At 43.6% G+C, this 278258-nt stretch overlaps 2 protein-coding genes and 3 long non-coding RNA genes across 6 annotated transcripts; 1 reads left to right on the top strand and 4 right to left on the bottom strand.

The window, feature by feature from the left end:
- Positions 1–51264: 51264 nt before the first annotated feature.
- Positions 51265–55411, bottom strand: LOC116238286 (uncharacterized). 2 transcript variants are annotated; one of them, XR_016467562.1, is made up of 4 exons: positions 55170–55411; positions 54438–54503; positions 52844–52995; positions 51265–51799 (listed from the first exon to the last, which is right to left on the bottom strand). It is a non-coding gene; the product is annotated as an uncharacterized LOC116238286 (long non-coding RNA). The 2 variants fall into 2 exon arrangements; XR_004168929.2 differs by lacking the exon at positions 51265–51799 and having other exon boundaries at positions 51816–52995.
- A 2559-nt stretch (positions 55412–57970) lies between these two features.
- On the top strand, positions 57971–60252 carry LOC149917600 (uncharacterized). The gene is made up of 3 exons (XR_016467915.1): positions 57971–58360; positions 58529–58636; positions 59826–60252. It is a non-coding gene; the product is annotated as an uncharacterized LOC149917600 (long non-coding RNA).
- Positions 60253–61163: 911 nt separating this feature from the next.
- LOC149917599 (uncharacterized) lies at positions 61164–69867 on the bottom strand. Its single transcript, XR_016467914.1, has 3 exons — positions 66342–69867; positions 64244–64334; positions 61164–64145 (listed from the first exon to the last, which is right to left on the bottom strand). It is a non-coding gene; the product is annotated as an uncharacterized LOC149917599 (long non-coding RNA).
- Positions 69868–70407: 540 nt separating this feature from the next.
- Positions 70408–89624, bottom strand: EXOG (exo/endonuclease G). Its single transcript, XM_031607798.2, has 6 exons — positions 89405–89624; positions 89106–89255; positions 86681–86820; positions 85244–85320; positions 82251–82365; positions 70408–71010 (listed from the first exon to the last, which is right to left on the bottom strand). The coding sequence occupies exons 1-6, from the start codon at positions 89607–89609 to the stop codon at positions 70549–70551; spliced, it is 1149 nt and encodes a 382-aa protein (XP_031463658.2). The 5' UTR covers positions 89610–89624; the 3' UTR covers positions 70408–70548.
- A 5174-nt stretch (positions 89625–94798) lies between these two features.
- ACVR2B (activin A receptor type 2B) lies at positions 94799–189200 on the bottom strand. The gene is made up of 11 exons (XM_031607790.2): positions 188985–189200; positions 118284–118491; positions 114573–114682; positions 113120–113271; positions 111158–111301; positions 109973–110116; positions 108969–109117; positions 104227–104341; positions 103053–103191; positions 101281–101411; positions 94799–99811 (listed from the first exon to the last, which is right to left on the bottom strand). Exons 1-11 carry the CDS (start codon positions 189034–189036, stop codon positions 99617–99619), a joined length of 1539 nt encoding a protein of 512 aa, XP_031463650.1. The 5' UTR covers positions 189037–189200; the 3' UTR covers positions 94799–99616.
- Positions 189201–278258: the final 89058 nt, after the last annotated feature.

The following is a 278258-nucleotide window of genomic DNA, read 5'->3' as shown; positions in this document are numbered from 1 at the left end:
GTTTGCTGAGGCTTTGTGGTTTGGATGGTGGCTGGAGCCCAGGATTTTTTTCTGGTAACAACAGAAGTGGAGTCCACAGCCTTGTGTAGGCATGCCTTTGTAAGATGGATATTACATAGTTAAGGTGCTGGAGGCACCACAGACATGAGTACAGAGTCCCCCATAAACTGATTTATCTTCTTTCTCGGGTAAATGATGCAGCCCATTCTGACCTGCTGCTGGACAGTGGGCTTAAAACAAGGTGAGGTATGATGGGCTGTAGCCCTAGGAGATCCTGAATGGGATCCTGAGCAGCCTAATCTGGTTGGTAGCAACCCTAACTGTGGCAAGGTTGGAACTGGATGGGCTTTATGGACCCTTCCAACTTCAGCCATTCAGTGATTCTGTTCTATGATAATGGTCCTCATACACTTTTCAGACCCCCCACTCTTTTTCTGTTGTTTTGTTGTTGTTGTTTTGCTAGAGAAATACTCTCTTTTTGGTAGGAATTTAGGAAATGGTTGAGATGAGGTGTGAGTCCCTATGATCTGGATGTCCCATGGTGTAAGCAATGGGAACATATCACTGCCTGTCATCTCCCACTTTGGCTAAGATGCAGGTGGACACAGCACAACATCTGTTTTGCTAGATTCTAGAAATGAGAAATAAAGCCAGAAATGGTCAGAATGAGGATGAACTGTAGGTGTCCAACAGATTTTTTTCCAGATGGAAAGGATCCAGTTGGATCCTAGAGTAACTATGGCTTGTTTCTTGGTAAGGCAGCCAAAGGGGATCAGTGGTGGCACATGTCTCAAAGCAGACAATAATGGTCCAACTCTTGGTTCCACACAGGAACCCAAACCCAAACCCTGTGTCTGAGAGTGGTGCCCCAGTGCTCCATGAGCTCCAGCACTCAGGGCTGTGCCTTCTGCCCTGGGCAGCCCATTTCATGCCCACCACCCTCTGGGGCACAACCTTTCCCTCACCCCCAGCTGCTCCTCCCCTCATACTCCATGCCATTCCCTCAGGCCCTATTGCTATCCCTGGCAAGACCAACACATGAGATTTTCTGAAGCAGAGTCAGAGCAGATCTGGGGTTGTTAATATCCTTTCCATACCAAAATGCTAGGCACCGTCTTGGAGCTGTACCCAGCTCCCCACAATAAAGGCCTGCTCCACTTTTGTGGTGGCATTACGCTGCGCATGCCACAAAGCCAAGTCACAGCCCTGAAAAAGGTAATGAGACACCCAATATGCCAAACATGTGGTGAATCACAAAGGAACAAGAAGAAATATTCAATCAATCAGATATTCAACCAGACGAACAACACACTGACCATCCTGGATGCAGTATATCATCTTCCTCCCAGTGACAGAGCAGTGCCTGACAACTGTTACGGTCCATCAGTGACAAAACTCCGGCACACCTCCATCTCTACAGCAGGAGATGATTTGTTGCCACTTTGTTCTCCTTCACCTGATTTTTATTTATATTTTTGGTGGGGGGAAGGTTGATCATGAGCATCAGCACCATCACAACTGGCCCTGATGCCCGCCATGTGAGTGCCCCAGGGATGTAGGAGCACTGCCCACAGCCATCCCCCACCTGGCAGGGAAGGATGCATTTGTCAGAAAGCTTCCATTAGTTGTGCATTCCAGCTATAATCTCCCAGCCCAAACACAGCAGCATCTGCTTTGGAGCCAGTATTATATAACCACAATTGGCCTGAGCAGAACATGTTAAAACCCTGGGCAGGAGAGAGCCATTGATTCCACCACTCAAGAGACAGAGTGGAGCTGTTCTTTACTAAGAGCCTTTCTGTGACTATACAGAACTCCTTTTTCTTCCCTTTCCCTTCCCTTTCCCTTCCCTTCCCTTCCCTTCCCTTCCCTTCCCTTCCCTTCCCTTCCCTTCCCTTCCCTTCCCTTCCCTTCCCTTCCCTTCCCTTCCCTTCCCTTCCCTTCCCTTCCCTTCCCTTCCCTTCCCTTCCCTTCCCTTCCCTTCCCTTCCCTTCCCTTCCCTTCCCTCCCTCCTTTCCCCTGCTCTTCTCTCCCCCCCTTTTTTTCTTTTTTCTTTTTTCTTTTCTTTTCTTTTTTTTTTTTTTTTTTTTTTTTTTTTTTTGCAGTTTGCAGTTTGCAGTTTGAGGCTGTGCCTCAAACTGTAAGTATCCAAACATGCATCCAGTACCAGCCCATGCTACTGATCTTAAATTCCCAGCCTGGATAACATTAAGAAGTAAGAGATTGTTTAAAAAAATAGAAATAGTGACAGTGGGATTACAGGCAGGGGAAACTCCAGTGTGTCAGATCTGTTGAGAGGCTAAAAATATGTTCCCTCTTCAGAGAGGAGGAGTGACTGGCAAATAGTATTAATCTGAGACAGTCTGAAGCAGATAGAGGGATTATAAAGCGGTTCATTTAGGACTGCAGGATTCATTTCCAGTCACTCCTTTGCAAAATGATCAGTGACTCCCATGTATCTGACAGAAGGGCTCTGAAAGCAGTGCGAAGACAGCAGGGAGGGACTTTTGCCTGGTTATGCACAATTGCAAATCTCCAAGCAGAACATCATTAACTGCACTCAAGTGACAGCCAGGATTAACCTGGCTGAAACCAAACAGTACAGAAGTATGCAAGGCTGAAATCAAGTGCGTCCCAGAAACCTGCTAGGGTAATCTACCACATCAACTCAAGGCAAGGGAAGTTAAAAGGTTGAGTCCTACGACTCTACAACACTCATTCATTGGGTTTTACTTGTTTTGCTTTGAGAGATAGAGATGAGAGGGAATGTAGAAGGGCACATTTCTTGATTTTTGCTACCTGCTAGGCTGGGACCCAGCAGCACCCTCTGGTGACCTGCATTGCCCCAAACAGCCAGGAGCTGCTGAGATTGGTGCCTGGGCCCTGCAGGGCTTTTGCCATGACCATAATAAATCGTTCAAACCAGTCCACAGGGGGGAGGTCATGGAAAAGCGATGGAGGAGGAGAAGGAAGAAATGTGTGCATGGTTCTGAGGAGGTGGGTGAAGGTTACATGCTCTGGGCAGCCATCCCATGTTGGAGAGCACAGAGGCATGTTCTTGCGCAGGTTACAAGAGAGATGCCTCAATTTCTGCTACAAGGAGGTAAAAAGGGATTATTGCTGCTACACCACTTGCAGGGACATTTGCTCAGTTGCTGCATCGGGAGCTTGTGCTGTTGTCTTATTTTTCCCTATTTTTTTCCCACGTGCTCCTAGGAAAAAGAATACAGCTCCATTTCCTCACTGATACCGTGTCAGATATGTAAAAACAGCAGTGTGATTCCTAATCAGTCTTTACTTCTCTCCAGGCAGAGGAAACCCTCTTGCCTCCTCATCCTCACACAATATATTCTCCGCTACTCCAGCCAGTATGATGTTCCTCTGCTCCAATTGGCCTGATCTCCCTTGAATTGGGAAGCCTGAAGCTGGACACAGTAACCGAGATAGGGCCTTAAAATGTTCAAGAGAAGCAAAAATATACTTCCGAGGGCATGTTGGCTGCTCTTGTCCTGTTACAGGCAATACGTGATAGACCTTTGTTGCTGTAAGGGATGTCTGTAGACTCCTGTTCAACTTGTTGCCCACCATGGTTCCATCTGCAAAGTCAGTCCTCAGCCAGTCCTGTTATTTGGAGTTATTCTGTCCCAGATGCAGAACTCTGCATTAGCTCTTGGGGCACCCTGTGGAGTGTTCATATCACCAGCTGAATTGTAGTCTTCTCCTCCAGCTGTTTTCAGTGCAAGTGATAGCTGGCTTTTAAATAACATGTGATATCTGGTATGTATGGCTTCTGAGATTGGAAAGCAGGAAATTCAAAAAGGTCCTTGATTGACTCATAGGGTTGTGCCTCTTCCCTTTGAGGTAACAACAACAGATTCCCAGTAAGCACATTAACTAAAGGATGAGAAGAAACCTGGCTTTGGACGTAGTTAAGAGAATACTCTACAACACATTTTTTGGTAAAGTCCAGACCTATTTCTCTGTATCCTAAGACTGGTCCAACCAGGATTTTTAAGGAGCGCTTCATCTTCTCCTTGCCATGCGTGATTTGGGAAATGGAGATGCACTGTACTGGTGGTCCTGTTGACTTCAATCTCCTCAATATGAGCAAGGGAACAATTCTGTTTTCAGGAGCTGATCTGGGACTACGCTTTGATGTGCTGCTTTCCCCTGGTCAGCTATCAGGTGTTAAGTAAGCAGCGGTTAATTCTGACTGACAGATCTGAGAGCAGGTTAAAGTTTCATCATGGAGTTTAGCACATTGCAGTAATTTAAAGAGATCCTGAACAAGATCATTTCACTCAAGCAAGTGATCATATTGGTTTTGCACTCTTCTAATGTCTTAATCTTTTTTCCTTAGTCTTTCTTAGTCTGTTTACTTTGGGAAAAGGAGTTTACTGTACACTTTCTTACCTTCATTAAAAGCAGAAGCATCATGGAATCATAGAATATCTTGAGTTGGAAGGGATCCATAAGGATTAGAGAGTTGAACTCCTGGTTCCATAGAGGACCACCAAAAAATCAGACCATATGTCTGAGAGAATTGCCCAGATGCTTGTTGAACTCTGGCAAGCTTGGTACCACAAACACTCCCTGGGGAGGCTGCTGCACTTCCTGACCACTGCCTCATTGAAGAACCTTTTCCTGATATCCAATTAGCACATCTAGGCTATGATATTAGGGGACCTCAAAAACCATCTAGTCCAACCCCTTGACATGGGCAGAGACACTTCATCCAGATTAGGTTGCACAAAGCCCCATCCAGCCTGGCCTTGACAAAACTTCTAATCTCCAAATTACAGTACTTGCACTGGGAGTATGATGCAGAGAGGCTTAAATGGCCCCACTGGAGTTGGCCAACAATTGCTGGAGCTCATTCATTTCAACTCATCCATTTGCAGTCATCCTACAGGAGTCATGTACTCAAGACAAGCAACATCTTTAGGTCAGTCCACTTAAAAAAAATGCTCTAACTGTTCTCCCTTGATTACATGTGACAAATAATTTGAGTTCATGCATATCATTATCATCAGTGCCTAATCTCATTCGTCACTCTTGACACACTTGTGAGCTAAGTCGATCAACTCGTGATGTTCTTAATGAAGCTGTGCAGAAGGGATTTTTCAGGGGCCAGTGTGGTTATCATCTCAGGGTGCTCAGACAGTGGGACCGAGATAACGTGAGTGCTTTTTCTCTCCAAGCTCAGCTGTCCACAGAAGAGAGGCTTTCACTGAGTTGTGAACGATGAAGCAAAATCTTTTGTTCCAATTAATATAGAGCTGACTACTGTGTGGGGAACTCAAATCATTCCTTCAAGTATGAATTTCCATACAGCTGCAGAGGGATGTAATCTGCCACTGTGCTGCCAGGTCACCTACCTCCAGTAGATGAGATGTGGATGAGGTTCACATGTGAGTCAGTGCTGGATCGGCAGCTCAGTGGATTAAAGGACTTCAGCAGAAATATGCTTCCTAGAAAAATGTAGACTCCCTGGGTGTGCATCTTCCTGAGGAAGTACTCTTTTCTTTTCATAGAGACTCTTTAAATACACAATATTTAAAAGCAAACAAACAAACAAAATACCTAAAAATTTGTTTTGTTTTTTTTTTGTTTGTTTTTTTGTTTTTTTTTGAGGAAAATAAATAAAATAAAACAAGATTTCCCAGCATGGAGTAAATAAGAAGACAAAGACTTTGAAGTAAACATTACACTCACAAAGGGGAAAGCTGAAACTTGATTCTAAGCCCTAGCACTGGAAAGATGATTCACTGGAACTGGAATTTCATTCCGCAGGGAAAAATCCTATCAAAACTCTCTGTTCTTAAAAATAACACTTCTCCTGAAATGGCAAGATTTTCTTCTAACTTTTCAATTTGGCATTTCCTGGGACATAGCATTACTTATTTTCATACAGTGGAATAATCCAAGTAGAAATGGGAGTCACAAAACATGCTATTTCTGCTCCAGATATAAGCAGAAACATGGACACACAGTGCTTAGGTCAGCAGCCTACTTTTGCAGCTGGAAATGTTAAATATTATTATTTTGAGCGTGCCATTATTATTTTTAGTACATACTGTCCTACCACCAGCCTCACCTGTTTAACCTCATTTCCAACAGCTTGTATAGATGGAGGGGTATATACAGTCTATACCGACTGCAAGCTTTACACCTGTCTATTTGGCCATCTGCTTTTTATTTGACCTACAGGACAGTGTCTCTACAACTGTCTCTTTCCATCCATCAAGCATTCCAGTGCTGACTTGACCAACCAGAGAGATGAGTTTCCCAGTTTCCAGAACACAGGTCTTGGAGAATGGCAGATCTCCTGGCCAGATATGCCAGGATGCTCCAGGTGGACAGAAGAAAGGAAAACTTTTTTCACTGGGTTTAAGCAGAAAGGACCAAATAAAGCCCTGTTAGATGCAAAGTGCAGGGCCTGAAGCTGGTTTCCTGTCCAGAGCTGAGTGATTTCCTACTTAAAAGCTGATTAATCCAAATGCTTTTCAATTTAGAAGGCAGAGATCAATCAATAATTATCCCATTTAATCCCAACATAAATCCTTTAATTTTTTTTTAATTAAAAGCAGCGAAGCACCACTGGCTGGGATACACCAAATTGCATTAAACCCTGGAGTCCCAGGGGAGAGGCACAGGCAGCAAATTGTGCATGTGATTTTCCTCTTTCACTGCTGGGTTTAATGGCTGTTCTCTGCCTCCTGGTAGAAAATGATGAGCTTGGGGATGTGTCTGGCAATGAGCAAGCAAATTAGATGTTACTTCCAAGCAAGCGGTGACTCACAGACCAAAGTCTCCTTTCTGAAAGGAGAACCAGGAACTGGGACCTTTAGCAATTCCTTTCTTGCAACAGGGCTCATCAACAGAGATAGGATCCACAAGATTCTGAATTCCTAGCTTCATAGGAGCACTGTCTGGGCAACTCATAAATCTGGCTCTCCATTTAAGGAACCTAATATTACAGTATATGTCACTACCTGCAGCTTACAGCAGAAGTCTCTCCTCATGGCTAGCAATTATCACAGTGTAATTATGTCTCTAATCAATTATTTAAAGGAAACTGTAAAAATATCCCCAGAGCTATGTATTAACTGTCATCCAATTGTACAGCCACCATGCCAGTAAACATGGCAGGACAGCCACAGGGTGCATGGTAAATACCTTTGTTTGCAGCTTTAATTTAGCGGTTGAATTATGAACACCGCTTGTAACTGGTTCTCAGATGCGTCTCAGTTCTACCTCTGTTGGTCTGAGTAATTAAGCTGGAGTCACACCTTTCTTCTTGATGCCAAGGAAATCTTCATTAAATGGCTTTTCTATAAGCGTGCTCCCTCTACAACTTCACACTAAAGCTTAATTAAAAGTGCCACTAATTAAATCAATCTGGGTTGAACAGCTGAACATCTCTCCTGTGCTCCTTACCCACAGTAATGAGTCAGTTATGGGACATGAGTATATGGAAAGGCTCAGAGGCTTGCAAGATTGGAGGATCCGTTCTGAATATTAATTAATTAATTAATTAATTAATAATAATAAAGACTGCGCCTAATCCCCTTCCTCCTCCTTCAGCTCAGTGTGAACACTACAGAATTATCTGAAAATGGTGATGCTGCCCATCACACAGCAAGAGGATGACATATCCTTACTGAAGGGAAGGCCTTTCCATATGTTTACTCTCAGCAGATGCATCCGGTAGGAACAGCATCCCAGCATGACTCTCTGCAAGCCAGACATGAAGAGTAATGCTAGCAGAAGCAAATGCAGCCAAAGCCATAAGACTTTCCCCTCGGCTTTGTAGACCAGCTTTCAGTGTAACAAAACTGCAATTTTTCTCTTACTCTAATCTGACAGCATTTTAAAGATTTCTTTAGATTTCAAAAAGCTGTTTATATTGACCTAAAAAATGAGTTTGCAGCACTGTCCAGTGACAGTGATATCTTCGTTGGCAACCACAAAACTAGGGACTGCATTTATTGCTGCCTCTTTGCTGGTTCCGGTGTTCTGTTTTTGAAGCGTGTATAATTCAGACATCTCTGTAAAAACAGCCCTTCCTTTATTCTTGGAGTCTGAGGGTTTATTTTCTGCCACCTGTTCTTTGAAAGGCTTTGAATGAAGTGAAGTTTAATTATCCATAGGGGAAAAAAAAAAAAAAAAGACTAGTTATTTTCTGCAGTGCTCAAGGATTGAAATGATTGTCATTTCAGAAAATAAATGTCACACTTGGTGAAAGTGAATGTTGTGGGAGAGCTACACAGTGCAGACATCCCCTGAAGCACTAAACCTTACCTGAGATATGCCTTGGGAGTATTTTGGATGTCAGCAGAGGCTAGAGCATCTTTGAAGCTCACTGCTCCATGGACTACCAGCGGTGTGCTGAAGATCAGAACCCATTAATTTGAATGCTGTGTGCTGGTCTAGCCCTCACTCGTCTCTGCTGAGGAACATGATTCGTAGAATAGAATCATAGAATCATTAAAGTTAGAAATGAACACTAAGATCAGGAGACCCAACTGTCAACCCATCCCATCGTGCCCAATGAGCACATCCCTCAGTGCCACATCTCTGTGGTTCTTGAACACCTCCAGGGATGCTGACCATCCCATCTCCCTGGGCAGCCTGTGCCACTGCATCACCACTCTTTCTGAGAAGGAATTTTGTACTGATATCCAACCTGAAAATGCCTCTCTTGACACCTGGTGGGCCACGATGATGCTGCTTAACATGGCAAGTCATGTGCCGTAGTAGGCTCAGGCATGGGAATGTTTCAGTGATGCTCCTCAGCATGTCCTGGGGGAATAGCAGTGTTTCATCTGGCATTTCCATGTGCGTCATCTTCCTGAAGAGAAAATGTATTTAAAAAGAAGAATTCAAATTATATGGTGGCATCTCAGGCAATCACTAACATGCAGAAACAGAGCCCTGTACATTAGAGGAGAGATTGGGAATTGTACTGATGGTATTTCAGTTGCTTTTGAGATTGCACAGGATGGTGTGGAACAGCAGGAGTCACCACCAGAGCTGTGGCCAGGATCTCAGCCATAAGCAACACCTGCTTCCACCTGCCCTAGACTTTGGGTCTCGGCGTTGGTATTCCTGTCTCTTCCATCATTTCCTCCTCAGATCACTAATGCCCCAGGATTAACGATTCTGCCGGCTCACTTAGTGGCAGGGGAATGTTGCTGGGATCGGCTGCAGCTGCTGCAATCATGCTGGAGATACTCTGTAAACTCATTAGTTGTTATCAGCTTGGTACCACTTACCCACACAGAGCTGTCCTGGCAACACCGGCACTGGGTTTTATCAAGTGCCTTTTGGAACTACCAGCAGCAGGGTGGGTATTTTTGTCAGAAAAGATGAAGCACACAGAAAGCAATGAGGACTGAGGTGACTGCTGTCTTAACCCCATCCAGAATCTGAGCTTGGTCTCAACTGCAGCTCTTCCTCATGTTTGTGTGAATATGTAACAAAGAGCTCTGTGATACCTTGAGAGCACAGCTGTCGACGTCTGACCCTTGGACCTCTAAGGGATGCAAGGACAATTTTTAGTCCTTTTATACCAAAGCTTGTTAACTGTGGCAGAAGCAGGCTTTGACACAGAATTCATTAAAGCAATAAATCCACAGTGCTAGGGAAAGTCAGATCCACCCTAGATCCTTCCTTTGTCCACCCCAGATCCTTCCTTTGACCTCCATCCCATGGAGAAAAAACCCCTCTAATTGATGAGTCACAATGACACTACATGGAGTTGTGTCCATAACAAAGCCACATCGATTCAGACCCCCATGTTCAGGCAGTCCCCTGTGCCAAGGACAGCAGCGGTGCATTTGGTGATGGGCTGGGGAAGAGGACAAGCGTTAATACCTTCAAGCAAGGGTCACTTGAGTTGAGGGGGTTGGCAATAGCTATCCAAAGTTGTGCTGCTCCACTGCCGCTAGCGCTCCGGGAAGTTTCTCTGGGGTCTGTCAGAGAAACACCTACCAAATAAATGTCCATTACCAGCCTTGGCTGGCAGCCAGGGAACTGGGTTGTGCAGCTGCACACCACGCTGACAGCTTCGCCCTGCCCCTCCAGCCTGGCTGATTAGGGATGGCTGGGGGGAGTTATCCTGCAACACATGCCTTAATTGCAACATTAGCCTGTAAGAGGAGCCGGAGCATATTACCATTTAACCACAAATGACTAAATGCAATTTAAGAAGGTCACTATGTGTTTTTTCACTATTTGGAAAAAAAAAAAAAAAAAATCTAACAATACTGGGAAAGCTGTTTCAGATAAGATGTAAAGTTGATTTGCATCCTGGCACAGATATAAATCAAGCTACAGCAGCTCACAGTATATCTTTTTCATTTACCTCCTATCAGAAAGCCTGTGCCTATAGCTTTCAGGAGAGTCCTCTGTCCCTCCTCCTTGTTACATCATCCATAAATGCTTTTTCCTGACACTTGTTCCTATGAGAATAGAAACCTTCCTGACTGTTTCACAAATGCAAGCATCTAAAGCTGTATCACTACACAAGGCAGCTTTGAGTTACCTTGGTTCTGACACTTCCAGCGCCTTTTCATCTTTCAGGATCTATTCTGTAAAGTAAAAGAAATCTCTTCATCTCCATGTGTGAGTCAGTCTGCAAGGACATCAGCAGGACACCTCTCCTGGTGAATAATTATGTTAATGAGTTACACTTTTGGTATTTCTGGCTTTTACTCCTTTACTGCATCTCCTTTCAGGCTGGATATCACAATTTCTTCTAGTGGTGGTGCTGTGGCCCAGGGAGGTGTTGGGGTCACCATCCCTGGAGGTGTTCCGGAACTGTGTGGATGTGGCACTGAGGGACGTGGTCAGTGGGCATGGTGGGGTGGGCTGGAGTTGGATTACGTGGTCTTAGAAGTCTTTTCCAACTTTACTGATTCTGTGATTCCTTGATTATTTTGGGTTAAGCTGAATGGACATCCTTGCTATCTGAATTTATTTCTCTTGTTGACCCAGCATGGATTGCAGATCTCAGACATGGATTTTAAAGACGTAGAAAATCATCACTTTTATTGCTGCTGGGATGACACCTGCCTTCAGGTGAGGCCCAGTGGGTGCCACCACAGCTGTGCACCACATGAGGACAGGGGCTGACCTTCTCCAGGAGCTGTCTCATTCCTTTGTACCCTTCATATTTTTCTGTTATTAGGGAACAACCGTTCATCTTCCATTTTTTCTCATTTTTTCAGCATTTAGGATCATATTTTAATCACTAGACTCCCGAAGGCAGAGCTTTAAGGAATAGAAAACTATTGCAGAATAGGTAACTTAAGGAGCAAGCTCTAACGGAGCTCCGTCACTCATACTTCTCACACAGTCTAGTGGCTTCTATTTCTTCTCCCCTGATGAAGAGACTCCATTTTCCTGCTGAAGCGTTTTTTATCCCTTTATTTGGCGGCCACGAGGATTACTTTGTTTAGCAAGCAGCGACCATACTGAATTACCACACCCGCAGGCACTCGCTGCCCTTGTGCTGCCAGCATTTTCACAGGATGTGGAGGGAATTTTTCCCATTTTAACACTTGATACCGTGCTCCTGGTTTTACAAACATGCCAGATACCAATGCCAACACAAATATCTGATTTGCATTCGGTAACCTTTGCGTCTGCGCCTCCTGAGGATTCATTTCCCGACTTTGTATCGCTTTATAAAATACTTACAGTGAATGGACAGTAATACACAGATATTACTGCATGGAGCAACCATCCGATATGTAGTCAGGAGTTCAAAGAGGATTAAGGCTCTCTGGCAGCAAGCAAGCCGCATTACTTGTGTATGTAGAAACAGCCACAGCTGCTCTAACTTTTCATGCATCAGAATTATTTCAGTGTCAGTGCAGGATTGCTCTGTGGTCTTACCTCTCCAAAAGTTGTTGACCCATATTTGTTGTATTTTGAGGAATTAATGGTTCTGGGGTTAGGACAGGCATCCTGCCTAGCAGGAAGGAAGGAGCTGTTGGCCACTCGGGGTGCAAAACTTTATTGCATGCATACAAGACTGAATTCCAGGTCTCCATCTGGACACCTACTGCCTATACCACATAAAAGAGATGAAGGACTTTCAGGGCCACTGGATGCATTTTCTGGTATTTGGACTGTCACTTCAGAGAGAACATTTCTGCAGGCTCATTTCAGCTGTGTATTTTACTATTAAAAAAATAAAGCAACTTTCCTGGAATCAGAGGTGATAGTGCAGAAAGGAATGACTGTAGAATAAGGCTACTGGACAATAATGTGTGTTCAAAGGAGATGATATCTTGGAGCAGTGCAACAGCTTTTGATAATAGAAAAGCAGAATCATAGAATCACAGAATCACTAAGGTTGGAAAAGGCCACTAAGATCACCAAGTCCAAATGTCAACCTATCCCCACCATGCCCACTGACCACGTCCTCAGTGCCACATCTTCATGTTTCTTGAACACCTCCAGGGATTCCACCACCTCCCTGGTCAGCCTGTGCCACTGCATCACTTACTCTTTCTAATAAATTTTTCCTAATATCCACTCTGAGCCTCCCCTGGTGCAACTTGAGGCCATTACAGGCTTCTTGGGTCCTTCTATCTCCTGTCTCCAGAGCATTATTTAGATGCTTGAATATAGAACAGGGCGTCCAGAATTCAGACAGCCTCACAAGAAATGAAAACTGCCTCTTGCGGAATCCTCAATTATGGGAACAGTAGTTTAAACCTTGATTAACAATACAAGTTCCTGCTGGCTGTCAAGATGATTGGGGCACAGAACCTCTTGTTGTCACTTCGATGGAGCATTTCCAGAAAATGACTGCCAGGGGAGCATTGTCTCCCAGTGTGGACTTTCCCATGTGGGCTGGCAGACATTTTAATCTTCACCCTCCAGTCCTGGGGATGTGCCCCTGTCCTGCACTGCTCATTTAATTCTACAGTGCAAGTTTGCACTGGGATTTTTAAGCTAGAAATTTTTGCTCCCTCATCATACCTTCCACCAGAAAGTGCAACATGCTCATCATGACAGGGAAAGGAAATAACAGAGAATCTAAACTTTAATGGGATTAAACAATTTAGGCATGTATTGTGTTTATTTATCTTAAAGTCTTTAAGGCTGGATGAGTGAATGTTATTCCCTCTAAAGATGTTCACTTCTCTTTTGGCAGTGGGTAGTGTCATTGCAGTGTGGTCTGTTCTTTTTCTGTGACTTATCCAGGACTGAGATTCTTGTAAATGTAGATCCACAATATTTTTAATAGGGAAGTTTTCTCTATAACTCAGCTACCAGGCCTGTTCAGTTTTCAGAGCACAACCTCTAAAAGGCAGGTAGCCCATCTATGGACCTGCTGGGTTTCTCCACTGTGGAGTTTAATTCAATTTAACCATAGTGGTGAGGTTTCAGAGTATTCAAAGTTTATCACCTGCTTTAATAAAGAGGATCAACATGCCCTGACTAATGCAAAGGAAGGTTCCATCAGGGGTTAGAACCCCTGCATCAGATCAGTTCATGGCTCTGGGTATCTCACCTAAAACTGAGCGTGTCAGTCCAGAATAGCAACTCTTAACTCAGTGAAAGTCCATAGAAGCAGGCAATTTCAGAGAGCAATTCCCCTTGACACTCATATTAGGAGAAGACAAATCACCCTGTAGAGTTACCTATTTCTCTCCATTAACTTAAAGACAGCCTGGAGTGATAGTTCAGCTGAGGTCCCTTGGCTGAAGAGTCTCATCCTGGCTCTGTCCATGCTCTTGTGCTCTTGGGGCAGTTACAGGTGCATGTGACTGACATATGTACTGTGTCTTTCACATGAGATGATTCGCCATTCAGCCACCCTAAGACTATAAAGTCAAGTCCAAAGACTTTAGGGTCTGCACTCACGCACTACATGCTTGGACTCATACCTGCATTTTGTTATCTTCCCAGCCAGCTGAACTGCTCTGAAATGGCTTCAAAATTCAAGATTTACCCTTCTAAGTCTTGGTTTCCAACCAGTAAAGTGGGAATGATTGCATCCCTTCAAGGGTTTTATAAGGGTAAATATAATCAGGCCTTGAGAAAACCAGCTCCTGCAAAAGCTGTGGGGAGGGACAGCCTTAAAACATCTATCTGCCATTTTCAAGAGTGCCTCTGACAGGAGCCACTGGCATGTGACTATTTGGGAAAAGGTCAGCTCATACCCCAGGAAGAAAATTCTTAAATGACTTTGTTGAATGTTGCATTAAGTTTGTTGTGCTGCTTTTTTGGATTATGTAAAGTTGAAACTAATTTTTAACAGAAGGAAAGTTTTAAATCCCTGTATTCTTCCCTTGCTGTCTGTGAAGATAATCTTCCCACAGATAAGCCTCAGACAGATGTTTATCTTAAGCGCATTCCCAGGCTGGATAATACTGGAAAGTTGGAACAAAGATGTCGAATCACCTTATAAAAAGTCTTAATGTCAGTGCTCAGTTCTTTGATCCTGATGCAAAGCCCTTGGTGTGCTAAAGATCCAAATTAAATAATAAAAAATGTTGTGAAGAGCCCACTACGGAACTATACCCCCTGTTGACTATCACAGAGTCACAGAATGGCTTGGGGATGGAAGGGCCCTTGAAGATCACCTAGTTCCAATCCCTCTGCCCTGGGCAGAGTTGCCAACCCCTACATCAGGCTACGAGATCAGGTTGCCCTTCAATATCACATAGGATGTTCAGGGCCCCATTCAGCTGCCAATGACCACGAACACTTTAGCCACCTAAGATTTGAAAACAGCATCCCATAGCCCTGCCACCACTGGGCAGAGAAGGCCAAAGAAGGTAGATCTGGTCGTAGCAAGAGCAAGCCCTTGTGACCTTGGACACATAAGGATTTCTGCAAACAGCTAATAGGAAGGGAAGGAGGGAAGGTAGATGATGAAGAGAGAAGTATGAAGAAGTAGAAGACAGACAAGTTAAAAATAAATCGGAGTGAGACTGATTTATGCAAGATGAGAATGCAGGCTTATAGGCTAGGCTCATATAGGTATGTTGTGGAGAGAACAGGCAAGTGCAGGAAGGAGTTAAGTCATGTCCTTTTCTACCTGTACCTGTCCTGGTGCACTGAGTAGCAGACTGTGGCAGAATCTGTCTTAACTTGAAAAGAAAAAAATAGAGTATCTTAATATAAGTAATGAAGGAAAGAAAAAAATCTATGGAAATCACAGCTAAACCAAGAGCTGCCAATAATTCAATAGGGTTATATGCTCAGTATTCCAATTTAAAAGTTGCATCCCTAGCAGCTCCTTTAATCATAGAATCATGGAATTATTTGAGTTGGAAGGGACCCTTAAAGGCCATCTAATCTGGCTGCCCTGCAGTGAACAGGGACACCAACAGCTCGATCAGGTTGCTCAGAGCCTGGTCCACATTTAATGCTCAGAAGCAATACAGCACCACTGAAGGAAGTGCTGTCATGCCTGCATCCAACTCAGAATAGAATAGCACAAACATCACCTTAAAATGCAATCTTTTAGCTACGGTGAGTTGTGAATTGACTTTCAGCTTTCTTCCTGCAGCTGGCCCAATCTCACCTCACATTATTACCACAAAAAGAGCAAGGCAAACACTCATTACCTACAATAATGAAAGAGGACAAGGGAAAGCTTTTGCAGCTTGGAAGTTACAAACATACAGCAAAAATGATATCTGCCTTTACGGGGAACAATGCAGGAATAAGGTGTGAGGAGCAATGGGATTAGGCAGCCTTTCCCCTTGCAGTCTGTCCTTACTACTTGCCTAAAAAAGTAAGCTTTGACTGCATTGTTGGCCTTTTGAATGTCTAAGGCTATTTTCTGGTGAGTTGCATAGGACCCCTCATGCTCCTTACCAGTCTGATGCTCATTCTGATCTTGGCCACATCTCCATCCCAAAGCAGCAAGGAAGAGGAGGTGGGGGCATGGTTACACAGACCTGGCCATGTCAGTGCCCTGTTCAGATTGCAAAAAAGAGAGCAGAAAAGAGGAGTCAAGGGTCAGCCACCTACCCTCCCTCCTACTACATTTTGCAGTTCATCTGTAGACCACCTCTTACTTCAGTGTGGAAGAAGCTCATCGAGCTGTGTGGCTGCACATCCATCACATCCCTCTGCCTATAATGAATTTAGCGGGGGAGCTTGTTTTGATAGAAGAAGATCACAGAGATATGTTGGCAGGAAATGAGCAGCAGGGAAGTCTCCAGGCAGAGACAGAAAGGAGGAGGAGGTGTTTTAGGTAGCACCATGCACGTAGGTGTGAAACACATTGATTTTCCAGTTCCAAATTGCAGTGCACATATTTTAATTATACCTTCCTGAACTTACCCAAACAAAAGCCACGAGAAGAGACTTGTTCTTGTTGAAATATTTTTAAAATATGAGCTGGATTCTGCTTCTTATATTTTTGAGCTCTCAGAGTCGCAGCAGTGGGATGAGATTTTGCAGATGACACAACCACTTGTTGCATGCTAAGAGGGGATCGAGGCTGAGTTCACAATACCCACTGCAGGCAGATTTGAGTTTGCTTTTCCAACACTGAGCCAAACAATAAAAGATAAAATGATATAATAATGAAACAATAAAAGAAGCCCCATGGACACGCTGGTACTGGCACGGACACATGGTCCTACACTGAACTATGCAGGAAACACCAGCAGTGCAGAGAGCTTCTGTCCCCAGTTGCTGGGCAGTACTCCCTCTTAGCAGCACCCAAAATTGTCTCCCGTTCCCTCCTTAAACCTGAATGGACAATCTGAGATGCTTTTCTCTCCCACCATTCCCACAATAAATCATGGCTAGCTGTCAAGGCACCCAGCCCCATTAGGTCTCTGCACTCTCCTGCCAGCCTCATGGACATGGTTATATCAGGATGGCAACAAAATAAAGAAAGAAGCAAGCAAAAACTTTAGCCATCAACATGGTCTCTGTAGCTGCCTTGTGTGCTCTGGCTGTCTGGCCTGAAGCGTGTATACAGACTGTTTCCTAAGTGCCCTGATAAGATTGGGGCTCCAGAATGTGTTGTCCTGAGAATGCTTGCTGCTGTTTATCTGCCAGCTGAAAAACTTTCCAAAGTTTCCCGGCCATCAGCCCTGACACCACGATTCAGAGCAGATGACAGGCAGACGAGATACCAACAGCTTTCGTGCCTCGATGTGATACCAAAGTGGCTGAGAACCCAAAACCTTGTAGCGAGCTGTTGAGGCACATCTGCTGATGTGGTGGTGGCTGCTGAGACCAGCCACGGCTGTCTGGTGGCATCCTTTGACAAGTGTGGGACTCATCCCCTCCTGAGACCTGCGGCATCCTCCCACAGCTGGAGACTGGGAGGTGACTTTTGGTCCCGTGAGCCACCCTATTCACCCCTCTCCTCTCTTCCAGGCTGTCAGATGCAATTTATGTGGGAATTCCTAAAGCAGAGGGCTATAATAAAGTAGGGGACTGACTCTCTAGCAGCGTCTGTTGTGATAGGAGAAGGGGAAATGATTTTGAACTAAAAGAGAGGAGATTTAGACTGGATGTAAGGAAAAAGATTTTTACCATCAGGGTGATGATGAGGCACTGGCACAGGTTGCCCAGAGAGGTGGTGGATGTCCCATCCCTGGAGACACCCAAGGTCAGGCTGGATGGGGCTCTGAGCACCTGATAGAGCTGCAGGTGTCCCTATTCATTGCAGGAGGTCTGCACTAGATGTCCTTTAAGGGGCCTTTCCAACTCAAATGATTCTGTGATTCTATGATTCTATGACATATGCAGCATCAATTTCTGAGTGCGTATGTTATTCCAAGATGGTTGTGCTTAATGTGATGGATATGGGGAAGATGCCATTGTGGTGGGCATCACTGTTCTTCAAAGAACGGGCATTTCTAGTTGCCACTGGGTAGTTTGTTTTCAAGAGGAGGAGATCATCACTGAGTTTTGCCACCTTCCATCAACCTGTCTCTGATTTGCTGACATTAACTTGGATTATAAGCTGCTGAAGCCATTTATGGAGGGAAATAATTTGTGGATTTATTTTTTCCTTTCTCCAAAAAAAAAAACAAAAACCAACAACCCAACAACTGAGTAAAACTTAATCTTCTTACTGTATACATCCCTATAAATCCTTACATACTCAGCGGGGTGTTGTGCAGTTTAATGGCTTAATTAGTGAAGGTTTATAAGGCTCTTCTGATATCCCTGTGTGAAAGGTGCTGTAGAAGTGCAAACTTATATTTCTTCCACCAAGTTAAGAATAAGTAACCAATAGAAAATAGGTATTTATTTAGGTGAAGCATTTTATAACCCTTCCAGGGCTCAGGAAAACTCAAAGAAAAAAACAGACTGCTCAAAGAAAGAATTCAACCTCTCAAAGAAAAAATGAGACCGCCTGCTGCTCTAGCGATCATCTGCTGACAGCCCCGGATCTTTCTGGTAACCCATGTGCTATGGGAAGGGAAAGCATTTTCTACAAGAACCCAGTGTTTGTTAGCCCTACAGGGTGGTGAAATGTGCTTGGCAGTGGGGCTGCCCGCAGAGCCCCGCAGTTTGAATTCCAGACGCTGGTAGCACTAGAGAAACTGTGCAGAGAATCCGGACTTGGGGACTATTTCTGGAAGTCCCCCTCATCCCACAGGCTGAAAATAGAAATAAATGCCCCAGGTCCTTGGCGAGCAAGGTAGCAAAAAGTCCCATTGGATCAGGTTCCCACCTATGTAAACCCAGCTCCAGAGTCTGCATGGAGTTTTCTGCTTTCTTTACACTTGTGTATTTGGTGTCCATTAGTAGCAGGAGTTTTAATCAGCAAACGCAGTCACTGATTTTCCCATATGCATGCAGCCTTGTTCCATGTGTTTGCAGAGATGCTGAGGTGTCTAATCATTCACCCTGCTGATCTGGAATCTGGCCCATGCCACCACCATGCCTTTATTTCTTTATTCCTTCCTCAGGAAGGAAACCTTGGGGCTGAAATGGGCATTCTAAGAAGATATGAGCACAAAGGGTAATTGCAGGGGGAAAAGAAAGCTCTTAGGCTCACTGGAAGAGTCTGGGGACTATTGATGTGCTCTGTTTGCTCAAGGGATGCTGCTGGTGTGGAGAAGAGTGACAGGACAGGATCAAAGGTGAGCAACAGCTCCCAAACAGGGAAGGATGACAGAGACTGGGAGTCTTCTGCCTGCAGGGCAGATAAACTGAAGGAGGATGTAATAGAGGGGAATAAAATCCTGAGTGTCCTGGAAAAAAATGGATAGAGAGAGCAGCTCTCATTTCTCTGATCCTTGGTCTAAAGAGGTGTCAAGCAAGCCAACATGTGGTGGGTGGGAAGGAAATAAAATGATATTCTGCACCCTGTGTGCACTTCAGCTTTGGAGCTTGGGCTGCAGGACACTGCATAAGTTAATGGGGGGTTCAAAAAAGCAGTGGTGCAAAGTCCAGTATGTGAAGTGTCCAGAGGAAGCAGGGCAGAAGATTTGTGGCAACAGATGTGAGGCACCTGCTCACGTTTGTAGGCAAGGATGGGACACTGATCAGGAGAGGTGTCATGCTGGAGTACGATGGGACTTTTTGCAATTCTGTTAGGCAGCACGTATTTTCCAAAGGCAAGCCATTTCTCCCATCCATATACTCTGTATGGATGACTGTAAATGTAAACATTGCTTGACATTCATAAGGGGAAACTGTGTGGATGACTAGGCAGTTTATCTACTAAGTCTTAAAATAGTGTACATGCATGATGTAAAGCCCATGTGGCTTGTTGAAGAGTGCCCATGCAGTCTGGGCTGAGGACAGTAGCTGAACACAGGTTTCCTGGTTTTGATTTTATGATTCATATTCATCCTTAATCTTTGATATAACAGCATAAAAACATCCTTATGGATCTACTACTTGACTCTAGTCCTTCTGAAATCACTTCCAACACCTGAGGTCTTCAGCCTCCTTAATGAAGACCTGTTGCCACTTCCTTGACTCTTTCTTTTATTTAGATTTGCTGGACTTGTAAAATGTTGTCACAAAATGACTCTAATCCCACTCTCAGCCAAGCCTATGAAAATTTGACACACCACCTCTTACTTTGTTCCAGATCACCAAAGTGAAGAAGCTGGCTCTGAAACATGGAATACAGCAAAAAAAAAAAAAAGAAAAAGAAAAAGAAAAAGCTGATATAGCTCTAAATCCAAAGCTATCTTCAAACTGTCTTGGTCTTCTGATTCACTCTAGAGAGACTGAGCACCTACTTGTATCTTCAGAGTTAGTGGAATTTGAAGCAATCTAGTGCTCTGCTTTTAGCACAGGCAAAATTCAACAAATCCATCCAGTCTAGTACTTATTGTCTTGATTATATATATTATTTCCTGTCTTCTTACCTGACTTTATTTTCACTCTTTCATAGCATAGGCTTTTCAAATGCAGTGCTGGCGTTGCTTGCAATCTGCCATTGCTTCTATACCACATTGTCCCCATACATACTGAAATAGCACACTTCTTGTCTAACAAACACAATAATTGGGTTTTGAAACCACATTTAGTTAATGCTTCTGTATTTGAAGATCATTTAGGCCTCCCCTTTCAGCTTCAAAATTACAGTCCATCTATTTGTGTCTACTTTCTGCCTCAAAACACCTTGTCACTGAATTATTCCATGCTGGAAATTTCTTATAACTTATCTCTTCCTCTGGCTTGTTCACACTTGAAGGTCACAGTCCTCTGCCTCTGATATCACCAACTCTCATTGTAAAAAGAGTTAAAGTCCCAAACTGCAGCAGGAATTTGAGGAAGAAAGGAAAAAAGGTCCTAGAACAAAAGCTTTTTTTTTTTTTTTTTTTTTTTTTTTTTTTTTTTCCAGATAAACTATAGGCTGAAAAAGAGAGTGGAAAAGGTGATAAGAGAAAAGGAATGGGAGAGGTGAGTTACAGCTTCACACAGTGTGGTCACTGCTGATCAGAGTTTGTGGTAGCAAGCAGAAGCGTACCTCACATCTCACTTAGAATCATAGAGTCATGTTATCATTAAGGTTGGAAAAGTGTATTAAAGTAATCTAGTCCAACCACTAATGCATCACAATCATGCCCACTAATCATGTCCCTTATTGTTTCATCTACATATTTCTTGAAAACCTCCAGGGACAATGATTCTATCACATCCCTGGGCAACCTGTTCCAACTTGCACCCTACACAAGTTTTGGTGCTTGGTTCCCCATTTCTGGTCAATGTGGGGTTTCTTTAAGAAAATATGAGATGGCAGCCCTCATCCTGCCTATCTGATGGCAAGGTGCTCTACAACAGACCTCTTAAATGCCACTCACAAAACACTCAACTGAGCATTTGTACTTGGGATCAGACCCCCAGGCAGAGATTAAGTCAAAACACACATATCTTGTAATTAAACTGAATACACCTTAACAGATTTCAAATCCTTGAGTGCCTTTTTCATAAGGATCAAAGAAAAGGATTTTTTGGGTGAGATAAATGGAAGTCAAAGAGGTTGGAGACGGTTAACACTTTCTTTCTTGATGGTCTTACAGCTGGTCACACTCTACATCTGGCTGTGCTCAGCTGCACCCACATGTTCTGTTTCAAAGTCAAAATCAACCAGAAAAGCTTCTATTGTCCAGGCTGAGACTGGAATCCAAAACACATGAGGTACAATTTAATATGCCTCTTATTTTGCTGTTATTTTAGTAGCAGCTGGAAAAGGCAAGTATTATTCTCACAGGAAACATACACAGGTTACATAGTGCAGGTTGGAAATACATTACATCTAATTGAATTTCCTTTGGAAAAGCAAAAGCTTCACTGAAAGGTTGCAGTGTTTTGTCACATGTTGAAAATAATAAGCACTGCTGTGGGGGCTTTGCAAAAAGCCACAGCAGCAGTGTATCCCAAGCGAAACCATATCTCACGATGGCATATGATGCAGACAGTGATAGAGAAATTGATGGAAGGAGGGGATGCATAGATAAAAAGGGATTGGTGAATAGTAAACCTTAACCCAATACATCCAGTTTTCATCCAGGGAGCATGCCTGGTGCTGGGAAATGGCATTTCCCAACAGCACACCTGGTTCATCACATCTCTGAAGCAACCTGTCCATGCAGGACTATGCAGGAGACATCTCAGGTTGCTGTAGCAATTTCATTAAGTTCAATCTGAATTGAGCTGATTGCATCCCAAAATAGCAGCCACTAAGTCTTCATTCCCAACAGCCTGGCACAACAAGTGACCTCCAAGAAAATTACTGCTTGCTGAGTGGGGGCAGAAGCAAGCACCCACAGGCCTCACAAGCTGTGAATTTGCTGCCTTCTTCATATACATTTTTATTTTAGAGAAAAATTCAGTCTACTCTCTTTCATTCCAATTCTCTTTTTCTGGACTCATTTTAATGAATATTACTAAGCCATCCATGAACAGGGGATGCTCACAGACTGCAGTGGAGTTAGCTTTTCCATACAGTTTTCATATATTCATGGAAACGTAGAGTCATTTGAATTGGCCATCTGATCCAACTCCCCTACAGTGAATGAGGACACCCACAGCTCCATCAGGTGCTCAGAGCATCATCAGCTTGACCTTGAGTATCTCCACGGATGGGGCATCCACCACATCTCTGGGCAACCTACATTTGTCAATCCCAGGTTGGATGTCTACTGTCTCAAATCAACCATTTAATAAGCTGAAGCCAAATACCCCCCCAGTGAAAATTCCTCTTTTCATAAACAGCATCTGCTGAACTTAAAGATATGTGGGTGGATCACATCCTAAACCCCAGGTGACCACACTGTGTGCTGTTCACTGCTTTGTCTACACATCTCTACCAAGGCAAACCTCATAAAAAAATTCCCTTCTTTCAGTAGATAAGTACTTTTAGGAAGCTTGTCAAATTTTGAAAATACCAGATAATAGTTTGTTCATAGAATCATAGAGTCTTTGAGTTGGAAAAGACCACTGAGATGAGCAAATCCAACCCCAACCCATCCCACCATGCCCACTGACCGTGTTCCTCAGTGCCAAATCTCCACAGTTCTTGAACACTTCCAGAGATGGGGACTCCACCACCTCCCTGGGCAGCCTGTTCCATTATATTAGGACAACATGGTTTTAAGTTGAGGGAGGGAAGATTTAGGTTGGATATCAGGGGGAAGTTCTTTACAGAGAGAGTGGTGAGCTGCTGGAACAGCTGCCCAGAGAGGTTCTGGATGCCCCATGCCTGGAGGTGTTCAAGGCCAGGTTGGATGGGGCCCTGGGCAGCCTGGTCTAGTATTAAATAGGGAGGTTGGTGGCCCTGCACGTGGCAGGGGGGCTGGAGATTCATGATCCTTGAGGTCCCCTCCAACCCTGGCCCATTTTGTGATTCTATGATTCTGTGATCATCACTGTTACCCCAATGCTGTGTTTTGCTACACCTGTTATTAAGCCCTCCAATGTTTGTGTAAGATAAATTCACTGCACTTCAGATTGTTTAACGCTGATGCGAAATGGAGTTTGTTCATCCCACTGAGTTGCTAGGCAGCCTTCACAGAGCGTTGTGAATTTCTGGTGTGCTGTTTAGCAGGTGAAATTATTAAGGAAGCATAAATGAAAAGAACAAAACTGAGCGGACCCATTTTTAGATTGGGCACCTGCTCAGCACGCATGCTTTTGTACCCATGCAATGAGGCAATGACATCTGCTTTAAACACAGCACTGCTCACACAGAGAACCCATGCACCCATGGCACAGACAAGTCAATGTTGCCTGCATCTCTGATTTCCTTGTGTATTTATTCAGGTGCAAGCACATATAACCCTTTTAAACATTAATACAAAGCAGTGCTCAGAGGAATACAGTACATCATGGAGCAGTGTGGCTGCCACTCTGACATGCATGGGACATTATTTAGGACCGGTCCTAATAAAAGATGTAGGTAGGTTTGGATACTGAAAACACCAAAAGAAGGTGGCTGGAGAACCATCCATCTCCTCTGTGTGAAATGGGTTGCTGTGCTCCTGGCATTTTTACAGGCTTAATGCATTGGCTGCTTAATGTAATAACAAATAAACAGCTTGAGCAACAGGACCTGCAGAGGAGACCCTACTACTACAAGAGTGTGCAAATCACTGAGTTTCTGAGTAGCAAATTATACAATTCGTGAGCAATGAGATATAGCACTCACGATGCTGTTCCGAAATGTTTCAGCATGTTTTTCCTGTTGGAATTCCCAGTTGGAGTCCCTTTGCTGTACAGTTCTCTCCCACTTTTCCCCAAGGAACTCTTCCATTGCATGGCACTTTCCAGAAAGAGAATGTCGGTCTGGGAATTTTAGAAGTTTCAGAACAGCTCAAATTTTTCATCTCAGAAAGCGCACCATAATAATGATTATCAATTAAATAGGACATGTTGTCAAATCCTTACTACTGGAATAAGTTTTTCAAAGACTCAACAGCAAAGCACTGCTGGAGTAGGCTTGGGATTAGCAATATGCCAGGCTTATTTCTGATATCTTTTTGCCATTATTTCAGATAATTACTTTTTTTGGTTTTCCTCCCCAAACTGATATCCAAGTCATGACCCCACTTAAAAATGACCAGTTTTCAAGATGTCATACCCTGTGATACTCTATGTCAGTGCATGATAAAAGTAGTAGAGCACTGGAAATTATACGAAGGAATGGAGAACGTGGGCTCAGTGGGCATGGTGAGGACAGGTTGATAGTTGGATTGATTATCTTAGAAATCATTTCCAACCTTAATGATACTATGATTCCGTGGGAGCAGTGCTTCCTTGAGAAGAGGAGGATTTCCCTATGGGAGTGAAGTATTACTGGGCCCATTTGGAATGGCTTGTGAACAGTAACCTTGGCTGGAGCACCATGTAGCTTATGAATCCAGATTTATTCAGGATTATTCTTCAGCTGCGTGAGGTTTATAATATATAATTAAAAATATATATGTCTGAAATAGTAGAAACTGGTCCTTTTCACTTTTTTTTTTCCTTGTTATTGAATATAATATGGCAATTTGGATGGAGTCTGACATGACTGGAATTTTGACACGTTTGCATGTTATGGATTTGGAGGGAATACTTCACATTTGTTCAAAATGATTCTTTGACTTTAAAAAAAAAAAAATCTGTAAGAGAAAACAGACTCTCACAGAAATAAATAATGTCCTGAAAATGCCTTAAAATGACATGCTGTTGTTTTGTTTTGGTAGTACCTACACTAAGTTCTTTCTGTCCGTTTATTCAAAGGTGAAAGAACATAATTAAATAAACAATGATATATATGTGTGTGTGTGTGTGTGTGTGCGTGTGTGTGAGTACTTCTTTTTTTTTTTAAATGATGGTGGAAAAAAGTATATAAAGACCTGGCAGGATTCACAAGTGCACTCACTATGTATTCTGTTGACCAAGAGCAAATATCTTGGGTGGTGTGGTCAGCAAGGAGTGAGGCACTGCGTGGTGCCCATGGCATGACTCCATCTTAATGCCTGAACTAGGGTGGAGAAGTTGTTGTGTTGGTATAAGTTGAAGTTTTGACCTGGTGATTGTTAAAGTTCTCTTCCAACCTGAGTCATTCTTTGGTGTGTCTGTCTCTTTCCAATGACTCCCCAAAGTGGCTAGCTCTTCTGTAGATGTCTGCATGGAAGGCATCAAAGACAAGATGTCCTCCAAATGCAACTGCATCACGCTGCCCATAGAAAACATATATGGTGAATTAGCTGCTCCATAGGCCCACAGCAGTTTTCCAAGCACTGGTGCAGGGGCAGCTGCCCTTGCTGTACAGGGAAATGATGTAGAAGAGAGATCACGGTGCTCTGGGGTCCAGCATCACACAGCGTGGTTGGAAGATGCACACTGTCACTGCATGGTGTTTACCATTTGCTGTGTGACCTCATGCAGAGTTGCCTCATACATCAGATGTTTGGGAGATCTGAGTCTATTCAGCTGCACCATATAAGGGGATTTCAGCAGAGCATGCCCGAATGATGCCTGTTGGGTATTATCTGTCTAACCTCTTCGAACTGGATTATCTCTTTTACTGAAATCTGTTCCATATAAGGGGCTGGGAAAGGGCTATGCTTCTCAATCTGCTCGTGCCTTGGAGTGATGAAAGGAGTGTGAGCCTGCAAGGAGTTGGCTCCAGCCCCAAAACCTCCCCATGCTGAAATGGCTGCAACAGTTGGTGTGGGAACCCATTCCCTCTGTGGTTTGCCATCCTCTGGCCCTTTCACATGAACATTCCTCTGGAAAATCAGATAATTGTCAGATGCTTGATTGACTGTCAGATAGGTAACACCAGAGGGTTGGACCCAGGATATGAAAACAGCTTTGCAATATATTGTAGCTGGAAGAAGTTATCACTCCAACATGGTCATCGCCATCCACAAAATGGTATGGTCAATTTGGTTGTCATGGAAATGCTACAGTGAAATTTGACATATGGAAAATGCACTGTCTGAATTATTTTGCATGCACTACAATTTGATAACTGTTGGTAAGAATGCGGTACCTCAGTGAAGGAGAGATTGTGTGAAGCATCCTCATTCCTGGGATGCTTGCGAATAAGTGAATGGCACAAAACTATCCACGGTCAAAGCAATTTTCTCATCCCACCCCCGTTAATATGTGGTCTGTTTTGTATAGAAGTGATTCATTATAGAATTTTACTCCCATAAAAGCTCTTATATCCTCCTTTTGTACATATGCCAAATGGCAAGGAAAGTCAGAGGCAATTAAAACAAATATGGTTTGAATTACAGGCCTGTTCCCACAAGGCTGTGTGATGCTTTAAGATGCGCAGTAAGACAAACTAGATGCTGTAGATAGGCCAGCTTCCTAAAACTGGATTGCTCCTGGCTACCTCATGCTCACTCCCTTTCCTTCAGCAAGGCTCTCCACAGTCTTGACACAAGTACAAAGTGGGTGCAATGTGTTGAACCTATGTCCAGCCCTGGCACCATCATCCTGCACCATGGAGCTGCATCTGCTCAAAGGCAACATTTTGTTTCTCCAGCTCAATGACAGCAGCTAAACCCACAGTGTCTTCGCTGTGGGTGACAGTGGCAGGGAACAAGCGAGAAGTTTCGTGCTTGCAGAACAGGAAAGAGAGCAAGAACACTGAAGCAGCAAAGGATGAGGGAAAATGAAAAAGGTTTTCCCTTAGACCTCCGCTGTCACATCAGATCAGGTAGGCAGAAAAGGTCAGCACATTTATTATTTCAGTACTGTGCTTGCCCCTGTGAACTTTTGGTTGTGTCACACTCCTCACTGCGATTAGACAAATGGGTCAGGATTTGGGGGAGCACCGTGTCTTATGCTAGCATAGAGAACAGTATGATCCAAATTCAAATTCATTCTTGTTCTAAGCTTCAGGGTGCACTAAATCTTTCCATTCTTTTTTAATAGAATTGAGAAGATTTAATAATTCTGCGTATGCAGAATGCCCTGGACAAGAAGGTTGATCAAAATAAACTTTTAACACTTGCAATTTGGCATCTATGCTAAGAGTTGAGGCTGCATCAGAAGATCATGGAGAAAGACAACGTCTGGAGATCACTACTGGGCTTCTCTATCTTATAACAAATTTCTTTTCTACACCATTTCAGTTCTTTATCCTGTAGTGACTAATTCCTTTAACGTTGTACTCAGCTCATTTCCAGGAAATCCTGGGCTAAACTCTGCACTTGAATTGCATTCCTGATGACTACTGGGTTGGACACGAGTGGAACTTCACATCACAACATCTCTGAGTCGCCAAGAGCCCCATTAATCACCAGTGGAATGGACACTGTGGCACCCTGCTTTACACCAGGTCACAATCCTGTACTTTCAGATCTGTTTAGTATCCGTAAAGGCCAGGGCTTGGTCTACATCTCACATGCTGGTTGCTTTGGCACACAACAATGTGAATGAATGAATCTACTAATTCCCATCTGGCTTCTGTCCAAAGCTGTCTATAGAGAATTTTCATTTCACTAACGTCTCCTTTTTAACCAAAAGTTGGAAAACACAGTTTGAGAAAAGTGGAACAAAATGATGCCTTTAGAATGGTCTGTGCCATTGGTATGCAGTAAATTGGGAAAAGGAGAAATTTACTGTTTTGTTTATCTGTCAATGAAAGTTAACTAGGCAGCTGCATTGCAAATTCCATTGAAAGCAATGACATTTTGATATATCTTGTGTTATTTTTTCATTAAAAATTATTACCAGGATTTTTCCTTCGCTGTCCATCCTGTGTACTGCTCTGCTCTCCATAAAGGAATGAGTGTCTGGTAGGACACTGAGAAAGCTGCTGCAAGGCAGAGGAGAGAGAAAGCAGGCTTACTTTTTGGCTATAAATTTTACATTGGAGCAAAGAACATCCCAGACTTTGACTGCTCCCTCCATGCTGACTCAAAGTAGAAAAGTCAGCTTAGACCTAACGCAACTTGAGATTGCAAGACTTTCAATCAGGAATTTTCACTTTTTACCATTTCCTTTCACACCCATTTAACATTTTTGGTTTTTTTGGCTTTTTTTCTGCAGGAGACCTGTTTCCATGCATGCTTTCAAACCAATACGTGCTGGTGTTAAACAGAAAACAAGAGCTGCTGATGCTAGACAGAATCTTAGAATCATTTGAGTTGGAAGGGACCCTTGAAGGCCATCTAGTCCAGCTCCCCTACAATTAACAGGGACACACACAGCTTAAGACTTTTTCCAACAGAGATGTTTTAAATGTTTTGCTTGCAGTGGAAATTTGTCCTGCTAGCTAATCACCAGATGCTCTAGGTCTGACTTCCCATAACTTGCTTGCAGTACTACTTCAGGGCTGCACTGCACTGCAAATCCTTCCAGTGAAACAGTACAGCATTGCACTGGTGCAAGAGGAGATCAGAGGGTTACTGTTTGGCTCTTTGCTTTAGAAAAATAATTCCAGTTGTCTTGTACGAAGTGTAAATCATTGGTTCATGTTACCCTGGTCTGCTTTTTGGGGACACACCATGTCTTGGCATCATCCCTATTTGCTCTTCTTCTAGTTAAGCAAGAGGACAAAAGCACCAGAGGTTTGTCTGGGACTGTGCTGCTCATCTCTTCTGGGCACATAAGGTGATCTCATCAAAGCATTCCTGTCTATAGAACCATAGAATGACTTAGGTTGGAAGAGACCTTAAAGCCCATCCAGTCCCAACCTCCTGCTGTGTACTGGCTGACCCCCACCAGATCAGCTGCCAGGGCCCCAGCCAGACTGACCTGAGCACCTCCAGGGGTGGGGCATCTCCAGCTCTCTGGGCAGAATATCTTCCTAGCATCTAACCTAAATTTTACCTCTTTTTGTTTAAAGCCATTCCCCCTCATCCCATCACTATCAGACCATGTAAAAAGTAGGTCCCTCTCCTGCTTGTGAACTCCCTTCAAGTACTGGAAAGCCATATGTTCTGGATTCTGGAGCAAAAAAAAAAATCATTGCACCCAGAAAGCCAAGGAGTGTGCACAAGCAATGTTATGCTTTGGTCTCCAGTTCAGTTGTGTGTCTTGTGTGAGTCAACAGATTGCCTCAAGCCTCAGCCACGTGTCCTCCATCACGGGTAAAATCAGGGGTTTATGAGCACCAACTGGAACTATCACTATAATAACTAAATGAGCAGGCACAACCTTCTTAAGAGGCTGGAAAGCATTGATTTGTACCTGATTTACTGTTATTTATGTATGCATCCAGCCTGTCTCTTGGAAATGGATGCACAGTCTTCAGCTGATGATCGTTCTCATAAAGTTAAGTACTTCAGAGCTTGTAGGCTTTGGGCCTAAATCCATAAGAGCAAAGATTCTTGCTGCATTCCCTGAGTTTGTCAAGACCAGAAACTCTTATTTCATCTTGAAGCTTCCCAGACTCTCTGTCTATGCTTTCATAAGAGGATGACCTTAAGCCCTCGACATATTCTGTTGAAAAGTGATTTAAAGTTCTGGCAGAAAGGCAGTTGTTTTTTTTTTTTTTTTTTTTGTTTTTCTCTCAAAGAAAAGCACAGCAAGCAAACATAAGCTGCTGCCTCTCTTCAGCTCTTCACTTCTTCTAGTAGATGGATTCCTTGGGCAGACAGGTAAGACACAATTGAATTTGTGAGCCTAATGCATATCAGCTTATGCACCCTAGACCAGCTCCCAAAACTGTGCATCACACCATCTGTCATGCATAGGTGGATGGTAACGGCACAGAATTCATCCTTGGTACACAGAAGAAAATCTTTAGCACTAGAAAGGGTGCTGTTACCTGAAGAAAGGCAGCGTATGCCTCAGGGAACAAAAGCTCATTAGAGTGCTAGTCTCTGTTTCCTTTATTGTTAACCACCATGTGCAAACATAAGCCAAAATGCCTACTTAAGGGATGTGCTCACACATGGTTTTCAAGCACTTCATAGACATCTGTTCTTGCCAAAAGCTGTTCCTCATTTCCTTCACATTGCTTGGGCTTTCCCTCCATATTTCCCCACCTCTCGGCTTGTGGGACTCCATAACAACATGACCATCTGTCATACTTCAGTTTCTTGGTTCAGCTCCTCAAAAGCCATCCACAAAAGCCATCAGCTACTCCCAGAAGTTGTCTGCACTGTAGTGCATCTGGGCCCCGGTGCAAAGAACAGCCTCAAAACCAAGAAACTTCCAGGGGCTGTAAATATAACCAAAGCCCCAACTCATTTCAACCATTAGAAATCACAGAATCATAGAATCATTTGAGTTGGATTAGATGGCCTTTAAAGGTCCTTTCCAACTCCCCTGCAATGAACAGGGACACCTACAGCTCCATCAGGCTGCAGATCACCTCGTTCCACAAATACTTCCACTGACCCAGGTTGACCCAAACATATGAGGAATGGGTTGTGCATCCAGATAACGGGGTTAGGACAATGTTCCCTCTATATGGAAAAGCGTGCTGCTGTACAAAAACCTCCAGGTATTTTCCAAATGAGACACCTTCAGGGATCACGTTTCTTCATTGTGTTTTCACTGATCAGACGAGATGATGACACATCTCCTGTCATTAAACAATATATTTATAAACATTTTGTTCCATAATGAACGTACTGATCAGGAATACCCGAGACTGTACTAGTCCTAGATAAAATTGCATCTTGGTCTGTAGCTTGAAACTTCTATCAATACTTATAAAAGCATAGAACATATGTTCCAGTAAGAGTTTATAAGTGACTTAGATTATTATGTGCGGTTGATGTACAACAAAACCATCTGAATTATGAACCACGTTAAGAAGAGGTAATTAAATTTTAGAGGATAAGGCTGCCAGTGCTTTGGACTTCAATAAATACAAAGTCAAAAAAGGCATTCCTGGGGACATTAGCATCTGTTCAGCTGGTCCATGGATGTATATAAGCCTATTCTTCACAAAAAGGAATTTGTATTTCTAGGGATCATTATTCCAGAAGAAGCTGCTACACGTGGCAATGGGAATGCAAAAGGAATTAAAAGACAATCAAATCACACATCATATTGATTTCCTTTCCTTGCATTTTAGCTCTCAGATTTATGGAAGCAGTTATAACAAAGTGTCTGCCAGCATCTTAAGTCAAAGCCTTAGATGCCAGAAGTTTCATACTGCCGTTGTTATTACTCAGAAAGGCTAAACTTTCAGACTACTTTATCAATAGCACCTAATAAACAGCCAGTGAGAAGGGATAAATTCCTGTAGAGTCTGATTCATCCTGAGATAACTAAATCAGGAGGCGATGAACTGTCCTTTGTAAGACACCTTTCTCTCACCATTGACTGCTAACGGATCCTTCAGCACCTAGCTTCAGATGAAACAGCATTACAGGAAACTCCATCTGGAAAGTCTGAATGAGACAAGAGACAGTGCCTCGTTCAGTTTGTGCAACTGGGTCTTGCTCCTGTCTTCCATGCTGCATGTGGCTGCCTTACTCCGGGCGATAAGAATTGTTTGTGTATTGCTTGGTCCATCCACACAGGTGATCAAAATCACAGACTGGAGCAGGAAAGCTCTGAGCTGCTGCTCCTCAAGCAAGAGAGCTGTTCTTTGATTCTGGTTCACAAGAGCTATTGAGATGTCCAGAACAAGGAAACATAGCTGCTTGCACTAGGCTAGGGTAGCTGATGTCACGTATTTATTTTAGAAGTCCATGTTACACTGCGTACCTCCCAAAAACATCCTCATGATGTTGCTGCAGAGTCAGTACACTGTAGGCCCTTCTTGAACAGGTGATGGATGAGCTGCTTTCTTTTGCTCATTTATTCTGTATCTCTTACTTTAAAAACAAGAAAGCATTTAGTGGCATGAGTGTGCAGCTGTAATGGTTGGAGCATTCTCCTAAGGGAAGGCTTTTGCTAAGATTCTGGCTCCCAAAAGTCCTACATTTGGAGAAAATGAGTTTTCAAGGTTTCTTCCAGCTCCATTTTTTTTTTATGAAAGGCTGATTTCTCATTTCTATGAAAAGGCACATTTGTCACAGGCTTACTGTGCACAGTTGTCAAGATTACAAGAACTGTTCCTACTGCTTTTGGTGTTAGCGCAAATAATTCGTAAATCCAGAGGAGTCATTGTTATTTGTGGACTGCCTTAGAGGATGCTTTCATATTTCCTCCTGAATTAAAAAGTGCATGCACAGAAGCACAGCAAAATCTGAGTCCTTAAAAAAACCTCACTTCTTATAACATGTAAACCAGACATGCTTGTGATTTCTAAGCTAACATATAATCACTTCAGCAAAGTTAAAGAGATTTCCCAGATGGATGAGGATTTAAGCCAGTAACCTGGGTCATTCCCTTCTCCCAGCTTCCCAAAGTACCTGCTGTCCTTGGAGCCTATCTCCTTCAACCCATCTGAAAAATCTAAGGCTACACTTCTGGCTCATGTGCCATCTGAGCATGAACCAGTGCAGGGATACATGTGTAAGTCTGCAACCAGCACCAGAATCAAAGAGCACAGATCTCTCTTACACCTATTAATCACACTGTGATCTTAGCATTAAAATCTGATGTTGGGACATCAACCATCACCTGACCCACTGGTGAACAGAAGACTCCGACTAACAAAAACACACAGACAAAAGAAAAAAAGAAATGAATATGGAAGAAAGAGCGGGATCAGATGAGGGGAAAAAAAAGTGAGTAAGAATTAGAAATAATGTAATAACTTGTGGTATCCTAAGATGAAGTAGCAGTGAAGCACTGAACACATCTCTCAGTGCATCTCTTTTGCTGAGGGATGTATTCTCCTAGCATTGCAATGCCTACTACACTGGAGATCCTTGTGTCAGCACCGTGGAACAGAGACCTGCCTTTAAACTGTTAAATATAAAATTCAACTTCCTCCTCAGACAAATGTGATGCTCCTGGACCAGATGGTGTTAGAAAGGGTCTAGCTCTATTTCCTAGCCTAAAACACATCAACTCCCTTTGGTTATTCCCAACAACTCAATCTCCCCATAGCTCCCCCATATATAAGCCAACCTCACCAGCAGAGGTTTCTCTCTACCATGTGCCCACGTGTAGCCCAGAGCCAAGTTTTGCAATGAGGCTGACAGGAGAGTAGACCTCTATTAAGAGAGGTGGCTGCAAAGAACAACACAGTGATTAAATGCAAAATTGAAATCATAATGAAAATTGGGGCACTGAAAAGAAATTTTAATTAAGTAAGGAGCTGCAAATCAAACAAATGTATTCATTATTTAATCAACTAGTGAGTGCAAAAATCTCAACTAATCAGGAAAGTCTCAGGGAGCAGATAAAGAAACAAATCCAGGAACCAATTTAAAAGCCATAAGAAAATAGCACACATCCACATTATAAAGTAGCATTTGTCTGGGAAACAGAAGCTGGTTTTTTGTGGTTGTTTTTTTTTTTTTTTTTCTTTTCCCCACAAGCTCACGCTCTCATGATTGTATAGCTTTATGGGTTACAAAAAAAAAAAAAAACAAAAAAAAACAACACACAAACCAAAGAAGTTACACAGCAATTTGTGATGCCATCTTTTTGCACATTTAATTTGTTCAGACACAAGGGACAGTGATGTTTTTCTTTTCCTATCTTCACCCTTCCTTCCTGACTGTACAGAAAACCTCTGAGAACCTTCAGTATTTAAGGGGGTGGAAGAAAGAAGGGAACAGAACAGACACCTTAGTGGAATCTGTTGTGACAGTACAAGGGGAAATATTTTCAAACTCATAGAGGGGAGATTTAGACTGGATATAAGGAAAAAAAAAATTACCATAAGGGTGGTGAGGCACTGGCACAGGTTGCCCAGAGACGTGGTGGATGCCCCATCCCTGGAGACACCCAAGGTCAGGCTCAAAAGCCCAGGCTTTGTGAAATTCACTTGGTTTTCATCAAGGATTGACCATCCATAGAGACACTCAAGGTCAGGCTGAATGGGGCTCTGAGCTCCTAATGAAGCTGTGGGTGTCTGTGCATTGCAGGGGAGTTGGACCAGTTGGCATTTATGGGTCCTCTACAACTCAATTCTATGATTGAGGTCTCATCGTAGCCAATTTGTTTTACAGGGAGCCAAAAGTTTGGTTGAGATGTATAAGGACCTGCATTAGGCTATGCTTTCAGCAATGCTTTCACCCCAATTTTTTCTGCCCATAGATGTGACCATAGGAGTGAGCATACAGCATTCACTTAAATGAACTCCTTGCAAAGTCAGCAAACAGCTCAGCATGAGCACAGAGAGACCTTTCAAACCTCGGGGTAACCAAATGAGTCACAAGCAGCCAAGTAATTACTTTTCCAGGCTTCTTTACTTGAGGATTTGGATCTGTGTACAAAACCGTGAATCCAGAGAGAATTGGCCAACATGCCTTGTGAGCACAGACCCGTTTGCACTCAAAGCAGTTGAAAAGTGGCAGGAGATGTGTTAAAGAGTTGTACAAACAAGTCATTTACAGCACAGGACTGTAAGCGTAACCTGCCTAGAGCCTAATAAAAATCACATATTTAATTAGTGGCTTCATTCAGCATTGTGTGAATAGTGATTCACTGTGCCAAGCGGGAGGAGATGGGTAGCAAATAGACCTTGCACAAACTACCTGAAAAAGAAGATATTTTATGCAAATAGTAAAGTTCAGCTGCAAAACAAAGACCTGTGTGAAAACACAGTAGTGTTTTTAAAATGCAACGTATGAAGCTCTTCTGTAGGAAAGGTGGAAGTTGAGTACATCTGTACAGTAAAGGGAAAGGAGTCTGAATTTACATTCAGCATTGGGAATTCATAGAAAGAGTCATTTGAGTTGGACTAGGTGGCCATTAAGGGTCCCTTCCAACTCCCCTACATTGAACAGGGACACCTACATCTCCATCAGGTGCTCAGAGCCCCATCCAGCCTGACCTTGGGTGTCTCCAGGGTCAGTGCATCCACCACCTCTCTGGGCAACCTGTGCCAGTGCCTCACTACCCTTATCTACATCTCTTTCACTACCCTGCCAAACACTCTGCTTCCTTCTTTCTTACAGCCCCCCCCTCCCCATTAGGTACTGTAAAAATTGGGACCTCAGATATTTGATTTCTTGTTGTTTTTGTTGCTGGAGCACAACCCAAGTTCTTTTCTTTTGTTAATTTCTGCTTGTCTGTGTTATTCAGTTGCTTCTACTGCCACAATACAAAGGACTTCACACTTGTAGCATTTTTCACCTCATCACACCTGTTTTGCAGATGCAAGCACACAGCTCTACTTCTGCACCGGGCTGCAGGTTGCCTTAGAATTACTTGGGGCTCCAGAGTGGAAAAAACTCCTACTCTACAGGGTTAGGTGGTCTCCAACAATCAGAGCTGCAAATGTCTTTTTACATTAACATTTTCAGGTAGTCCAAGGTCTGCCAATGGCACTCCACAGTTTTTGGAGGACAGAACTTCCCAGAGCCCAGACCTTCCCAGTGCTCAGCTGGTTCTTCAGCCTTATCCCACTGCTCAAAGTAGGAGCTCCCTGGTGGGGCCAGGGCTACAATTATGCTCAGAGCACACTTTCAAGACCAGGCTCTGTCCCCTCCAAAACTGATGCTTCCTCACTATTCTCATGTAGGGTAACTACTGAGAAAAATTGATTTATGGGAAACAATGCTACTCTTCTCTCTCTGCATATAGGGATTTAAACCATTTTCTGGGTCACAAAAGCATAGAGCTTGCTGGAGCAGTGATGTGTGCTTCAATCCCTGGGGCTGTTCCAATCCCTTGAAATAATTAAATAATAATCAGGACAGGCTGGGAAGAAGAGCTGAAGTGTGAATCCATAGCTTCATGGTTAGGGTTCTCCTCTGGGAGCAAGTATAGCTGGCTTCCAGTGCACTGAGTATGTCACTGCTTAACTCTAAAGAAAACACTTTGTTCTGGGTTACTCTGAGTGCCTCCAGAATATGCAGCACTTCCACCTCATTCTTTTCGTCCATCTTTGGTGCTGATTTGGTGTTCCAGCACTGTGAATCTAGCTGGGTGCCAACCAGCCCAACAACCACCATCCGTGTCTCTGGAGGATGCATGGAAGTATCACAACTCCCTGGGCAGCCCTAGAGAAGCCCAGTTCATTTCACATGTGTATTGCTGAATTGAGGTCCATTTGCTTCAGACTGCAGAAGCTGTAACTTAAAGGCAGGTATGGATGGATGTCTCTGCTCTCTCATAGCACTTCTGAGAGAAGTATGGTCTTAGCGTGGCATATTTATACTTCACTGATTCAGTTCCATCATCATTCCAGTGTCATGGCTGGGATATAGTGTCCCTCTGCCTTGCAAGAGGAAACCACATGCCCTGGTTCTCACACACACTTCGGTTCTGGCTTCACAACTACTGGCCAGCAATCCAGACACCATCTGATCCTTCCTAACAACTTCAGCAGGAGGTAATGATGTGGATCCAGTTGAAAGGAAACAGCAAATTTAGTTGTGCCTTGCTAGCAGGATTGGCATGCAGTCAACAAGGACAAGCACACAATCATGGAGAGACCTGTCCTCCCATGCACAGCAAGCTTGGTCTCTGGAAACACACACTCTATTAATCAGCAGAGGTCAGAAACAAGTCTCTCAGCCTACTATGGGAGATAATGTCATTCTGGGCTAAGAATAAATCTATCAGCTGGAAGCTGGTTGAATAATACAGATTTTAAGGAGGATGAGGGCATTTTTAGATTACATCATGCAGACACTGCATCCCAAATTATATGCTATGAAAACATACACCCTTGAAACAAAGTTTAAAGTGCTATATCTAAGTATCTTAGGAAAAAAACCTAGAAGTTTGTGTACATAAAAAGCTGTTTTATGAACTTCATCCTATAGTAAAGGAAGGGCTATTATCTCCAGAAAATCCATCTCCCCCAAATCCGCAGTTATTTCTTGGGCTAGAGGTCAGAACTGTGCTTACTAAAGGGAAATCCCACTCAGCACACTAAAATCTAATTATTTTTCCATCCTCCAGATCCTGCATAGCAGTCCTTGATAAAAGGATAGACAGAGAAGAGGAATCAGCTGCAGTCCAGTTTATGATTTTACATTATTAAGCCATTGGGGACTGTCAGACAATCTGAGAGCTTAGTGAACTGAACTCTCTAAGACCTGTTAAGTACTCAGGAGGCACTATGCAAACCCACAGAATAGGAGCATTAATTGTCAGGCAGAGCTGTCAAGATCCTCAGTATGTGAGTGACAGATGAGAGAGGAGAACAGAGAAGGGGAGAAAAGAAGAATTTAGGATTTCATCACGCTTCTCTTCACGAAGCTCACAATCATCTTCCAAAAAAACTTTTGTTTTTTTTTAAATTGACTTTTCTTTTTATGGGGACAAATGCATTCTCTTGCACTGATTTCACTGAAATCACTCCAGTTTTTCTTCAGTGTAGTTGCATGGCATTGGCTCTCTATAATAGCATACCTCATTAGTGGCTACTTACACTGTAACTGAATTATAGGATGCCGAGTTCTGGACAGTGGCTGCAACATGGAGCACAGTTGTGACACTTAATAAAATACTTCCAAATGCCTTCAGGGAGCCATAATGCCTTATTTATTATGTGCCATCATATTTTAAATACAGAAGACTGCATGTTGAAATCTGCCTTATTTATACAACATCAACAACAAAAGCTATTGTCTTCTCAAGCAGATGCAAATATACACAGTGCAGATATTGGCATAAAACTTCCCTAGAGACACACAGCCAAGAATGGAGATAGACTGCTTCAAAAGTTGGTGTGTCCTGGTATGAGCACTGGGCCAGATGTTACAGATGCACAAAATAAGTAGGGGATGTTTTTTAAAATTGACTTATTCCTCCAGAATTACCTCACCTGAAGCTTTGCTAGAGCTTTGAGGTACTTAAAACAGGAAGCACGATGGACCAGAAATACTGACATGCTTTAAACAAGCACTTACCTAAAGAAGCAAACTGCCAGTTTAGGGGATGGCACAGGAGCATCGGATGATCAGTCCTGTTGTTCTTCACTGTTGTCCCTTGTTTGCTTCCTATCTAGATTGTCTTCTACATGCACTGTAGAATAGAGGAGGGATGCAAGTCAGCATGGACAAACCCCAGCCACCACTATCAGCTTCTACCCCCTTCTCAAGTTCTCCAACACCTCTAAGAAGTTTGATCTCCATTCCTACCTCACTGAACCCTCTCAAGCCTCCCACTGGCATGACTGGTAATTTTCAAAGTACTGCTTTTGTCCTGAGAACACACCACTTATCCCCTCCCCAGTTTACAACAAAACCCTACAGCAAGGCTCTCCCTGTCTCCATCTCTCTCTAAATCCTTACAGAGGTCTTCAGGGAGTTTTAGTTCTGCTAAAGTAATTCCATAGCAAGACAACTAAAATGATGAAATCTTAAAATCAAAGACAACATGTGCTTCCACAACCCTGGAAGAAGGGAAAGTAGAAAGCCTAAGATAGATGAATTGTGGGAGAGTGCTACCTGAACAAGTGAATATCTAGGCAGAGAGTGGCTGGGCTCAAGTCTGCATTCTGAGTTATTACTATTATTACCCAAATAAATGTGAAGGTGACTGTAACGTAATGGAAAGTGCAGCAGTGATAGCAGAGCAGCAAGGTCCTAGGCTGCAGCAAGCGAGGACTTACTCAAATGCAACAGAGGCAGGCACAGAAACAACAGACAGACTCCACTTACGTATCAAAAGCCTGAAATAAGCAGAGATCTCCAGCAAGATACTCTCACCTCCATTACTAACCCTTAAATGAGGTCTGGGAAGAGGTGGATCCTGTCTCCATTCCTTCCAGTCGCTCAGGTGCATGTAATGCATTACATGCACCTGAGCTCCCCTGGGTTGGCCCTGCCTTCCCACCAGGTGCTCAGTCACTGTTTGAAGCCATGACTTAGCGTTTCTGCTACAGTGACACAATTTTGGAGAGGAGTTCATGGAATCATAGAATGGTTTGGGATGGAAGGGGCCTCAAGTGAATCTAGTTCCAACCCCTTGCTGTAGGTAGAGACACCTCCCACCAGCTCAGGCTGTCCAGGGCCTCATCCAACCTGGCCTTGATCACCTCCAGGGATGGGGCATCTACAGCTTCTCTGGGCAGCCTGGCTAGGGCTTCACCACCCTCATAGTGAACAGTCTAGAAAGATTCATAGTAAAAACTAACAGATGAAGATTGAAGTGTTGGCTATAGAGAGCTTGGAGTAGGAGTATCCATTTTCTGGTTGCAAAAGAGGTGAGAATACCAGGATGTTTCCATGTGCATTGGAGAATGCATCACAGAAATATCTGATTATCACCAGTTCCTGTCGTCAATGGAAGTGACTCAAGGATCTCTGGATATCTAATAGTTATGTGTCTCAAAATGGAGAACAGTAATTCCCTTACTGAAATGAGAGCATCACCATGTCTCTGATGGATACAAAATGTTATCTCAAAGCTAATGAGGCATTTCTCAAGTGTGTGATTTAACTACCAGTAAGACATGGCTGTGTTACACATCTTTTTAAATATCACCACTGCAGCATTCTCCTACTACAGTCCTCTCATTTCAGAGCCAGACGAAAACTACGGTGGACTTTCCAATAGCTGTTTAAGTGTACAGCTGGCACATAGGGTATCTCTATTCTGCCATAAACTCTCAAGGACTCATAAACAGTGCAGGATAAATTAACCTTTGGTACAGCTCCAGTGACACAATGAAGCTGAAGTAGGGATGAATTGAACCAGGGGATGGTTAGTGTTCAGTGGCAGAATAATCTCACTGTTTTTGCCATAACATGAAGTCCAGCTGCCACCATAGAGGGAAGGATAATGCTTGTCACACAGCTGCAGGTGACATAAAAGAGCAGCTAAGGAGAATGTTATATACGCTGTGTAAAGGTGAATACAAACTATAATTGTCTCTGTAGGAGTAAACCAATGTGATGACAAGAGATAGGACATGAGGAAACAAGGGAGGTTTAGATTGGATATCAGAAAGAATTTCTTCTTGGAGAGAGTGGTCAGGCATTAGAACAGGTTGCCCAGGGAGTTAGTAGTCACCATTCCTGGAGGAATTTAAAAGATGTGTTCATCAGAGAATGCATCACAGAAATATGTATTTAGTGATGGTATTCAATAGAATCATAGAAGTATAGAATCCTTTGAGTGGGAACAGACCCTGAAAGGACACCCAAGTCACCTGCAGTGAACACCAACAGCTCTATCAGGTGCCCAGAGCCCATGCAGCCTGACATTGAATGTCTCCAGGGAAGGGGCATCCAGCGCCTCTCTGCACAACCTGTTCCAGCTCTTCAGTCATATTGTAAAAAACTTTGTTCATATGTACAGTCCGAATCTCCCCTCTTTTATTCTGAAACCATTTCCTCTCATCCTATTACAACACACCCTGCTAAAGACTCTGAAAACTTCTTTCTTATAGTCCCTCTTTAGATACTTAAAGGCCATTACTGGGTGTCCTCAGAGCCTTCTTTTCTCCAGGCTGCACAGCCCCAGCTCTCTCAGCCTGTCCTCACAGGGTCGATGTTCCATCCCTTGGATCATTTTTGTGGCCCTCCTCTGAATACACTCACAGGTCTCCTGTACTGAGGACTCCACATCTGGATGCAGTACTCCAGGTGAGGCCTGTAGAGGGACAGGATCACCTCCCTCAATATGCTGGCCGCGCTGCTTTTGATGCAGCCCAGAATATGGTTGGCTTTCTGGGTTGCAAGGACATGTTGCTGACTCATGTCCAGCTTTCCATCCAGAAAGCCTCAAGTACACATGGCTGTGCTCAATCCTTTCACTTCCCAGCTTGCATTGATAGTGGATGTTGTCACGACCCAGGTGCAAGACCTTGCACTTTGCTTTGTTGAACCTTATGAGATTCTCTTCATAAGGTTCTATGACATCAGCAGCTCTTCCCTTTCCACTGATGCAGCTTTGACCCCATACAAGGCCATTTTGATGGTCGAGTAGGACCTGCCCTTGGTGCAGCCTTGCTGATTGATCACTATCACCTCCCTATCTTCCATGTGCCTTAGCACAGCTTCCAGGTCAGTGGCTGGATCTGATGATCTTGAAGGTCTTTTCCAACTTAGATGATTCTATGATTCTTTCTGTAGGAACAGGGCTTCAGATACTTCCCCCCTGAGAGCATCAGCAGGAAAATGTGAAATTGATTAATTTTTCTAAAGCAACCCAATTTGTAAATGCAAACTTAGTCTGGCTTGGAAAAAGTTTTAGTTCAGCTCTCCATCACGTTTTCCTTTAGAGTCAGCATCTCCAGAGGGGTCATCTCCATGGCCAGTCTTTCCCCTAGTTTGGCTGTGATCCTGGAAAAGCCTTCAGTTCCTGTGGGGGAGGAGCAGGAGGCAGTAGCAAGGGGACTCAGATGATTGATGCAATGAGAGTGATGGGATCAGGCGTACACCATGCTGCCAAATGGATGTTCCAGGGCTGTGAGTGCTCTGCTCTGTGCCTTTGCTTATCTTTAAGGCACACAGCGGCGTTAAAGTTTGTTACAAGGTGGTGTGGATGGAGAAGGCAGGGGGGAAATTGGATTCCATCTGCTGGCTGGAGAAACAGCAGGAGGGTACAAATACACAGGTGCACATGGGCACATTACCCCTTTTCTCAGTGCAGAGGGTGTAAAAAAAAAATAAATGCTATCCTCATACATTATTCCCAATGCTAATATTAAAACGAGAGTTTGTGCAACAAGCAGAATAGGGTGGAGGTTAACTTTTCCCCCTCTCCAATCCTATGGGTGCCTGTGGCATGAGATCAAAGAGCTAAACTTGCAAACTGCTGACTGCTGTGGAGACAAAGCCACCCATTAGGTTTGTGACCCAAACTCTCAACATGAAATTGATGTTCGGGTGCAGAGCAATTTCCACAGCAGGAAAAAAATCCCACCGCCCAGGAATCCTTCCCACAGTTCTGACCCCAGGGAGGAGCTTTCAGAAGAGCTGTAGTGGTTTTTTGGAACAGGCAAACACCTCATTGAGGTTCTCTGAACACAGCTATACATGCCCAGACATAAATCCAACAGTCATCTTCCTCAAACCCAGCGTGCCACCACCTTCACTCCAGTGGGGAGAACAGCAGGGACAAACTTGACCCGTTTGTCTTGTAATTACTATGTGTGTGCAAACACTGCCCTCTGCCTCCTGGAGAAAGGCTTTGTTCTCATCCATGGGATTTGTTGGTTGCAGGATTTTTCCTTTCCTGTGAAGCAGGATGATAAGATGGCATTCTGCAAGCCTGGCACGGAGTGAAACACTGGCATGCTCTGTTCAGCACTGGTAGTGCCAACCCAAATGTTCATAGCCAGGGGTGAGCACAAGTGTTTAACTCTACGGGAAGTAAAACCCAGGGCTTTTCATCAGTGTCTTAAGCTAGGGAGCTGTGTAGGCTTGTTTCACCTTGTAGGTTCATGTTTTCAAAACCACTGTAAAGGTTGGGAACATTTTGGTGGGTTTTTTTTTCTATATTTTCTCCAGAAAAAGAGAAGATCAACAATTTGTCCCCATGGGACATTGCTCACGAATGACAGCTCCTGTGGTCTTTCAGTGGGTCTTTCAGTGGGACTTTCTGCTCCCATGGGCACCTTGGAACATCCCTTTGGCCTTTTGTCTTCATTGGGCCACACAGTCTCTGATTGATGCTCACATGGGTAGGAAGGCAGGATGGCAATGAGACAAGAAGTTGCAAGAAGAGAAGAGAAGAGGTGAAGGTTTTGGTGAGCTGTGTCTCCCAGGCATGGCCTGCCCCTCTCTAGATGGTGTTTTGGTACCAGGGATATCAAGGGGGATGCTGTATTCTAAAGAAACGCATCCTTTTTTCTTCTTCTTTTTCTTCTTTTATTTTTTTCTTCTCTGGTCAATAAAGCTGCAGTTTGACTTTAGGGTGAAGATTTGGATCAATTCTCATTTTCTACAAAATGATTCACTCTTATACACCGAGGAATAGAATTGAAAATGTAATCTATCTTGTTGAGAGGTAGAGTCAGGGTCATGAAAATTAACCCCCAAGTGTTGCTTAGCATGCCTTTTCACATGCCAGCAAATAGCAGAGAATGTCTTTGGATTTCTAAACAGTAATTTAGAAAAAAATACAATCAGTCCTGGCTAGGCAGCCAGGGGATCCTGCCACAAAATCACTTTTCTTTGCAATGCAAAATAACCAAGAAAAACCCTTCTCAGAAGTGATTCACAAGCAAATACTATTGCCAGGCAAAACTGAGATCTGGATAAATGTGTCTCACAACAATATGTTTTAATGAAATGAAGTAAACGGCATTCAGAAGTTTTTTGGTGGCAAATAGCAGGAATTAATACCTTGTGAATGAGGCTTGGTCACATCTCAGCATACTGGCTCCAGAACCTGGCTGACTTTTATCCTCATCACCAAGCAAAATAGAAGTGGTCAGCTTCAAATTACTATTATTCTATTCATTGCCTGAATTCCTACAGCTCTTGAGAGAGTCCCAGCCCAGACCAGGATTTCACTGTAAAAACAGAATAAAAAGTGATCCCAAATGTTTCCAACCTAAGGAAGAAAAGTTTTATAACAGGTGTGACAGATGACTGTGGAAGGATGAAGTGGTGTCCATCAGCACGATGGCCGTGAAATACATCCATCAGCACCTCAGCAACTACCAAAAGGGATCCTGCAACAAAGGCACGTTCAAAGGAGGGTGATGAAAGCACTTTGCAGAGAGTCTCTAGGTGTCCACCAGAAAACACAAAGGTGCTTGTTTGAAAATAATGAGAAGTAGAGAATGGTGTAGGGCAGATTTGAGAATCAGCGATGACAAAGGACAGGCCACAGAGGCCTTGAAAATTCAGACTCCTATAACTGATGCAATTAATAAGGCAAATGAGTGGAAAGATAAAACCACACACAGATGTGCCTGCCAGAATAAAGGCTTGGGAAAATGCTGTGAACAGATTTGTGCTTGCGCTCCTTGGGTCGTTGCAAATTTTGGTAATGTAAGCTTAGAACAAAGTTTTGGCTTTTAGCGCTGTGAGAGCAAAGGGCTGACTGTACCTCCCAGGTGGTAGGAAGAACAAACTGTATGTAACAAGAAATAGTCTGTGTGAGGAGAGGTTGGAAGGACAGAAGGTGAGTGTCACTGGGAGCAGCCCAGTTCATGTTATCCACAGATACTTGGCAGGGGTGGAGGCATCAAGAGGCACTGAACACCTGATCGAGCAGTTGGCAACCCTGCCTGCAGCAAGGGGATTGGAACCTCATGACCTTTGAGGTCCTTTCCAACCCAAGCCATTCTATGATTTTGTGACTTCTGTGCCGTGCGGGTGCCAGAGCCCTGGCACCCAGAGGCTGTGGGGTCTCCTCCTTGGAGATGTCCAAAATCTGCCTGAATGTGGGGCTGGGCACCCTGCACTGGGTAGCTCTGGTGGGACCCGTTGGACCCAGAGCTCCTGCCAATCTCAACCGGTTGGATTCTGCAAGATAGTAGCTCAGCTTGTATATCCAGAGTGCTGATGAGATACCTAAGACCCATGAAAGGGAGGAAAGCATTTGCAAACCCTCCAGCTTTTTGCCACCATTTTCATGCTCAGAAACTCCATCCACTTCCCCTAGAGAAAACACTGCAGATGCACACGTAGATCAGAGATGTTCACACAAAGCCACCCACCCATCCAACATCATAGCTGTGACATCTGTGGGTAACGAGGAAAAATGCCACTCAGCACCATCACTCACCCAGTGTCCCCAGTGAGTCCCAGAGCAGCCTTGGTGTCAGCTTTTCCACTCTTGCAACAGCCACTAGAGCTCCAGTACTTCAAAAGGGCCTGTTGAAGTGGTGCTGCAGCAGCCACCATACCCACCCCTCCTATCTATCTGTAGAGATAAGATAAGACATCAAAGTGATTGATTCCTGGCTCTCTGAATCAGAGTCGAATGCGGGGGCCAGCAGCAGCCCCCACATCCCCCGTCCCACAGGAGCATGCCTGCATGTGGGAATGATTGTTGGGTTCCCAGGGGATTGCTTGGTTTTATTCCCCAGCCAACTTCATCTCCTTCCTGTTGGCAACCAAGCTTAATTTGCACTTCTGAAATTATTTCCTTACCTTTAAATAACAATGAGAAACGCCCACAGAAAAATGTCTTGGTGCCTTGACAAGCAGATTTACAATGGGAAATGGTGACCACCCAGCAGCAAAAAATGATAATTATAGGCACATAATCCATTCTATCAGTCCACCAATAACCACAGCATGAAATGACCCCATTAGCACCCTGAAGACGTAATCATTCACCTTCCTCCAATGTCCTTTCAAATAAGCAGCCCATGGAAATGCTTGTTACTTTGTTGGATGCAAAAGCCTCCCTGCTAGCCAGTAGAAAAATGGAGGAAAATTATAAATCACAATTCTCCCCTGATTTATTTTAAATTTGCTGTCAGATAGCTGTTGATGGTCTACTTGAGCAGCAGCTGCCGAAGCTGTTTTGCCGTCCCTCTCCACTTTCCTCATTGCCTAGTATACATGTTATCACCCCTCTTCAGCAGGACTGTGAGAAATACGTATGTCACACTGCAAACCCAAAGAAAATAAGAGTATCTCTTATCTGAGCTGAGCTACCCTGAGAAGGTGCTGGCTGATGTGAGATAGGCAAAGGCTTGCTTGAGGGTTCTCTGAAAACTCCTTACTGCATGTTGTGAGCTATCCAGATACAGGCTGCAAGAGGATGATCCAAGGGCTTGCTTAGTATAAACTTTCAGAGATCACTGGTTTTTACTGGTAGAAGGAAAGAAAAATGCATTGTTCTTTCTTCCCCCTCAAGTGCTTGTGGAAGGATCCAGCTCTCTCCAGTAGGCTGGTGGCTATTCTCACCAGCAAGGATCCACTTTTGGTGTTGATGTGGACCTCTTGCTGTGTGCGTTGCACGAGTGAATGTCCCAAGCTAGCATTCCTTTCACATTCTTCCATTCTAAAGCCCCTTATTCTGGGATCCACGCATAGTTACAGAGGAAACTACACAGTCAGGAAAGAACTTTGGAAAACACAAGACTTTGTGCAAAGTAGAGGATAGCAGTGTCCTGGAAAGCCCAAGCTGTGTGAAAACTACTTGGTTTTCAGCAAGGATTCACTATCCCTGGGGACACTCAAGGTCAGGCTGGATGGGGCTCTGAGCACCAATGGGGCTGTGGGTGTCCCTGATCACTGAAAGAGTTGGACCAGATGGCCTTTAAGGGTCCCTTCCAACTTAGGAAAATACTTCTCTGAAAGAGTGGTCAGGCACTGGAATGGGCTGCCCAGGGAGTCTGTGGAGTCGCTGACCCCAGAGGTGTTTAAGGAACATTTAGATGTTGTGTTGAGGGACATGATTTAGTGAGCACTATTGGTGATGGGCGGACAGTTGGACTAGCTGGTCTTGTAGGTGTTTTTTCCAACTTTGGTGATTCTGAGATTCTATGATTCTACGATTCAAACAATTCTGTGATTCTATGACTCTAAGGAAAAAGGCTGTGCTGGAACGTCAAAATCCCCAGTGTGTGGTTGGGAAGCACAGATGTATGCTTCCTACCATGCTGACCACAGCTACTGCTGCACGACAGCAACCAAACACCAGTGAGAAACAAAGTCCTGAGGGACTGGCGTGGGGGAAGGGGGAATATAAAGAAATGTTACAATCAATTAAGCAACAGAATTATTTTCCAAGGAGGCAGTCAATAAGGCAGAAACACCAGCGATACAAATAACCCGGAGGAACACGCCGCCGGCTTTAGTGAACCCAGCTCTTTTCCATTAGCAGCGAGGGATTGCTTTGCCGGACATGCGAGGTCACTTTCTGCTTCAGTTCCTCTCAATGAAGAGCTAAGCTAACAGGTGCAGCCTGGTGTTTAAATTGGAATAACAGAGAGCTGTCAGCGCAGCCGTGAGAGAGGCAGCACGTCAAGTGTGTTCAAGTTGGAAGCGGGGACAGTGGTGAAAGCAGGCGGGCTGCAGGATGAGCAGAAAGGAGGGGATGCTCAGCCTGTCCCCAGTGCTGCTGGATATCCTGTGTAACGTGAGCAGGGAAGATGAACACAATTATAAGAGGTCAAATGTCCACATCAGAAAGCTATGAAAATCACGGGAAGTGGTTATTAATAGCCATAGTGGGGGGTGTGAGGGTTTAGCAGGTGGTCCTTTTGTAAGAGGGCCGTACCTGCTCTGCAGGGGGATGCAAGAGCTCACCCCTTGGTGCTATCAATCAGATGCTTTCTCTCTGACAGCAAAAGTTTCCATCACAGAAAATGGGAGTGGGTAGGAGGGGTAAGTGGGGTGGCTTTTTTAGGTGATTGTGAGCAAATCCTTCCCATTTCACATGTTCGATAAGCAAATACCAATTATTCCTTCCTACCTATCACTGTTCAGTTAGCAGGGATGACATCAAGAAGCTCAGGGTCATGGTCAGGTTGGCAAAATAATATCTTACCCTGAAAAATTGCAGGATTGGGATACACAGGAAATACCACACGTGTAGCAGAGCTTTGATTGCCCAGTTACAACAGTCTCTGGGCAAAAAGGGGAGAAAACATGGTGCATATTTTTTGTAAGCTTTGGATGGCAGACATGAACCCTGATGCTTCATTTGGAGCAGCTCTTCTTCCCTTCTACAAGAAGAGCTCATGATACCTACGTTTCCAGTGCATATTTTTTATCCTACAATTCAGATCCCATAAGTCTTAACTTGATGCCTGATAAAGTATGTAGACATAAAGCAGCCAGAATTTCCCCATTTGCTAAGCAACAAGTAGGATTTGTGCTTATATGTCCACTCCAAGATTCTGTACTAAAAAAAAAAAAAAAAAAAAAAAAAAAAAAAAAAGGCTTAAAAATTTGAAAATGTAGATGAGTAGCAAACCTTAAAGGTCATCCTGACACAGAAGGATTTTAATGAATTCCTGGATTGATCTTTGTCCTATTTCTTCTAGAATTGGATTATAACGATCGTATTCACAGTCTTCTTCTTTTTTTTTTTTTTAAATAGAGTGCTTGGCTTCATTAAATAAACTTAGGGTTGTTTTGCTTCAGAAAGAGTGGCTTGCTTTGTGAAACTAGCTAACTGCAACTGAAATATGGGTGCATACGCTGCACTAATCATCCGCCTCCTTGATAGATTCAGTAATTCAAATAGGCTGACATACAAGAAAGGAAAGTAAATTTAGCTTCAAATTGAAGGCTGTGTATGGCTGGCCTCAGGGGATATTTATGAGCAGAATATTCTTGGGGAACCAGGTATAACCAGGGCTGCATTTTTTTAAATTATTCACCAGCACCAAAATGAATGGGCAGTGCTTATGATGTAGAGGTGCAAAACGGCCTGAGGAAACTGCATGGAGCTGTGAGAGGAGGGGCAGCTGGGGGTGAGAGAAAGGCTGTGCCCCCAGAGGGCAGTGGGCATGGAATGGGCTGCCCAGGACAGCGGGCACAGCCCCAGCTGCCACTCTCAGACACAGGGTTGGGTTTGGGTGCTGCTGTATGGAGCTGGAGTTGGACTCAGGGATCCTTATGGGTCCCTCCCAACTTGGGATATTCTGTGATTCTAAAATATTGACAGCAGGCAAATGAAGGGGGTCAGCATTGCATGAGTATGTGCTCAGCCTCCCCAAAATGTGTCACACCTCAGGTGCAGCCATGCAGGCTGTACATCTCTGGTGTGATGCTCTGTACGGTGATCTTCTTCTGAAATCTGAAGATGCACACTCGTGGAGGTGGGAAGCAATTAAAAATGGTGTCCCCAGTGCCCATCACTGCACCCAAAAAGCACAGGATGGCTGCAGGGGCAGATGGATGCATTCTCATGGCCTCTTTCTGTGCAGAAAGGCAAATCAGATGATTGCTGTGGTCTCTCCTTGTCACTGTCCTTGCTAAAACAAAAGTCACCCCGCTCCTCACCCTGTGACTGGCTCCTGAAGGCAGATGCTTGCTCTCACATGGCATCTTCAAAAGCTCATGCATCACAGTTTGGATGCAGGCTTTTGCCTGTCCTGATCTGATCGCAGCAGACAGGCGTGTGTGAAGCTGCATGGGGTAGGTTTGTTTTTAAGGGCTTCCCCACTCTTTGGTCTCAACAGAGAAAGAACATCCCTCAAAGGGACTCTGAAGGGACAGGACTGGCTGTTAGCCCCCTGATGACTTCTCTTTCTTTTCCTTTTTTTATTTTTAACTCAAAATAAGGATGCCTTCCTCTAGCTTAGCTCATAGTGCTCGCAGCCTGCTTTGTTCCTGGCTGCATTTCAGTTTTAACAGAGTGGTAACTCTCTGATGGGCGGTGTGAGCAGCAGAGACTAAGGCTGCTTCTGGGACCACTGCATCCTGCCCTTTCTCACCTTAGCAGAGCTCTGAATAAAGGAGAGTGGGAAAAAAGTGCTTGCCCACGAATCGAACCCTGTGATATGGAGCTGGGCATCTGCAGAATTTGTACTAAGATCCTAAAATAGAGATGCAATTATTCCTTTCAGATTTACTGCAAGTCCAGTGAGGATAAATCTCTGCCTTCTTCCAGGTCATTAGCAGCCTTGCATCCCGTGCCTGAGGCCCCAGGTGTTTTCAAAGCATTGCTTAAAGGTAACTCCTGGGACACAGCTCCCATTTTCAATCTGTGTAAGCACACCTCTAAGAAATCAGTGTTTTGGCTGAAATTCCTGCTTTTCCTTTTAAAAGCACTGGAACTACTACACTCTGATATTAGGCAGCCCTTATCATGACAGGACAGGCTGTTATTTCCTTATCCATGTTACAGTACATGGATGTCAGCAGCATAAAGGCTCACCCTTTCACCTGTGGCTTTACATTCCTGCTGAGCTGATGGAAAGAAATGCAAAAGGTGAGACATTGTATTGGGCTGAGTTTTTGGAAGACCACTGAGCAAGGCAGAGCTGCTGCTCTCCATCCCCCTGCAGTGTATTTGACTGCCTTGGTTTCATGATAACCTCACCAGCCGCTCTGGATCCTTCCCACAGCACCTTGGCTGCAGCATCCATCCTCTGGGGTCTCCAAGGCAAAACGTTATTATGGACACTGCGTGTCCCTTCAGCTTCACCAAGGCTCATGCAGGCTTGGAAAGCCTCCATTCACCACTGCTGGTAGCAAAGGTCAGCCTTTTCTACCAGGTTTTTTCCTTCCTCCTCTCTGACTTGGAAAAAAGCAGTAGAACCACAGGTGATACAATTCGATTAGAAGCTCCTGAGGCTTAAATTAAACAGAATTATTTATCAAATCTCTGGGCCATTAGCCCTGTCTTGAACAGCAGCATTGCCATAACCTCCCTCTCACTCCTCCCACACGCATTTCCCTTCGCTTACAAAGGCCCAGCAAGAGCCAATAAAACAAAATAAAAGCAAAAAAAAAAAAAAAAAAGGAAGCTAAAAGGCAGAGAGTGGCAGGGATGATAATGCACACCTAAGTGCCCAGAGTTGCTGGATGCTCCGTGCTTCTGCACAGCACTCATGCATTTTCCCTACCCTGTTCTTGCTCCCACCCCATGCCCACTCCATCCTTCCCATCCCAGCCCTTACCAACACAGCTCCTCGACCACCAAGATCTCAGTGCTGAGACTATGTGCTCTTCATGTGTAGTTCTTTGCCTCCTAACTGATGGGAATTTGGGTTTTGGCAAAGCCCAACATCCTTACATTCCACCTCCATCACCAGGGTTCATGATGAAAACCAAGCTCTGCACTTCTGGGATTGGAAACACCAAGCCACACATCAGCTCATTTGCAATGTACAGTAAACTCCTGGTACCTGGCAACATGGCTTGTTATTGAATGGAACCTGATAAACTGGGTGAGTCCAGAAAATTTCCCTTCTTGGGTGGAAAAGATGGAAAAAGGAGAATCTCCACTCTTGATATTACATCTCGTAGGTTCTGTTTATGATCTTTTTTATTTTTTATTTATTTCTAGGATAAAATCAGGCTGACAAGGCCTGTTTAGCCCGAGAAACTTTTGTTTCATCTTGTTTTCCTGCTTAAGCAAAACAATTATTTTAAATTGTAGCCGTTCCCATCATGCCCTCCCTGCAGGAATGTTAGGGGAGCTATTTGCAGAGTGAGATGATGTTGGACGAGCAGAACTTGTCCCTCGGTACTTAACAGCTCCCCCAGCTTTGGCTGATTATCAGAGATTTCAGTTCTATCTCAGTACTTCCAGTTTTGTCCAAATTATTTGGCTTGAACATTCCTTGGCTGGAAAACGTGTTGAGTTCATCCTCTCCCATGGGAATCCCAGGGCTTCTGCTTCAGCCTGAAAACACCACACAGCCTCCTCCAGAGCAAAGAAATCGGCTTAAACAGAGAAGCAGACCGGGGACAGCAGGTCTGCAAGAGCACTGAAACCACCAGAAAGATCGGTTTCTGATTGCCAAGATTTAGAACTTGCTTGCGTTGAGCCTGCACCGCTCTGTCAGTTCCTAAATGAAGTAACAACACAGTTAACCACAGTCTGGATCAGCCAGGAAAAGTAGAAATTGAGAATGTAAGAAATCTATAGAGCTTTTACAAAGCCCTCTGTGCTTACTTAGACCAATGGAGACAAACTTTACATATAAAACGAAGACACTGTTGTTACAGCTGTGTCATCTTTAAGGAAGCTGTGTGTGCTTCACTTAGCATTTGATTATGAATGTAACCCATTAAGTTCTCAACTCCTGTTTGCTAATTGGAGGCCTGTAATGATGCCCAGAAATGGTATTCAGAGTGAATGGTATTCAGAGTGCTGAAATAATGTAATATACATGATTAAGAAATGCATAGCGATTGCCTAATTAGGTATACAAGTAATATAATAAATCTTATAGGAAAGTATTTTCCATCTGCTTTCTGAGCTGCGAGACAATAAAGAATAATAATTAGAAAAGAAGAAGAAGAAAAAGAAGACAATTCAGACAAGTATAGCAGACCAGAACTTTTCTTCTTCCATGGGGCAAACAGAACTCACAAGGGTTGGTGGCCAGTTCTAAAGATAGAAACAATTCAGGCTTTTGAAGTAGGCTCTGACTCCGACAATCCTATTTCTCCATTAAATCCCAATCTGAAAATAAAGAGCATTTCAAAAGCCACTTGATGTGGCAATCTGATGTGGCCACCTTTATCAGAACACTGAGCAGAAGTCAGCATCCATTGGTCACTGCTGCAGAGCATCTTCAGTAGTGCCATCTCCCAGCAGTTGGGATTTCGGTGCATCACCTGAAGATTCTCCCTTGCCTGTATGTGGCAAAGATTCTGTTTCTCTTTTTCCTTGCACTCGCTTTTACATTCATGTCCGTGCAATAAAACCCATCAGTGCTTCACTGTGCTCATGCAAACACCGAGGTGAGTCAGTGCTGGTAATGATGCCTTCAAGTTAATTACCCCCAGTTTGATTGGGGTGAAGGGAAAATCATGAATATAACCCTGAATTTAACAAGCATAAAAGAGCATTTAATTATTCTAGTTATATGGTTATCCCCAGATACTTTCTCATTTGTCCAACAGGATCTGCTCCTCTAGGGCATGAGGTAATTGCTGATATCCTTTCACGCTTCACCAGTCGCTCTGGAGTAGTTAATGATTTATGAGGAGAGCTGGAAGTGCCCGGCCAGCAGCACCATGCCCAGCACCTTGGATGCTGAAAACAAAAAACCCAAAACCCAGAATTACAGTCACACACTCAGAACAGAGCCCACACATCCAGCAGTGACATGGGGATGCCAGAGGCTCTTTGCAGAGCTTCCCCTCCTGCAAGAAACCTGGTGATGAGTCAGACTCGGGGGGGTGGGATAAGGAGATTGTTCTGGCTTAACAACACCTCTCCCATCCTGTTTTTACCTATTGCAAAACCTCCACCCCGACAGAAGCACAGCTGCATGAGCACCAAACTCATGGTTCAGCCGGAATCCTCTCCAGACTTTCAAGTCGTCAAATTAACATTTGCATCAATTTAATTTTCACATGACTCATCACGACGTGATTCAGTCTCTCTCTGAGCCGCTTTCAAATAGCGCCGACCTTTCTTTCAAAGCTTGACCTCAGGTGGGGATTTAGAGGAGGAATACAAGAGTGATTCAAAATACAGATGCCAGGCTGAGGCAGCCTGCAGCTTGCCAAGGAAGGAAGCTGTCACTGTGCAGGACGCATGCGTGATGCATGGTTTCCTGCCACCTTGTATCAGTTTCTACATAGGATAGCATACATAGCAATACGTCAGGAAAGCAGTTGCAAAACAGCTGAAAGCATGCGTGTAAGACCATAATGCTGAGATGGAAATGTGTCTTTGAGGTGAGATTTGTAGAACTCCTAGACTCAACTCAAGGAGTTGGACTTGATGATCCTTATGTGTCCCTTCCAACTTGTGACATTCTATGATTCTACAAAGCCTCTTGGCCCTGGAGCAAGCTGGGGCTCACTTGTATTAAACAGCAGTAGAGAAATATTTTCACGGGGGACATATGAACTCTTTTTTGAAAGCATAAAGGTCCATTCTTTCTCAGCATTTTAACTTCCATAGCCACTTATTTTGCCTCCAGACACCAATCTGAGGCATGTAGACAGCAACTGACCATTCACCCAAGAGATCAGGGAGATTGAAGACTGGGAGATCCTGGGAGACAAAGTCCAAAGCATATCTGGTAATCTATATCTATATCTGGTAAGATGTATCAGTCCTCTGGAGGAACTGCCCTTCCAAAACTAGGCAGGGAGTAAACATCTAGAGGAGGTGGCTGCTCTGAACAATCTCTATTGTTGACATCTGCCCCAAAATGCCTAAATTTGACTGAATAAGGTTGGTCTCAATCCAGCAGTTACCCTTGAGTGCAATGTGTCAGATTTAAGTCATCAGCATCATCCAATGGGCCATCAACCAGCAGTTTTGAAAGGATCATCTGGCAAAAGACTTGCAGATAGGTCTATATTCATGGTCTGCATTCAGCATGATGGCCCATGTCTACCATCCTCCCCATCTCATTGTATTTGTCATGTACTTCAGAGCTACAAACGTGTACCATCAGTGACTGTGTCTAAGCATCTACTGCTTTACATCACACCAACAGAAACAAAAAAAGTCAGGACCTCAGGATGTCGTCTGCTCCAGTCCTCCTGTGTTCTTCCAGACTGCTTCTTGGGGTCAAGCAAAAGCTATGCAAGGAGTACAGAAGACAAGATGTTTTTAGGAAGCTCCCACCAAAACTACCACCTTAGGCTTACATCGCTCAGCAAGGTGAGGGCTCTTTTGCTCTGAAGATAAGGTGTCAGCCCCCATTCCTAGCATGGTACCTTCCTCTCCTTCTTTTCATGTACATCCAGTCTTCAGCATCCTTCCCAGCAACACTCATCTCTGGAGATGTTCAAGGCCAGGTTGGATGGGGCCCTGGGCAACCTCCTGATCCCTGATCTGATTTAGTGGTTGGCAACCCTGCCCATGGCGTGGGACTTGGAATTAGATGATCTTTGAGCTCTCTTCCATCCCAAGCCATTCTATGATTCTATGAAATCTTGCTTTTCCATCTCTCGTATCCTCCAAAATACTTGTAATCATAGACTTATGGCACTTTTGAGACTCACCAGCAGCTGCCCAAGTTCACTGCCCTACTACAGTCAAGAGGGACACAAGCCTGACACGGAATGTCCTGGCTTCTCTTGAAGGCTATTTTTTTAGTAACTCTCCATTTTCAGAGATTATTGGCTTGCTTTTATCATGAAAGCTGCCCCTGGCAATATTTGTCCTTCCTTTGTGAGAAAAACATCCCGGGCCTGAAGTTATATAAGTGTCACATGGGTTTAAGGCATTTTTTCCCCACTCACTCATAAGTGTCAACTGGAGTTTCTTATCCACAGGCAGGGAGTCCGGGAGCAGTCTGTGTCTCTTTGGCTCCAGTATCTCATCACAGGGCACTTTTCACTTCAGAGATCTCTCTTTCCTTCTCAGGCTACTCCTCAAGTCTGTGAACTGATGTCTGAAGAGGGCCAGCATGGCAAGCAGCTTGTTTTTTTCCTCCCTCCACAATGCCAGAAGTCAGGGGGTATTTATAAGAAAGATGCAGGCTGCTGACCCTTTCATCTCACATTTCTTTAGGAAGGATTTGAACTGTTAACTTCCCAGAGCACAAAACAAGTGGCCTGCCAAGTCCCAGGTGCTGAAAACCTCGTAGCAAGCTGTGAGAGACCCCTTCTGTGAGGTGGTAGGACTGTATTCAAAGATGTGTAAGTATGAAAAAGAAAGGGGAAAACAGACAGGGAAAGCAAGAGAAACCTCATCTGTTCCCGTGGATGGCTTTGTGGGAAGTGGTGTTTCCTTGATAAACTCAAGACTGGAGCCCTAAATATTTTAAGACATCAGGGCCAGATTTCAGAGAATCATAGAATGGCCTGGGTTAAAAAGGACCACAATGATCATCAGCAGGGGTTCCAACCCCCTGCTATGTGCAGGGTTGCCAACCAGCAGACCAGGCTGCCCAGAGCTATATCCAGCCTGGCCTTGAATGCCTCCTGGGATGGGGCATCCACAACCTCTCAGATTTGTGAATCTGTGCTAATGTAGCCTCCAAGCATACCCATCTGCATGAATAGCTCCTGATTTATAATATCCGTGTTGGAACAACTCGTTTCAGTGTGTTAGCCTGAACTCAACCGATCCTGAAATCTTAAGATCGCTAAAGCAAAGGACACTTCTTCATTTAGCTTGCTATTATGATCTTTTTTTCTACACTCCACTGTCAAATATCTTCGAAACAGTAAGGAAACTCAGGTTTGGAAACAAGAAAAATGATGTACAATCATGTTGGCTCCCCTAAACAAGATGAAGATAACTGCAAGAGTTTTGCTGAAATTTTTGCACAAACTGTACAAAATAAGTAAAATTGGAAGGTGTCCTCCCAGTGACCAAAAAGAATTTAATTTATAACAGCTGCCAGCAAGACACTATCAGAGGGAAGTGTGGTACTCAGGTGAATGTCTCTTTTACCTCTGGATGTTGTCATGCTGTTCTGCAAGTTCTTCCCTTGACTCAACCATGAATTTCAGGAACACCTTGACCTAGATCTCTTTATCTCTATGTTACAGGTGCCTGATTTGCTTCTTTTCCATCCAAAAAATTTGGCTTGAATATGTGCAAAATCACTTAAACACACCTGCTGCCATGCAAGAAAAGAAGACTTTCCAGAGCTGAGCTTTGTGCTCCTGCTCTCACTTTCTCTGATGTATTTAGAATGTATTTAGCTGAGAAGTGTAACACCTAAAATAAGAGTCTGAGCTGTGGGCTCATTGATGGCAATGATTCAGTCAATACGCCTCTTCCTTACAGGGGGTGTAATGCATTTCCTGGGCTTAGCTGAAAGAAATTTGGTTCTTTGTTGTTAGTTTTTTGTTTGTTTGTTTTTTTTTCCCCTGGTTCTTGGACATTTTACAACAGCTTTACAGCCCATCACCGAGTTCTGTGTAAGACAATTGTCACTGATCAGCACTGATAATGCAGTAAAAAAGAAACTCGATAGACATCTTCACACTTTTATCATCCAAATTCTGATGGGAACAGTTCCAGATCAATTGTGTTGCAACGCATGAAACCATCTGAAACAAAATATTTTGCTGTAAGATTTTATTTTTTTGATGGGCTCAAGCAATCCATCCTGTTCAAAATAAATTCAGAAAGGATAAATACAGACCAAAAGAAACAGACCACTGTGGGTACCTACAGATCAGCTGACAACTGAGTTTAGTTTAGAGAGCTTCTGTTATGTTGGAATTTGAGTCTTTAAGGTTTTTAATTTTAGGTTTCTGGTTAAAGTTTCTAGAGATTGAAATTTCCAATTCATTCTGTTTCTCTGTTAGCTGTTAATGGATCATTAATATATGCAGTTTATTAAGTAGACAATAATAGCATTACAACAGGAAAAGCAGGAAAAAAAAAAAACAGTGCAATAATTTGATCAAGTGACCGAGCCTGCAAAACATGGCCAGGATTTCCACGTTTCACTGACCCAACATGTGACAGGCAGATGTGTCTGTCTGTCCATTTGCCTTCCCAATTACAACCTGCATTACAGCTGCAAATGTGCTGTCCTGCCTAAGAAGCCCACAAAGAGCATCGGATGCATGGTATCCCCTGCACATAAGAAACAGGGTTTGTAGCATTATATACAGAGAAATCATGGAATCATAGAATGGTTTTGGTTGGGAGGGACCTTAAAGATCATCCATTTCCACCCCTCTGCCATTGGCTGGGCTGCCCACCACCAGCTCAGGCTGCCCAGGGCTCCATCCAGGGCACCCACATCTCTGCTGCATTTAGATGGAAACCCCAATTTACATGACTTCTGTGCCAGGGCCTCACCACCCTCTGAGTAAAGAATTTCTTCCTAGCATCTAACCTAAATTTTCCCTCTTTTAGTTTAAAGTCATTCCCCCTTGTCCTATCACTATCAGACTGTGCAAGAACTCAGTGTCCCTTCTGTGTATAAACTCTCTTCAAAGGCCACACTGAGGTCTCCCAGGAGTCTTTTCCACACTGAACAAGCTCAGCTCCCTCAGCCTTTCTCCAAAGGAGAAGAGCTCCAGCCCTCTAAGCATCCTCATGGCCCTATCCTGGACCCAACAGCTCCAACAGCTCTGCCCATTACACCCAATAACCATCCAGTTCAAGCCCCATTATTATTTCATTTCTAAGTCTGTAGCATCACCATTGATCATTTTATTAATATGGGGACACTGGTGGCCAGCACTTGATCAATTACCTGACACACCGTACACCCAATTGCATCTCTGTACGTGCTGTTCTAATTGTTTTATCCACAAAAATGGACAAACACTTGTCAGTTATGTCTTTGTTTCAAAGATAGGGCTGGTAATGTGTGGGGAGACGTGGCGAGGACAAGTTGGCTGCTGTGGGTGTGATCTGGCAAGCTTCTGATGAGGTCACCACAGTTATTACATCAGCAGTGAGTCTAGCTCTACAACTACTCCACTTTCTGAGAAGTGAATTACATGCCTTACATCAGGTACTGCTTCTACAGAGAAGTTTTCAGTACCAGTTCCTACATAAAAGTGCAGCTTGGAGGAGCTGGATTTGGGAGGCTCCAACCATGAGGCAAAGGAGAGCCTAAGCAGGCTTAGGCTTTTAGAATAAACACAAACAGCAAAAATGCCATGTGCCTTGCCATCCTCAGATGATTCAGGCTGCCGGCACTGCGCACCTCATCATGCCTCCAGTGGGAATAGATACACCTCTGAGGGATGAAGATAGAAAGCTGAGGAGGATCCAACAAGAATCACAGGTTGGTAGGCAACACCAGGCAGAGACACGTACCTGAAGTCCTGCGTCTCCTGGAGCACAGGTTTCCCAATGGAAATCTTCAGCCTCTTCACACTCATATGTTACCAAAGTGGAGCTCCAGCTCTCCAATATGCCACCAGTGAGCCGCCATCCAGCCTGTGCAGTTTGGGTATGTTTTGGTGCTGAGTGTCGACAGATCAAGATAGTGGTTGTGGTTGATGGCAAATTGAATCTAAATCAGCAATGTGCCCTGGCAGACAGAAGAGCCAACCATACCCTGGGTTGCACCAGGTCCAGCACTACCAGCTGGGCAAGAGAAAGCCCTCCCACAGGCCATGGCTATGGCAAAAGCTGGACTTTCTCCATGTCCAGTCTGCAGCTGGAGTTGGGATGCCTAGGATGCATCACACTGAAGTGCCAGCCATACACAGCAGGGCAGACCTGTCCTCATCTTTCATCTCAAGAGCATTTCTGAATTTTTCAGCCAACAATTATGTCATCTAAAAGGAATAAGTCCTGCTTGAAGGAGGGATCAGCATCCATGAAGGGTATTAGATGAGACTCAGCAGCATCCCATGGTCACCTGGGTGAGAGCATCACTTTACAGTAAGGGTGGCGAAACACTGGAACAGGTTGTCCAGAGAGGTAGTGGATATCCCATCCCTGGAGACATTCAAAGTCAGGCTGGACAGGGCTCTAAGCACCTGATGGAGCTGTAGATGTCCCTGTTCATTGCAGAGGAATTGGACCAGATGGCCTCTAATGGCCTTCCAACTCAAACGATTCTGCAATTCTATGATTGCTCATCCTTTTACAGTTAGGATTCCTTTCCCCAAAGCCTAACTTTGTTTTACTTTGCTGATAAAATATAGCAATTTCCCCAGATCTTCCCCCACAGACATTCCCACCTCCTAGATTAGAAATTCATAGTGCACACAATAGGACCATGATTGCTATTTTCCACATTCTGTTCATCGTTTTCTTTAGTCACACCTCTGTGATGTTTAATAAGTCCTTATTGAATTTGACAGCAGTTGTATGCCAGAAGCACAGACATAGCATTAGTCATATTTCCTCTACTCTGGAGTAATCCAATAATGGCTAGGTAATTAAAACCTGCCCCTTACTAACATGTCTGGCTTCATGCTTTTTCTTTTGTATATTCAAAATCTTGTTATATTTCCCTGCAGAACAGCCCTGTCAGAACTGCACAAAACCTCGTGAGATGTGTGGTGAAGGCAGTGCCAGAACATCAAGGAACAAGCGAAGACCAAATTAAATGAGAGCAAGAGAGGGAAAACTATATGAAAAAACAACAAGATAGAAGGAGGTGTGTGTGGGGGGGGGGAGGGGGAAGGGAAATAAATATTTGCAAGCCACAAGCAGCCCAGGCCATTGTCTTGCTTTAGATGTGTGCAGGATCACCCCAAAAGTGAAGTGGCAACTTGTATCCCATGGTGCAACCAAACATTGCAGTAGGACGCAGAGACACATCAGACAACATGAAATGAGTGCTGTAGGAAAGATGCTAACCTGAACACAAAAGTCATTGCTTTGGAGTTTTGAACTTTTGTCCTGTGCTCTGTACTGAAGTGGTGATAAAGTGAGACGATTACATCTGCCAGTAGACCTGTGATATTTGGATCCTTTTTTCACCTGTTCTCCTCTCGCAGATTCTTTTCTCGTTATATTCTCCCTCATCCTCCTTTACCTTGATTTTATTCTGGAAATAAAAGACAGAATTTTCCTGTGCCAGTACTTAAAATTAGCACACTTATAAATATCAGGTCAACTGCAGATCCATTTTGGGCCCTGTTATCACTAAGACTGAAGGTAAATTAATGCTGCCCACATAAGGTGGTTTGCAACCATCTTTTGTACAAAAGTAGGAGAGTGGGGAGCTGGTCTCACAGAGGGATGCACAGAAGTCACGTAAATTGGGGTTTCCATCTAAATGCAGCAGATTATGGGAAGCTTCCTATTTTAGCTTTGACTGAGCCAAGGATCCACATGCCAAGGGCTGCACCATCCCCTGACCACAGGCATGAGCCACATGGACACTCCTATAGAAACTGCACCTCTTCCCTGCAAGCCCAACAGCATCTAACCCCAACCCATACATTTTCTCTGCCCGTGGTTCCTGACCTCTATGACTAAAGATGCAGATCCATTTTACTCTATACAAAGTGCTTAAATGCACCAAGCTACACAGAAAACAGTAACAGCAGCAGCCAGAAATATGGCACAGATGAAAAACAGTGCACTTTCTCAACCCTCCTCCCTCCCCCCCCACTTCACAAAATACTGAACTTTCAGCCCAAATAATGCCCTGAAAGTCAGTATGCCTTTCACATGCCTAAAGTCAGGTATATGCTGTTGTATCCAGATGCTTCAGGGCTTTTTGAGTCCAAATATAGCTGAAGAGAGCTAGTATTAGCACTCTAATTTTCCAGTCTTGGCTGTCAAGCCTGATACATTAGTACTTATATTGTTAAATGTCTACCCTAAATTATATAGGTGGTATAGTCATATCACCATGACTGACTCAGTGTTTTCGTTTCCTCCCTTCTCACCCCTAAGGAGGCAAATTTCCTTTCTATGAAGAGCCTCCTTTGAATTAATTGAGACTACTTGTGTGAATAAAGGCTTGTTGGATCATGCCTTGATATTGTAAGTCATTTGGGTTGGAGCCTCATCTTCTCACACAGACACAAAAGGCAATAAGTGAGCTTATAGTCCTCTGAAATTAAACACTATAGTCAAGGCCTCTGCTTTGCCATGTGAGCTCCCTTGGAGCTACACCTTGCTCCATTAAGAAGAGTGTGTCTACTCAATAGTTAATATTGCATTAGTAAGACATTAGTAAGAGCTGTAAACAGTGTGCTGTGCTTGCATATATATTGTCAAATCAGAATCAGATAGAAAGGTATGAAATCCTTGAGCAAGGCTGTTCTTTCATGAACTTCAAGGCACATTCAGGTGTTTCTGTGCTAACAGAATCATAGAATGGCTTGGGTTGGAAGAGACCTCAAAGATGACCCATTTCCAACCCTGTGCCATTGGCAGAGTTGCCAACCAGTAGCTCAGGTTGCACAGGGGCCCATCCAACCTGGCCTTGGACAGCTCCAGGGGGTTGTTCAATTAAGTAAAGGTATAAATTAAATGAATAAAGCCTTGGCCTGTGCATTTTCCTAGCTCATTCTCTGCTGTCTCAGAATCCTCCAGCCCCTTTCCCAGCTTAAGTATCCCCACTACATGGGCTCATCTTCTTCCAACAGTGGGGTGCTGACACCCTTGGAGCTGGACATGGAGCTGGTGCATTGCCATGGGCTACTGCACGTGTGGCATGCACCGTTTGGCATCTCTTGCCTTCTCTCCACCAAAATGTGGTGGAGGTTTGCTGTCAGCTGCCTAGAGGGAGCTCAGGAGGGGTGGCACTGGCCTTGCAAGAGCAAGAGTGGTTCCTTTTGGGAACAGAGCACACTTAAACCAATTCTCTCCCGTGCCCTAGCTTAAAAATAAGACCACATTTCCTTTTATAAGCTCATTCCATCTTGTGAGTTCGCAGCGATCTCTGAAAGGTCGTGCAAGCTGCAATAACAGCCTTTTAGTATTACTAAAACGTTTCAAGTATTTGTGTGATGTGTTGGACACTGCCTACTAAAACATTCACCTAGTGGGAATGAAAACACCCCCCTCAGACACACATCCATCCTGCGGATAAAAGCTCCTTCTAATTGCAGGAGGAAATGTGACATTTCGAACTGGACAGACAAAGGCACCAATAATCCCCAGTGAGGAACAAACTTGTGGGGACCGAGAGACGAGTGGGCAACAACCATGTTCCAGTCTCAGTGCCAATACGCTGCAAAATAGAGTTTTTTTATTTAAATAACAGCATTTCCCTCCACCGCAATTTTCTTTTTCCCATGGAGCCAATACAAAGAAGAAGAGAACCTGTGTTGGGAGGAAGGTAGGGAGCTGATGTTGTTTGGGACAAATCTTCTCCACTTGTCTGCACCCCATGCAAACAAAGGGAGGAAATCAGTTTTACATTTATTTGACTGCTAACATACAACCTAAATACAGGGTATGTTAAACTCATTGCAAGCTGTTGGAGCTCCTCTAGGAAAAGGAAAGGACATTAAATGCAGATCTTCAGCTCAGTGTGTGGCCACCATCTAGATGAAATGCCTTAAAACACATTCAAAGACACTTCAAATGACACAGGAACCCACAGCCCATTAAGTCACTCATCTCTAACTTAAAAATCCTTGCCCCTCTCCACTAACAACTCTTTCTCAAGCATGCACTGACTACAGCATTTATCTGGGTCATTATGATGTTGCTGTTATTCCTTATCCTACCTCCTTGCACAGATATAGCCCCCTGCCATGGGATGGGGGCTGCAATGGTGCCAGTTGAGTGACAGGATACAGTGCTGGATGCCCAGTGCCTTGATCCAGATTGGCATCAGTTGGGTGGGTTCAAGGGCTGTGAAAATCCATGAGGAAAGACTGGGTTTTACACCTTGCTGTTCCGTGAGACTTAAACACATAGAAAGTGGGACACTCGTCAGCACCAGAGACATATTCAAAAACATTTTCCTGCAGGGAGAAGGCTTAAAGTGTTTCAGAAACCCTGGCAGGGCAGTGCAGCTCCTGACTCTTCTTTTGGGCATCCCAAGAATCATTAAGGTTGGAAAAGGCCACTAAGATCACCAAGTTCAACCCCAATCCATCCTACTGTGCCCACTGACCATGTCCCTCAGTACCACATCTCTATGGCTCTTGAACACCATCAGGGACAGCAACTCCACCACCTCCATGGGCAGCCTATGCCAATGCATCACTACTGTCTAGGAGAAGAAATGTTTCCTAATATCCAGCCTGATCCTCCGATGGCACAACTTAAGGCCATTACCTCTCGTCCTATTGCTGTCACTTGGGAGCAGAGGCCAACCTCCACCTTTGTACAACATCCTCTCAGGGTAAAGTGCAATGAGGTCTCCCCTGGGCCTCTTCTTCTCCAAACTGAACAACCCCAGCTCCCTCAGCTGCTCCCATCACACTTGTGCTCCAAATCCCTCACAGCTCCATTGCCCTTTTCTGGACACACTCCAGGACTCGATGTCTTCTTGTAGTGAGGGACCCAACACTGAACACAGCAATTGAGGTACAACCTCACCAGTGTCAATACAGAGGGATGATCGCCTTCCTACTCCTGCTGCCTGCATTATTCCTGATACAAAAAGATGTGAGAGATTCATGCAGGCTTTGATACATCCTTCCTGCTAAATCCCCACTACAAGAGGGAGGGAGCTCACCCCATACCAGAACATCAGAAGTGCTTTGGATGTGCAAGACAGCACAGGTGAGATCTTAGGGACAGAAAGTTCCCCACATGTCATTAGGATGGAAAAGCATGGAAACATGGAAAACACACGTCCCTGGGACATCTTCATGCAACATTGCCAATTTTGTTCCTCATCCACCCATGAAACCAGCAACCTTTGATGGAAAAAAAGAAAGGAAAATGGGTTTTGAATGGGAGGCATCAATATGAGAGCCAAAGTCTTTGGGTTCGTGGGAAGTTCACATCTGCATACCGTAGGTGGCCCGCTGTGCTTCCTTTGCTCACTTTCCCTCTTCATCTCACTGCTGATCTGCCTCTCTTGAGCTTTGAATTTCAGCATCCAGCTGTCCTCAAGGTAAAAATTTGTTGTCCGGGAAGGGGAAAAAAAAAAAAAGAAAGAAAGAAAGAAAAAAAGAAAGAAAGAAAAAAAAGTAATTTACTGTGAAGCACTGGCTGAAAATCATTTTCTGAACCACTGCACAATTTTAATCAGACGACCATACTGTATCCAATCAAGGAAGGATTTGCGAGGGGGCAGGGGGGTGTTCACCACGGCCTTCCCCAGAGGACTGTAAATCCAAGCTCTGCTCAGGAAGACGAGATGTCTCGGGCATCACAGCCTGCCCAAACCTAATTTGCACTAGAATTACATGGTCATTACTAATGTATACAGTGACTCAAATTGATTACTCTGCTGTTAGTAAGAGGAAGGCGCTCACTTTGGTGATGGCAGCTTCCTACAGACGGGGAGCACCTCAGGGTGAGAACAAAGCCAAGCGGTGGATGTGAGTGTGTTTGGGGGGTGAGGGAGATCATAGGGATGGAGGAGGCCATGCCCAGAAAGATCAGCATGGCAAAGGGCATGGGAATCACCCACTCAATACAACAGAGATCTCACGCAATGGAAACGTAACTCTGGAGGAAAACTCTTCTCTCACAGCCACAAGCAGACCCTAATTATGTGTGAACACACTTTGTGAAATCTCCCCATGCATTAAAACACCCAAAGACACCAAACACCCAAAGGAACAGGGGAAATTTTGCTGCAGTCTTTCACAGCTGCTGTTACATGGGGTACCTGTGACAAAGCAGGAAGGAAAGGTTCAGAAGTTGTCACCATGTGCAGCAGGCAATTGCCCTGCTCATCTGCCAGCCCTGATGGGCATCAGGGGGCTCCCAGGTTCCCCAGATAGGGCGTGAGATCATCTCCCCTTTCAGCACCACCATGGGTTTGGTTGGCTTTCTCACCTTGCTTTCAATTGAGTCATTAAGATTGGATTGGAACATTAAGAGCATCTAGTCCAAGTGTCATACCTTACTGTGTTTATCTTGTAGCTTCTAACACTCAGGTATTACATTCAAACCCAAACCCACTTTTACAGCAGGGCTGTTTAATTCAGCCACTGTTTAATTCTGCCATACAGGTGCTTAGGCATGGCCAGCCTGCACGCTGCACTGGGAAAGAGATCAGCTAGGGCACAAAACAGCCATGTGAGGAGGAATGTGTAAGGTTGGAGTTTACAAAAATAGTTATTTTTGAATTTGGGCTTGAAGTTAGGAAGAAATTCTTTACTAAGAAGGTGGTAAGGCACTGGCACTGCTGCCCAGAGAGCTGTGGATGCTCTATGCTTGGATATATTCAAGGTCAGGTTGGATGGGGCCCTGGGCAGCCTAAGCTGATGGGGGACAACCCTGCCCATGGCAGAGGATTGGAGCTCAATGATCTTTAAGGTCCCTTCTAACTCAAGTTATTCTGTGATTCTGTGATTTTATGAAGTAGAATCTACGTGTGATTTTAACCAGACTGAGACACATGGCTCTCATTTGCTCTTCCTTCTGCTTTTGTAACTTCTGCAATGTTGCATTCCCAGTGAACAAGTCACAAGCACCAACCCAGCTACTGGAGATCAAGGCACACCATCTATGAGATATCAAGGCTCTGGTCCACAGAGATGCTGGATGGCCTGATCCAAGCTGCCTGGCTCACACAGTCAAGGAGGCAGGCTGGTCTCCTCCAAAGGGATGCATCTGGGATGGGACTTGACACAGCTGGACTCAATGATCCTCCTGAGTCCCTTCCAACACAGGACATTATGTGATTCTATTATAGCCTGATTTTTGCATGGTCCTATGCGGAGACAGGAGTTGGACTCAATGATTCTTACGGGTCCCTTCTATTTTGGGATCTTCTATGACTACGAGCAGCGTCAGGAGGGATGCTGCTCCCAGCTCCAGACATGCTTGATGCCAATCCTTGCCCCATCAGCTGCTGAAAGCTGCTCAAGAAGGTATGCAAGGGTCTGTATCTGTTCTCTTAGAAAATACTTATTCTTGGCACAAGCCAAACTTACCTCTGTGATCACCCAACCACCTCCACTCTGTTCCTTAAGCAGAGCTGGAAGCACTTCATTCCGTTTTCCACTTCTCTCCCCAACTGCTGAAGCGCTGGTGGGGAAGCTGGGATGCCAACCACCAGACCTTCCAACCAACATCAAAAGCCTCACATTCAGCTCCTCGAAGTGAGTATTTTGGGAACATTATGTCGCCACAGCCATTAATTTTTCACATGGCAGGTGGGAAACCTGCCCTGTTTGAAGGGCACGGCAGGAACGGCCAATTGCTCTGTAATATTTTACAGCATGGGAAGGGGGGGGGGATGTTTGTAGCATCCACCCCAGAGCATCCACAGAGACACTTCTGATATTTTAAGCAAATACTTCCAGCTCTTGTTCAGCTTTTTCTTCCAAACCATGGCAAAAGCAGATAAGCCATTAATTGCACAGGCAGATAGCTGTTAGGATGTGTGAGAGAACTGGCTCCACTGCCACTGCGTAGGTGGAGCTGATTAGATGGACCTGAATCAGAAAAAAAAAAGAAAAAAAAAAAAAGGAACATTTCCCACAAGGCTGCCGATTGCTGATCTGCTTCGCTGCATGGTGAGAAAAGCTTTTCCTGTGCGACTGCAGGAGAAGACAATTCAAGATTCAAAAATAACAGCAAAATTGCTCTTCAGTTCCCCACTGAGCCAGGCTACTAGCAGGAGTACTTTGGGGTTTATACATCATTCCTCCAGAGTTTCACTGCCAGGCAACAAACACACGGGGACAGGATGGGCATGGAAGGATTTGGGGTTTACTTCCAAAAGGTTAAAACGCAGCACCACAGACTGGGTGATGTTAGCAGGATCTCTGGGTCTATCTGGTCCCACCTGCCCCATGTCCTGGCAGCTTTTGGACATCTCTAAGGAGAGCCCACAACTTTCTGAGGCTCCAGCACACACGCATAGTGCAACAGTGCTGCCTGGTGTTCAGGGAGACCCTCCTGTGCTCCAGTTTGTGCCCACTGCCTTTTGTCCTGGTGCTGGGCATCACTGACATGAGCTTGGCTTCATCCTCTCTGCCCCCTCCTACCCACCCTCTCAGCTGGGTGGTGTACTGCCAGCAGTGCCTCCATTTGATCATCTTCCCATGTAAATCAATTCCACAAAAAGGCTCACGACCAAAAAAACCTGTGTGAAACTCAGTGCCCATGCCCTCTCTGCTGGACAAATTGGCAGCTTCTACAGATCCTGGGCTTTGCTATTTACACACTGCCAGTTGTTCTATGGGCCACCCAACTGTCGCCATCAGGGGAAATGATTCCAGTGACAGACAGGATGCAAAGTTGGCTGTTGCAGCACCTCAGAAACCCTTTTATGAACAAAACCCTCAAGTTTCTGGGTGTGTAGGTTCTCCCCTTCCAGCTGTTTCTTGCTGTATCTAACACTTTTCTCATCTTACTTTTCTCAGGACAGGGAGTGTTTCCCCACAAGTCAGCACAGCACAACCAGCAAATGAGACTCATTTTTCCCACTGATGTGCAAATTGAAAACTGTAAAATGGTGCTCCAAAGTGAGCTGACCACACAAAAATAAATAACTAACAACTAAAAAGTGCTCCTCAGGAAGTTTCACTTACAGATGCAAAGCAGTAGCACTGCAGGGTTAAATCCTCACCTTGCAAGAGATTCATGGAGAAGCTGGACTCAAAATCATCTCTGCTGCAGATTTGGCTGGTCAATCTCAAGGCACTTTCAAACATTACTGCCAAAACCCTTGTCCAGGTAAAATGATTTGTTCCATTCTGCCCTGTCAGTACAATGCTTGAAACAATTCATTTTAAATGGGTATCTCAGTATCACAAGCAGAAAGACAGCTATCACGGGCCAGAGATTCTTAATTCCTATTTCTGGCCACCCAGGCTGACAGTGCAGAAGCAGTCTGCCACCAAAAGGCCAAATCCCAAAAGTGCACTGAGTTGGGACTGACTGCAGCATGAGCAGCCCTGAAATGGGGTGAAAGTAGGAGCTGAGAGCAGCAACTCTCACCGTGATATTACAGACATCACTGTCCTATTCAACACCACTTCCAGCCTGATTCAAGTCTAGCAGCAACAATCAGGAGTAGGCAGATGATGGAATATCACAAAATTACCATATCAGGGCACGGCCAGTTTGGTTGTCAGCTTCCCTCCCTAGTCAGCTTATTTAGATATAGGAACAAACACACTGAAACAGCAGACAAAGGACAGTCTCCTCAGTTTCAGGGACTCCTGGTGCTTAGGTGCATCAGAGGTTCATATTGTCACTAAAGATGCAAACAAGCATGCGTACACAAGTTGAACACAGACACAAGCATCACACTCATGAAGGATCTTGAAGCAATTTCTTGTAGAGATGCCTCACCAGGCATAAAAACTATGGTAAGTGGGCCTTGCAGAAATTCAGCGGGGCAAAGAAAGCCCAAGGAGGTACTGTGAGGGAGCAGCTGCTCTCCATAGCTGGCCTCCATCAGGTGAATCACCCTTGGCACTTCTGCTGCTGCTGTAGTGGGAAGACAGGGAGTGCCTTACCAACAACAGGTTTTTGTTGTGGATGGATGCATATCCGAAGTACAGAGATCTGTTTTCAGCTGCAGTGTTTCAGTGTTCAGGCATCTGCCCTTTCAGCTGAAAAAAAATGAAAGACAAAGAGGAAGCAGGAAGGTTTAACTAAAACCCTATGTAATATAGATAATGTGGAAAAGAGAAAGACGATGCAAAAAGCAATGACCAAGTTCCTGTTCCGTGGAGGCTGACACCAGTTAATATACACTGACATCTAGGTTGTGCAAAGCAAGAGTTAGCTTGTCCTTCTGTGGTTGTTTTGTTACACTTGGTAAAATTAACAACCAAAATTCTGGGCTAAAGTTGAAATGAGTGAATATTTTCTAAGGATTTTACCCCATTTTTCCACAATTTATGTGGGTAGCAAGCTTTTATGATGGCCTTAGCTAGGAATGCTTCCCTGGTTTTAAAATGTCTGGATTTTGTAAAAGTGTTCTTTGCAAACACAGAAGTATCATGGGAACCATAATCATGTTATAAAGTGATCTGCTTTTGGATAATGCACTGAGCTGAGACAAAGGAAACAAGACTGTTTTTAGAACATCCACATCAGTGATTCACAACATCCAAATAATGCTCCTGATTCATTCTTCATGAAAACAACCCAATCCACCCAGCACAAGATCCTCCTCAAAAATATTAGTTCTCACCTTTAGAACTATGAAAAGTTTCTTCCCAAAAAGATACTTGCCACTAGCAAGTATTTTTAATATTGTCAATTTTTACACTTCCTTTCCAGACAATCTCAAAGGATACTGATTTACTGATGTCTGAAAATGCATACAAGACAGAGTGAGTGACCACCACAAACCAAAGGAGAGCAGCATTCGCCTCTCAAATAAACAACATATGTTTATCAAAACTGAGCGATGAAATTGGAACACCAGGCTTACACTAATTTCTGAAGATGTAATCTACAGGGGCAGCAACCTGTGTAAACTCTGCCTTAATTGTTCTGTGTTTTTTTTTTAAATCTGGAGGGCTACACATGAATGGAAGAAGCCCACTGCAAATGACAACAGTTCACAGCTCCTGACATGCTGAAGTACCCAAAGAATGCGAGGTCAGGAGAGGTAAGGGACAATCTGTTTTGGTTGCCACAACTACATAAAGATTGCAAGGGATTCAGGTTATGCCTTACAAGCCTCTGTCAGAAGAGTTAAATAAAATATTTCTTAATTGATTTAATTTATAAACTTCCAGAAGCTACTGTTTCTATAGCATCATACTGAAAGACAATTGCAGGCTGAATTACATTCAGACACGTTCCAGTTATACTCCCAAGGTGTCTACCATCTATTTTTATTGTATTCCTAGAAGGGATTCCATACAACCCCTAAGTCTGACGTCTGGCTTGGAAAATAGCACAAAGCCTTTTCTGGAGGTCCTGTAATCCATTCATGCCAGAAAGGGGTCATTTTCATTTCCCACATCTAAACACTGCAGCAAACCATGTGCGGGCATCATGTTACACAAGAATGAGCATTATTCCAAATCCAACAACAGCCAAATGTTTCTTTATTGTTTTCCTAATTCAGAAAAGGATAATTTATAAAGACACTGTTTTTCTGTTTGCCTTGGCTCCCCCCTCCAAGTACAAAAAAAAAAAAAAAAAAGCATCTTCCTAACCAAGTACTCAGCCAGCCTTCCCCTCTCTAGCTGCTATTTGTTTTTCCTGCTGTAATTCTTCCTCCTTCTTCTTGTGAAGCTTGAGAAGATACTCATCAGGCTCAATTCCTGCCTCCTTTAACTCTGACATGGCTTTTTCCAACCGGTGCAACGTCCGGGCACTCTGCACTTTTCGGGTAACGATGTACAATGTAAACTCCTTGAACCCCATCAGTTTACAGGTGTCCACCTCACAGATATCTTTAACATCTTTGGTTTTGTCCACTTGGGGGAAGAAAACCAAACCTGACATTTTTTCCAGATCTTCAATATTGACTTGGAATTCAGTCAGCTGGTGACTGAAGCCTATGGGATCATTTGGCACCACAAAAGCCCCCAGTACCAAAGGCTCCGTGGATGTTCGGGTCCGCCGGGCAAGGATCACCTTGTAGAGGTGGGATGGCACTGCCACATCATCCTTTCCAATTACCTGTCAAAAGAAACGATACAGATCTTATCAGTCAAGGGGAAAATGAAGACAAGAGACCAATGCGACCACCCCTAAAAAGGAGTCATAAGGTCTAACTACACATCTAAATCACATGCAACGTTATGAGACCAGAAGATGAGATGGAAAGCACAATTTCATTGTGACTTCTCATGCAACTGGTCAGAACTGAGCTAGCTGTTCCACATCTGAATGCCTTTTTCAAAGAGAAAATCAGCAGAGGATGGTTCACTGCAGGGCCATTTGGCCACTGGTGGCAGAAGACATTCCCAGAAAGTTCTCAGCCTGTCTTGTAGCACTACTGACCTCACACTGTACTATTAAAAACAACAATGCAGACAAAAGGCCAAAAGGTTATCCAACCATTGTCTAGATATTTGGGAAGATCTGAAGCAAGGAAATCTGGTAGAAGAATTAGTTCAATTTAATTATTTTGTTCAGCTGCAAATCAGAGCAACTTCAGTTATAGCTGAAACTGAACTGGAACCGAATCTGAAAACATATTTGGAAACAGGGAGTCAGCCAAGACCCCAGCACTATAATCCTCTGGTGCAAATCTGTAAGTGTAACTGACACAAAGGGATGGTAGAGGTTCCTGTCATACTGCATCACATTGTTAACACTATGAACGCTGTTTTTAGTAACAGTGGCTCTATACATTTTACTTGAAATTCCTGATCTGACAGCTCCAAATCATGTACTTTTTAAACACCCATTTCAAGTCAACTCCAGCTTACCTTCTACCTTCTTTTGTCCCTCTATGATCCTTACACAGGTTGTATTTAACAGCTACATTACCTAAAGAAGCATTGTTTTGAGGCACCTAGATATAAAGTACATTCAGCGAGACTCAATATTTCAGAGGAGAGAAGCAAGTGCTTAATGTGATGCACCTTTTTCTCCCACAAATTCACTGTGATTCAATGTAAGGGCTCATCCATGGTGGATTTCCTACTGTGTCACTCACATCAGGATCCAGAAATTTAACTGAAGCAACAGGAGATGATGAGGACTTTGAATTCACATGAAACCTGCTATGAACTCACATATTTACAATGCATATACCCCCACTCTGTCTCAGAAGTTATACACATATTCATGACAAATGTAATTTTTCCAGCAGTCAAAAAGCGATGCTCATGCATGCGTTGCATTAGGCTTCCCCCCCCTCCCCCCCTGCAATATTGCTGAACTGATTCTACTAGGCTGATAAAGTACAACAGGCTCACACAGGGGAAGTTTCAGCTTTGCATAATCCATAATCCTTCTGTACAATCATCTTTCTAAACACTGTACTTTTTCTTCTAAAGGCAACAGAAGAAAAAGATGCAGGCTCGCTACAAGAACTACAAAGGCACTGTGTTTTTAAATGCAATCCCATAATATGGTACTATTTGCAATACTTGCAAAGGCAAATACTGTTTATTCTTTTGGCAGCTTTTGTTAGGTGCAATTAAAATACTATTTCAGAGAAAGCAGGAATTTATTTCACTGCCAGAATCTATCACATTAATTGAAAGTACTTTGCAAACTATGCTGGTACATCAGGTTAGTCATGCTCCGTCCATTCAGATTCAGTATAACTCAACCCCAGAAGAAACACTTTCCATGTACACTTTGTTTTGAGAACATTCAGCACTTCTGCAAAAGGTAATGCATTTTTCAAACTGAAATTTGCCTGTGGAACTGAAAAGTTTCCTTCAGTCTACTCCAGCTGTTAATTCATCTCAGCTGCGAATTTTAGTGCTAGAAGTGTCTCCTACCTCTGCTGCCAGTCCTATAAATGACAGCTCCTGAAATCTTACTGGTCTGAAACTGGAGAAAGAGCCTTCAGGAGAAAGGCAAACCCCTAACAAAGTGTGTTTATTCCATGACTTGCACACGATCATAGTATTAACTTCACTGGCAAAGGCACTCTTAAGATTTCTTTACTCTGTTACAAAAACAGAGCATTCCTCCCCCCTTCCTTATATGAGGCTGTTTAACAGCACTGCTGTAGTTTATACTTTTGTACAGCAATGATCTTGCTTTTCCTAAATAAAGCTCTGCTTAGACATCTAACAGCCACTGAAACTGGTAAGCAATAAATAAATGCCTTATGCTAAACCTACTTTCCTTTTCAATGATGACAGATGTCTTGATAGGGAAATGAGAGCTCCTGAGTGTCAAAGCACTTTGCATTTAGCATTCAGTGTGGGTGAAACCAGGGTTACAGCTCCTCAGGATCAACTGCATAAGTAATCAGAACTGACTGACGTACTGGTAATTTTAAAATACACTGAAAAGTCAGCATCAACCCACTGCTATACCTGGTGGGTTAAAACTGAATTATAAAAATGAATGGTGCTGGAGCGTAACTTACTTGAGAGAACGGGTGTTCAAACTGGGGGGGTGCATGCCATGTATTGGGGGTGGCAAGAAGGGAGCTAGGCAGCATGAAAAGCCCCAAGGGAGGTGAGGAGGAGGGGACTCGTTTTTCCCTATTCACCCAAAAGCAGGCAGTGGGTGATGCTGCTGAAGGCAGGGGTTTCTTTTCTCTCCCTGGAGTACAGGAGCTGGCAGAGCCTGTGCTGCACTCCCACCTGCTGCTCACTCCCAGGGCAAGGCAGAGGAGAAGGAAGAGGCTGTTCAGCTGCATTGTTCCCTGAAGCTGCTGCAGCTCCCTGGGAGAAGAGAGCACACAGAGGTTAAAATCCTGCTCCCCAGGCTTCCCTGGGCCAACCGCCTCCTCCTCAGCAGCACTCCTGTGTAGTGTAGCACATCCTTTCCCAGGGCTCCCACATATTTTTTTTTTCCCCCACTATGAATACATGTAATACATTCTAGGTCCTCCTTAGCTGTCCCCTTTTCCCTTCTCAGCACTTCACATACACAAACCAGCATCCTCTGCCTGTTGTATAAAAGATAAGAGGAAGGGAGAACATGCAGATGGAGCTGCAATGAGCATCTCCAATTAGGGGGTATGTGGCACATATAAAACAAACAGGTGAGTGTGTTGAGTGAACTAGCAGAGGGAACAGGGGATTGAGTCTGAGGACTGAGTGGGTGGATAGAAAGGCTGGGGAATGAATAGAGCTGTATGTAGAATACTTAGGTATGAAATGGAAATGCTGAATGCCTGGAGTGGGTGTTAAGGGAAAACAGACCCTACGCTTATGTAATATTATGCAAATATATATATTCTATGCAAAATAATGCACATTTATGCATAGTATATGAAGTAAGGAAGAAAAGAATGAAAGAGAACTAGTTTGAGAAAAAGGAAGGGTTGGCCTTTGGAGAAAAGCAGCTCTAAATACAACTCTGCTGTATACAGGCAAGAGCCATACGTGTAATTTACGTATTATGTCAGTTCCATGCAAGTTCTCTTTTGAGAATTTAAATAAAATTTATCTAGTGCACAGGCTTTATCCCAATCCTCTGAGTAGCGATAAACTACTTCTGCCATTACTTTGCTAAGTCCTGATACTTCTAAAGTGATTAAGACAAACTCCAGTCTGTCAAAGGCTGGAGTCCACAATGGCATCATCCTTTCCTTACCCAAACGAGTGTAGACCTGCCCCCAGTTCATTCATCAAGAAAGGAAGATGGAGGGTGCCTGACAAAGAATAATTTTGTTGGTTGGTTTCTTTTTCCTCAAGTTCAACACATATGTGAACTGCACACAGATGCATCCCCAATAATCTATGTTGTTAAAGATTCCTGTTAAAAAAATAAACGTCGAGCATGTGGTAATATTTACATCATCATGCTCTGTAAATCATAATCTGCTTTTCTATTAGAGTAGACACAGAAGGTGCAGAGGAGTAAAGAGATGACCCCATACAGCCCAACAGTGTGATTCCAGAGAGGTGAAGTTTGCAGCTGAAGCAACAGGTAAGAAAAACAAACTCAACAAATCATTTCCTATTGCCACCTAGAGGATTTTCCTACTGAACTACAATAGTCTGAATCACTTCTTTAACCTGCACCACTCATTTATCTTGATGCATGCCAAACAGAGGCAGAGAGCTTATACCCCTATTGTAACAGAAGAGAAAATAGGTTTAGATTGCCCATGCATGGATGTTGACTTTGATTTGTGCCAGTCTACCCACAGGCAGCACACGATCTTTCAGCAATCAATGCCCACAACAGCTTTCTGCTCCAGCTGGAAAAGAGCAAGTTTTTTCATAGTATATGTGACTCAAAAACACGAGGTAATACAGCCTAGAAAAATACAGCTATGGCATACTGAAAATCAGTGCTGTGCCACATGCTTTCACTCCACACTGAGAACAGGCCACAAGGTGAGCTCTCTTTATTCCTGCAAAACCTTCATAGAATCATAGAATGGGCTGGGTTGAAAAGGACCACAGGGATCATCTAGTTTCAACCTCCTGTTATGTGCAGGGTCACCAACCAGCAGACCAGGCTGCCCAGAGCCACATCCAGCCTGGCCTTGAATGCCTCCAGGGATGGGGCATCCACAGCCTCCTTGGGCAACCTGTTCTACCTGCTGTGTGAAAAACTTCCTCCTAATATCCAACCTGAACCTCCCCTGTCTCAGTTTAAAACCATTCCCCCTTATTCTATCACTATTCACCATCATAAACAGCCGTTCCCTCTCCTGTTTATACGCTCCCTTCAAGTACTGGAAGGCCACAATGAGGTCTCCCTGGAGCTTCTCTTCTCCAACCTAAACAAGCTCAGTTCCCTCAACCTTTCACCATAGGAGAGGTGTTCCAGCCCTCTGATCATCTAACTTTACTAAATTTTTTATTTTGCCTCAAGACAAGGAAAAAAAAAAAAAAAAAGAAGCACTCTTCGTTTGAGTTCTCTTTTAAAGATATTCCTTCCCCATCATCATTTGGGATACCGAAGTAAGATTTCAGATACTATTTTCTTTTTTTGTTTTCTGTTTGTTTATTGTCCTAACCTCTTGGAGCCACTTCGCTCATGCCCTTTGGCTTTTCTTTGCTCTTGTTTTCCTTGGTGATCTCGTGCTGGCTGAAGCTCTCCAACTGAATCGGTGTCATCTAACGCTGCAACATTATGATAATGTCATATTTGGCACAATGCTTCTTTCTTTTTTATTACTGACATTCCGCAAGTGTGTAAAAAATTTGTTATGCTCAGTGTTATTCCCAATTAAGCGTGGACAACGGTCACAAGGATGGGCCATTAAAATGCGTGCAATTCCTGACATCTGGAGATGTTTGCACAGTGCTAAAACAAGGAACGTGTTGGTTAGAAGTTCTACAGACTTAAGGAGCTCACAGGGACTGACAAAGATTAAGACAAAGAAGCAACAAAATTTCTCAGAACAGAGAGAATTTAGTAAGCTTTGGTAAATTCAGTCTCATGCTTCAGTCTCTCGATGGGGATTCTTCCTAAGATTGGCTTTCTGCATAATTTTGACCAAATCATTCAACTGTTCAGGCCTGCAGGATGTGTTTTTTAAACAGGAAAGAAAAATCTGGTATTTGCAAAATGCTAAGGTAACACAAAGGAGCATGAAGTCATTTGCCAATGACATCATTTAAGCTTATGGCACTAAATAATGTCACTTTCATGGGGGCAATCAGACAGGAGGAAGCAGTCCCTAAAAGTGATTGTTTGGGTTTTAAGGGAAAGTAACTTCCATTCTACACGAACAGTGTAATAATAGAATACTTATAAGAACATCAGAATTGTTGCTCTTATTAGAAATTTCCAAACAAAAGTTATCTTATTTTCCTTTTATACTGCACTTGTTACAGGTTTCTTACCACTCTGGGCTGCTATCTTCTTTTAAAAGAAAGGACTCATGAATTTCAAAGTAGTATTTTGCCACCTAGTGACTACAGAACGAAAATCAGCCACGAAGAAAATTAGCCAAAGGGATTTGTCTTTTATCAGTGAGTGCCAGCACTGGGTTGGCAATTATGAGAGATTCCTGTAGAACCTGGTAAACAGAAATCACATTCAATCACGATTTAACTGCCAGCACACACGGAAGAGGAGTTACATCAGAGCATCCCAACATCAAATGCATCAAAGTGATAGCTCCAAAAATTCCCTCTGCACTCCAAACTCTCTGCATAATAACCAGAGTTTAGAACAAAGCCACCATACTACAAGACTGGAAACAAGCAAACACCCAATTCCCCACAGAACACTGCACCTGGCCATTAACAAAATTAAGATTCTGTCACATCCCTTGAAGTAAAATTTCAAGGGCATCATTCCATCATCCCAAATAAAGCTGCAGCTCTCTCTGAATAAAGATTTGCTTTGTTTCAGCTGTAATTTATGGCATGATACTGACCAGGCCCATCATGTGTTTTATTGTAGATGAAGTATCATTGCTGCTGATACCACCTCAGTTTTGACAAACAGGAGCTTTACTAAAAATTGCTATTAAATTCTGTATGGAGACAGATTGGCTGTCAGGCAATATAAAAAAGAATCTCTTTGCTATCAATGTAATTCTGCTTAGTTGATTGTTGCTGCAGCATTAACTGCCTTCACTCTGATTCATTCTGGATTTGTGTTAGGCAGCACTGATTCTGTTGATAGTGTTCTTTTGCTCAATATATGATGGAACTTCATCAGATAGCATTGAAAAGAATTGAGAGGTATGAAAGCAGTCCCAGTAATACAGAAAACACAGATTAAAAAAAAAAAAAACAAAAAAAAAACCATTAACAAACTGCTACAGAAATTCATGGCCAAGCTCCCCAAATGTGTGCATTTCAGGAAAACTTGTTATGGCTGCTCTGACTGCCACTGCCAAATCACTCACAGCAATCTCAAAAAGGAAGGAAAAAAAAAAAAGACAAGAGATTGTAAGGAAAAGAAAAGCTGTGCCTAATAACAGCATTAAAAGCCATCTCCACTTTTTTCTTTTTTAAATAGTGTGTGTACATAGGCATTCTAATGCCATATTTACATGATTTACAGACTACTGCTCCCACACAATCCATTTAGGTTATACTTAACACGAATTAATACCCAGCCCACTACAGCCCCTATCACCACGCTCTTCCTATAACCAAAGAACCTTCAGGAGGGAAACAGTGCTAAATAAAAGCAACCCAATAAATCTACCCTGCACCTTTGGTGTCTCTGCTCCTCCCATCTTAACCCGGTGTCTATTATTTTCACTTGTACATCATGTCTAAATTTAGGGCTGACAGAGCTCTAGTCACTGACACCAGCTGATCTAAGAACTGGATCTTTGAATTCAAGTTCTATGGGATGTGTGTACCAGGCCTACATCCATAAGGGGCCTGCAAAGCCCTGAGTCCATTTGGATCAGCCATCAAATACCAACAGTCTCCAGGCTTATTTCCAGCTTTAACAAAAATTGCTTCTCTCATGCCATGTCAGCTAGGAGAGAACCTCTGCTACTTCTTGACTAGGGAAAACCATGAAGTACCATCTTCTATTTGAGAGGAGCACTGTGTTTCCAAGGGACTTATTTGCTACAGCAACAGGTGACAAGTACACATACATTCTAATACAGCTGCTGTGCAACCCCTGCCCGGCCTAGGAAAGCAGTTATTCCATTTTGAAAATTAACATGAGCTCAGGATATCTCTAAAAAGTAGAAGAAAATGTCTTCTTCAAACAATAAACATAAACATATAAATGGTACTTTCCCTCATCAAGCACTGCAAAACCTTTCTTACTCTTTACTATGACGGCACAGGGGGAGAAGAGGGTAAGGAGTTGAGCACGACCCAGTAGAATTACTGCAAAATCTGTATTTCAAACTCCAAATCTGCTGACAGAGAAAAATCACTGAAGTGACAGTCACTGGGGAAGAATGATGCATAAAATGAGACGCTGCCGTTTTGATTTTGATCTGGACAAAGACAAAAAAAACCTGCATCTGCCTCTCCAATGACACAGAACAGATTTTTCCTGTTGGCATTCTATTTTACATATATTCTCAAAAATGTATTTTTCAGATACCAAGCACGGTCATCAATCTACTCTATGCAATAAAAGCCACTGCTGGAGACACATGAAATGACAGATGAAATGACAGAACATATCTGAGGATACAGCAAGTTCAGCCAATAGATAGAACAGCGTTGGCATCTAAGGAGTTCAAGGTTAATTCCCTTTCTGGAATTAAACAGCAAATGGTACCAGAGTCCAAGCAGGAACTGGGAACAGTGCCATGACCGATGCTCTGTTTTTCCTCTATAGTGATCTAAAAATAACTTTTTTGGATGTCTGATGAGAAAAACACCAGCCTGTAAAGCCACGGATACATATTTCCTCACTTCTTTAGCCAAAAAAAAAGGAAACTACGATTGAACAGAGGATCTGAAACAAATCAATGCAAACACATTCACTGTAGTTTTCTTTTTTCCACAGGTCTGGTCCTGAAGGAGGAGCAAAACATCAGAAAGGAGCTCAGCCTTAAGTTATGTCAACAGATTATATGTCGTGAATTTCAGTACTTTCATGTACACCACAGCACCTTCCTTAAACAGCACATACAAAGAAAAAGGACACCTTCCCACATCAGCTTCATAAGCTGAAAGAACGAGGACTAAAAGCCTTCTTTTCGAAGTCCTTTGTTTGAACCCAATACAGTTCACTCCTGAATGATGACTAAGAGCTATGTTCCCTTCCTGTTCTGCTGAAACACTCAAGGATTCTTGGTTTGGGGCAAACTACCAAAATCAATGACAATTACACCTGAGATAAGTTTGAAAAGAACTTCTCTCCAGTGCTTTGACAGGTTATGTTCACTGTTCTTAGAGTGTGTGATGATATAGAGAGGAAAAAAAAAACAAAACAAAACATACCTTTCCACTTTGAACTCTTCCTAAAAGAGAATTCCTATGGCAAACAAAAGAAGTTATGCCATGAAGAGATTTCAAAGTAACAAAACAATTCTCATCTGTATTTATTTATGCTTAGGAGTGTAGTCCAAGAGGGTCAAACTCAAATATTGGAGCCTTTAAAACAACACCCCGCACATACACATATCACCACCCCAAAAATCTAACATTTTACTACTCCACCTGTGGACATCATCGTCTGTTCTTAAATACAGGTTAAACACAAATCAATCTAAGGAATGAATTTCTCTCTAGGGAGATGACTGAAGGATTTATGAACGTGGCCAAATGGTGAAATGAAAACACAAATCTGATCGTTCCACCGACTTCAATTCCACGCTGAACTTCACTTCGTGGTTTATATTAAAACCAAAACTGATAAAACATTCATAAAAGATCAGAGTTGTCATCAAACCCAGAGATGATGAAGACAAGAACAGAACGGTAGGATAATCAAAGCAGCAAGGACATTTTGTGCCGCTATCACAGTATCGAGTTACTTTGAATAAAGGCAGTAAGATGCAGTGCTTGCCCTTAGTTCTACCTGCAGAACACTAACATTTACATTTCCAAACCAAAATGTAGAGCCACGATCATTTTTCAGAGAACGTCACCTAAGTAAACACTTTCTCCAGAAAAAAATTAGAGGAAGATGACCGAGATTAAATCGAATCAGTACATAGGTGCAGTTGATAAATGATTCAATTGCTTCCTGGAAAATCATTTTCAGCTATAACATTTCCAAGTCAGCTCAGGATTTTCAGCTCAATATGCATTTTTAAGGATAAAAATAAATGCAATACCCTGATAAGTTCAAGGGAGACAATTCCAGCAAGCTCTGCATAAGCCTGGGGAATTCTTAGGGTACCATTCCATGCAACACCTAGCCAAATGCTCAGCTCAATACTGCTAAAGAACATCTCCCTCATGTGCTTTTGCCACATTCTGTTACCATCATGCACTCGGCTCCTTTGTGCTCTGATGCATCTTTCAACAGCAGTAAAAAAAAAAAGGCCAAAATCCAAAGGAAAAAATCGAATACGGATGGTTCTCTACTGCACTAGTTAATTAAGCATCTTATGGAAGGATCTGACAACCAACGTGTGCAGACAATGGCAAGGACTGCTAAGTATCATAGGTAGTAGTAAAACCAGCCTTCTCTTCTTTAGGTGGCAAGGAACCAAAGCCAGACCAAAATCAGCTTTGCCACTAACTTATTATGTGACATCAGACATATCTCCTAACTACTACTTATTTATCCACCTGACAGTGAGCACAGTTGTCACCTTCCTCACATGGTTGCAGCGAGAGCAGAAATTTGGAACTGCTACCAGGTATGAAAAAGATGTATTATCACCACTGTACTTTTATGTGCATAACATATGACTGTCTGGGAAAGAAACAAGCAAGCAAGCCAGCAAAAACAACAACAACAACAACAACAAAACAACCACTGCAACAAAACAAAAAACAAAGTTGTGATTTCATCGCAGTCAAGGTTATACATGTGTGGGTGATACATGGGATAGATTTAAAAAAAAACAAACATAAAAGTGAGCATTAGAAATTAGATTCTTTCCCAACTGTATTCCATACTCAAACAGAAATCAGCTGTACATTTATTCTGGAGAAACAGTGCCTAAATCTTAGAGCTTAACAAGCCAGCATTAAAATATCAACATCTCTCCCTTTTGCAACTCTCACATGCTTTTGAAACAGGGTTGTTATTTTTTGCTTTTTTCTGTTCGTTTTCTGTTATAGAAGCAAACTCATTCATTGCTCCTTAGGGAATGGGCTGGACAGATGTATCACTTGCAAGCTGAAGCTGAGGTTAATCTGAATATTTATTTTCAAGACAAAGTGTTTCTTCAAGAGGTGCAAAATACTGTATTTATTATTTGCATTATACTAGCTAGCATCTAGCAACTGAAAACAACAATAATATGTCATTACAGAAGGGGCAGAAGAGTGTAGTAAGGTCCTTTTAAAACCTTACTATGCTCAGATCCTTCAGATGTGTGAACACATGCTTATAAAGACTAAATCAAGACAAGTAACAATAAATTCACCTCTCAACATGATAGCCTCTCCTGCTTGTCTGTCAGCAATGGTTTCTAGAGTCCGTGTATGACTAAATGCAAATCTTCAGAGTATTCAAACCAAGTAATAAAAATGGGAAGGTACCAATATTCTGGATCAGCAGTTATACTGTATTCACCTAATGACTCCCAAATGAATGAGGTTTTGTAATTCATGCTGATATTCCTAGATAGGTCTTCACAGCTGAGGTCTGAAGTGATGCATATAGGGTATCAGCAAGCAACTGCTTCTGAAACTGTTTTTTGTGGATCACATGCACTGTGTTATCACTGCTAACCCAGCAGCATATGTACCTACCTGGTATGTAACACTCTTCTTTCCATCGTCATTTGTTTGAGGCAAGGTCAGAGGTCCAGAAACCACCCAAACATCCTCAAATCTCTCTGTCAATTCCCGACAATACATTTCCATTCTGAAACACATTTGTTAAATCGTGAGATTCTTAGTTCAAATGGTTCTACCACATTACTGGATTGGTGTGATCCCCCCTAAGGAATCAATGTCCTGCAACAGACAGTTCTTTCTGTAGACTCATAGAATGGCCTGGGTTGAAAAGGACCACAGGGATCATCTAGTTTCAACCTCCTGTTATGTGCAGGGTCACCAACCAGCAGACCAGGCTGCCCAGAGCCACATCCAGCCTGGTCTTGAATGCCTGCAGGGATGGGGCATCCACAGCCTCCTTGGGCAACCTGTTCCAGTGTGTCAACACCCTTTGTGTGAAAAACTTCCTCCTAATATCTAACCTAAACCTCCCCTGTCTCAGTTTAAAACCATTCCTCCTTGACCTATCACTATCCACCCTCATAAACAGCCGTTCCCTCTCCTGTTTATACGCTCCCTTCAAGTACTGGAAGGCCACAATGAGGTCTCCCTGGAGCTTCTCTTCTCCAAGCGAAACAAACTCAGTTCCCTCAACCTTTCACCATAGGAGAGATGCTCCAGCCCTCTGGTCATCTTAGTGGCCCTCCTCTGGACCCGCTCCAAAGAACTTATGAAAATTCCCACCTGACATTTTTGCTAAGTCTACTTAATGCTTTTTGCATAATTTTTAATCAGTTTTAAGTAGTTTCTCCTGAAATAGTATCATCGTTCTTGTTTTCTAAACTAGCTGATTTATAACATAATTTATAGAATAAAATACTCCTCCAAATAAAAAGGTACTTCCAGATCCCACTGTGTTGGGATCTAGAAATGATAAATAAATAAAATGGGAGGTTATAGTCTCACTTTGATCTAACATCCCAAACACTACAGAAGTCACATGAAGAGAGTTTCATCTCCTTCTCCCTCCTGTTCTTCATACCTATCACTTGGGCCACCTTCAGAACTCCTCATCTGTTCACAACTCTGAGTAAAACCAGATAGCGAGTTAACTGAATTCACACAAAGCAGAATAAGCAGGAATGAGACCTTCCTTCCTTGGTGACAGTGATCTACCGTGTGATAAGCACTGACCACAAGCTACATTTTTTCTGCTGTCATCAGCTTTGCTTCCAAGCACCCAGTTCTCCTGGCTGCCTGGCCATATGGCAATACAAACACCACCTGGCATAAGGGAAGAAGGGGAGTAAATGCAACAGGGAACAGACTGCTGTTAGCAGCAGCAGGGACGGAGATCAGACAACAGTGATCAAGAAAATGCACTCAAGACAGAAAATGACACTGAAACACTACAATAGAAAGAAATCTGCTATTGGTAAGAAAAGAATGAGGAGTAAATACAAAGGTGCAGTTAGATCACATCATCAAACTAATCTAACAGCTTACTTATCTGATAGTTTCCTGAATGACACAGTCCTGCCCTCTCTCCTTTCTTATTGCTCCCCTTGCCTGCCCCACCTGAACAGTCCTGATACATCTTCCATATTTGCTGTGGCATTCATCTCACCAGCTGATCCAATCTTCTAATCTTGTAGAAAGGTAACCAACCAAACGTGATTCAGCTTAACTGGGTTAGTAAATAGAGTCAACCCACCATAGACTCAGAGAAGAATCACAGCTGCTATGGGGAAAAGCAGCAAAAACACATGGCTGAAGGGCACACACCACTTCAAAAAGCAACAGGCTGATTAACTAAGCTTTCTGCACCTGCACAAGACAATTCAAGAAGCAAGGAATTAAAAACAGAGAAAGGAAGAGAGTACTAAAGCCAGGAAAGATGTAACACGTGATACACAGTATTCTTAAAACCACACAGCATTAAAAAAAGCAACTGGCAAAAGAAACAGCAGAAAAAACAGACCTGCTTTGTGGATTTAAACCATGGGGATGAAGCACTGATGTTGGCAGAAGGTGCTAACAGCAGATTAAATTGTGGGGATGGCAGTGCCAGGGGAGATTCTGAAATGCTCCCCATTGTATCCTGATCAGGCACTGATTCTGCTCAAGAGAAAGAGAGTGATTCTAGCCCTAAATTGGTTCAAGCACCTAGCTCTGATATAAGGAAATGTTATGCTCAAATACTTGGGGTGTTAAAATAATACAAAAACATCTCTTAAAATGTTATTGCATTTTATTTGTCCATAAAAGAGTATAACCTTACTGAATGCCTCATATGATTTTATATGCATTCTTGTAAAATCAGAATGCAGCGTGTTGTTAACGGTGATGCATTTTTAATAGACTTTTAGTACAATGCTGTACATAATTTTGCTAACCTTCCCTTGAGCAAACCTTGTAAAATTCATTGTTTTTCTCTCCTGTTTCCAAATCTTCACTGTTATCTAAGTCCTACACGAGAAGCACAGAATGACTTCTAGTTCTATTAGTGTGGGATTTTTTCTGCTCCGGGGAAGAAAAAAATCTTACACAAAGAAAGATTTATCTTCCATTTACTTCATTCCAAAGCTGATCCAGCCAGCGTTCATAAGACACAGAGAACTCTGCCTGCCCCTTGGAAGCCAGCATTCCAACAAACACCTGAGCAGTCACAGCTCAGGAGGGTGCACTCAGTTCTTCTATTCAAAGTCAACAAATGTCCTTGTAGTCTGATACTGGAAGTGCTTCTTCTGGGGGGGCAGGAGAGGGGAGAGATTAAAACTAGATCTAAACATCTAAATCCTTTCCTCACTTTTACTGAGCTTTCCTTAAGGACAGAAAAGTTAAGCCTGGTAACTTCACCCACATCAGACAGAATAAATTTTATCCTGAATACACAGAGATGGTTGACACGATCTCTCCAGATAGCCCATAAAATGCTTTAGAATACTTTGACATGAGGAAGCTTTATAAACACAACATTTCGGCCTGATGCTTTTCATTTAGTTCTCTTATAAGTCACTTCTCACCTGTTCCAAAATCCAGCATTATTTTCATAGTTCTGAGGCACAATGTTAGAGAGATAAAACGTTTCAGCCATAGCTCTCTGTGTAAAGAAAGAAAATAGTATCATTTCATTGAAACATCTGAGCTACAAATACATCTTAGAAGCTTCTGGATCACAAACCATTTCTACGTAATTCATTCTTAACATCATCAACATAAAAAACCTAAGTCAGAATAATTAGAAAAACAGATTTGGACTAAGAGGTGAATAACCGAAGTGCAAAAAAAGAGTGCTCAACAGCTACACACAAATGAGAAAATATGGGAGAAAACAATACACAACCTTAACCCAGAATCTTCATAGGTTCCATGCTTGTCAATGCTTTTCAGATACTTCTTCATCAAAGCAAAGGGGCTGACAGACCTTCTTAGAATAACAAGCAAACTATCTGCACTGATTGAGCTGTGGAATTAAGGTTTTATAACCCTGCTTGTATTGGGAAGACTGTATTATGTCAGTGCACTACAAATGAGGAGGAGGATCATCCTGTGCAGTTAGCTCACCTGCTAGAACTCCCCAGGTATCACAAATAACCACACAAGGACACTTCCAGGAGGAATAAAACGAGCAGTTCTTTCATTCACCCCATGCCACTGTGCTGCTGCTGTGCCCCAGAGTGCAGAGCAGAAATACAAATTCAAACTGCTACTTAATTGACAAATTGCCTGCATTAGGCACATTTCACAAGAGGATCCAATAAATCCAAGCTGCTTTGTTTGGCAGCCAAGGCATTAGGGCATGCCTTTCTTACAACTCAAACAAACGGCAGGTGAAGACATTTTATAGACTGAAAGAACTATGGCAAAAGAAGGTTCTAATTTACCTTGTGCACACTGCCAGAAAGGAAAAAGCTTTGTAAATCATCCAGTCAATCCTCTTGCCAATGTGGGATAGTACTTAACAGTACATTTGCTTTGCCGAATCTAGTCTTAAATGCTTCAAAACCTGTTGGCCAGAATGAAGTCATCTTTCCTTGTCTCCCTTTAACCTGAGCTTCAGAGGACACTTCTGTGGTTTGGCTGGTAAACGTTCTCACCTTTGTTATGCTGACAGTGTGACACACAAGATGATGAGGAGACTTGTTCAACACTATACAGTATTAACATTTATCATCTCTGCCAGACAAGCTAACCTAGGTCTGATTCAATGCAGAGAGGTATGTCAACACAGGATAATTAGGGCACTCAATTTAGACACCCAAAGTACAATGAGAGCATCCTGCAGCAGCCAGGTCAAGAAGAGTCCAAGCTGAGATCTGTGTTTCAACAAAGAGACCATATTCCAACTCACAACAAACAGCAAACCGAACACCATACATCACTTCTAAGGGTCATTTGACCCTTTCTGAGAGAAAAAAAAAAACCCACAGTTAAAAGAAAAAATAATACAAAATTCCTACTGTTGAAAATTTGTTATCTCCTGCTGGTGCCATGTGTCCTCGTGACCACCCACTCCCAAGGTAGTCTTCATTGACAGCACTGAACATCAGAGGGATGTTAGGATCTGGTCTGAATTTACAGTGCCTTCGGTCTGCGTTGCCTAAGGAATAACACACTCAGTTGTTATCATTAGGTTAACAACAAACATCTCCCCACACCACCCACATTTAAGGACCCAACCCAGTTTGAACTGATTCTAAATGAAGTATTTTTCTCCTCTAACATAGGAGAGAAGGATTCTCCTCACAAATCCCTGCTCCAGTTCTACATTCCTCCCCACAACCCTTCCCTGTTTTTCCCCTGCTACAGACTCACTAACATGCTTTCTGTTTTACAGAGATAAACAAAAGCAAAATACTTTAGCCTTATCATAAGGGTAGATGAATGTTAAAGGTAAGATCATTAAAGATATAAACCAGTATAGAAACTCTCTTTAGGACCTCAAAGATACACAGACCCTCACCAGTTTCATTTTAATGTCTGAGCAAACTACAAGCATTTCTTCTTCTTCCAAGTCTAGCCTGGAAGGAAAATGGCTGTATTTCAAGAAAGTTACAGTTGGAGAAATTAACAATGTTCTTTTGAGTGGGTTATTTCTTCTTCACATGCACAGAAGAGCTCTCCTGCTCCTCTCCAGGATTCCTGTGATGCCTCTCCAGACATTTGGATGAAATGCACAAAAATGACTATGCCCGAGTCTTTTGATGCCATCTATCTTTTGAGATAGAAGAAAGGAGCTCTCACTTCTCTCTCCTTTTTTTTTTTTCCCATCATATAATCTAAAAGCAGAATGTTTTTGTGGCAAATACAAAATTGAGTTATGCCCTCAATCTCAGTTTCAATAGTTATCAAATATAAATCTCGAGCTGAATGCCTCATGATGTTTAACTTCAATTTGCTGTTTGCTGCATCTGATCACTTGGAAAGCATTTTAACAATTCGACTGTTAAGTCCCGCTTGAAAGTAAGCCTGGAATTACTGCTTTCTTCTCAGAAAGAAGTGGAATCGATGCTACTTAGGGGTTGGCCATAAATATTTTCAGGATCACCATTTTAATTTTGAAAGGTAATTTGAAGACAATGATTAAGATATATTTAGAGAGCTACTGCTTTCATAAAACATTTTACAATTACATAGTTATCTCCATTATTAATATTTGCTGCATAAAAACTGAACTAATGCTATAAACTTAATTTATAATGGCTGCATGCTATTCATATTTCATTCAGCTCTGACAGCAAAAATCACTAAGCATTTGTCTTGCATAAAGAACAAGGGAGAGTATATTAGATAATGCACATAAGAAAACATAGCAGAACTGCAGGGAAGTAGGTAATGACTGCAGGGAGTAGGTATGCATTATCTGGCTTTGAACAATTGTAACTGTTGATGCCCTCTGCTCCATTTTCATCTCAAACACACATTCATCTCTTCTTTCCATTCTGAGAAAACCTCTTCAAGATCTATAGACAAAACTGTCTAGCTATCACAGGCATTGACTCACGTGGGGCAGTACCTCAGCTGACACAGACTGGCCCACTGAAATAACTACATGAGCTAAGGAAGAGAGCAACTCTGTGGAGTTAAGCAACAAGACTGAACTTCGCAGGTCTGAATCAGATGAGAAAAGTTTAATTTTCAGCTTCATTTTCTTTGCATTCATTTTGAACAGATGGAAGCTTCATTCCTGCAACATGTCTTAGAGTGTTTATGCTGACACAGCTATGTTGATCTGGCGCTATCTGACTTTCACAGAAATTCTCACTGAAAGCTGTAGTTCTTAGAATCATGGAATCATTCAGGTTGAAAGAGACCTCCAAGATCATCTAATCTAACCATCTACTCGTTCTCACCATGCTCACTGGCCCATGCTCCTCAGTGCCACATCTTCTTGGTTTTGGAACACCTCCAGGGACTGTGCACCACCTCTCTGGGCAGCCTGTGCCACTGCATGAACACTCTTCCAGACAAGAAACATTTCCTGATCTCCAACCTGCACATCCCCTGGCACAACTTGAAGCCATCACCTGAAAAGAGACTGACTGCCACCTCTTCTTCATTACTCCCTTTCACATGCAACCCCTGGGCTGAATGTGTCTTGCAGGCCTCGGGACACTGATGTACAATACCAGACTAATGCAAACAAGCAAACGAAGCGCCATCTCTCTTTTAATTTCACTATCAACATCAACCTTAACACTGCAAAGGAGCTGACACCCACCTAGAGGCCCACTGCCTCTTGTAGGATGCTGACTGGGTGGAAAAATCCATATCTAGAGATCACTGCAGGTTTTTTTTCTCCCAGCATGTTCCTGGGCCCAGCTTCTGTAGAGTGTAAATCTCATTCCAGGCACCGTAAGTGAAAGGAAATAAAGACCCACGTACCCAGCATCTTCTGTTTTGAAATATGTTCAATCACCCATCTGGGCACCCGCTTTGCCTGGTCATAGGACAGCGCATGATTTGTGTAACATCTGGTCTCTGTTCCAGCTTCAGGGAATCCGTATTTTTCCAGCAGAGACTCTTCTACTGGTTCTAAGGAGAAAAATAAACAGAAACTTAAACCCAACCCACCCCACCGCGCCCACTGCCCACGTCCCTCCGTGCCACATCCCCACGGCTCTGCAACGCCTGCAGGGACGGTGAGCCCCACCAGCCGAGAAGGGCCGCTCTACAGCTCTTACCCTCGGGCAGGGCTCGCTCGGAGCTCGGCTCCGCTTGACTCTGGCTCCGCAGGAGCCGCCACGCTGCCCAGCACGAAGCGGCGGCGCCCGCCGCAGCCCCGCAGATGAAGCCGCCCAGGAAGCGGCGGTGGCGGGGCACGGCCGCCATGTCGGAGGGACGGAGGGAGGCGGTGCTGCGCTGCAGCGCCCTCTGTCTGCCCGCCATGGCAGCGTCAGCTCAGCTCCGCTCTGCCACAGCAGTGCGCGGGTAACGAGGTAAAAAAAAAAGGAGTTCCTCGAGAGCTGTAAACAGCGCGGAGGAATAACGCAGCAGGAAATTAAAGAGTCAGATTAGTGCTAGGTTTTCCTCTTCTATGAGCAGCCTATCCCAAGAAGCCAAAAAAAAACAAAAAACAAAAAAAACCAAACAACCCACCAAAAACCTGACCAATTTAGCAATGGAAACCACCGATACGTGATGGCTGGGACCTCCCACCATCTCTTGCCTGAAGGATCATAGAATGGTTTGGTTGGAAGGGATCTTGAAACCCAGCCAGTTCCAACCCCTGCTGTGTGCTGCCTGCCCCCAGCTCAGGCTGCCTGGCCCCGAGCACCTCCAGCGTCTGGCAGCAGTGCCTCACTGCCCCCCAGCAAAGCATTTCCTCCTGATATCTAGCCTAATTTTCCCCTCTTTTTGTTTATTGTCATTCACCCTTGTTCCGTCCCTATCAGACTGTGTAAAAAGTTACTTCCCCTCATGCTCATCCACTCCCTTCAAGTACCGGAAGGCCACAGCGAGGCTTTGTCTTCTCCCTGTTGCACAAGCCCAGCTCCCCCAAACTTCCTTCATAGCAAAAGTGTTCCAGCCACTGAGCATCCTTGTGGCCTCCTCTGAACCCACACCAAAACAGCTCTGTGTCTTTTTTGTGCTGGGGGAAGGCCTGCTGTGCTTCAGTTGGAAGTGCCACACCTTTCTGCCTCATGTTTTGAGAACTACATAACTCGCCACACCGGGAGAACGTTAAGAAGCTCAGTTTTTAATTACTTCTTATAATATTTTTTTGAAATCTAGACACCTCAACTGAAACTTCTTGGATACCTAGAGGTGATGAGTGGAAGCTCTGCTCCAGTCCCAGCTCCCTTAGCTGAGAACTGGCAGAAGACAGTAGAATACAAAGTCCTGGCATTGAGCTTAATTCCCATCACTGCCAGCTGTAGCTGAACAGGCTTGCTATTGGTACAACTTAGCATGCAGATAATAGTTTGAACTATTCTTCCCTGGATATGGCAAGCACTGTTCTCACAGTGCTACAAGAGGCAACACGCTTGAAAGGATGCAGCTATCTGAGCTAATTCCTTCTTCCCTTCAGAGCAGTTTGCAAACCATGAGGAGAGGCTGAGGCCTCGACGCTGATTTAGCAGCAGACACCACTGAAACATCAAGAAGTCCTTCTATAAGAAGGAAATATTTCAGCTAGACATCAACGGTATTACCAAACAGCAGTGATTTTTTCACGTCGCAGCGACAACAGAAGCAATTGTTTGTAATTTATTGTTTATTTTCATATACAAAAAGATAAACTTGAAATAGTTCTTTCTAGTTTTTTTTTTTTTTCCTTTTTTTTTTTTTCCTTTTTTTTTCTTTTTTTTTTTCCTCCTATCTGTTGGGGTGTAGCTGCTTCACACAGGGCAAATACTACATTCATACTGGTTTATTCGGACACCCAGTGCAAAGCTGAAGCAGCGAAACTCCAACTTGGCAGATCTAATTTCAAACTTGAGACTCATTTCTAAAATACCACAGTAAAAAGGAACAAAGATCCACTGCAAATTCATGAACTATGATACAATGTTCTTTCCGAAATGTCTTCACTTCATAACTGCAATACAATGGATGTCTGCATTAGGCCATTTTATACGTACATTATATATATATATATACACACACATATTATTTTGCAGAATATATATATATAATATACATATAAAAATCAGCACACTTCAATCCAAAAGGGGTTACAGCAATGAGCTTACCTCTCTGTATACTTTTTTAACAGGATACTTTAGTATAACTTTTGTTAACTCAGTAGTACAAGCTATCTCTGTTCTACATTTTCATAGCTACAAGAGTGAAATATAACCTACAACATTTACATTTCACATATCTTGGTATACAAACAGTACTTATTGAATTTGAGCCAAGGACCAAAAGACTCTTTAAAAATTATTTCACCATCTGATAGAGCTTCCTGTAATTTACACTCACTTTATTCTGCAATCTTCTAAATCATTTACGTAATCTCATAGTTTGAGTTTAAATCCATTCAAACTGGAAATCCTGGAGAAACAGGTTACTGCAAACTCTTATGTATACTCTATATATACAAGTTAAGTAACACAGCGTAATAAGACTTAGCTATTTATCCTAAAACTGATATACACATATTTCACTACGCTAGACAAGTCTTAGGATTTTTATTTTATTTCTTTAAATAAAGCACAAATTTAGAAGTAGCTGGTAAAACTTACAATAAGATGGTTTAAAATGACAAATGGTCAGGGTGAGATTTCTTTCTGCTGGTGCCAAAACATTATCTTGTGAGTTTTGTACTATGCTGTGTTGTTTAACTGTATGTGTCTAATGTTACATGCAGAAAGCTCTTTCCACAAGAATTGACATCAAACTGTACTCAGGTCAACTTTACAGTATAAAATTTGTCAAACTTAAGGACAAATGTGAAAATATTAACAGGTGAAAGATCAGGCTTTCAACTCTATCATGAGGATCATGCAGAATTCATAAGCAGATAGTTTGAGTAGATTGACAATGGCATTGTGCGGAATTATGGCATAGAATAGAGGTCAAAAATGTTACTTAGTTTGCAGTAACCACCTCCTTCAACTCTGATCCACTAACAGATCAACTTTGCATCACAGTATTATTCCACTGCAAGGCCAACAGCATTGCAAAAGGTCTTCTTCTGGGAGATCTTAATATTTTTGTAAATAATTTTCCAAAGGTAATCATAAAACACCAACAGCTGTAAAGCATTAGAAGGTTTTGTCTAAGCAAGTCATTGCAGTTGAAGGCCTGCTTTTATGAGAAGGTTACTGGGAGAAGGGAGGAAAAAGAAAAGGGCCACATAGGTCCCAGGTCTTGCCAGGTCTTGTCTTGTTTCCTGCTATCCAATAGACTGTGCTGATGCTGGCACACATTCAGAAGCTACAACTCCTCCAACTTCCTCCTGCTCACGGCTGTTGGTTTTTATTTGATATTTATTTTTTAATGAGGGGGCCAATCCAGAAATGCCAGTGACTACTGAATTAGGATTTAAAATGACCAGGATGGTTCTGGATACACTTCAGTTCCTCAGAACGTTGGAAAAGTTAAGTTTGGCCAGTGCCCTCCCTTCCATCAAAACAAAAGCGAATAAAGTCTTCCCAGAATATACTCAAGTTTTGCAATACCAACCTTACTGGAATGTTATATACTGAGTTTGATTGGTTTTTAACAATTGGAAAGATTAAGAGGCCTCTGCTTCAAAAGAGGCCAAAAAATGCAGATACGGTGTTTCAATCACATCATCTGCCCCATTAAAATACTGAAATAAAAAGGCTGACAAAGGAAGCACTTTCCAGAAAACACTTTTTCAATACATATCCAGCACAATGCCATTATAGAGCTTCAGAGAAGCCCTTTTGGTTTCAATGTTGGAAAATAAAAGCTTTGCTTTTTTCCTTCAGTCCTTGGGGATCATTTTCCATTTATATATATCTAACACATACACGCATATATGTATATGAAACATATATATAAACACCCATACATAGCAAGGTTCCTGTTTGTGTATGTTACAATATTGTAGTATCAAGGAGAATCCAGATAGCAACACTGTTTAACATGAGGTTTGAGGTAATTGGTTCTTGAAATACCTGGATCACAGACTGCATCCAGAAATAACAGCTGGGCAATGAAAACTGGTTTGTTTGTTTGTTTGTTTAGACAGAAAAAGAAACATAAAAACTAGTTAAAGGAAAAAAAAAACTTACAGCAGTTGCTTTTACATGGAAAAATAAAGGCACAACAGAATAGCATTACATTTCAGAACAGCTGGATGGACGTAACACAAGCATGATCTCTTTCTGTGGACATGTCCCGACAAAAAGGATTACCCAGAGGTTATTATCTCAGTCAGGGAACAGAGCTTCATCCTACAACTACTATATTAGCAAAGAAGTCCCATGTGAGTGAGTGAGTGAGTGAGTGAGTGAATGAGGGTAATGACCAGGAACACAAACACAACTCATGGTCCCACTGAATTAGATGGAAGCTTCCACAGGGCCAGGACTTCACCAAGAACACAGAAGTAGGATTCAGCAATGGCAGGAGCCTGCTCTCAATCATTCAAGCACCAATTTCAGAAGGCACACTGTCAAAAAAAGCTTCCAAGCAGCACAGTGCATTGCTTGGCTTTAAGTTTCCTTCAGTAACTCCTACCCTGCTGACACCGTATTGTCAAGACAAGGAAAGCTAATGACTGGAGTGATTTTTAAGTACAACAGGAAAAGTCAGCTCACGTGAAAACATTTGCAGTATTTTTCTTTAATATTTTTAGTGTACCTTAGCGTGGTTACACAAATTAGGAATGCTCTTTTTCTAAGTAGGACTCCGGACATGACAGTGCTTTTTTTTTTTTTTTTTAGTGCTGCCAACCCAAACAGTGAAATCTGCCATTGGGAACACATCTGAATGTCCTGGTGAAGTACGATTATTTGTGTCACTTCAGAGAGAAGGAACTTCTAGGAAATGCTTTTATCAAGACTTTGCTGGCAACAGCTCCTTACAGATCATATTGTCAATGCAGCAGACGCAGCTGCTATAAACGGATACGGCAGTGAGCGAGATCAGCCTATTTGGTCTCCACAAATTCCTAACACCCTGCCTTCACAACTCACTGCAGCATCACAGCATATGTCGAGACACACTGCTCACACACGGATACTTGCATGAATGCATGCAAACACTCTTCCTGGTTAAACTGAAGATGGTCATAGAAAAAGCAACAAGCATCTTTAACAGAAGGGATGTGACATGCAAGATAACCTGTTAAACACAGTCAGTGCCGCCCTCAAAGCGTGTCCAAGTACATCCAGACTTGCTCCTCACACTAAACTTGTTCTATCCTCTAGACTTTGATGTAGTGCACATTTAATTTAAACATTATATATATATATATTTATTCGCTGTGCGTACACACGCCATTCTCCCTTTTCCCTGCAGAAACATATTAGACGTTACAAAAATAATTTGTGGTATAAAAGAATTCTCACACAATGTAGAATTTTTTGTTTGTATATGTAACTAAAATATATATATATATTTCCAAAAGTAAAAAAGTCAAAATGTCCTTATTTTCCTCTATTATATAGTCTATTTTATTTACAATGTTACCAAACAATATTCTGTATGTAAAAGTGATAATAGTTTGTGGGACACTTCCTGCTTAGATATTTTTCAAGGGGAGTGTGGCTTGTAGAGGACTGCAACAACAGCACTGTCACAATGCTATCAACCAGCTCCTTCCTCTGCAATAGGAGTTTCTTCCATACCAAGTGAAACCACATCTTTCATCTGCAAAACAGGAAAATCCTGACAGTCTGCCCAGAAAGCAGCACAGGAGGAACAGAATTTGAGCTCTCCAGTTTCTACGGGGTGATATTAAGGGAGATCAGTATTCCTAATGGGAAAGGCCTATCCAGCCAACCTGGAAATACCCACCAGCAACACGGCTGAGCGGACCCAGTGCTGCTCCTGCTGAAATGAATAACTCCAACAGAAACAGCAGTGAATCACAAGACCTAAGTAATGCAACGGAGTTACTGGGGGATACTCACATCCCTTTTTTGTGAAACACAAACGTAAACACAAAGAGCTTGGCATTGCCATAGGTGTAACTTGACCTAACATAGCTTATGCTGTATGAGAATTTCAGCAAAAGAACGAGGCAAAATAAAAAGCGTTTTTCTTTTTGTCTTCACTAGACAAAACTCCATGATCAGGACTAGCTAAAATCTTTCAGCAGAAGAGTAAGGCAGATGTCATTTCACTGATGGTTAGACTGGTTTATAGCCTTCTCTCATGCACATAAATTTCAATATGAACCTTGCTGTACTAATGCAACTGTATTAGCAAGTCACAGCTCTGTCATCTCAAGAATGCTAATTTAGCTATTTCCAACCTCAAAATGTGAGCTTCCTTCACTCAGGAAACCAACACAGCCAGCACGATAAGTTCTTAAAGCTCATTAGACCAGAGAGAAGGGAATCCTGGCTCCTGAAGTCATGGAAAATTTTTAACATTGACAGAACTGCCCACAATATTCAGAGTTAATATTTACCTAGACTGCTACACAAGAGAAGAAGGTCAACAATAAAATCATACATTGATTATAAAATCAATAAAATCTGGACAGGGAGTGAAATTTATAACATATGTTGTACCCATCACGTTCATGGGAGTGTTAAGGGGGAAAGAGTCACGACTGCTTATTACAGCTACACCTATGGATGTGCCCAATGCTGGCTAGGAAAAAGCCTCCGTGATGTTGAACAAAACCACCGTATTGTCATTGTGAGTTCAAATGCTACGTTAGCAGTGAGGAAACTATTTGCTTGACAGCTCGAGTATTGAAAGACCAGTAAGTTCATCAGAGCTTTCCTTCATTAATAACATAAATACCAACTTAAAGGACCACTTCAGATAAACTGACAGGATTTTAGGCAAAAATTCAGAATACCCCTCTCTGCTGTGGCAGCAAGACACAAAACCCAACACACATTTCAAATTTCTATCTGAGCACACGTGCGTTTTGGAAATTCTTTTACAAGTCAGTTGCTGAATCCTGTTGACAAGATGATCTATAAGGAAGCAGTAGACCAGGGAAGTTTATAACACTTACAATCAACATTCGGTCAAGCTTTGTACGTTGGCACAGCTCCCCACAATCAGATAAGCTACACGCGAGACTTTTTTTGTGTATGCTTTCTCAAAAGAGAAGGTTTACGAGACTGTCTAATAGGCTATTAAAATCATATGGCACTTTCAATAAATACTTTAAAGCTTCTTAAAGAAATCACGATAAAAAAGCAACTGCTGTAATAAGCCTGTTTTAGCCGTCATACAGAATGCCGAAGGAAAAAAATCCAGAACAGCAAACAGATATCGATAGTTAAAAGACAGTACAGCTTTTTTCCTTCTGCAGCAATGTGAGTCAGCTCCCATTCCTGGGGAACACAGAGCATGCCCACCTCGAAACAAGCATTCGCTCAGTCTTAATTCTGTTCTAGACTCCACCCCACCCTTACATCACTTCACTTCTAAAACATAGTCACATTTTTATATAAATCTCAGTGCAGAAATGTATTAGAATGTGAAAAATGCTGATCCTTGCAAACTTTTATGACCATGCTAAACATGAAGCGAACGACTTATGTCACGACACCAGAGGAGCTCCCTACATGCTTCATGTTCAGCATGGGCACGTTGCAGCATCAGCTCGAAGACATCAGCCCCTCCAGCACCATCATCTGGGCCCAACCAGTACCGTCCTGTCTGCTTTTGTCACCGTGTTCTGAACAGAATCACATTAAGAAACAGAAACTTCCAAACCTACACACAGAAATACGATTACATGTGTGTACGCACTAATATGCAATATACATTCAATAACTTGAAAGAATAGGTTAAGACTTTATTCAGATAGACAAATTAAGGCAACTATCTTAATGTCTCTTCGAGAGAAAGGACCGCGTCCTCATTTGTGATCTCTAGGTTTTAAAGCTATATTTTTTTAAGAGATATATTTCAATTTACTCTATATTGTCTCCACATTTTCTCCAATTAGTGATTTTTTGTTTGCTTAATAAATTCCATTTGTGCAAGGGTCCACGCTGACAGCCTGGCAGCGACAAGAAGTCCAATTCATGTACAGACTTTTGATTTTTCTGTTTGTTTTTTCCTTCTCAAAGGATGATTAGCTCAAGACTGCATTTTGGCTTAATAGAAGGAGAAATCTGAAAGTTCTGGCCATCCAATGGATATAACTTTGTCAGTCTAGCAAGACACAGAATTCATGTTAGATTCAAAGATCAAAAAATAAAACAAAATAACATTAAAAAAAAAGAAAAAAGAAAAAGATGTACTGTCCTTTCACTAAAACAGACAAAAATAAAACACAGAATGGAAACAGCCTTCACAAATAAGTGTGAATAATGCCCAGGTACCTTATATAGGCAGTTATTCTACAACTGTATAGTTATTTACAATGGTGCTTTATAAAACAAACAACAACAACGACAACAAAATAAAAACAACGGTAGCACTTCCTAAAAGATTTTGGAACTTTTTTTCTTTTTTTTCTTTTTTTAAAACTCCCTTGTCATAAAAGCCAACTTACATTAAAATATACTTACTACAAGACAACACAACTAACAAAATATATAATAAAACTCATACAAGTAGAAAATTCTGAGGTATTTCTGGTTTGAGGTGGTCTGTGGTCATGAAGTTTTTAATTCTTTTTTTTTTTTTTTTCAGTTTAAGCCTCGGAAGCCACGTAACGTGTGTATGTGTGTGTGTGTGTGTTTTGTGTTCTTCTTCTTATTTTTTTTTTCTTTTTCCTTTTTTTAAACATTGCATGTTTTTGCAAATTAAAAAAATATCTCAATGTTGAATCAGCAGCATTAGGAACATTCACTGACTAGAGCAAGTTTATGGCATAATAAGAGTAATGGTATTTCAGAATATGCACCACTTTAAGACGAAAAGAGTTTAGTCGCAGAGTACGGAGAAAGCAGCGTCAAAGAAACCAGTCTGAGCGATGCTGAGGATCACTGCTGCTGCTCAGCTACCTCTGCAGTCTATAACTGTACAGCTCATGGGCTTCTCGGGTGCTACAGGAGCCATCTGCCACTGGTTCAGGTAATTTCCGCCTCCCTCCATCCCCAAATTAAAGAACAAAGAAAAATTACAGAGCCAGCGTTCACACTTCTCCGCCCTGCACCATCTGCGCCAGTGGTTGGGCTGGCAGATAATCAACCCCGAGGGCAACATTTCCTGCACTGATTCACACTTTAAGAGAGATGCAAACATCTTCCTATCTTCCAGTATTTTCTTCTAAGAACACACTTTCCCACCTCTTCCAATTACACTTCTTAAAAAGCATTCTTCCTGTTACTATCCAGATTCAAAAAATAGAAGGTAATTACAGTTCTGCTTTGTTCTCTTACCACCCAAGCGCCAGATACTGGAGGAAGATCTAACCAGTGCCTTGCTTGCAACCACTGGCTCTTTAATTCTGCTTTCTCCACACACTGCAGCTGTTAATACTCTGCCCAGAAATGTCCTTCCCCTCCTCTAATGGTTACCTGAGAAGTAGCTCCATAGCAAATGATGTTTCCCCAAATGCTGCCAAGTCCAACGTCGCTCTCCCCACCCCTATTCTACGCTCCCCCCTTCAATTCTACCACCAAGAATTAACATTCTCTGCCCAGTTACTTTTTTCCATGTTACAATGACACCCGTTAGATCCGTAAAAGACACATCTGCTGTGTTTTTTTTTTTTGTTTTTTTTTTTTGTTTTTTTTTTGAAGCTCACTTCCAAATAAAATAACCCAACACGGAACAGAACCCAGGAACGAAACAAAATGGGGAAAAAATCCTTTTGAGGAAGGTGTAATCTTATGTAACAGTCTTAAGTTTCCTCCAAAGTTTGCAGCATTGCGTTTTCTAAGATGATAGGCGGTTTTCCTTTATGTCACAGATGTTCTGCTCAGAAGACAGACTGATAAAGAGAAACCCAGAAAACTCAATTTAAAAAACAACAACAACAACAAAACAACTGAAGTGAGTTTGTTGAGGTTCTGAGGTACCTGCACCTTTTCTGCATTCATTAGTCGGCACCTGAATGCTTGCTGAAATGTCCATTTGTTAATACAGTAGAGCAATGTGCTGGTAAAATTGATCCAATCCAAAAAAAAAAATAATAATAATAATAACAATAATAATAAAAAGTCAAGATAAAATAGCAGCTGCATTCACGTGTTTGTTGGATTTTTATGGTTTTTTTTTTTTTTTTTTCTTCTTCGCGTGTTTTCTTTCTTTTTTTCTTTTTTAAAACTTTTTTTTTTTTTTTCAAATCCATTGAGTCTGGAAAGACAAAAGCAAACCAGGACTTAGATACTGGACTCTTTGGGTGGCAAGTCCACGTTGGTGACGGACGTCACGATGGAGACAAGGCAGTCCGAGGTAGTGCCGTTTACGGATTTGCGGATCTGAGCAATGCGCTCCTCGACACAGCCTGCCGAGAGCCGAGCCTCTGCGTCGTGGTCCCAGCACTCTTCGATGGTCACGCAGAGCTGCGCCAAGCCCTGAGGAGAAAGAAAGGAAAGATCAACGGCTCATATCTCCACAACGTGCAAATCAGCACTCTGAGTAACCTGATGGAGCTGCGGGTCTCCCTGTTGGTGGCAGGTGAGTTGGGAACCAGGCGGACCTTAAAGATCCTGTCCAACTCAAATGATTCTGTGATTCTCTCATGAGATTCGTTTTACAAAGTACTCCCAACATGTGTGTTATCAGGTTTTTTTGAACTTTCAGTTTCTAAGACTGAGGGCTTTGCTCACATCTGCCTTTTTTCATAGACCTGAAAGTACTTTTTTTTTCCACATCAAAGTACATCATAAAACCGAGCATTTAAAGCTTTAGAAGACAAGACATGAAGTGTTACAATTCCCATGACAAAGCCACCGGTGCTGGCAGCACTGTATCAGTTACTATGAAACGGTAGTTTGTTTGCAATCGCTTCTGTACAATCCTCAAAATAACCGAATACAACACTTAGACTACACATTAGGAAGAAGTTATTTGCTGTAAGAGTGGTCAGACACTGAACTGGTTGCCCAGTGAGACTCTGGATGTCCCCTCTCTGGAAGCACTCAAGGCCAGGCTGTATGGGGCTGTGAGCAACCTGGTCAAGAGGGAGGTGTCCCTGCTTATAGCAGGGGGTTGGAACTACATGATCTTAAAGGTCACTTCCAGCCCAAACCATTCTGTGATTCTATGATTCAGTGAATACTGCTGGAGGAGTACAGCTCTGTTTGAATCCCACTCACCCAGAAACCACCACACTTGTCTTTACCTACACCCGGCAGCTCTCCCTGACTTCCAGGCAATGCCTCAGTACACCTGAGTCCAGCCAAAACAACAGCAGTTTGGTCCAAACAGAGGCATTTAGCTTCTTACTGAAGCCCTGTGAGATTTCACAATTTGCTCCCTCCTTTCCCAACCTGAAAAAATCAGTGCACTCATTAAAAACGCTCAGCTGAAGTGATCTACCTCTGGGAAACCCACACTGCACTTTATTTCATTGTCTGTTTGCCTTCACATCTAATTAATTTTTCCTGAAAAAATGGTGCAAGTCTTGCATGCTATCTACCTTGCAAGGAATACGTCTCTGCTAGTATGCACCATTCTCTCTTTCTCAATGAACAGGACTTTCCCTTCCATTATTTCACCATATTAAATGAGTCCTGCTAAACAAATGCTCCACGACACGTTCCATGTTCATTTGCTGATTTTAATCAGCTGGTTTATCCTCTAAACACAAAGAGGAACAAAGGGAAAGGGGAAGCATTCTCTGCCAAACGTTGTACTAGGACAGTACTGGGCAGTGGTGAGGACATGAAGGTCACCTGCAGTTTAGTCTGTGCCTCGAGGCTGCCAGATTCCCAGAACACTATTTTCCTGCATTTTTTCCCTTTGAAGCTAACACATAGCCACATCTCTCATTCCCATCATACAGGAAAAAACAATTGCCCATTGACCAAGGGGGACATACAGGGTGTTTCAGCCAATGATCCTTGAAGATGGGGCGCATCTTCTTGTGAACCACCACTTCTTGCAGGTCCTCGAGGGATGGGTGCTGACCTATTTCTTCTTCAAAAGGCAGCATGTATTCATCCACTGGACCTACAGTGCACGTGGAGAACTGGGTTAGTACAGAAATGGCCTGTGTGGAGCCACAGCCTCTGCAGAGCTGCATCTTCCCCATGCACAAGGCACGGCTCCTCAACCCATTGCAGCAAAACAACCTAAAGAAAAGTTTTGGCACGAGCATAATTTCACTTTAGGCACTGAGTAGCAAAGTCAAGCATACACAGCACTTGCAATCTCTTTTTGACCTGGCTTGTTCTTAGATTTAAGTCAGCTCTTACCAGGTAGAGCCAGATGCACTTGTCCCAGGTGCTAGCTCCAAAGTGCAAAATGATTTCGGAATGCTTTAGTTCTACCAGTTATGGCTGTGAACTGCTCTGGGCCAAGAGAATGAGAGAACTGTTATGAAGTGTCATGCAGACTCCAGACTGCAGCAATAACTTCTGCTCATCTAAACGTCGTTTGGCCTTTGGCAATGTGTAGATGCCCTCTCAAAAAGCACAGCCCAGCTTAACTGATGGGCTTTCTCAGGATGCTTGGTTGCATTACTTATGGTTTCCCAGAAATAAAGAGTGACCTCTTTCAATAGCAGAGAGAATTCAAGAAGGCTTTTTCAGACTAAAATCAAAGAGCCAACCACTTAGCTGGTCATGAACTGCGACACCTAGAAAATTATGTTTAGGTACTTAAAACAAGCAAACAAACAAACAAAAAAATCAACAACAAAAAAGCCAATCACTAAAATATCTTATGATTCTTCTTGTTGGCACAATGCCAGTCAGTGAAACAAACTGAAATGCTTGTTCCAACAGACAACACAATAATGTTTGTGACCTTCCATTCCTCATCTTCAAAGAGGAATCAAAGCTATAACAAGTCGTTCTAGTGATCACCAAGACAAACCTGCTGTTAGTCACACCACACTCACAACCTATCCTAACAAAAGGAATTGAGAACACTGTGTTAGAAATCACACTTACTGCAAGACAGGGACTATTTGTCACTGAAGCCAGCAGACAATTCTGATCATAACGATGCAACAGATCTGCACAGTGAAGTGATGCAATTTGCACAGTATCACTTCTGAATTAAAAGAGTTTGTGAGGTTAAGCTTAACTCCCCTTCATCCCTGCTGGCATTTTACATGATCCACAGGAACTTTTTGAAAAAACACATACCTAGGTACACATCCTGATTATAAACAAGGACCTTAGTGCTACTACAATATTAACATTCATGTTTGAAGTCCAGGTAATGTACTATTAATTCATGAGCTTGATATTCAGCGTGGAGTGCCCATATTGTCACAAGGAGTTGCAACTTCTCTGACCAAGAACAAGGTCCTGCAAATGGCAAGGATTCACCAGAGGATTGATGTGCTACTCGGACAGAAAATAAATCCCATTTTGCAGCATCATTTTAGGATAAAAACCCTGAGAAAGAGAACACTGCGGTATTAAAAGAAGCACTTTGAGACTTGAACACCACAAAGATTCTTAACCACAGAGAATAACAGCTTACATTAAGAAACAAGCAAATGAAAAACAACTTAGCTGTCTAATGAAAACATGGCATTGATTTTTAATTTATTTTGAACAGAGCCAGGCCATTCTGTGGGCCGGCAAACCATGCTGAAACAAAGCCATTCCCCGGGGCAGAGAAGATCTTTATTCTTACCATCAACTGCTCTACATCTGGAGACTAACTCCCACAATACCAGTCCCATTGCGTACATGTCTATTCTCAGGAAGGCGTCCCGTTGGAAGTTGATTGCTCCCTCTAACACTTCAGGAGCCATATACCTCCTTGTTCCCACCTGCAGAGAAAGAAACAGCTCGAGTTAAAATCCAGTTGGACCCGTCAGCCTCTGTTGGTCAGAGATGAATGACATCTGCCTTCATTAGCCTGTAGGCTACTTCTGCTAAATTTGCACCTCACTTGGAAAACAACCAAAAGCGGGCTGTGCCTTCTAACATCGATTCGTGTTAGGTTCACTTCAGTCTACATAAGCTAACCGAAGGAAGAAGCCAAAGTGCATGATGACTGTGTGTGTGATACACATTCAGTGTATGCTATAGGTCTAATTCAGATGCAGCGAGGCATGGTGAGTGCAGATGAAATCCTCTGCATCCCATTGCATCTCGCTCCAGCAGCACACGCTGCATGAGAAAACACTGCCCTTGGAGACAGGCTCGACACCTTGAGGTCAAGGCAGACTCAGTTATTGAAGTCATGGAAAGTTCAAGCCCCTCTCACTAAAAATATATAAAAGAAGAATAAAATTGATGTATTCTGAACTGGTAGGAAAAAGTATAGGCATGAGTGTCCTGGATAAAACCAGCCTCCTGCATCCACAGGAATGGTAAAGCACAGACCCTGCAAAGTCCACTCAGCCCTGGTTTGGAAAGGATGCCCTCTCCTCACCATCATGCACATCTAGGTGCATTCATTCTAGCTGAAAAGCCATACAGAACTCCTTGGATACCCATGGTGATGTACGTGGCAGAACCGTAGGCTGTGACGTAGAGAAGGAAGAGCACAATGTGGCAAAAAGCACTTTTTAAACATGGGAACTGAAATGTCTTTTAAAGCTTTTCTTCAGGGATTTCTCATCTGATTTTGCTATCACCTAGGGAAGTGGGGACAAGGGGAAGCTTAGATGTGAAAAAGTGTGGAAAATGCTAGAAAAATCTAAAGAAAGGGAGCAAAAATGAGAAAAGCTACACGGAGCTAACCTGCAATGAAGGTGATCTCTCAGCTTCCAGTCTGCACCTGTACAAACCACTCCCACACAGGTGGAGCTCTGGCTGGCCTGACTTCTTACAATGTAATTTTGAAAGATAATGATTACCTGTCCATGAGTGTCCCCTGGAGGTTTTCCAGGTTCAAACCGTACAGCAAGACCAAAATCAGCTAGCACTGCCGTTAAGTCGTTCTTCAGCAAGACGTTTTTACTCTTGAAGTCCCTACAGAGAGATAAGAGGCAGGTTTGGGAGGGTTTATTATGGCACGGGGCTGAATCAGAGTGCAACGCACCACACTGTAATCTCTAGGTCTAGCATCCCTAGGTGGATCTGCTCTTTTCTTCCTTCCTTCCCCAGCTGCTCCCTGGTGTTGGTGTCTGTAAGATGCAAGAGGACAGCCCTGTGCTGCTGGGTTAGGAGCCAAGGGTGATGTGAAGGTCTGTGTTCCTGCTCTCTGCAGGAGCTCACACTGCACTTCAGGCACATAACCCCAAGCATCCTCAAGCCCTGCCTACCAGAGGAATGCATTCCAACCCTGTTGAGATGCCCCTCACAGGGCACAGGGATGGCAAAAGGGCAAAGGAGGGAGAGAAAGCACACCCTCAGGAGGGACAAAGAGACAGCAGAAGTCCTGGGTAAATTACTCTCAAAACAAAATACAGGTGACAAGATGGATGATCAGTGAGTTTCTCACCTGCACTCTGAGTAAGATTTCCCTCTCTCTGTATCCCTCCCATTCCCTCCAAAAGGTATCGAAGAAGCACAGGCCTATATATACATCCCATTCCATTCCAAATGGAAGGGACCTACAAAGATGACCAAGTCCAACTGTCAGACTGCGTGGGGCTCACCCAAAGTTAAAACACCACTAAAAGCATAATCCAAATGCCTCTACTAAACACAGACAGGGCTGGAGCACCTTCCCTATGAATACAGGCTAAGGGAGTTGGAGTTATTCAGCCTGGAGAAGAGAAGGCTGCGAAGTGACCTCATTGCAGCCTTCCAATACTAAAGGGAGCCTACAAACAGGAGGGGAAGTTGGTGGCATGTGGCAGGGGGGTTGGAGATTCATGATCCTTGAGGTCCCTTCCAACCCTGGCCATTCTGTGATTCTGTGAGGGAAGTCAACTCTTTACAAGGGTAGATAATGGCAGGACATGGGAAAATGGTTTTAAGTTGAAGGAGGGAAGATTTAAGTTGCATATCAGGGGGAAGTTCTTTACAGAGAGAGTGGTGAGGTGCTGGAACAGGTTGCCCAAAGAGGCTGTGGATGGCCCATCCCTGGAGGTGTTCAGGTCCAGGTTGGATGGGGCCCTGGGCAGCCTGGTCTAATATTAAATGGAGAGGTTGGTGGCCCTGCATGTGGCAGGGGGGTTGGAGATCCATGATCCTTGAGGTCCCTTCCAACCCTGGCCATTCTATGATTCTATGACATCTTCCTGGAAATTAGCAGATGCCAGTGGGACTCTGGTCACTCCTTTTGCAGACTTCTGCGTTGTCATCTATTATACTTATGTTTTAATTGCTGGATCAATCTCCCCTGGGCTGGAAAGCAAGCAGGGGAGGGGGTGAACCCACACTGAGATGAGCTGCCAGGATCAGAATTTTTCAGAATTATTCCTCTGCAAGTGGAGATGGTGGCTCTCAGCTTGAAGATGACTATAAAGGGACATTCGTGTCAGTTTTGAGCTACAGCACTGTTGTTTCAGGGCAGCTCAGGTGAGCCTGCAGGAGCCAGTGAGGGGGGGATAGGATCCCACTGAGTTGCCTGACCAGCCCAGCCTTGTTCCCGAGACTTCCTGCATTTTCATCTGAAAAGGAATGTTTGGTAATATAATTAAATTACAGACCTTAGACAGCAGATGGCAATTGTCCTGTATGCTCAGCATTATAATTTCCCTATCATCAATTCACTCAGTGACCCTGCTGATTGCAGGACATTGCAGGCCTGCATAAAATAATTAACGAGGGCAGATACAATTGTTCTGCACCAGAGCGACCTGTCAAAATTCCTTGGGAAGAGAGAAACTGCTGGACCAGAGAGGAGGACTGCTGGCTGTGGCCTTGAATGCCAGCACACCAGTGCAAAGCACCATGTGCTAAAGTCATCTCATGTCACCCAAGCCTCATTCTTAGCTTAAAACATCAGAAGAAAGGATTTGCTCACAGAGAGCTAAACGTGGCATGATGGGCAGTTGTGGCTTGGGGCTTAGTGTGGGGGAAGTGGGTTATTCCCCTTACAGCTGTGAAGGGAACCCCAGCAAACTGCCTCCTAGGGACATGGGGTTTCTAGGGAAACAGCCAGCCTTTTAGAGCCTGTAAAACATTTGTAGATCTCTGTTGCACATAAAAACACCACTACATATGTATGACCTAATACATGCTACCTTAGAGACTGACAGCTTCCATGCTATAGCAGTTTCCCCACAGGCTTAGAAAGCAGCCATCACCTAATGACACGGATAAACGACTTTGCTCGGTCGGCATTAGGGGATTACACCCTCCAGGATGGTACGGATTGCACACGAGATTCTTGCAAAGCTGTGGCTCAGCCAGGACCTCACAGAAATGACACGGCACTGCCTGAACCACACCTTTCCCATGTGAAGTGAAATGGAAGCCAGAATCATTGCAGGAGCGCTTGCTGCTCCTGTTTACCTGCACTGCAGTTAATTACATACTGACACAGAATGTGGGGATTTCTCTTTGTGCTTCTATTTTTCCCATCATAAAAACATAGAATCAGTAAGTTTGGAAAAGACCACTATGATCATCAAGTCCAACCATCAGCCCAAGGCCCACTGACCATCATCTACACGTGTCTGGAAGACCTCCCTGGTGTTCCACTCCACCACCTCCCTGGGCAGCCTGTGTCAGTGCATCGCCACTCTTTCTGAGAAGACATTTTTTCCAAATTTCCAACTTCATATCTACAAATTTCCCCATTTTTCCCTATTTTCCTTCCTTCCACAATCACCCAAAGCTGGCAAGCATGATCTCAACACAAATGTCTCAAGGAATGGGAGAAAGGCTTGATCCAACCCACACCCACAACAGTTCCCACTAACACCTTCACTCATTAGAAAGGTTCCTAGAACAGCCACTGATAAAGGAAAGTGACCTGAAAATGAGAAATTCATCAGCATCATGCTTCAATCAAGGGGTGAGCGGACAACAAGTAGTTTGTGCGTTAACCCCATTTTGACACTAGAGATTTTATTTTCAGCTTCCACGTGGGGGCACTTTAGCACCGAGGAGCGATCCCATAACCTCCTGCTGTGCCGGGGCCACAGTCCTTTGAGTTTGCTCAAAGTCTGCAGAGCTGCGACTCAGGGAGTCCCACCTGGCCTTCCAGCAGCTTTGCACGTATTATATTAACCCATTCGATGAATATCTCTGGCTATAAAAAGTATTCCGTGTTGTGCTTTTGGTTTTTGTTTTTGTTTTTTAATACAAAAGAGTGGGGTAATCCAAGGGAAATCTGCTATGTCCTGAAATCTCCCTTCTGTAGGTATGGACTCAGCTCACCCTAGGAGCTCATTCTCTATCTTCTGTCATTTGCTAAATGGATGGGGACACTAGCGAGCATGATCTGTTGCTTTAAAGCTTTCCTGCAGCTTTTCACCACTCCCCACCCTCAGGAATTTTCCTGCATACACCGCTGCCTTTATTTCGTGGGGACAAATGTCAGGGCCACAGGGTCAGCCCCAGGAGCAGCACAGAGGCAGCTGCAGGCTTTCACCAGCCCACAGCTCCCACCAACCTCAAGATCTTGGGGGAAGTGTGCGTGGGGACACCCTTGCAAAAACAGAGATTATCTCGCCTTATAGGAAGATGGCCCCACTCGATCAGATGCAAATTGCTGCAGCTGGGTGCAGGGTTTAAGTCCCTCCTCAATGAAGAGCAGTGGATTACTGCACAGCCCGCGCAAATCCCTTCTGGAAAACTCCCCTCCTGCTGTGCCACCAGCAAACAGCAATGCTTCAGCCAGGGCAAGAGAAGGATGCAGGGTTACAGAGGGCTACAACAAGCACTGTTGCAGTGAAGATGGTTTTGTTGCTCCGTCTGGGATTCTGCTGTCCCCACATTTGTGAGCCAGGAGGTCTCAGATGCACGGCCCCTTCCCCTGCTTTCTCCCATCAGCACCCTGGCAAGATTTAGGCACCATAGAACTACCACAAAAACATACGGCAGCTGTTTTCTGCATTTTCTCTATTGGAACCCACGTTCAGAAACTGTGGGAAGACATGAAGTGGAGTTATCAGTCATACATACATAGGAAAGAATACACTCCATAAATACATGTGTTGGATGCCCAGAGAAGTTGTCAGGTTGCCCAAAGAAGCTGTGGATGCCCCCTTCCTGGTGGTGCTCAAGGCCAGGTTGGATGGGGCCCTGGGCAGCCTGGTCTGGTGCGTGGCAACCCTGTCCATGGCAGTGGGGATGGAACTGGATGATCTTTAAGGTTCTTTCCAACTGAAGTTGTTCTATGATTCTGTGATGTGATTTATGAAGCACAACCCCTTCCAAGGGAAATTCTGCAGCAACCAGGCTCCTCTTCACCATATATCAAGACAAGGTGAGGGCAGAGAGAAGCCCCCACCCTTCAGATGTGTGCCGTAAACCACCACCAGCCACACTTACTATTTCACAGACAAGATGCAGATTACTAGCTCTTTTCCATTGAGACGTGGGTAAAAAAACTCCTGTCTTGGCACAGGATTTGTTGGGATAAAAGGCATTTACTTCCCCAAACCACAATCTCCTCCTCTATTTAACAGCATCATTTCAAAGAGGTCACAAACATTTGAACGCGGCACCTGAAAAGCATTAATGAAAGAGGCTGTACCTGTGTGCTATAGCAGGTTTGTGTCCTTCACCCTTGCACCACGGGACGTCCTCATGGAGGTAAGACAAGCCACGGGCCATGGTTTCTGCAACATGGCAGAGCTCGTTCCAGCTGATGATATTGCCCTTCAGATAATCCGTGAGAGAGCCCTGAGAAACAGGACATTGTATGTTCTTAATCACAGCCATTGCTATGTGACAGATGTGCAGACTCATCGGTTTCATTTAGTTTTAATGAGTGCTTGAGAAATGTGAACCTTCATTTAACAGGCAAAAAATATAACTAGCAAATGTTTAAAAAAAAAAAAGAAAAAGAAGAAGAAATAAAATCCAGAAGCATTCTTGAGTCCCTGGCTCACGACAGCACAAAAAGTATATGGATATCTAAAATGTGTCCCAAATCTATTCATCTGCTTGGGAGGTTGGTGAAGGAAGGGACAATTGCAAAAAGAACAAGTCGTAAGGGCTAGGAAAGAGGAAATATCTGCGTGCAAGAAGATGTTGCATCGTATCAACTGGTGGTGGAAATGATTGACTCAGTAGACCTTGGATTAAACAGAGGGATAATGCTGCTGGCTCAACCCTTGGTTTGTGTGTGTTTGTTTTATTTTAAGTGTTAGTCATGTTTGATAACTAAAGCAATTCAAGAAAGAGGAGGTATGCCCTCAGCTTCAAAAGCAAACACAGAGCCTATCTGCAAAGGCTGGGTTGGGAATGCAATGGCCCCAACCCCCAGCTCTCCCTGGCTCATCTCCACATGTTATGAGATGGCAAGCACTGCATATGTGAGCTGCGTGCAGCCTATTGTGCCCCCTCCCTCTCCTCAGGTCCCACCTTTCTTAATGTGATGTTTGTGCAGGAAAGTCTTGAAGGCTAAAGGAAGGGCCTTTGCAGAAGGGGAGACCAAGTGGGGGAGCTTCTGGGAGAATATCAGCCACCAAACACTGTGCTTCAAGTACAGCTACCCCTGTGCCATCCCCAAATGAATGTGCAACGATACGTTACCTTGTCGTGGAACGCTGTGATCAGCCAGAGCTCTGTCTCTAGGTTTGTCCCTCTTTTCTCTGCTGCGATAAATTGCAAAAGGTTTTCATGCTTCATGCCAGGAGTATTGAAAATCTCCCTCTCACTCTGCCAAGATTGCTTATCCTAAAGCAGAGAGAAACATACCATCGAAGATCACACTTCCCTTTAAAGCAAACCACTTCTTCAGCTCAGTCAGAGCTGCTCATGTCCCTCTCAATACATCCCTCAGCGTTAGGATGTGATGCACCCCTTTGAAATGAGGCTATTTTCCTACAGGGTAGATGCTGGAAGAAGAATGGAAGTCATTGTTCCCAATCACTCTTCTCCAAAATTCTCCTCATTTTTGGGCAGGGGGGTGGGATCCAAACCCAACCTCACTGAGAAATAAGACTTCTCAAGATTTTTTAAGAAAGCAGTAAGGAATAAAGCCTGTGCACACAGCACCCAGCTCTGCATTGTAGCATTGTAGTAATTGTTACGACTGCAAATCCAATCTAGACTGTATTGAATATTTACTAGTAGGTCACAGCTGGCATGGACAGAAGATGTACAAATCTCCTTTAGCAATGCTATGACAACAGATACAGGGAGAAAAAAATTAACAAATAAGGAGACAGCGAAAGAGCACAAAGACGTTTCAATCATTCCTCTTTCATTTGACTTTTGATTGCTCTACTCCTTCTATTTGCAATTCCTAATAGTCAAGCCAGGAGCATTCAAAGGTTTCCTGAAGTGGAAGAAGTGAGTTGACAGACGCACTGCAGTGCAGTGAACTTGCACAGCACCGGGGTTGTGTCTCTGTAAGCTACAAACTGTTTGCTAGGTTGTGGTCTGGGTTTACAGCCTTCCTGGATAGGACACACAAAGCTAAGCTTTTGGTCCTTCCTGTGCACTTCAAGCACTGCAGTCCAACCTCTGACAACACGGACTTTTGCAGCAGCGTTAAAAACCTGAAGATTCAAAATGTGCTTGTTTGCCCTTCTTGCAACAACTACTTCAGGAAGCATTTAGTAATGAGATATCACAGGGAAAAGTATAGGCGAGGTCCTCAAACTATTTCCTCCAGTCTTTGTAATGGTAGTGACAACACCTCCATGGGCACTCAGAGCATCTCAACACTGGCGCAGCAGACCTGGGTGAGCTCGATGGTGATGCCCTTCTCACCTGAATTGGGAAGATTTTCACTGCTACGTAGTCATTCATCAGCTGAGCCTTCCACACGCAGCCGAAGCGTCCCCTGGCTTTGATCTCCAGGAGCTGCAGAGGTTTTAGGCCAACCAGGGGAGAAGGAGGTGGTGGGCCGGGGTCCTGCACAGAGAACAGCAATCATAAGCTGTAGCAGGACCGTAAAACAAAGCAGGGGAATCACAGAATCCCAGAATGTCTTGGGTTGAAAGGAACCTCAAGGATCATCAAGCTCCAACCCCCCTGCCAACCTCCATATTTTATGCTAGACCAGGCTGCCCAGGGCCCCATCCAACTTGGCCTTGAACACCTCCAGGGATGGGGCATCCACAACCTCTCTGGGCAGCTGTTCCAGCACCTCGCCACTCTCTCTGTGAAGAACTTCCCCCTGATATCCAGCCTTAAATTTCCCTCCTTCAGCTTAAAACCATTTTCCCTTGTCCTGCCATTATCTACCCTTGTAAAGAGCTGACTCCCCTCCTGTTTATAGGCTCCCTTTAGGTACTGGAAGGCTGCAACGAGGTCACCTTGCATCCTTCTCTTCTCCAGGCTGAAAAAGCCCTCAGCCTGTCTTTGTAGGGAAATGGAGAGGTGGTGTGTGGCAAAAGGTGCGAAGGATTATAGAATATCCCAAGTTGAGTGAGACCAACAAGATCACTGAGTCCAGCTCCTGGCTCCACGCAGGACAAACCAAAATCCAAACCCTCCATCTGAGAGTGCTCTGCATGTCCCTCAAGGAAGAGAACAAGGTCACCATACTGTTTATTACAAATTACTGATGTGCTGTTCACAGCCAGAGCAGCACAAAATTCCCTATTTTGCTTTATGAGGTATTTGTATGGAACATATATAACAGCCTATGCCTTCAAGTGTCACTTTGTGTGTCAAACTTCTGCCTGTCATCCTCTGGCAAAACCTGAACTCTCTACTGTTTTCAAAGCAAGAGCTATTTTAGGCTGTAAAACATTGATGACCTCAAGGCTGCCTCCTGCCAAAAGTAGGAACTTTTTCATCTTTGTGACTCAACAGCAAAATACACCTAAAACCTCCAGCTGCTTTGCACTTCATCAAGGATGCTTCCCATAGCCCTAGCAATGGGCAGTAAACAGGTCTATCAGCGTAATAAAGATAGCATCTGTTTAAACTCTGCATTTGAATGGGAGAACAACATAAGTCCTATCTACATCTGGTTCTGGAGCTCTCTCCTATCTGCTTGCAATTTGCAAGGCTCACAGTATGGTCCCTACAGGGTGGAGGAGGAAGGCAGAGGTAGCTGCTGGTCCCTTTTCAAGAGATCAGAAGGTTCAGGGCACAGCAGAGCCAGCAAAGACCAGTTCTTGATAGCTTTGGGCTGTGAGGATGACCTTCTGCATGCATTCTCTGATGGCTCATAAAAGCTGAGCTTCAATAGGGAAAACATCTCCTCTCACCCCATAAAACTGGTAGGAACTTAGTTATCTCTACAATTTCTACTCCTCTGCAAAGTTAGCTGAAATTAGGCAATGGGTTTGACAGTTCTGAGGAAAGAATAATCACCAAGCAGGGTTGTGTAACTCATCCCTTTGGAATTCTGGAAATCATGATAACCTGGTCAAAACCCAACAGCCTCATAGCACTGCCATAGGGCCTACTATAGTGCTGACTTCAAAAAGATGGAGAAGAATAGTTAGGCCGCTTGGAAAATGTTAAATGTAAAGGAATTTATCCTTAGGGGGTTGGTGAGGCAGCGGGACAGGCTGCCCAGAGAGGCTATGGATGTTCTCAAGGCTAGGTTGGATGAGGCTTTGGGCAACACGGTCTAGTGGAAGTCTTTGTTTATGGCAAGTAGATGATCTTTAGCATCCCTTCCAAATCACACCACTTCATAATTCTGTGATAAAATCCTCCATAAAGTCCAAACAGAGGGGATCAACTTGGAGAACCCAGAGCTTTCTTCCTCACCTCGTTGATGTCAACGTGCCCGTAGGGAGGCTTGCGGTGCCGATACATCCAGAAGGCCAAGAGGATGGCCACTGACAGGACAGCAATGGGCAGCAGGGAGTACACCAGGATGTTAAGCAGGGAGGGCGTTGGTGGTGGCGGCTCATATATGACTGTAAGGAAAGAAAAGGGTAAACGAGGGGAAGGACTTCTTAGATGTGCAAACACACCATCAGCTACTTGTCCAAATATAATTAAACACCGTCCTTTCTTCTACTCTGAAGTCTATAAGGCACAGTGCTATGTCTCACTGCATCCAACAGAATTTATAAGACTCCATCATTTACTCTTTTCCACATTGCTATTACGAATGATCCAACGGTCCAGATCATACACTTTGGACTGAGCTTCCCTCTAATCTTTATTTAAGACGGGCATTTTTTCTGGGATACGTAAAGACATAAAATTTCCTTCCCTTAACCCTTCGGAAGATATTAAGCAAACACGAAATCCCTCACAGTGCTGCTTTGCCTTGTACAGTGATTGACAAGATGTCAGTTTGTAGCAAAATGCTGCAAGAGCCACAATCAAATGCACTATTCCCACAGTAGTTCTTGTTCCAAATTACATCAGTTCAGTTGAGATACAAACAATGGGAATACTAAATGGAGCCATGTTGCTATGTTGGAGACAGGGAAGGAAAAAATAGCAAGACTTGCCAAATAAAACAAAAAACTGTGAGAGAAAGAATATTTGCTACTAGGTTGCTACGGGTACGTTAATAACAGGAGATAATAAAAATCATGTAAACAATTAAAAACCTAACAGGAAAGCCTAGGAAAATCTGATAATGGTTTGTGGGGATATCTCAGTCTATGCAGGTAGTTGATAGCAAAAGAAACCATCCTAAGAAAAGATACACCTGCTTTAGTAATTTTCATTGAAAGATACCTTTGTGAGCCTACAGCAAAAGGAATAATCATTTTTCTATTAGCCTCAAAAGAAGAACCTGCTGTGACTATTTATTTCTTGAAATATATCCAAAAATACCCATTTCCTTTTAATTCCCAGACCAACAAAATGCTGCATTTTAGCCAATAAAACAAGGTTTCGGGTGCTTGTGAAATGAAAATTATTGAAGGTGTCAGAATGCCTTTATGAGTCTGTGTCTTGATCTACCTTGTGTGAGTTACACTGCTCTCTTCCTTGCGTGCTTGCTTTTGCTACGAGCCCATTGCAAACCAAGGGAACCAAATCCTCTCTGCTGATGCATGAGATGGTGGTACAGTATACTTCAACCAGAGAGAAACGACATTAAAAAGCTATTCTTAAGGAACGCCAGTATATGGGATCCTTTGTAACCAGCTGACCACTCGTGTGCTGTCAGGTATGCGTTTGTGATCAACATCTAGCAACCCAAATCAGGTCAACATGAAGAAACCCCCATCAACACATCATCCACAGCACACCTCACCTTCTGGGCCGGTTACTTCAGGCAAGTGGGTGAATTTCTCATTGCAGTAGTTGCCCTCGCAGCAGCAGAAAAACACTTGAGGGTTTTCTTCTGTGGCTACACACTCTTGCCTGCATCACACGCAGCAGCAAAGGGGAGAGAGAAAACAATGTCAGTCAACTCATGTTTGGGAGCAAATGCAGAGCTTCCCCCATATTGTCTTCTCATGTCCCCTTCCACCAGCACAGCTCCACAGGCTCTGCTTGCAGGAAACTTGGCACTCAAATACCCCAGTGAATAGCAAGGACCCTCGAAAAGGCCATAAAAGAAACAAATGCTTCCATATGTACTGAAGGCATTAGATGGCAAGTAATAAATAACAGCAGGCTCCGCTAAGTGAATGAGAAACAGAAAAGCAATGAAGAGATGCCTCGTTCCCTGAGCTGTGTTGTTCCTGCAGCCTGCACGTATGCTGCTGAGGGCGAAGGGAATTTAGGCATGCTGTAAAGCTGATGCTATAAAGCACATACGAAGAGGGCTGCATGAAGGCTGCTCTCACAAGCAGAAGCATCCCCAGCTCCCTAACTCTACACACTACAAGGGTACCAGACACCAGCAGCGCCTCTGATTGCTGAAAGCAGGTGGGAAGCTGCAGGGCTTTTTGTTTTGGTTTTTATTTTTCCTTCTGAGTTTAATCTGCAGTGCCACCTCCTTCTCCTTTAAAAGAATCCTATACCCACACAAAAGCCTGTAAGGAATTCAGGCTGCAGCTCTCCTGTTTCTCATTTGCCCATTCTCCAGGTAGCTCTCTTAGCACTGAGGTTTCCCTCTGTACTTCCACACGTCCTCCCTCTCCCACAGATCGATGCAGTGATTTCTGCAGTGCCCTGGCAGTAATTTCTTTCTACTTCTTAAATACCCGCTTCCCTTCCCCATCACTTTTTGCCAGGTTGCCCTCTGCTTTTAGTTATTTTGCTCCCTCCACAGAGAGCTGTATCAAACTATTTCCTGAAGACCAGCTAAATTATATGCATGACTTCCTTCCTTCAACCACTCGGAGGAAGCAGCAAAACAATCATATGTGTTTGACATTATTACTCATTTATGAACCCAGGCCAAGCCTCCCTTTCTGTGGTATCGCTGACATAATGCCACGAGAAGAATGGAAAGGGCTCTCTCTCCAATCATCACGCAGGGTCTCTGTCAGGACCTTTTTTTGGGGGAAAAAAAAGCAGCGTTAGCTAAAATGGCTCATGGAAGCACTTGGTGGGCTTGGAGGGCTTTTTCTGCTTCACCTTCAAAGAAGAAAGCAGCTATTTGAGTCATTCAAATGGACAAAGATATTTCAGCAAGTTAAGCAACGCTTCCAGATGCTCTTCCCTTGAAATCAGATAACAAGCCCTTTGGATTTCACCGCATCAGTATCAGAGTCTTCAATAGCAAAGACATCCTTCGCTAAATCTGTTGGATCAGAAATCAAGCTAATGAATGAAAACAGCCTGCTCCGCATCTGCAGTTCATTATCCCAGTTGGTGTGTGCTCAGGGCAGCCATCCAGGTACGTATGACATGTTATACTTAGCAAATATTAAAAATGATATGGTGGGAGAGAAAGACACATTATTCCATGGTAGCGAGTGCACGTTTTGGAGCAGTTCATGTGGTCTTGAAGGAAATGTGAGCACAACCTCTGCTGTGTAAATAAACGAACAGCGCAGGGTTGATTTTTAAACAGTCCTTTCTCCCTATAGCCTTAAACGCTCACGTGCCACGTTCTTGTTACCTCAAGATAGACAGCAGAGGAAGGAGCCATCACCCTCAGCATCTCAACTGTTGCGTTCCTGCATTTGTCACCTTTCTGTGCCAAAGATGGAGCAGTTGGCACATCACGCCGAGTGCTGCTGATGCACTCAACCCAGCAGAGCTACGGGAAGACAGGGCAGGGCCGTGTCCTGTTAGCTCCATGAGCATCACCCAAGGAGCTCAGCATCCCACACAGAGGTACTCTGGATAAAAAGCATCAACAACAGCACTGCTGACTGCAAAAATCAACTTTTAAACCATTTTTACCATCTCGGGATACGCTACCTGCATGAAAGACTGAAGAGGGCACTCAAGGGAAAAAAAAAAAAAAAAAGACTCAATTTTTACAGCCTTTATTTAATTAAAGCTAACCTTTATTTCAAATGCTGCTTTCAACACTCGCACCGTTTCCTAATTCTCAGATCTTTTTGCTCTGCCCTGAACTGCGACTTTGAAGAATCAGGCTGTGGGATAATGGATGCTCAACCCTGCAGTTGCAAAAAGGCTGGTGAGGAGCCCTGGAAACTTTGCACCATTGTAACAGAGCAACACGTTATGACAAAGATTAAGAAGCACTACATCCCCGTGCAGAGACACTCAGTGACAATACAAGTGTCACTGTGTACGAGAGCAGGCACTGAAAGGAGAAATCTGTTTACAGTAAACACTTCTGCTTGCAAGTAGGGAACTGGAGTGACCTTCTGTTCTCAGAAGGATCGGCGTTAAGATGACTAATAGGCCAAGAAGGATTGATTTATCAGGAAAGAATAAAAATTTCACTATATGTAGAGCGCAACCATACAACTGGCAAGGGAATAGGTGTGGTGGGAAAGTAACCCCAGCGCTAATAAGAGAAGGAAGAGGAGGAACTACTAGGACAAGCCAACAGGCACAGAACCAGGGCTGGTGCACAATGACTAAGGGAAGCTTCCAGCCTTTGGACAAAGCTGGTCTCAGCTTAAGCCCCACGGCTTAAGATTTGATGTCCTAAAACTTTTGGAATCGGAATGTGCAGCGGTGACTGATTGATTGGGAAGGATGCTGCGACTGGACAAAGGTGACAGCATCTTATATTGGTGTGACATCAAAGGTAAACCTTTGAATGTTACGTTCTATTAATCCTTACTGATGGGGCTGGGTTTTGTTTGGTTGGTGTTTGTTGTTTTGTTTTTCTTTCAGCAGAAACCCCTGCCTGAGCCCAGAACCACCAAGCATTGTCCTTTTGAACTGCACAACTTCAGAGTGCCATTTTCTATAGTGCAGTTATTTCCCCTCTGTAGAACTGCATCAAGGGGAGCGAGAAAAGACTGGTTTATTCTCCCAGCTATTTAATGAGGCTGGAGCCCTCGCACTACAAAGCTTCTTTCCTTCTCAGCTCACTACAGGCAGCAACACACAAACACGCGCTTTGCTTTCACTGCCTCACTCTTTCTCCCAGCTCGTCTCTTAACTCAGCCGAAAAACAGCAAAACTTTTTGCAACATCACAAATGCCAGAATATCTCAACCTCTAAATACCCCCAGATATCCGTGTTTTTTTTCTTTTTTCTTTCTTTTTTTTTTTTTTTCTAGAGAGCTCCAAATGATTCCAAGTTTTCCTTTGTATCGCCAAATGCTCTTGGAAGAACATATTGCTCTTCATTTGATGGTACAGGACACGTTTTTCAAAGCACGCCAGAATTATCAAAGCCTTGCTAAAGGAAAAAAAAAAAAAAGGAAAAACACAACAAAACTAAAACTGCATTTTGCAGCTTTTATTTAGAAAGTAACGTGACAATTTTGAGAGCTGCATTAGCAACAGAGGTAATTACTGGGGATGAATGGGCCAATTGACTTGGACTCGCTTTCTTTTCCTCCATGCAAAAACCATGAGCCTTTGCACTTAGAGGAACAATTAAACCTGCATTCAGATAAACCAGTTAGGCTATTACCTGTCGTAACAGTTGAAGTCATCTAACCAGCAGCCTTTCTTCACCAGCTCGATGGATCCCGAGTTGTTTCTCCAGGAGGCGTAGCAGTGGAGCCGCTTGTCCTTCTCCCCCTCGCAGCGCTCCACGCCGCTCTGGTTGGTCTTCTCCAGCTCCCAGTTGGCGTTGTAGTAAATGCATTCCCTCGTTTCTGCCTCCCCGTGACCTGGTCCTGAAGCAAAATTCAAAGCCTAAGTACGTTCAAGCAACATCATTAACAGATCTCAGGGAGGCACAGCTCCATGGGGCTTGGCTTTGGGTGACGCACGCGTTAGTATCGCTCTCTATCATGGATAAAATACGCATCTCACAGACGTAAGCTTCAGCACAGCGTGGTTTCCTTTGCCAGTGGATATGAAGAACAGAGATCAGGTTTGCCTTAGTTCACACCAGGACCCTGTGGAGAAGCCAAGAGCCCAACAGAGACCCACAGGTCTCCTCTGGCCCAAGCAACGCACACAACTGTAGCACAGGAGGGTACAAGGTAACCCATACCTGGTGTTTTTAACCACAGAAATCCTGTTTAGGAACAACAACCTCCCGGCGTGCTGCTTGCTGCTTGCTGGGCTGTCACACAATGCAGTTACACACTCCCTCTCCATCACTATTTCAGGAAGCACTGTCTAAAAATAAACAGTTTATTATGCGGATAGGACGTAACTGGGAATAGATAATATTCAACCTGCAGATGAGAGCCAGACCAATGCTTATTCCTCACTTAGATCCTGTTTTAAGCTTATTTTGGTAAGGCGCTGCTAAATGCCACATTTTAAGTTGTGGTTGCCATGGCTCGTGCCCCTTTCTACCCAAGCAGCATCTTAAGCAAAAGCAACTCTATTCCCTGAACAACTGCAGCTATACCAAATGGACCTTTGGCCACCACAAATCAGGGATTCTCCATAACCTTTTCCTCCTACTAGCTTTGTACCAAGAAGTTCTTCAGGTCCCCCAGGTGAAGGAATTCCTTCATGGCCACCAGACTGCACAGCAAAAACACAACTATAGGATTTATCAGCTTGAAAAAGGTATCAAGCAAGGGAACACTGGTATCTCCATGTGAAATATTTTGTCTTAAGTCTTAGAAATTCTCTCTTCATTTGGAAATACTCTGCTCTGTGACATTTTGATGATTTGTTTAAAATGAAAAGAAGGGAACCAAACACATGAGTTGGAACAGGATACTCTGAAACAGGAAGCTCATGATTTTGCGAATCCTGAGATGCCCTGCAGCCATCTCTCCTTGGGATCGCACAACCCAAAGCGAGGTCAGACCTGGCCATTATATTGATGGATTGCAGTCACAGAAAACATAGGTATCTCAATGGAATGTGTTGAGTGGGTAAAAAGCTTGAGTGGCTTCATCAGGATGGCAAAATGAAAGTGCTGAGCCCTCAGAAAAGCCAGACCTCTGCAAAACACAGAACTACTTTACTGGCAAGATCATTTTGTAGTACTTTCTTGACTCTGCTTTCTCCAAAGGTATGCAAGGTTTAATGTTGAGATTAAAGCAGCCAGGGCCACGTGTGGACAATCTAAATGCAAACTTGTCTGTGATTACTGCTAAACACAGCAAATAAGGCACTTCTGAAAGGTCTCTAAAAGATGACTCAGTTTGGCCTTCAGGAAACACTAAGCAATGAGTGGCTTACAGCCAGCAGATAGAACAAAGCCTAGGTCTGGGCACCAGCTCCTGGCTCCTTGTAGCATCAGCTGCCCTATCTGAATGCTCATCTACCACCAACTTAAGTATACTCACAACACCCAGCCAGAGAAAGAAGCACTACTCTAATCCCAAGAGCTGAAGCATGAGGACTAAAGGACTTGTTCCAAGTAAACAGGGAGGAAGCCTGACCTGTCTGTACCTTCTCAAGCTGCTACATCTCCAAACTCCCAAATTCCCAAAATCAGCTTTCAATTTTGCAGGGATCAGAAGTGTGTAAAGCCCTAGGAGATGGCATTTAAGCTAAAGAATCAAGGTATTGTATGCAATCCCATCTACTGCACCAGTTTTTAGCTCTCAAGAGGCAGCCAGTAAAGAGTGCGCATCATGGAATCACAGGATCCTTTAAGTTGAAAAGACCTTCAAGACTATCAAATCCAACCACCAACCTTAGATATCGAGTCCCACCACTTAACTATGTCCCTTAGCACCAAGTCCACACACCTCTTAAATACCCCCTGGGATGGAGACGCCACCTCCTCCCTGGGCAGCCCGTTCCAATGCCTGCTCACGTTCTCCATGACAAAATTCTTCCTGATATCCAATCTAAACCTCCCTTGGTGCAACTTGGAGCCCTTTTCTCATGTCCTGTCACTTAAGGAAAGATGGCCCAGCACAGAGCAGGAGCATCACAAGAACTGCCATCACAGTTACTGCACGGGCTGGGGGTGATGTGCCCAACCCGCTCTGGGTGCCAACACCAGGCCTCAGCGATGGGTAGCTTATGGTATGAAGCAAAGACATCAGACTAGAAAGATCTTTTTGCCTTTTGAAGAGGTGTTTGATTCCTCAATAACTCTTTTTCAGGAAGAATGTTTCATCTGCATCGTGGGAGAGACTGGAAGGGAGGAGGGGTAGGAGCAAGTCATAAAGCTGGTTTCAGAAACTGGAAATTATATTCAAAGCACACACGAACAAGAGCTCAATTTCAATAGCACCTGCAGGTTTTATCGGCGCTCGCAAAGCTCCATCTGAGTTTTCCTCTGACAAGTTGCTTACTATAATAAAAACAACCTACCAATATCCCTCAACACGGAACAGTGTCAATATTGACACTCCTTGTTAAAGCCTTGATATTTGTTCTGCTGATACTTACACCATGCTTTGTTAGGGCACATTAGGGGTTTTTGCTAAATAAGAGTCAAATCAGCAGGAAAGCAAGGGAGCATTGTCTTGTATGCATGAGGAGGTGGTATCTTTTTATTTATAAAGGAATAAGTAAATATCTTAGCTTCATTGTAATACTTAACATGGCTTCCAGCTGATAGCTAACACTCACTATCACCTTCTGGTTCATTCCTCGAAGCACATTTTCTAATATCATTTCCATCAGCCCAAACCAAATCCTGCTTCAGCACTAGATGGAAATTTCCTCTCCCTCTCCCAACCAAATCTCTCAGAAAGGAGGGGATTTAATGAACCGTTTGCCTGGGAAGCAGCCCCAAAACCTAATCCCGGCTCAGCTACCTCCGTCTGTAACCTCGAGCAATATTAGGCAGCCTCTGCTTTCTTCACCTGAGATGAGGGCTGATGCAATGCACAAAGCTGCGGGGAGAATTGAGGTTTCCACTGTGCTTTGAAAAGAGAAATTTCAGCCTGCTAAATCCTGAGCTCAGCCCAGGCTCCCTTCCCCCAAGACAGTTGTCTTTTCTGGAACAAGTTTCAGATTAAGAGTAAGATCTGCTTGCAAACACACAAAAACCCAACTCTGCAAACAGCAACCGCGCCAAGAAAACGGCCTTTCACAGTTTTTTTCCCACTATCAAAGTTGAACAAAAGCAAGCACAAAGTTTTGGATGACTAGTACATGTCTGTTTTCCTCACCACCACTCCCAAGGATGCTTGCCTTCAGGAGACACTCAAAGAGCCTGTGTGTTTCCTACCCGCTTTCCAGTATTTTTAGCGCATCTTTTGGTGAGCATCCCCAGTCTGCTGGGTGCCCAGAGCTGCAGGAAACCCTTCTGCTTGTGCTCAAATGGCCTCAGAAGGAAAGAGCAGGGCTCTGCTTGCCTCTTCTTCCCTCACTGGGTCACAGGGACATGTGTGCCCATTACAGCAGAGCCACATGAAGTCTGCAAGAAGAATTGGATGGGATTGCCCCAAAATGGGCATGGGAAGCACTTTTGTCCTTCCACTCACACATATCTAAGGAATAAATGCAACAAGGGTTGGCTTGGAGCAGACTGGGCATCCCTTCATGCACAGCAGCAACAACTGGTTCTAATCCCATGACTCACTCATTTCAAGAATAAAGTCTCAAGTAATCTGATTTCTTTGTGATCCTGTGTGGAGTCAGAAGCTGGACTTGATCTTTATGGGTCCCTTCCAATTCAGGATATTCTATGATTCTAAATCCTTCTTGAAATCAAAGAAGGCTTCACTATAGCAGCTGTGCTTCTGACATCCCATTGCATGAAGGAGGAGCTTTAGGGATGCTGCGGAGTGGGGATGATGATGTACCACCAAACCAAAACAACACTCAGCATCCCAACACTACGATGACAGAGGGAAGCCACCCACCACCAACTTCTTGCACTCAGCTCCGAGAAGCTGTTGTGAGGTTGGTTCCCTTGGGTCCAAGTCTGCTACAAAAGAGTGCAGCATCACAAGGGTTTTTCTGAGTAAGACCAGCACCCATCAAGGCAGATAATGATGGGAAGAGCACCGAAGCACTGTGCAACCACTCCTGCACCTGGGAGCTGCAAGCACAGAGGAAGCTCATTAAAAAGGGTCCTCCTGAACCACAGGACTCCAGCCTTGGGACTTTGCTGTTGATCCGAGACTCAAACTCTGCTCTCCTAACATGGAGCTGCCAACAGATCAGCGGGGCTGTGTCATTATCCGACATCTGCTAAATTATAGCCAGGATCCAAGGTAGCAGCTCTGGGTCTAGGTGTTAGCAGTTGCTGAGCTCCTAGCTCATAATTAGATACGCAGGGAATATCTTCCCCAAGGCTGAAGGCTGCTATAAATCTCAGCTCTTTATCTCTGCCTGTCCCCTTTTTAAAAACTAAAATGAAAGTATATACGAGAAGATGGGATGTGTCAAAATAGTCTGCATAAACACGGAGTGATTTCCCAGACAGCCTGTTTGCCTAACTGTCAAAACCACCGGGCTTTATACACAAAACTGTGTATGCAACTGAAGTTATTTGCAAACACTTGGTTATGTCCCTATATAGCTATTTGTACATGTAATTTTATAATATAAAATGACAGAGATTGTACACTGAATTGGGGTAATTGCCCTCTAATTTGGAGGGTAATTGCATGTAGCAATTAAGCAACTGCAGATGCATTCTTGCATGTGTGATTATGAAAGTCGGGCCCTTTGTTTGAGGTTTGGTTTTGTTTTCAAGAACTATCCCTCAAACCACAGCAGCGTTCGGATGGGCTGGGGAAGGAAAGGCAGCTGGTGCTCACCTGGCCAAGCAGCACCCGCCAGCCACACGCCTGCAGGGATGCTCAGCTCGTCCCACCCCACTGATCCAAAAGTTACATGCAAGACTGCAGCTTAAAGAGATTCAAGTTGTTGTTGATAGCATTTCAGATCACAAAATCAAGCCAGAGGAAGGCTCGCAACTGGGAAAGTTTGGGAAACGCTGCTCTAGAGAGACCACCCAGTTGTATCTCTGCAGAGCCTATAATGAATCCACAATTAGTACGTGTTGCTCCAGCACTTATTCCCTCAGCACAATGATTTCATTCCTGCTGTACTTAAATAATAAGCCTAACTACGTTTTTAGGCAAGGCATCAAACCAGCGATGACATCTGTGGTTAAGTACATAACTGCGCATGAGGATTTAAAAACTCACTGCTTATAACCCTGGCTCTTTCACAAAGCTTCGAAGCAGCACAGCCCCACGTACCAGAAATGAGCTGCTCCGGCCAAAACCTCACTGCACCTTTGGGCTGGCAGCCCATCCACATCACTGTGGACACTCAGACACAAACCTCAGGCTCAACTCTTCTGGCCACATGGGTGTGGGAGATCCTCTAGGGCAGGAAAGGGCAGCCCCTCGGCTAATTAAATATCCTGGTTAAAAAAAAAAAACACAACTTTTTCCAAAATGTTCTGGCTTTTAAGCCCAATCAGGTAAAACCAGTCCATGAAGCACTGAGAACATCACGCCAAGGGAGGATATTACTTTGAATTCTGTTTTCTGTCAATAGATTTGGCATATCCCACGATAAAAGAGCTTGGAGTTTTCTAGTCAATCAATGGTTGTTAATCTATTATCTCAGCATCTATTGCCATGGTAACCTGCAATGATGCCATTGACAACCAGTCTCAAAAGGACAAGAGGATTTAAGTCATTTTCTTTTAAAATTAAAAAAGGAACTTTAATATTAAGAAATACATCCTCCCTGCTCACCAGGGATGACAGCTCAGGGCTTCTATATTCACACCATGACTCACACTTCACAGCTTCCACGGACATCTGTGTAGCATCCCCTTCCCATATATCTCTTTTTTAACTTGGGCTTAAGTCGGTTAAAAGATAACAAGGAAATTATTTCAAAGAATTAGGTCTTTATTGCAATTTTCCCCCAAACTGCTAGCACTGTGAAACATAGGGAGGTGGTGGAGTCACCAACCCTGGAAATGTTCAAGGAATGTATAGAGGTTATGTTGAGGGACATGATTTAGTAAGAACTATTGGTGATGGGAGGACGGTTGGACTTGGATGGTCTTGTATGCCTTTTCCAACTTTGGAGATTCTGTGATTCTATGATAGAAGCCACATCATTACCACCAACTGAGGGAAAGAATGCAGTAAATATTTAATTCTTCTGAATAGTTTCCCTGGTACTTTAGATTGAAGAGGATGGATAGAAAAAGGATCTGGAGAAGGACACACAGAGCCCAGCTCTACACAAGCCCACAGCACCACACAGGTTCTTGCATAGGGATGGAACTGAGCGAGGTGAGTGTGACTCAGTTCTCTGAGATAAGGAGCATGCACACACACGTGTGCAGATGATGAGATTAATCTCTTGGCCCAAAGGGGACGATTGCTCAGAAAAAGGTTTTGTAAATCATTTCTCTGGCCAAAAGGGATCCAAGGAGGTTTGGCCAGGCCAGAGGCAGGGCTGGCATGCAGCAGGACAGAAAGATTGCCAGCAGTTAATCAATGTTTGGAAGTAGTGTATTTTTTTTTTACTTGAACATAGCTGGTCATTCTTATATTTTATCTAAAGAATAGATATTTTAGTTAGCCACTAGAAAAATCCTATTTTGTATCATTTCAGTTAAGGACAAAGCCAAAACGTAATTAGATTACTCCCTTTGCATTGCTAACTGTATTTGTCTCCCCAAAAATGTTTTAGTTCTTTAATAAAGCCATCAGGGAGATCAATCAGAAGCATTTAATGCCATGGTGTTTCTGCATTTCATGTTTAAATGCACTCTGGGTCACAAATGAGGTAATTTGGGCAGCAGTGCTCAAATTGGATTAGTAACAATATATAAAAAAGGCCCTTAAAAAAAAATATATATATATATATGTATATATATATTGACATGCACACATTACTCTGCTATGCCCGAGAAGATAAAAACAAAATCACAGAATCACTTGAGTTGGAAGGGATCCTTAAAGGCCGTGTAAGTCAACTCCCCTGCAATCAACAGGGACGCCTACAGCTCCATCATTCATGAAAATGAAGCCAGTCTTAATCAACATCATCATCATCAACACAAAGCTTTGCATCAAAACTGACCCCAAGTCCCTGCTGGGCATGACCAGGTACGGAGCCACTTGTCCCCAGCATGTCACCACCCCAAAGCAAACATGTATGCAAGATCCTCACCACAAATCCTACCTGGTGAATGCTGACCATTCCTACACTGACCCTGCTCATTAGGAGACACCTCCTTGCTTCCTCCATACAACCACAACCAAGGAAATTCTTCGCTCCCGATAGGATTTCCATAAGGGTTAGTCCAATTTTCCCCTCCAGACCATGACATTTTGAACAAGCACATTGTTTTTTGGGTATTTTTTCCCCATAGATTTGTACATTAAGCGTTAATGCATTAATTTGTGCATTAAGCAGCCCGTTTATTTGGCTTTGGATAGTGACAACTGCTCTCTGGCATGAAAAAGGACCCTTATGGGCTATGCATTGTGCAAATAACCTATTGAAAACATTGTCTCAGCCCTCAAAATTTTCAGGCTATGTGAGAAAATATTAGACTTTCACTGACAAGATAAAGATATTTCCAACTATACTCCTGCAAAGATTTTGGCCAGATGCACAAATCACTAAGTCAAATATGCAGTAAATTCTGAAATGACATTTAAAACATAATCATTTGTTCTCTTCCATGTTCCTGGGGAGACAGCATGAGGTCTCGAAAGAGCATGGGAGAAGGAAGTGAAATCATGTATGTTCATAAATATTTGCTCCCCACACACACTGAAGTTTTGAAAAGCTTTCAAAGCAAGCCCTGCTCAAAGCCATTTCCTTCAAGGCAAAGGGATGAGGATATGGGAGCATCTCCTTGTGGAGCACAGAGACATCAGCAATAACCACAATAACCACTTTCCAAGCCGTTTCACACGTGCCTGCTCCATCCCACCATCTTCATCCTCCCTCAGATTAATAGAATCACAGAATATGCTGAGTTGGAATGGACCCATAAGGATCACTGAGTTCAACTCCTGGCTCCACACGGGACTACCCAAAATGAGACCAAACATCTGAGAGTGCTGTCACCTATGGAAATGCTTTTTTGGAGCTCCTTATTTCTAAGGCCTCATCCAGACAGGGGCTGCTGTGTCTAACACACCACATACACCTAATATAATAGTGGAACATCAGACCTGCTAAGAATTTTGGTACCCAAACAGCAGCACCTCGATTCACAATCTACATGTGGCCCTCTGAGATTTAGCAGCAGGGACATTTCAAATATGCTTTAAAATGTGCTGAGTCTACTAAGATTGGGCCCCAAGTGCTTTTCTATTGATTCTGCTTGACATTTCCAAATACCACAATTCCAAATTTAATTCACTGGTAATTGGAAAAACTGTAATGCATGTAAATGGACAAGATGATCTAGGAAGTCCAAAAGGTCAGGCATCAGGAAAGCATGCCCCCAAGAACTAAATGATGTTTGTTTGTCTTCTTGTCACCGTCTTCCACTTGAATAATCAAAAGCTTGGAGCTGGACAGTTTTCTCAGCAGGATGGAAGAAGAAAGAAAATAAAATAGTACAATCTTTCTAAGCTGCCAGGACAGAGTTCAAAATCAGTTTTAAGCTCCATCACCAACCAAAATCCAGATGCACTGTAGAGATGACTCACTTTGTCAGCAGATGACATGAGCGAGTGTTGAATTCATGAAATAATTAATTTCATAACTCTTTGTCACTCGATTCTTTTTAGGGTGGTGAGGCACTGGCACTGCTGCCCAGATTAGTTGTGGATGCCCCATCCCTGGAGGCATTCAAGGTCAGGTTGGATGGGGTCCTGGGCAGCCTGAGCTGGCTGCCCACTGCAGGAGAGTTGGAAATGAATGATCCTTAAGTTCCCTTCCACCTAAGCCATTCTATGATTTATCTAGAAATCAGGTATCTAAGGTTGCCTTCCTGCTGCTCCTTGGCTTTTCTGGTATTTAGCTTCTCCTTAGCACCCAGTGAAGGGCAGGGAACGGCAGAGTAAAAGTCTTACCAGGTCTCTCCCTTTCCAGTGCATAACATCTGGCCTCTATTCTACTCTGATGATGAATACTGGTAGGTTGATCTCACCTGAAGTCTCCACTTTATTCCTAAGATGAACCCCAACTTCTCCTTCAGAGCCACAAAGGGCATCAGAAAGAAGAAATGCTGCAGGATCACGCAGAGGATCTTTATGCAGAGCCACGGGTCGCAGCTAAGCCCACATCTCCCTCAGCCTGCTTGGATTTGTGTGGTCAGTGCTTTGATGGGTATTGAAGCTCTTTGGGGCAAAGAGCATTCTCATAAGACATATAGTACAACTAAATTCCTGTATTCATACTTACGTTCTAGAGTTTTAGGTGCTGGTCCAACCTGCAACCACCAGTGCGTGAGCAATCAGCAGTGCTCCAATGACCTCCTACACGTTAGCTCAAAGGGTAAAAACATGACACAAGCAATAGCTCAATTTATAGCTGGTGTTACAAGGATGAAGGACAAGCAATCCATTACCACATCCCAATCAGAATTTCCTCAGTTCAATCCACAAAAGTATGTATGAAAACACTTGACAGCTCCTTGAAGCAAACGATATCTTACATCCTAAACGTTCACATCATTCAGGTTTTGCAAAATGAAATAAAATAAATAAAATGAATAAACCCGAAGCAAAACAAATAAACAAACAGAACACAAATGCACTGTCTTTTGAAAGCCTCTTTTCCAGAGTGCACTGGTATTTGAAGAGTTAACAGGCTTCAAGTGAAGAAGGAGAAGGCTGAGCCTAGTGAGAAAGAAAAGGGAGGCAGGAAGAAAAGTGACTCTCTAGCCTTAGCAATCACACACTAGCCTTAAGCCCTCCAAAAGGAAGTAAAGACATTCCTAAAATTCTTCACAGGATGAGAAGCCAGTTGTCAGCTGAATTAGAAGTCCTGTTTCTCCAGTCTTTATACTCCTAATGGCAAATCCCACATGAGCAGTTTCAAAAGCCTCTTTTACAATGGAGTATCTCCCGAGTGACTACAGCACATCTAAGACTTGTCTCGTGTTTACAGAAATGTACCTTTCTCCTTTGTGTCTATTAAAAAAAAGCAACCATCAAATGACCTGAGGAAGGAATGTAGCACAATCCAATAGCATCATGCAATTTCCACTGATTGTTTCTGTTACAATAACGAAAGGCACAGAAGAAAACGGCTGGATAACTTCAGATTCTCCAAAGACAAGTTATACAAGAAATGCTGAAGAGTTATTATGTGAAGAGAAAAAAAAAAATTAAATCACCTTATTAGCTTTTATCTCGATTATACACACTCACCAACATCTGGATTTCACTCTGAAATAAATCTATTTCTGAGCAGGGTTGTCCTGGAGAGCTGAAACTCTGCCTGTTCCAGAGGCAGAAAGCAATAAAATAACTGTGTACCCCCAGACAGTTACTCTCCTTCCCAGTTGTTTTACAGTGTTTTCAAGCCATAAGAAAGACTGAAACTAGTTCCAACCCTTTGGATCACAGTGGACACATGGCATGGAAGAAGGAGCATTTACCTTCCATGCATCCAAGCTTTCTGGATGATGTGAGCTCTACAGCTCCACCCTGGAAACTGGAGATGTCTTTCCCCGGGTTGCCCCTTCCCAAGGTGACTAAGCCCCAATATTACATTAAATGACAATGCAGCAGTGCACTCCCAGATGACTTCCAAACCACAGGTAGGTTTTGGAGCCTCCACGATCCCTATCTCTGAAGCTGCCCCTACGTATTCAGATGATGACATATGAGAAAAAGGAAATGGAGGTGGTCTTGTCTGGGCACTTAGAAGAATACCATGAGTATTTGGAAGGGTTTAGCACTGGAAATGCAATGAGAACCCCGGTGGTACAGATAGCTGGGTGTCTGAGAGGAAAATGACAAAATAAGGTTGGCAGTCTTGACTGTACAACTGCTGTAGTGACAACAAGGTTTCGTCTCTTGTGATTCACCTTACGTTCAGCTTCACTGGCACTGCTCTGCTGCCTAGTTCCAACACAAAGCATCTTCCTGACATGCCCTAAGCCATCTTCCTGACATGCCATGCCTCGGTTTACCTGTATATAAATCAACTGGCATCAATCTGTGAAGCACTACATAAGATGTGGCTCAATTTCCAAACTACCGTTTTACACACAAATCTTCCCTCTAAACTGAATAGTCAGTGGAAAGACCTTTCCTGCTGTCAGAGAGGAGGTCACGCCTTAACAAGGCAAACTATTTCAAAACTTGAAGATATTTGACATTTCTTTCCCTCTCAATTCTCCAGAATTCAATACGAGGGGAACCAAGGGCCAATTCCTCCCTGTTTAAACTATACTGCAAAAATCATTCAAATACTCCCTCCAGAACGTGCAAGATGTTCATATTAGGGTGCAGCTCAATCCTTTCCTTTCTCCTTAACAGCATCATCAGCAAAATGCAATCATCACTCATTGATTTCTCATGAATGGGAAAGGAGCCTGCAGGAGTATGTACACACAGGTCTGGCAGCCACATGTGGATGAGAGAACTCCAACCCTGAACACCTCACTGCCTCCCCAAGCTCACACACACCCAGGGACACAGACATGCAAAATATTCCCACTTCTCTAATACAGAGATACAGTACGAGACATTGCTGTGCACTCAGAGGGAGAAGAAATGGAAGACACAACGTCAATAAATTCAATTTTCTCTAAATTAAAAAAAAAATAAAATAAAATTCCAAGGAAACGTCAAAAGTTCCCCTGCAACAACAGCCAGTTGAGCAATAACAGCAGTCAGTTACTAGGTTTGAACATATGGTTTTTCAGCCAATTTTTGTGAACTTTGGTAATGCGCTGCAGCTACCCAAGAAGAGCAAACAAAGCATTAGATAACTTTTCAGAGTGCAGCACTGTGCATCTGTTTCACATGGACAAGCAGGTGAATGCATCTGACCCAAGCAAGCAGCTCAAGGCACTGCAGCATATGGAGAGCTCTGCATCTTTCCATATCTTTCTTTTTAAGGTCAGAGGAAAGATAGTGCCATGGGAGAGTGTCAGCCCCTTGACACGTGCGGTCATTTCTCATGGGTATCCATCAGACTTCTCATATTTCAATATAAATACTGTAGTACATGATTTACACTATTTAATACAACAACCACAGCAAAATATAATCTAATTCTTACAGCTATCCTAGGGCTTTATGTGAGCCCAAAGATATCCTCTTTTCTTAATGCTGAGTAAAGACTGGAGAATAACATTTCTTACTGATCTTCTCCATCTCAGAGTTGGCTCTTATTTTGTAAGGGTGAAACAGCCAACAAAGCTGCAGTAAAAGTTGGTGGGATTCAGGTCCAAAACAGATCAGGGGAAGGTGGTTCCTCAAGAAAAGGGCAGGTGATGTGGTGAACTCCTTCCTAGAGGATGCACTGCTGCAGGTTTACATGAGCTCATGGGAACACTGGACAAACTTACAGCAATAAGATGGGGACAGGCTATTTGCTGGGTGGGTTTTTGTTCCAGTCCATTCTGGCCAACATATATTTGGCCTTACTCAAAGCCCTCAAACTGAAAAACACCAGTTGCTGAGGTAAGGACACGAGCTGCCTTACAGAGTTTGTCCCACTCTCCTTCAGACCAAGGCTTGGAGCAGCTTCTCAGTGGGCAGAGCTTTTGCATGGGATTTTCAACTGCTCACTGGCATTTTCCATCTTAACCACTTTTTAATGTTCTATGTGGCAGGATGGTCCTTCCTTCCTTCCTCCTTTAAAGAGGAAAGCACGCATGAGTCATCAACAACAATGCAATATACATTAACATCACATCATAAATGACCTTTACATTGAAGCTGAGGAAACTGCCTGTGCCCACCTGAATGCCTCCTGGAAAAAGATGTTGGCCAAGAGTTGGTCAAGTTGCTGGCCAAGAGTTTGAAAGGGAGTAAAGATGCTTTTGCAGAGTAGCCAGCCTCAGCTGTCTAAGGTGCCCGATTCTTGAGGGGGATTAAAAAAAGCTCAGAATGTCTCAAACTGGATATCTCCATCCAACTTTTTTTTTTTTTTTCCAGTAGGATGAGGACTACATGTTAGTTGTGCTAATATACGCCACACATTTACTGTAAATTTAACTCCTGTCCCTGTGCCACTGTTTTTTTTAGGAAGGAGATAAGTAAGATCTCTCTTCTTAGCAGAGGACTAGTCCCATCTTTAAGCTATACCCTCAGGCACGCATGGATGCAGGCATGAAGCAGAGCGCCATGCATACGTGTGACAAGCAGAAACAAGATGCATACAAAGTCCAGGCAGCAGAATAACATGCATCCGTTTACATTGTACAATTACAATTTCAAAAGAAAAAAAAAGTGTTAGGAAATGTTTTTGAAGACAGCCAAGAACGTTTTGCAAGGATAGCTGACTCAAGCCCTCAATCTGGTTGTTTAGCTGATGACTGGAAAACAGCCCTGGCTGTGTTTATTCTTTAGACAAAGTCCAGCTAAAAATGCATCCAGGCTTAAATAATCTGTGTAACAATGACCTCAGAACCCCAAATACAACATTGCATTATATGCAGGTTTCCCAACAGCACAAAGCATTGTCAGGCCTAATCCCCAGCTTTCCCCTTTTGACGTACGCTGCCAACACAGCGTTCTCCTCTTTGCACCATCACGGCTGCTTTTGGATGTAATACACTATTCCAGTTCCATTTGCATTTCAATATGGCCCCAAGGGCTTAATGTACATCTGGTCCTCACTGTGTTAGTCTCTTCCAAAGAGGCTATAGCTGGAACAGGGTGAGACAAAGGATTCTCCGCATATCGTGCAGCCTGGAGCACTATCGAGCACAGCCTCCTGCATCTGAACCTCCGTGTTCCCCTTGCAGCTTTCTGTCCCAGCACTGCTTTACAAAGGGCAGCATGTGTACTTATGCTGGTGTCACGGGTGAGGAGAATGGAGGAGGAGGTGCAGCTCCAAGCCCAACGTTACGCGTCGGATCAGGAATGAGCTAGTAGGAACATTTGACCCGTCAGTGTCAGAAGATCCCAAACTTTCCATGCTATCCAGTCAACAAAAGCTTAACTTAAGACACTTTAACGTGGCTTGGGAAGTACAGCTGTCGCCCACAGATTTCTGGCTTTATATCCATCCCTCATTATAACTGCCCTTGCATCGCCCCATGAATGTGGTGAGCATCATCTCTGCTGGGAGAGAACTTCACATGTTTGTAAGGAGTTTTGCAGGGGTTCAGCAACATAGAATGTAATGCTGTCATCTCTCCATCTTGGAAATAAATATATAATATTCTAAGCAAGGACACATATCAAAGAGCACAGGATGCAGTGCAATGACTCATGCAACCGGCAAAGTATAAAATTGGCTGCATGCATGCCCGCATAGGGCATTCTGCAGCTCTTCCTATAATTAGTCCTTCAGATGCTAGAGGGGAAAGTAACAAATTCAAAGAGGTTCCACTTCCCAATTATTCACATATTTCCAAATCAAATGGTTGTCTGTCAGAGAGCAACATGCCATTGCCCTAGGATATCAAAATGCAAACTGAAAACTCTCTCCAGGAACAGGATTTGCTTTCATTACATTTATATCACCTAATTCATTTTAAGATTATATATAATTAGTCTCTCTTTCCATTCCTTCTCCCCTCCCCTCCCCCCATAATTCAGTATTCTCTCCTAAGCAATTTCAGAACATACCACACATGCCAATGGCTCTTCTAAATCTCCTGCCTTTCAAACAATTTGAGGGGTTTTTTTAAGCATACTTTTTTCCTTTAAATCCTCAGACTTTCAGGTATGCGCTACACTTCTGTGAGGTTTTACTTATTTGTTTAAGCACACACCTCTGAGGAACTTTTACCTTCACTTTTCATCTGCCTGAGATCGTGCATCACCCTCCATAACATTTCAGTGCTGGTTCCCATCACCCTTGGACCAGCACACTGCCTACACCTGAATCTCTTCACTTTCATTTCAGATCCTTCCAAACTGAGCAGCTGCAGCTTCACAGAAACACAGCCCCAGACTCTTTGTAATGCTGTATGCATGCACACCCACTGTGGCTTTAGCAAGGAAGCAGATACCTGCTGCCAAACCATGGACCTGGGAGCTCATAAGGGTTATGTGGGGAAGCATGGCCCCATAGCTCTCCCAGGTGCAGACGGAATTTGTTCTGTTTTCACACTGAATTTCTCCTTTCCACCTTATGTGGGATAAGGGAAGATGCCTCAGCCACTTGGTTGAGGCACAGTGCACATAAAACCAAGCAGGTAAACCTGCTGCAGAGTTTGACACAGGATCACAGAAGCACAGAATCACCTGCAATGGAACAGACCTTCAAGATAACCAACCATCAGCCTGGCCTACCTGATCCCAAACTGTGTCTCTTAGCACTATGTTCACACATCTCCTAAATTCCCCCAGGGTCAGACAAAGCCACTACACCTGTATCTCTTTCCCAATCTGAGCGATAGGTCATTGCAGCATCATTCCCAACAAAGAACACTTTCCTTGCTGCAGAACAGAGCGAGCTCTGCATCCTGAGCAAAGCTTTCAGCAATGCATGAGGGGACTCCTGAGATGCTTGAGTTATTTCTGACCAGCTATGAGTACAAAGGAGTGATTTCAGAACTATTAATTTTTTTTAACGAGGAAGGAGGAGGCTCTTTCTCTAGCAGGGAAAGATGGCATTTGCTGCTGCTTCCTGCTGGGCTTCAGCCTTCTGCTGAGATTTCCCTGAATTCAGGGGAAAGTCACATTGATCAGCAGTTGTTTTAGTGCACATCATGTTGGGGCCAGATGAAAAGCAAGGATTTCTATCGGATGTGAAGTAGCTCAGTACTGAAATAAGAAATACACCTGGTGGGCCACTACCATCATCCCACCACCACGGTGCCACTCTGCCCAGCCAGGCAGCAATCAGTGAAAGCACCCAGCAGGTTTTACTAAGCCAAAATTAGCCATAGCCCTACGGCAGGGACATGTCACAGGGGTGTGATGACTCTTATTATTCTTGGATTCTATTTCCACCTCCTCCAGTTCTGCTCGTTCCCCACCACTCACACTGTGATGGATGGACATCTGAAATCTTTCGTCTCCAGGGCAGCAAAGCCTGGGTAACTGCACCCAACTGCAGTGAGGTTGTGGCTTTGAAGAACAAGCTTTTGGGGTTCTTCCAATTTGTAAAAGCAATTTATACAAAACCCCCTAAGAAAACATGAGAAGTACCACCTCATTCTCAGCTGCTTCCAGCTGTGACCTCTGCAGTGTCACTGGGATGGATGCTCCTTAGCACCCGGGCTTTGTGCCTCCTCACATAGCCACGAGAAAAATACTGCAGCTCTGAGCTCGGGTAACTCCCAGCCTGGATGTAGAAATCACTGGTGTTTTGCAAGCTGCTTGCCCTCGACTGGAAAGCAAAGGTGCTATTATCCCTCCTTCCAAGTCCTTAGATATGACTGACACATCAGCTGCAAGGGATTTTCCATATCACGGACTCCCTCTCCAAATCGCAGCCCACAATTGCTGGTTGCAATCACTCGGCAGCTTCTGTGCACATGGGGCTGCTGCAGCAGCAGAATATCCACTAGCAAACATGCTTATTTTAGAACAACACTGTTTTGTTGCAGTTTACCCCCGTGGATAGATTGCGATGAAATAATGCAGGTTAAAAATAGGAAGCCTGCATTTGCATAGACATTTAGGAGTAGCTATTACCCATTTATTTCGTATTGCATTTTATTTCCAACAGCACATCTGATCGAATCGTTGGCTTCAGTGCTCAAGAGCAGGGAAGGGAACAAGTTCCTGCTAATAGTTTCTGCATTCAGGAACTAGTAACATTTTAAACCAGGTAGGCAAACATGAATGAGAGCATTACAACAGCAGTCCAAAGAGCTCTTCCTAAGGCAGCATCCAAAGCATTTCTGGCAGCAACACGTTATGTGACACACGCAACATGCTCAAGTTTTTCCTTCCAGGAGCAAAGCCAAGGTGGGATGGGGAGAAGGGAGGCAGTATCAGTTCACTGGTGAAATCCGGGGGCAGCTCACAATGAGGCTGCAGCAGCCTGGTCCTACTGCAGCAGTGGTGCTCCCGCAGAGACACCATGGAGCACATCACTCGAGGCTACCTTCTATAGCTGGGCTGAGCTAAATTGAGGCCACAGCCAATTAAGAACAAAGCACACAGCTCTTGGGCTTTTATTTTCCGGAGTCTTCCAAACACTTCTAACTGCTGTTTCCCTGGGTTAAGGCACTCTTTGTGACTCACCCTACTGCCTTTCCAGGCATCACAACAAATTACACAGAGCATGTCAGGTCACCAGCTTCGAGCATACAAAACACCCACTGCTCCCCAGAGCTTATCTGTATAGGAAACCCCAACCTCAGCTCCAGGAATGCTGACTGCATCTTTCCACCATACAGCCAAACAAGATGGTGTCCAAGTTGCACCGAGTCAAAGTCTTTCATTTCTAGCCATCATCACTGCAGCAGGATAACAAACAGGCTGCTGCAGAACTGAAGCACAAAGCCCCCAGGAATCCCGCCTCTCTGCTGCTACACACAAAATTGTGGTTTCAAAGAGCAGCGTGCAGCTTGATCAAAGCGTGCATGCACGTCCCTGCAGACCTGAGCAGTTCTGGGAGGGGTTTCCCATGGCCCTCAGCAGCTATCTCCCCTGGCTGCTGGAAGCAGGGCTGACTCAATCCTGAGTACTTTAGGGAAATCCCGCCTTGCAAGTCATCAGCCTAAGGGACAGCGAGAACCGAGCGCTGCACAGCAGTGCTTGAAAGCAAGGGACTCTTCATGCATTTCAATGCTCAGTAAAGCTCGATGAAGGCGCAGCGTGATTTCTACAGCACGGCAGGAATCCCAAACTCAGTGCATCCTCAGTAGGAGATTAGGAATTGCCTTTTCTTTTTTTCCTAAAGAAGTCATATGCAGCAGCCAGATGTGCCTCCCAGGCATCTCCTCCAGCAGCAACACTCATCATTCCCCCATTACCCAAAGACTGCTACCTCCTGATCCTTGTTTCCATTCTCCATTTACAGATGCACGACACAACTCCTGCACGGTTCCTCTTGGAAGCACACAGACTTATCTTGCTGGAATAGCAGGAGAGCTCAAGCAGGCTGTTTTTAACTCAAACGCCAGCGTGGATATTAGATTTCACTGCAGTCAGATTTCTTGGTCCCACTCCTTCAGCACAGCTTCGCCTCGGCAACAACTGCCTCTGCCACACCATGGGTATCCCCACGGGATTTGGAACCGATACACCAAGTATCATTTTGCTCCTCAGCCAACCGTGCTGTTTGTAGCTCTGCAGAATGCTAAGCAATCTTAGAGGCTTAAGAAGATCGCTATCTTGGAACAGATTTTAAACCTGAAGAGTACCGTGCAGAAAACAGGCTGGCTGAAGGTATCCAATGATAAAATCCTTCGTGCTATGTAGAAGGTTCAATTAATACATCACAGCCCTCCTCAACAAGTCCACAAAATCTCAAGTCCGTTGTACTAAGCTTCTCCTTTTGTCATCTGAATGCTTCCCCAAATGGTCAACCTATGGCTTAGGATGCCATAGAGTCTTACAAGCCCACAGATGTGCTATAAATCTTGCTTAAGATCTTTCTTACTGAGGTTGGCCAGAGGATGGAGTAAGTTTGATCGCTTGCATTTTAGCTCTGTTTTTAAAAGGTACTTACCATAAAGTAAGTGAGAAATACACATCCTTCTCTCCAAAGTGAGGGCACATCCCACTGTGAGCACGAACAAAGAAAGAGAAAGGAGCAGAAAGGGAGTAGATGAGTAATCTTTATTCTTTCTGTCCTTTTTTTCCAACCAGAATAATCCACCTCCATCACTACTGGCAGGGAAGGATGAGCATGTACTCTACATTCTCACCCGAACAACTGCTCAGTTTCAAGAGGATGAGAGATGCAGAGGGTGAAAGAGATACAGTCCTTGTGAAAGAGATACTGTCCTTGAAAGGATGGCTGCAATGATGTGTGTCTGTGAGACAAAACCTACCTTGAGGGATATCGTAACAGCAGAAATCCAGACACTGCCATGCAGTGACAAAGAGACTAAGATGGTCCAATTGAGGGCTCTACGCTGAGGAGTATCAAGGCACCCATCTGCCACCCAGGTGACCTCTCTAGAAGTTTGCTGTCTGCCTGGGGACTGCATTTGGAACATCAGAGGAGGCTACCAGGTATGACAAAACCAGAGGACTACTGTCTGCTCCATCTCTTGTAAGCTGAGTCACACAAGGTCACGATTAGAAAATTATAAAAGATTTTAAAAGATTTTACATCCCTAGGGAAAATGTTGAAGGGATCAGGAGCACAGGTAGTTTTCTCCTTGATCCACCTGATTGGAGAATGGGAACCAGGCAGATGGAAGAGAATAGACTAGCTGAATGAACAGAAGCACTGATGGTGTCATGCTCAGGGCTTTAGGTTATATGAGAGAGACTGGACATGTTGATGTTGAATAGGATGCAGTTGACCAGGAGGGGTAAGAATTGTTATCACAGAAACATGGTGGGTACAAATCACACTACTGGAATACTATGACAGTGTTACAAGCTTTTTACAATGGGTAGGCAAGACCAGAGGAGTGGGGGAGCTGCCCTCTGTGCTAAGAAGTGCATAGACTGCAAAGATCTGCCTATGAAAAACAACCATGACCAGTTGAGAGTGTAGGGTTAAAATTCAGGACCCAATAAAGGGCATCTGGTGGTTGGGGTCTACTTCAGGAGGCTTTTTTATTCACTACAAGAAGCATTATGCTCACAGGCTCTCATCCTGATGGCAGATTTCAACCCGAAAGCAAAAAACCTTCCAGGTTGTTGGCAGCCTGCATTGGATGCTCCAAAGCCAGACTCTGCTTTACCTCTACCCAAATAAAAAAAATAAAAAATAAAAAATATTAAAAAAAATCTTTTTTTCGAACTAACAATCAAATGTTTGTGACCACAAGCATTCATTCTCCATTTCATTTAGAGCACACTTAGACTGAGAGTCACTGGCCAAACAAAAGCCATTAACAGTCTACGTCCAAAGCGCTGGCAGGGCTAATCTTTAAATATATTACAAAACACAGAGAAATCATTCTTGTAGACTTATTTTAAAAGCAATCTCCTCACCTTCCACGTTGTTTTTGTTTTGTTTTGTTTTTGCTATAACTAAATGCCAGTGGCAGGTACTCTGAGTATTTCGGGTTCAGTAGTCAATGACCGCATGCTGCATCAGCTCACCTCTCAGCGCTAACGCAGCTGGCTGTTTTCCCATTCCAGCTGTGCCAGGACAATATGCAGACACACACCTCACTAGGACAGGTCACACGTGCAGGGTATACATCTGGCAGCATAAATTGACAAACCGAGAGACTCGTCTGCTCTTTTTTGCTTCTATAAATACTTCTCATCCTATTTTTGTCACTGTTTAAAAATGGGACGGTGTCAATGGAAAGCACTGACTCCCACCAGAAGAGTTCCAGTCCTTGCTTAGAAACAGCCTGAATGCATAGGGTAAGGTAGATTAAACTGCAGCAAGTATTGGAGAAATTAATGCAAAGGCAGCTCATACCCATAACAGCAGTAGAATAAGCCTGGATAGAAGCAGCACATCTGCTCCTACCATCCTCAGTGTATTCTTCAAAACAATGGAAAGAAAAGCCCGGAGAAGCACTGACCCAGGCTTCATTCAAAGAGTGCCCCTGCTCAATTCATGAAAGTTTGCCTTTCCTTTTCAAGTGAAAAGGCCAGAAGAATACTTGGGAAACCAAAAGATCCCTTGGAAAAAAAAAAAAAAAAAAAATCACTTTAACTGCAGGAGGCTTCAAACCATCAAACCCCATAAACTTTGTCTAAAAGATTTACAGCAACTAAGGTGATGAGGATTTCATTTTTTTTTTTTTTCTTCCTGAGTTTTTAGGGAGAAAAGCAAATACGGTTTGGGTTTTTTTGTTGTTGTTGTTTCTTTTTTTTTAAATCAATCCTTCCACAAAGAGATTTACAGCGCTAATGTGCTGAAGCATAAACTGATACAGTGACAAACCCCCTTTCTCCTGAAATGTGCTAATAAGGTTGATCCTTTCTCCAAAGCTTTGTCCTTGGGAGGTTTCTGCAATGAGTTCACGTCTTTCACCAGCACAGAGCCCTTCTCATGTGGAAATCATCGGGCTGAATGCATTCACTGCCTCATCTGCCCCTCTGCACCAGGTCTCAATTGGGAATGGGGCGGTGGGCGAATGACCAGCCAGCAATGCAAAAAGGAAAAAAAAAAAAAAAAAGGAAAAAAATGAAAGAAAAAGGGATAAAGAAAGAAAAGAGAGGAGAAGAGGGTTACTTTCACAATGCAAAGTAAAGCACTGTTTAAAATATCTGTCTGGGATTGGGAGCAGCTAGCACATGGCATCCCCATCCTCGCATACAACTTTGTACTGCCTCAGTGAGACAAATGAGGGATGAATTTTCTCTCTGTCATGACAGCAATAAGCCCCCACTATAGATTTAAGGAGAATAAAGGAAACACTAAGCTGAAATTACCTGCAGGCGTAAGAAGCCTTGAAGAGATTCCTCTGCTTGCCCTTCACAATGGAGGTTTGCAGCAGCGGATATTTAAGCTGGTATTTAACACTTTTCACGAAACAAATGTGAGGATAAATATCACTGCAGACATTTCATGGGAAGATAGGGATTTCCTTTAATGCCTCACAAGGTTCAGCTCTTGTAATCCCTCTTCCTCCATCCTTTAACCGAGAAGTACCTCCAAACCCCTTTCACTTGTTTCAGTGCCCAATTGGCCAGTTCATCCCTGTGCCCCTAGGAGGTAAATCTGTACTAAACAGCATTCTTTAAACTTAGAATGGCTCAGAGGAGGCTGGGGGCAACACACAGATGCCCTAACCTCTAACCCTGCTCCAGGTTTCCCATCCATAAACCACTCGGCCCAGCTCTCTCTCCTAGCTGCTGTAGGGATGGGAACCGTGCAGGTTGCACTGTTTAGGTTGGAAAAAATTTCTTCTCAAAAGAGTGGTAATGCATTGGCACAGGCTGCCCACGGAGTGGTGGAGTCACTGTCCTTGGACAGTGTTCCAAAAACATGTAGGTATGGCATGGAGGGGCAGGATTAGTGGACATGGTGGGGATGGGCTGATGGTTGGACTGGATAGTTTTAGTGATCTTTTCCAAACTTAATGATTGTATGTTTCTATGCAGTCCCTTGGGAAAGGGCTGCATCCCATGTCAGCTCCTTCCCCAGCCTCTCCAGTGTCTCAGCTGCCCACCATGCCCTGCAGCTGATGATGGTTAAGGAGTATTTATGGCAGAGATTTTCCTCCATAAAACACACGCAAATGACTTAGCAGTGCAAATGCAGGCTGGGCACGCAAGGCAGAGTATAAATAACCTGCTTACCCTTAAAACCTTTTTCCAACTCACTTATGCCAAGTATTTCTGCAGAATCCCTCTCTTAATTTAGAAACCAAGTGTGTTTGAACAGGAGTGAGCAGTGAGCATCTCCGGGCCAGCACAAAGGCTGTGCCAGTGCTGCTGAGTAACCAGCATGGAGCTGCTTCCTTCCAGCTCATGGTTTCACTTATCCCCGGGATGATACAGCAGAGAAAGGCAAGGAGTAAAAGCAGAAATGAGCTGTTCTGTTTGTTATTTAGCTATGCCTTTTCTCTCCCCTCAAACAGGATCTGAACAGGCTGGAACAGGCTGCCTAGGCAGGTTGCAGAGTCACCATCCCTGAAGGTTTACAAGAAAAGGGCACATATGGCACTGAGGGACATGGTTAGTGGGCAAGGTGGGTATGGCTGACAGCTGGACTAGATGGTCTTAATTAATGGTCTTTTCAACTTTAATGATTCTATGATTCTATGAAAGCAGCCTGAAAGGACTTAGCATGGGAATGGGAATGCTGGTAACCATAAGAGGTGTCAGTGCCACCCCTGGCATCACATGTCCCCTGCAGCATCAAGGCCAGCCAGCCAAAGGGCTGCTCCAGGCAGAGCCAGGAGCCTGACAGCCACTTGCGTGCCAGCTGTGCTTGGAATTCAGCTGTAGCCAAGGCTCTTAAGGACACGAGTTCAGCTAATCCAGGCTCATCTCGTCCAGAGCCACCCTAATGAACTCAACCTACGGGCAAGGTGAATGAGATGCTGAAGCATCCAAGCACAGGGCACAGCATCACAATGACTGGCTGAGGCTGGCAGGACCTATACTTCTTCTGGTCCCACCTCACCCCAGCAGAGTCACCCAGAGCAGAGTGCCCAGGCCCACATCCACATGGCTTCTGGAAATCTCCAAGGAAAAGACCCCATACCATCTCTGGGCAGCTTGTACCAGGGCTCCATCCCATGCAAAGCAGGTGCATCTCAAAGCCTCTGGCAAAAAAAAAAAAAAAAAAAAAAAAAAAAAAAGAGTGCCCTGGATGCTTTGGAAAGCCCAGATCTGACAGTAACCATGCACACCTATCCCATGTGCCCCCTAGGCTGTCACATGTGGTCTCTGCTTAACTGCATGCTCCTGGCAGAGCCCTGCCCTGTCCCAGCACAGTGTGGATACCGAGATGGGCACAGCTGGGCAGGGCTGCTGGAGGTGGCTCAGCATGCCTCAATTTTTGCCCCCTAGTAGCAAAAGGTGGAAGGCCAAAACTCAATTTATACAAGCTGAAGTTCTGTTTACTTATGCAACAGGAGATGAAGGGGGCACGATTATCGCAAGATAATCACTCCCTTGATTAATTATAAAGCAAAGCCAGCTGCTTCCAATTCCTACACGGAGCAAACTGCTTCCCGAGGAGCCAGACGGTATGAGAAAGTTTCAATTGCTGCACTCCTCAACTGTTTAATTCTAAATGTAAGAAAATGATCACGCCGCAAACAGTCCCGCATCCACCATCCAAAAGTGCTCAGCGCTCAAACTGAATGGATTGCTGCTGTAACACGAGCAACACAGCCACACAGAACCCAGTCATTCGAGATTCATCTGCGCTCAATTAAAGAACACGGGAGAAGCTGATGAACACGTTTACAAGGCATTATTAAATTTTACAGGGAAGGAAAAAATAAAACAAGCTGAGAGAAATCCAGATATTCAAATTTAGCCAGGATTGATTTTTATTCTGCACAAAAAAAAAAACAAAAAAACAACCAACAACAACAACAAAAAGAACAAACTGCAGAAGGTTGTTTTGCCTCACCAGAATTGCTAAGTGCAGCTATCAATAATCACTGCAATAAATAAAACACTTGCAGGAAGGAAAATACCTGCATAATGATAAATTCGATGAAAGTCATCTTTCTTGTTATGGATGGTGCTATGCATCAGGCAGGCCACAAGGCAGAGATTATTCAAATAGCAGAATACCCTGGGATTTGTACTCTGGAGAGAGACATGGGAACTACAACTGTGAGAGCAATGGAAGTGGGAACAACTGGAATGGGTTTAGCAGTGTTCCCATGTCCCATGTTATGGGAACAACAATGGAAACCATCCAACCTGTTGCACTTTTTCCTATGGAAGAAAAGCTGACGATTCCCCTGAAGCCATCCCAGAAGGAAAACATCTCCCCTCGTCTCATTCCCCAGGCAGCCCTTGGGGAGAAGCCCAGAAGGTACCAGGATGCTGCATGAAGGCATTGCATCCTCATGACACCCCAGGTGCTGACCACATCTTCCTGGGATTCTGCTGGCTGCTGGGCTGCCCCAACAGCCCCTAGGGAGGACACCTGCAGCAGGTTGTGTGACCGTGAATTCACCCAGGAGGCTACATGACACTTGCATGAAAAGCAACCTGCACAGAGGAGCGACTGCAGCAGGGATCAGGTGAGAGCCCTGGAAGCATCCCTGCTCGTGTTTCCTTAGCAACTTCAGCTCCTGCTTCCCCTCACACATTCCCTTTCTCTCACTTCAAAGTAGGGCAAGACATCTCCATTGCTCTGCCACAAAAAACAGAAAGCCGAGGAGTCCAGTGAGCCCCATCTGTATTTAGGACAGGTTTCAACCTGAATCCTGTCTCTGCCCGTGTGACTGCAGAGCTCACCTGTGCAGATACAATACAAATCCACATGGAGACATGTTACATCCCAAGCCTCTTAGCACTCGGTAAAAAGCAAGCATGAACATCATGGAATCATAGGATCATTTGAGTTGGAAGGGACCTTTAAAGGTTATCTAGTCCAATTGCCCTGCAAAGAACAGGGACATCGACAGCTAGATGGAGGACCAAGCTCAAATGTGGATATACCTGGACAGATATAACCAAAGCCAATGTTCAGCAACACCCTTTGAAAAACCAACTGGAAGGCTCACATCTGCCAAGACAACACAATGTTTACATGATTTTGAGGGAATGGAGGTCCACAGCATCTTTCCCATCGTGGAGGACAGGGCACAACTGAAGGGAGAACCCTGGACCCCTGTCACTCTGCTTCTTGCTGGCACCCAACCCCAACACATCACCAGTTAAGACAGTTCTTTCATAAAAATGAGTAGGCACAAACACCCAAGCCCAAGAATAGGCATCGGTTCACTTCCATCCATTCAGACCTACCCCACAACAAAGGAATTAGTTCATAAAGCAGCTACTTATCCAACTGAATTTGCAGCTTGGTAGGGACACAGCACATCTCCTCGGCCATGTAAGCACAGATGGAGCAGAAAGGTTTATGTGCCTGCTACAAGTGAAATTCCAGGAACATCAGTGTAGTGTGGGAAGTGACATGACAGTTCAGAAGGACCAAAATCCTCCCCTCTCCAAGGCAGTACATAAGCACATGCTTAACTGAGACTCAGAGACGCTCAGCTGCTGGGCTTAGTAGAAAGAGCACACTTAAAGAGAGCAAAACCAACAAGAAACAGAGCAAGAAATGCTACGGGGGAGAGAAGGCAGACAGTTTTCCTATTAGGGAAAGACATACCAGATTGCAGCTGAAGTTAAAGCCATGCTGCAGGAACACAGCTTCCTGAACATGAGTGCAATTTTTGGCCCCGTGGACTAAAAGAAAACCATCAAACAACTTAAAAAAACACCAACCAACACCCAAACCAGTCTCCCAAACAATCTAAGGATATTTTCTCCTGCTTTTGCACTAATGAAGCAAGAAGAGTCCCAGCCAAGCTCTTTTTGATGCAGTTGGCTAAAAAAGAAAATCCACTGCAGTGCTGGGGAATTCATACTGCAGGCACACACGTTTTGCCAACCAGAAACATTTTCAACGTGCTCAACAAAATACACTCATAAGCTGTATGCTGCAGCTAAACATCACCCAGCTCAGAGGCAGAAAGCACCGCTGGCACAGGGAAAGCCCATCAGTGGGCACCTTCAAGTGAAGCTCATCCATTTGTCTCCTAAAACACACAAAACCCAGTATGCTCAGAGATGGAGTCACAACAGGGTGTAATAAAAAAAAAAAAAAAAAAAGCAAACCCAAACACACAGAAAAAGGCATTGTGTAAAGGCCAGTGGCATTGCAACAGTGCTGGCACGTCCCATCAGCCAGAGGTCTCCTGATCTGTCCACATCAAGTAGGGTTCACAATTCAAAACGTCCAGATGGGATAAAATACTTGACCAAAATATGGCAGTAGCACAACTCATTCAAATCAGCAGTTTTTTGGAGTTTTTTTTTTTTTTTTTTTTTTTCCCCCTCAGGGTTAATGTAGAAAGACGTGGTGCCTTCATAAAATTCATCCACCGAGACCAGAGCAGGGTGGGCACACAGCACTACCATCCAACATCCCATTAGGAAACCTCCTGGGATAAGAAGCACTCGTGGAGAGAAACCTCAAACTATCAAGAAATTATTTCAACAACTTTGTCAAAAAATTGTGATTTTTCAGAACATTTATTGTCATCTGCATCTGGATACACAAATGTGGAAGATGAAAAACCATGTCTGTAAGCATTAGAAAAGCAGAGAACGATAGGAAGAGCTTTCCCTCCTACGCTCCATCTGCACATGCACCTCAAAAACAGCCTGCTGAACATCTGGCTGATGTTATTAAATACTCAGATTCAGAAGAACAGTCAGATGCGTGTTAGCCCATATCTTTCAGGTAAAGGCTTTAAACATGACATTTGGACAATATGTATAAATATACGATGGGTCTAAACTAGAATCGCAAGATGTGCTCCACTGAACTGGGGCCAAAACTTTGACACTGGAAGTTTTCAATCAAAATCTCATCTTCTTTGAATGAAACAATTGGCTTCAATGGTGGGGAGAAAAAAAAAAAAGTAAAGAAAAATTTTGTCTTGGAAAAAGCAAAATGTTTGGCTCCTTGGAGGATGTACCACCAGGCAGCCCTGCAGGGAAGGATCATCCCTCACTGAGGATGCTGTGATCCCAAAAATGCAACTCAGACTGCAGCAGCATGACAGACACAACATATTTCAGCGGAATTAAAACACTAATGTACCATAAGTAGCGCTGGCAGTGGGAATGTGTTTATTTTATATTCACATATTGTATTTATGTGTACATGTGTATATACGCAATCTTTTTAAAATCCAATAGTATACCTTTAGGCAGCCACAAATCTCTTTTTTCTTCAACAAAAATGAAGCATTGCTCTGGTTAACTGGCCACAAATCTCTTCAAATTTTTTTGCTTTTCTTTAGCATGAATGAAGTATGGTGCATGTTCAGAGACGAGGGCTGTGGATCCAGCCTGGCTCCGTCACACATGCATCCTTCTCACTGGGGAATGCTTTGCATCAGCACCATAAGTTATATAGGAACACAATTAGTAAGGTGACATCTCCCACATAAATAACTTATAAGAAGCCTGCCACTTAGAGAAGAGATGGCAGCCAAAAGGTATCCTAATTCACTGTAATAACGGATTAGAGAGAAAACACAAATACCTGCATGAAACGTTAATCTTGGCACTGTCAAATATCTTTTGCTGAGAGGCATCTGCACATCTGCCTGGAAACTATTCTGCCTTTTTTTTTCCTCTTTCTTCCCCCTCACCCTTTCTTTTGACAGGGATGAGGAGGGGGAGGGGATGAAGGTGTGCATCTGAGGAACACTACAGGTATTTTTACAGGAGGAAAGTTTATAGGGAATGTCCAGGAACTGCAGATAAACTACTGAAAGGCAGAAAAATCTGTTTATTTGGAGGAGCAATATATAGATTTACTTTTGAACTCAGTGATCTGATAATTCTTGTACAAAAACATCACCACTCCTTCTTAAAAAGACCTTAAATCCTTTACTTATCTCCTACAGTGGATGTTAAACAATTCTGAAGCCATTTAGTTTGTACTGGAACTGGTGTGTTTCCATAAGGTGTTTTTCCTTTGCTCTCTCTGGAGACTTTCTCCTTTTCCACCAGTGCATCTCCATAAGCCCTTTATTTCTTCCTTCAACCTTCTGCCTTGGAGTTGCCACCACCAACCACTCAACCTGACACCCAGCTCTTTGCACTCCTTTCCTGTCCTGGTAAAGCCAACATCTTGTGGTTGCTCTGTCCCACTTGATCCTAGCCACTCCCTTCTCTTTCCTCCTGCTCCTACTCCTTTCTCCTCAGAAATGTTGGTGTCTTCCATGAGAAAATGGGGCAGGAAATAAGGGAAACAAAAAGGTGTAAAAAACATTCTTAGCTTACACCTGCTAGCCCACCATCCTCTCCAAACCATCCTTATGCCCAAGAACACAAGCCTGCTTCTCCCTCTTATTCTTCCCAGTATGACCCTACTGTTCCTCAACTTGCCCAACATGAGGATGCATAACCTCTACAGCAACATTCTGCAGTCACTGTATGAGCTTTCAGTGATGCCTTACGTCACTTTGCTCCATTGTGCTGGTCTGTGGCTTTGAGTAGGTGAGGTGTGAGCTGGTGAGAGGGCAAGGAAGAGCTTCCACGAGGTCTGCCAGAACATCTCCCCTTATGAAGGGGCCTAGAGGCACATACCACAGAGATGATATATTAAATCTGCAGCAATTACATGGAACAGTTTGAGATTATCTGCTGTTTTGTAACAATGGAGAATGGGATGCTCTGGCACAGCTCCCATTCTTCAAGCATAACGAACCTCTGAGGATGCTCAGGCTGTCAGGAGGCTGATTACATGAAATAAAACACTGCATTTGACTATTAATTAATATTGACTTCATTACTTGACCCCTAACATGTAGAAATTTATAGGATCGCTGTCCAGGTTTATTAGGGCCCAATTAATAATCTGATGTGTATTGGAGTCAATCACCTAAAGAACTAAAACCAGCTCTTTGGTATGAAGCATACACATCATCTCAGGCTACTTTTGGCTTGGAAAAGCACTCGGTTAATTTTCAATTTGTCAAGCAAATCCTTGACAAGCTGGTAACATGCAACAGAGCTGACCCATGAGAATCTCCCATGAGAACTTTCACAGCAGCACGACATGGGGGCATTGCATGGAGCCAGGTAACAACCTGGCAGGGCAGCAATCACTATTTGAGTAGATGTTCTGCAGATGACATGCTAACAACAGGTAAGTAACGCCAAAATATCTGACATATAAAACAGCTTCAGTAGAAATTGGTAAAAGCATCTCAGCGTCTTGCATGTGTTAAACCAGAAGGACTACATTTTGGTTAGTTTATACAGTGACAAAGAGGACTTATGAAACAATCTCCAGAAATCTCGCATCTAAGTCATCATGTTGTTGACAAAACTCAACATGCTTTCAGAAAGGCCAAATCTGTGACTATCAATCTCCAAACATTAAGAAGGATAAATTTAGTACACCTGCTTACCTTATAAGAAATAATAACAAAAATACGCACTGCGATGACTAACAGCCTCCAGCATTTTATCTCCTAAATCTATTTGTGACTTACAGATGCTTAAAAGCAAAGGTCCAAGGCCTGGGAGCACTGTGCTGGAGATGTTAAAAACACTTTAAATCCTTCAAACTGCTTTGAAAAATCTCAGCGCCGCTGCTGTGTGCGGATGTTTTGCACTCCCAGCCAGGAATCAATGCCAGCGTTTAAACTTCCTTTTGTCAGGAATGACTTACAGAGGAGAGGACAGCGGCTCGTAAACAGAACTGCTGACACCTTCTGCTTGCTGCAAGTGAATCGTGATGCAGCAGCGCTACGGGGAGTGACTTTGGCCCCTTGCAAGTGGCTCAGCAGCACTGGGCTGCTCATGGAAAGGCCCTGCTGGGTGCTGTGGCCTTATCCTAGAATCACAGAATCAATAAGACTGGAGAAGACCACTCAGATCACCAATGCCAACTGCCAACCCATCCCACCATGCCCACTAACCCTTGTCTCTCAGTGCTGCATCTTCACACTTGAGAACAGTACCAGGCACAGTGACACCACCACCTCCCTGGGCAGTCTGTGCCAGTGCATTCACCACTCTTTTACAGTTTTTCCTAATTCCCCCAACACAACTTAAGGCCATCATCCCTCATCCTATTTCTGTTACCAGGGAGCAGAGGCTGACCCCCACCTCACCACAACCTCCTCTCAGAAGAGGTAGATCTCTGAGATCTCTTTGAACCTCCTCTTCTCAAGACTGAACAACCCCAGTTCCCCCAGCCATTCCCCATCACACTTGTGTTCCAGACCCCTCACAGCTCCACTGCCCTTCTCTGGACACGCTCCAGGGCCTCAATGTCTTCTTGTAGCAAGGGACCCAACACTGAACACAGCACTTGAGATGCTAAACTAGGGGGGGGACTGAGATATCTGGAGACTTGTGACTGCATGAATCAAGCTTACAACACAAGGTTTCGGTAGTGAGGTGCTGCAGGGTGGTCTCTGTGAGCAAAATCCTACTAGGTTACTGCTGCAGGTCAGATCAGAGCCTGCTCCTGATATCTCAAAAAGGATCCATGGGGCAGAGCTGAGCCATGAGTGACAGCTACTCCTCTGGGAGAGCAGACTGAAGAAAGAGGCTGCAGCCCAGGAGAGTCCCATAGAGGAGCAGGTTGTCCCCATGCAGCCCATGGGCACTACACAGAGCAGATCTCCACTTGCAGCTATGGAGGAGCCCATGGTGCAGCAGTGGATGTGGCCTGGAGGAGGCACAGCCCATGGAATGTCCCTCAAGGAGCAGCCCCAGGTCAGAGCTGCAACCCTTGGGAAGGAGCCCACGGTGGGGCAGAAGGGCTGGGGAAGCTGCTGCCTATGGACACCTGTGGAGCAGCTCCTGAAGGATGGGCCCCGTGGTACCTGAAGAGCAGCAGCCCATGGGAAGCCCACGCAGGAGACCACCATGCAAGGCACCAATATCTGTTTTTCCCAACTAAAGGAGGGCCTGCTTGCACAAGGGAGGTTGGAACTGGATGATCTTTAAGGTCCGTTCCAAATGGCTAAAGCCATTCTGTGATTCTGTTTATCAAAATGTGTGCTGTGCTAATTTGTGCGGGGGTTTTTTGTTATAATTTATAAAAACAAATAACAAGAAGGCACAGTCTGAACCTGTGCCCATTTAATACAGCCAAAGCTCTGATCAGCAGCGAGCAACCAATTTTTATTGCCATTCCACTAATGGAAAGTGTCTTTCCTTTTCCTTTTAACCATACTCCATCTTCTCCACTTCTTTTTTCTTTTTTTTTTTTTTTTCACAGCAGGAACTAGAATTCTGCTTAGCACTGGAATTAACTCCTTACTGCTTCATTTCTGGTAGTACGAGCTCTTAAATCCAACTGCCATCACTGTTATTTGCTTTTGCAACTCGAGGCACAAGACCCCTCTCAACTGTCTCTCAAAGCAAAATTACTAGTTTTTTTCTTAATTACACCACTGGTTAATGCAACCCCTGACAGAGGAGAGGTTGAACATTTAATCTGGCAAGGTTTAGTGTCAATCTGCATGAGGCCACCATGCTTTCACCTCCATCTCCATTCTCCTAATGGCTGCTGGCCCTGCCCCACGCATCTCATCTGGGATTCACATCAGCTCAGCCCCAGTCCTCGGTGCCATCAGAGCTCAGAGCAGGCAGCAGGGACACTGTGAACCCAGCACACTGACACATCCTCTTTCCGACCACTACTTCTGATGTCAAAACCAAGGCTTTCATTAATTAGGAGGGTAATTACACTGCTAATTACACTGCACACCTAAATACACTGCTATGCATCTCTCAGAAAGACAACTCAGTACATCTCACACTACGGTATGAATTTCAAATAGTGAAAGCAAACATGCTGTAGGAATGCTTGCAGCCCACTCTCTCCGGTGACTATAGGAATTCTTCAGTGAACTTACAGTGTTCTGTTCCTGAAATAACCCTGCAAAACTGTGTGGAGAACTTCCTCTAGCACCCTTTCCAGGATTGCAATGCACGTACGTATAAATATACACAAGAAGTACAGTAGTATGGTAGAAGAACAGTAGTAATGAAGACGACTTGCTGATCAGGGATGATGAATCTTGTTCTTTGCATACTGAACACGCTTGTCATGACCTGGCAGTCCTTCAGCCCTGCCCAAAGTGATGCAATCTGATCACTTAGGGAAATGAGCACCTTATAGGCATGTGTTTGTAGCACAATGGCAATTTCTCGTTCACATAACCAGGAGCTAATTTCAAGTAGCACTTGCTGGATGCATACATAATCTGCATGTTATAGTCTGAATATCTTACAAACACTGTATTATTTTCAGCCTTCCAGTGCAGCACTTTCTATGCATACAAACTGGGAGCTCTCCATACAGTCAGAAAAAAAAAAAAAAAGTGTAAAATGTAGAGGCATTGCAAAACAATAAGCCAAATTCCAGCCTCAGAGCTAGCACTAACTCCTACCAACCCACATTTTCCATGAACTGCAACAGCCCAGGAGTGCCCCGAGCTCTGCATGAAGCCAGAGTGCTTTCGGTGCTGGTTTCTCATGCAGCACCTTCCACCACTTAAACGTCCTTATCCGTTATCTCTCAGTTATTAGAGGACAACACCTCCCCATCAACAGCCCGTGCTGCCACGAACATGCAGATGCCCCAAGGAGGGAGAGCCCAGGGAGCGAGCAGCAGCACTCCAATCACCTTGCTTTGCTCAGGATCCTTAAAACATCTGCCCTGCTCCAAGCAATTTAACTGGTGCAGTCACGGTGACGGTAAGGGGAGAGAGGGCTGTTTGCCAAAAACAACAGAAGCAGAATTTTATCACAGAGATAAGAGCATTTCCCTGGGTAGCAAGGTCTTGGCGTGGAGAAACTCCCCCGCAACGTGAGTGGAAAACTCCCATAGCCACACATGGTGCCAGAAACCACAGCTCACAAGTCTTCGAAGCTGCCTTGGGACAGCAAGTAGTGCTTCCACCTCCACTTCTTTGTGGGAGCCCTGAACTATCGCTTGCAGAGTCCCTCCACATTTGTTCCCTGACCTCAGAGAGCAAATCCCACCAAGCAGAACAAATTGCCTGCTTTGAACAAGGGAAAAGTCCCCGTCCACACTTCTCAGTGTCATCCTGGAAGGCTCCTGCAGCTCCACTGCCCTCTGTCACTCCCATGCCCCTAATGGCATTTCCAGCTGCAGCTCCAAACCCAGCCTCTACCTCCAGAAGATCCCCTCTGAACCGGTTACCCCAAGGAATGCAAGGGGCTGGAGAAGGCCCTCTGTCTCCCAAGCATCCCTTCCTCTTGCAGCATCTCATGTTTTACATGGGAGATCAAAGCACGTTACAGCAGCACAAGGAAAAACATGGATATTTTGCATTCTGCCCACCAGAACATGCAGACATGGCTGCTAGAACTTTCTGCCTCCTGCTGCAAAAGCAGAAACTACAAAACTCAAACCTAGAACTCCATAAAAGAAGCCTCAGCAATCCATGCAAGAGAGACATTTTTTTTTGGTCCACTTACTCTAGCTTCATAAATCAGCCCATTAAAAATATGACTGTGACACAAAGGGCCAGTCATAAAAACAGGCCGATTAATTTCCCTCCAAACATTTCAAATAAATAGCATGCCATTTCTGCGTTTTGAGACTATTCAATTATAGAAGAAAAAAATTATCCAGCACTATAACGCAGCGATAGCAAGTGAATAGGTATGAAACCAGAAAGAAGGAGATTTATTTATTAACTAAATTACTGCTGCACTGTCTGTACTGTGGGATCGTCGATGTAATAGCATGAAGCATGAAAAAAGAAAAAGTCCCCACGACAGAACAAACACCACAGCACATGGCTCCTCTGAAACAGACTCTGCAGGATCTGGGACTATTTGGAGCAGGGATAATTCCAGTGGCAGCTCTGTCATCACACAGCAAAGATGACCACAAACATTGCAATGGACTGGGCTACCATTAAGCAGTTATTAATGCATTACCAGTGCTATTAAAAGCTAAAGCTGCCTTCATCAGTATATCAGCTGATAGCTTCCTTGCAGTGCTAATTCATCAGTTTTGAAGTTTTAAGAAATCTTACCCAGTCAAATAAACCACTGGCCATACTTCTTGAAGGATGTTTTTTTTTTTTTCTTCAACAGAAACATTCCTCATTATGTTTGCTGATAATAAGGAGATAATAGGCAGAAGGAAGAATGAACAAATTCCCTAGATATTTCTACTTCTCATCACTATTTGTAATAGCTTACAAGTCAGCAACCTCTTCCTTCAGCCTGCTTCCTTCCCATGAATCTAGCCCTTACTGATGGCAACCATTCCTAGAAAGCCCATTGGGATGTCTTCAAGAATGGCACATGAGAAGGTCAGGATTTACCCTGACCAGGACAGTTTCCACTGAAAAAGTGTATGCGAGCATTCTGGTAGGCACTCATCTTATAATCATAGAATTACAGAATGGCTCGGGTTGGAAGGGACCTAAAATATCATTGAGTTCCACCCCCCCTTCTGCAGGCAGCGTTGCCAACCACCATATCAGGAACCAGCTTAGGCTGCCCAAGGCCCCATCCAACCTGGTCTTGAGCTCCTCCTGGGGCATCCACAGCTCTCTAGGCAGCCTGTGCCAGTGCCTTATTGCCCTCTGAGTAAAGAGAACTAAAAAGACATTCGAACACGTAACCTAAATTTCCCCTGTTCCAGTTTAAAGCCATTCCCTGTTGTCCTATCACTATCTACCCACGTAAAAAGTTATTGTGCCTCCTGTTGATCAGCTCCCTTTAAGTATCAGAAGGCTGCAGTGAGGTATCCCCAGAGCCATCTCTTCTCCAGCTGAACAAGCCCAGCTCCCTCAGTTATAGTAACAGTGTCATTTAATCTGTGCGCTTATATGGCACTTAAAGGTACCTTTTTCTTTTAAATATGTGCATATATAGAAGATTTTTAAAGGAAGAAATATCTATGCTTTAAAGGAAATACATATAAACACTTAGGGTTTGTGCATTTGCACAGTCCCACTCACACCAGCATCCTCCCAGCACTGCCACAACGCCAGAAACCCTCCCCCCACCATTCCCAAATGGACTTCCAGGACTTCAGGACTTCCAGCCGGGTGGAAAATGGGGAAACCCCCTCCACCCCCCCCTCCTTCTCCCTCCTCCCATAGCTGTGCCATTCCTAAATCTAGCCCAGCACCTCTAACCGGAGAACGACCATCTCTCTCCTTCCCACGCTACCTCGGAGCGCCGCGCTGCTGAAGCAATGCTCTGCTTGGCCGCCAGCCAGCTGGAAGCCAAAAGGGGCTTTTCCTTTCCTGCCGCTCAACCTCATTCAGGCGCTTCTTGCTTGTACACAACGCTATTTATAGCTGCTGGCGAGCAACCAGGCGCAACTCCACCGCAGAGCCCCAGCGGTTCCAGAGGAATAAATAAAATAATAATAATAATAATAATAACAACAACAACAACAATGAGAGCAAAATAAACGGAGCTGGGCTGCGGTTCGGCTCGCATCGGCCACGCGGGTGCGACTGCAGGGAGGGGAGAAGCACGGCTGGGCTGCTCCTAGATAAAAATAACCTGGCCAAAAAAAAATCACCGTAGGGAAGAGCGACCTTTACTACTACTACAGGAAGAGAGCGTGCTGCAGCACCGCCGGCAGCTCAGCGAGGCAGGAGTCAGAATACATGCATAGGGGAGAAAGAGGGGAAAAAAAAAAGGGGGGGGCATGAAAACAGTCTTTTAATATTGTCCCCAACATAGGATCGGTCCGTTTCTTCCCATCTCTAGGATGCAACTCTCATTCCTTTGGAAATCTCTTCCAGAAATTTGATTTTTTGGGGGAGAGGGGAGAATGGGAAGCAGTAGGTTGGATAATAGGAAAAAGTCCTTCTCAGATAAAGTTGATAATGCAGTGGCACAGGCTGCCCAAAGAGGCAGAGGAGTCACCATCCCTGGAGGTGCTCAAGAAAAGTGGAAATGTGGCACTAAGTGACATGGTTAGTGGGTATGTTGGGGATGGGCTGATGGTTGGACTAGATAGTCTTAGAGGTCTTTCCAATCTTAATGATTCTATAATTCTATAAGTAGCTTATTTTCTTGCAGGATAATTGCATTATTATTATTCTGGAAGAAAGATGCAACTGCAATGCAGAGCAAAGCTGCAACAGGGCAGTAATTTTCCCCCAAGGGTCAGATGCTCACGGTGATGCCATGGTAAAAACTAACTCCCTTTTATATCCATTTTTCTCCCAAGTCATATTTAATCCTAATGGAAAAGTGCTGCCCACGATGGAGCTGTGGTCAGCACTGCGGTGGGTGAGTGCTGCCCGACTTGGACTCCCCCTCTCTTCCTCTCCTTTTCCCCTTATCTTTTTATTCCCCTAACTGAAGTCACTTTGATTTTGCCAAGACAGGTGTTTCAGATACAGCTTGAAAACTAATTAAATCATATCTGCAGCTTGAAAACTAATTAATCCTTTATTCCCTATTATAATAGATAATTACAATGCATGATAGGAAACGACTTGTCAGGTTTTCTCTTTAAAATGCTCGCAGTTTTGTAGAAAATAAAATAGGAGAAATGGTTACAAGGTCTTCCCATCCTCCAGGAGCCCACCAGTTGAGACTGCTGCAGGGGTTTTTGAGACACGGTGCAAACAAAACCTACACTCACTGAAAATATCTTTGAGAAGAAAAGATGATGGTAGGTCACATTTCTTGGGTTGCTCTTGTTCATTCCAACATATGGTCAAAAGGCTCCTGATAGAGTCCTGCCCCCATGTAAACGAGAGAATTGGTAAAATAATTGTAATTAAAGCAATGAGCAAGGAAGGATTCAAAGTCTTCCATCAGGCCACGCTGTGCCCAGTGCTTCATTACACTTTCACCTTCTTGCTTCCTGTCTAATTTTCTCACTTTCTCTAAACAGCATGGTTATTGCAGAGTCTCGAACCACCTCCTAATAGTTTTTCTTAATATACAGCTACAGAGAAGATAGGCAGAGGAGCCAACAGCAAGCAAACAACCAGGACCTATATCCAGCCAAGGCACCTGAAAACCCCTTTGCTCTCAGTTTTCTCTTAAATGGTCCAGCATCTTTGCTCCCACTGTGAGATAACAAGTCATGCTGAAAGTTGCCACGACTCCTCTGGAACAAAATAAAGTTTCCAGTTTTCCTCTGCATTTAAAAGAAAAATTGCAGCATGAACCCATCTGAGACACCACCTTTGAGTTATTTCACAGAATTAGGAGTTTCAAATTGTTGATGCATGGACTCTGAAGGAAGCAGGGACTACTGATGAAGGAAACAAGCTAATAAAGCAGGCCTGTTGTCAACACAATTAAAGATGTTCCACGAGATCTGTAAATCTGCAGCAAAAGTGTGGAAAGGTCCACAAAGCCACAAAGGACAAAACCCATTGGGTGCCAAAGGAAAAGTCACGCCAAGAGCCAAACAAAATGACTTCATATGCACACGACAGAAAGAACTGATCACACAATCAACCTAGATGGCCTGTTTCTTTGAAAACCTCAAATTAATCCCACTTTTTCTGCATGCACTTACATCTTCTCCTCCACCTGGGTGCTACTCAGTGAATCATGAACTCTGCACACTATCATACTGTTATACACTCCCATTTTGGAGCAGCCAGAAAAGAAAATAAGGGGTAGTGATGCCACTCCTTGTATTTTTGTTGTTGTTGTTGTTGTTGTGATGTTGTTTTACACTTTTGGTTTTGCTCTGCTTTTAGAAACACATTTTGCTAAAGCACTCCCAGTGAGAAACAGCTTTAACCTCCTGGCTCTCCCACATCACCACCTCACATCTCCCCCAACAGCACCAACAAAATGATCATTGCTGTATAAAATGATCTAAAATATAGGCAAGACTGTATGTATTTCAAGGAAACATAGTGCTGCTCAGGAAAAATTTCCAGCTCGGTGTGCCGCTGGCAGCAGAGAAAGGCTGACACAAGCAATTGGCGGCACGGACAAAAATCTTCAGCACGTCCTGGTGCCAAACTCACTCATCATATACTCCTTTAGCAGGATATCCTTGGGAGAGATCACCCAGAGATTGATTGAGGCCCCGTGTACCGTGTTAATGAGGCTAATTATAAACTCCGTTACCAGCAGGGGGACCAAAGAGTGAGAAAACAACTCGAAAGGGCCAGCTTCCCTTTTCTCTCCCCAAGGAAGGTGTAACTGGACTTGGCTTTCCTCCTTCCCTGTGGTGATGACCAAAGGTCCCACATCCAACAGTGGGTTTGGATAAAACCTCACTCCATACTCTGCACCCGCACAGACAAACCAACTCCTGTATCTCCTGCTCCCTCCCGAGCCAGCTGTCACTCTACAAAGCACCTCCTCCAGGTACCAAAAAAAGTCCATTTGCTGCCCAATTTAACTACTGATAATCTGTCACCAACGGGATGAGCGTGACTAGAGATTTGGGGAGGGGAAGATGGGAGGAAAAGAGGGGAAATAGGTTTTCAATCCACACAATTAATTGTTTTGGTATTTGTACATATATTAGATTAGTAGACTCGGAGGCAATTTACCATCTCCGACAAGAGGATGCCCTGTGGCAAAGCTTACCATCCTCCTGCTGTATGTGAGCTCAGAAAGGACAGGAAAGAAGGGAAAGAGGAAATACTAGTATTTCAGATTAGGTTTTGATCAGAGAAGAACATACATCTGAAGTTTGCACAGCAGGTTAAAATATTAAATTGGAAATAATCCCTTTCACTTATGCTTTTCTTTAGAAATACGAATTTTAAATAACAAAACTAATGCTGCGCATGAATAAAGATTAGAAAAAATTAAACCATCGACCTTATTTCGTCTACACTGATTTATATTCTATTTTTCACCCCAACTCAAAGTGATGTTCTTCCGATAACATTTAATGAAACCCACAATGGGGAGCTGTGTTTCTTCAAGCGTTAAATCTTCTGAGGGTACTCTGACCTTTTATATATCCTAGAGCCCATCACAAAATCTCATCTCTTCACCTGTTACTAACTTTGTTTTCATTGCCACTGTCAACATGTCATAGACTTTTCCACCTATGCAACAAATAGACCCTCCAAGGCCACTGAAGCACAGCTTTGGGCACGGATTCAAAATACCATTGAGGTTATCTCCTAGTTTTGATTACTCAAGCACAGCTCTCCCTCCACTCCCGTATTAATCTCTACCACAATCCTAAACCTGTTTGTCACCCATGCACTCATTTACTACTTTTTCAGTAATTAAATTTGCAATGGAATGGCCGGGCAGCATTTAATGGTGTTTTTATTAATGCTGTAATGACTCAAGTTACAAGATGTTGAGTCATTTTCATGCTTCTGCAAACTAAGTTAACGGTTCCCTATGCTGCTGCTGGGTTTTTGTTTTCCATGGTGCCATTCAAAATAACTTCTAGATTCCAGTACAAGGGAGGCACGGCCCAGCAGGCCTTACAGTGGAATTCAGCTCCCTATATAGTCAGGGAACAGATCAAGACATTTCAAAACTATTTATATTTACAGCCTTGATTTTTCCAGGTGCCTGATTTGTCCAGCCTTTAAGGGATCCAATTTTCTAAGAGTGCTACCTCTTTACCTTCTGAATAGTAAACCCTTATTAAAAGAAACCTCAAAGGCCCTGAAGTCACCCACAATATTTGCCAGATGGTGGCCCTACATCTTGCTGTTATGATGAGAGATACTCAGAGGCATTTCTCTTGGTCAGTAGTAGCAACATTTTCTTTAAGAAAACTTTGAAGTGGTTTCAGGCAAGTTACTAGACATATTAAATATGACATGCCATCTGCTTCCCAATGCGATGTTTTGCATTGTGTAACTAAACCAATTTAAGAGCTGAAGTCTATTTGACATCTCATTAGTCTGTTTGGTAGCCTGATCACTTGTAGATGTTTTGAAGGAGAAGAAACATTCTTAACAATCTTGATCTTTTTTTTTTAATAAAGAAAACAATTAAAAATAATTAGTCACAGAACTGGTTTTCCTTCCTAAATATTTTCTTTCTTCCCATTTAGGAATGAAGCCATATGTTTCTCCTATGTCACCCTCTGTTTCTAGTAGAATGCAAATCTAGCCATCTTTAGTACCTTTTTTGGGGCATCACAGAGTTTTACACAGCTCTGGGACAGGGGGAGAATATATTGGGCTGCAGAACAAAAAGGTCCATCATCAGTGTCCAATATCACACAGTGATTTGCCAGGTCATTTGTTTGCTTGCTTAAGTTGATTGTACTCCTCAGGAAATGCGCGGTCACCTCAAGAGTAATTTATCCTGGCAGAGTAATACCAGTGTTTAAAAGTGGCAGGCACAATCCAAGCAGAAACAAAACAACTCATCCCAGTGCACTTAAAATTCAAAGTCTAGGTGCCAGCTTGGGTAATGCACCAGCTTCCTCAAGTTACAACAGCAGAAAGACTAGGACTGCAGCCAGCCAGCAAACGTGTCACATCGCCAAACAACAGAGCAGGTCAAACTCCAAATCAGAAGTAGCTGTTGGCATTTTCTCACTGTAGATGGGGATGTTCAGATTCACGTACCCACCATGAAAGCACATCAAGAAGTGGTTGTTGAGCACATCTACCTGTGTTGGCACATAAGGCAGATGTTGTACCAAGGAGAGAAGATCATCTTCCACCAATGGAAAGATGATGGAAAATGAAGTACATGTAGAGACACAACAAAATCACTTCATATATTCCAGCATCAGCCATAAGGAATAGCTCACAGAAGCACAACACTCCTTGCATCGTTTCCACAGGAAAAAGAAAGGAGATAAACATCAGGCAGTTTTGACCCGTGACATTTATGTCAGATACATTCGTACTCTGACATTGACAAGGGAATTCAGTGACAGAGACCAGAGCAGCCACCTCCAGCCACACTTGGAGCTCCCACCGCAGAGCTCTTCAGATGCGAGCCCTAGATGTTATAGCTTGAAGGTATTTGGGGTTCAGAGCAAAGACAAATGAACAAGATCTACAATTAGAAAAGAGTGACATTGTAGGGAAGGTCAGATCAGGTCACTCCCAGAGGATGTTGTTCCTGGAACCCACGCAGTTACGGTTCGCAACCTTTAGCAGCTCCCACAATGAAATACAACCACTCTTCTAACCCCTCTTGTTTTCGTGGTATTATTTTCTATCGCTCTGTACCAAGCAACTGTCAGCCCTTGTTGCTGCTGCCCTGGGCCCTTGTGCTTTCCTGTCACCTTTCCTTGTGCACACTGATTTTTTCAGCTTTGCCTAGACGGGAGTTTTGGAAGGCGCGATGAGTTCCATAGCCTGATCTAATCACCCCCTCCCAAAAACGAGTCAAAAAGAAGGAAAAAAAAGTTTTTTAAAAAGCAACATCTTTAGCTAAACATGCTGCTGCTCAGGAAAAGAGCTGGAAAGAGATGGGGGAATTTGCTAACTTTCACTCGACAGCGGAGCAGAGCTGCTTTCAATGTGCCATATTGACTTACCGCTGCTGGAGGCACAATAAAGGCAGGCCTGGGAGTCAATGCGAGCTCCTGCGGCTCTGTGTAAACTCCGCTTAAAATGTATTTCAAGGAACTTGATCTATTGACATGGCAACTGTGAAAACTTGAGGCCATTTGAAATTTAAATAGCATTTCCACCCCTCTCTAAATGCCAGCCGCAGGGTGGGCCCCACAGCCCTTGTGTGGAAAATGCTTTCACTGGAAGACATCTCCCCCAACAGAATGCCTCCAGACACAACTGCTCTCCTCAAAAGCAGCCAGCACAACTGATCGGGACCTCTTTTTGATGCAAATTCATATTATTCTGTTGAGGAACAGCAGGTGTTCAGCCGTGCTTCCCTTCGGAAAAATTAGAACCTTGCATTCTCTCCCCTCCTCCTCCTCGCACTTGGCTCCTGGTTGGACCCAGCCACTCTCACAGAACCCATACTTGGGTGGCTTCTGGACCTGGGCCGACCTAGGTGGAAATAGAGCTTTTAGAGCAGACAACAAAAGCTCCATGGTGAACGTCCACAGCAGACAACATCAGTACAATCATTGAGATCCAGCACGATGTGATTTTGGAGGGTTGCAGTATGAAGGAGTATCGTTGAACTAATTTGGTTTGATTCATGGAGTCGGGCAAGAATAGGCTCTACCAGCTTGGCCCTTGTCTGCATCGGTGCTAAGTAATCTGCTCCAGCTTTAGAAGGGGCCTTCAAGAAAATAAAATGAGCTATTGTTCAGTACCACAAGGTCATCGTGGTCTATGTGAAGGCCAGATGAAAGCTCCAGGAGGTGGCCAATGGACAGTGCTGTCGGGGAATCACACATGGCACCCAATGGGAAGGGCTATGTTAAGGTTGCATCCAAAGAATCATAGATTAGCCTGGGTTGAAAAGGACCACAATGATCATCCAGTTCCAGTCCCCCTGCTATGTGCAGGGTCACCAACCAGCAGGCTGCCCAGAGCCACATCCAGCCTGGCCTTGGACACCTTCAGGGATGGGGCATCCACAACCTCCTTGGGCAACCTGTTCCAGTGCATCACCACCCTCTGAGTGAAAAACTTCCTCCTGATATCTAAACTTCCCCTGTCTCAGTTTAAAACCATTCCCCCTTGTCCTATCAAAAAGGTATGGACAGGATCTAGCTCTCCCCATGGTGGGAATCATTAAAGCATGCAAGAAAAGGTTCTTGCCCTCCCTACTGCTTTGCACTGCCAACCTGTAATTTGCAATTTCATTTGAGAAAAATAACAGAAAAGGACAGCACTATAGACAAGAAGAGAAATCCAAAACAAGGCATGCAGATAATGCGATTTTACATAAGCACCATCTAAAATTCATGGGGCTCAGCAAGTCAGTGCCCCCAGCCTCATGTTGGAACCATTTCTCCAGAATTCCCCATGTGATCTATTTCAGCAAACCCAAAGGGCTTTTCTCTTAGCATGTGTGAATACCAGCTCCCTTGGGGAACAGGGGAGTCTTAAAGAACAATTTGGAGGAAGAGAAAGCAGCTTCACAGATTCATTTAAGAAGCACGTTGAGAGAACAGCCCAGGAGGTGAACAGAAGAGCCCGACAAAGGGATGGTGAAGGCCAGCATCACACGAGCAGTGAGGCAAAGCACCCTGTGACCTCAGCAACCGGGCATAGAGCCACAGAAAATCTTTAATGACAAGGAAAAGGAGATTAAAGAAGGATGGCGTAGTGTTAGGGGTGAAGGAAACAGGGGCTGCAGGAGGGATGCAAAAGGCTGTGGAGAGGCCAAAGGGGTAAATGCCAAGAGCTGCAACATAGGGAAGCATGCAGCATCACTGCAACTTGCCTTTAAAAAAAAAAAAGCAACAATAAAATAAAATAATAAAAAAGGCTATAAATCTAATGTTTGATGTGTCTTTCACTCAAGCCTCAACTGAAAGCTGCTATTTGCTGTTGAAAGCACATATTAGAAAGCCAACAGTACCAACATTTCATCCGAACACATTTAAAACATTTGAAGCTGTCGTTACAGTCCTTTTCACTAATAAAAAGGCGAGAGGGAAGAGTGATAGGTTGAAGCAGTTTTATTTCTGCTCTTCAGAGTCAAAACAAACATCATGAAACTTGTGGGAACATTAGTCCAATTTAAGCCTTCGATTACTAATTTGAGACACGTTTATTTAAGCCTACTTTAAGAAAGGCATCTGAAGTTATAAAATCACAAGACATTTCCAGTGATTTTGTCAGTTTTTATTGCCAATAATGATTACTGTCTTTATTACGGGCTCCAGGTAGGACTCTATTATACTGGACTCTTTATAAAATACAATCTGTAGCATTAAAAGTCTACCTGGCTGCCTTACAGCAGCTGGTTGACACAAAGAGGAATAGCTAATAAAGAACCGAAAGGAGGTTTGAAAGTCTTCTATTTTCTTTTAAAGAATATTTTAATCAAACAGACCATTACTCAGTCTCATTGCTATATCTGCAATGCTAAAAAATACACACGTAGGCTGAGCGTGCCACATTAAGTTAGATTTTCTCTCTTTTCTCATCTACAGAAAGCTCAGCAGGTCTGCGTGGAGCAGTTTGGTGTAGGTATGCAACCAGAGCTCACAGAAGCAGTCCCAATATTTTAGCAGAGATTAATTTTGTAGATGGACACAGCCGTAAAGCAAAGATGGGCAATATGCTAATGCAAACCAACTTGTTTAAAACTACTTTTAAGCAAGCCCCTCAGTATCAAGCTTTTAGCTCCATGGGATCAATGCTCAAATCCTTCACTTGGTACTGCATGCTCTCACTGCAGCAGCAGAAGGCACTCTGAAACAGCAGGGCACTTCTTAAGTGAGGAAAAAAAGGCAGAAAACCACTAAAAATGTCTCTTGAGGAAATGCAAAGGGTTTTGCTGCTGATATTCTTCAAGACAAATGGGTGCACAGTGTTCCCCACCTGCTCTGCTAGGACTGCCGTGAGCAGCATGTATTGAAATAATACAGAAAGAAACTCAGGTTGCTGGGAAGAAATATGGGATATAAATGTAGTACTAAAACTGGAAATTTTATAATAAAAGATGGACAAGAAATACTTGTGTACCCCAACCATTTCGTATACCTGCCCAAATATCCTCTGTTAATCTAAAACTTTGAAAGAGACGCTGAATCAAGGTTGATGTCAAAGCACAACGCTTGACATTTGTTTTCCAAAAATTAGTTATTGGCAGCATCTAAAACACACTGTGCCACCCCAGCTAATAGCTCTAGCAAGAATTACAATCAGGGAATTCACTTTTAGCTGCTCAGATCAAGTACAACAAGCATGTGTTTGTCAGCCACACCACGGCTTGAGCTCGCAGCATTCCTGACATCCGATTATGTTTCATTCTGCCTTTGGCAGAAGTTGGGAGTTTCCTTCTTGAAGTTGTATAATAGATACTTTTGATTCGTAATTGAATGAAAGATTATGATCAACCTTGGGATGTTCGCTCGCTGATGGAATAAAGCCACTAAGTCCACTATAAATATTTATAATTTTTTTCCACATTTGTTAGTGTAATTAAAGGGAAGGAAATTCAATGCAACAGTTGGGGGAGGGAGGGAAGTAAAACCTGTTATTTACAGTGTCCTTTAAAATTAAATGTATAGGCATTAATTGCTTATTATACACACTGTTATTCAACCAGCAACACGCAGAAAGCCGAGCCAAGGAGAAGAGCCTACAGCTTACAAACACCCTTCAATAATGCGTCCTGACGGGTCATTCAGACAAGACAAGGCACAGAGCATCGTGTTCATTTCCACCAGCAGACGCTACAAGATGCTGCAGCAGCAGCTCAGTATTATTTTACAGCACCGTGTGAATGACTGCGCAGCGTTAGCTGCTACCAGCCCCATTTAGGAGCATTTTATACTGCTCCAAGACAAATGCAATTGGCCCTGTTATCACTACATATAAATCACCCACGAGTCCCTGGCAGAAACGCAAGGGCACGTAGTGGGGATGGAAATGCTGGCTCCAACCTAGCTGCTCGTGTTGGAGAACTAACCCGGTAACCAACTTCACAAAGGCAGACAACAGCCTTGCCTCCTGCTGAGAAATTCCCAGTTTACACTGCAGATTCAGGAGAGGAACACTCATTTTCAAAAAGACTGAGTATTTTGGCTTAAGGCTTTTAATGCTCATCTCCAAAAAGAAGAATGGGCATTAAAAGAACAAGGTGAAAGAGTTTCAAACTAAAAGAGAGGAGATTTAGGTTGGATAAAAGGAAGGAGGTTTTTACAGTAAGGGCAGTGAGGCACTGGTACAGGCTGCCCAGAGAGGCTGTGGGTGCCCATCCCTGGAGACACTCAAGGTCAGGTTGGACAGGGCTATGAGCACCTGGTGGTGCCCCTGTTTACTGCAGGGGAGTTGGACCAAATGATCTTTAAGAGACCCTTCCAACTCAAACGATCCTATGATTTTATTCCATTTCTGTCACCTATTCCTTCTTCCTTTAAATAATATATGCTTCTGTTAAAAAGGGCAGTGCTTTATTTTTAGACCATCCTATAAGATATGAGAAGGCATCTGCTAGTCTTTAATTCTGATACTGGTAAGCTCTGAGGGCCTGGAACAGTGGGTGCAAGCAGAAGCTGGTCCCAGTATACCCAGAAAGATTTGCATGCTTAGAGAAAGCGCCGAAAACATGCCCAGCTTTCTTCGACTGCCTGAAATGTGCTGCCAGAAAAGCGAGGAGAGGATGAAACAAAACAAAAACACTGAAGTGCTATTGCCTGGAAACCACTTTAATGAAAGTCGCTGCAGAATATGACAAGATACCTAACCTGTGCTGACAGAGGAAACAGGGAAATGAAATCCACACAGCCACTTTTACGTGTCCTCCGCTATAAAAATAGCTGGATAATAACCATTTCACAGCTGAATATGTTTGAAGGATCTGACACCTCTCTGAGTGTAAAGACTGTGTGAGTGTGGGGAGAAGCCCTTCTGGAAGCACCAGCTTTGAGGCAGGAAGATCCTTCCCCACTGCTGCTGTAAAGGACAAAGAACTTACTGGAATTAAGGGACGTCTCAGTCCCTTTTCAATAAAACACTCCTTCTTCCTATTTGCTTTGTAACAAATAGGCTTCAAATTTGCTTTCTTTCTTTCCAACACAGGAATGTGATATGTTTCTTCTAAAGGATGCTGATTTTTAGGAGGCACCACGCTCGCTGCCCAGCCTCCATCAGCTCTTTGCCTGGGAATGATTAGGAACCCACTACCATCTCTCTAATTTCTCTCGACTCCATTCCTCTGCAAAAAGGAGTTTCTCCTTTTGGCGCTGAAACTGAACTCCCGTCCAGGGATTTGATAAGCAGTGCTGAGTTAGGCTGATAAAACCCTGACTCCAGCCGCCAGCACGGGGCAGACAGACGGCAGGATCACATCAAGAACAACAAACGTGGAAAAGGTCAGCCCTCCAACCTTTTCCCATTAAGCCCCTCCTAGAGCCCAGCATCGTTTGCTTGGTGGATATAGCAGCACCCCCAAAACCACGTCAGTGATAGACAGGCTTTAAAGTCCATTATTGAACCTAAAACAGTAAATGCCACATCAGATGTGGCAGCATGTGCTGGGGGATATTTTGCTCAGATCAAACCAAACATGTTTTAAAACTGCCCCATTAGATAGTTGTGTCTGCCTAGCACTTCAAACCTCTCCACTGCCTACCTGAAAGCAGTGTTCTGCGGTGCAAAATGTCCCTTGTTTGCATCAGACACAAGCAGTGAGAAGCTAACCAGGACAACAGCATCTCTAGAAAGCCCAGTGACAAGCAGGCAAAATGGAAAAAACAAGCATAGACCTGGAATGACTACTCTCCAGCTCAACATTTTAATTTAACCCTGCTGCACAGTGACACAGCCAAGCTGCCTTTAGACTTATATCCTAATCCCACTTTTGTTCCCTTCAGAGTCATCCACTGTTTTTACAATGAAATCTCAGTTCTGTGGTCCCACAGTTTATGGGGAAGGCTGTCACTCTGCTCTTGTTCCACCAGAGCCACTAAGTGGTCCAGGCAGATGCTAGCACTTGAGCCCAGCAAAACCCTATTGCTGAGCATCAGACCCCATTTACTGGAGGATTTTGCAGGTATCACTGCAGTGCAGTGCTTCTTCCAAGAGGCTACAACCACATGCTGCACTTTCAGTTAAAGAAAGAAGCCAATTTTTCCTCTTTTTTTCTGGCAACACCCAGTACACATACAGTACTCTCTGTGGTCAGCTCAAGCTGGAGTCCAGCTAAGCAGCCTAACTCCAATGCCACTGAACTGAACAGGGGTAGGACCAGATGAACCCAGAGGCCCTAACAACCTCACTTTATGAAGCTTTGAAAAGCCATTTTGCAAATCTAGAAGACACCATGACAGCATTCTCCACATGGCCATGCAGTGGCACAGGCTGCCCAAGGAAGTGGTGGAATCGCCGACCCTGGAGGTGTTCCAGAACTGTGGAAATGTGGCATTGAGGGACACTGTCAGTGGGATGGGTTGGGGTTGGACTTGGTGAGCTTAAAGGCCTTTTCCAACCTTAATGATTCTATGATTCACAGGCTGCATAGAAACCAAGGGGCACCTGGCCCCACATCACTGCAAGAAAGCCAGAGTTGGGGGCAATAGGAGTGGAAACGCTCAGTGGGAGCATCTGCACTGCCACAACTGAAACATAAACCTGGATAAGGACCAGCAAGAAGCCAGGCCGCCCTGAGGCTGCTTGGCAGAGGGCACCAGTTGAAAGCCCCATTTGCTGCTCAGGGTGTGGCTTCTCTATGATTTTCCCCCAGCCAGAGATGGAGAAGCAACAGAACAGCTGCAGCAGAGAGGAGATGGATACATTTTTTCTTCCCCTTTTGGTCCAGTTCCCTATCACAGTGTAAGTAATCTCTGCTCTCATCATTAAGAATGCTTGCAATGACTGCAGAACAGAAACCTGCTTTTCTCCATCAAGTCCCCCCCTCCCCTCCTGTCTTGGGCTAACATCTATTTTAAGCTTTCATTTCCCGGCCGGAGTTTTCAGCTTTTGTGTTTTTTAATTGAACCTCGCTGTACTACACACAAGCCTTCCACGTAATGAAGTAAACAGCACCACAATGCATTCCTCAACACTAGCTGAACTGCTAAATAGCTGCTTGTAGTTGGAGGCTGGAGCAGCTGGGTGTTGGATTACAAACGAAAAACAAATGCCAAGGCATGGCCATAGTATGTGCAATACATTGATGACCTAGAGCACCAAGCTCTCCACGCTTAAATAACTCCTCTGAAAGCAGGCCGCCCATTCAGAATGTTGTACAGCTAAGAGAAGAGAGCTTGGTTTGTGCTTGCGAGGCACATTTTAAAAATGCACGAGAAAGTTGTTGCATGATTTTTGCACAAGCAGAAATTACACTGGAGGGGTTGGGGGGGGGGAAGGGGAGGATTTATGCTGCCAGGGCAGAATTTCACGCTTATGAACTGCTTCCAAGGGGTCCCACCCACTGGAGCCAGGCACAGTGCAGGCAGGGGGAGGATTTCCAAGGCCACTTGAGCCCCCCCCCCCCCAATCCTCTGTTTCTAAGTCTACAGGACAGCAATGCTTTTCTGGGTATGCAGAGTACGCAACCGAGAGCTGCAATCAAAGGGTATGCATGGCACTTCCAGCACTGTATCAGCCTAACACAATCTGGAGCACACCTAGTAGAACCAGCTATGTAGTTCCCCAGGTGTTTTCAGGTTTCAGACAAAGTATGCAGGGTCTCTGACCTTGCATGCAGTGGGAAGAAATAGGTGTTTTCTCTCAACCTGTAACTGGAACCAAGTTAAAGCAGCTAGCAAGTAAAATCTGCCCCAGACCTGTATTTTTTTCCATAAGGTAACAACTGCACAATGGCTATAAACCAGTCATAGCAGGGAAGTTCTCATCCACAGTTATGTGAAGTCCCAGGAGGCACCTAACCACATCCTCGTGAACATCACTGGTGTCTCATCTTCAGGAACATTTCTAGAAGAGGAGGATGTGGGAACCTGTCTCACTGCAACATGTCTGTTCAGCTGCACAGCCATGGTTCCCACTTTCTTTGCCTTCTCTAAAATCCCAGCATGGCCCAAAAAAGCTGTTGTCTAAAGCCACCTACTGCCAGACCAAAAGCAACATCTCAACAATTCATCCTGGTGCTGCAGTGTTAGCTGCAGAAGGTTACACTGCGCAATGATCTCCCTGCAGCAAGAAATGAATGGCCAACACTCCCAAAGTATCACGCTTTCACTAGCAAGTGTTGAAGGCAAAGGATGCGTTTGGCAGGCTGCAAGGAGCTGGAAGTAGCAGCTTCTCCTGGACACGATGAAGGTTTTACAGAGGAAGAGAGACCAAGGACCCACCTGCTGTTCCCCACTCATGGAGAGCTCTCTGGGGAGAAGACATGCCTTTTCCCAGCTAGAGGACGCAGTGGTTTAAACTTCAGGAATGAAACATTGCTCTTACTGGTAGAACCAGTATCTCATAATAGAGCTTGAGCCTTCCTCGCAGCAACACTGCCCCTGGCTCTCAGCAACTGCTGGCTTCGGATCATGGAAGGTGTGACACAACTCAATCTTAATTCCTTTTTGCTTTCTTTTTGTTGTTGTTGGGGTTGTTTTTTGTTGTTCTTGTTTTTGTTGTTTCCTTTGGGGGAAGGCAGGATTTTGTTTTGTTTAATTTTGTTTTAAATACTGGCTTCAGTGCAAAGCAGGAATGTCTCAATACGCAAAGACTAACTCAAGTTGTTCCTAGAGAGCAACTTATTCCATGTCTTGGCAGTGGGTAAGATGCAACCAGAAGTATCCCACCAGCTCCGCTCACCTCATCATCACTTGGTTGCACAAAATTGCAGACAAGTGAATACATCTCAGGCAGGATACATGACGACCTAATTTTTTAGTGGTTGGCAACCCTGTCCATGGCAGGAGGGCTGGAACTGGATGATCGCTGAGGTCCCTTCCAACCCAAGCCATTCTGTGATTCTACGACTGCAGACAAAAAGCTAGTGCAGCACAAAAAGCTAATGCAGGAAAAAAGGAAAAACAACACTCCATCTGTGTTTGCCTTATCAGAAAACATAGGGATTAAAAGGTGAGCCAAACTTGAAAGAAGACCATTTAAGAAGGGAGTCAAAAAGGACACGTAGTTTACAAATCAGAGTTTGGCTGAAAAACAATTCTAAAACCACCATCTGCTCTGTACTTGGTCCTGACCCACACAGTTGATCTCCACTGCTTGGGCAGGGAAGGCTCTGAACAGTTCATCATCATCTGTGCATAATGATTAAAGAGTGCCCAACATACACTCTTGGGAAGGCAGAACATTTTAAGAAGCTGGATAGGGCCCAGGAGCATCAGACTGAGACAGACATGGAGAAACCTCTAGAGGAAACAGAAACCTGCCAGCCTGGATGAAGACCAGCACAAGTTACCTGTCCCCAATGAAGCCCTTCTCCCCAGTTCCAACCCCATCTGATTTATCTCAGTTACTGTAAACTTGTCCCTTTTTCACTCTCCTGCTGGGCCAGTCATTGAGCACAGCAAAGTCAACTCACAAAGCAGGGAGGACAACTGCAAGGAGAACTCCAGAAGTGCTTCCAAGCCAATCTACTCATTGGAGGTAGAGCAGCTCGTTCATTCTGTAATGACAGTTAGAGAGGTTGGTAACACTGCTTTTAAAAAGGAGGAAAAGTCTGGATGAATTTTAAGAATGCAAATGCATACAGAATAAAAGCAAGTTTGGTTCAGCTATGATTTCTAATTAAAGGGCATTCTAAAACATGACCCTGTCAGGACAACAGTAGCTTTTGCACACGGGGATTTTAACCCAACGCAACTCCTTGTAGGAAGGAAAACTCAAAAAGCCCCACCAGCAGCACAGGTTCCCCACAGGATGTGGAAGGGAGAAGGCAGCAGCCACCTCCCAAGCCAGTTTCTGAGGTGGGCAGGAGTAACTCTCACCCTGGTGCAAGGTCAATGGAAGCAGACATAGGTGAACAGTGGAAGTCTTTCCCATAGAGTAAAAATAGCCTTGTTTTACAAAGCTGTCATCCACCCTCAAGATTAAGATGTCGCAAGAAGAATGTGGCAACCCAGAACTAGTCCTTTCCATACAGAACCTCCTCTTTTCAAAGCAGCAAAACGTCAGGTAACATCAGGTCAGCCTCAAATGGGATTTCTCTTTCCCTGCTCTGACTGCGAGCCACTTACCCGGCTTACCTCAAAGGACACGCAGCACAGATCAGCTGAGGTGAGGTCTGACAGGACAAAGCCTATACCATTCCCTTCCCAGGCAACAGATCTGTACATACACACCCTGACCTTTCTGTTCTGCAAAAAGATGATTTTTTACTTGAAAAGGAGGGAGGGAAAGTTGAAGGCTGCTTGGGGAGGAAAATAGCTGTTACTGGGTTTTTGAGCAACATCTCCATTACAGAGACCTTCCCCACACCTGGTTTTTGTCTTTTTCTTGGCCGACTCAGAGGCAGGATTTCCAAAGTTTGCACTTCCAGTGACAAATGAGGGAATTAGCTCATCAAACATTTTCAGGGTCAGCGTAAGTCCAACTTGCAGTCCTGGCTAGAAGCCATCAGAGCTCATGATGGTAGTGAGCCCCATGTCTTTATGGCTGCAGATGGAAATAGTAAAAATAATTTAGATAGCTGCTTCTCATGCTAAGATACCAGCCTAAGACATCTAAACACCTTTAAAGATAACTTCTCCTCGTGCTTTTCTGACCCAGGGATTCTCATAGAGTGCTTGGGGATCCAGCAGGCTGTCAGTACCCCACAGCAAGTGTAAGTTTCCCACTACGTGTCTGACCAAAGATATGAATTTATCCATGAAAACATCAAAGGGGGAATCAATGTCCTGGAACTTTCCTCCATTACAGTATAATAACACCTAAATTCCTCCCAGCTTTGGCCTTGTTGCATCAAATTTATCTCCCACAGAGCCTGTACACTAAAATCTGCAAGAACTTCTGTAACGGGTCCCTGAGTGCTCAGCAAAGGGCTATCCATGCCACCAGCCTTCCTGCTTCTCTGTACACCCAACAGTTGGCTTGCTTGTCCAACCAAAATGCAATGTGCTTTTAAGAGATTTAACAGATGGGCAAACAAACTTGGAGGAGATGCAGCTATCAAAAGCAGTAAGTTGCGTGATGATACCAAGATCCGGAGGCAGAATTGGTACAGAAACAAAAAAGCAAGGGAAGTGGTGAAAGGAAACATCAACAGGCTGCCTTGTCTCTCTTCCTGCAAACCTTTCGACTACTCCACTCTTTCCTCTGCAAATCAAGCTGATGTTTGGAATTCCTAATGGCCCCCTTCCTCTCTCCCCCTGGGAACCCACAAAGAGGGCAATTAAGCAAAACGAAAACAAAACAAGAATGCTATTTATTTATTATTTAAGAACCTTTGTATGCTACTAAACTGCAGTTTCATTATAAACATTCACTTGCTGCCACTCCGCCAACTTTGGCAGCAGAAAGGAACTGCTCTTTTCCCCTTTCAGATTCCTATCTGGTAGAGAAATGCAAAAAAGTCAGGTAAACATCTATTTCCAGGCTATGACTTTCTTTTTTTGAAACATCATTTAAAAATAAAACCAGAAACATTACTTTCATGACACTGATTGCAACACTTTGAGCCCACAAGGCCTCAGTAAATACATATATATATATATATTTTTTTTTTTAAGATGAAACCTGCAAGAAAAGATAATACTTGAGACTTTTATAGGGCTTTGTAAACATAACACAAAAGTTCAAGTGGAAAAGACAGAGTGATTATTTCCCTTATTTTCCAAAGATAGAACAGAAGAGAGGAAAAGAGATGCCTTAACATTTCATTAAGAGGAGATTTCCTTGGGAGACCTCTCTGAGAAGCTCCCATTAACTCACTCCTCCAACTTCTCTGAAGCGACATCAACAACAATAATTTAATTTGCAGCCTGGATAAAAGGCACTTCCAAAGACACGAAGGTAAGAGAGAACGTTGGTAGGGCACCGCTAGCTTAATTCGGTGCAGTTACCTTCTGCCTGCTTGTGGTTTAACTCCTGATAGCTCATCCTCCCCAAAACAGCAAACTGCTGTGGATAACCGTGTGCCAGAAGCCACCGAGGAAGAGCAGGGAAGAATCAGTGTGTCTGTATGTGTGAGCAGGTCCTGCAACGTCTGTAAATTGCAGATGAAATGCATGTGATCACAGCAGGCAATGCCCAGACTGTGCAAAAACGTGTCAAGGTGGCTGGGGGAGCTGCCTCAGGGACATAGATGCTCCAGCCCCTCAGGGTTGGTAAAGCTCCTTTCCAGGGCCCTTTGAACATTAGGAGCAGCAGAAGAAATATGCACAAAGAATTGCAAGCATCCACCTCCAGACAGCCATTCAGGAGTAAGATAAATAAAAAGCCTTCAGCACGCGTATTCTTAGGGACTCCCAGCTAACAGCAAGACATTTGTCACTAAGACTCCAAGGAGCAGGCTCAGAGAGGACCTCCCCTCCATGGAGACAAGGAGGAGAGGCTCACCTGTTTGAAAAGCTCCTCTAAGTCCTGAGGAGCAACAAGTGTGCGTGCATCGTGGGCAGGGTGAAGGAGCTGAGTTCATTGTACAAGCAGAGGGACAAATATAACCATCACTGCACGACAACTGGACTCTCGTGATGGAGAAGCTGTGAGAGGGTCCCCACCTGCAGCACCCATCACCTCCCCTAACAGGCAGGAGGACAGACCCATTGTCAAAGGTCCTCGAGCAACAGTTGTTACAGCTGTCATTTCTACTGGACTGACTTCAGGCTATCCTACACTGCAAAATGGAGATAAACATCTGCAGAGATATGTAATCTGTAAAGGAGCCTGGATCTCCTAGCTCTGCTTCTGCTGACAAGCTGAGCAGCGCTGCCCATAAAAACAGCCTGACACGTTCCCAACACACAGAAATAAAAAAAAACAAACCACCAGGCTCACCTGCTTTTGTTCTGACAAGTGAGAAAATGTTTACTGAGGTCAGAACAGAAAATTTCTTCCAAAGACAGAGGAAGGTGGAGAGAGCACATCCAAAAAGAAGTAATAAAAAAAACAAAAACCAACAGACAAGTTGCATGAGAAATGTTAAAAGAAAAAGGTTAATTAAATTAAAAATAAACACAACCCAAGCCCATCCATCTTTCACTTGTTAGTGGCTGCATTTGCCATTAGGAAAAACCTGCTGCAAACCCCCCCCCCCCATAAGCAGTGCTCAAACTGGACACATGGAGGAGGTGACCAACACGAGGTACAGAGTCCCATGTTGTGTAGGTTCTGATCCTACAGAAGAACTACAAACTCCACCCAGCACTGCCTTATTTGCAGGTATTTTTCTGGCAGAAAATAGGGATGACGACTGGCAATATCTCATGGCTCAGGGACATCAACTATGTTCTTTCAGGGAAACCATGCCCTTCATGGAAAGCCCCAAAGGGACCAAAGCTGTTCATAATCACCATCCTTCAAGCAGCATTTTAACCCACAGCAATAAAAAGCTGCTAGCAACTGGGCTGCACCCCCCACAAAAAAAAAAAAGGCAAAACCAAACAAAATCTGTTTGAAGAAAGCATGAAAGAACAATCTTGATGTATTGCTGTGTCCAGCTGACAGCAGCTGGCCTGTCCCTCAAGACAGAATCACAGAATTGCTCGGGTTGGAAAAGACCTTAAAGATCATTAAGTCCAACCACAACCTAGCCATACTACCCTAACAACCCTCTGTTAAATCCTGTCCCTGAGCACCGCACCCAAACAGTTTTTAAACACATCCAGGGACGGTGACTCAACCTTCAGATGTGGTGGTACCAGCTCCTGCCCTTCTCTTCCTTCACAGGGAGTTTTGTCTGCTACAAACCCATCTCGCAGGATATTTAGAAAAGATGTAAAATGTTAACCTTCCATCTCAAGAACAATTCTAGCCAGCCCTCAAGCAACAGGAAAAGGCAAAAAGCACAAAAACGCCACCAACGCGCATTCTCACACCTGAAACCTCAAAAGCAAACAAACACAGGCCACGTAAATTGGCTGCAGTTGCCAATATCTAAAGCCACGTCGGCACGTTTTAGCAGGAGGGAGGGAGGGAGCAGGACAATAAACTCATCGTTTTTAACACTGACAATAATCTTCTGCTCAGACCCGTACATCCAACACAGCAGCGGGATGGGAAGGAGCAGCAGTATTTCATGCTCCCAGACCCACGGTCTCCATCTATAATCAGCTCTCCAGTACCACCATGTGCTTCAGAAGAAGACCCAAGGAGATTTATAGGAGGCTGCTCCTGGATTACAAGTCCCCAAGGAAATTTTCCTCCCAACACCCACGTGTCAGAGGTAGATTTATGCCCAACATATAATAGACTCTATTCCTCAGAGACAACTCCTTGTCTTCAACCCTGCTACCATTGCTGAAACTGAAGGTTCCGTTTGTTTTAACAGTTGTGGAGTTTATAAATACTGAAAGCAGCACTCAATTTAGGCTGGAGAAAGTTAAACTAGCTCAGACCAATAGGACACCAAGTGGTAAAGGACAGTAATGAGATGACGGTTCATAAACTAAAGCTTGCATTAAAAACACGCAGCCTGAGAAAGCTCTCCTGTTCTGAGCAGAAATTTTTGCTTCTCCTGAATACTGGGAGAGCAAATTTTTGTCTGAACCAGCAAAGCCTGGGAGAGCTCCTGTGGAGCAGCACACGGATCTGCTCCACAAAGTGGGGAAGCACCAGGCAGAGGGCTGTAAATGAGACGGGACACAAAATATTTCAACCACCACTCAACGCTTTGGGATGCATCCACATGGCAAGGAGCTGCTAAGGGTGGTGTGAGCATGAGGTCAGGAGCCCCCAGTTTGGGAAAAAGGATTCCTGAAAAGGAGATGCTGATGCCACACACACCCAGGCAACCTTTCTTTATTCGTAAGCACAACACAGTCTCTTCTCCAGGTGATGGTATTTTTACCTTTAAAAAAAAAAACTAGATGATCTTTAAGGTCCCTTCCAACCCAAACCATTCTGTGATCCTATAAAACATTGTGTAACCCACTGCAAAAGCAGGAGCTTGTCACAGAAGAACCTGAGCTGCAAGTGAAGCTGTCTACATGGAGAATTATTAAAACAATAACAAGTGTAGGCATTTACCTCCCAAATGCTAACATACAGTGGGAAAGTTGAGTTGATCCAGAGGGAACAAATCCCTCCTTTAGGCCATCAGACCATAGACTTCAGCTCACCCAAGCACCACCAAGTGAGCATCACTCCCACAGAGCACATCTCTGCTGCGATCCCATCCATGCAGGCAGAAAACAGCACATCCCACATACCCCACTGATATGGTACTCTGGGATCACTGTCCTCAGGATGTCTGGCAGTGAAATTGGCAGAAAAGCAGTTCATTACAGGGATGATCCAAAGTGCTGGTTCTGCTTCTGCAAGTTTCTATCCCCACGTGAAATGTCTTAAGGACGTTCACTTCCACAGCATCACACACCCAAATAGAGGGGAAAAGGAACCAAGATCTAGTCTCCAGAACTCTGCAAATGAAGCTCTGCCAAAGCATGAGTTTAACTTTTATAGCTGTGCAAAATCAGATCAAACTGTCCATTAAGTGAGGAAGATCAATTTATCTATCCAACTAGAAAAATATCTACTGGTTAAAGAAACAGTGGCCAAACTAAGAGGTTTGAAGCTCTGGCTGTGTTTTACAATGCAGAACTCAGAGCCACAACAACACGTCCAGGGGAGCACCAATATGTGCACTAATGAAAACAAGATCCAGAATACAAAAAAGGGACAAAAGCACACAAGCCCCTTTCCCTCGCAGTTCTGCCCTATGACCACATGCCTCCGCAACAGAGTTCTGTTTGATTTTTTCTCCCCCCCCCCCCCAAATCAAACCGTTCAGGTTTTTTTTGTTTTGTTTCTTTTTACATTACATTTTAGTTCCATGAAGTTTTGCGTATTTGTGGGGTTTTTATTTGTTTTTTTTTCCTCAACAGTGCAACCAGAACAGCCACCTCTGAGGTCTTCTCAGCAAAAGAGTTGGCCGAATCAACTCTATACAAGGGTAGATAAAAGCAGGATAAGGGAAAATGGTTTTAAGTTGAGAAGATTTAGGTTGGATGTCAGGGGGAAGTTATTTATAGAGAGAGTGGTGAGGTGCTGGAACAGCTGCCCAGAGAGGCTGTGGATGCCCCATCCCTGGAGGTGTTCAAGGCCAGGTTGGATGGGGCCCTGGGCAGCCTGGTCTAGCATTAGAAATGGAGGTTGGTGGCCCTGCATGTGGCAGGGAGTGGGAGCTTCATGATCCTTGAGGTCCCTTTCAATCCAAATCATTCTAAGATTCTATGAATGCCCCAGCTCTAAAACCCACAGCCACAAATGGGAACATTCTCCACAAAAAGCATTGCACAGGGGAGGCATCGGCAACGAATCCCATCTTCAGACCCTTCCCCTCTGCAGAATTCATGGATGAGAAGAAAGGAAAGTTCTGACAGAAATTCACATACAGTCATATGTTTAAGAGAGCTAAGCACAAAGATTGATTAGAGTGTTCCGCTGCTTTAATAAAGAGCCTAATGATGTCCAAATTACAGCGGAGCTCAATTGTGTAACCAAGGAGCCAAGATTTCATCCCTGATAAGGACATGGATTTCTATCTCGCAGGAGAAGCCTGCAGTTCACTAACAAAGATGACCTTTTATATTATACCCTTCAAGGCCACAATTAGCCAGAGAAATACTGTACTAACTTGGCAACATGAGTTTTTGTACACTGTGCTAATTTTTAGCAGAATCTTGCCAAGACCATTACCGTTTCCTAACAAGGAAAAAAAAAAAAAACCTCCAAATACAAAACCCACTGCTCTCCAGACCCAAATTACTTTCCACAACTCAATGCAGTTTTAATTAAGATGATTCAATTACAGCAAAAATGATTAAGATGATATCCCGCAGCAAACCACTAAAGGTATAACACCTTAATCCAGAGGAAACTGGCATACACATATCCACAATAAAGTATTCATGAAAAGCTCGAATTTTACACATGAACCAATTTTACATCACTCAAACAATACCTTGGGAGATATTTGTCAAGAGGAAAAAAACAGTGACATCCATCAACAGAGCACGGTTTTTCTTAGACTACACAGAAAGAAATCTACACAGAAAAATTGAAAAGGCTACAATTACTTTGACAATGTTTCTACAGCTCAAAGGAATTTGGGGGTTGAAATAAATGGTTTCCTTCTCCTTCCGAGGGCTCCCAAAATCAATTTTATATATAATTCTTTTTTTTTTTTTCTTTCCCTTTTTTATTTTAAACAGAAGTCAGATCAGAAATACATGTGAAATCAGGTCGCTGCAATAATCACGTACATGGTACATTTCCACTCTTGCCTATTAACGACGAGGTTTAAATGAATGAGGAAAATCTCAGATCCATATTTCACCAGTGGAAATTATTAATATAAACATAGCGCCGTTCAGCTTTAAACCTCGCAGTCCTACTGGGCCTCTTCTCCTTCAGAGAAGGGTAAGAGGCACGGAATTACCAGGCAGGGCTCACAAGGCAGCTGTGCTGAGGGACGTACGCGTTCAGCAGGCAGCACTGGTGGATGGTTGGACTAGATTATCTTAGAGATCTTTTCCAACCTTAATGGTTCTGCTCTGTTCTAGATGTGGGAAGCAGTCCACTATACTTCACCTATGGGATTTCTTTGGGGGGGGCTGCTGGCTTATTCACACTAGCTGCTAGCTCTCATAATGGACAGCGATGGGGAGATAACATTAAAAAATAAAGGGGAAGGAACAAAAGCAATCTGCACGAGATGCTGAACACTAAATATACAAAGTAGGAAGGCACTAAGAGCCCAACAAAGTTACACAGGGGCTTGAGAGCTCAGAACACAAAAAAGCTCAAGTGTTCTTTAAGGACAAGTGCATTAGCAACACTTGGAGGTTGTTATTATTATTATTTTTTTTTTTTAAAGATAACTCTGGCTGCCCAGTTAAGTGCTGGCTTCCTCCCAGTAGTAATTAGCCAGAGCCAGTCCAGGTGAGAGGTTAACTTTGTATTTTTCTTTAATAGACGGAGAGAAGTCTAAATGGAGAAAGATAAAATTCCACCATAATCCTCCACCACGGCTGCTATGAAATAACTCTTTTGTTTAATTATTATGAGCTGGATGGGCAAACATTGGATCCCGATGGACAGAGAACAGCTGTTACTATAACAGAAAGACATTCATCTTCCCTTCCCAGGACCCTGAAACTCGACCAACAATGCCTGTAAAACGACTCTCGCCTCCCTCCCGGTTTTCAACCGCCTTTCAGATCCAGGCCTATTTTTAGCTGACTTTATCTCATCGCACCACACTTCAAAGTTTTGCACGTTGGCTCTTTCGAAATCATTTCCATGCACAAAAAGGGTCAGGCAATAACCAGCCCACTCTCCTGCGAGTTTCTTCTTTCATCAGCATCCACGTTGGAGGAGCCTACATGTGGGGAGATGTAGCCTACAGCCAGATGGCAGGATGTACTGGCATCCAACTTACCTACCAAGGTAGGAGTGGTCTCATTTAGCTCCAGGGTGTATGGTTACCTTTGAAGGCCTTCTTGTAGCTGTTATTTACAGAATAAATAATCAATCCATACAGGATTGCGTGGGAAAGGAAACTCTATTGCCAATCAAAAAAAGGTTTCTCACGTTTGTTTCTAGCAGTGTCTACCTCCATCTCATTACACAACAGCAGAAGCTATCTATGGAAAATTATCTACTGCCATAAAAATTATCTATAAAGGAATCCCCCCAGCTATTTCAGGTACAGTGCAAATGTTAAAAGGCCCCAGAGGAAGGGACACACGGGGATAAACTCCCCACTGATGCTAGAGGGCACAGTGCCAGGCAGCCAATGGTAGAGTTGGTGGAAGCATTTATTTCTATCTTAATTCTTTTTTGATGCCTATCACCTCCCCACAAAGGGGGATGGATCTTTGTGCCACCTGTTTTGGCCAGGAGGGGAACTGAGCTGCATGGCAACAGCAAGTGCATCCATCAGACCTGTGCTTTTCTTATAGAGTGGCCTAGGTTGGAGGAGACCTTAAAGATCATCGAGTTCCAACCTCCCTGCCATGGGCAATGTTGTTATCTAGATCACGCTGCCCAGATCCCATCTAACCTGAGCATTTTTATTACCAATGGAACAAAGCTTGGCAATTGAGATTGAATTTCAAGATGCTGAAAGGTGATTAAATCTACAAGGGAATTCTGTGATAGAGCTAAGCACGCAGAGCCTGCCCTTTCTGCAGCTTTTTGTTTGCACTTGAAAAAGGTGCACCAGAAGCCTAAAGGGATTCACAACTATAGTAATAGCAAGGCAATAGAACAGCAGCAAGATCACAGAATCGTTAAGGTTGGAAAGACCTCAAAGATCACCAAGCCCAACCGTCAACCCAACCCACCATGCCCACTGACCACATCCCTCAGTGCCACATCTGCATGGTTCCTGAACACCTCCAGGTGACTCCACCACCTCCCTGGGCAGCCTGTGCCACTGCATCACCACTCTTTCTGAGAATACATTTTTCCTAATATCCAACCTGAACCTCCCCCAACACAAATTAAGGCCATCACCCCTCATCCTACCACTGTTACCTGAGAGAAGAAGCCAACTCCCACCTTGCCACAACTTCCTCTCAGGAAAGAGTGATGAGGTCTCTCCTCAGCCTCCTCTTCTCCAGACTGAAGAACCCCAGCTTCCTCAGCTGCTCCCATCACAGTTGTGCTCCAGACCCTCACAGCTCCACTGCCCTTCTCTGGACACGCTCCAGGGCCTCAATGAATTCTTGTACTGAGGCACCCGACACAGAACACCGTACTTGATATGCAGCCTCACCAGTGCCAATACAAAGGGACAATCACCTCTTGCTCCTGCTGGCTGCATTCTCTGATACAAACCAGGATGCTCCTGGCCTTCTTGGCCTCCTGGGCACACTGCTGGTTCACGTTCAACCAACACCACCAGATCCATCCTCACCAAAGGCACATGCAGCAGGGCAGTCCAGCCAGAGATGCTCCGATACAACCACGCCCCACAGAGCTCCCTTCCCAGCTATCAGTTGCATCATCTGCTCTCCTCTTCTTTGCTAAGCTGTACACACACAGAAATTCCACACCAGGGCATTCCTTAAAGCCTCCATCTCTGCGCTGTTGCCTGTTGCCACTACTTCAATCTCACCTTGTCAGCTCTCCCAACACACTGGTACCAGTCTCCCCACAATTTCACTGGAGGGATGCTCAGCTTTCTGTCTCAACATCAATTTTGTAAAGCTTAAATGCCCTGGGTTCAAAAAAAATAAGTAGCAATGGCAAATAGAGCCACTGGAGAGCAGGACGGTTTGCATGGCTCAGCAGAACTGCAGAGAGCAGGAGCGACCCGCAAACTGCAAAACACCAGCAGAGCACTAACAGGGCTCAAAAAGCCTGAAATGCCCTCATTTTATGCAATGCTTTTTTAAAAAGGAGATGGAGCTTGATTGAACATCTCTTCTCTTCTGACACACGCTCGCTTTCCCAGGAATTTAAACTTGTCTGCAGAGGTAAATGAGCTACATGCAAGCTATTCCTAAAAGCCAAACTGAAAAGTTTCACACATTATACAATGCATTTTAAATAGATAATGCTAGAGGGAGGAAGGGTGAGCAGCCCAGATTGACCATTTGATAAATCAGGAACAACCGGAGCTAACTTTATCCCTCTCATCCACTCAAGAGGCTTATAATCTCACACCTTGGAGCAATAAATTAGGAGTAAGCATTGCATTAGCACTGCATGCTCCACATATAAAAGCTCAAAAGCAGGTTATACGATGGGAAAAGCTTTAAATTAAAAAAAAAAAGTCAAGACAGTCACAACTCCTAGGATGCTACTGTGCAGTGGCAGCTATGTGCATTTGTTACAATGAGAGATTTTGCTGCCGTGGTGGTGGATAACTCAGCACAGCCCTGGGATGTCGGATTGCTCTGACAAGCGCCACAGACACACTCTTCTCTCCCAATTTTGTTACTTTCTCTACAAGACAACAGCGATACGTTCTGCTTGCAGCTTTACTGAAGGAGGATTCATTCACTGCCTCTCTTGCTTTGAGCCCCTTCTTCTTCCATTATAACACAAGGGAAAGAATCAGACGTGAGGAGCAGAGTTCAAAAATATAAGCCTTGATTTGAGCAAGCATCCATTTAGATAAGAGATTAACATTAGCTCAGACTGCAAAGTATTGCACCTTTTCATGAAGGCACTTTGTTATTTTTAAATAAAGAGGACCACATACATGAATGTGATGGTACAAGGCCCCTGCCTCACTGGGTATCAAAACAACAAATGCGTGACTATTTGGTAAACTCTGGATGTATCATAAACTGAAATACAGCAACATGATGCAAACAACCGATTTCTAGCAGCTCCTGCACCAACAGTTCAGTCCCCTCTGCCTCATTCCTGGAGGTGGTTGCCCCATCCCTGGAGGAGCTCAAAGCCAGGCTGGATGGGGCCCTGGGCAGCCTGACCTGGTGGGGGGCAGCTCTGCCCATGTCAGGGGGTTGGAACGGAATGGGTTTTGAGATCCCTTCCAACCCAAACCATTCTATGATTCTATGACTGCCCCCTAAACCCATCAGTGAGCCAAAATCAAGGCAATGAGTCGAGCCTCTGCAGCCCCATCCAAGAAACCTCCCACTCAAGCCTTCCCCTCCCCTTCCCAGCAGAAACTCGACGTGCCCAAAACATCACCATGCTGGGAATTATTCACAAGAGCAGGCAGCTCACACACACTCACATGCTCACCCTTTCATGGGGTGGAAGGGACCTTGAAGATCACCCAGCTCCAACCCTCTGCCACAGGCAGGGTTGCCACCCATCAGATCAGACTGCCCAGCAACCTTCCCCTGTGCTTCTGCCTCTCCCTCAACTCAGTGTTTTGGGAGCAAGGACCCACTCTCTACACAAGCATCACTTCCTGAAAGAGGAGCTGTATTTCTCCAGAGCACCGAGGCATCAGGAACGTGTATTTTTCCTTAAGTACCACAATGGATGGATGCCACACACAGTAACATAATCAGAGCAGCAAGACTCGAATACTGGCAAAATAAGAGGCACTTGTGTGCTGGAGGGAAGTATATTATTATTTTACAGTGTACATTGACAATTGGTGCTCTTAACTTTTAGTTTGAATTGAAACCGTGCTGTACTAAAGGAGGATGATGACAGAGAGAAAAGAAGATGAAATTGGTAAAAAAAAAAAAAAGAGACCAACACTTATATTCAAATCTAAGCATAAAATGTGCTGAGTCTGTAGAATGCAGGCAGTGCTTCATCTTTAATTTACTTCTCTGCCCCTTTGACTTCAGTGGCTCCAAGAAGACTTACAAGGAAGATTTAGGAAAGCAGGGAAGAAAGCGATAGTGATTTTTTGTTTAATATACCTTAAAGGAATGAATGACTAATGAGAATCAGAAGTATTTCAGAGTGAAGGAATAATAAAGATACTAGACATCAGCTGATTCTCAATGGTTAACGGAGGGGAAAGGCAGGGGAAGGAAGAGCTTGCATCGGTGCAGTCTGTGGGCACCAACACCTCTCTTAAACACATCCAATTGCACCAATGTGAAAATCTCCACATGAAGGAACGGGTGAAAAAGAGCTTAAGTGGGAGCAGGGCGCAGAATGCCAAGTGCTGCACTGAATAATTCAGATTCAGGCAGCGCCATTGGCCAGGCAAGGAAATCACACCCCCCTGCTAGCTTTAAAATCAAAGGCCAAGGAGGGATAAAAGGGAAAGACAACACCTCTTTAAAGCAGAGATTTTGCACTGCAGTTCCCACTTCCTAGAGCGCTCTGGGATTGCCAGTGCTGCAGGAACCTTTATAGAGTGCCGTCTTCCTCCCAGCATCACTCCTCACCCCAAAAGCAAGGGAAAGCTCACCCAAAGCAGATCTGAGGCTGTAAGGCTATTACATGCAAACTGCACCTCAGAGGCTGAAGCCAAAGCCTCAGAAAGGCCTTCGTTTGGGTCTTGGTTACACCTAAACGCAATGGGTTGTCACCTCCTGGCTTCAATCCTTCCCAAATCACAGCACATTACTCCAGCCCATGGGGACAGGCTCCCTCCCAGCAGGGTGCTGCTCCCTGTAGAAGTACTTCCAACAAACTGCCCTACATCATAAATTCACACTATCATCATGGTGGAAACGACCTCTAAGATCACCTAGCCCAACTATCCACCCACCAACAATAGCATCCACCTCTACTCCAACCGCCCACCAACCACCAGTGTCACCCACTGACCACATCCCTCAGTGCCACGTATCCACTTTTCTCAAACACCTCTAAGAGATGGTGACTCCAGCACCTCCCTGGACAGCCAGTGCATCCCCACTCCTCCTGAGAATACATTTTTCCTAACGTCCAACCTGAACCTCCCCTGACACAACTTCAGGCCATCACCTCTCGTCTATCACTGTTACCTGGGAGCAGAGACCGACCTCACCTCACCACAACCTCCCTTCAAAGAGCTGTAGAGAGCACTAAGGACTCCCCTGAGCTTCCTTTTCTCCAGACTGAACAACTCCATCTCTCTCAGCCACTCCCCATCAGACTTGTGCTTCAGACCCTTCAGTTTATCAACTTCTGCAACTTTTACTGCGCAGTTATTATGCTGAGCTGCAAATAATGCCTCTGGGTACATTGGGTGGGGAGGTATTGGATTCTGGCAGGCCTGAGAGATGCAGTGCTGCTGGAGCCCCATCTAATCATGATTCTACTATTAACAGGATTTTTACACATACTTCTACAGCTAGGCCCTGAAACGTGACAGACAAAACACTTGTCACACTCCAGCACCCAAAAGTAACGCTATTTTGTCTTCTTCCTTTTATTTATTTATTTATAGATCTCAGTTTCCTGATGTCCAGACTTCCTATGAGCAACACCACATGCACAGAGCACACAAAGGCCACCTTCATGGAATCACCAAAGTTGGAAAAGACAACTAGGATCACCCAGTCCAACCATCAACTCATCACTGCTACGCCTGTGTAGCAATTGGACAGATCAATATGATGGGTAAAGGTGTTTTACCAGAGATGTAATGATGGAAGGATCAGCACGATAGCAAAGTGCTATAAAGGAAGGGAACAAGATTGTTTACCCATATCAGAAGGTTCCAGGTTCAAAGGGGAATGCTCCACCAGGGAGGGATCTCCAGGAAGAGATCCTTCCCCAGTGGCAGTCAGCCCTTAAATGGGGTCTAAGAGAGGTGCAGCCAGGCTCCACCCCTTCCAGTTACGCAGCTGAATTGCCCTCACCTGTGCTCCCAGGTCCTTTCCCAGGTGCTCAATCAGTGGTTCAGGCCATGACTCAACAGTTCCCATACAGCCTGCTCCCCCACGTCTCTCAGTGCCGCATCCCCCTTTTCACCAGCTGCCCAACCTCAAACCTCCCTGCCATCCCCTTAGGTCTCAATCAGTTAAAACAAGGACATTGGTTCCTTCTCACCTGCAATGCTTCTGCAGGGGAACCAGCCCTGCAAGCCCCAGCACTCTCACCAACTGCCACTCATCCACCCACAGAACAAATCACAGAATCATAGAATGGCCTGGGTTGAAAAGGACCACAAAGATCATCCAGTTCCAGTCCCCCTGCTATGTGCAGGGTCACCAACCAGCAGCCCAGGCTGCCCAGAGCCACATCCAGCCTGGCCTTGAATGCCTCCAGGGATGGGGCATCCACAGCCTCCTTGGGCAACCTGTTCCATGGCACTGCACTGATCCCTGCTGGCATAGGGTGTGCGGGGGAGGGGAAGATGATAGGAAGAGAAAAGAAAAAATAAATAAAAATTAGGAGAAAAAGAACAAAGAAGAAAAAAGTATTTAGAAGGAAAAAAAAAAACGCAAAAAAACAACCCACAAGTCAGGCTGGTCTGTTTCTTTCTTTCTTCTCCACCATCTATTCAGAAGCAGCAGGGGAGGTCTACAACTGTTGCGTCACGCCAAGCACAAAAAACCTGACAAGCGTGTTTGAGCCGATGGAGAGCAGACTGGACAGGAGGTTGGTGACAGCTTTAACACAGGGAGCAGGAGCTCGCTGCTTTAATTGGCCAAGGATGGGCTGCTCAGAGCCACGAGAAATGGCAGAAATTTCAGTGCTTAAATACTTCAGCTCCCATTGAACTCTCCCTCCGGTCCACGGATCTGGAATCTGTGATCAGCGCTGAGGACAGGGAGCAGAAGATGCTCTGAAATGGGGAGGGGGGGCTGCGCTGTATGAATAACGCCCCTGAAAATAATGCCTGCTCACATCTTTAACGCGGCATTTTCTTCTCCACGGAGCTGTGACAATGGTTATCTCTGTGGTATAATTATCCGGATTTGATGACAGATTAAAAAAATATAGATCCCAACACCTGTTCAAGAGTTTTGTGTTTTTAAAGGCCATCGCCATTAACCTTGGGCCACGCACTTCATTGTGTTTAATTAGCAAGCTAATGAAGCCAGTTTTATTCCCTTTCTCAAGCACAAGAGGATAAGTACAAGACAGTGAAAGAGCAGGGCAGATCCATTTGCAGCACAGTTCATTGCTGCGTGGCATTACTTAAACTTGCACCAAAATAAAAGTAATGTAATGGCTCGGAAAAGCGCCTTAGCAATGCATTCTGCAAGACAAATCCTTTTACACCTTCTGTATTTTCTACAGCTCCGAGATTCAAACACGATTTCTGAACATTTGGGCTGCAGAAAATTTGCAAACAAAAGGCTAAAAATGAACATAATGTTTTCCTCAATGAATCCTCAGTATTCCAAAAAATTAAGCATAACAGATTTTTTTTTTTTTTTACTTTTTTTTTTTTTTTTTTTTTTTTTAGATAAGAGAAGTGCAGGCTGCGCCGGCTTTGTCGCGGGCAGCCAAGGGAGCACCAACAATGGAGGTCAAGGCAAATTTCGAAAAGCCCACCACTTTTGCACAGCCCTATATATACACACACACACATATATAACACACAAAGCCCGGCTGTGCAACCCAGCAACACGCTCAGACCTGGGGCACGGCGACTCCCTGCCTTTCTTATTTTAGGAAAGGGAAAACCGGACAATGAGGAGCGCGTCGATAAATGCTCGTCAATATCACAAGAAATGCAGAAAGGGCTTGAAAAGAGAGGGAGGGGTTTAGGGAATTGCTCGAGCACTGATTGAGCGATCCGAGGGGATCCTTCCAAACAAACTGAATTGCGAGCGTTTTCGGGGCTTTCTTTATCATATTTTCAGGGAGGAGGGGAGGTGGTCAGCATAGGTATGCCCCATCAGATTATCCTTTTTATAACATGATCCATTTAAGAAGCTTTCAGGGTTAATTTCTTTTTTTTTTTTTCCAATCAACCACTTTTCTCCTCCAACTCCGATCTCCGCACAACCATAGGAGCGTGCTGAAAACCAACCCCAACCCAACCAACCAACCAACCCACCCCAAACAACAACAAACCAACCCGGAAGCCATCCCTCGTATCAAACCACACCAGATAAAAGGATTCCGAGACCTACAGAAAGAAAACACATCGTTCATCCATCTCCTTGCTGCACGTAATAGAATTCTGCAGCCGGGAGAGCACCTTCCCAATACCTGCTACGTAAATACCCTCACCCCCATTCCCTGCACATGGAAACAAAGCTGCACACAAGTGTCCCGGCGATGCGATACAATCCCGAGCTGCCTTCGTTCCCCGCTAATAAATTAACGTGATCTTTCATTTTTTAACCCCCGTCCTTTCGCCTTTCCCACCCTCCTTCCAGGTTTCGGCACGCCTTAAGAAATAAAGCCATAACGATGCTGATAATGACAATTAAGCGGCGTGGCACCGCTCGCCGTGCCACAGTCAGGCGGTGGCAGCGCATATTTAATGGGCACTCGGAACAAAGGAAGCGGCAGCGGGAGCGCCCCGGGGCCGGCACCGCTCCCCCCGCGGGCAAAGCCGAACCAGGGGGCGTGGGGTGGGTGAGAGGCACGAGGAACCCCCCCCCCCCCTCACCACCCTCACTCCCGCTTGCCTCCCTGCCCCCAAATCCTTCTTTGCTATAGGATGGAGGGGAACACCCCGCTCCGCGATGGGCACGGCCGCAGCATCGCTGCCTCCCACCCACACGCTGCACCCGCTCGGCCTCAAAGGTGCCCCCCCCCCCACCTCTCCCCTTATATACGCGTCCCCCATCCCCACATATGGCACCCCCGCCCCCCCCCCCCCCCGAGGCTGCAGGGAATGTAACAAGTTACTGCCCAGCACCGAGGTTAATGGGTTAATGGAGGGGGTCTGAATGGGGATCAGGGTGGAGGTGGGGGGGGTCACACAAAATAGCCACTGCCTATGGAGAATATATAGCAGTCATAAATAATAAATAAAATAAGAGGATGGGGAAACGGGGGGTACGGGGGTTTCAAGCGTGGCCGTGCTTGCAGTCGTTATGGGCTGTGGGGGGGGGGGGGGGGGGGGCACACAGGGTGCTGCCCCCGCCCCAAAGGGCTGCGGGATGCCTCCCCCCACCTCCCCAACCCAACAGCGCTGCCCCCCGCTGCCCCCACGGCCGCTTCGAGAACTTCACCCCTTGCCCCCCCTCCCCCTCCGGCTGAACTTTGGGGGCAAAGCGGTTCGATTAAGGCGGAATTAATTCAATGAATTAAAATGAATGACAAAAATTTAACACCTTCTCCCTCCCCCCTTCCATCTCCCTTCCTCCTCCGTGCAACAGAAACCCCTCCCGGATGGATGCTCCCCCCCCTCACCACCACACACACACACACCCCCTTTTGCCCAACTTTCTCCCAGCACCGCCAAAAAGCCCCATAGGGTTCGGTTGGTGCAAACAAGCAAAGCCCTGTAGGGCTGAGGGGAAGAGGGGGGAGTCCCCATGTGGCTTCTTTTTTTTTAGGGGGGGGTTCTGCCCCCAGGGTTAAGCTCCCCGATAAGAACGGGGCACTCACACACACACACGCGCGGCCCCAACACCTGAACGGAGCCACCCCCGGCTCCCCAACTTCTGTGTATGTGTACCCCCTCCCCAAACACACACATCCTTTCCAGCCCTCCCCCACGAGTCAATGCCCATTGCCGCAAAGTTTCCTCGATCTCTCGCCGTGTTTACATCGCCGCTAATTCCCACCGGCAGCGAAGGGAACAAAAAAAGCGGCGGCAGCACGGCAAGGCTCCGTCCTGCCAGCACAGAGCTTGGGGAAAAACGGGGGGGGGGGAGGCAAGAAAACAATTAAACATCTCACAGCTTGGAAAGGGGAGGAGGGATGGGGTTCACCCGGCGGGTCTGGGGGCTCCGCTCCGCTTTTAAGGCTGCACAGAACCGCACCGGCCCATTCAATGGTGAGGTCGGGAAACCGAGCGTAGAGGTAAACACGGCGGAACGCGCTTACCTGCGCCCAAAGTTGCACAGAGCACGGCCAAAGTCAGCCACGAAGCGCTCATATTCCTTCACACGGTGTGGTTTTGCGTTTTGGTTTTTGTTTGTTTGTTTGTTTGTTTCTCTCTCTCCTCGCGTGCCCCTCTTTCCCAAGGGGAAACGTAAAACGTATTCAAAATAAAGAGCTGGAAGCAGAGGGGAAAGGAGGAGGGAAACGACGCGGTGCTCCTTCTCGAGGAAAAAAAAAAAAAAAAAAAAAAAAAAAAAAAAAGAAAGAAAAAAAAAGAAAAAAAAAATTAAATGAGGAGGAAAAAAAATAATAATAAATCCTGAAAAATCGGATTTAATTCCTTCGCAGTTGCAAAATGTATCCAGTGGAGAGGAAGAGCCCGACCCGCTCCGCCCGGCCCCGCCGCTCGCTCCGCGCTTTCCAAGAGTTTCTTTCGCTGCGCTTTTGTGCTGGGAGCGCGGCGTGCACCGCACACCGCCTCCCCCCACTCCTCCTCCTCCTCCTCCTCTCCTCCTCCTCCTCCTCCCAACCCAACCCAACCCCTCCGGCTCCCCCAGCAGTGAGGCCGAGCGCACACGCCCCCCTCTGCTCGGCTTTCCGCGCAATTCACGCGCAACGCACCCCCACCTCTTTTTCTTTATTATTATTATTTTTTTCCCCTCTATGTTTGTTGTTTCTTTCCTCTCCCCCCCCACCCCCCATTTTTTTTGTTTTTGTTTTTTATTTTCGCTTTTTCCCTCCCCCCCACACCCCTCCCTCGGAAGAGAAACTTTGCGAGGGGATCCGCGTCCAGGCAAGAGCCCGCGGAGGGGGCGCGGGGCGCGGCATCGCGAAGGAGGAGAGATTGGGGTGGGGAGTTTTAGAGGGGGGAAATTAAAAATAATAATAATAAATTGGGGAAAAAAAATATCGGGGGGGGGCTGGGGGTGGGGTAGGATAGGAAAGGAGATTTTTTTTTTTTTAATTATTAGAAAAAAAAAAAAAAACTGAATCGAGTCCAAAATGGCTTCTAAAAAAAAAAAAAAAAGAGAGAGAGAGAGAAGCCAAAGCGGAGCCAGCGAGGGGGAAACCCGGATGTTTGATACAAAGAGGGCTGGAGGGGGGCGGAGCGGCGCGGGGGCTCCGCGGTTCTGAGTGGGGCGCGGCGCTGCCCGTCAACACCGCGGAACGCAGCGCACCGCCCGCGGCTCCTGCGGCCGCGCTGCGCCGGGAGGTGTGGGGCTGGGGGTGCGGGAGGAGCCCCTGCGCTGGCCTTGTTAGGGCAGTCCCTGGGTTAGCGGGCTTCTGTCCATCGCCGTCGCTGCGGACGATGTGCTCCGCTCGCGATTTATTGCAATTATAATGCGATCGTCCGGAATTGGGGAGCCCGGAGGGGTCTTAGGGGGTAGGAGGGTGGAAAAAGGGGACGGTCAGCTTGGGTGCACTAAGCTTTGGGGATTTTGTCTCTGTAGGGAGGGAAGAGGAAATGGAAATCGTTTTCTGCAAACTTTGGGAAGCACTTTGCTCCAAGGAGAAATTCTGGTGGTTGTTTTTTTTTAATTATTATTATTTTCACCTTTGAGAAACTTAGGGAGAGCTTGTAACCTCTGGAAAAGTGGTTTTTGTGTATGTATAACAGCCATGGAACACGTTCTGAGCTGTGAGTGGGATCCCGAGTGGAGCTGCGAGGAGCTGATGACCTGTATCCTTCATGCTGCCATGCTTCCTCGTGTGTGTGTGCTGTGTGGAAGGGGAGGGCAGCCACAAAACCTTACACACACGGCATGGGGGGGTCATAGGGACTCTGCAGCTGGTACAGCTGCAGGAAAGCATCCAAAATAATACAGACAGGGAGCAAACAGCACTGAAACCAAAGCCCACAGGGGGTCAGGAGAAAGCAAGGTGCATCGTAGCACCTGGGTAAGTTAAAGCATGGGTGGGAAATGAGATGGAGATGTGTTTGTGAGAGGGCAGAGCTGGGGGCTGAGCCCTGCTCCCTGCATTGGCAAAGGCTGCCCGTGGAGGCAGTGGGGTCACTGATCAGGGAGGATATCAAGAACCATGGAGATGTGGGGGACATAGTGGGCATGGTGGGATGGGTTGATGGTTGGACCAGATGATCTTAGGTGTCTTTTGGTCCTTAATGGTTCTACCATTCTGTGATTCTGTGACTGCACATGGATGCAGTGGGGCTGGAGATGGGGGCAATGGGGAGAGGGGAGTTCCTGGCTGAAACTCAGGGAATGTAACAGCTTCAAGAGAAAATCAAACGTGAACTAACGTCTCCTACAGGGCCGCTTGTTTTGTTGGAGGATAAGCTTTGAAGCAGCTGAAGGATGGAGAAATGGATAGGACAGTAAAGTATAAACATGCTGACACCCATCAGTGTCCATCCTCCCTGTTCAGCTCTGAGCAAGAGAAGCGCAGCCCTCTGGTCAGGCTCCCCAATCACAGAATCACAGAATGGCCCGAGTTGGAAGGGACCTCAAGGATCATGAATCTCCAACCCCCCTGCCACATGCAGGGCCACCAACCTCCCCATTTAATACTAGACCAGGCTGCTCAGGATTTCAATCACATCACCGTAATGGATCCCCTTTCCCAGCATCCCAATTTGTGCCCTAAGGGTGAGTTTTGCCCCCCTGTAAGCAATTCCCCCAATTCTCCTTTATTCCCTGAGCACCTGGGCGGCAGCCCGCCTCGCTTACATTGTTTCACAGGGAGGTGTTTACCCGCCTGAAAAGCTAAAATGTTTTCACCTCTTGCAACGTGAAAGCACAGGAGCTGTATGGCGCATGGGAATGTTACAGCTTGGGCACGTGGACACTTGAAAACTTCACCAACCTTCAGTGTTTTTGGAAATGGGGCTGGAAGGAGGTAGCGGTTAGGGTTAGGGTTAGGTGCCATGGTTGCACCTGGCGGTCTGAAAGCCCTCCTGCACGAAAACACATTCTGTCCAGGATGGTTTTGTGCTGTTCGGAGTCCTTATGATGCTCAATCTTTGTCTCGTGACGGTTGGAACAAGTGGGCTCTGTGCATCCCGATACCCTGCACGTGATGAAGGTACTGGGATCGCTTAAGCCGGCACAGAGCTGTGCTGCTCGTGTGTCATTTATCTTCAAATCCTATTGTAGCGCTCGTGAGATGTAATTTCTGCAGTGAATGGCAATGTATGCTGACAGAGGTGTTATAAAACATGGAAAATACAGAGGGGAAGGGACCCGGCGTTTCCTTTATCTCCTCCTGTACGCACTGATGTGGATTTATTTTGCAGGGTGCAGGGGAATGATGCAGCCCCTCTGATGGCTCTGTAGCCCTGTGAAGCAAAACCCACCTGCAACAGGTGAGGAGCACGGTACTGGGGGACCCAAGGCAGCAAAATGATGTTCTGGTTGCATTTCCCATACTGGTTCCTAACACAGTGCTGTGGGTAGGATAGGAGGCACGCACCGTTCTCAAAATGCCTGGGTAAGAGAAACAGAAATGTGTATATGAATATGTGTACATGACTTTATGTGAGTAATCTTCAGCAAATAAACTTTCGCTTTCCCTGTTGTGCCATCAGAGTCCTTCCCAGTAATGCATTCTGTGGAGCGGGGTCTTAATAACACGTAGGTCGCTCCAAAAGTAATGCCTCTCATTTATTTCCATGGAAACTACAACTGATACGAAGAGCGCAATAACATTATTTGATAGTGCAAATCCTCAGCTACAAAACACTATTTTTCAGCATAGGCACCACTATTAGCTATGTATTTTCACCAGTCATGAACGAGTCTGCATGCCACGCTCATACAAATCTACAACCACTGTTTCACAGCTGCTATGATGGGGTTATTGCTGAGAGTCTAACTTTCACTGTGCTCACATCTACTGTTAGGTCTCCATTCAGTAAGCATTGATGGATGTCAATGGGTGCCATTTTTTCTGCATGGAGGAATTGAATTCCATACCTTTGCTTCATAGGCACTTCCATGTCAGACACCATCCTGTCAGATTGCCCCTCTGCTGCCATCTGTCACACAGCAACAAAACATAACGAAATATGGTTGGGAAGATTCAACCTTTTTTTGCCATCCTACCAACATCCACCTTTGTTATCGTGGGCCAGCATTACAAAATAGGAGGCATTACTTTCGGAGCAGTCCTTGTATAACAGTGTCCTAAGTTGTCAGTCGGGAGCTACAATTAACTTCATTGGAATTTCTATATTTGCAGCAGCTCTAAATGAGAGCCAGGACCTCCAGACGCTCCTGTGCATCATCCCTGCCGCTGTCTGAATAACCTCATGGGTTTTGCACTAGAAAAGCCCCCCCTGTGCTGACAAATCTGCCCTTTGTGGTCTGGCTTCAGCAAGGCCAGTAAAAATAGTGAGGGATGGGGCAGACACTGCTGCTTTCAGGGCTTTTCTTAGCTCCGGGCTATGGAGTGAGGCATCAGGTGCTGACAGCTCCGGGGGATACAGCAGGCAAAGGGGTCTGTTCCTGAGATGCCCCTAGACCAACAGTTTTGTGAACTTCCACAATTTGGTATTTTCCTTTTTTTTTTTTTTTTTTTTTTTTTGGTTGTATTTTAAATAGCAGCAGGCAGCATCAGAGCCACACGATAAAGCTTCCCAAAAAAAAAGTAGAGTCCCAGCCTTAATCCACACCCCAACCCTGCCAGCAGCCGGGAACCAGAGCACGTCCGTGCTCAGCATGGAGACTTCTGCACTCAGACAAGGAGGATTATGGGCATCATATGACTGACTGCAGTGATGGTGTGTGCTTAATTGGTGAAGGGCTGCATTTTCTATCTTTAACACAGGCAGCGGGCTGCCTCATGCACAAGGTTCCTTTCAGGTGTTTTCTTCGCTGTACTTTACCCAGAGAGCTGTGGATGCCCCATCCCTGGAGGTGCTCAGTATCAGGTTGGATGTGGCTTTGGATAACCTGGTCTGGTAGGAGGTGTCTGCCCATGGAAGGGTTGGAACTGGATGGGTCCCTTCCAACTCAATACATTCGATGATTCTGTGATGATGCTGACACAGCTGAGCTGGAGGGCAAGGCATGAAGCATCTCTGGGCTCAGCATGTGAGGGCAATATTAAATGCTGCACACCCTTGGGTGCCTGCCAGCAGATCCCATAGGGTTTTGCAGTGTCTGAAGCCCAGGAGTGCATCATTCCTTCAATCAGAAGAACATATTTGGTTGCTTCCCATAGATACGTCCCACCACCCACTTCAGTTACCAACCTGTGTAAATGAGTGTAGTATAGAATCATAGAATGGCTTGTGTTGGAAGGGACCTCAAAGCCCATCCAGTTCCACCCCTGCTGTGGGCAGGGGTACCTCCATCCAACCTGGCCTTGAGCACCTCCAGGGATGGGGCACCTCACCACTCTCTGAGTAAAGAATTTCCTGCTAACATCTAACCTAAATCTGCCCTCTTTTTAGTGTAATAATGTTCCCCCTTGTCCTATCACTGTCAGACCATTGATTTGCCCACATTGTCTTCAGTTGTTGATATTTGACCTGAAAATACAGCTACTGTACAGTGTGTATGGTGACTACAGCAACACAGAGCCAAACACTCATCTCTCCATCTCCCTCACCTTCCTCCCTCCCTAGGTGTTTGGTTGGCAGAGGAGCATCATCCTTCAAATTCCAAGTTTTATTTAAAAAGCTGGACTTGGCTTTATTAAACCATTTGCAATTTAACAGTGAGAAGGTTCATATGGAAGCATCGTGCTGCTGAAATTGTCCATGCCAGCAGGGATATTTCAACCAAGAGCATCCCTATCCCTCCTGCTGCCATCCAACCTCTCTGCAGCCAGCTGGACCACGCTGCAGCTTTGGCTTTCAGCTCTTACCTGTGGCCTTGTGCTTTCTGACACACGTGTAGAAGACCAATAAAAAATGTCCCAGAGCATCTGCTGTATTTGTAGAGTTTGTCCCAGATTATTGGCCTTTGTCCCAGTTTTCAGTGGTGAGAGTATAAGAATGCCCAGTGGGGTCAAATGCGTCCTACACTGCAGTTCTGAAGGCTTGAATCAGGAAAAATTCCCTCCCAGACAAGGTAAATAATTAAGTTTTTGTGGCAAATACTCTACTGCCATTAGCAGGAGGTGATAAGCATTCAAGACCACAGTATATATAGAGCAAGGCAGATGCACTGAGCTTCAGATTGCAACATTGCTCTGTTATGTTTTACTGAGTAATGAACTTGGGCATCTCTGGTGCAGTGATTTTTCGTCTGTTTGTTTTGGGTCCAGGTTTTTCTTTTACACCGTGGATGATGGTCTTTGGGACTGAGTTGTCTGGAGGAGACCCATCTCCATGTGCTGGCAGCTGGTTTCACAGGCACCCACGTTGGTCTTATTGGTTGACCCTCCTATCAGCTGCTTTGCACTCAGATGTCCTAATATGCTGTCTGCAGTGGTTTATTTAGCTTCCTCGCACAGGGCATACTGTGTGTCATAAGAATACCAGGTGTAAAAGCTATTCAGTTCTCCATCACTATTCCATCAGTCTTCTAGAGAGACAAGAGAGACACATTGCTGATATGGGTGCAGGTAAGGTACTGCTGCCTGTAAAAAGAAACCACTCTGCTTCCCAGCCTTCAGTTCTTGGATATTTTGGCATGTTATCAGGGAGAAATGCATTCAGAAGAGAGAGTAACCAGCCCTGCTGGTCATGATGCCAGGAAATGGTGGGCACAAATAGTGCCTCTCTCTCAAAGGGACGAGAGGTAATTGCTTGAAGTTGTGCCAGGGGAGGTTTGGGTTGGATATTAGGAAGAACTTCTCCAAAAGAGTGGTGAGGTGTTGGAACAAGTTGCTCTGGGAGGTGGTGGAGTCACTGTCCTTGTAGGTGTTCAAGAACTGTGAAGCTGTGGAATTGAGGAACATGGTCAGTGGGTCAGTGGTGGGGGTGGGTCAATGGCTGGATTTGGTGAACTTGGCAGTCTTTCCAACCTTTGTGATTCTATGATTTCCTCCATGGATTTCAGAAGAACCAAAAAGAAGTTATTGTACAGTCAGTCTAAAGGTTTTATCCATTTGTAGGTGTCTTGGTGTACAATAAATTGGGATTTTGTCCTTCAGAAAGGGTGTTGCACTTCATTTCTGAGCTTTGCTGGCCCCATATCCCCCCAGCTTCTCTTGCTTCCAAAGGTCACCAATCTCATTCCTTGTTTTTGCCACCAAATGTCACTCATTTGTGTTGAGAAACAGAAACTGGCAGCAGGGAAGTTACCACTAATCCAGCAAGTGAGCAATGTTTTCCAGTTGTATCCTAACTGTGCTGAGGGATAGTACACAGACACTTAATTATTCTCCTGTCAGAGATTAAATAGATTGCAACTACTAACACCAGATCTGAATATAAATCAATAATAAGGGACAGAGGAGGAAGATTTAAGGTTATGCCAATGGTGGAATGGAACAAGGAGGGTGAGGGACATATGGCAGAAGTACAGGATGGGAGTGTTCTGGTAGCCTGGGTTCCTGCTCAAGCTTCTCCAGGATCTCTTATAGGCTTTGCTTTACTTATCTCTTAAGTCCTGATCAGAATGGGAACAATGGGCTTTATCCACAGAAGTAATTAAAATGTTGCACTCCTTGGCAGAGGAGTTAAAATCAATTTCTCCAATACAAGATGAAGAGCAATTGGCTGAGCTGCTGCCAGGCAGAAAGGATCCAACGCTGTGATGTTTACGAGTTCTGTGGGAATCCAGCTCTGCCAAAATGTCACAGTGGTGCTGGGATGCCTGTGCAGAGAGGAACCCTGCAGGAGGCACAGGACAGTCTCCATTCAGCTTGGCAATTGTGGGGCCTTGGCTCAAGAACAATTTCCACACCTCAGGAAAGATATGGCTCAGCTGGGAAAAGCCCAGAGAGGTGCAAAGAGAAAGATTGGAGGTGTAGAAAACCTGGCTTTGAGGAAAAGCTGACAGGGAGAGAAGTGTGTGGTCTGAGGGGGGGGGACGGACACCAAGGGGTGACAAAGCAAGCTGCCAAACACATGTGAGGCAAATCCAAAGAGGAGTGGTACAATGTGTCCTTGAGAGGGGAGATTTAGATTGGATATGAGGAAAACTGGGTATAAGGGTAGTGAATCACTGGCACAGGTTGCCTAGAGAGGTGGTGGGTGCCCTGTTCCTGGATACACCCAAGCTCAGGCTGGATGGGGCTCTGAGTACCTGATGGAGCTGTGGGTGTCCCTGTTCATTTCAGGGGAGTTGGACCAGATGGTCTTTAAGGGTCCCTTCCAACTCAATTCTCTGATTCCATGACCTTCTGCAAGTAGGTGAGGAAAGGGCTTAGTCTTCAAAGACAACATCAGGAGAAACTTCCCAGTGCTGTGAATAGTTCAGCATAGGGACACATCGCTGTTTTCACTGCAGAAAGCTTTAGTCAAAGGCCTTGCAGGATGGTTTGTGTGCCATTGGTACCAGGGGCCTCCTGGAGGGTTTTGTCAGACTTTCTTGTCTTCCAGTTGCAAATGGAATCATTAGAATTCACTGCTTGAGTGTTTGTGAAGACCTGCAACAGTAGTAACCCCCATCTTGCAATGAAAGAGATTGCAAGAGCAGTCCTGTGCATATTTAGCTAATGTGCAGCTCCTGGGGCTGGTGGTACAGACACAGGCTAGCAAATAGGTGTGCCATAACCACAGAAATTGTTTATTCTACAGCATTACAAATCCAACCTATCTCTGACAAGCAAACACTGCACAAGAGCAGAGCTTTTCTGGGTGAAATGGTGCAAAAAAAAATATCAGTTATGTTTAGTCTTACAGTGGCACAAAGAAAATCTCATTAGAACGCGCTGACAATGATCTGTTATAAAAGGAACAGAAGCAATTTGTAAGCTCTATGAAAAATGCATCTCTGTTCTGCCCCATTCTCACAGCCTGCTGCTACTTTAGGACAGATTTCCAGTGAGTAGGATCTGTGCCTTCTTGCTTAGTTAGCTCTTAAATACCACGTTTTATTTGCTTGGAGACTTGAACAATAAATAGCAAACACTCTTGTCCCTATTTTAAACACATGGTAACTGCAGTACAGAGAAATGAAATGACATGTTCAGGGTCACAGAGCAATTCTGTGACAGGGCTAAGACCAGAACCCGGCTCCCCTGTTCCCAAACCCATATTCCAGCCTTCAGCTCTTCACTGACGCTGGATTTTAATCACCTTCCAGGGAAGTCTGCTGGCCTCTTCCAGTTGACTTCCATGGGAGTAGTGCCAGGTACCAAATGAAGCCACTGGGATGCAAAAGAAGCCAATGTTAGATGCTAGGAGAGAAGTGATGAAAGGGAAAAAAAACAAATTTTACAGAAAAAGGAGTAAGTCTAGTGTCAATTCCATAATATCATTCCCCCTTTAATTTGTGTCTGGTCAAAAAAAAAAAAAAAAAAAAAAAGATTACTAATATTAATAGATGAAATGAATCTTGAATTTTATAATAATGGAGGAAATGAAAGGACGAAAATGATACTGTGTTGTTAACTGAGATTTTAATAATGATTCTGTCCTCAGTTGGTGCATTTGTTCCACAGAAAGTAAATCATTAATGAAGAGAGATTGGAAAACAGTGTTATGGTGATAGATTTTGAAAGAAAAGTTGAATTTTGCTGAACTCCTAGAAAGTCTGTAATATACCGGCAGCTCTGAAAGTGAAAGACAAACATCTCAAAAGCAGCCCCTATAGATGGGTTTTGACACAGTGGCTTACAGAGCCGAGGGTAACGTGGAGCAGTTTGTGGCTTCTCTCCAAGAGAGCTGAGGTGGATGGAAGAGTTAGTTTAGAGGTGTCATTTTGGTTGGAGAAAGGAAGGTTTGAAATACCTACAGAGCAGAAAATCAGAAACTGAAGGAGCCCACCAAATTGGACTCTTCCTACAGGTTCCATGGAGTTTTTTGAGGTCTTCTTTCCACCATGTCCTCCACAGAGGATGGATGGTCACTAACCACTCTTGAACCTGCCAAGGCCACCACATCCAATGGGAGCTCTTGATCTACCCACTATCTTCAGCCACTTCATACCCTAGCTTGAAATGTGAAGTAGGGGGAGGATTGCATTCTCAGAGCAGTGGAGAAAATCATCTTGGTAGCTGGGATTTGGGACCTGAGAAAAAGCAAGTGTGTAACATATATGCCTCCGTGTGCATGACAGAGATGGGGGAAAAGACAGCACTCCTCTGATTCCTTAATCAACAAAGCACCCCAAGGCTGAATGCAGAAATTTGCAAATTAAACAATCTTTTTTGTATTTAAATTATCAAATCAATAAAGAGACGCAAACATTAAACAACATTATATGAGAGCCTGGAGTGTCACCACAAAAATTAAGACTGTGTAATTAAAAGTACAATGCAATTTATTTTTATATCGCTCTTCATTCAAATCAACAAATGTTATTACTTACCCCAAAATGTAAAGCAGTCTGCGAACTAATTTAAAAGATAAAGACAAAGTGGCTATCGAAGAACCTATGTTTCTTGGTCCCTTAGATCTGGCAGCTGTCATGATTTAATATTTTAACTACTGTAATAGGTTATAGTGCTGAAGAAAACTGCATTAATTACTATGGGAAACCTAAAAAAAAAAAAACTAATTAAGAAGAGTAAAATCATTTTTATTGACTGGGAAAAATAAGACTATGTAAAGGAAAATGAAGGATGAAAAAAATGAAGACACAAATGCTAATAGATGTGGCCTGTGCAGGATAGAAAACATACCAGTGTGCTTGCTGGGGGTGTGGATTTGAATCTGGAGAGACACTGTGGTTTGCCATGGCCAAAGCACTCCTCCAGTATCTCACCCACTGGAAGCATCTTCTAATTACATGCAGCACAGGGACTGGTGTTTGCTCCAAATTCAGCTCAATGTATCCATGCAGAACCAACCCCATTGGCTGCTTCTGAAACAGCATCCAAGAGCCTCAGATTGTGCTGCAATCATGGGTAGAGTATGGGTAACAACATAATAACCTCAATGGCTGCCATCCTTCCTAAAGAGTCAGAGAGGACACGTGTAAGAAATCCATCCCGTGTCCCAAACCATGCAATACATCATGCCTGGGGGTATAGTAGGGATGGAGCTCCATTGGCAAACGCAAACCTGTCAAAATGTCCATGGATATTATAAAAGAGGGAGATGATGCCAGAGGTTTCAGCAGCTACACTAAGTATTTAAACAAATACATGCCTTGTAATTACTTCGGCTGATAATGGTAGCATTTGCACATTTTCAAGCCAGAAGTTCTGCTTTGATCATTTGTATTTACTTCACATATAAAATAGACTGTAGCAGCTTGGCCAGTACTGAACCCAGTAATTTGTACATCATTAATACCTCCAAATGTGAAAAAATACTGGCAAAGATTTTGAACAGCCCTTCCAGGATTACAAATCTTCATCAAAGGCAAGATGACTTGTCTGAGGAATGACTTCAAGATTCAGTGATCACGTACCATGCCTGAGAGGAAGAAACTAAGTGAAATCTTTGCGACAAATGATGCTATTACAGATATGTGCTTGCACAGAAAGCCAGCAAAAGGGCACTGCAACACCACAGCTAAGTTCTGGTGATATTATTGACACCCACGGCCACACAACTCTTTGCTCAAAGGTAAGCATGTTCTTCTTTCCCACCTTCACCCGCAGGAAACAAGGTCACAAAGCAGTAGGTGTAGGCAGGGATGTTTTGGAGGGGGCTTTCATTGACTGGGGGTCATTTCACAGCACAGAAACATCACAGCAGCAATAGCTTTTGATTAGCAGAGAACTTCTATGTCAAATCGTGCAAAACACACAAGGATTACTCACGAAGGGTAGGTATCACATAGGCTATGTGTGAGAAATCAACACAGGGGTTACAGAAACAGCCGCTAGTTATGAAACATAAAAATAAGCAAAGATTAAATTCACATCTGAGAGAAAGATAAAAGTTGTTGTTGTTTTAACACAGTAGTATCCACAGGCCTTGGCTACATTGGGACCACAGAATCATAGAACCGTTAAGATAGGAAAAGATCACTAACTCCTTGTGCACCTTAGGGTACAGAGATATAATGATAAATGCCTGAGATGGATGTGGAGCATCCGAGCAGGAGAACGTCACAAGGGCAGTGGTGGGATTAAACTTGTCTCATTTCAGGAATCCACAGAGAAGACATTTCCATCAGGCTGTCACTGGGCTTTCAGGAAGCAAGAAGAAATAAGTCTTTTCATTGTGCAATTCAGCTGCTGTGTTTTAACTATCTACTTCAGGATGAGATGAATCACTGTAGACTCCATTGACTGTATTGAGTGGCTCTCCATTGATTAGCAGAGAAGCAATGGGTGGCCAGCTTAAATACAGATTTCTGCTTTAGTTGGGTGAATCTACCCAGTTCTTCATGCCATGGTGTAAGAGTTGGCTGTTCTGAGCTGCTTGAGCTGTGGCATTTCAGTCAATAACTTCCACAGCAAGCACAGTATTTCTGGAGAAGCGACACCAATCATGAAGAGTTTGCAATGTAAACAGATAAAATTAATAGTAGTTAGCTAACTGAGGTGCCCTGTGATCACGGTTAGACACTAGGAAACACAACCTACACCTCCTGTACCACACCTATGAAGCTCTGCACCTCTTTTATAGCAGTTTTCCATATATTCACAGAGAGACTAGTTCAGATATGTGCTGAATTTTGCAGTCAGTACTCTCCATCCAAACTGGAGGGTTATCCAACAGGGCAGGAAAGTGATTGTCCCCTTCTACTCTGACCCTGTGAGGCTACATTTGTAATACAGCATCCAGACCTGGGGTCTCCAGTACAGGAGGGATGTTGAGCTGTTGCACTGGGTCCAAAGGAGGGCTGTGAGGATGATCAAAGGTCTGGAGCACCTCTCCTATGAAGAAAGGTTGAGGGAGCTGGGCTTGTTTACCCTAGAGAAGAGAAGACTGTGGGGAGATCTCACTGTAGCCCTTCAGTACCTGAAGGGACTTTATAAACAGGAGGGGGACTGGCAGGTAGACAGTTATAGGGCAAGGGGGAATGGCTTTAAACTAGAAGAGGAGAAATTTAGGTTTGATGTTAGGAAAAAATTATTTGCTCAGAGGGTGGTGAGGCCCTGGCAAAGGCTGCCCAGCGAAACTGTGGATATCCATCCCTGGAGGTACTGAAGGGCAGGTTGGATGGGTTCCTGGGCAGCCTGATCTGATGAGAGGTGTGCCTTCCCATGGCAGGGTATTGGAATTAAATGATCTTTAAGGTCCCTTCTGACCTAGGCCACTTTATGATTCTGTTGAAACCAGATGCAATGCTCCTGTCGCTGCCGCTGCACCGTATCCCCAGTGCATCAACCGCCTCTGAGGAACCCTTGGGTCACCAGGAGAGACACTGGTTGGGTCAGCAAGGAAGCCTAAGCTTGAAAGAGAGGAAAAAAGTCCATCTGTAGACGCATGTACTGCTAAAAACAAAAACCAGCCTACACGCGAAAGAGCGGCAGCCCCTACATTGCTGTGTACGTCCACACACAGCCCGCTGTTCCAGAAACTCCATCTCCCTTCAGCTGTGATCACTCCTGACTGTTTGCAGTCTGTGTGCAGTGACGTGCGTGGAATATTACTATGAAAATGTGCGTTCTTGTTAATAGGTATAGTTTAGGATGATTGTTAGCAGAGCATAAGGCCTTATTGATTGAAAGTGGCATATGGAAAGGATGTATAATGATTCACTTTGGCTGCTAGTTTGAAATCCTATTCATGAGAGGGGAAAAAAAAAAACCTCACAACACTCTCCTTTGCAGTCAGGCTTCATTCTTTCTGCTGCATGTTTTTCAATCTGGGCCATTTTACAAGTGATCCATAGGGGAGATTTCCTGCTCTCCTGGGTGTGTGCTCAAAGCTCTTTTCAGTCCGGCAAGGGCAGGTCAGAGGAACAAAAGCTGAAGTTATCACACGTCTCTCTAGGAGGGAAAGGTTGGCTGTGCTGCAGCTCTCTCCTCTAAAATTCTTTTTCAGGGAATTTAGTGTTTGTGAAGGGTGAAAATCTGATGCTGACATTTGTACCCAAGGTATCTTTGAAAGACAAAGCAGCTTGGCTCCGTGAGCTGCATGGAAGGTGAGCATTTTCTGGAACCAGCTTCACCAAGGGGAAGAATGCATGTTCCTACATGGCATTAGCAAATACAGAGTAATTAGCCAGAGGTAAAATCCCAGTGAAGGGAAAGCAGCCATAGTATTAACACGTGAGCTGACAGAGATAAGCCCTGAGGACCTCATCCATCTTCTTCTGTGTGCCAGCAGGTCCAAGTGAAGCTGGGACTGTTTCTCCTGCTTTGTCCTGTGTAGGCTGACGAGGCGAGCACACACTTAATTCACCACCCCTGCCAGGAGAGAAGGGTCTTGCAAGGACTGGTTGAACAGTAACCTCTATCCCTGCAAGATGATCTGAGCTGTCCTGCAGCCTCCATCATACAGGGAAAACTCAAGAGACTGAGTTGAATTCCTCAACTCAGGGTATCTTCCCTCAAGGTGCCAAACCAGCAGGCGATCACCTCATCTGGGGAGCTGGCTGATGGGGAGAAGGAGCACGATCTACTCCTACGCCAGTAACCCTTCAGACCTCACCGACATTTAGCTTGCTGATTTAATAGCAAGCATGATGTTTGGTGACATCTGGATGTTTTTCTTGGCAACAGCCCCACGGACGGTTTAAATGGCATTTCTCTCACTTCTGGAAATACAGCCGTTGTGTTTTCCCCCAAGCAAATAAGGAGTGGAGAGTTCATATATGAGAAAATTGATGCTTTCTAGGAATTGCCTACAAGGTGCTAAGTAACCTATTTGATTGTCATCCGGAAGCCCTGGGCTTGCTACATGGTCTTGCATGATTCTTCTTTTTTTCCAGTGAAATTCCTCTTCAAGAAGGTCTCGAGGATTTGCCTGTGGTAGGCATAGCAGAGCTCTCTCGAATAAAACAGCTCTGAACAAGCAAATAAACTGAATGCCTTTCATTATACCTGTCGCCAGTTTATTTACTCCATGGCCTCTTTCTGCCATAAAAGTCTTGAGTGATTTCAGCATACTAAAACATCTGCACTCATTTTCAGAAAATAACAACGCCTGCCAATGTATGAAATCACTATTTTCTCAGAGAACATCTATTGTTCGGTGTCCGACCCACATTGTTTCTCATCCCTTGCAAGTGGTTTAAATGAAATCCACTTTATTTACTGTGGAAAGCAAAGTATATCAGAGTTTAGACAATTGACTGTAAGCTTTCAGTCAATAACCGTTTATTTTTGTGCATGCTGCATTGAAATTGGTGGCAAAATTCCCATTTGGAGGTGCCCGTTGGGTCTTGTGCCAGATCCTGGGCACCTGCTAAGAGTAAGCTGGTGTTCCTCATCATGCACCTTCTAAAGCTGAATCCAATCTGCACAGACTCTTTCTGTAGGCTTCATAAGCCATCCTGCAGTGAGCACTCTAAATTTAAGACCTCGTATGAATGCAACTCTCAAGCATCACTTAACTGGAGTGCTGATTAGGAACTTTTGCAAGAGATTGAGCTATTGACAAGTGAATCATCTCTGCACCGCAGTGTCTCAGTCTTGATTCTTGGTCTGTGGCCAACATCAACTCCCACTGAAGGTCTTTCTTGTACAGTTTTCCAGTGAATGCTTTGTATGGGGTCATCATATCTCAGAGATAAACACTGAGGAACTGAAGCATGCTATTAAGCTTCTTAAAACATTAGAAAGACAATCATTTCTACAGAATTGATGTTAATCACACTTATATAAAAGCTTTTCATCTTCAAAGCATTTAACCAACATTAATTACATGTAATTGGCTTTTCCACGTACGTCATGCAAAATGCACCTTTCATGTCACTTGTCATTGCTGTCTTACCTGGGATTACTGAGAGAAAACTGTGCCTGCTCAGTGCAGCACAGCTTCCTGAAGCCACCTGAGGCCTCATCTTGCAGATCACAAAGGGCAGCATTTAAAACAGCAATTGCACAGAAAAGAGACACCTCAGTTGAACCGAGAGATCTGTGAAAAGAAATGATGCCATCCTACTTGGGTGCCTGTAAAGTTGTAAGAGTCTCGATCTCCATGGTAAAGCTTCCTAGGAGACTTCTTGTCATTCCTTGTGTCTGGGCATATCTTGTTTTCATTATGTTAATTTGGGTCATAAAATGTGATTTCCACAAGCATTGATGCTTGGCCCAAAGTATCATAGACAGAAGGCAAGGAGTCCTCTAGTCTCCAGAAGCATTGCATTTGAAAGAGTACAGTGAAAAGAGAAGGGACCACATTTTCCATTGTAACCTTGTCTTCAGACACCCATGAAACTGAAGACTTGGGTCCCTTCCCTCAGCATGAGGAGGTCTGAAACCTCCACCTATCTGCCACCACTCTGTCATGCTCTTCCTGCATGGCCTTCATATTGGAATAATTGCTGCTTTCAGCCACAAGGAACTTTAAAAAGTTAAGATTTTGATTCCAATTTATGACATGCTTGAGAAAAAATAATAATAATAAAAAATCTTGTCCAGTGAACTGTCAGGATTGAGCTAGGAAATATGAGTTCCACAAGTCCATCAAAGAGCTGGCTGATATTAAATTTTCATAGTGTTCATGGCTGAAAAGAAAGGATTTTGGAAGCAGCAGTGACATAAAATAAATTCCACCAAAAAGGATACTGGGGCACTGTTTCACAGAGAATTGGGGAATGTTTCATGAAGATGAGCATTGGGTTGAAGATAAGACTGAAAACAGGTGAGAAGCCAAACCAAAGCACTAACAATAGTTGGTCAGAACAGTAAGACATTTCCTGGCAGCAATTGGAGCAGGTCCCAGTAGAATCATAGAGTCACGAAAGTTGGAAAAGACCACTGACCACATCCCTCAGTGCTACATCTCCACGTTTCTTGAACACCCCCAGGGATGGTGACTCCACCACCTCTTTGGGCAGCCTGTGCCACTGCATCACCACTCTTTCTGAGAACAAATGTTTCCTAATATCCACCCTGAATCTCCCTTGGCCTCCCTTGAGGCCATCACTTCTTGTCTTATCAATAGGTGTCTTCCCTCTGGCAAACTTTCAGAAGTCACACTGTGGGTGATGTTACTCTTGCTTTCATATTGCATGTAGTGCTATTTCCAAGTTGAGGGCCTTTGTTCCTGTCCGTATGTATAGCTAACTGAGATAAAGGATGTTTTGTTACTTCAATGGTTCATAAATGGATGAAAGTTTCACCTGGCATTCCTGCACCGTGTTAAAGTAAATAAAGATGCTTTTCCCAAAGCCTGTGATTTTCTTAACCCTTAGTGACTACAAAGATCAGAGCGTGAGTTACCAGCTGAGACGTTCGGACCTGGGATAACAAGCTGCAAACCTCTTCAGCTGTCTCACGCGTCAAAAGACTCTCCATCTGTCATTAATATGCATCAAAGATAAGGATGCCTATGGGTCAGGATGAGCAGAAAAACAGTCTTGCTCTGCAAAAGAGATGAGCCCAGGGACCTAACCCAAATCATCTGGAGGGAGATTTTTAGAAAAGCGTTTAAGTGGCAGGTTCCAGTGCAAGTCAGAACCGTGCTTGTAAATCAACAAGATCCTTTAAAAATCCCACAGTGTCACCTGCCCTCAGCATCTAGAGTGGTTGTTTATTTTGCAGACATCTTCACAATTCCATTCTCAAGATTATGATTCACTTGGTGGTACCGCAGTTCTCGCACCCTTGAAGTTAAGTAAATGGTTAAGTGCAGTAGTGGTTCAGAGCTAGAAGACTCTCTACCTTGCAGGATTGAGCCCTTTAATCTATTCTTATTTCCTTTTCAATTTCTGCAAGTAACCCCAAGCAAGCTGGAAACACTAAGTGCAAAGTTACGGGAGATGACTGTGGCAATTTCTGAATGACAAGAGCATTTAAAAGAAATGTCAAGAGTCTGTGGGCTGCAAGCTTTTATGTTTCAAGGAGAAACAAAAAGAAAGGAGGGACAATAAATCAAACACAACCGCTTAGCGTGCTCCATCTCTCAGAGTTAACCTCTTGAAAGCCATGTTCCTGGCACAGAGTGGGCCACACTCTCTGATGGGGTCCATTATTCTCTGCAAAGCAATGGAAATGGCATGGTGGGCTACTCCGTGCGTGCCCAGGGGCCGTGTACGCTGCGCCTTGCTTAACATGTGCTCTGCATTTATGGGTTAACATCAAACATGAGCTGATTTATAATTTTTAATCAAAAAAGGATTATAACCTAATAAATCCCAATAACATGTTCTGTCTGGAGGTTATGTGGTGTAGTTGTATAATATACTGGTGGCCTCATTCTCCTAAGACTGGAAGACTGGGCGAAATTTTATACTTGTCAATAAACTGTTCCCTTTGCTTAAATGGATCAAGACCCTTTAAGCACCATGATGCAAATGGTCATCCCTCTGAATAGTCATTCCTACTATAACAAGTTTTGAAGTACCTAGAAACATATCAGGAAGCTTGCTGCACCTCTGTGCACTGGATGTCTCATCTCACTTCAAAGGCTCAGTAGTGCTGGTTAAGGCCTAACTGTTGGCTATTAGCCGAATCTAAGCATGAAGCATTTCAAACACATCATCGATGGTAGTCAGAGTCCTAATGAGACCTCAGGAACTAACTCATAGAGGCTAAGTGTCAGTTTGTACAGAGCCTTTGTTTTCCAAGTTAAAAAATGTCGGCACAAAGGAAAAGTTAACCCTCTGCATTGGTTTTTCTGAATTTTGGATCTCCCACCTAGACAGACAGGTATTATTGCAGGGAACCTGTAAGTAAACCAGACCTGCCAATTATCTGAGGAGGTTTCTGAGTCTTCTGTTCCCAAAGAATCATCATCTTCTCTCCAATCCATACTCTATCTCCCAGCAGAAATCTGCCCTGGAAAATCATTTTACTTCCCAGGAGACCTAATTAACACTAAAGACTAATGGAGTATAGAGATTTAAAAAAAAAAACCAAATTTTTACTGCAGTGCCATTTTAGAAGCTTCTCTTCCCTGCTCTTTATTTGCACACAATAGCTGAAACACCGCAGTGGGGAAGATGTGGCCAATAGTCTTACAGTAGTTTCAAACTAGTTATAAGTACTATGCTGTTGCCTTGTGCTTCTCTTCTGTGTTTGCACACACAGGTGGTTTCAGCCTCATCTTATAAGTACCTTATAGCCGGGGATGGTGTCTTTGTACACAGTGTTCTTGGCATGCTGAAGCTCAATGGCTCTTCAATGAGCAAGATCTCAACAGAAATTTCTCATCTTTTTCCATCTTCCACTGGGAAAGAGTGTCAATGGGAGTCTGACCCAAGGCATAGTAATCTCAAAAGAAAGATAGAGTTATTCCTTTATATGCCTTTAATGAAAGTTTTTCAAACCGATCAGACAGACAAAGTGTTCAGGATCAACAAAGCCCATGTCAGTAGGATTGCTCTCACACAGGTGTGGAGAACATGGAAAGGACATTTGTTAGAATTGATCTCAGGTTGGATATTAGGAGGAATAGTGGCAAAGCAATGGCCCAGGCTGCCCAGGGAGTTGGTAGAATCACCATCCTTGCAAGTGTTCCAGAACCATGGAGATGTGGCACTGAGAGATGTGGGTGTGGTAGGGATGGGTCGATGGTTGGACAAGATGATCTTAGTGATCTTTTCCAACCTCAGTGATTCCATGGTTCCATGATTCTGTGATCCACAGAATTGTAATGGTTGTAACAATTTGGTTTGGAATGTTTCTCAGAACAGCTACATCCTTGAAGACACAGACCTGGAGAAGGCACCTCTTTTGGCCCTTTTCCACCAGGCTACAACTAGAACCGATAGTTTCTTCAGAGCTCAGCTAAAACAAGCCTAGGCTGACACCATTAGTTGCAGTCTCTTATAATTTTTTTCATCAGTTTGGACATAGATATTCATCCACTTTTTGAAGTATTAACGTACCACTCCTACCAGTGTTTGTGGAAGGAGGGCAGTCAAAGTGTCTTCTTTCACTCCCAGGCTCAGAGGAAAGTGTTGGCTGTGATTGTTATTGTACTAACATTGACTGCATTACTCTAATAAATGCATATGTCCAGCATTTCAGAAATCTCTGGGGGAAGTAATAGCTGTGCTTTCTTAGTCTCATTGAAATTCAAGATGAAAGGAGTGACTCCCCATCTAGGTCCATATACCCTGTTTCTTTCTTTTCACAGTTCAAAAACATTTCCTGCTCTCTATTTCTCTACCTGTCAGAGCACTGGGGCTCTAGCAGAGGAGCAGTAAGCAAGCTGATGGGTTGATGGGTGAACTTGAGGATCTTAGTGGTCTTTTCCAACCTTAATGATTCTATGATTCTAGATGCAGCCATCATGCTGTTCCTAGCAGTCCAGTGAGGCAACCGGACTGCTCACAGAGTAAGATGTTAGAGCTGAATGCATTTCCTGGGAGAGAGGAAGGACCATGCAAGCAAACAAGAGTTCAGCCAGCTTCTCAAAGGAGAAGGTTTTCAGAAACCAGAGTGAGATTTATCCAAAATCCTGACCAAAAAAAAAAAAAACCACCACAGATTTCCAAGGACAGGACTCACTGGACTTGGCAGAACCCATCAAAATTCCTCCATTTAATCAACTGCTGTGAATGAAAAGGAAAAATAATGATATTAAAAAATTGCAGTTGCAAGCAAAATCCAGCAACACAGCAGAGAAATGAGAAGCAGAGAAATGAGCCTGATTCAGACACAGTGCTACAGATACAGGCCAACCTTGCTCACCACAGCCATTCCCCACCACCAGAAACTTTCTGGTTTGAATAAATAAGGGTTTGGACTGTGGGTAGTTCTCAGATCCAAGTCAGCTTTTAAATCTGCCTACCTCTTAGCAAAACTCAGCTCTAATCCTGGTCTAAGCAAATGGATGTTAGTAAAACAAAAGCATTAAACAGCTTCCTGATCTCCTTCTCTCCTTCCTGCTCTCCTTCTTTTCCCTCCAGCCATTCTTTGCCATATCTGCAGCATCAGGCTGCGTTCTTAATAGGCAGCTTCATAAGTCTATCCATTGTGACCACAATCTTTGCCAAAGCTGGAGGCTTTAAAGCCTAAAATGGTGCGCTGCTACTTCTGGGATTAAAGACACCAAAGCCTGTCTGGATGGAGCAGCAATAGATCGTTTCTCTGAGGATGAGATAGCAAGAGAGTAAAGAAACACACACCTATGGCTCCTATCACACATCTTCTGGATACAGGCTCTTGGAAGCATGGCACAGGTTTTGGGGAGCTGGGGTTCTGGTTTCACAATGATTGCTGTGATCCTGCTCGGCGAGACTCAGTGAGATGAATACAGGCATTGAGATTTAATGTGGCAGTTTTAGATTCATAATCAAAGTATCTCTGTTGCTGATCTTAAGGAGCATATCTGGTTTTACAAAGGCACAGCTCCCATCATGAACTTCTTTAATTGCACATAAGCCCTGATTTTTGCAGCTCCACTTTTATAAAAGTCTTTTTAGCTCTTATTGCCTAGAGCCATCTGAGGCTACAGAATTGTCCCCAGTTTTTTGAAGACCTGATTTTTCAGTGGTGTTTTTGTGTCCCGAGACTTTTTGCAAAAAATGAGAGCTAAAGGCGCTAATAAAGAAGTGGCAATAATTAGAAAACGTCTTGCACAGTACAGATTTTATAACTCCACAGATACCGTGGTATTAACATTCTGTTTGTCCACCTGTTAGAAGAAAGAGATCTGAAGAGCCATAACTCTAAAACAGTGGGTGACAATTTAATGAAAAATTGAGCTCTGCGTTTAATTTCCTTTTAAGTTCAGTTGAGCATTCTACAAGATCAAAGGGGCTTTGTGGTTTGCAAATGATCTACGATATCAGAGAAACAGATTATAACCCGGCACAGTTTGGTATTTAAGTAAGTATCCGCTTTTAATACCAATGTTTAAAGTAGGCTAATGGAACTAAAACGCGAGTATAATTTCCTATGATACAAGTCTATAATCCAGTTTAATATATCAACCGAACGCTAAAAGCATATTGTGAATTTAATTCTGTGACTTGGCCCTGTTTGCAAAGTATCCTGAGACATCATAAAATGCATCTAACATAAAAAGAGGCCCTGCCTCAGTTTGTAACTTTTGGGGTAGGGACTGGGCTCTATATGGGTTTGGAACATTAAAAATAGATAAGCAAAAGTAGCACTACACGTCAGGGAGGAATTTTTTGTTTTGTTTTAGCCTAGATGCTGGAGATCTGCCTAGAAGACACCCTACAGCTGATTTTTCCCCTTTCATGTCCATGCAATGCTACCGTGGGCAGTGGAACTACAAAAACAAATAAACAGAATCACAGAACGGCTTAAGTTGGAAGGGACCTTAGAGATCATTGAGTTCCAACCCCTGCTGTGGACAGGGCTGCCAACCACTAAATCAGGCTGCCCAGGCCTCCAACCAACCTGGAAGAGAGTTACACCAGGTTAAAAGGTACCTCTGGGTTTTTTTATTATTATTATTATTTTATTTTTTAAACAAATTCCTGCAGTGTCAGATTCCACATATTCCCTTACAGAAATTGTCATGCTCCAGCTTCCATCTAACCAGATTTTTCCCCTCCACAATTCCAAGAGGCTGCTACAGGGACTCACTTCTCCTGCCTCTTGCACACTTCTTCCTCTTCACCGGTTTAAATTTATGGCCAATTCATTCCTGTTTATTCCTGTGGTAACGCTGTCCTGCAGGCTAATAGGTCCATCCCCCTCGATGCTTACCTCCCCGATATGTTTATGAGCAGTCATTACATACATCTGTCTTTCCCAGGCTGAAGGAGTGGAATTAGTAATCTCCTCTGGTAAAGCAGTTTGTTCGTTTCCCTGATCAGTGGTCCTTCCTGTTTCAATCTTAATTCATCAGTTGTGAACACTAGCAATGGGAATTGTACATGCTGTTCCAGGAGAGGCTCATCAGCCGCCTGTACGATGGCATTAATACAGCTGTATCTTTGCTAGCAATGTGTCTCTTGATACGTGTCAGCATCGCATTAGTCTGACATGACGTGACATGACGTTGGTAGCTCAGACATGATTAAACACTACATTCAAGTTTTTCTCCTCTGCAGCCTCAGTGAATCCATAGAATTTCTGATTGTGGCAGGAATTAGAGGAACACACAAAGTCATACAGCCAGGATTTTACAGTTTCATCCCATTTCCACACAATTTCTGCCTGTGAGATCATCCAGGCTTTCCTGATGGATACCTGGAGCCCCTTTGTTACTGACAATGCTTCTCAACTTTAGGTCACCAGGATGTTTTATTTTCTCCCTTCTACCCTTTGTATCTTCTGCCCCATGGAAGAGGTCTCCATGCAAAGCTGATGGTCATTCATTAGTTGTTCAAGAAATGTGGAGCTGTGGTACTTAGGGGTGCAGTTAGTGGGCAATACTGGTGGTAGGTGGACGGTTGGAATAGATGATCTTACCGATCTTTTCCAACCTTAATGATTCTACGATTCCTCTTCAGAACAGTTCCTTGGCATTAGAGTCTGTTTCTCATTCTTGTTTTCTTCAGCTAATTCATCATGTTCAATGTCATTGCACAAAAAGCAAAACAAGAGGGCAGTTTAGGCTGACGAAGAAACACAGGAGGTCTTCTGATCAAAGCCCTACTCAATAACAAATTTAGGGTTAGATGCATTTTACTAATGCACAGAAGGCCTAATCATTATTTTAGGATACCAGTTGTCTGCCATGAAAGTAACAACAACAACAACAAAAAAATGCTTTTTCCTGATTAGAGACAGATTAGAGACATTGATTCCCAGTGATATGCAGAGGTGAGATTTTTTGCTGGATTTGTGACTAAAGCAGTTAATCAAAACCAGCTCAGGTGAGACTGTTGTGGCCAGTTCGGGATGCCATGCCGTTGATGGAATGTGTAATGATGTTACATCAAGCAACATCTTGGAAGAATCTGTTATCTTCAAACAAATTCAGAGAAATAAGCTGAAAGCTGATAGCTGACACAGCCCCTTTGCTTTTTAAGTCTAAATTTGCATCCATAATGCTTCCAGATCCCCATTTCTTTTTCTCATATCCAAGACATCCTCAGCATCAGGATGGAACTGGTAGACACAATATAAAATTTACTCATCCTCCTCAGCTGCAGGAGGGAGCTGTTAGACCATCTCAAATAGCACTGGACACCTTTCTTCAGCCAACTGCACAACCATGAATCACTTACTTCTACTGGCTAACGGAAAGGAGGAACTTTGAAGGAATGTTTTTGGACAAATGGGTACATACCTAAGACTGAAGTTCCAGAAGGAGGACAAGACTAAAGATTTAAGGGCTGCAGAGAGTCTGTAATACAGGGAGAAGGATGGGGTTTTGGGAGCAGAGAAAAAGAAGGAAGGGTGAGAGAGACCCCAGCTCACATCCCCAAGGAATTTTTATATTATTGACTCTACTGACCAATTTTTAACTGGGTTCTCCTTTCTTAAATTGGGCAGACTCAGGTCAGCAGCTTTGCTTAGACGGGAGAAGCAGGTGAATGGTGATTTAGAATAAATTGAGACAGAAAAGTAACAAAATTAGGTCATCAGCTGTAGCATAATAGGATAGATGCTTCAGTTTTCACCTTGTTAATCCACTTGCCCCATTGGATAAACAGCTCCGTCTTGTACTTAATCTTCAGATAAATATGCTCTTAAAACCCAGTGGGTATTTATCCAACATAGGATAACTGTCTTTAGTGAAGCTGAATGAAATGCTTTTAGCTAAACTTAATTTAGCTTCTTGCTGGAATGTTTTCCTGAATGAGGTGAGGAAATGGAAATGCTAAGCTCCTGACCAGAGTAAGGATGGCACCAAAGGCAGCATGAGCCTCATGCTGGAGCCTGGCTCCTCCTGGGAAGCTCAGCGTGCATGATGTGACAAAAGAACACAGGTAGTTATCACTGCTGGGGCACTTCTTTGTAGTGTGTCACCCGACTTTCAAGAATGGTTGATTCCTCTATCAATCTTGTCAGGTATCTGCAACACTCAGTTGAACTGAACTTCACAAATCCATCATACTTCTCACAGTTACACTCTACCCAAGGCAGAGAGTTGCAACTAGATGATCCTAAAGGTCCCTTCCAACTCAAGCCATTCAATGATTTCTCATTAACCTTTCATTTCTTGCCTTCCACTCTTTTATTTCATGCCTCTGTTTGGAAGTTATTGAAAAAATAATAAGACTAAATACCTTTTTACTGCTTCTGATAGTGCTCTCTTCTACTCTTTACTCCACCCTTTCTCACTCCTTTCCAAGCAGGCTCAGTGGCACCACTGCCATATCTCTTGGGTTCCTCTTCCCCATTCCCCTCTCACAGCCCTGACAGCACGAGCTTTTATCACAGCCCTTCTTATTTAGCTCCCTTCTACTGTAAACACCACTTATCTTTTCAATCTCTCACCGTATAAGATTTTTTTTTTTCTCAGGTCTCAAATTATTCTTGTCATCCTTATCTGAACATCCTTTAATTCCCTTGGCAGTGACATATAGCATTCCAGATGAGAGAGGAGCCTTGGTTTTATACCATGCTGAAATTTACTCCGTCTTATTTCTAACACATCCTAACCTTCTGTTGGGCTGTTTGACAGAAGGGTGAGAGAGAAGAGTGCAATAATGATTCAGATATATATTTTTTCTGGTCAATGTTTGACTAGGATGCTTCATTGTTTCTCAAGCTTTCTGCATTCCCCTTTTTAACAGATCTTTCCTTGTGCAGTACTCCAACCAGGGAGCTACTAGCTCCTTTTCATTGCTGACAGCAGCTCCGATTCTCCAGGTGGGAAAGGAGGAGGCACCTGTAATTAGTGGCTGCAGGGATAAACATTCACTAGCCCCCACAGAGGACTTGTATTGAGCCAATGTATGTCAACATAGCTCAGTTTGTTTTGCCTTAATTAATGCTTTTTAATTAATAGAAGATTTTTAAGCCTCCTCAAGTCAATCTTTGAATTATCCCTAGATCCCCTGTCACTTATCATTGCAACTCTTATGGTAGTGCTGCGCTCGTAACTAAGAAATGTACTGAAATTCCTTTTCACTTTTTATATGGATGGTTTTACATTCACCAGTGGTTTAACTGAAGGATAACAGTGCAAGGACTCTCACCTTGAGCTGGGTTTATATGGTGCCTTGCAAAGTAAGACCTTGATCCACAGCTAAGCCCACAAAATAATACTACTGCTAACACTAACTTGTCATGTACCTTCACGCTGTCCAGTCACCTAATTCAGTTACGACCTTCAGAAATTCTTTGTCACCTATTCTGGACACAGGACTGATGTGAGCTATAAATTTTACCACTATGCTTCTCCATTTTTTTTTTTTTTTCCTGTACCACAATTTCTTCTCTTTTATTTTACATCTTCTTGTCCGTTGATCTTAGGCTCCAGGTTGTTTCAGATCTCTCTGTTCCCTCATTGAATGCATGGCCTAACATGTGATGCACTCTTCCAAAAACAAATACAAATGAATAGCATCTTGTCAGATGAACCATCCCACTGAAGTTAAGAGAACTCCTGGTGGAAAAGGGTACAAGATAAATACCAGTCATAGAGTCTGTCCCTAAGAGTTTGTCCTAATTAAAAGTACAACTACACACATTAATAATTTACATCTGAAAAGGTTATGAATGTGTAATGCTTAATTACAGAAATGCAAAAAGGTGATATTTGGTTTCCAGCACCCTCCTGAATGCTCAGCCTGTGAATTTAGAAATAACTATAGCTGTGTAGTTTGGACTATAATTAAGATTTGATTAATCCCTAAAGCTCAGTTTAACTTAGATTAGATGTATATTGATTTGTATTTCTTTACTGCTACATTCTTAGTACAGCAAATTTCCCTGTTCACAGTACTAGCAATAGATTTAAGGAGTCTGTCTGATTTCTGACTAGGGCGTCACTAAGCATCCTACAGGAAATGTGTCCACGTCTAGGAAAGGCACCCAACTCACTTGTGCTTGTCATCATGAGAAATGACCAGTGGGATATGAACAGAAAGCACCATTTCTTCCAAAATTAGCCTCTCCTGTTTGGAGTGCGTGACATGAATCACAAACCACTGTCCATCAAAGCCAAGGAGAACTTTTTCTGCTTAATCTTGAAGTCATAGCTATGGGTATTTCCATGAGTTTACCTCCACACACAAAATGCAAAAAGCCATTATGGCAAAAGGGTTTCACTGCCAATGAGATGTGTTTACAAGAACTAGATGTTATAAGGGCTAAGCTGTATGCAGGTGAAGAAGAAGGCTGAGACTTCATGAGGGAGGAATAGACCAAAAGTCTTCACATTGCCTCTGTTGAGTATCTCAGTAACAAGGTCCTATGGGATGCACATCCTTACCACATCCTTGCAGTCATTACAAGACTAAGAAATCTTGAACCTATTTTAAACAAGTCCAACTTTCCTGGCTTTAGCAGAGCTGCAGATGATTGTAATGGCTTTCCCTGGTGACCTCAGTACTCAGTCATGCAGAATCAACATAATGGGATGCAGACTTTGACTATATTATAAAAGTAACAGGGAATGATACTGTGCTTTCCCTAAAATATACAATAATGCTCACATTATCAGATTAGGTAATCAAAGAAGTGAACTTTCTTCTAATCCATACAATAGCACTGCCCCCAGAGCCTGTGACTACTTCTACTTTACATCTTGGTGGCAGAGTTTTGGGCTGAGACTCATCTCTCATGCCCTAGATGTCCTAGTCTTGATGTCCTAGACTTAAAGAAGCCCTCTGTCCACTCTTCTTCCTATAGTTAGAAACCTGCCTTAACCAAAACTGTAGCATTTCCTGATCTATATATTTCCATATTAAACATTACCTTCAGTTGATCAGGCTCAGGAACTCAATCCAGAAGTGTGCTGAGTTGGAAAGCTGCCTGTACACCCAACACATCCTAACGTGACTGGTATCCAACAGGCAGCTCTTCTCACCCAGCTTTTGAAAGAAGCCATGTGTTAAACAGCTCCCCAGATCCACATCAGCTCTGTGGGTGCTCTGAAATTAGTGTTACAGTGAACAAATGCAGCCAGACTTACAACGCATTATTAGGAGGATTTGTGATGATTCCACAATATCTTAGAAATTCTGCTTTCTGGAATTATTGGGCAGAATATTTGTTTTCCTGGACTTGCTGGCTACCTATTAGCAGCACGTTACCCTGAAGTGAAGCTTTAAAATAGCTCATTCACCTCCACAGGGCAGTCAGCATCATGCCCTTGGAAGATGAGCAACGTTTATTTCCAATGTAAGACCGTCTGGTAATAACGAATTGTTACAGCCATCATGACCACAATGACCAAAGGTTAAACTCACACTGTTAGACTCACACTCTCTTCTTTTTCCCTGGTTTCCTCTCCATTTTACAGGAGATTTCAGAACCTGGTATTTAACCCTTTATACATCGTGTCTACAGTATCGAAGTCTTTGGCGTTGAGCCACTCTCAGCTATGTGATGCTCTGCCTCAGAACCAACAGGAGAGAAAGTTCTGGGGAAATAATACAGACAATCTGTGGTGTGTTGGTTATAAAACGAAAAGCCTGAATACAATGGGCAAGTCAATGCAGTGCACGTGGTATGGCTTTAGAACTAATGCAGTGTTCCATGCAGCCTGCATTAGTTCTAAAGGATAATGCATGGGGTGTAGGACTGATCCCATCTTGCACATCAAGCAGTAACAATTGCTCCAATAACAGGGCAATATTTTTTCTTTTTTTTTTCTTTTACATGATCCCAAGCAGACATCATTATCACCACACACTGATGTCCAGGCTCAAAGAATCTATTCAATCAGGGGGGAAGATTTAAATTTTCCCAACTCAGGTATGTAGAGTCCTGGGAAGATCAAAACATATAAGATGTAAGGAGTTTCAGTCTGGGTTCCCTCTGTTCCTCTGGAGCCTGAAATGGCGCTGTTGTAAAAATTTCACTTTTTGGCCTCTTTAGCTTTAGGGGTCTGACCAAAAGAAGTTACCCTGTATACAGACACTGCATCCATGGTTGCTCTCCCTTGCTGCCTGCAAGGCTCCAGCTTTCTGTTGCTACTTAGGATGGGAACAAGGTTCTGAGAGTGATATTTAGCTTTTTGTTTTTGTTTCTGTTGCAAGTCTCCAGACATCTCCAAATTTCATGTGAAGCAAGACAAATCCGTGAGGTTTTGCTGCTGTTGAATCTAAGGCCCCGTTAGCCACAGGCTCTGAATGTGGCCCTTAAGAACTGCAGCTTTTCTGATTGCTGTGAGCTTGTTGCCCTCACCAAAAACTCTTGAATGCCATCAGCAAAGCTCCTGTCCACTCTGACAATGTGAAATTGGATAGAGATGGTAATGTTATGTTATAACAATGCTCCTGAGCCATGTGAACACCTTACACAGACACCAGAATACAGTAAGAGACCTGCAGGAGCATGCTTTCAAAGGCAGAGCATCCTGAAGATGTAAGCCATGTCCTTCCAGAGAGACTCAAGCACTATCACACGTTCTCCTTGACCTTTTGTTCTGCCTTCCATAGACCCCATTCACTGGAAAGTTTTAGTCATGTAGTAGTTCTCTTTGCTCACAGCAGTGCCCTTTTCAGATAACCACCTGAGATGTTTTGAGGCCTTTCTTTGATAGTTTGCCCCAATATCTATGAGAGGAGAAGTCCAGCCTAGAAGAACAATGTGCAGTGGCTACATCTCCATCCCCAGAGACTTTCTTCTGAAGAGATTGCCCTGGCTGGCCATGGTTATTTACTTTCTGCACTGGGTATTCCTTTACATTTTCCTTAATATTTCAGATTAAGAGAGAGGCTTTTTTTTTTTTTTTTTTTTAGAAGTGAAGGTATGTTATAGTTTGGCAATTAAAGCAGCATTCAGAATGAGGGTAAGTTACTTATCACATTCGCATGCCACAACTACTAATATTAATGCTGACCACAATAGGCACTCAAGAAAAAAAAATAACAAATGTGGAAGTTGCATTCTTACTTCTGTCTCCAGGACTTCTAAGCTTTTAAGCCATTTACTAGCCAAGAGGGACAAGAAGGCCAGCGGCATCCTGACTTGTAACAGAGAGAATGCAGCCAGCAGGAGCAGAAGGTGAGTGTCCCTCTGTATGGGCACCGGAGAGGGTGTGTTCAGTACTGGGGATTGTTCAGTCTGGAGAAGAGGAGGCTCAGGGGAGACCTCAGTGCTCTCTACAACTGCCTGAGAGCAGGTTGTGGTGAGAAAAGGGTTGGCCTCTGCTCCCAGGTAACACTGATAGGATGGGAGGTGATGGCTTTATGTTGTGTTGGGGGAGGTTCAGATTGGATATTAGGAAAAAGTCGATAGAGTGGTGATGCAGTGGCACAGGCTGCCCAGGGAGGTGGTAGAGTCACTGTCCCTGCAGGTGTTCCAGAGCCATGGAGATGTGGCACTGAGGAACGTGGTTACTGGGCACAGTGGGGTTGACAATTCCCCCTTTCCCTAATTCATTTCCTTACTGAGAATGCTCAGAGCTCCAGAACAAGTACCTGTTGGTGATGAGAGGGAGGTAATAAAGGCTGCCAGATAACCTTCTCTGTTCTCTGCGCACCGCAGTTACCCAGAAGCCCAGCCACCCAGCATAAAAGGAAACTACCCACTTTAATTAGCAGAGCAATCAAAAGGCTCTTATGCAGGAAAGCATTTATCACCAAATAGAAAATGAATGGTACTTTAAAATTAGAATATGCAGAATTTGTAGCCAAAGGCACTCAGGGGAACAGGAGCTTTGCACCAAACCAGACAGGGATTTTTTTGGCTTCAGTCTAATGAACTTTTACAATAGCTATCAAATTCTGTCTGGCAGCACATTTCAGCAATGGGTCTGATTTTCAGAAATACTTTGCAGCCCTCACCAGTGTCAGGAGGAGGGGACCAGCATTCAGGAAACCCTTATTAACCCATATTCAGATCTCAAAGCCAGAACGACGGAAACCTATTTTGTAAAAAAATGTTACCTATACTTTCAAAATACAGTCCATATACACAGCAGGAAATTTTTATCTTAATTGGCCAAGCTGATGAAGGCTTCGCTGTGTCCCACTTACAGTCAAAAATGCCACTCATCGCAGGAACCAGACAACAGCATATTTCATTATCAGCAGGATGAGCAAAGCTTGAATTGGAAGAGGAGGATGATTTTTTTTCTGAGCTTTCACTGTATTTAATGAAGCAATTGAATTGTCCAAAAGTAAAAGAAAGTCTAGAGATAAAAATCCCATCCTGTCACCTTGGATGCTCACAGGGATATTGAAGTATGGGAGACTGGAGAAGTTCTGAAGACAGTAGAAGATGCTGTCACTAAGTCTTCCCGGAGATAATTAAAATGCAAAATGCAGAATTTTCCATTGTCTTTACAAATATCATCCTTGTGAGGATGCTGAAAGCTGGGAGGATGGAGGTGTAGCTCAGCCTAAATGCTTCCTACCACGGAAGTTCTGTAATTGCCGCAAAAAGGCAACTGTAAGTCAGCCTGCTACAAACTCCCAACTACAGATGGGATTATTTGATTGTAACATTTCAAAATGCATTCTGATTCTGTAACATTTCGAAAGCTTCTGTTCATACGAACACAAATTATGCAAGTCGTCTCAGGTCTGCAGTGTTAGGATCCCACAAGTGGTAACCACAGGAAAGCTGAGATGAATGCTGAGTAAAGCCATAACGACGGATCTACTCACTGTAACTATTCAGCCATTTGAAGCATAGAGAGCATAAAGGGAATGAGACAGGGTGTGAGCCCTGATAAGCAGGAGGGAGACAAATCAGGAAGTCGACCTATATTCAGCCTCTTTGTTTCTGCTTTCTTCAAAGGCTCTCCTTTGTTTTAAAAAGATCTGTGACTTTATAGACCCACTGCAGCTGCCATCATCTATGGACTGTAACTTCAAGGACCTGGCTTACGATAAACAAAAATCGAACTGGGAATGTAAGATGGGACCCCATTATAATGCTCCATCTGCGCATTCCTCAGAAATAACCGTTCTAGAAGTGGTCAAGAGATACTGGTGCCCTCGTTCACTGTTTGAAGACTCTCAATTCTGCTTTTGACTATTGTTATAAACAGGCGCTCACATGACCTGACTACAATGGATTGGCTGGCTCAAAAAGAAGTAACACAGAACAGCGTAAACAAGAAGGTCCTCGTCTGAACCCAGCCTCACTTCACATCTCCATGCAATGAAGCAGCTCTAATTCCATATCCTTCCAGTTGGTACTTGCCTTTTGAGTTTGGTATTCGGGCTATTCTGTGCTTCAAAGATACAATAAGCAGCAAGATCACTCTTGAAGTTTTATGCACAAAAGAATTAAATTTATCTACAGAGACTTTAGATGCAGCTGGTAAAACCTATTACCCTGTTATTTACCTGAAATATCTGATACTGAATTACCCTTGGATGTCACAGTTCCAGGTGTCAACAAAGATAGGCACAGAATAATCTAAAGCAATGATGGTGGCACAATGACATCCTTGTGGCTTAGCTGAAGATCTGAACTTTGTTCACCTTGTAGCAGCCATACCTATGGTAGCAGCCATAAACCACTGTCCTGTAGTGGAGTAGGGAGGGAGGTGGCTGGGTTGAGCCTTGCCTATCAGACCCAGTGCCATCTGCCAGCAATGGCCTCAGAATAGCTTGGGATGTAAAATCCATAACCATTTTTCCACCTATGGTTTTGATGGCAGTACAGATGGAAGATGTACAGCATCCCAGAGAGGTGGTGGATGCCCCATCCTTGTAGACACCCAAGGTGAGGCTGGCCAGGGCTCTGGGCACCTTATGGAGCTGTAGGTGTCCCTGTTCATTGCAGGAGAGAGAGTTGAATCAGATGCACACAGAAGAAGGGTCCCTTCCAACTCAGCAAATTCTGTGATTCTATGATATTTTGGGTGACCATATTCTACACTGGTTTTTATTGTTTTCAAGTCAAGATTTAAATGTCCCAAGCAAAAGAGCAACCCACCACTGGAAATCATTCTCTAGCATAAGAGATCTGCCTGTCAAGAAATTGTTCTGATTTCTTGACTGCCATTCCTTTGGCCCAGGCTTGCTCTTGTTCAATAGTCTTATAAACACCAAGGTATGGGCATGTTGTGTAAAGTGAGACACCTAAAGTACTTCCACATAATCTGGCTTCACTCTACAGCACTGGGCAAAACACATTGATGCACCAGCTTGAAAGAAGTTTACAGTTCCCCCGGGAGTGTGGTGATCTGCCCAGGCTCCTCAGGCCTCCATCTGAGTTGCAATCACTTCTCCAAATTTGCTATAGACTCTCTTTATCTTTTTAAACTTCTACTCTCTGCTTTAATAACCTCCAAGGTTATCAGTATAGAGACAGAACAAAGAACATATCTTAGCACATCTTTTTTCTTTTTCCTTTTGTGCCTTTGTATAGGACTCCAGCAGAAACAGAAGCAATTAGAGCTTGAATGGTTCCTACCTCATTGTGAAGTGTTGTGTGCATCTCCATGGTGAGTTTGCACTGATTTGATAATAGCCTGAAATAAAGAGAACAGAGATCCACAAAAGCGATGTTTTAAAAGTATACAGGCTAAACACAGATGTGAAAATAGCAGGCTATCTATTTACAGCATAAAATGAAACACTGAGGTTCTGATAATGGTTCACATACATGGAAAGGAGAAGAGAAAGCCAGTTTCCAGAGAAGAGTGGTGGTAGCTGTTGCTAGGGAAGGGTAGAGTTGCCCATACATCTCCTGAAATTGCAGGAAACTGTGATTCTAAGAAGTGGGCACTTCTTGATACTCCCAGTTTCCAGGTAGTAGAGACAATGGAGTCCAGGGCACTCTTCACATCCTCCTAATGTTCATCAGAAGGGTCACAATTTCTAAAGATTTATTTCTCTCCCTTCCATCATGTATAGTGATGGGTCAGGGGAATATCAACAGCGCAGACAACACCGAGGATACTTTGAGCAGAATTCATATTTTCTTTCTCCTTGGAAGTTGATTTAGGAAAGGATGGAATCTGAAGAAAACTCAAGAGCTGTAATGAGAGATTGATAAATAAATAAACAAACCATAATTAACCAAAAGTTCTCCACGGGCTGATGGTCAAGAGTGGTGTGGGATGTATTGCTCATTGGTTTCAGCAGCTCTAAGACAAGAGGGATCATTCTGCTCACTTGGCATTCCCTCCCATATAACATAGGCTAGAGATCCTCACAGTGGGAATCATGCACCAGGCTCTTAAATCTGAGCTGATTTAGATCATATTTTCTATGAACGCTTCCAGACTTGATTTAAAGATGTCAAATGATGAGGAATTTAAGCAAGTTGCTCAAGGAGCTTAAAGTCCTTGTGGCTAAGAGTGTATGGTTGTTTCTGGATTGAATTTTGAGAGATTCAGCTTTCACTACTGGATCTTACTGCATGAGGAGTAATCCACCCTGCCCCAAATGCAAGATGTAAACATACAGCACACTGTACTGATGCTCCTTGTTGTAACTCTTCTCTTGAGAGAAAATTTTCTCCACTCTGAAAGTGAAAATGGCCCATTCCACACTGAGCTAGGATTGTTAATGCTCACTTTACCTTCCCGAGCAACAGCTTCCCCAGGTAGCCTTTAATCTGCAAGATGAAAGAGCCTTCTCATGGCATATCAGGAAATTTACCTGCACACTGTGATTAAGTTTTGCCTAAATTTCTGTTTGTTAAATTAAACAGGATAAACATTTCTCTCCCTCCCTCCCCCCTCGTGGCTAGCACAGAAGTTATGGGATGCTCCAAATCCCAGGAAACCCTGATTGTTTTCTATCCCAAAGGCATCTAGTTGTTTCTTCCTTAAATCAGAAATTGCTAAAGAGGTACATTTTAAGATGTATCGTGGACAGGGATTATTTTTTTCCTACACTACATAAAATAAGGAGACATGAACAGAATGTCTATTAGGAGCTCGTCTGATATGAAAGTATAAAATCTTTGTGTTGTTAAAGACTATTACAAGATCCTTAGGATCACAGGCTATTTACTCTAACATCTCTGTAGAAGTTGTGGAAGCTAGCAACATTAAAAAAAAGTAAAAAACAGCAGAAACAGTGTCTTTGGGGACTTCTCCAGCGACAGTTCTTTATTTATGACTCCATTAAAAAAATTTTACTCAGTACATTTATTTGCTCATGATGGGACTGGCTTTCCCCCATCTCACATGCCTCTGTAGTGAAACATGGGAGCACCAAGAGCTAGCCCTCTAGCAAATGGCCCTGTGGGGCACATTAGTGCTCTCTCTACAACGTTTTTCCTGCACCCAGAGCGGGGAGAACATCGTGGCTTGGCAAATAGGAAGCCAAGTCCTGATGTGGGGGGCTATGCTTGTGATACGTGAGACTTTAGGGTAGATGTGATACTGAGGGGGATAGTTTAGTGGTCATGGGAGTGATGGGTTGACATGGTAGTGATGGTTGGACTTTATGATCTTAAAGGTCTTTTCCAACCTTAATGATTCTTTGATCAGTGAGTGATGCTCAGCCCAACTTTCAGCATCATGGGGACTCTGATGCAAATTTCTGTAAGGGAAACAACCACAGTCACAGCCACCTCATTGACAGAAAGCAAACTCAGGCACTGCCAGCTTCTAGAAATGACACCTCCTTTTGAATCACACTCCACCATGGATCACTCCCAAAGCCATAAACAGGAGACTGTTCCTTTTCCTTGCCCCCAGGAAGAAAAGCCTCAGGCTTAGAGATAAAAAAGCAGGCATAGAGATAAAATTCAGGAAACCAAAAGCAAGTCAGCCTGGGACAGTGAAGGGAAGAGGTGTTTGGTCAGCATGGAAGCACATCACTGCAAACTGCACCCACTTAGATTTCTACATCAGCTGCTCAGCACTGAAAGTATCCACATCTCTGGAGGCAACCAAGTCCAGTTTGGATGGGGCCCTGGGCAGCCTGATTTGGTGGGTGGCAGCCAGCCCATGGCAGGGGATTGGAGCTCAATGAGCTTTAAGTTCTCTTTCAACCCAGGCCAGTCTATGGTTCTATGATTCTGTGATCCTCTATCTGCATCATTTCGTGTTTGAAATGTCCAGAGGTGCTCTAGCAGGGAAGCATCAAAGTCTGTTGTGAGATTCTCCTATACCTCAATACCTCTAAACTTTGTGGCAGTAAATAGGTGCACATTTTCCGAATTAAAGATGAAATGGAAGGGTTTGGGATGCACTGGATTTGCATCTGGCTGCACGACTGGGTTGTTTCAGAGAAACTTCACAGTGCTTGAGAAGGGATTGTGCAAAGGCATCCATGCCCCTCTGAAAAATAAATGTTTAACTGCTCTGAGCTTTGTTTCCCCATTGTCTGCCTTCAGCAGCCCAGTAATCCCACTGCTTTGCTGTTTTGCTTTGCCCTATTCAGAGAGAAACCCCTTACACAATGAGACCCCTTTGGCAGAGGCAGAACATTGGAGGTGCTGAGCTGTGAAGAGATGTGCCAGCTGTAAGTCTGCTTAGAAGCAGCGCGAGTTTTTTGTCCCTAAAATTGGATAGAAACAGGGGAAGAAAAGGAAGGAAAAGGAAAAAAAAAAAAAAAAGGCAGGGTTCAGAGGACTGCTCACAGACATCGTGAAGTCTAAATGATAGCAGGAATGCCCCATTTCCAACTGGAAACCCCATTGCCCTGTTGCATGGGCAGGCAGATGCCTCCTGGACTTAGGTTGCAGGGACATGGTTTTGCTACCCAAGGGCTGAACATGAAGGTTGGATGTCTCCTCAAAGCAATATGGATTTACCATGCCAGAATGAGTTTGGTAGGTGGCTTTTACGGAGCAGCAGGGTCCAAGCCAAGGGGCTGAGTTTTTGTGTGTGCCTGTATTCATCTCTCCAGGCAGGTCTCTGAAATGTATACTGTCCTTTAAATGATTCCTTAATATTTAATATCATGGTAGGATGAAGTCTGATTTTATGGTTAAAAATGTCAATTTTCACAGCTGATTGAGCTTGTTTAAATGGCAAGCAGTTTACTTGTATTGAAAACCATATAAACAGATCAACTTATTTACTGACATTAAAAGAAGAGGATACTTTACACTCCAAAGCCTTTCAGTTTTTGAAACTGAAAATGAGCAGAGATGACTGAGTTCATTTTGCAGTTTTTTCCCCAGTGGCAGATTGATTGTAGTTTATAAAACAAGCCCATGCATCTGGCAGCAGAAGGAATAGCTTAAGATGCTAAGCCACCCTTTCAAAAGTTCTCCGTAATTAATTATTAGCTGCTTGGAAGTCCGTTCTATTTTTCCTTTTGTTTGTATTATTTTAATGGTGACTATAATGCACATATAATGAGAAAAGCAGCATCTTGTAAACATACAAATAAATCTTAAGACTTTAAGCAGGATTAAGCAAGCTAAAAAAGAATAATAATAAAAAAAAAAACACCCTGAAATCCAGATCCGTGGAATCACAGAAATCAGCTTTGTTAGTGCTTTCCCATCTGAAGCCAATTAAAGCATACATGGACACGAAGGAATGAGGATTCATAATGGCACAGATTCCCTCTGCCTCTTCTTAAAAATAGCTGCAGCATTCAGACCGATGTCTGCACTAATATATATATATATAAATATTATTTTGATTCAAGAGGAGCAGGGAATAGAAAGTGGCTTAGACATGGATAACATGTCTCATTCGTGGGTCAAAGGACTCTGCCCACAGTTTGGCTCGGGTGAGGAACTCAGTTTGAAATCCATCCATTAGAGGGCAATGCACTATCCACAGCGACATCTTGGAGATAGAGTAGCAGCAGGAGTTTGAGTTAGGGGCAAAGAGAAGGGCAGAAATGATAACTGAAGAGGTAATCCAAGAATCAGTTCTGTGACTGAGGTGGTGCCTAAAGGATATGCTGGAAGATGCATGATACGAGGCAACAAACAAACACAAGAGAGGAGGGTTACGTGGAGTGCTGAAACCCTGGCAATACGTGGCTGATGGGAACTGCAGGTTTGTCCTCAAAGGAGAACAGCTCAAGAGGGTTATTCCTGCCACACCAGGAATCACAGAATCATTAAGGATGGAAGAAACCTGAGATCCCCACGTCCAATCAACCCATCCCACCATGCCCACTGACAACAACCCTCAGTGCCACATCTCCATGTTCCTTGAACATCTCCAGGGATGGTGACTCCACCACCTCCCTGGGCAGCCTGTGCCACTGCATCACCTCTCTTTCTGAGAAGAAATTTTTTTTAATGTCCAGCCTGATATCCAATCATCTCATTCCCCTGAGGACGTCAGTTCCTGCCTCCTGCCTATCATTCTGATGGATCTGCTTGTTTGGAGGCTTTCCTGGGAGCCTCTGCAACAGACAGGGAATGACTGCTTTCCTCCCTGCTATCCAAGCAGACCCCCAGTGTCACTGCTGTCAGGAGGACACAAGCTCAAAGCTCAACAAGGTTACACAGTCACTGTCCCCGTGACCATCTTCCCTAGCGGGTACTTGGCTGGGGCTGCTCTCAGCAGGCAGCTGGGATGTGGCCACCCTGTTTTTCAGAGAACGATTGGTCCATGGCCATCGTGCCATGCCAGCTGGCCTGAGAATCACAGAATGGACTGCAGCCTTCTGCCTTCACTGATACAGGCATTGCCTTGGGCTGTGCTGGCTGGGAGTAAAGGAGCTGCTCTATAATTGTTGTTTACTACCCACCTCTTCATTGCAAAGAGCTTTGAATGATGGTGCAGAAATTGTTCAGTGAAGAGAGAGTGAAGAAGGCACTTGGATATCACCGTGACTGCTGCTTTCAAGAGAAGAGTAATTTGTCTAATACACAATCTGTCATCCTCCCTTCATGCTGAAGAAGTGAGGAGCTGCTGGAAACTAACCACACATATGGTGACATGGCTCTGTCATTAGCTTGGGCAGGAGACAAATCTCCCTACATCACTGGCATGCAGCATTGGAAACACTTATCTCTTGGGCTCATGTTAAGGGCTGGCCAAGATGCACTCTTCCTTCCACCTGTGCTGCTGTGACAACAGAGCCTCTTCCAGTAAGTAAATGTTTCTCATGACTCAAAGAAACTTATCCGTGGTAAAATTAACCAGTTATGCTGGGGGCCTCTGTGCCATACATTGAACAAAACAAAATGCATTGTATATCCATATACATTTCAACAATTTAAGCTGTCAGTTTAATTCTTCTCTAAATCAAAATATCATAGAATTTTTTGGGGTTGCCTCCAAACTGAGCTCATTCTTCTTAAGGGGTTTTCCACTGGCTGCATTTTACAGGACCAAGGAGGGCAAGATCTATTGGTTGCAATAATAACAAGTTACTAATTCAGATACCATGTCTACTAATGATAACAATAGCCTGCAAATTGTTATTTTAAGGCCCAGATCATTGACAGAAATTTTGTGGCAATCTTTCCAAGGACACCTAAGAAATCCAGGAATAATAGGAAGAGAGATCTTCCTGAAAGCATTGAAATGTTAGGCCTGCTGGACAGAAATATGCACCATGTTTGGAGTGGTGGGATTCTTACATCAGCCCCATTATTATAGATTTCCTTCAGTGCAGCTGGGAGCAGAATCAGGATGGGAACCTTTAGCAGAGCATATAAAACAGTGACACATACACCTGACATACACTGAGCCTTCACATCAATATTTATTTCCAGCCTTTCTCCCTTTCCCATGGCATTCAGATGTATGGGCAATCTCTGTTGAATATTTTACTTGCATTGCACGTAGCTGAAAAAGTTTATGCTAAGTGGGAAATGGTGATGTGTGTGAATACATGCCGTCTACAAGGGCCTTTGCATTATGTTGGGGTTGGTTTTGCTTTCTAGGGTTGGCTGCCATACTAAGTGGGCACAAAAGTGCTGACCCCATCTGTCTGGCAAAGTCAGCAACCAATCTTTAAAAGGTCCATGGGATGCAGACCCCAAATGAGACGTGTCATAGAATCACAGAATCATTAAGGTTGGAAAAGACCATTAAAATATCTATTCCAATCACCAACACATCCCCACCGTGCCCACTAACCACGTCCCTCAGTGCCACATCTCCACAGTTCTGAAACACTTGCAGGGGTGGTCACCCCATCACATCTCTGGGCAGCCTGTGCCAATGCATCACCACTCTTTCTGAGACAAAATTTTTCCTAATACCGAACCTGAATCTCTCCTGGTGCAACTGAAAGCCATTAAGGAGGGCTGATTGGCTACTACCTCGCTGGCCATAGGGTTTTGCTTCTGAGGCTGACCACAGAGTAGGTATGAGGGCATAAGACCACTCTAGAAAGAAGCTAAATGATTTCCAGGCTAAATAAATGGTATATATACATATATTTGTAATAAAAGACCACAGACATGATAGCAAAAGAGCAAAATTATTCCATCCCCTCAAGCTTCCCCTAGTCTCCCCTCTTTCCCAAAGCCCAGTACAGCAGATAGGCTTTGCTGAATGTCTATGAAAACCATCTCTCAAGTCAGCATCCCAGAGCATAAGCACACTGTGAGGTCCAAGGAGCAGGATCACCTGCCTCAATCATGGACAAATTTTTATTCCACTGAGGCAGGTTTCTCTTTATGCTAATCCCTGGCTCTTTAGGAAGTCACAGAGCACGGGAAGCACAAAATCGTGCTTTATGAGTACAATCTGTCTGCAGACTCAGTATCACTCCCCTCTCCATCTTACCTGCCACAGCCAGCTAGGGATCATAAATACACCCCTAATGCCACAATTAGCATACGCTCTTGAAAGAAAATTGTGCTTGTAGCAAGAGTCCCCAAGGGCCAATATCAACAGAGAGACATTACAGAGCAGAAAGCCTGGAATCGGGGCTGAGCTTTCAAGTACATGCTCCTTCCTCAGCAATGGTCTCTGCTGAGATTTCTCCTGCTTTTATCAGGAGTAGGCAATGCAAAGGGCTGCACACACTAACTTTGCCTTGACTTACGTTTCAATCATTTCTTTGTGGGGCAATAGCCAAAGCCAGACTTTCAGCTCCCCATTTCACTGCACTATTCTGGTTGGAAAAAAAAAAGTAGAAAAGAAGCCCAAGAAATAAGAATGCTTGCCTTAATTTTTATTTTTGTTCTCCTCCATCCGCTTACTAACCCACTCCTGTTGAAGGGGACCAGCGTTCTCTCCAGCTCTGGTGGGACAGATTGACAGGGAAGAAGGACAGATGAAAGAGGCTGTTTAGAAAGCAAAGGTAACGAACAAGGCCCGCTTCTTTGATTTGTGTGTTTGCCTCATCAAAGCTGATCTCATCTTTTGGAGCCCCACATGCCTTTATTCCTAGCAGAGTTAAGCGCCTGCTTATGGGTTTGCAGCAGGGTACGGTGCACTGCAAACTCTCTGTTAGTAGGCTTGAAAGAGCATGGGTTTGTCTACCGCCCTCCCTAACAAGCCTTTGATCTAACAGAGCCTTCTAATGGGATCCAATTGCAACCGTAATCATAAATAAGTGAAAAACATAAAATAGGGAACAAAAGCGGCATAAATGTCTTGCCACTTGAAGGTTTTTAATTCCTCCCTTGCTCAGAGAGGTTCGTGCAAATAAATGGAAGCAGCAGCAGATCTGGGATACGGACATTTTGCTGTGACTGATTTGCGATGCAGTGGGAATGCTGGGGGGGCAGTGGGGACAAATTTTCACTTTATATTCAGCTCAAATGAGACAAAGATTACAGTTAGGAGTCAAGTACTATCAAATTATTTATTGAATTCTGTTGGGGTGGAGAGGGTATTTGCTCTTTTTTCCAGAAAAAATATCGATTTTAAGGATGGCTTTGATATCAATTAGGCTCAACATGAGAGACAGGCAGTCACTTTGTATAGGGAATTTAATTAAAAGCTCTGTACTTAGTCAGAAGAGTGTTCTAAGGATAAAATTGTTTTCCCCCTTTGGGTCAATTTTCTGTTATGTTTGTATAATGCAATTAAAGAAGGACCCATGCCAAGCAATACTTACTATCTGGTATAAATCTGTCCATATATAATGACTGGCTCTTTGGACTTCCAATGCACAAGCAAGCGTTAGTTGCATTTGGATTTTGCTGTCTTTTGCATCACTGTCACAAAAAAACCCCTCATCTTTATAAGTGCACGCCTCTGATAAGGCTCTATAAAGGCCAGTTAGACATGAACAAAGGGTAAAAGCAAAGAAAAAGAGAAGGGCGATATTTCAAAAGCACTTTCCTCTTGAAAAATTAGAAGTAACAACTGACTTGACCTGGGGCCACTCAAGTTCAGAGGTGCTTACTAATGAAAAGTCTGCGTCAGCACTTGTAACAAGGATTAGTTTTTAACATAATGGCATGTAAACCATCAGCTTTTGGGAGGGAGTTCTGAGGGGCATGGAGCTATGTCTATCAGCTGCCCTGGAGCTGAATGGCCAGTGCTGAATTCCTGGAAGCCTTCCCTGGCGCTGGAGGTCAACCCAAGGCTTCCCATTGCATCAGTAGGTTTGGGGCATTGGTGATGGTGAGTTTTGGCTGTCAAGGAGCTTGGAAAGGATCATAGCAACCTGCTGGTGAGAGGCTGAGCCTCCTGAAGAGTTTTGGACTCTCCACAGCCTGGGACTTCACAACCTCCCCTTGGCACTCTGAATGTGAACAAATGGATTTTTTCCCTCAACACATTTATATGCTTGGCAGGTTAGTGTTGTGTTTATGACGTTGAACAAAGTTTTCTTTTACAGTTTTCTTTTTGGAAATTCTATTCTATTCTGTTTTCAAAAAAATATGTATTCCTCACAGCTATTTTAACTCCTAATTAGAGAAGCAACAACTGATACTAAGCCTGGCCAGGTAGGAAAGCATCTGCAGTCTCTGAAGCCTCTCTGATTTTCTGGAAAAATCACATTCCACTCATTTTTGCTTGTTATAGGATCAGAGGATGCACTGTAACCCCAAACTCTGCTGTAGGGCAGGATACCAACCGAAGCTCAGGCTGACATTGGGTCTACTCCCATGGAAGCTTGGCTGTAGAGCCTTGGAGTAGAGCTAGAGCAACGTCTCAGGATAACTGAGAATCCCAGCCACAGTTTCAGAGGAAAAGTGCAAAGCCAAACACGTACAGGAAAGAAGCCAAAAGAAATTGGCATTGTGGAGGATGATTCCTGCCTTAGACATTGCAGTGGTGGGTACTAGGGAAAATAAATACATAAGACAGATATGTAAACAGCTAGGAAAGTTACGCAGACAGATCTATACATACACAGGACTGATGCCAAACCTGCTGGAGTCAATGAAAATCAGAAGATGGATGTACCAGACAACACTAGAGCAAGTTTATATAATGAGGGGAACAAGAGAAAAGACTCTGCTCAAAGTCAGTCTTTGGCATTCATGTAGCTGCTCAGAAGACTTGAACACAGTGCCGAGCTGCTCAGAACAATGTGTGAAGGTGTCTTTTATCCACTCATTCTCTTGCAGTAGCACATGCAGTCTTCACACGTCCTTCTAATAAGACAGAAAGCCCACATGAGGCTCCTGCATCGCCCAAACTCTCCCCACACGGCACGCAGCATCCTCTGCAGATCCTCTGTGCTGGAGAGCCTCACTCAGATCGGGTTTATCACACAGGATAAAGCCAGCATATATCTGCTCTGTTGTAATTTTCGTTTTTCAGCAAGAGGCTGGAAATCATTCAAAAGCACTCAGGTCCAGATTCTCAATGGTGCCCAAGATTTCAAGGGCAGGTAGGGATCCAAATACCTTGAGGGCTGTTCATAGCTCATGTCTTCTCCTCCTCCTCCAGCAGTGATTTTCAGCCCATGCTGAACCAAACCCTTTCCCCCGCTGCTACGGCAGCAACAAGTTTCTGGACCCTTTGCACCCATCAAAGAACGTATGGAGGCTGTGACCCCACACGAGGCCCTGTGTTCCAAGTGATTTCTCACTTGAATGCCATATGGATATGCCAGCACATACCGTCTTTTTTTTTTTTTTTTCCTTCAATTTCCATCTGCTAAGAGGGAGCTCAAGTGTAAGGCTCTGCAAGTAGCAGATGAAAATGCTAAAAACCTGAAAAAAAAATCGTTATTTGGGGAACATAAATATAATGCTGCTTATTGGCTCTGGGTTTTATGTTGTACATGAGGAAAATGGCTTTGCTCTCCTTGTAGCCTGCTCTGTCAACCTCTCAGTCTATCAGAAGCAGTTGCCTTGGGGACACCCGCAAGCACATGCAATTTCTTTGATTTTAGCAGGACTTTTCCAAACATCCTTTTTAAGGGCTGAAATGTGGCCTCGCCAATTCTCACTGCTTTCTCAGAAACCACAGGCTGGCCTGTTGTCTTGGCTGCTCACAGTAACACAAACCTCTTAATTATTAACATTTCGATATTGCTTTTTCTGCCCCACAGTTATTATTTCCCCTTACTGAAATTATGTCATGAAAAATAAGACGTGGACACCAGGCACTGCAGACTCATGTTTTCTCATCATAATCATAGAACTGTAGAATCGTTTGAGTTGGAAGGTACCATTAAAGGTCATCTAGTCCAACTCCCAGATAATACAGAATCTGTAGCAGCCTTAAGCCTTGGTTGGATGATTGGCTCCTTCTGGCTTTGGGGTCAAAGTGCTGGATTTAAGACCACAGGACATGCAGCGCTGGTCTGCTGGGAGCTCAACAGTTGTTCAGAACCATTTGCAGATTAACCTCATATCAGAGATTGTTCTGCCAGACCATGGATTTAGGCTTCCCACAACCGCGAAGATAATTTCCATCCTGGCTGTTCGTAGGAGGGCAAATATGTGACTGCTCAAATTCAGATCTGCAAAGGTGACTGATCTGACCTGAAAGAGTGGCTTTGGACTTAGGGCAACCCATCCCGAGCTGCACTTCCAGCACGTTACTTTCTGAATATTTTGTAGAAGTAGAGCTGTGGGAGCAGAGACAGCACCTGGAAGGCATTTACAGCCATGTGCACTTAACTGGCCTTAGAAATGAAGAGAAGATGAACAGATTTCTAATGACAGGCAATATGCTGAGTGCAAAAAGCGTGAGATGATCCAGTGCAACCCAGTCTGCTCTGAAGAGTGAGAACGCCCATTACTTACAGGAAAGAAGAGACTCATTTACCTAATCATCACATGCAGTTAAGACAGCAAGAAGGAGGTTGCACAAGACAAAACAGAGCAATGCTGAAGCTCTCCCTTGTGAAATGAAGTTCAGCAATATAAATGTACAGGCTTTCAGTGCATTTTAGCTGTGCCCTTCAATCAGAGAGCTGGATAAAAGGGAAAGCATCTCACTACCAGTAATCTTGGGAGCTAGAAATTCCCCACAACGTATCTCAGTGAAGACCAGTGAGCATTATGGGTTGGTACTAGCTGGCATGTTGCGCACTGCAGGGAGTACATCAACCACTTCAGCAACCCCTTTGCTGTCGGGTGTCCTACCTCTCCCATTATGGCCTGCCAATACATAAAGGGAGCTTATAAGCAGGAGTGAAATCTTTTTACACAGGTAAATAGTGATAGGACAGTCCTGGTGTATTCAAGCAGTGCAGCTCCCGTTGGCAGCAGAACTGTGTCCAGCATCCAGCATCCAGCATAGCATCCCTCCCCATACCCGTCACCCACAGAGGGCTCAGCCCCATCAGCTCTGCTGCAGTCCCCTCAGAGTAACCCCAGCATGAACCCCAACACTCATCATACGGCAATGTGATTCTCCATTCTTTGAGTCTGCAAGAATCACATTGAGGAACCACGGCAGAGCTCTCCTCAGGCTGCATCTAAGCCCATGCAAGTCAGTGGGAGTTTTCCCATTAAATGGGGTCTCCGATGTATGCCTCAATGGCAGGTAGCCTTGCAAATGGATTATTTTCCTGTGCTGGTTTCAGAAGGTGCTGCTAGCACAGATATTTCAAAAGATGCTGCTACAGGCATGATCTTAACAGTTAATTGCTTAACATTTTAATAATCGCTTGAGAGCATTTGAATACGTCTCCCACCCTTTTGATTCTGCCAGGTTTGTTTCTCTTAAAAAAATTAAGCAAACACAGAGCAAATCAAGCGTTGGATGTCTCCAGCTACTACAGATCTCCTAAAATTTCCCCAGTGGGTACAGGCACTCCACATCAGACAGATCATCATTCATACTGAGAAACTGGGGAAGAAGAAAAGACAGAGAGGGAAGAAAAAAAAAAAAAGAGGCTTATGTTTCAAAGATCACTACAGGCCAAATATTCTCAGGCACCCTGGCTTTTACAGAGAAATCCTTAACAGTGTAGAAATGGAAGCACTTCAAAGATAAAATAAATAATTTAATAATAGTCTGTTTCTCCAAAGGGTTTTGAACAAGTTTTAGATTTGCCAGTGAATGTTTCCCTTAGGCAGTAGGCCAGTGGAAAAAAAAAAGAAAAAAAAAAAAAAGGCACAGTATGCCTCTTCTTTCATAAGATGTATTTTGTGTTATTTTATTTCTTGATAAGATCCCAAACAAATTCTTCCCTCTCTCACCCACCCTTCAAATATATATATATATATATTTATATTAAAAATAAATAAATAAATGAAAAGCTGAAGATGGTGTAGATGCAAATGATCTCTTACATATAACGCACACCAAAATAATTGCTGAAATAGATCCAACATACAGATTGCATCTTTGCCTTCCTGGTTGCTTCTCTTGCTATCACATGCTGAGAAGAACCCCAAATAATACCATGAGGTATGTATAAAGGGAAACTATTTGAAGACCCCAACTGACTTCTGCGTAAGTAAGATTACAGTATTTATAGGCAAGCCTTTACAGTATTTATAAACGAGACTCTACAGTATTTATAGGCATGGAAGGAAAATGCAGAAGACTAGACTGTGTCATTGAAACATTCTTGATAAGTCAAAGAGATTCCTATTCTAATAAGAAAAGAATTTATTTGGCAATCTCACAAGCACTAGGGAGGATCTAACTGAAGAAGTGTCTTCTTAAAATTGGCTTATATGTGCTACTTAGTTTAACCTCAGTTTATACACTTTTTTAACTATTTATGAGGAAAAAAAGAAGAGAATCTACATTTTTGTTCACTGCTGGATGTTGTGCTGAAGGATCTTTACGGGTTTTTACCTGGTAAATCTTGTCTTCAGGAATCCCAGGACCACGAGACCAATAGGAAAGTGTGGATTGAGATACCAAGACCCATCCTCGATACAGAAGAATCTGGTTAGGGAACACTTAAAATGAAGTTCATGAAACTTCATGGAACACACTCATGAGTGTTGAAGGATCTGACCAATGACACTGAGGGTCTACTCTATTTGAAAAGTCATTGGTGACTGAGTGAGGTTCCTGAGGAATGGAAGAAAACAAATGTCATTCCTGACTCCAAGAAGGGAGAGAAGGATCTGGGGAGCCACTGGCCACTTGGATTCACCTTGATCCTCAAGATGATGATGGCACAGATCTTCCTGGAGCCATTTCCATGAGAAGGATGAAAATGTGACTGGGAAAAGGTAGCTTGCACTTGTGAAGAGGAAATGCAGTCTGACAAACCAATAGTCATTTATCATGAGGTGACTGGCTTGGTGGCTGAGGAGAGAGCAGTGGATGTTTAGTCATTTTAATAAAGGCCTGTGATGGTGGCTTATACAACATGTACTGACAAACTGATGAAGTATAGGCTAGGTAAGAGTATAGTGAGGTAGACTGAGACCTGGCAGTGCACCTAAAGCTGAGCAGTTGTGATCAGCAGCATAAAATGGAGGCCAGACACTAGTGGAGACAATACTGTTCAGCATCTTCAATAATTACCCAAATGTTAGGTCAGAGTGGACCAGCAGCAAAGTTGCAGATGACAGAAAACAGGGAGGATTGGCTGATGGCTCTGCTGATATTTAGAGAGACATCAACAGGCTAGAGAAATGACCAGTAGGAATCTCATGAACTCTAACAAAGAGACATTTCAGCTCTTGCATCTGAAGAGGAACAAACTCATACACCACTACGTGCTGGGAGTCAACCAGCTGGAAAGCATCATGGCCTGGGGTTCTAAGTCAAACGTAAGTCAGCAATGCTCCATTGCAGCAAGGAAAGCTAACAGCCTCCTGTGACAGCAGCAGGTTGAAGGAGGTGATCCTTCTCCTCTGCTCAGCACTACTGAGACATATCTGCAGAGCTGGATCCACTTCTGGTCTCATCAGTATGAAAAGAACATACTGGAGTGAGTCTACTGAAGGGCTATAAAAGTGATTAAGGAACTGGAGAGGAGAGGCTGCAAGAGCTGGGACTGCTCCGTCTTGAGAAGAGCAGGGACTTTGTATCAATGTGTATAAATACATGTTGGGGTGTAAAGAAGATGAAGCCAGATTCAACGCACTGATATCTAATATAGGGAAAGAGGCAACGGGCATAAATTTAAATAAGGAAATTCCACTTAAACTTAAAGAAGTTTTTTACATTAAGGTTGGTTAAACACTGGCTCAGGTTGTCCAGAGAGGTGGTGGCATTTCCTTCTTTGGAGATACTCAAAAGTCCAGCAGGCTAGGCCCTGCATATCTTGCCCTTGCTGACCCTGCTCTGAGGAGGGGGTTGGGCACTGGAATGGGCTGCCCAGAGAGGTGGTGGAGTCACCAACCCTGGAGGTGTTCAAGGAACATTTGGATGTTGTGTTGAGGGACATGGTTTAGTGAGAACCATTGGTGATGGGTGAATGGTTGGACTGGATGATCCTGTGGGTCTTTTCCAACCTTAGTGATTCTATGATTCTATGATTCTATGATAGGACCAAGTGATCTCCAAAGACACCTTCCAGCCCCAGTGATTCTGTGCTGGGTGGGGAAAAAATGCCTCCATCCATCCTAGAGTACATCCTAACCGGGCTGCATTTGAGAGCCCGCGCACTGGACATGGATTTATTGCTTTTGTGGCTTTGAGTATTATGGGCTGTGGTATGGGTCCTAGCAATGACAGTAACTAAAACAGTTCTTTCCAGTGATTTCACTGCCTCTGTATTTTATTCTGTGGTTTTCTCATCTTATCCAAGCATATTCCTCTGATCATTTTTCCACCTCTTTCTACCCAGTAACTTTCCTTGACCAAGGTGTGCTAGGAGACTCCTGGAAAGTATAAATCATAAGGCAAACTATCCCTATTCAGGAATGATATTGAGGTCGATGCTTTGGCCAAAGGAGAGAGAGTGGGAGATCACAGCAAGAAAATTGAGGAATAGTGAGTAATAGAATAATAGAATAGCATGGGCTGGAAAGGACCTTAACAATCATCTGGTTCCAACCAGTCTGTTTTGGTCAGGGTTGCTACCCACTAGATCAGGTTGCTCAGAGCCTTGAGCACCTTCAGGGATGGGGAATGCACAGCTTTTCTGTGCAGCACTGGACCTGTCAGAGCAGGAGAAACAGGCTTCAGCAACAGCAGATTTGGAAAGGAAGAAGTTAGATTATGTTAAAAGGAAATGAGGGAGCTAGGCAGAGAAATTTGGGTAACTGCCTGACCCTCCTGAACCAGCACAAATCAAGAATTTTTCTGTTGCCATCCGGTGAGTTATTAGGTTGCTAAACTGGTGTGAGTGGTGAAACAGGCTCTACATCTTGCTGATGCTTTGTCAGTAAAAAGCATTTTGAGTTATTTCACCTGTGTCACACTGATATTTACCATCATAACTGCTTTGTTTGAGTTTCTTTATTTCCAATTCACTTGAAGCTGTTCTATACAGATACACAATATTACCTTTAATGTGCAAGACTAGACGCCTTTCACCAAGGAGATGACATACAGCTAAAATGGGGAATTTTCACTTCTTTCTTTCCTCTTGCATCCTACTGAGCATGGGGTATGCCTGGAGATTACCCAGTGAGCCCAATCTTGATCATAGTTGCAGCCTTGGCATTGATTCGAATTTACACAGATACAGCAGAGCAGCACTGACCTCGCCGTCTGTCTCTTTATCCTGCACGCACATCACGATTCAGGATTTTGTTCTGACTTCAAAGCACATGTGGTATGTAGATTAATACACTCTACCTCAAAGGAAGTTGTCACCAGGCACACAGAGTGCTTCTTCTTTTATGGTAACTCATAATTTATCAAAGAAAATCAAATCAATTTGTTGGTAAAAGAAACATGTTTTTCATGAATTTAGTCAACACCAAAGGTTTTGATGACAAAGCAAGAGAAGGCTGTATTAATCAGACTTAGCATCTAACACTTAGTGGGGAAGCACACAAAGCTCAACTAGAACGTTTGTTCTTTCAGGACTTCAGCCCCCAGATGGCAGCTTTGTCCCCTGGTGCCACTCATACTCCTTTCTCAACTTCTTTTCTAACATGCTATGTTAGAGTGGATGAACTTAGAGGTCTTTCCAACTTAATGATTTTATGGTTCTATGGAGGCAGTGGGTTGCTGACCTATGAAGATCAATAGCCACACAGAGTGGATGTAAAATGCCAGCACACCCTGGTTAGCTTAAGTTGCTGCTCAAGCAACAGGTCATTGGAGAATTAGCCAGAAAGCTGATGTGCACAGACTGGACTTGACGTTGTCCCTGTATCTACATGGTGGGCTCCCTTGCTACAGGCACAGAAATGAAGGCCAATTTCATAACGTATCCTAACAACCAGAAGTTGTCCCTCAAAGCAGGGAAGTTTTTCTCTCACTCTCCGGCATTTCGGATGCAGAGTTTCCATTAGTGACCTCTCTATTCAGCTCAGAATCAAGGAACATTCCTCAAACAAAACAAAAAAGCTGGAAGAAGATGATGCCATCATATGAAAGGGAAAGCAGAGCAGCATCCTACAGCTTGAATAGAAAAGTGATGGCTAAAATAGTCATGTCTAGTACATATCCAATACCGGGGCTGGATCCCAAGGGACATTGTGTGCAGACATACAATACAAAGATTGTTATGAACAAGGATTACTTCACCATCTCCTGCAGCCACTTCAGAAGTGGGTTAAAGGTAAAACTTGAAAAATACTGAGAAAAATTGTAGCACATCTTAGAGCAAATGGTGATGTATTTATAAACTAACAGAACTGAAAACACTGAGGCTGGAAGAAAGATGCTCAGCCCTAATGCAGGCTCACGTTAAGCAGAACTACAATGGACTTTTTTCACCTGTTCTTCTCTAACTTCTCCCTTAATGAAAATGTTAAACTCCCCCATGACAGATCAAAGCAGGAATTGCCAAGAGGCAGCAGAGAGCAGACCTGGCTGTTTTGTGGTAGAAGAGTTTTGCTACACACAGGAGAGCTGGGCTGCCTGTCCCGAGAGACTTGGACCATTTCATTTACTAGTGTAGATGGAGCCTCCTTTACCAAAATCTTTTAATATTGTTTAAGCAACCTACTCACATTTTTATCACCATTTATTTGTAGTTCTTCTGTAGACTTTTTGAATCAAGTTGGAGGATAAGAGCCAGACACCACATAGTATCACAGAATTGGACAACTATAAAATACTCAGGTTGGAAAGGCCTCCTAAGATTGTATAGTCTAACCAAGCACCTACCATCAGTATTGCCCACTAAACCATGTAACTCAATGTCACATTTCCACAGTCCATGAACATCTCCAGGGATGGTAACTCCGCCACTGCCCTGGACAGCCTGTGCCAGCACTTCTGGAGATGAACTTTTATCTAATATCCATTCATATGAAAGATGTGGCCAAATGCCATCACTTCCACATGGAATTTTTGCAAAAGGTTTGATTTTTCTGTTGAGCATGCCCATCTATGACATCCAGTACACTGTTTGCAACAACAAACGATATTGCTAAAATCTTGATAAGCTTAAATTTAACCACAGTGCACACCCTCAGACCTCTGATAATTGTGTCTGGTTACAGAAAACTACAAGAAGAAAGGATGATCTTCCTTGCTGACACACTTTCATGTCTTTGTATTATTAGTTGTTCCTATTTGAAAGTAAGTCAAATGAAATGTGCCCTCTCATGATGCATTTTTTAACATGCTGATATAATTCCTTAAGTACAATACTCATGGCACCAAAATGCTCCTCACCATTAATTACTATGACAGCAACATGGACTTTTTTGTCAAATGCCTTCACATCTTATCTGGTCAAGTCTCCTTTTAATCATTTATGCACTCTTCTCTTTGCAGTAATTCCTGCTAAGCTTGTGATGCAGCCTGAACTCAGCGGATGGGCCAGCTTACATCATGGGAGAGCAGAAGGACAAAACTCGTTAGTTTGGAAGCCTGTTCTGGAGACAGACACGATGTAAGAACCTTGTCAGGGTGAGCGCAAGCCACATGCTCTCAAATTCTCTCATGCTAATGAGAAGTTACAAGACCAGCTGTAATTTATATGAGCTGGTTGGTCATGATTTTCTTTATAAAAACAGACAACATATGCTTTCACTCTAACATCACCTAGTTCAAAGAAAACAATAAAGAAAGAACAAATGTCAAAGAACCATGAACATCAGCACAGCAAGCATGTCTTGTCTGAAGCAGGCGGTGGCAGTGTCAAGGTTTCAGCAATGGCCTCTTGCCACATAAGCAGCATGCTTGGAGATGCAGAGGAGTGCTACATGGAGACAAGATGCCATAATTTCAGCCAGAGCTTGAAGCAGTCACTCTCCTTCCACAATGAAATGATAATCATGCTTAAACTTTAGGCAGTAATAATAAGGCCAAGATCAGTTTTGTGCCAAGATCAGTTTTGTTTGTTTTCCAATGGGAGTGCAGGTCTCGTCACTATTTCCTTTCCACGAGATCCAGCCTCCTGATTACTTCTCACTTGTCTGGGCTTGGGACTCCAGCCATTCACTTTTTGGTTCCCCAGTGTAAGTGTCTAGTCTGTGATTACTTGTGGCACGTAGTAATAATGCTTGAATTCTTCCACCTCATCTCTGGGCTTCAATTCAATGCTTGTGTCTTGCTTAAAGCAACAAGCAAGTTGTAGATTTGTTAAAAAAACCTCGGGTGTTTTGTTCTTCTCCTTTCCTGTGCTGGTGTTGATTGGCCTCACGAAAAAACTTATCTCATCTGTCGACATGTTTGGTAGCGTCTTCCAAATTGCCCTGTGTGAAGGTGGAAGGCATAATCTGCATCTTATTAATGCTCAGATCTCTCCAAGGGTTTCTCTCTCCCTTGGCTGAACTGGCTGATGCTTTAAGAGGCAGGCAGCACGTTGAGGCACAACACTGAGAACACAGCAGGTAATTTTACCACTGATATATCCAAGAAGAAAGTAAACAGCACATGGCCTCAGTAACATACGAAAATGCCATTTTCTTGGGCTTATTTTTGGCTGCACCACTGCAGAGGACTGCTGGCTCTGCAGCACCAGTGCCACGCAGTTCAGGGTTAGCTGCCAGGTGTTTCCAGTGATGCCAGGGCCATTGATGGGAGCATAGCCTAAGGAAAATTATGGGTGTTGCAATGCCCACCGTTTCGGATTCTGAACTAATAAGGTCTTGAAGTTGCACAGTACTAGTCTTTTTCTAGACAGAGATGAAGAATCAGGAGATAAATTTTGACCAAAAACCCCATAATTTATGTTAATCTATTACTTTTCAATCTCTTCCCATTCTTGTGTACGTCTCCATTAAAATTTTTGTTCCTAAAATATGATGCACATATGGCTTTCTAGATCAGATCCTACTAACTGCAATTGTGATTTTGTATCATAAGTTTTCAAAAAAAGAGGAATCAAAACAGCAAGTTTATTGATTATAGCAATGACTCTTACAGACCTCTTCTACCTTGCGTTCTCTACACCTCTTTGTGCCATCCATCTTTGCCTCAAGAAGACTGGGTAAGAAAACACAGATGTAAACATGGGTGTGAAAATCAAAACCACCAAACTACTTTTTGCCGTGCTCCAGGCTCAAACATAAGAAGGACTTTTGCAGTCCTCAGGCTTCTCAGATAATTTATGTAGCAACAGCCACTACACTTATTGTACCTCCTGCTCTCAATGGGACTCATCGTTCAGAGCTGTTGAGCAGTTGGTAACAATTACAGAGGATAAACTGAATGAAATATGTGACGCTGTGAATGTGTCAGGATTTTGACCAGTGGAATTTACATACATGAATAAATATTTAAAACTGTTTAGTAATGAGGCTCCCTGCCTAGCCTCTGTTCTGGGCATCCAGGGATGTAAAAATAATTGCTACCTTTATAATCAGTTACCAGCTTTAACAGCAAGCAAGAAGCGGCTTCAGTCTGTGAGGCAAAGAGGGAATTAGGAGATGTATCTCCATTAGCCTGTGCAAATAGTAAAAGCTCCCTCTTAGCTTTTCTTTCAGTAGGGATGGATTGTAGCTCTCTCCTAGCCTAAATTTAGATTAGGACAAACAGAAACATGAGCATGTTGTGGATTAAGATAAATTCCCCCAAGAAGTTGCTGTAGAACTATTAGGACAAAAAAGATGGATTCCAAAAGTCAACTGAGCAAAGCTGTTATTCATGGAAGAGGAGAGATCTCCAGACACACAGCGATTTCACAATCCTGGCTGGGGCCTCAAGGTTCAGGGAGGTTCATTTCCACCATGACTCAAACCCCAAATAACTCCTATATTCAGCCAAGCATTTCCTTGGCTCACTGGAACTTGGCAAAGTGTCTGGTGGGTACAAACACAACATCTGAACTGGAATTGCCTGTATATCTGCCAGGAAAGACATCAATACTTATTCCTCCCCAAGAGCATGTGCTTTGTAAGATGGTCTCTAGAGTTCATAGCTTTTGGATGGGTAGCATTCTGCCTACAGCATTCAATCCACAGCTTTTCATTTCAGGCTCGTTTAGTGCACCCAAGTTTTTTTGCCTCCTTCCATCACAAAGAAGAAAAGAGACATCATGCCATATGAACGTGTTCTGCTTCCCAGCAGCATAGACTTATCATTAACAAAAAGAATGTGTAAAAGAAAAGGCCACAGATGAATCTGAGAATAGATTTTATGGTGATCGTCAGCCATAATGTCGCAACAAAATCATTGCTCAGAATAAGCTGGAGGCACTCCTGATGTGAAAGCAGCTGGGCAAGTAATGGGCAAGAATAGAATTAAGCAAAATATCCAGTGGTTTGAAGATGGCTTGGAACCAGGTCATTTAAAAGGTAGGGGGCTGTATCTGCTGTTCATGAATTCCTAGTCTAACTCTTAAGCATTCAAAGGGAACTTAGGCACATGCAACAGTCTGGTCTAACTTTAGACTGTTCGGTCTAATTTTAGTTAGACTCTTGCCTTGCAAGTAGAGCTAAATGTGAAGCTGTGGGTTCAGTTTTAGGCTCTGTCATGCATCTCCTGCACAAAGAAATATAGAATAATTAATCCAAGTAGAGCTTCATGAAGTTATAAGGATAAGGACTCAGCGCTTCTCCTATCCATTCTCTGCTCCTTTATCTACTAAAGGCTCTGAGGACGGGAAGGTAAGCTGTGCAGGTGTAGACATCTGCTCATTCCTTCTTTTCTTTCCTTCTCTTTCCTATCACAAAGTCATTAGGGTTTGAAAGCTGCATTATCTCTTGATCACCTCTTGCCAATTCAGTAGTTGCTATTGCTTTCCCTGACAATTAGATGGAACTAATTGCAAGAGCTGATGAAGCAACACAGTTGGGATCCCCTTTCTGAAGGTGCTTTGCCTGGTACAGACCTCACAGAAGTGCACCCACATCATTCCCTGTGCAGGCACTCATGTCTGTGGAAACATTCCTACCCCATAGTAACACTTGTGGAGGCAATAACTGGACAGCTTACAGACTTCCTAGACACAAATTACATTTTATTATGAAATGGAGCTCCTACAGGCTGACTGACATCTTCTGGCCCATGAGGCAAAGTGATAAACACCCACTTTACCATTTTGTCAATGGAATGCTCCACCTGCAGATTAAAAATATCTATCAAATACTCCACTTTCAGATTTAAAAAATGGAAGTATTTATTTAACCTACAACATGCATTTAAATAAGATATCCTCATCAAATCACCAAGTAATATTTTCCCCATAAGCCACCTGTGTTTTCTGTTTCAGATTTTGTCCTTTACTCACTTTTTTCCCAAAATTGAAGGCAAGAGGTGAAGGGAATATTCGCTTTCTCCTGCTCCTACAGTTAGCTCTAATGTAGAGTTAAATCCTTGTACAGTAGATAGATGTGTACAGATACTTTGCTGTGCAGCCTTCAGCAGCAGCAGCAGAATGGACTCGACCCTGGTTCAGTAGAACTAACGAGTTTCTGGACAGTTTTAAATCCCTCACTCTGACAAAACTAGGAGCAGCAAGAAAACCACCTAAGCTACCTATTTCATTCAGGAGCTGGGAATATTTTTCAGTCCCATGCAGACATTCAGGTTCCAAAAGGACTTTCTAGAAAGCTGTGGATCTAGGGATTTTGTTCCTTTTTAATTAATGTTCAGTTGGGTAGGATCCAAAGGCAATTTACAGAGAGAAACTTCCTACTACCCAGAAGCTATTGGCTTTTTCTTGTCTTGTTTGTATGTAAGCTGGATATCCAGAAGGGTTATTTAGGTTTTGAGGGAGAGGCATGCTGTGTAAGAAGCATGATTTTCATAGAAAGGGAGTGTTCTCTGCTTTTGGAAAATTGGATCTCTAAGGTGTTTCAGTTTGCACACGCAAATTGTGGCATCCAATCACCCAGGAATCATTGCATTTGTAAATCTTGGCCAAGTCTTAGCTTAGTAATTATTCTAATGAAGACTTTTTCCTTTTTCTTTCTCCATTTCTCTTTTCATTTTCTTTTTCCCTTTCTCTTTCTTTTCCTTTTCCTTTTCCTTTTTCCTTTTCCTTTTCATTGTTTTCCTTTCCATTTTCCTCTTTCTTTTTTTCTCTTTTTTTCTTTCTCTCTTTCTTTCTTTTTCTTATAATTTTTTTTCTATTTGCTTTTTCCTTTTCTATTTTCTTTTCCTGTTTTCATTTTCTTTTCCTTTTTTTCCCCTTGTAATCTGGCACATACAGCCACCATCTACGTTAGGCTAAAGAGACAAAAAAATTTCATGGACCACACACTGGTTCTTTCACTCCATAAATTTTCTGTCATCCCAACCTGGTCCAAAACAGGCTTGAAACATATTAGCATGATGGTGTCTCACCCTGCCTGCAGTCGATGCTGTCACTGTTTCAGCAACGAGCAGAGTTGTCAGTCTGGCTCTTTGTACCAGCCTGAGCACACTTAAGAATGTACAAACACCAGCAAGATAGAGAAACTTCCTCCAGGATTTTTTTATCAGATAGTATGGGAGATGTCCCCCTTCTTTCAGTAAGCAATATGCAATTTATGACCTTCTCATGACAGTTTTATGCCTATTATGATTGGTTTGTCTTCTTTTCTTAAATAAAGAAAAGCAAATGTAAAGATCTAACATTCAAATAACATTTAAAACAGAGATAAAGTGACAAAGATCTGCAGAGTAGAAGTTATGAGTGACAATTTGTCCTTTGTTAGGGGTGGCAAAAAGACAGAAATACAAGAAAAAAAAAAAAAAGGATATCACTTTCAACCTTCTATTTAATTATCAGGGCTTCTGTCAATTAATGTCACCGTTCATCATTTTAAGTGTAGCCCCCTAAAGATGCAGCAGCAGCTCCTCTTTTAGCATCTGAGTTAGCTGAGGGCCTTCCAGAAAATAATCACTTTACTGAGGGGACAAAATCAACAACAGTCAGAAACCTCATTTTTATTCCTGCCTTCTTGGACAAGTTGCTATTTCTGTCCTTAAAATGGTGATAAGGATCTCTGGCTGAGAAAGGGTAAAGTAAGGATGACACTAGAATTATTTATAACTCCAGAATTTTTTATTTTTTTTTTTATTCATGCATTTTTCCCTCCTCCCCTACTTTCATAATTGAATACTTATAAAATAAATTGTTCTACTCCCCCTTCTGTACTTGGAACACTGTGATTTATCAACACAGACAGTCTGAGGCCCAGCAGATAAAATGCAAAGCGTGAACTGAAGTAAATAACTGAGGTTCACAGCATGAACTAAATCATGTTTTATTACCTTTAATATTTCAATTGCTTCTTAGCATGAGAAGCAGAGACCAGGGTGCATTCAGCAGCTCACTTAACCTCCCCTTCCTCTGCACTGCTTTAGCTCTCCTCCTCCTCCTCCTGGGGATCTTTCTCCACGTGGAAGAGCAAGGATCCAAACTCATCCTCTCTTGGATCCAGTGCTGTGACAAAGCAATTTCAGGATTCCTCACTAGGCCCCTTTTCCAGATTTCCAAGTCAGAAGCTTAATCAGCCCAGGCTGCTTCTGTAACCAAGGGAGGCATTCAGATCTTCTGTAACCAACAAGGCATTCAGATCTCACATACGACAAACTTTTGTCCACGCAGGTGCATTTTTCTCTCTGATATTTATCAAGGGCATCTGAAGTACTCCTGCCATCCTACCAATGAGTCTACATGCTTAGAAAGATTCCCAAATCACCTTTTCTCCTGTCATTCTTCCAATTAGCTAAGCTATTAGCTAAGATCAGCCCTGGTTTCCATTTTGATTGTTGTTTCTCTAGAGTTTCTCTCTGTTTTTATATATTCTCTCTTCTCCAGCAGACTATCTCTAGTGTATTCAGTCCTCTTCAATAAATCAGTGTCTCCTGGAGGGCTGATTCCAACTGAACTTTGCAGCTGTATGCAGGCTGAATGGCAACAGATCTTCCCAACTGGCTTCTCCATAGTCCCTCAAGAGAACTGAAACACATGGGACTTAAAAGTACTTTGCATGAAAAACTGTAGGCTGTAGCTCCTTAGTGGGGACAAAAAACTCCAGTCTCATTCTCAGTCATGAACCCTCCATTTTTGTGCTCTACCACCACTGGGTCACATATTGGATTATCAGATCCACAAAGAGGATATGTTTAATATACTGCTTTGCATCTTTGAACATCCAAAATAAATAAGTAAACAAACAAATAAATAAATAAAAGAAAAAAAAAATCACTGCATTAAACATTTGTATGCCTTCACTGAATAATATTTTAGGCATTTCTGCTCAACATTGGCCATTTCTTGTGCTTAGAAGCCAGTTCAACTCTAGTTCCTAATAGAAATTACGTAGGGCAGACCAATTATTTAAAATCAACAATTTTATCAATATTTAGTGTTACCAATTCTAGCAGCAACTTTTGGACCAATGGGAAAAAGGAGAGGAAGAGACCGAAGCACAGCATGTTTGGGAAAGTTCCCTGTCTTGCAGACCAACAACTGCAAACTTTAATTCAATTGCTCTCTCAAAAGGCTTTACAATTTCACACACAAGTATACTGGCAGTCTCCAGTGAATGAATATGAGGATGATTCTTTTCAAAGAGATTCCTGGAAATGTCACCTTTGGTTGATATTCTCCTTTTCCAGGAATGCTGAGAATCTACACAAAAGATGCAGCGGAGCTGCACACACAGAGAAACGGATGTATTATTCTCAAACCACTCTGCTGCTGCTTTCTCACCATTTTAGGCTTTTTACACAGTCATTCCGATCATCTTTTCATTATCAGACAAATCCTTAAGAATTTCCTCTGGCAACTTATCCACCGCAATAAGAGAATGTTTTCCTTGAGCAAGGACAAATCAACATTAGGTGAAAGCTTCAGGATTTCACCAAGGCTCTGAAAGGCCGGAGCACACCAAGCTAAAGCACAACATGTCTTTTGAGCTTTGTTCTTCTTTCACCCACAGTGCTTGATGCAGTTCTGCTGGTATTACAACCACCAGCCCAAGAAGCCAAGCATCCCAATGTATATCTTCTTCCCCAGCTCACCTTTCTCCAAGGAGGGAAATAATTACACTGACAAACAGTTTTCCCCAGCATAGGTGTACCTGAGTACTAGAGTACAGGCTGAAAAATTGCATTATGCATTAAGCATTAAGTTATTTTAACAACGCTCAGAATCGTTTTCCTCCCAATCAGCCAGAGATCCAGCAATTCCTCTGCACTGGGAGTACAGGTAAATATTTGATCTTTTCAATCTGCAGCCAGCTAGCCAAACAGGGACTGACTGTTCCACCAGCCTCCTTATTTTCTTATCCCATGCTCTTTGGAGGGATTCTTAAGTCAACAGACTCTCTCCTCCTCCTTTATTCCCATTCTCACTCCCAGATAATGCATCTCAACCCGATTTCACATTGCTGTTAAACTCCATCATATGGTAGTAAAAGCCAACCACAGATGTTGCCACAACATCCTTATGTTCCATGAGCATAACTAACTCCTCATTGATAATTTCCAGGGTTGCAATATAACTTATGACAGAATGTAGGTAAAGTGTTAAAACAAGGGGCTGACAGCTCCAGGGAGCTCTCTGATACACATATGTCTCTGCTCACAGAGAGTTGTGTCTCAGCACTGGGAAGCACTTCTACCTCTACGTCATGATAGGAGTGGCAATGATTTCCCACAGCACAAATGCTCCAGGCTCCCATCATCTTTGTGGCCTTCACTGGATGTGATCAGTGATTCAGAATGTTTTTTTGATGCACGTACATTTCTCAGCTGCTGAGAACCTGAAAACTTAAATCCCTACCTGGCATCTGCAGAAATCCATAGTAAAAATGAATCAAAGAATTATAGAATATCCTGAGTTGGAAGGGACCCATAAGGATCATTGAGTCCAATCCCTGGATCCACACAGGCCCACAGTCATAGGATCATAGAATCATAGAATGGTTTGGGTTGGAAGGGACCTTTAAGATCATCTAGTTCCAGCCCTCTGCTATAGGCAGGGACACCTCTCACTAGACCAGGTTGCTCAAAGTCTCATCCAGTCTGGTCTTGAACATCTCTGAAGTGAGGACATCCACGACCTTACTGGGCAGCCACCCATGAGGTTGGGTACAGAAACTCGGAGTCCCCATGTGGGACCCCAACATACATCCTAGGGGGTCTGAATCCAGCCTTCCTCTTCAGAAAGCTGGTGCCTGGACAGGCAGGAGGCAACAAGACCAGGAAATACATCTTGGCAACCTGATCCAGTGGTTGGCAACCCTGGCCATGGGACACTGTTGGAACTCAGTGATCTTTCAACCCAAACTATTCTATGATTCCATGGTCTGGGCCAGGACTGTGGTCTTAATCCCTCTCCCTTCCTGCTTAAAGACTTGAAATTTTGCCATCTCTCTTTCCCTCTGCATAAATGAACTAACTTGAATAAATAAATAAGAAAATGAACTAATAAAAACGTTCTCGATTGATAACTTTCTTTGGGAAACAAAAAGTTAAAAACTGGGAGATGCTACACGTACAGACAGCTGGTATATTCTTGTGCTGTCAGTTCTCTCTTGCAATCAATATTATGAAATGTTATGATTATTATCAAATATCATTATGTTAATTCTGAATCTGTTACAAGTCCCATCTATTGCAGTCATTATACTTTGAATAAATGATCATCTCAGTTTTAAAAAATAAAAAATATATGAGACAAAACTCCCTGCTTTGCTATTAGCTAGCAAGGAGGATTTAGGTAGGCAGACGGATCTGCTCCTAGTGGTGCTAGTTTGATAAATTGTGGCTTTCCTCCAAATAGAGGCAGAGTTCAGTATTTCACACCATGACAGGTTCTCTCTGTACTTTGCGGATAAGGTTGCTTGGATCAGAATCAAGCTCACATCTATTCATGGAGGTGGAAGAGTTTTGAAAGGAGCATGTCTTTATTGTATTGCGGTGCTGCTTCCTAGAGGCTGTGCTGAGCCCCAAGCCCTGTTGTGGTAGGCAATGCATAAACACAGAGGAAGAGACAGGAGAACGTAAGAATGGTAAGGAATTGAGTCACAGGGAGAAGCCAGAGAAAGCCCATAGCTGGGCTCCTGATGCCCAGTCCCTTGCTTTGTACCTAGTTGACCATAAACAGCTTCTAGGAAAACAAAGCAAATATACAACAGCCAGAAGAATATATTGAGCTATGCAAATGGCACCAGTTTGGGGGTTCAGGAATATCTGTGAACCACCCAAAAGGAATCTTAGGAAATCATCAAGTGCAAAGGCTGCTTTCCCAAAGCTTCATTTCATCACCCTTTTCAGGATCTGGAACTTTATGTTGTCTCTGCAGCCCTTCAACTCACCTGGATTTCATTTCACACTTGAAGCTCAGCTGGATTTTGTTGTTTTATCAGGAGGGTGGAGGAACCCAAGCGCCCGTGGTGTGTCCTGCAGCTGATTTATGGCTTTACAGTGCAGAAGCCAGGTGCAGACTTGCCAGAGGGTAAGGGGCTGCCAGCCCCCCATTACAAGGCTTGTTGCAGCAGGATCCTTCCCTCCGTGTGAGGCAGGAATGCCTGCACAGCCTCCCTGCAGATCTGTTCTGCATCCACCTCTCATGAGCTGAATGAATCCTGCAATTTCCTTGTTATTTGCATGCCGATGCAGGAAGAAGGCAGAGGGCAGAGTTAAGATTTGCTGTGAGTTAGGGATTTGTGAGAACGCCAGATTCGGAGATGCTCCAAAGGGCAGATCAAGGGTGCAGACACAAAGGTTAAACAAACAAAAATAAGAGCGTTTGCACCAAACCCTGCAAACAAAAACCACCCAGCTGACTTCAGCTCTGAGATGCGAGTATGAAGATTAAAAAATACATACTTTGCTATTTCAGACAGAAATCTAAATAAAGCTTTTCCTGCTCTTCTTGTCTCAGATGCTAACAAAATTAATGGCTGCTTTTTTTTTTTTTTTTTTGCCAACGATTCATTAGCCTCTTTTCCTTGCTCCTTAAACCTTCATAAAAACAAGTCAAAATCCTCCCCAAGATCTCAACTACAGTCAGGTTTTGCTTCTCTCCAGGCTGGTGTGAGATTATAATGCTTCTCAAGGTGTTCCCTTCCTCATAATGAAGCTCCATCTGTTCTACAGATGGTAAAGATCACAAGAACAAGCACTAAATATCCCTCCCCCACTAGAATTTTTACCTTATGGTAATGCTGCTCTTTGTTTTCTCTGGCTTTCCCAGGAGCAGAGGAGCATGCTACAGAGCACAGGGACTCAGCTACTGCCCCAGCCAGCCCAGGAGATGGTGGCTGCCTTTGCATGAAGAGCATTTCACAGATTTTGGCTAGGACTGAGCCAGAGGAAGAGCTTTCTGACTGATTTTTTCAGGAAAACTCTGTGCCCTTGAAATCACCAGCTGTATTTTTTATCCCATCATCTCTCAGCTACTAGCCCCAGCTTTGCCCCTGATAGACAAATCTCTACACTTTTCTTCTACGTCTTGCTGTCACGTTTTTGCTTCCAGGGCAAAGAGAAATCTGTTGCAGCAAGGACTTATGCTTTGAGGCACAACAAGAATTCAAGAGGTCAGGTCCCAAAGGATGGGAAACAAATTTATAGGTCTTTGCTGCACATTTCTGGGTCTTTTTCTTCAGATATCTGCATGAGCTTTTGAGCCTATGAAGTACTCAGTGGGGGTGAGCTCCTGTGTACACTGCCAGCCTCTGAATGTTGGCCTCCACTGGTATAAACTGACTGAGCATCAGAAACCAAAGCACAGAAAATGGAGCCACCTTTGATGATCTTCCTCTCCATGCATAATCAAAATAATTAGATTCACTTAACTAAACAAGTTTTAGTTCTACAACAGGATAAGCACACTGAATCTTTAGACAATCCTCTAAGGCCGCTGGCAATGGACTAACTCCATTTATGTGGTTTAACATTTGCCTAACAGAAAGTACTGCTACTTTTCTCTTCTTGACAGGTAGATAATCCTAAGAGGTCTGACAACCGTATTAACATCCAAACCACAAACGATGGGTAATATGAAAAGCTGGATTTTCTGACATACACCCTTTACATCTGCTTTCTACATCAGAGCCAGAATTAGTTCTACTGTTGTGTTTGTATTAAATATGTGGATTAATGGAGCTCAGCGAGAGTGCTGAATAAGCTCTTCCCATCTCCTGTGGCTTTGGACTGCATCTTTCTATGCAGAGACAAATGTGTAGCTTGATACATTCTGTGTTTTGCACTTGGAAAAACTGTGGCTTGGTGCTAAATCAAGTTCAGAAGAAGATATTCCAAACTTCTATTAGAACTAAACAAATTCGGGCTGGGAGGTGGCAACAGGGCTGAAATCCTACAAGGAATCATTTTGGTGGTGTTGGTTCAGCCCACCAACAGTGTCACTGCTCAAAGAGAACTGACCCCTCTCATGCATAGCAAAAGACCAGAGTCCTGATCCAGGAAGATTTGATGGCACCTGCAAACCCAAACAATAAAGATATGTCACTCCAGTATCCTGGCTCAGTCACTGCTCAGGTAATTACATCCCACTTATCTAAATTTCTTCCTCAGTTTTCCCTGGCATTTAGTAATTTTCTTCACTTCCTTTCCAAAACAGCAGTTTAACAGTCCAGCTGGCTGCTGAATAGTCACCATCCTTTGAATGATGGCTAAATGTCTCTTCTGTGCATAATTATGTGCACTTTGCAAGGCACCTTGGGACCTTATGAATGGGGGGAAGGAGAGAAGCGATATACAAAGTGATGGGTTTTGTTTTCATTTTTATTGGTCTCACAACTGGGAGCACTATTGGCACAAGATCTTAGAAGCTGAGAACAGGTAAAAGCAGCTTTTCCCTAAATTAATAACTCTACAGAAATAAAGCCTAAATCACAATAAGTTTTTCCATACAATTCCCTCCGGCAAATAGTTTGCTGAAGTAATAATTTCAGCAAGAGTGGGACTCAGATGAGCTCCAAGCCCCAGAAAATACACGTGTGCCCACAGCAGAGGTGCACAGAGACAAGTTTCATGGAAGCCACCACACAGGGCTCATCAATCACATTGAGCCCAGAGGTTCTCCATGCTCTGAGTGGGCTGAATAGGGCATCACAGATGAGAGTTTGACATTGCATCTGGCTGCAGTTTTTGGTGCCTGAATTAGGGCCATGGAAAGGTTTGCAGCAATGTCACCCCTTGGGCTGTTTTCACAGAGCTGGACGTACAGGAACTGAGCTGATGGGAAAAGGCAGGTGGGAGAAAACATGGCTTCCATGTTTTCCCCTGCAAACTTGAGCCTGCAGATCCCCATTCTTCAGGTTACAGCAAAACCGAGGTGATGGGCCCTCATTTTCCTTCTAAACACAGACAAGCGTACAGGAATCATGGGATCAGAGGAGAAAGCAACGGGGGGGGTTTGGTTTTGTTGTTCAACATTTGGGAAGAGGAGATCTGCATCGTCATGACTCATTCCCTAAAAATACCTGTCTCTCTCCATTGACTGCGCAGGGAGCCCGGGGTGACCAGCTTGATGTAGAAGTGAGCCGTGGAGATGTCTGAAATTAGACGAAGCGAATCCCATCCCTAAAGCCAGTCTGGGTAGGAGGTAGTGTGGGACGGTGCAATGCAAGAGTCTACATGTGAGCTGGAAGTCTGCACTCCCACTGCCGGCGCTGGGGATCTAGTCAACGTGGTCGGCAGAGCCCAGGAAGCGATGTGTCTCACTGTAAAGCAGACTCCTACGTTTGGTCAGTGAATCACTCTCTATACGCCTACATTTCAGTGAGATGGATCCTATCCCTGAAGTTAGGAGAGATGAATCTCACCCTGAAGTCTTTCTCCTCCTTTTTGTATCTGCTGCTAAGTTCCCAACGTGCTATTACACTAAATCAATTGCTCAAGCTAGCTATCACTCCACCTTCCCTCCATCCCCAACAGAACCATAACAAACTAACACATTTTCATGTTCATTTTCCAAACTTCATTTCCAAACTCGAAGTAAAATCTTCCAACATTCCTCAGCTTCCATCAAGCCCTTCAGTGTCTACATACCTCACCAGCACGTTAGAGCTTTCTTCTTCCTCCAGCATCCAAATAAAGCTTTTGCAGCTCTTCATTATTGCAAACAGATCTGGGTATCTCTTAGGCTGCAATGGAAATATCACATATTCTTCCACCATTTTTCTTCTTTTTTTTCTACTTACTGTGCAACAATACAAATGTAGTTTCTGTCAATACTAGTGCCAATGCATTCTCAAATAACTGCATGTCAGGTGCACAAATTACAGGACTAATAGAGGCTGTGATTACATTTCATGTATGGGTTCTCAAGGCATATGATAATGAATATTAATAGAAACTATTTCTCCAGTAAATGATTGTTTTCTCAATAGTTGATATAAATAAAACCACTTGGATAGGAAACAGATTTTTTGATGTCTCTATCACAAATGCAATGATGTATTTCCACAAGAAAAGGCACACCTGCCAGTATACACTAGTAGAAATGTAAATATTTGCAATTTTTGTAGTAATTAAACCCAATCCTCCAAGGCCCATCTCACAGCATCAGAAGACAGAATGCAGGTTCATAAGCTAACAAAGAATGAATGAAGTATCACAAAACCAGATGGAATCAAAATTAAAACCCAGAAATCAATCAGAGAAGGCAGGGTCTGTCTCACCAAACTTCAGATACCTGTAAATGGATGGCTGCAGGTGAGTTAGTCATTCTGCCAGTCATTCCCACATAGTCAATGGAGACAAACTGGCACCTAAGGCATGATTCTCTCATCCACATTAAGCATCTAATTTTGGATGAAATGAATCACTGTCTCCCTGGACTAGATCTCCACTGTCTGCAGAGGGAGCTGAGGGAGACTAGCTGAGATTCAGGTGCTTATTTAGATGAACACAGGCATAATAACCTACCTTAAAAACATACTTTGTAAAAGAAATGTACAGAAAACAACTATTTCCCATTTAAAAGAAGGGAAGAATTACAGATCCCAAACTTTGTTTATTGGAGAGGCTGTATAACAATGAACACCATCTTTTATTCCACTGTAAAGCCAGTGCAGTGAACCTGTGCTCTCTTCTGCATTGTTTCATTTGGCAGCTAAATCTCTCCTAAGGATGGAGTTATGGGTAATGGGCAACAACAGCAATTCCATGAGGAAAGCAGGAGAAAAAGTCTTGAAGGGAAGACAAGGCAAGGAAGAGCAAGGGAGGAAAAAGGGATGGAAAAAGGAAAGGAAATGGGAAGGGAAAGGGAATTTGCCCCTAAATATTTGTGCTTTTCTCCTGAAGTGGAAGTCTTCTTCGGGAAGCAGATGTTATCCCTAAAGAGTTGTGTTTACTGAAATATATTAAAAAAAAAAAGAGGAAAACAAGAGTTTTGGCAGATTATTCTGACTTCCTACAGTCTATTTGCAGTCAAATCTGTCAGTGGGAAGTGGACGGGGGACTTGAGGGAATATCTGCAGAAATCCATTCCAAGGTGATCAAAGGGAGCTTTACCCATGAATTTACTGTCCTACTGACTTATTTTTTCAGAAATCCTAGACACCTGGAGAGGTGTTAAAAAGATGAAAGGGAAAAAAAAAAAAGATCAACAACATGCTGCTCTTCAAAATTTCAACCTATTCCATCCTCCAAACCTCACTTCAACACCTCTTGAAAAACTGGAACACATATTGAAAGAAAAGAAAAAGCTGTAACAGATCCATGAGCTTTTATACTATTTATACTTGCTTGTTATGGATTTTTTACATACAGCTAATGGCTCTGCTAAGCCAACATGTGTTCTCCTCATCCTCCCTGTGCAGCTTCATCCTCTTTCCTTCTTTCTCTGCAGCATGTTCTACATCATCTTCCATTAGGCCATAATCTATTCAAAGCAGAAATCTCCTATTTGGATTTAGGTGAGCAGGAGAGACTTCAGTCATAGCTGAAGCCCCAAGGTGCTATCCTGATACAGATGAATAAGAAACAGAAGGGAGAGTGAGGCTGATGTTTTCCAAAAGGATTCAAGGAGCTCAGGTAGCCTTGCCCTAAAACCATTTTAGCTTTATGAGCAAAGAAGCAGAGCACCACAGTCCTAGTTTTGGCAAGATACTTAAGCATGTGTTTAGATAAGATCTTGAAGTTAATGGGATTAATCAGAGGTGGTGTACACTGGGCCATGCAAAACATGTATTTCTAGATATCACCCTAAAGTATCCCAAATATGAGCCTTTCTGAGGGAAAACTTTTCCATCACATCTCTTTCTGTTGCATCAGGGGGAAAAAAAACACTCCTGAGTTGTTTAAATCTAAAGTGCCTTTCACAGTCATCATCAACTTTTCATAGAGTTGTAAATGAGACAAAAGATAAAGCAAAGATCCAGATACAGCAAAGACATCATTATAGGAAATACTTGTTCCAGCCCTACTCATGCCAACAAGCACTGTCCTATGCTAACTGTTCCTTGTCTACAAGATTGATCATCCATAGCTCACACTGACATGACCCAGTCCCTCAAAAATAAAGCAGTTTATGATTATTTTCTCCCAAAGACAGTGACAGTAGCACAGCTAAAGCCCTTAGCAGGAGCCACATTCCCTTCCTGCCTGGAGTTCAGGGATAGGAGTCCATGCACACTGGGTGAATGGCTTGAAAATATCTACATTGCAAAAATTCAAGCTTCATGGGTCAAAAAAATGTCTTTATCATGCAGTCTGTTGGTGATTGTGTTCAGGCATAGGCAAGGCACTTGGGGTTCTGGGCTGTTTTCAGTCATGCTTATGTCACTGATATTAGAAGACATTCCTTAAAAACACAGAAATGACTACAAACAGGAGCCCATGCTTCAGTGCTAGTGTCTTTTTTCCAACTGAACTGTGAAAAAATAGGGGAAAAAAAGCACAAGAGCAATAGAAAAGTGAACAAGCCAAGAGGAAAATTCAGCCCCATTTCTACAGCATTTAAGTGAAAGATTCAATGAATGCATTGCTTTAGGTTGGAAAGAGAGGATTTCAGCGCTACCATTAGCCTCAGTGTCAATGGTCTGAGACACACAGCTGAACTTCACACACAGCTCAGTCCTACTGCTGTTTAACAGCCAATACAAAAGATACTATCTCTACTGAAGCATGAACCCAACGCTTAGATTTTTCAGGAAACTGGCAGGCAAAGCAGTGGGAGGAAGCAAAAAAACAACAGCACCCAAAACATCTTGTTTGCTAAATCTGTTGGTGGAAGCGGTAATGCAAGGGCTGAACCCACCAAAAGCCTTGCAAGTTGTGCAGTCACTTCTCACCAGGCTGAGCTCAAGACTGTATGGTCTGTCCTGTGAAAAGTAGATGAGAAATCCAAAAATAAAATAGCTGACTGTAAGTTGTGATCAGCACACCATACATATGTAAATCGTTGCTGACCCTGAGAAAAGCTGCCTCTGCATTACGATAAGGTCTGAAACCTGATTGAAATGTTTCATAAAGGGCATTATTTTGGAGGTGATCCTTAAACGAGCAGAGCAGGAAAATCATCAGTGTCTTTCCTCAGTAGTCAGAAAAATAAGTTACCAATGAGAAGGACTGTAGTCAAATCAGTTTCTTTGGAATTCAACTGGTACTGGATTTTCTGTATCTCAGAGTCCTCTTTATTGACAGCACAGTTCTGGGACACAATTACATAATTATTACTGTATTGATAACATGCAAGCATTTCCTGGCCTTACTGCCCCTGCAGCTCTAATCTAGCTCATAAAGCCCTCTCACAATTGCAATATTAATCATACCAGAGTCTGCTGGATGCAGTATTGCATCACTGTCCCTTCCTGGGTCCTTTTAACATCAGCAAGGTGATGACACAGAATGACACCGACCATCTCCACAAACACATGCATTCAGGCCATTAGTATTTTTACTCATTCATAAGGATAGCTGAAACAGTGGAAATCCTCAGAGTTTTTCCCACATTGCTCAGCTACAAAAGGGTCTTTTCTATTTTTTAAAGAAGTGTGAGAATTTAGAAGCCCCAACAATTTCTGTTTTGCTGTGAACATGCCAGGCTGACAGCTGGAAGGGCTTCCTGTCTGCTTCACATGTGAACTAACTGTGCTCATGGAGGTTGGAGGAGAAAGGGGAAAGCTCAGTGTTCAGAGATGCCCTCTTTATGCTGGTGCCTCTGCACTCCGGCTGCTCAGAAACGTTCAGATCAGACCTATCTTCATCGAATGTCTTTCTCTTCACTCCTAGCACTTCAAATCTTTGGCTCAGCCATCTCTTTGATGCTTTCCCAACAACCCTACCCATCTGAAAGCTTGGAGATGTCTCAGCTGCCTTGTTCAGGACAATCTTCTGAGCTTCCCTTGCTGTAATTGTGTTGTACTTCATGCTGGGCTACGTACCCCTCAACACTGGTGGACTTCAGCTATTTTCTTTCAAAAGTCCAAGATATGCTGTGGAATGGACCACTTGGCACAGGGAAGTCTGGCCAGACATCAAAGGTCATTCAGCAGTTTCTAAGTAGTGACTCTTCTTGTTGCATAGCCTTCCACCACCACCTGGAAAGCCCTGAGGAATCCACTGTTTCCATCTGATGACTCACCGACACTTCTGCCTATCTTCCATTATATGATTTTATTGGTGAGGAACTGGAACAGGTTACCCAGAGAAGCTGTGAATGTCCCATCTCTGGAGGCATTCAAGGCCGGGTTAGATGGGCCTTTGGACAGCCCCAAGATCTGGTGGGTGGCAACCAGCCTTAGGCAGGGGGCTTGGAACTGGGTGGTCCCTTCCAACCCAAGCCATTCTATGATTCTATGATTCTATGATTCTATGATTCTATGATTCTATGATTCTATGATTCTATGATTCTATGATTCTATGATTCTACGTTCTGAAAATGCTCTTTTGAAGGAGCTTTTTCCTCCACCCCAGGCACTGTTAAAACGTTGCTATGCGCGGACCTCTGAGTGCTGGTATGCCGCTCTAAATAAGTAATCTTTCCTAAATTAGCTTTGTAGCTTCCCCTCCAACACCTCTCCAGGTACATCTTCTTCCTTCCCTTTTCCCACCTACAAAGCAAGAACGTTCCTGATTTAGTCTTCTCTGTGTTTCTGCCTGTGGGAGTGTTTGTAGAGCTCACAAATGGAGAAGACAACTCCAAGATATGAGCACTCGTACACCTTCTACTCTTCTTTCTAGCCAAGACTGCTGGAGGAGAAGAAGGTTGTTTTCAGGTTCAACTTGGGGCAGGCAGATCTGACTTTTGTCTCCCGATCAGAACAAGGGCAGAGGGACACACAGAGCTTTTATCTTGGCATTCCAGAAAGTCTGCTCTGTCTCCTGCCTTAGCTCTTTGTAGCTAAACTGTTACCCAATATTTCGGTCACTGTCTAACGCTATTTTTCATCCGTTTGCCAAGTTATAGAAAAATGTGTGTCAGGAATCTGCCACTGCATGATCTGTGGTGAAGAACTGCCTCTGGTAATCCACGTACAAGTAAACCAAGTCTTCATCTCTGCCTTAGCTGATGCTCTAAACAATCATTTCCAGACACCATCAGACTGAGACCTGCACCTGCCTTTAGACAGGAATTAGACACAGTCTATGAATTTATATGGGGAACAAAGAGGAAAAACTTCCAAATAACTTGCTCACAGTAAAATGACGCGAAGAAATTTCAAATGAGAGAATTTGGGGGTGGAACATAGCTTAATAGTAGTTTTTATATGACTAGCACTGGGGTAGATGGACATTTAACACCCACAGAAATTTAAAGGATTATTTTTTTATCCATTGGAAGAAACCTATAGCACGAGCATAATTGAAACAGATTGAAATTTACAGGATGATGAAAGCAAGATGTTTAAATTGGATTAAAATCACCAAAATGCTTGAAGAGTTATACAAGATGTATAATAGGGCATAAAAAAATCTGAATTTTGATGTTTGTGTTAAATAATATGAGTCTGGAGTCTTGACAGAATTTCTTTTTTTAAATCCAATATTTTGTTCACAAATGTACCTATAGTTGATGTATGTAATCCTATGATATTATACATCCCCATTATACATCATAGGTAAGAATACTAGAGCTTCTTTAACCTTGGCTTCAGGTAACTACCCAGACTCTCAATCTGAGACTGTTTTCTTTATTACCTCCAGTTAGACATATTACACATATTGCTATTCTCATTAACAAACAGTGGTTTCCCTGTACATTACTTCAACGACCAACTATTTTTATAATTACCTTGCAAATTTTAGCTTGAAGTAACGTTCTCCTGTCTAAAGCTGCTTTAACAAATTCAGCCCCTTCAGCTTAATCTGAGTAAAAATCCATTGAAATCAGTGGAAAGTCTTCCATGGACTTCAAGAGATTTTGGACCAGTTGCTATGCCATAATTACTACGTAGAAAGACTGTTACTTGTAATCTCATCCATAGGTGAACAGTATCATTGTTTAGGATGCTAACTCTGTATTCTACTAATCTAAGCCAATGCTTTTCATTAAAATGTTCTGCTTTTCATTTCTTAGACTTCTGGTTGAATAAGAAGAGGTTTTCCATACTAAGTGTTGCCTCAGGTCAATTCCCTTCAATATAATCAAAAGCAGTCCAGACTTTTCTGGAAAAAAGGGGGAAAGAGTCCAGTATGCTAATATCAAATATTGGCATTCTTTTTTTCCAACAGTCCACACTACTCCTTTTCTTGGGAAGACTGACTTCACACTTGGGAAGAAAGGTGGCATTTTTCATAGCATTTTTTTTTCATTTTATAATTCCTTGAGATTTTTTAGATATTCTATTTTTTATTAATTCGGTATTTCAATTCTCTCTATATAGCTGCAGATTGTGGAAGAGATGTAAAATACCATTTTCTCAGTCAAGAGTCTGTTCCTTTTTTTCTTTGTGCTTTGTTTATTTAACTTCTGTTTTGCATTTTGGTCTAATTGGACCACAAAATTGGCAAATACTGTGATCTCTGTGACCCACATTAGCAGCATGGGTTATGTGGCAGGTAAGGCCATCTTCCTCAACGCCTGTGAATGCTCTGGATTCCTTTCTTTTCCCAGGGATGGGCTGCATGTCTTTAAAAGCACTCAGGGTGCTACTACTTTGGTATTTCTATCAAAAGTTCAGGCTGCCATTCTGTGTGGAGAAAGTAGAAAGTAAAATCTCTGCATTTGAAATTTCTAAAGAGCAAACAACATATTCTGATACCGCTTTGGTTCTCGTCTAGACATTGGTGAGGTTCATGTTTCTATATTTGTGTGGTAGCATGGCTATCATTGTCTTTCCCATATTGGACCTTTGCATCAAGGTTGAGCTATGACTACCCATTTTCCTATGCCATGAGGGCTGGACAGAGAAAGCATTATGGAAGTTACACTACGTACTGCAGGAAGGCTTACAGATAAAGTGATACCTGCACGTTCACCTGATAGGAGCAGGAGACATAGGAAAAACAAGAAGTGACCAAAGCATGACGTTTTGCCTTATCTCTCAAGACCATTTGCATCTCAGCAGAAAAAAACACCAGAACTCTTTGCAGACACACAGAGTGCCATAGCACTGTGAGGGAGAGGCAGATAGTTATGGGTCTGCATGGACAATCATTCTGTTCCCACTAAGATGCATCCAGGACCTCAAGCAGCTTGTTTGACAATGGATCATCTGTTCACCACCCTGCAGCCTCAGGAACAGCATTCAAATGCAAAGGATTACAGAGGTTCAGCAGGATTTTCGCAACTCATATTTTTATCCCACTGGTAAATTACCACAGAAAAGCTTGAAGGAGAAGAATAACTCTGATTCTGGGACCAACACTCCTCATCTCCATAAGCTCCACATCCACAACTGAGCCCTTGCTGAGCTGACAGTCCAAGCAGTACAACTGTACTGCTACTTCTATACCAATCAATTACTTTGCAAAGCATACAGAGAGTGTACAGCTCTATATAAAGCTTAACCATTCCCTGCTGTGTGGTGCTGAATATGTCAAAAGAAAGAAAAAAAGGAAGATAAGAGAATTCCACTCCAACTGCAAAAATGTTTATTGTTGCTATTGTTTCAGAGCTCTGCACCTATTGCGAGACAATTCCTCTCTCATTAAGTCATGATGAATGATAGATATGGCCAGCGGCTAAGACTAGTCCTTAGATTAAATGTGAGAAATGTCTCCCTACCACCAAGCAGGTGAGATCATTTCTTTTTCCCATTATACTGGTTTCTTCTCTCTGTTTCTGAAAAACACAGCATGACTTGATGGTTTCTGCCTCTAAACTATTGACGTATACTTGCTTTGAGGGGGACCTCCTAAAGTGTGAAGAACGGACCAAAGAGTTCCTAACTACTCACAGTGAGTGTAGCCATTAGGCTGGAGTCAATTTAGTGCTTAACCCTTTGTTGAAGAATTAGGGGACTCAGTGAGGTCTTGTGGGATTTTCTTCCAGAGACACAAGAAGGAGGCTTTCCTGTTCTCTGATCATCTACTGTCTCTCCTGATGTCCAGATGGTCTCTGAATTAGTTGCTTGTCTTCCTTAAGAGCTTCTCTTTGCACATCTCCAGGTGTAAAGAACTACTTATAGCTTCTCTGTTGGAGAGGAAGAATCACTTGTGAGGGCTTGCATGGAAAGGGGAATGTAATTTTCTTCCTGGTACTATTCCTGGATTGATTTTGACCATGAGAAAGCTGCTCCATCATTGTAATTCTCTCACCATTCATTCATAACCTAACCCTGTGCAAATTTCTACATTCAAGTTTCCACCTGTGAATTCAACAAAGTTGCATAATGTTGGAACAGAGCCTTAAAATTGCAAGGGAACATCTACACAGCAAATCAGAAGGGGGCTAGGGAGGAAGTCCAGGAGCTGGACCCTTAATCACCTATTTTGTTAATTGTTAGCTTGCCTTCTGTCTTGATAGTGGTGTACAGCCAGGCCTTAGCAGATACAGGTCCTGGGACTTATTTTTTACTCTTACTTGGAAAAAATACATATATATATCTCCCATCTGCCCTGAGCTCTCCTGCAAGTGTTGCAAAGCAAGGTTTGGAAACCTTAAATGCCTGACCTGAAGGTATAAGCCTCGACTGTTCACAAGCGATAAAACAGAGTTGAAGGCTAAAGGACAAATTCTGAGGCCTCGTGTTATTTGAATAAAACAACTTTTTAATTAAAAATACCTTGCAGTATCTTGGAAAGGAATGTGAGTTCCAGAACTTTGGTCTGGATTCCAAACTCTCTAACAGTTCCAGGATATTTATTCCTGTCCAGAATTTTGGCTTAATTCATTGGTGGGAATGAATTTTGGATCAAACTTCAGACTGTGCTATCGTAAATCCAAAAGAACTGGATGTTCTCATCCAGGAATTCGTTGTGTTTTTTTTTTTTTTTTCCTTTAAAATGTGATTCACTCAGCATGACTAAGGGCATGTCTACATAGATGGGTGACCAACTTCTTTCCACTCGCCCTACAGGCCAGCTCTTTTCCAGGGATCATAAGCCACCTTGGCACGGGGCTGCATGTGGGTTAGTAAGAGCATCCACAGTCAGTCCTCACAGTAAGTGTTGTGAAATGAACAATAACGTTTTCCTCCTTTTAGATCTGACTCTCATACAGTGATTAAAACTCAACTACTGCAGAAATTTATCAGAATAAATAAATTTTCTCACTTATTTATCCAAGTCAAAATTAGATGTCCTTCTGACAAAGAATTTTTAGCTTGATTTCTTGTTTCTGAAGGTTTTATGTCTTTAAAATCCACAATATTAGATCTGAATTTTTATCTGAAAGTTCATCAGTCTTATAAAAATCAGACTAGTTGTAGTTGAATAGGTTTAGACTTCAGAGGTCTGCCAGTGGAAATTGATGTTTGAAAATTTTGGTCTTACCTGAAAGTAAGCTTCAGGATATGCACAACCTGAAATGTCATGTTTTGTGTTGGGTGGGTCATTACAGCTTTCATTTTCCTTCTTAATTATGACTTATGCAAATATCTTCCACATTTCCACTGGAAAAATCTTTGAGAACCATTTCTGACAATTTTGTGTTGGAAAAAATACGTTTGGAATTGTTTCAAAACAAAATTGCTATTTATAAATTAATTTGGTTGCTTTCATATTATTTCACGACAACTCATTAGCAGCAGTGGTTTATAGCTGTCATATAATGGGGTCACAGCACAATTATCAAAGTGTATATTTTTGTTCTTATAGCCTTGAAAAGGACTTGTGATTTAATATTGATTGAGGCATCCTATTTAGCAGCCCATCCTCTTGGAGTTGTAATGAAATAGCTTCATACTTTGAACAAGGATAGAAGTGTATAATTCAGTGTATTAATTAGCATAGTGACTGGTTTCAGTTTCTTCAAAAAGATTTCTGAGTATCACAATAAATGATAGAGAAAAGGTGTATTTTTTCTAATATTTGAAGTGCATAAATTGCGCTTCTCTCCCTGAGTTTATTGGTGGAGCAGTTCTTTCCCTATTGACTGTAAGCAAATCAGCCTAAGTATGGGAGACAGCCTCACCCCAGTGCAAGCAGCTAAAAGACAAAGAAATACTCAGGAGATATCCCTCTGGATGCCAAGCTTTGTGTTGCATGCACGGCAAGATTTTCTCTTGGCTCCAACCATGGGTCTTAGTATTGCTATTCACATGGCCACATTTTGTCCCTTTCTTTGGGAAGCCCCAGAAAAATGCCATCTGGAAAGGCACTGGAGATTTTTGGACATTTGGATAGTTTGTTTGGCATCTACCCTGCGACTTCTAAGTCAAATAAAACCCTCACTTCCTCAAATTACAACTTCAGTGCAAGATCCATTCCTGTTTCACAGGACTTCCTATTTCCAGTAGGATCAGAATTCAACCTTTGAACTGGAATCCATTGAAACACAAAATAATAGAACATCTCAAATTGGAAGGGACCTATAAGGATTACTGAGTACAACTCCTGGCTCCACCCAGGACCACCCAAAATCAGATCCTATCTCTGAGAGCATTGTTCAGACACTCCTTGGACTCCAGCACTGAGGTGACCCCTCCAGGGACAATTAATCTCATTCCTAAATTCAAATTTGTACTGAAACCTGGACAACTGCTAATGTGAATGGAAGAGATGAGATACAGAAATTGTGCTTAGCCAACTTCAGGATGATTATTTTAAAACTGGTTAGATCTGTGCAAGCCTTAGTCCAAAGCTGATCATCCCTGTGGCTGTAGGTCCACAATTCTACATTGATTCACATACCCTTTTGAGAAACTTTAACTCTAAAAGTATCATCCCAATTCCCATACTGATTGTGATCAGAGATGACAGTGAGTTTGTGGACCCTTGATTTGACCTATTAGGTTTCTATACTAAGCTGCAAGTGGCATGCATAATAATATACAGAGACAACTCTAAAAATATACTGCCAGTGATAAAATTCAGCATTTTTCAGATTTTCCTCGCATCTTCCCTTCCTCTTTTCCCATTAAAAAAAAAAAAAAAAATTGGCAGCAAAACGAAAATCAAGATTTGGTGTTTATCTAAAGAATGCATATGGTTTAGGTAGCTCCAGTGTGACCTTCTACTCAGGTTTGACCTATGAAGAACGCAGCTAAATTATGTATAATGGTTTTGTGATGAAATGCAATGCCAATTATAGGAGTGAGATGAGGCCATAAACATACTGCACATAAAAATCAGAGAAGGAACTTAAATCCCAGTCCCCGAACCAAAAGATTAGTGCTCTAACCACTGACTGTAGTCAAAGCTTCCTTCTGGAAATGAAGGTTAAATTTCTTCTTGCATACCTACTGCGTGGTCAGAAGAGTAATTTAAATGCTTTCAATAATACAGAGGTTAGAATTTTCATCCTTTCTCTTTAGGAGGTTTTCTACAACAGTATGATATTTTTTAATCAAAATTCAGGCAGTTTACTTGTAATGCTAAAAATGGATAATGACTTTTCGGTCAATTGCTTTTGACCGTCAATATGAAGCCTGCATTACCATTCCACAGTATCATTAAACAATCAATAGCAATTAGTGTCTAGTCAAGCCTGGTGTTTTAATCATTTAAATCAAAATGTCCATAATTGTTATTGTATGTAAATATTTGAAAATGTTTATAGTGGAGATGAATTTTACCCATCTAGCCCGGAGAATTAGAACTAGTGAGCACAAACACAGGATGCAAGCCTCGTGTTGCCTCTTGCTGAAACCAGGATAAGAAGGAACAGGAACTCTCCATATCTGGGATACACTCTTGTCCTGTCAAGGGCAATACGGGTTTGGTGGTGGGTGAGTTAAGAACATTTTGCTGGTAGTGTTTTGTCCGTGTAGCAACGATCCACAGCCAAATGACAAAGTGGTTCTTCCCACTGCTGGCCTTACCCACAGCTGTTGTGGCAGAGCACTGGGAGTTACACACAGTGCTGGTAAAGTCAGGCAGAGAATGATTTGGTCCTATTAAACAGATCAAGAATCTTACTGAGGGACAGCATGTGAATTGTTTTTTAAGGGAACAGAATATTCTTTCAAACACAGGAGCTGATCATGTGTCCCCCAGTCCATTATATCCATGTTTCTTAAGTACAGGTCCTTGTTTCATCTAATTCTTAGAGCAATTGCTCAGTTGCTACAGGGGAGATTTTCATGGAGGCATTCAAGGTCAGGTTGGATGGAGCCCTGGCAGCCTGATTTAGTGGTTGGCAGCCCTGCCCATGGCAGGGCACTGTAGCTCAATAATCCTTGAGGTCCTTCCCAATCTAAGCCATTCTATGATTCTGTGATAGACATTGTTCACGTTCCTGGATCCTATTTCAGAAGTCATATGGCTGGAGAAGGTACTTGGATTTGCTCCTGTTATTAATCTGAGATGGTTCAAAAGGCATTAGGTGAGAATTAGATGGACATAGAGAAGTTTGGAAGAGGGATATATCACCCTATATAACCCATGAAGCTGATATTTTTGGTTTATCAGGACACACTGACAACAGCAACATTCAGTTAACAGATTTTTGGAAAGACATAGTGGTCTTCAAATGTTGTGTCAAAGTAGCATGAACACTGCTAATATTAAAAAGATAAAAAGACAGAATATGGCTGGGGTAAAATGTAGACCCTGTTAGCCCATCATTTGAGCTGACATGCAACCAGAGCCATGCTATGAAAGTGAACCAAGCTGCTCCCCTCAGGTAGTACATCCATTTTCCACTTAACACAAGGAATAGGTATAAAGAGAGTATTGAGGGAACCCAGTGTCATGCAGGTCAATTCGGAATATGGAAATAGCGAATCAATTTTCTTTGGATTCAGGTCCCAGACCACTAAATATTTTAAACCAGCTACTTGGCATTCCAAGTCACCACCAGAAATTTGTTGTCTTAGTTACTGATCCAGCCCTCATCTCAGGAAAGGCATGGGAGAATGCTTAACAATAAACTTGAGCCATATCTCAACTAAGTCACTGCATCCAGGAGGCTTGCAGGATTGTTCCTTGGATCTTCTGGACATTCTTTTTGTGTCAGAGCTGTATCTCCAGCAAGGAGCAGGAGGGTTTATGTTATTGGGTTAAATAGAGATGAATTGTAAGACAAAACCCAAAAAGTAATGTCCACCCATGCCCTTCACAGCAAGGCCTTTAGCAAGATGAGGCAACATAACCCATAGTGAAGTGATGGCAGGAGGACATTTTGTATTTGTCAGTTAAAGACAATGCCGTCCTGTGGCTCTGATGTTCTTCATCTCCCAATGTCCTTTTCTAGAGTGATTTTCTATTGCCTTTGAATAATTGTCCCATTGTTAGAACTGACATTGTTGGGAATAGTTTGGTCTTGATTGCTTGAGAAATCCAGTTTTGCTCTTCAGGCTATTCTGGGAGGTCTGAAAGACCTATTTCCTCTTCAGTGTGGATGACCAGGGTCTATTTGGAAGTGTAACGTTCACAACGAGCAGGGAATTTCTACAAAACTGGGATTCCCAGCTCTCCCATTACACGGAATTTCTCCTGGGTTTGGCAGTTCACAATCAGGCTTTAAATGTCAATTTCTTCAGGCTATTTTCTTGTGTAAACTGCAGCCTGAAATAGGTTCAGAACCTGTGTAAGATATGAAGGCAAGCCTCCTTCACCCTTCAAGTGTTGAGAGCAGAGCCAGCGTTCAGTCTCTGAGTAAAAAAATGTCCCAAATACCACACCAAAGAGTAATACTGCACCATATATCACTACCCAGAACACAGAGGTCTAGGAAAAAGAAAAAAAAAATTGCACTTACACACCAAAAATTTGTGTATTCAAAGCATCTCTTGGAAGCTTTGGCATAGCTGCAAGATGGAACTTCATTCCTTAAATCTCACAATCCTAATAAGCTTAATGACTACAACTAAGATAACAGTAACTTTCAATAGGTTCACAGACCAAAGACAAAAGAAGATTTGGTCAAAATGCTGCCACTACCTCACAAGGAAAGGGTTTATCCACATTCTTTCTGTTTTGTTCTCCACCGTTCCTCTCCTTCCATTGCTCTGCAGCATGTGCAGTACATCTTTACCAATTCAGCATCTGGGTGTATCAGAAACGAGCTTGAATTCCTCTTGGAATTAGTTCCCTAATAGACATTTCAGTTAAAATTTTTCATCTGGTTCTAGTCAGCATCCAGGTTTTAAAAAAGACAAGCCAGCAGTACCGGACAATCAGTTCTCAAAGCTAAGGGCTTTCCAATAACATGCCAGCAGGGAAAGAATTTTAATAGAACCCACAGGAATTCAGAGACTGAGGTTTTTTTCCTTATATCCTTTTTTTTTTTTTTTTTTTTTGAAAGACAGGTTTTCCCTTCTGTTGAACTCAAGCAACAGGCAATTTCCATTCATCTCTCAAGGAGTTCACATACCCCTGACTAATGGCCCAGTTGCACATATACCATTTTATTTTTCAGCAGTCACCTTCTGGTTCTTCCAAGGCAGCCCATGGGGTGATGTGGAAGATTTCCAGCAGTGTTACCATACTTAATTTTGGGATATCCCTGCCTAAAAAAAAAAAAAATCATTGCAGTGGGTCTGACAACCAATTTCCTTGGTCATTGCTGAAGAGCATTAATGGTTCCTGCAAGAAAATAGCTTCCAGTGATGCAAGGTCAAGGGCAGGGGGGAGGAGGAGACCCAAAGATCCTCTAAATCAGAGAAAAGAGGTAATGAAAGTTCTTCAGCATTTTTCTAATATAAAACAGCTCTGCAAAACCGGAGAAGTGGCTGTGGGAAGCAGTCAGGAATCTGCTCTTTATCCCATCCGAATGCTGCTAAATGGTGAGAAACTTGGCAGAGGGCCCACACTTTTACTTATCTTCTAAGTCTAAAATCACGCTGCTTTTTTCTCCCCCTTAATTCTGTGCTGAGCGCCGTACATAGAAGGGAAAACACTGCTTTAGATGTGAAATAGGCAGTAGAGTCTGCGGCATTGGGGTGTTTTAGTCCATCAAAATGAGCTTTTCTTCCAAGGTGAAGTGTACAATGTAACATTACTTAATTGCCCACACTGCTTGGTGGATGCTGACACATATTGTAGAAATGTTAACTGCTTTACATTTCAATGCGTTCCCTCTCCCAGCGCTTTGCTTTGCTGGGATGATGCTGGCCAGCTGCCAGAGAGGAAGCTTATTTTTCACTGGTGATCATAACTCTGGCTGCTTGTAGCAAATAACGTAACTTGCAGTGTTCGGAGGTTTGTACAGGAAGCCCTGCTGTGCTGCCTTAATTGCGATCACTCTTCTAGCGATGGAGTAAAAAGGTATTAAGTTAAGATAAATGAACTGCTTATTGGAAACTACAAATGTCTCTCTGCATCAAGCTCACAAATAGGGAAAGCAAATGCTGCTGCTCTCCTCTTTCTTTCAGGCTCCTCCTTCCATTATAGCAGCTCCCCGGCTCAACATTCCTTCCCTCCAGCCTAGCAATGCTGCTTTTAAAGCCCCCACCAAGGCTGCATGGATTTGTCCACCCTACAGACCGGATGGCATCCTATGGCCAACTTGGTTTTCCCTTGTTCTCAATACCCACTGCCCCAGTGGAGTCAAACTGTGGGGCTTTTCTCCAGGCTGGAGACTCATACATGGCTTCTGGCCTCTGGCTCTTTTATAGCACTGCACTCCAGGGGCCCTCTTCACGGCATGGCATGAAACTCAAAGCACAGACCACAGACCCATGAAAAGAAGGCAATAAACATTTACATTGTATGGCTCTGATGGTGGTACAAGCCATAGAGACAAGTCTGAGGTTTCTGCAACCAGGACAAGTTTTTGTCCCCATATCGTGAGGATGCCGACTCCGGAGACATGCCAGGCACATCCCATCAATCCTTCATGTTGTCATCCCATTGTCTACTAGATCTGGACAAATTGGATCCAGGAGTCTGGCTAGTTTTCAAGGGCAACTTGAGAAAGACACATTTACACAATCCCACTGAGGGCAAAACTTTTACATAAACATATTGGCCCAGCAACTAGTGCTTGTAGAGTATTAGTGTGCCCTTGTGAGTTCTGAGAAGGACCAGCTGAGCTTCACTGTACAGAAAGACGGGCCTACCTGTGGTGATGCAATGTTTCCAAATGGTCACATCCAGATCAAAAATAGTCAAGAAGCTCATAGTCAAGAAGCTCACACCCCCAGCAGTGCCTCAATTTTGTTTAAGTGAGGTTCCCCCCTTCAGGTCTCTCTGACCCTCCTAGCAAGCTGATCCAGATTTCACTTGACTGGATCCATGCTGACACAGAGAGATAACAACTGAAACCTTGACTCATTACCCATGCAGTTCGTTGTCCCCCCTGGAGATAAGAAACACAGGAAATGAAGAAATCCTGCTGGCATTATTATTAAAATGCCAACACATTATTTTATTCTTAGATTTGTACCCTTAACAAGGCAAGAAGAGTAGACTTGATTTAGGTCTGATCACAATTATTAGATATCTAGGCCAGTGCTTCCTCTTTATGGTGGCCAAACATGAACACAAGTGCTTCAGCGGCTCTGCAGGCACCTCTTAGAGGAGCTGAATCTCCTTTTTTCCCCTCCCAGTTGTAGAGCGTATCTAGTCTTACTGCTTCAAACTCAGACTCTGTCTTTTAGATGCAGAAACTCTGTGAGATGTACCTCATCTGAAGTTACATGGATATAAATCCTGTTTAAAGAAGGAACTTGCTCCCCCATTCCGGGAACATCAAACCAGGAGGGGTAGCAGCAGAAAGCATCCCAGGTAACTTGTGATAGGACGAGACTTAATGGCATTGAGTTGCATCAGGGAAGGTTCAGGTTGGATATTAAGAAAAAACTCTTCTCAGGAAGAGTGTCAATGCAGTGGCACAGGCTGCCCAGGGAGGTGGTGCAGTCCCTGGAGGTGTTCCAGAATCACAGAGATGTGGCACTAAGGGATGTGGTTTAATGGGCATGGTGAGGATGGGCTGACAGTCAGACTAGGTGATCTTAGAGGTCTTTTCCAATCCTTACGATTCCATGATTCTACGATTCCAACCCTACAGATGACCACTCTTCTGCCAGCTCTGTGGGACAGCCAAGCACACTCTGCAGAGCTGGACCCAGAGAGAAGTGGACCTCAGCATGAATCTTCATTTCCCTGAATGCAGTAGGAGAAGACCAAATTTTGGGAAGCATCTAGAAACTCAGCCAGTGTTTTTAGAGGACAAACTCTGAGGGCGTATTGTAGAGCATGCCTATCCATGGCTGCACAGAGAGCCCTGTGCTTTCTTGGCTGGTTGTGCTGATCATGCAAAATATTCGTACTTCTGTAGGAAATTCACTCATCCTTCATGCAAGACAAAGGTCTAACATTCTCCTTTGGTTTTAAAAAGATTAGGAGGCAGGTGAGAGAGTGCCTTAAACCAAGGCAGGTGTTGCCTTTCACCTTCCTGAGGAACTTTTTTTCAGTTTGTTCTCTGTGTTCAAGAGGCATAACCAAAACTTGTCTCACCCATCTACCATCCACCTTCCTTGTCTCATTTCCTGGATGCCCACTATGGATGTCACCTCATTCAACTAGTATACAACTATAAACTAGTGTTTTACTCACAATATTGTCCTTCCAAGATTCAATAGCAATTCAGCATTAGCTTGTTTACAATCAGTTGGCCTTGCCAACTACCTTATGGATTGGATGAGTGCTACTTCCCCAATAAACCTCTATCATAAATACGTACAACTCATTGCTGCATCACCTTTCTGAGCTCATCTGAAACATCAAAGTACTCCCTTGCTTATGCTGGAATGCTCTGGGGGGATGAACAGGAGCAGGATAAGTGGCGTCCATTCCCTGCTCTGGGAATCAGATTGCCATGACATGGAATGGCTGAATCTCATCCTCCAAGCTATGGTAGTGACCTGGAGCACTCAGAGTGACACTCAGTCACGTCTTCCTGCTGCAAGGGGTGAGAAAAAAAACTGGAAAAAGTCATGGGGAGTTTGTCATGGGCTTGAGGAGTAGCAGAGCAGGGTGGAGGTGGGCAGGGAAGGAGACTTGCACATCAATGCCACCTGCTTCCACACTGATGACATAGTGATAAACTGCACAGTGACGTTCCTGTGCACTGTCTTGACAACCCATCAACAAGGTGCAAAAAACAAAGCGTTGCATGATCATGGGCCTGGCATCACAGCTTAGGCGAAAGCGCAGGTAGGCTGTAGGAAAGCCAGCATTTCACACGTACCTTGTTAAACATGACAAGTGTGTTACATTCACAAAGCCTAGAGATCTACATTTTGGTTAAAAAAGAGATATCAAAGCCTTTTCCGTTTCAAGGACAGGATGCGTCAGCAGTGTCCATACAACATCTCTCCACAGCCGTGACCCTTCCACACAGCTCCACAGTTTTCTCTATGAACTGCTGACCTTCACAAACCCAATGCACAGTACCACTGTCCTCCTATGTGTACCCCGAAGCTGTCTTTGCCTGAGCTCATTCTGCCTCAGCATCCAACCCCAACCACTCACCTGGGACCCAAATGACACTGATCCAATCACTCTACCTGTGGAGTTTCTAGTGGGCGTCATGTGGAAGAGCATAACATACTTTTGATATCAAGAATTCAGGAAAGGCATACTTTGTATTCATGGAGATTTAGGAACGTTAAACTTTCTCAACAGAGAGAATTTATGGACAGTGAGGCTGTTTAAAAGGCTGTTTAAAAGAGATTAGCTGAACCAAATCCCACGTACTTCAGTGACAGGAATGGGGAACGTGCTGCCTTTCCACAAGCCACAATTCCATTTCATACAGCTCATGGACATATTGTTTCTTGGAAATGTTATGGACTGACGTTCATTTTGGGTTCCTCCAAAAGAGTCAACCTTCTTAGAATAGAACTGAGTCAACCTTTGGAAAAGTTTTCTGTTTCTTCAAAACATGAACAAAAAGCACCTGCCCTGCCCAAAACAGTTCACCTCACGTTGCCAAAAATCCTTGCAGAGCAGACATCGGTTCCAGCTTGTGCCTCTGTGTGATTTTTTCCTGCTTGCATAACATTACCCCATACATGCTTCTGTCTAGATGCTCTCCTAGTGCCTTCTCAGTGAGATTTGATCTGCTTGTTTATTGATCTTTGTCCACTGTTTATTATTTGAGGAATTCACAAGATAGATGTGAACACTTTCAGTCTCACTGTGCTTTAGATTACCAGGACAATTGTTTAACATGTCCCAGCCTCCATGGGGCTACTTGCCAATTAAAAGGGTTCCAGAGGGCTCCTGTTAACCCCCCTGGATACTAAAGTAAAACAACTTCTCTGCTTAGTTCCTAAATTTCTACAGAAGCTCTTCAGTCACGCCCAGAGCTGGACAACCTGCTGGCTGTGAGCAGTCTCACAAAGTCAGTTCATTTTCCTGCTTGTGATTTTGCTGGGCGGATCTTTCCCAAATCCACACCTATTCACAGTTCATTAGGTTGACTGCTTTATACAAACCTGTGCTGACATCAGGATTGCTCACACACTGATCATCACCTCTACAAGTCAAAGATTCCAGATCCTCATCTGCTGTCGTGCTCCAGAATGAGATTCCAATCCCAACCTTCAGCTACATAAGATGGGAACAGGACAAGGAGATTTCACATAGCTACACCAGTGCCCTTTGCAAGAACATGTGATTGAAAGTGCACTTATTCATGCTTCAGTATGCAGAAATAATAAATGGCTAAACACACCAGAACAGTAGTTATACTACACAGCAATGCAGTTTTCCAATTCATGCTTATATGGCAGCCCTACTATTAGGACATTTCTGTATGACTGGCTGGAATGGCTTGGAAAAGTCCCTGAGAGATCACTGAGAGATCACTGAATGCTGAAAGCCAGTTCTGATGTGCCCTGCACAGACTGTGTAGCATGGGAGAATCATACAGACTTGGACATATGTTGTCAGAAATGACTTCTCAGTATTTTGTACGGTTATTTCTCCCCCACGCTCTGGGATTTTACCTTAAAATTTTATGGTAGAGATATTCAGTAGATCACTATACAAACATGTCTATTTTTGGCTGCTTTTTCACTTTTCTTTGAAGTCCCCAGGGCTATGGCTTTTCACAGATACCTCAGTACTGGTCCAAAATCCTATGAGAGGAACATCTTGCATGCTTCATTAAAGTGACCTATGGTCAGTGACACCTGAATTTTGGCTACACAAAGGCACACAGGTGGTGGCACAATAGAGGAAGCAGGAAGGCATGAAGGGAGCACGGCCATTGAGCTCCACTGTACTATTCAGTTTCTTGTTCTCTTTTCAAGTGAATCTATGCTCCATTTACCTACATCTTTCAATAACTTCATCTTTCATTTTGTTCTAAGCAACATCCATGACATCAGTGAAGACAGACAGAGACATCCAACATGACTGTCACTCAAAGGACAGTTGCCTGCATGCCATGACAGGCAAGTGCCTCATAGAGCAACAGGAGGTGGAAGATGACTTGAAATGAGACCTGAAATGTACTACCTGCTGAGGGGTGCATTTTGATTACGCCTAAGAGGTCTCCTTGGGTAATCACGGAATCATCAAGGTTGGAAAACTGAGATTCCCAAGTCCAATCCCAACTCATTCCCACCATGCCTACTGACCACATCTCTACAGTTCTTGAACAATTTGAACAGTGATTCCACCACCTCCCTTGGTAGTCTATTCCAATGCCTCACCAAACCCTAGCAAAGTAAACTGCCAGAGACACTCACAAGGCTCACAGCTTTGAGAGGAGTAAGAAGTCATGGGAGAAGTGTACAGGAAAGCAGGTAGGGCATGAGCATTCCCAAGCAATGGAGAAACTTCAAGTCCTAGTGCATCAGTGTTTGTGTCTGAGTGATAGGGCTTGGCAGGCTGTGTGGATACCTCCAGCCCTGCCTTTTTGCACATGCAGCTGCAATCAGTATGTCACAAAAATCTGTAAACAGTAAAAAAAAAAAAAAAAAAATACAAAAACACATTTTCTTTCTTTCTGCAAGACACCTGCTGCCTGTCAGTGTGGAGCACAACCCTTTGTGTAGCAGCCCAATAAACAAAACCGTAAGCATCTGTCTTGCAACTGGATCCCAGCCCATGACAAAGAGTGAATCTGATCTGTAAGAAACAGCTGGGAAGAGCTCTCAATACTGCACTGTACTTCACAGCCTGTCTGTAGTTCCCTACCAAAGCCAACCAGAACTTCTACTCTGTAACATAATAAAGGAGATGGGGAAAAGAAAAGGTAGAATTATTATGTTGCATAGAATGCTTATTTACAATAAAGGGAGAAAAGGGTTTTGCCAGTTTCATTTCGACTGAATATTGCAGACAAACAGTTCCACTCACTTTTTGTTAAAATTAAATGCAAATTATTGAGAGCTTTCATGAGATTAGGGGGGAAAGAGCACCTAGGCCAACTTCACAGATGTAATTCAGAAGCATCACTCTCAGTGGACAGAAAGCCTTGACTTAGTCTTTCATTCTGAAGAGTTACAAGTCCTAGTAGGCCAGGAGCTAAGCTTACAGCGTTCAGGGCTAGATTTAGGGAGTTGCCATGTCAACACACCTCCACCGTTAGCAAGAACACCTCAGAGACTGGGATGTGAACTAGAAGCCCTATTTTTAAGTCTCCATATTCAGATTCAGTGCAACATAAACCTCAGACTCAAGTTCCCCTGACTGTGATGAAAGGCTCCCTTGCTTCACCCAGGGTGGAATTTGGCCAATAGCCCCATGCCCATCCTGAGCCAATAAAGTAAAAAATATCCATTCTGCTGAGCAGCAGCTAGAACATCCTTCTTCCTCAGAAGGATACCAGCCCATGGAAAAGTAAATTCACTTAGATATAACATTTCCAAGGGGGTAATTCTTCTCTCTCACTCTCAAAATGGGGGAAAGCTCTTTGCCAGCATGTAATTTCTTTCCTAATCACATTGCAGTGTCACATACCAGTGAGCTAAGGGCTCCCGCAGCAGCGTTATCCTCCAGCATATGTGACTTTGTATAACATGTGCTTCGCTCGGCAGTCATCAGCAACAGAGAGCAAGAACATACTTCTTCCTCTATGACATTATTAGGCATTAAGAGCACTCTATAGCAGTGCATTTCAGCTTCTTTATTTTCTCCCAGTAAAAGCAGCTTGGCCACCTGGTGTGCCTGCACACACAGTTAAATTCCAAATGTAATGTATTTTGTAGCAAAAGAGATTAGAAAGCTGCTGTAATGAATCTCATTATCAGTGTCTTTATATCCTCATCTAGTTGGAAGCAGAGATCATCCAGACCTAGGTGCTGTACTTATTCAAAAGAATATCATCTACCTCTCAACCCTGTCATTACAAGACAAATTGTTTCCTTTGGCTTGATGCTCTAGCCATGCTTTTCTCAGCTTTAAAACATGTAAGCAGCCAGATTTTCTCAAGAACTGAAGGTCAGATTTTTAAGTGCTTGGCACCCACAACTGGGCTAGATTATTTTACAAGTGTTTGATTCCCATTTAGACACCTAAAATAAGAATCAGATTTTCAGACATGCTCAAAAGCCTCCAAGATCTTGTGGAAATCTGGATCTGGAGTTGCTCTAGTAACTTGCCAAATTAGTGGAAATTAAAGTAGACAGCCTCTCATCATGTTACTCATTGCAATGATAAATGCACAGTCTCTAACAGAAGTTAGATCCACTTCCAAGACCCAACCCCCTTCCCAAGGCAGTTATTTGCTGGTCTATACAAGCACAGGCCAATACTCCCAACTGCGATTCCCATATTAAAAAAATGATCCAGATTTTCATGTCTTCATATGCTCTCAGAGGAAGAGAAGACATCATTTCAGCTATATTTGCTCAACATTTCCAAGACAGTTCATCTAGTCACAGATAATGGCACAGAGACACTGCCAGGAAATGTCAGCCCAATGAACACTGGGAACATAACTGCAGTGGGTTAAAGCAAAGAGCCCTTTCTATCTCTGCCAGCTGAACCTATGCATCCTCTCCTGGTCCAGCCCTGGGTTGGATCAGGCAGGCCTCTCTTCCTGCCTTTCACCTATCTGACTGCTCAAACACAGATCATTATGTAACTTACATTATAAGTGCTTCACGGGATTTCAACAGAAATGGAAGAAACCACTGGTGAGGCACTGCAGCAGAATGGCCAGCAAGGTGGTG

Source organism: Phasianus colchicus, chromosome 6, assembly GCF_987193195.1.
Source record: "Phasianus colchicus chromosome 6, bPhaCol1.hap1.1, whole genome shotgun sequence".
NCBI classification, from domain to species: domain Eukaryota; kingdom Metazoa; phylum Chordata; class Aves; order Galliformes; family Phasianidae; genus Phasianus; species Phasianus colchicus.
This window is presented reverse-complemented; position numbering and strand designations above follow the sequence as displayed.

What these genes read in the sequence shown, in the direction of transcription:
- ACVR2B (XM_031607790.2), bottom strand. Translation starts at nt 189,036, where the DNA reads ATGAGCGCTTCGTGGCTGACTTTGGCCGTGCTCTGTGCAACTTTGGGC. An exon ending in TCACAGCGTTCCACGACAAG is followed by an intron (nt 109,118 to 109,972) that starts GTAACGTATCGT and finishes CCTGTTTCTCAG; the next exon opens with GGCTCTCTCACGGATTATCT. An exon ending in CAGATGTAGAGCAGTTGATG is followed by an intron (nt 101,412 to 103,052) that starts GTAAGAATAAAG and finishes CGTGCACTGTAG; the next exon opens with GTCCAGTGGATGAATACATG.
- EXOG (XM_031607798.2), bottom strand. Translation starts at nt 89,609, where the DNA reads ATGGCGGGCAGACAGAGGGCGCTGCAGCGCAGCACCGCCTCCCTCCGT. An exon ending in CGAGCGAGCCCTGCCCGAGG is followed by an intron (nt 89,256 to 89,404) that starts GTAAGAGCTGTA and finishes TTTTCTCCTTAG; the next exon opens with AACCAGTAGAAGAGTCTCTG. An exon ending in AATGCTGGATTTTGGAACAG is followed by an intron (nt 82,366 to 85,243) that starts GTGAGAAGTGAC and finishes AATGTGTTTCAG; the next exon opens with AATGGAAATGTATTGTCGGG.